Raw genomic sequence first — 280,523 nt, 5'->3', positions numbered from 1 at the left:
CTGTGGTTATGACATCCCGAGTGTACTCTGTCGGCGAGTCGAGTGTGGTCGAGAGGAGTGTCTCGAAAGGCAAAGTTGGCTCACGGCCGAAGAGGAGATAGAAGGGGGAATAGCCTGCTGTGTCGTGGCGCGAGGAATTGTAGGCGAACGTGACAAATGTTTGACGAGAACAACAGGGGACGCCCACGGGCTGGAAGAGTGTTCAATAATCCCTTTGGCAAGCATCTTGTCAATCTCGCTCTAGATAACTTCTCGCTCAGAAGGCGACACCTGGTATGGGCGTCAGCGAACAGGTGCTGCATCGCCGGTATTTATACGATGCTTCACGACCGTAGTTTGACACAAAGAACGATCGTTCAGGTCGAAAATGTCGGAGTAGGACTCGAGGAGGCAACGGAGCTCTGCGGCTTGTTGGGTCGAGAGGTCCGGTGCAATCATCTTTGTAAAGTCGTCGGTCGGGGCTGATGTAGAAGGCGCAAAATGAGCATCGGTCGAAGACGGCGCAACAGATAGAGCGGAAATGTGGGACTCGTGCGTCGGTGACAACGTAGCTCGAGGAAGTACTTGTGGCACTGTCCGAAATTTAGGATGGGAAGACATGTCTGATTGTCCGCAACAAAAACGATAGTGTGCGGGAAGGAGACATTGTGAGAAAGCAGGACTGAAGTCGCGGGAGTAAGGACAAAGTATCCGTCAGATACAGGTGGGCAGGCTAACACAGGGATGCAGGTTGCTGCAAGAAATGGCAGGCGTATAAAATCCGAGGAACAAAGCTGAGTTGGAGCATCAGCAGGAAGGTCAACGGGGACAGCTAGTGGTAGGTCAAGTTGTATACAACGCCGGCGCAACAGTCAATCAGAGCAGAATGGGCGGCCAAAAAGTCGAGTCCGAGGATAATATTGTGAGGGCAACGTTCGAGCACGCAAAACAAAACGGACGTGTGGCGACCGGCGACACTGACACGAGCAGTACACATTCCAAGCACAGCCGGAGTTCCACCGTCAGCGACCTGGAGCAGTCGAGTCGGAGCAGGAGTCAGTACTTTCTTCAAGCTGTTGGAATCGCACCGCTGGCCCGAGTTGTTGGGAACTCGGCGCTGACGCCCGTTGTTGCACCTGGGTCGCAAGCCCCAAGGGTAGCGTTGGCCTGGCGGCCTGGGGTACAACTGGAAGCATCCGAAGGTCCCGGCAAAGCATGAGTCGACTGGTAACAACAAAACAACTTGTTTATTCTAACATCGCAAAGAGTTGGCGGTCAGGTCGACCGAAGTAGAGAGACAGGAGAGCACGTTACTCAACAGAAGAAATCGGAGCCTCTTTGGCGTCCGGGGGCAGCTGCTTTTATACTCTCGCAGTTCAGGGCAAGAAGGAACCCCTCCATAGACGAGCACGTGACTGTGCCGCTCGGGCACAATGGGATAAGGTGGCGCAGCCGTCGTGTCGGCGCCACTCGGGCACAATGGGAAGAGAAGGTGGCGCATACGTCGTGTCGGCGCCACTCGGGCACAATGGGAAGAGAAGGTGGCGCATACGTCGTGTCGGCGCCGGTCAGACCCCCTCGCTTCACAGTTGGGGGAGCTCCTCTCCCCGGCTGCCGCGCTTCGACAAGCGTGGGCACCAACATGCACATACACACACACACGCACATGAAGACACGTGGCATTGGAACATGCCTGGACGCGCTTGGCGGGGAGGCGTAGCGGCGGCGCCGAACGGGCCAAAATGTCTGCCGCTTTGAACGAAGCTCCGGCGTCCGTTGCATCCGCGCCGGCTTTACCGCGCGTCGTAGGCTAAACGTAACAGACCGCCCCGCCGGGGGAAGGAGATCCCGATGGTCAGGGGACTGCATCCGCTGTCCGGAGGGATGTCGCTCGATGATGCTCATAACCGAAGTCGGGCGTCCCTCGACGTTTCTTGAGCGCAGCGCACAGAGAAGGCCTCGTTCTCTCGTTCAGGTTCGCACGGGACACTGCAAAGTGACTTCGGGAGAGTTCACATTTTTGTTCTCGTTCCCGGCAAGCGTTAGAACTACGCTGAAACTCAACCGCTCAGTCAGCAAGCACGGCACAACCCTCACTAAGCCCTGCCAGGCTCTTTCCCCTTTTTTACCACTGCCTAGTTCCTTACAGTAGTCTAGAAGCACTTAGAACCCGTCCACAAATTGGAAAATTGCACTAGAAAGCATGTCATCACTTTGAAACACTAAACAAAAGCAATATGTTAAAAATCCTGCCTCAGGAAGAAAAACATCAGTAACAAACAATTTTGAGGCTGCGTTAGGGGCTTCGACTTAAGCCATCGGCGTTACCGTTGAGACTCCCCTTTTTGTAACGCACCTCAAAGGAATATTGTTGCAAAGTGAGGCTCCAGCGCAGGAGGCGGCCATTTTTGGGAGAGATGGTCTGCAGCCATTGGAGAGGGCAGTGATCCGTCTCAATGATAAACCTCGAGCCGGCTAGATAGCATGACAATTTCTGAACGGCCCACACGAGACACGCACACTCTTTCTCGGTGGCGCTGTACGCCTGCTCACGACTGGTCAGCTTACGACTAGCATACAGGACGGGGTGTTCTACTTCTCCATTTTCCCGTTGGCACAGTACAACGCCCATGCCTCGCTCACTAGCATCGCACTGAACTACGAACCCTTTTGTATAGTCTGGCGATCGTAGCACAGGCTGGCTTGTTAGGGCGCTCTTTAGGGCGCTAAAAGCTCTTTCCTTTGTCTCGTCCCAGACGACTGTTTGCGGCTCTGTCTTTCTTAGAGCATCCCTCAGGGGAGCCGCGATATCAGAGTACCTGGGGATGTACCTCTGATAGTAGCCGGCGACACCTAAGAACGACCGAATATCGGTCTTCGTGCGCGGTTGCGGGAAGTCTCGCACAGCGGCCACCTTTATTTCAGAGGGGCGGCGACGACCCTGACCAATCACGTGACCGAGGTAGACAACCTCGGCCTGTGCTAACTGGCACTTAGGAGCCTTGACTGTCAAGCCCGCTTCGCGCAGGCGGGTTAGCACTGCCCGCAAGTGTGCCATATGCTCAGACCAGGATGCGGAGAATATCGCTACGTCGTCTAGATACGGTAAAGCGAATTCTTGCTGTCCCCGCAACACTTTATCCATGAGGCTTGAAAAGCAGTATGGCGAGTTCTTCAAACCAAAACTCAACACTTTAGGACGGAATGTTCCCATTGGTGAAATGAACGCCGCATACCTACTAGCCTCTTCTGTAAGTGGAACCTGCCAATAACCCCTGACAAGATCTAGGGTGGAAATAAACTGAGCGCTACTAACTTTCTCAAGGCGCTCCTCGATGTTAGGGATCGGATAAATTTGATCCTTAGTGATGGAATTAAGCCTGCGGTAGTCGACGCAAGGACGAGGTTCCTTGCCCGGTACCTCAACTAAAATCAAAGGGGAGGTATAATCACACTCACCTGCCTCAATAACACCGAGCTGTAGCATTTTCTTTACCTCAGCCTCCATAATATCGCTCTGGCGGGGTGACACCCGATACGCCTTGGATCGTACTGGCTCTGGGGAGGTAAGTTCTATATCATGAGTAAGGACAGAAGTCCTACCAGGCCTCTCAGAGAACAGACCTTGAAACTCTTGTAAGAGCTGGTGTAGTTCGGTTTTCTGCTCAGGCGACAGCGGTGCTTTACTGATAAGGTCACTAATGACTTGACCGGTGTCTTCCCTGTTCGTCACTGAGCCTAGTCCCGGAAGCTCGACCGGAAGCTCTTCGGGAACGTTTACCATCATGCACACTACTGCTTCCCTTTGTCTATAAGGTTTGAGCAGATTACAGTGGTAAACTTGCTGTGCTTTCCGCTTTCCTGGCAGACTCACCACGTAGTTGACGTCTGACAGTTTTTGAACAATCCGTGCTGGGCCCTCTCATTGCACGTCTAGTTTGTTGTTTAGCGATGTGCGCAATATCATGACCTCATCGCCCACCTCAAAACGACGGGCCCTGGCGGTCCGATCATAATAAACCTTGGCCCTCTGCTGGGCCTTTGCCATTGCTTCGCCTGACAACTCATGTGCCCTTCTTAAGCGTTCGAGGAGCTTAAGCACGTACTCCACCACGACTGGGTCGTCGCCCCTGCCTTCCCACGATTCTCGAAGCATGCGAAGCGGAGATCGCAGCGAGCGACCGTACACCAGCTCAGCTGGCGAAAACCCCGTAGCCGCATGCGGCGCGGTCCTTAATGCAAACATCACCCCAGGCAGACACAGCTCCCAGTCAGTTTGATGTTCAAAACACAATGCTCTCAACACGCGCTTCATGACGGAGTGGAGCTTCTCAACGGAATTCGATTGTGGGTGGTACACTGAGCTGTGTAACAGCTTTACCCCACACCTTTCGAGAAAAGTCGTCGTCAAAGCGCTAGTAAACACTGTGCCCTGATCTGATTGGATTTCCGCAGGAAAACCAACTCGCGCAAATATGGACAGTAGTGCATTGACTATCTCAACTGAGCTGAGTTCTTTAAGCAGCACTGCTTCAGGGAACTTTGTCGCTGGGCAGATCACAGTCAAAATGTGTCTGTACCCCGTGGCTGTTACCGGCAGAGGTCCCACTGTATCAATAACGAGCCGTCTAAAAGGCTCCGTAATGATAGGTACCAATCTCAACGGCGCCCTCGATTTGTCCCCTGGTTTGCCCACCCGCTGACAGGTGTCACATGTCCTCACGAAATGGTCTGCGTCCCGAAAACACCCTGGCCAATAGTACTCTTGCAAGAGACGGTCCTTAGTTTTCTTAACTCCTAGGTGTGCGGACCACGAACCCCCGTGCGACAAGCGCAACAGATCCTGACGATAGCATTGAGGCACGATCAGCTGATCGAACTCCACTCCTCGGCGGTCTAGATACTTCCGGTACAGGACTCCACCTCTTTCCACAAAACGCGCAGTTTTCCTGGCGATACCTTCTTTGACATTGCAGCGCATGTTTTCCAGGCTGCCATCCTTTTTTTGCTCGGCTATCAAAGCCGACCGGCTGACTTTTAGCAACCTATCAAGTCCGTCTGACGTAGGCGCGATGAGCAAATCAGTAGATAGCTCTTCTAACTTTCCCTTATCGGGCGTTTCCTCTCCAGTATCTGGCGCCTTCAACGCTACAGACTCAATTTTATTCAGTTCGGGCGTGCTCTGAATATCAGCTTGCTGCGCCTCTGACCCTTTTTCGTTGTTTGATAACATCGGCCCCGCAACTACCGCCTTTGCAGCGAGCTCCCGAACCTTCGATCTGGTTAAGGCCTGAACACTAGCTTCACCAAACAAAAGCCCCTTCTCGCGCAGGAGGTGATCGGACCTGTTTGAAAATAGGTACGGGTACTGGGGGGGCAGCATAGATGACACTGCCGCCTCCGTCTCAAGCGCTCCGAAAGGTCCTTCAATAAGCACTTTTGCTACGGGCAGACACACGCTATGAGCTTCCACGGCTTGCTTGATCCATGCGCACTCGCCCGTGAACATATGGGGTTCTACGTAAGACGGGTGAACTACATCCATTGTAGCTGCGGAATCGCGAAGCACTCGGCACTCTTTCCCGTTCACGAGGAGGTCTCGCATGTAAGGCTCGAGAAGCTTCATGTTCTCGTCAGTGCTGCATATTGACAAAAACACAACTTTTGGTTTTGTTTCCGGACACTGCGCCGAAAAGTGACCCGGCTTCTGGCACGTATAACAAACGCGCGCTTGCCTCGTCTCGAACCGCTTTCTGTCCGGACACTGCGCCGAAAAGTGACCCGGCTTCTGGCACGTGTAACACACGCGCGCTTGCCTCATCTCGAACCGCTTTCTGCGTTCGGCTTCGGCTGCCGCCGTCTCCTTAGGTTCGGTCGCACTGCTTTCACTCGCATCCGCACTACGTGTGTTACCCTTTGCTCTCATGGGTGTGAACTTCGGCCTCTCAAACTTCGAGCCAAATTCACCCTTTTGACCGTCCTTAGCTCCGCGAGCCCGACGCGTCACAAACTCCTCGGCTAGCTCGGCGGCTTTAGCCACCGTACAAACGTCTGGCCTATCCAAGACCCAGTACCGCACGTTCTCAGGTAACCGACTATAAAACTGTTCCAGCCGGAAGCACTGCAGAACTTTATCGTGGTCACCAAACGCTTACTCTTCTTTGAGCCACTCCTGCATGTTTGACATAAGCCTGTACGCAAACTCCGTATATGACTCACTTCTGCCTTTCTCATTTTCCCGAAAGTTCCGACGGAACGCCTCCGCTGACAGCCTGTACTTCTTTAGCAGACTCGATTTCACTTTGTCGAAATCCTCTGCCTCCTCTCTATTCAAGCGAGCGACTACGTCGGCCGCCTCGCCGGGTAACAAAGTGAGCAAGCGCTGTGGCCACGTTTCCCGAGAGAACCCCTGCTTCTCGCACGTTCGCTCAAAGTTAACCAGGAACAAACCAATGTCCTCTCCAAGCTTAAACGGCCGCATCAGGTCAGTCATTTTGAACAATACTCGTTCTCCTGCACCGTGTGCCTGACTTCCATTACGAGCGCGTTCCATCTCTACCTCGAGACGCTTCATTTCCAAAGCGTGGTCGCGCTCTTGTTGCTCTCGCTCTTTCTGTTCTTTACGTTCACGCTCTTCTTTTTCTTTCTGTTCTTTAATTTCGCGCTCCTGTCTTTTTGCCGTCTCCCTCTCCTCAATGGTCTCAAGGCATTCCGACAGCTCGTCATCCTCAGCTTCTAACTCAAGAATAGCCCTTAGCAGTTCTGGTTTTCTGAGTTTGTCTGAGACATCCAGACCCAACTCTCTTGCAAGCTCCAGCAATTTCGGTTTGCGCAACGACTTCAAATCCATGGCTGCTCTGAATGCTGCTTTCTCTACTGCCTATTATTGTCTTGCCGCAAACTAACCCGGCAGCAACGACAACCACAATTACCAGCTCTGTTTCTGACACTAACAAAAGCCTGGCAAAGCTCAGAAGAAGAAAGTCCCGCACTCACCAAACCTCGCAGCCAAGAATTCAGCGCAGTCGTTCCGCTGCAGGCAACCAGTCATCACACAGGGCTCGTTGCACTGCTCCCGGATGGTCGTTGAGCTGCTCAGCATACAGTCAACTGCATATCTTCGCTGCTGGCCTCCGTTGTCGCGATCTCACCGCTGGCAGACAGTTGGAATCGCACCGCTGGCCCGAGTTGTTGGGAACTCGGCGCTGACGCCCGTTGTTGCACCTGGGTCGCAAGCCCCAAGGGTAGCGTTGGCCTGGCGGCCTGGGGTACAACTGGAAGCATCCGAAGGTCCCGGCAAAGCATGAGTCGACTGGTAACAACAAAACAACTTGTTTATTCTAACATCGCAAAGAGTTGGCGGTCAGGTCGACCGAAGTAGAGAGACGGGAGAGCACGTTACTCAACAGAAGAAATCGGAGCCTCTTTGGCGTCCGGGGGCAGCTGCTTTTATACTCTCGCAGTTGAGGGCAAGAAGGAACCCCTCTATAGACGAGCACGTGACTGTGCCGCTCGGGCACAATGGGATAAGGTGGCGCAGCCGTCGTGTCGGCGCCACTCGGGCACAATGGGAAGAGAAGGTGGCGCATACGTCGTGTCGGCGCCACTCGGGCACAATGGGAAGAGAAGGTGGCGCATACGTCGTGTCGGCGCCGGTCAGACCCCCTCGCTTCACAGTTGGGGGAGCTCCTCTCCCCGGCTGCCGCGCTTCGACAAGCGTGGGCACCAACATGCACATACACACACACACGCACATGAAGACACGTGGCATTGGAACATGCCTGGACGCGCTTGGCGGGGAGGCGTAGCGGCGGCGCCGAACGGGCCAAAATGTCTGCCACTTTGAACGAAGCCCCGGCGTCCGTTGCATCCGCGCCGGCTTTACCGCGCGTCGTAGGCGAAACGTAACAAAGCGCATTCGAAGCTCCGCACTCATGATGGAAATTTGGGCTTCAATATCGATGAGCGCTGTAACGGGCAAACCATCCACGTCCACGTCCAGAAGGTTCCGATTAGTAGGCAGGGTCAGCAGAGGAATTTCAGGCCGGGGTTCTAGAGCAGCGTCACCTCCAGGAGCTGCCCCAGTTAGTTTCCCGTCGGAGAGCGGCGACGGTAAGCTGAGGATGGAGAGCGACGCAGCTGGGGCGAACGGGAGCGGCGACTATGTGGTGATGGCGATCGGCTGGTCGCGCTGGCTCGAGCGTTGTCAGGTGTGTCTTCAACCTCGGTGGAGAGTGATGGCGGGCGAGAATTCAGTGCGGAGCGGCGGTAGGCGGGAAAGCTTGGTCGAGAGCGGGATGGCCAGGAACTTCGACAGTGGCGAGAGATGTGGCCCACACGTCCACAGTTAAAGCAGATGGGTCTATCGTCATATGCGCGCCATTCGGCCGGGTTGCGATAGCTCGGATATGGACCGTATTAGCTCCGGTGAACAGGGGCAGAGGCAGCAGACGAAGCAAAGTCAGGACGGCTGGCGGAGCAGATGGACGGAAGGCCCACATTGGCAAGTTCTTGGCAAATTACCGACTGAATGAGAGAGACAAGCGGCCGGGAATCGTCAAAGCACTGCGTCAATGGCGTGGCAGGAGACGCTGCTTCGATTTCTTGCCGAACGATACGTACGACGTTCTCGCAGGAGGTGGGCTCACGCGGCGGACAAACGTCTTCGCACGTCGATGAAGCTGCTGTATTAGGTAGACGCGTAAACTGTTGAACTATGCGGCGACTCTTCGCGTCTTCAAAGCGGCGACATTCGTTAATGATTTCATTGACCGTTGTTACGTTCTTGTAAACAATCAGGTTAAACGAGTCGTCCGCGATGCCTTTTAAAACGTGGCTGACCTTGTCTGCCTCTGCCATATTGTTATCCACTTTGCGGCAAAGGGCGAGGACGTCCTGGATATACGCCACGTAAGATTCAGTGGACGTCTATACGCGGGTCCCAAGGTCCTTCTTCGCAGCACGTTGGCGGCCAACGGGCTTGCCGAACAAATCTCCAAGCTTCTGTTTGCACTGGTCCCAACTCGTAATCTCCTGTTCCTGTGTTTCGAACTAGACCCGTGCCGTTTTCTTGAGGTAGAATAATATATTGGCCAGCATAAGCGTGTTATCCCACCTGTTGTGTGCGCTGACCCGTTCGTAATTCTGCAACCAGTCATCGACGTCAACGTTGTCGATCCCGGAAAACATGCCAGGGTCGCGAGGCTGGGCCAGGATGACCGTCGGTGGCGACGACGGGGCCGTGGTTGAACTCTCTCCTTCGGATGACATGGCGGCCAGGTTACGTCCGCTGCGGAGCTCCGTCTTGCGCAAGTGATTACCCCGCACGTCCACCAAAGATGTTACGGGAAGGAAAAAGCTTGCGTCTATTTACAGATGGTTTTTAAGGGCGGAGCCAGCAAGCATAGAGCAGCGATATGGTATGGTATGGTATGGTATGGTATGGTATTCCTTATGCGATGGCGCACACCCACTGTGGGGGATTGGCCAAGATTTGGATGAAATTAGGCTATCTTTATTAAAAACTGAAAATGGTAAAGCTAACTGGAGGAAATGAGCAAAAATAAAATGTTTAAGAATTCAAGCCAATCTCTTTGTAGCAATTATAAAATCCTCCACGGTTGAGCAAATATCCCTGTGGCACTGTCCAAGAGAGGAGGCTCCTAGAGAAAGGATATTTATAATTGAAAAGCTCAAACCAAGCTGTGTAAATCTTGATTCTAGATTTTTTCTTAAAGAAGTGAAACGGCGGCAGAATAAGAAAAAATGCTCTATTGTTTCATCTTCTCCACAGACTGGGCACAGAGGGGAGGGCACCAGACCAGCCCTGTGACGATAGAAGTTTAATTTTGGTATTCGACAACGTAATCGGGTAAAGATGACTTCAGTTTTTCTGGTGTTAAAAGAATTTTTAGGCCAAGGGAATAGGAGGTGTCGATATTCTGAAAAATTTGCTACAGCTGGGTTCAAAAAGTCCTGAGTAATTGTATATCTCCTGAATCTAGTAGTCGTCAGGTAAGCTATTGTAGGAAGTAATGGTAATACAGGGCCACTGAGGGCCGCTCTCGCGAGACTGTCAGCCATTTCGTTCATGACTAATCCTTTATGCCCAGGCACCCAAAGCAATCTAATTAAATTTATGTGGGCAGGCACTAGAAAATGAAATGTACGTAAAAGGTTAGTGACACCATTTGCTGTGAGCGAGGAACATAAGGATAAAGAATCTGTTATAATTACTATCGCCGATGTTGACAAATTTAGTTTGCGTAAGGCTAGGACCACAGCTAGAAATTCAGCCAAAAATACGGAATAAAAGTCCGGAATCCTGATTGCAAATGACCAGTTTAGAGCGGGAGAGAAAATGCCAATTCCAGATTTTTCTTCACACTGTGAGGCGTCTGTCGCAATGACCGTACTTATAGATAAACTCAATAAATGGTCCTGTAATAGGCCGTTTAATATATTATGAGAGAGATGTTTTGCATTTTTTGGGTAGATGTCATCATATATAATTTGTAGGTTCTCTCGCACATCACAAATAGGCGGTACCTCCCAGAGACGTACATTTAAGGGATTTATCAATGTTTGTACGAAGACCACCTGTGGTGTATGAAAACGATGCCAGTGTACTCCAAAGAAAAGTGCAGGCTGGGAAATGAATATGCATTTCAATCTTGTAATAGGGGATTCATACAATTTCAAGACTGTTTGCACCGTCAGTAACCGAAATCTACACAATATTGAGGGCAACCTGACTTCTTGGTGTAATATGTTATTGGCAACACATTTCGGTAATCCGCAACACAGTCGCAGGGCTTCCCGCTCAAGTAGAACAAGGGGACGTAATTTATAAGCTGGGATAATGCTACACTCTTCTTCGTCGTCTCCAAGGCCACCATCATCGTCGTCCTTTTCCCACATTACCGACTGTGACAATATTAACCGCTTAGCGCTGGGTATCGATCTGCTAACGTATTCGCAATGAAATTCCAAACACGCCGAGCAGTTTTCAATCAGTCCTTAAAAATTTTTCTTGTCAAATATTGTTTCTATATATCGACATTAAAAGTAAAATCTGAAAGAGAAAGCACGCATCAACAAATTAAATTCATGCTCTTCTAGCCTTCGCGCCGATGCACAGTCTAAGGATCGAATTCTCCTGTTCAGGTTATTTACATTCGCGACTAGCATTCATCAGAAAGGTAAGACTAAACTTTGAATAACCGGGTAGCTCGATTGCGGAACCTCCACGAGTCGGTGGCGTCTCCGAAAAACACGTGCTACTCGGTCGTGCACTCTCGACAGTGCGCGTCCAAACAGCTGGGAGCGAATGTCACATCAAGGAGAAGACAGCGAATATTCTTATTTTATTTTATTTATTTATACAACACTGCGAAATCGTGGTCAAAGCAGGGTGGTCGACACAAATACAAAAGAAATACAAAAGAAATAGCAACGAAATAAAAGGCAACGATAATACAGGCTCAGAAACGTTACTTCACCGTTTGATCACTTGCTTTGATGAGGCAGCACCATTCACAAATGGTTCTCGGGAAATAAGAAAACTTAAATAGGTCTGTGCAAGCATAATATGGAGTTAGGGCGTTTTCATTGTGGTGTCGGGTGGGGCTGCTAGTTAAGGGTAGCAAATATGTTGATGCATCTAGCGATAGTTTGTTTTCCAAGAGTTGGGAAAGAAATCCTAATCTAAATTTTTGCCTTCGTGCCTGTTATAGGAGAACGCCATTTGCTTGCATTAAATCAGAAGGTGAGGCTAATGGTGAAAATTTATTGCAAATAAACCTTACGGCCTTCCTCTGAATACGTTCGAGACAATCAATGCTGCGCTTAGTATGAGGATCCCATATTACACGCATATTACAGTCTTGGCCGCACAAGAGAAGTATAGCAGAGCAGTTTAACATTAGTGGGAGCAGCTTTAAATTTATGTTTAAGGACACAAAGCTTGCGGAAGGCGAATGAACAATCATGATCAATATGAAGATTCGAAGACAGGTTTGAAGTAATTGTTACACCGAGATATCTATAGCAACTTACTTCTTGCAATGGTGAATACCCTAATATGTAGGTATATGACAGCGGATTTTTTGCGAGTTACTGCTGGAAGGCAGACACATTTGCTCGTGTTAAGGGCCATTCCCCATTTTACGCACCATCGAGGTATATTGCCCAGACTAGTGTTCAGATCGTTGTGAACGTTAGTGGAACTAATTTCTTTAAACAAAAAACAGTCACCAGCAAACAATCTTATTTCTTTACCGTTGCGAACAACATCAAGAAAGCAACAATAGTACAGGCTCAATACAGGCTTAATATACAATAATACAGGATAATACAGCAATAATACAGGCTTAATATACAATATGAAGGGCAAAGGACCTAGCACGCTGCCCTGAGGTAAACCGGATGTGACAGACAGGAAAGAGAGAGAGGCGAATGGTAAGAGGGGAAGGAGCTTAGCGAGGTATCCTCACCTCGCCTTTCCGTCAGCTTATAGATTGCCTGGAATGTGGAGAGGAGAAAGAGCGCGCTGCACCTTTCCACGTAATTGTAGAGAGCGCGAAGACCTGCTCGTCAGATCTCTGACAAAGAACACGAAATGTATCTGACCCGAACGTAATTTGCGAGGTGAAATTGTGAAATGTTCACACATCAAAACAAAAAAGAAGCGTTTTAGTATAAGTCTAAATAACTCATACCGTTCACCGATGTTTATTTCTGTGGCATAGATTCCTTTTTTTTTTTCAGCAGCGCAGTTTGGAGATATAACGGGAAGTCAGAGACAAATGGAGTCCGTTAATATGCGCACACGACGAAAGCACAAACGCTCATGACGACAGTGACAACACCGCAGCCTTCTTTTTACTTCTTCTTGCATTTGCGGTGTGCTAATTATTGTTAAATGTTCCCGTCTAGTGTAAATAAGTTAAATTACCTCCCCAGAACTTTGTGTTTTTCCCACTGATGGTGTTGATTCATGCGTTGGGCCCTAAGATTATTGAAGAATCTTGGCATTGTTGTTACGAGTGTGGGGGGCTGATTTAAATTATGCGTATATAACGAGGCTCTCCCATTGTGTGGGCATATAAAGCATGCAAATAAAGTGCTTATCTCAGGAGCTGGCCATTTATCTGCAACGTACATTAAGGATGTATGCTGAGCAACTATCTGAAAATGGAAATATAATTTAGAGTGCTCTTGCCTAAGAGACTCAAACGGCGAGGGAGTGACATCACAAACCAATTCCCTGCGGCCTCACAAGCATTGCTCCTGTAAGTCACGAATACTGTCACCTGCAGCGCGAACAACTCTGGGATGCTCATGTGTGGGGCTGCTTCTGCTTTGTAAACGCCCTACCCAGCAGTGACTGAAGGGTAACGAAAGAAAGCAGACGGCCATTGAAGGGTCTTCACAAAAGAACCAGAAATGAGCCGATCGAAGGCAGTAAAAGAATGTCGCTTTAGGGCGTACCTAAAGAGGGGGATGTCATCGCCTTCACGCATGTCATTTCATTTGCGTCTCTCCTGGACGATAACAAATCTGGTGTAATGATTCAGGTGGCATTTTTCTTTGTAGCTACTGGTCTAAACTAAAACCCATGTTCAAAGGCCTTTTGAGTCGCAGAAAGATGTAGAGGTTAATAAATGGAAGGTCAGTGATGTCGGCAGGAAGTGTACGACGCTTGCGCTCTGTTCAGCACTGACCAGACGGAGAACAGTGCCGGGCAGGTGGGAGAACGTTGGCAAACTTTTTCTTCTGGATGGAGAATGCACTCTTTGTTTGGTGCTATATTTCCACGAAGCATTCTCAATGAGGCGAATAACGCGTTCCAATTGCGCTCCGGTGTATTGGGAAATTGCTGAGTATCGCGCTTTATGAAAGCAAGTTATAGTGGTACAGAGGTGATTGACTCCACAGGTTTCTGTTAAGGCAGCAAACGGGTTTAGCCGTAACGAAAAATTTGAGAAATTCGGAGCGACCTTCAGCGCCTGATAATTCGCTGCGTGGTTGGAGAACAAATGCCCCCGAAGATAAGCGTCCAATGCAACAAACCCCTTGACAGCTGGAGCACTTTTAGCGTCGTTTGAGCGTTTTCACTCGCTACAGTTATGCAGGTTCTTTCTTTGATAATTGAGGAAAATTATATCCTCGTCCCGTATGACTTGTCACCATTCCGTTCATCGTGTAGAATCCGTTTGATAAAACTGATAAGCCGGTGGCCGTTGAAATGTTTTTTTTTTCTTCTGAAGAACAAAACCGCCTTTATATGAAGCCTAGATATATAATTCGGGTGTGGTCCTCCTCCCTGCGCCTCACTCCTGACTACAATGACCACCATGAAGGAAGCGCGAGTACAAAATGATTCCGATAATTACTCAGAACATTTCCTGTCATTATAGTGGTTATAGTTCCCAAACCACTGGAGCTGCCCATTGAGAAAGAATATATTGCTGCTATTGAAGGGTCTTTAGGAGCACAGACCCTTAGCAATGCAGACAAATGTGCCGCGTTCGACAGGTGTAAAAGCGAAGTGTATGAATGGAAACATTGTATGTGGTGTCAAGCTTAAAAGATAACTTTGTTTCCTCTGGCATGATCAGGAAGTTTTTGCAAATGCAGTAACAGCCTTATGACGGCTGCATTTCTCAAATCTTTATTTGAGCTGTATCATCTAACAGACTGTGGATCATTTTTTTACGTGCTTATTTATCAAGAGTGTTGGTCAGCTGATCCCCCATACCACTCACTCGCAGGATGTTCAAACCGGAGCAGTGCTAATATTCCTAAAAGCTGAGCGCTATGGGGCACTTTTAGTGTCGGAATAAGCGTCCGTGAGAACGAAGCTTAACTCGTGTTGTATACGGAGAAAGGCGAATTGTTGTATACGGAGAAGGGCAAGAAGGACGCACGACGACAGCAAACCACGCTGTCGTAGTGCGGCTTCCGGCCACTAAAGCAAGCCACACCAGACGAAGCATCCTCGCTATCTGTGGGTATATTGAAAATGGGAAAAGCTCTCTCAGTTTCACTCTGACATTAATAAACATGCCGGGGAACTAACCTGGTAAACAACACTGGGTAAATGAATAGGACGGGGTCCTCCGTAAGAGGTTTAAAGCTGGATGTCTCCAACTGCTATGTTTGTATTATCGGTAAATAAGATTAGGCAGCAGTAAGAAGGACATTTTATTGCTCCCAATCAATAATAAAGGATGGGGCGGGGGGTGATGACAACAATGATGGGCACGGTTCACTTGTGCTCGAAATAACATCCCCAATGATTTGAAAACATGACCATAGCCATACAGGAATATTCAGTAAGTGGCCACTACCCGAGCATGGTCACCAGTAAAATTGCCTCGTCATTGCTGCCACCGTTGCTATATATAAATTGAGGCAGTCCCTCTAAACGTGGATGACATCCTCATCGTCAATTGTAGCGAGTTCTTGAAATTAATATTCATATCTCGCGATGTTTCTGACAAAAGAAATCAACTGGAAGTGCACAGATGTTAGCAGCCACGTATTTCTAAAAAGTGTTTGTGAATCATACACACGCTGAAAGGACGGGTCTATTGTGGCGCACCCTCCTTCTTTTCTATTTCTTGTGTTTTCTGGCGAGTGTCAGGCTTGTCTATCATAAGCACCCCTACCCCCACTTTTATTTTTCTCATGCTAAAGCCCGAATGCTTCGGAGGTTGGGCTCTTTTCAAAGAACTCAACTGCGGGCTCAGCGTCGCATTTCATGCTAGACGCAGTCAGCGAGACATAAAGATGGCAGCATTTTAGCGCTTTTTAAAGACGAGGACAAAGAAAGGAGGCACGCTGACATACGGGCGCTGCTCACAACAATGCAGTTTAATTCCTCGACACAGCCGTACAAAGGTGTCTTCAAATACACGTCACCAACCGACTGAACCACGTGGTCGGTGAAGCCTATCCGGTGACGTGTAAGGAGACTCTATCTCTAGCGCGTGTGGTGTGTTTCTTTTTCTACGTCACCATTTGTGATAAACGATCACGTCTTTTTTTTAATTACCGTTTCTTTACTTCATTTATCAAGCATAAGTACTTTCCCCTATGTTGTCCTTGGTGTCAGTGTTTGTTGTCTTCTTATGATTTTTCTACGTCCTGTGTGTTTAGAGTGCTCTTAGTTTTTATAATAATGCATTACCAACTAGACCACTTATCTATCCTATTGCAATGTATTCCTATTGCACAGAGCTCTTTTCCATGTTTGAAACGCTCTATCTTTTCATCTAGCTCCCCGAGGGAAACATCGTTCACGTGGTCGGTGATGTGTTCGAAAGCACTTTTGTTCGACTCTGTCAAGAAACTTCATTGTTGAGAGCAGCGTCCGCGTCTCCGTTTGCCTACTTCTTTGTCCCCGTCTTTACAAAGTGCTCAACTATACTACCACCGAGCCGATTTCGCCCTATTTGGTGAAGACAGAAAAGAACCTAATCCTCTTTTTCTTGGAAGAAAAAATTCACCTGTGTATCCCATGCACCGCACATAATTTGTGCGTACGACAATAGGTCACGCCAGTTTTCATAGAAGTGACATTTTGGTTTCGTGGATCAACACCTGCGTCAATCTTGAACGGCCGCATTCAGTTACCCCCAGCAGAAGCAAAGAGCAAACAAAGGCGACTACTTTCCATTCAGTGGTCTCTAACGCCACCCTTTACTGTCCTGAGTTTTCACTTACTCTCTTTCCCTTTCCCCCTCCCCAACTGTACAGTAGCCAACCGCGCACGACTTTGGTTAACCTCCTTACCTTTCCCTCTTCGTTTCACTCACTCACTTCGATAGTCTGTGTTTGAGCACACTCAGTTCTACTGGCGAGCGCGAATGTCTGACCAACACGCGTGTTCTCGAAGACTTCTATAGTGATTCCCAATTTTTCTGTTCCCAAATCGAGATTCAACTCCGGCTGCACATCTTCCGAATTCCGGTGACTATCTGCTGCAAGTCGTCGCTTGCTTTTAACCGTGAGTGTGCCCACATTTTTTTCTTTATCTCTCGAACTTTTTTAATATGATACATATTTCTTCGTTCTGTTGTCTTACTGTGCGATGTAATTGTGCACTCCTGCTGCATTTGAGTTAGAGTACCTTGTTCGTTGATCACGTGATAGGACACCTAACTAGTCTTAAAGGCATTCTAAAGATAACATTCCTTTGACTGCATCCTGGTAAATTAATTGACTGCACTATGCCGAGATATAGGCGCAGAAATAGTCGCAATAATTGCGTACAGTGTGCTTGTTTTACTTCAGGCACCTTTTATTAAAGCCTACAACATTTAGCCTACTATGACCACTACAGAAAAATTACCTCCCCATGCGGAGGTCATTTGCAAGAAAATTCAAATAAATTCAAACACTAAATAAACCAATTAGGTTAGTAACGCATTGATTTACCAGCCCTAAGGGTAATGCTTATACTGAAAAGAATGTAAGAAAATATTAATATAATTCTTATTCCTTGTTCTTACATTCGAAACTTCCATGGACGCCTAAATAACTGGCGTCAAGTAATTCGTTCAATTTACTTTATTACGTACGTGCTTCGCGAAGCTCAGCTATCCATTCGACCCGTTCTGTGAAGTAATTTGCAGCAGCGTCGAATCGGCCTGCCTTATGGCTTTATTCTGCGGCTACGGAAAACATCACTTTGTCCCCCCCCCCCTCCTTTTTCGCCACAGGACGGCTTCACCGTAAGCAGTGGTTCGGCGTTCGTAATGAGGTGAATTTAACAGATCATTTGAACCAGTTATGTGGATCTAACTTGCTGTAAATAACAGCAGTAATCAGGAAATGCTCGTTTATTATGGCAATTTCCTTCAACTTCCCAGTTTAAGAGACGTGGCACAATGTTTACACCGCACAAGTTAATTATTGTAATTAGTTTATTTGGTGAAAGAATTGGGTCTGTTTTTCTTGCGATCGATGTTTGCATATGCAAAAGAAAAATTGTGCAAATCCCAGGCACTGTGGGAATCGATGTAAGCGAAGCTTGCCGCGCTGGATGCTTTGATTGACAATAATTAGCGGTGATGTTGACGGCTAAAGCTTAATTTCTTCAACGTTTAGTCTAATACGAGAGTGGTGAGTTGATGGTAAACGTTACCTTGCGGGCACCAGTGCTGTTTGTCTGCGTAGTACACAGAACACGCAGGGAGAGGTGTTTGCTTGAGGCGTTGTTGTGCGCCATATTTCAGAATCTCTGGGAATGCTGAGCATAGTCATTGCCTCACATGGCACATCGTATTGCGGCAGAAGTACTAAACTTGGATTGGATTATGGTACTGTACGCGCCAGAACCACAATCGGATCACGAGGCACGCCGTAGTGGCGGACTCCGTATTAATTTTCACGCCGTGATGTTCTTTAACGTGTCCCAAAATCTAAGTGCACGTGCATTTTATATTTCGCCCCCGTCGAAATGCCGCGATTGAGATCGAACCCGCGACCTCCAGTAATGCCATAGCCGCAAAGCTAACGCGGCTGGCACAGAAGTGTTGTTTTGACGGTCGACCGCTTCTCGTGGTGTCGCCTGGACATTGTGGTGCGCTTCAATTAATGCGGCTCTACTTCTGCGTAGTTTGTCCACTTCACATATTTGCATGGTGTTTATTTCCCAGAAATAGCAGCAACGTACTGTACCTTATATTGAACTTAAGCTTATCCAGTTTCCCCGCAACCGCTGTCGTAGTAGTAGGGTTTCCCTGCCTTCTGACGTTACCCCCCCTCTCTTGTATGAAAACTGCCTCTTCTCCTCCTCCCTCTCTACAGTTCTATCTACGTCCCCTTTGGCCTCGCACGTTAGTAGAAAGGGAAGCGCTGCAGTTTCTGCAATGCTTTTGAGGGGGGGGGGGGGTTCACGGATAATTACAGCTGTCAATAGGCTAACGTGGCGACGGCCAGGCAGCTCCAGGAAGCATTGTGCACATTCGACTTGGTGGCGTGAAAACGAGTTTCTAGCATAGCCTTTCCTGTCATCAACTCGCCCCTCTCAGGTAAACACATTCTGTGAACCACCCCTTCCCCCCTCCGACACTGTGTGCCTGGCAGCAACAGCTGCAGCAGCAGTGGGAATAAGGAAGACGCAAAGAAAGCTTCTCTTTAATAATGTACCTCTACTGAAATAGTTCGAGTAAAATTTGCAAGGTTTCTTTTACGGCGAAGCTGTGCGCCTCTGGGTGGTCGGGATTCTTTGTGTACGCGTACGTCAACAAAAATGTGGGCCGATCCCGGCAGCGGTACAGGAGGGGCGGCTCGTGCACCCGTGTGCAAGCGGCTTCAAACACTTGGCACAGTGAAGCTTAAAGAGCATACATTCTTTGGAATCGCACACAAAACGGATACAGAACACCCCCACATCAATAAAAAACAAAACAAGCATTACAACGACGTAAATAATGATAATGAGCTCCTGATAACATTGCAAAGCACGTAGCACTTCCCGCACATGCTTTCCGGTAAATATTTCTGTTGCCCAACCAGCGACGGCAGCTTACGACGTGGGGGGGTGACGTCCCTAGACTCGTACATAAGAGAACCAGCTAGCAAGTGATTTCGATGTTCTTGCAGCATTGCTATGGGCCGGCGGAGTGCTTTCAAAATTACTATTAGTACCATTACTCTAAATTATCATTACTTTAAAGCAATGCAGAGCGCCCTCAGCAGTTGTAGTGGTGGTTTTCAACAGCGTCGGTGGACATCCACTTTCTCAGGGCAGGGTGGCGAGTTTGTTTTTATCGACAGCTTCAAAGTAACAAAAAAATAATAAAAGAAGCTCACTGCATCTAATGTGCAATAGATTGCGGATTATTATTTAGATGGCTCCTTTTCGAGGTGACTATAGCGATCATCAGATACCGTCTTGTAGAAAAGAAGATATCAATAACAATCTGCCGTGAACAAATACCGTCAGCAATACTGTTTATAGTGGCTGGTTTTCGAGCGTAATCAAAAACAAAGTTTAACAGTTGCTCTTCCGTTATGCACGAGTAAAGTTTCGAAGCAGTCACAGGCTAGATATGTGGACATAATACATGCCATAATTATAATAGTTTAATTTTTTGGTGTGCACTTGCGCAGGTCTTCAGCAATGATCGAAGGAGCCTGCATGGGCCCAGCGGCTTCCCTGGATGACTACGGTCTGTCCTACGACTCCGACTGTTCGGACGTTGATGACAAAATCTTACGTCGCTGCGCATCACAGGACGATTTGACGTACAGCCTACTGCCTTTAGAATGCCGGGACCCACCCTGTCTTTGCGTGGCTCGCGAGGAAAAAGTATTTGTCAATGTCCTTGCGGGCCCGCCAGAGGAAGAAGAGAAACCATGGAGCCGAGACGAGACAGTTCATCATATACCTTCCAGCTTTGAGTTGGATTCCTTAATAATGCTACCAGCAGTTCAAAGGTACATCTCTGAAAGCTGCCTTGTCTACCGCGGTCCAAGCATCTACACGACGCTCTTTAAGGAGGTAAGATCTTCCGAGTTCCCTGCAATGCATGCTTGTACATTACTTTACTCACATTGGCTGCTACGCGACGTAACGCTTCCCGTCATTCATGCTCGCATATTTGAACTCGCTTTGTTTGTTACGTGGCATAATATTAGAATGAACTGTGTGTAATCAGTTTCATGTAGATACTGCTGCTGCTACTCATGAAAGGCACTGACCATTAGTCATCGCTAGTAGCCATCAGGTGTGTCATTTCTTAACTTCACGCTGATGAATCTTGTATCATGGGCCCTCCTTATCCTAAGGCATGGCCAAAGAGAATGGTGGGCACCTCCCGCAACTTTTTGTTCCCAACTCTATTTAGGAAACGGCAGGGACGCGTATTCTTTCTTCCCGCATCATTATCGATTCACTCGACAACGTCATCGGTTCTGCATTTGCACATAGCACTTCTCGGGCTATGCTCGGTTATCTTTTTTTTTTCTTCTAGGTATCTAAATGTAGTTGTCTAATCCTCAGAGAATCAATGTTAAGAAAATTACAATTTACTGCGCGTCTGTAATGATATCAATTTGGTGCGCCTCTTGCCTGATTGCACGTGCTAGGAACATTGTTGCCCGGTATCTTCCTTTCATTTTCCGAAAAATGGGGCAGGACTTCCACCGTACATTTACACGGTGAAACAGGTGCCCATATACATACTGTAGTATATTTTTCTCTGCATACGCGTTTACAAATGCGGAAATCTGTCATTAAAAAGGTGTTAATAATTTTTCGTAAGCTACCTGTTATAGTAGACTTAACTTTTACGATGCATTATAAAAGAGATGTCGTGGTTCTGCATCTCTTTGTTTTTTTTTGTAATAACCGAAGACTCATCGAAGAATTCCTGTGATGTTTACCTTAACTTCCCCTAGCAATATGATATTATATTGTTGTTTGTTAAAGCTAATAGGCTTACTGTGGTACTTTGTTCTTTCGCTTGATGTTAACACCTGAGTTTTTTTGTGAACGTGCATATCCAAGTATATATTCAAATTTCCTTCTCTCATGTCCATATACATCAAAGCTCACAGCGCTCGATCTCTCACGTTCCTCTTCGACTGCAGGACGCTGAAGCCGATGCCCGGGCTGCGGCTATGTCCACGTGTTGCATCAACGACGAGCCGGCGGAAGTTACCTTCCAGCGAAAGCACGCCGCCTGTCACGCTACTTCATCCGCAGAAGACGGACGCCGCAAAATCGGGGCCTCTACCGGTGTACGAAAATCCGCAGACAGTCCCACCTGTCGCGAAGTCTAAATAAAAAATTTTCTCTTTACTTTGCAAAGTCAATCTTTCATTTCCATAGTCTCTTCGTCTCAAATAAATTATATAGAACCAATCTAACGTAGCTGTTCTGGTCCGTACGCAGTTCTAAAAGCATCCGGTATTCCCACACAGCCAAGCCTAGGTATGGAGAGTTTACGGGAAATTCTCACTAATATCGTTTAAGGATTTTTATACTGGTGATTGCGCTTTTGCACTTCATACAATTTTGCACAAGACGCAAACTCCATCTCGCCGTAATCCATAAAAAAGTTGGCGTGGGTTCCCGTGACCTTCTCGCGCAGTGGGCTTGTGTTTTCTATGCCGTCACGTGAGCCTCAAATGCCGGGTAAGTGACGTCACCTGTCTGTTGTGGCATACGCATGTGGCCGCCGTCGCTATGCCAACCACTGCAGTAATAAATGTCGACGTTACGCGGAATTATGCGCGTACGTTGCGAAGCCGATTTACTGATTTGGTTACTGTTCGCCGTTTCCCACTTGAATGCTCCTTGATGGCAGGCTTCTTTCTCCTCGCGCGCATTTGCGAGGAGAAGCACGCTTTTCCGAATGCCTTGTTGCTATTTTCTGTGCCGCAGTGCAGAGAGGGCACGACTGTTCCCCTTCCAGTGAACATAAAATAAGAAAACAAGAAAATAAAAAGACACTTTATGTCGTGTGTCTCTGACCACGGACTATTATTTAGGTGTACCTTTTTCGAGGTCACCATAGTGCTTTTCATATGTCTTTCTTCAGAAAGAAGAGAACGATAACAGTATGTCGCGGACAAATGCCGTCAGTAATATTGTTTAATGGGTGGTTTCTAAGTACAATCAAAAGCACACTTGAACATTTCCTTTGCTGTTTTACATGGATAAAGTTTTGAAACAAGCACGTACAAGGTACGTGAGATAATGATAATAATAGTATTGTTGGTGTTTACGAACAACCAACGGTACTTATACTATCTTGTTTCGGTGTAAACTCGTACACGTCTTAAGCAATTATCGAAGCGTCCATGCATATGTTGAGTGGCTTCCCGGGATGGCTGCAGTCCGGTTTTCGATTCAGACTGTTCCGACATCGACGAACAAAGCGTACGTAGCTGTGCATGACAGCAGAGACTGGCGTACAATCTGCGGCATTTCGAACGTCAGGACCCGTTCTGTTCTTGCATGACATACGTGGAAAAAGCTCTTGCCAATGTCATTGCCGGGCCGTCAGAGGGAAAATAGGAGTCCTGAAGCATATTGTTACGTGGTGGTGACGTTGAAGAACACAGTAGCAATACTGTGAACGACAAAAGCTAACTTTTATTGGGCGAACCTGTGCCCACAAAACAAGCTACACATATAGCACAACGATAGGGGCGAACACGGTCGGCGATCGTCTAAAATCTGATCAGCGGGTCAAGCGCGTCGGCTTTTATAGATCGGTCGCCGAATGTTCCAGATTTACCGCTGGGACCCACGTGTCTTCCACAAAGTTCTACACTATTTGCGTCGCGCATAGATGCAATCAGATTACACAAGTTGCGGTGAAAGACAGTGGACGGAACCATCGATAACATTCCAGAAACTTCTTTTAATTGCAGGCGCGTCCTGCGCTGTGCGATAACATTTGTTAGGCGGCGAAACGTGGTCGCCCGATAAAGTTAAGTACACGTGTCAATATATACGAGACAGATCTACCTTTTTGCTTCGAGTTCCGTTTCATTATGACGCTCCCAGCACTTGAAAAGCATATCTGCGAAAGTTGCCTTGTCTACCGGGGGCCAAGCACCGTCACGACGCTATGCAAGGAGGTACGATGTTTTAATGTTTAATTACATTTATTTTATTCATCAGATCGTCTGATTTGAGAAAATGACCATTTATTGTTCGTCTATAATGCCAAAAATGTATTGCACTTCCATATCTATTTGCACGTGCTGGGAAATGACTTGCACGATACCTTCCTTTCCCCTTCCGAGGAATGCAGCAGAGCTATGTACGTTTATACGGCGAAACAATTATAAATATACATGGGGTAGTACATTTCTTCTCTACAAAGGCGTTTATGAGTACTGAAATCTGTCATTTATGAGGTGCAAATAATTTATATTTTCCCATAAACAACCTCTTAGATTTAACTTAAGCTTTACGATGCATAGTAAAGAAAAGGTGGTGGCTGTGCATCTTCTCTCCATTTTTTCGTAATAACCGAGGACTAATCGAACAATTTTAGGGATGCTTGCGTTAACTGCTGGAAGAAATATTATTTTTATTATTTGTTAAGCCCAATTTTTTTGCCGTTGCATTTTTTTGCAATATCTTAACACCTGAATGCTTGCGAACGAGTATTTCAAAATATATATCCAAATTTTCTATTCGCATGCTTGAGCATAAAAGCCAACAGTGCTATATCCACTTAATATCGTTCACAGTTTTCTTCGACTCCAGGACCCTGAAGCCGATGCCCTGGCTTTGGCTATGTCTACGTGGTGCATGGAAGAGCCGACTGAAGTTAACTTTGAGTGAGAACACGCGGCCTCTCTGACTACCTCTTCCGGAGAAGAAAGATGAAGTAAAAACGTCACTTTATCCACATAGAAAAATCCGTAGGCGATCCCACCAATCGCGAAGATTAAAGAACAAAGTTTTACTTTGTAAATTTGTTTCATTTCGACAGCGTTTTCATCACCAATAAAGCATACACAAACAATCTTACCTACGTGTTCTGGTCCGTATGCAGCTTTAAAAGCATCCGATATTCACACGTAGCGAAGCCTGGGTGTGAGGAGCCTCTATCTTTTTTTTTTTTTTGCGTGATACTCAGTAATATCGTTTCAAGCTTTTTTTCATACTGATAATTGCGCTTCCGCACTTCATACCATTTTGCACAAAATGCAGACTTTGATCGTCTTGTCGTAATCCATAAAGACGTTGCCGCGGGTTCTCATGACTTTCTTGTACAGTGGGCTTGCGTATTAAATGCCATCACGTGAGACTCAAATGCTGTGTTAGTGACGTCGTGCACTGGTATGATGTGCCACACAGCTTTGGGTGCAGTTGGGGCTTCTACAGCTGCATAAACAATGACGTTACATGGAAATACACGCTCACGCTGTCAAGTAGATTCGTCGATTTCTTTACCGCTTGTCGCTTACTCTTGAGTTTTCCTTAAAGTCAGGCTTTTCCTCCTGATGAGTGTTGTTGAGGAGAAGCACACTTTTCTGAATGCCTTGTTTGTGTTTATCGCTGTGCAGAGAGGGCACGACTGTTTCTCCGCCAAAACAGGCGACACAGGGGAGGAAGGGCGCCGAATCCCGTCGCGGGCGAGGAAACCGACATTGAGAGGTGCCGGGGGCTGGGGGCAGGTGTGGAAGGGAGAGGGTGCGGCATTCTACTCTGGTGGAAACTGCGTATGTGGTGGCTGCGCGCGGTCGTATCTTGAGAGCGATGTGCGTTAGAGGCAGAGCCTAGGTGCGCCAACGGCTCGTAGCTTTGTGCTTCCTGTGTGATCTCGGCGCTGAGTGTGCGGTGAAAAAATGCACAGCACGAAGGTCCACTTTCTGTTAATGCGTTCCCTGTAGAAGATCTTCTTGATTCCGATTCTATTCATTTGGACCAAATGTATACCAACATCTCTCCTTTACTATTCCTACAACCTATACCTTAGTTGCCAGTTGCTTGTTCCACAGTCTGCTTTCTTTACCATTTCTGCGATAAAGTATCCCCATGACTACCCAATACCGACTTTTCACATTTCTGATTGCTAACTCAACATCTTTATATAATTGTTCTTCATTATGACGGGAGGTTAGAGTGTAAGCTTGTACTACCTGTAATTTATATCGCCTATTTAGCTTTGTGATGACTGCGTCCCTCTCATTAATCCTGTATTATTCATCACTGTTGCCTACTACGTTCTTATGAATTAGGAATCTCACCTCGTATGCTCTGCTACCTGGAATACCTCTGTAGCAGATGATGTGCCCATGAGACAGCACTGTAGCAGTCTAACCAGTTATTCTAACATTATCAAGGTCAATATTACAACGAAGCTGTACATGGCTACCCTATTCGTCCATACGTCTGTCGCCTGTGCACTGAAAACTCCTCCGGCGCCATCCCATGCTCTTGCGCAAAAAAAATAAAGGCAGAATGAAGCACGCGATAGGCTACGCCAGTAGCGACGTCGTTGTTCTCCGTCGCCGAGGAACAGGCGCGCACCAGTTTCCCTCCGGCTCCGAAATTGGTACGCCACGTATCAAACGTATTCCTGAAGAGCAGGCAGCTTTCGATCAGCAACACCATGATCAGAACCAGGAACGAGCTCGTTTACGCCGTGCCGATGCTGCAGCCCGGGCACAAGAACAGGCTCGTGCAGCCGAGCGCAAGCAGTAAGTGCGTACCGAGGATCCGGCGGCCTACCAAGCCGTCGTTTAATGAATCGTCGGGATTAACCCAGTTTTTAACGCCGGGGCTGCACGTTTCAGCTTCGCGGGTTAACCGTCTGTACGGAGTGCTTGGTCAGTTACTTTTTGTGCCAGGCAATGCCTGATAATTCCTCAAAGAGCCACGCTAAGCTAGCCTCATTTGACAGGGTTGGTGTGTTTAACGTTGCCAGGGTTCACGTGGCAGCCTGTCCGGATCCAGAGATTCTTAGCACCCTCGGCCGCGCAGCAGGTATGATCGCCGCCTTGGTCCAGTGCTACTCAGACGCTGGGAACTGAGGGCCATGTGTCAATGACAAGTGTCCTAAGGGAGTTAGGGGCCGATAACTGGCATTAGGAATGCCAATTACTGTTCTGGTGGGGAATTGCCTTTGTTGAAGCTGAGTGGAGTCCTTGGGCCGCTGCAGAACGATGGAGGACTCTGGTTTTGCCATTGTGGTTGTTCTCGCAGCCTTTATTTCCTATATGCCGAATTTTCTGACGCATTTCACTTTGAGAAATTTAATAACTTCGGTAACGCCTTCTGTGTCACGTGAAGGGCCTGCGTTTATCGGGATGTGTGGTTCAAGATGACGTTTCTCATATGGACATCGCGGCCGGCGCTGACACGAGCACCGGCTTTTCTGAGAGATGGGGCCCTTCACTCTGTCGAGTTGATACCCTTTACTGAATATCTTTATTATTAAATGGGAGTTGTAATGGTTGGTGCGGGAAGGCTCATCCTGACCACCGTAACCAGGCAGGGAACTTTCCATTGTATTGCCAGAAGAGCGGCTGCAGTCCAGACTTTGCGAATGTTTCTATAGTTGGGAGAATGCGCGGTAAACTTGAAAAGAGGCGTGCGAAGCTTTGTATACATGACAAAGGTGGGCACACAATTATGTATGAGTAAAACATCGGTCCTGCTCACCGATAAGGAAGTTGAATTTTTATCCAATTCTCTAAAGACACCGATCTAAGCACGTGTTCAGGGCCTCGGGGAGGGTGGAGGTGGTGGGGGGCACGGCAAGGTTTCTTTGGCTGTTTATTGCTGCTGGTTTCTTCATGAGTGCCAGCGATGTATAGAATTTGATCGGAACGAGCTTCTGCTGTAAGTCCAGCGTTGTCCTGTGCGCCCTTTTATTGATGTACTCGCGTTCAATATTGAACGATTGGCAAGTCCATCGCAGTGGCGATGGACTGGCCAGTCAGCAGGCACCACCTGATTTTGTGAGAGAACACAGCATGGAGTGAGCTTATACTGAAACGAATGACGCTACGCTAGTATGAATGTCACGTGAATCTCTAAGAGAATCGACCGTATATATAGGTACGAAATTGCTCCTGAGAAAATAGAAGCAAAAACTATGAGCTACTTGCTTTTTTGCGTTAAAGAGAACAGGCCCCGGTTCTGTTTAAGCAGGGACCTAACGAGTAAATACCAACCGTCCCATGGCAACATAGAAAGCACTGGAGCAGTCGCCAATAGAGAGAAGCTAACGAGGGTCAGTAGAGAACGTTTCGTGGAATAACAAATTTAAGCCAATTGCGGAGGTGTAATATTTCATGAAAATCCAACGGAAACGCGAAAAACCAGCACCAAAGCCACCGTTAACTTCAATCACTTGACCCGAATAACGTTTTATACAACAGCAATAATGAGCCCACGGTTGTTGCTTTGTCAGTAAACATAAAGAAATATTTTGACGCCATCTTTATTGATGCGAGTTTCTGTAGACAATCCGCACAATATAACAACAAAACGCGAGGAGGCCGGTTGCGATCGCTGACGTCAGGCGAATACATCATGGCTACGAACTCGAAGCTGCATTTTCAGCCTTCAAATGAGTTGCACTAATGCAAGCGTGAAAAGAATGTTCTTGTAGGATCTATGTAGCAGCGTAGAGTGTCCCTATCATTAGGGGAGATTTGTTAAGCAGTGTTGCAAGGAAGCCACCTTACCTCCTTGAGGATGCGCAGGGTGTCCAGCGAGGAATCCCAGAAGTGATTTACAGACGGCTGTTCCATGCAAGCTGTAGCTGCTGCTACAAGACGCGTTGCTTCATCAGGTGGTCGCACTTGTTTCTGCAATTAGCAAAGATTGAGGTAAGCGATCAGATAATCAAATCCGTATTGCGGTTAACCCGTATACTCAATTAAGGGGTGCAGCACTTTTTAATTAAATAAATGCCGTTTTTTTGTCTCTGATGCACTCGAAAGCGACCCAAAGAGCACGGTCATAGGAGAAGGCTCGGAGTACATTGACTCACAGCAAGTGCGAGTGCAATTTAGCATTCTGCATGCACTCAATCCCAATGCGCGCTCAGCCACACATTAATGTAAATGCTTCGTTCGGTATCGACGAGTGATTGAAAAGAGAGAGAGAGAAAGCAAGGACAGGAAAGGCAGGGATGTCAACCAGAAGAGCACCCGGTTTGCCACCCTACACTGGGAGTGGGGGAAAGGGGAATAGAAAGAGGAAGGAGAGAGTAAGCAGTGATTGAAGAGCGCTTCACTGACCTCTCAATGCCGTTATAGTCTAGACAAGCAATTTCATCATCATCATCACCATCATCATCATCATCATCAGCCTGGTTAAGCCCACTGCAGGGCAAAGGCCTCTCCCATACTTCTCCAACTACCCAGGTCATGTACTAATTGTGGCCATGTTGTCCCTGCAAACTTCTTAATCTCATCCGCCCACCTAACTTTCTGCCGCCCTCTGCTACGCTTCCCTTCCCGCGGAATCCATTCCGTAACTCTCAATGACCATCGGTTATCTTCCCTCCACATTACGTGTCCTGCCCATGCCGCATTTCTTTTTCTTGATTTCAACTAAGATATCATTAACTCGCGTTCGTTCCCTTACCCAATCTGCTCTTTTCTTATCCCTTAACGTTACACCTGTCATTCTTCTTTCCATAGCTCGTTGCGTCGTCCTCAATTTAAGTAGAACCCTTTTCCTAAGCCTCCAGGTTTCGGCCCCGTACGTGAGTACTGGTAAGACACAGCTGTTATAAACTTTTCTCTTGAGGGATAATGGTAATCTGCTGTTCATGATCTGACAATGCCTGCCAAACGCACCCCAGCCCATTCTTATACTTCTGATTATTTCAGTCAGAAGACTAAGAATGGGCTGGGGTGCGAAGCAACTGACCACGGTGGCGGTCAGACCTGCAACGCAGCAGAGGGTGCTAAGAATCCCTGGCTCCGGACAGGCCGCCATTGGAATATGAACCTGGCCACGTATAACGCTAGAACGTTATCTAGTGAGGCGAGTCTAGCAGTGCTATTGGAGGAATAAGAGGGCAGTAAATGGGATATAATAGGGCTCAGTAAAGTTAGGGGGCCAAAACAAGGAATTTCATTGTCTGTTAAAACACACTAACCGGTAAAATCAATCATATCTAAAGCTTCATCTCCGTAATTGCCACCGATAGTAAATGCATGGCAGAGAGTACTCAATCGGTGGTGTAGTCGAGGCCCATTTCTCCCAGAGCGACGAAGCTTCACTGTTCGACCGCGGCGATCATGTCTTCCTCGACATCCTTGTCGTAGGGTCGGGTCACGTGTGGGTGGCATCCAAAGGCTCACCAAACTCCTTCCTCGCATAGGAGTCCCTGCCATGCTTGGTGCTCTGTGTATATATATATATATATATATATATATATATATATATATATATGCGTCACCATATTCAATATGGCGTAATGATTCAGGCGCCATTTTTCTCTACAATTCCTGGTCTAAACCAAAATTTTCGGCGGGACCAGTTCAAAGGCTTTTTGAGCCGCAGAAGGATGTGGAGGTTAATAATTGGAAGGTCAGTGATGTCGGCAAAACGTGTACGACGCTTACGCTCTATTCAACACTGGTTGGACGAAGAAAAATGCCGGACGGATAGGCGTTAATAAAAACTGAAAACGTTGGCACGCTTTTTCTTCAGGATAGAGAATGTACTCTTTATTTGGTGCTGTATTTTCACGAAGCATTCTCAATGAGGCGAATAACGCGTTCCAATTGCGCTCCGGTGTATTGCGAAGTGGCTGAGTATCGCGCTTTTTGAAAGCAAGTTATAGTGCTAGAGAGATGATTGACTCCACAGGTTTGTTTAAGATATCAAACGGGTTTAGACGTAACGGAAAACTTGAGAAATTCGGAGCAACCTTCAGCGCCTGATAATTCGCTGCGTGGTTGGAGAAAAAGTGCCCCCGACGATAAGCGTCCAAAGCAACAAACTCCGAAACAGCTGGAGCCCTTTTAGCGTCGTTTCAGCGTTCTCACTCGCTACAGTTATGCAAGTTCTTTCTTTGATAATTGAGGAAAATTATATCCTCGTCCCGTATGACTTGTCACCATTCCGTTCATCGTGTAGAATCCGTTTGATAAAACTGATAAGCCGGTGGCCGTTGAAATGTTTTTTTTTTCTGAAGAACAAAACCGCCTCTATATGCAGCCTAGATATATATTTCGGGTGTTGTCCTCCTCCCTGCGCCTCACTCCTAACTACAATGACCACCATGAAGGAAGCGCGAGTACAAAGTGATTCCGATAATTACTCAGAACATTTCCTGTCGTTATAATGGTTATAGTTCCCAAACCATTGCAGGTGCCCATTGAGAAAGAATGTATTGCTGCTATTAAAGGGCCTTTAGGAGCACACAACTTTAGCAATGCAGACAAATGTGCCGCGTTCGACAGGTGTAAAAGCGAAGTGTATGAATGGAAACAATAGATCATTCTAGTTTTATGTGGTGTCAAGCATAGAAGAGAACTTTGTTTCCTCTGGCATGATCAGGAAGTTTTCGCAAATGCATTATCAGCCTAATGAAGGCTGCATTTCTCAAATCCTTATTTGAGTTGTATCATCTAACAGACTGTGGATCAGTTTATTTACGTACTCATTTATCAAGAGTCTTGATCACCTGATCGCACAGACCACTCAATCGCAGGTCCTTCGGACCGGTTCAGTGCTAGTCTTCCGGAAAGCTGAGCGGAAGGGGTCGCCGAGTGCTCAGAGTAAGCGTTAGTGGGGACAAGGCTTAACTCGTGTTGTATGCGGAGAAGGGCGAATTGTTGTATACGGGGAAGGGCGAGAAGGCGGCACGACGACAGCGAACCACGCTGTCTTTTTGCGACTTCCGGCCACTAAAGCAAGCCACACCAGGCGAAGCATCCTCGCTATCTGTGGGTATATTGAAAATGGGAAAAGCTCTCTCAGTCTCACTCTGACATTAATAAACGTGCCGAGGAACTAACCTGGTAAAGGACACTGGGCACGTAAATAGAATTCGGTCCTCCATAAGAGGTTTAAAGCTGAATGCCTCCTACTGCTATGTTTGTATTATCGGTAAATAAGAGTAGACAGCAGTAGGAAGGTCATTTTATTACCCGCAATCAATAATAATGGATGGGGCGGGGGGTGATGACAACAATGATGGGCACGGTTCACTTGTGCTCGAAATAACATCCCCAGTGAATTGAAAACATGACCACAGCCATACAGGAATATTCAGTACGTGACCACTATCTGAGCATCGTCCCCAGTAAAATTTCCTCGTCATTGCTGCCGCCTTTGCTATATATAAGTTGAGGCAGTCCAGATAAGCGTGGATGACATCCTCATCGTCAATTATAGAGAGTTCTTGAAATTAATATTCATATCTCGCGATGTTTCTGACAAAAGAAATCAACTGGAAGTGCACAGATGTTAGCAGCCACGTATTTCTAAAAAGTGTTTGTGAACCATACACACGCTGAAAGGACGGGTCTATTGTGGCGCACCCTCCTTCTTTTCTATTTCTTGTGGTTTTTGGCGAGTGTCAGGCTTGTCAATTATAAGCACCCCTACCCCCATTTATTTTTTTTTCTCATGCTAAAGCACGAATGCTTCGGAGGTTGGGCTCTTTTCGAAGAACTCAACTGCGGGCTCTGCTTCGCCTTTCATGCTAGACGCAGTCAGCGAGACGGAAAGATGGCAGCATTTTAGCGCTTATTAAAGACGAGGACAAAAAAAGGAGGCACGCTGACATACGGGTGCTGCTCACAAAAATGCAGTTTAATTCCTCGACACAGCCGAACAAAAGTGTCTTCAAATTCACGTCACCTACCACCCGGACCACGTGCTCGGCGATGTATATTGGGTGGCGTGCAAGGACGCTCTATCTCTATCGCGTGCGGTGTGTTTCTTTTTCTACGTCACCATTTGCGATAAACGATCGTGTCGTCTTTTTTTTAATTTACCATTTCCTTATTTCATTTATTAAGCATAAGTACTTTCCCTTATGTTGTCCTTGTTGTCCTTGGTGTCAGTGTTTGTTGTCTTCTTATGATTTTTCTACGTCCTGTGCGTTTAGAGTGCTTTTAGGTTTTATAATGATACATTACCATCTAGACCACCTACATATCCTTTTGCAATGTATTTCTATTGCACAGAGCTCTTTTCCATGTTTGAAACGCTCTATCTTTTCATCGTGCTTCCCGGTGGCAACATCGTTCACGTTGTCAGTGATGTGTTGGAAGCCACTTTTGTTCGACTCTGTCAAGAAAGTTCATTGTTGATAGTAGCGTCCGTGTACCCCATTTTTGTCCCCGTCTTCACAAAGTGCTCAACTACTACCAACGAGCCGATTTCGCCACACTTGGTGGAGACAGAAAAGAAGCTAATGCTCTTTTTCTTGGAAAAAAAAATTCACCTGTGTATCCCATGGACCACCCCTAAACCACTGCGCCGCCTGTAATATGTGCGTGCGACAATAGGTCACGCCAGGTTTCATTGAAGTGACATTTTGGTTTCGAGGATCAACACCTGCGTCAATCTTGAACGGCCGCATTCAGTTACCCCCAGCAGAAGCAAAGAGCAAACAAAGGCGACTACTTTCCATTCAGTGGTCTCTAACGCCACCCTTTACTCTCCTGAGTTTTCACTTACTCTCTTTCCCTTTCCCCCTCCCCAACTGTACAGTAGCCAACCGCGCACGACTTTGGTTAACCTCCTTACCTTTCCCTCTTCGTTTCACTCACTCACTTCGATAGTCTGTGTTTGAGCACACTCAGTTCTACTGGCGAGCGCGAATGTCTGACCAACACGCGTGTTCTCGAAGACTTCTATAGTGATTCCCAATTTTTCTGTTCCCAAATCGAGATTCAACTCCGGCTGCACATCTTCCGAATTCCGGTGACTATCTGCTGCAAGTCGTCGCTTGCTTTTAACCGTGAGTGTGCCCACATTTTTTTCTTTATCTCTCGAACTTTTTTAATATGATACATATTTCTTCGTTCTGTTGTCTTACTGTGCGATGTAATTGTGCACTCCTGCTGCATTTGAGTTAGAGTACCTTGTTCGTTGATCACGTGATAGGACACCTAACTAGTCTTAAAGGCATTCTAAAGATAACATTCCTTTGACTGCATCCTGGTAAATTAATTGACTGCACTATGCCGAGATATAGGCGCAGAAATAGTCGCAATAATTGCGTACAGTGTGCTTGTTTTACTTCAGGCACCTTTTATTAAAGCCTACAACATTTAGCCTACTATGACCACTACAGAAAAATTACCTCCCCATGCGGAGGTCATTTGCAAGAAAATTCAAATAAATTCAAACACTAAATAAACCAATTAGGTTAGTAACGCATTGATTTACCAGCCCTAAGGGTAATGCTTATACTGAAAAGAATGTAAGAAAATATTAATATAATTCTTATTCCTTGTTCTTACATTCGAAACTTCCATGGACGCCTAAATAACTGGCGTCAAGTAATTCGTTCAATTTACTTTATTACGTACGTGCTTCGCGAAGCTCAGCTATCCATTCGACCCGTTCTGTGAAGTAATTTGCAGCAGCGTCGAATCGGCCTGCCTTATGGCTTTATTCTGCGGCTACGGAAAACATCACTTTGTCCCCCCCCCCCCTCCTTTTTCGCCACAGGACGGCTTCACCGTAAGCAGTGGTTCGGCGTTCGTAATGAGGTGAATTTAACAGATCATTTGAACCAGTTATGTGGATCTAACTTGCTGTAAATAACAGCAGTAATCAGGAAATGCTCGTTTATTATGGCAATTTCCTTCAACTTCCCAGTTTAAGAGACGTGGCACAATGTTTACACCGCACAAGTTAATTATTGTAATTAGTTTATTTGGTGAAAGAATTGGGTCTGTTTTTCTTGCGATCGATGTTTGCATATGCAAAAGAAAAATTGTGCAAATCCCAGGCACTGTGGGAATCGATGTAAGCGAAGCTTGCCGCGCTGGATGCTTTGATTGACAATAATTAGCGGTGATGTTGACGGCTAAAGCTTAATTTCTTCAACGTTTAGTCTAATACGAGAGTGGTGAGTTGATGGTAAACGTTACCTTGCGGGCACCAGTGCTGTTTGTCTGCGTAGTACACAGAACACGCAGGGAGAGGTGTTTGCTTGAGGCGTTGTTGTGCGCCATATTTCAGAATCTCTGGGAATGCTGAGCATAGTCATTGCCTCACATGGCACATCGTATTGCGGCAGAAGTACTAAACTTGGATTGGATTATGGTACTGTACGCGCCAGAACCACAATCGGATCACGAGGCACGCCGTAGTGGCGGACTCCGTATTAATTTTCACGCCGTGATGTTCTTTAACGTGTCCCAAAATCTAAGTGCACGTGCATTTTATATTTCGCCCCCGTCGAAATGCCGCGATTGAGATCGAACCCGCGACCTCCAGTAATGCCATAGCCGCAAAGCTAACGCGGCTGGCACAGAAGTGTTGTTTTGACGGTCGACCGCTTCTCGTGGTGTCGCCTGGACATTGTGGTGCGCTTCAATTAATGCGGCTCTACTTCTGCGTAGTTTGTCCACTTCACATATTTGCATGGTGTTTATTTCCCAGAAATAGCAGCAACGTACTGTACCTTATATTGAACTTAAGCTTATCCAGTTTCCCCGCAACCGCTGTCGTAGTAGTAGGGTTTCCCTGCCTTCTGACGTTACCCCCCCTCTCTTGTATGAAAACTGCCTCTTCTCCTCCTCCCTCTCTACAGTTCTATCTACGTCCCCTTTGGCCTCGCACGTTAGTAGAAAGGGAAGCGCTGCAGTTTCTGCAATGCTTTTGAGGGGGGGGGGGGGTTCACGGATAATTAATTACAGCTGTCAATAGGCTAACTCGGCGACGGCCAGGGAGCTCCAGGAAGCATTGTGCACATTCGACTTGGTGGCGTGAAAACGAGTTTCTAGCATAGCCTTTCGTGTCATCAACTCGCCCCTCTCAGGTAAACACATTCTGTGAACCACCCCTTCCCCCCTCCGACACTGTGTGCCTGGCAGCAACAGCTGCAGCAGCAGTGGGAATAAGGAAGACGCAAAGAAAGCTTCTCTTTAATAATGTGCCTCTACTGAGATAGTTCGAGTGAAATTTGCAAGGTTTCTTTTACAGCGAAGCTGTGCACCTCTGGGTGGTCGGGGTTCTTTGTGTACGCGTACGTCAACAAAAATGTGGGCCGATCCCGGCAGCGGTACAGGAGGGGCGGCTCGTGCACCCGTGTGCAAGCGGCTTCAAACACTTGGCAAAGTGAAGCTTAAAGAGCATACATTCTTTGGAATCGCACACAAAACGTATACAGAACACCCCCACATCAATAAAAAACAAAACAAGCATTACAACGACGTAATTAATGATAATGAGCTCCTGATAACATTGCAAAGCACGTAGCGCTTCCCGCACATGCTTCCCGGTAAATATTTCTGTTGCCCAAGCAGCGGCGGCGACGGCAGCTTACGACGTGGGGGGTGACGTCCCTAGACTCGTACATAAGAGAACCAGCCTAGCAAGTGATTTCGATGTTCTTGCAGCATTGCTATGGGCCGGCGGAGTGCTTTGAAAATTACTATTAGTACCATTACTCTAAATTATCATTACTTTAAAGCAATGCAGAGCGCCCTCAGCAGTTGTTGTGGTGGTTTTCAACAGCGTCGTTGCACATCCGCTTTCTCAGGGCAGGGATGGCGAGTGTGTTTTTATCGACAGCTTCGAAGTAACAAAAAAAAATAATAAAAGAAGCTCACTGCATCTAATGTGCAATTGTTTGCGGATTATTATTTAGATGGGCCCTTTTCGAGGTGACCATAGCGATCGTCAGATACCGTCTTGTAGAAAAGAAGATATCAATAACAATCTGCCGTGAACAAATACTGTCAGCAATACTGTTTATAGTGGCTGGTTTTCGAGCGTAATCAAAAACATAGTTTAACAGTTGCTCTTCCGTTATGCACGAGTAAAGTTTCGAAGCATTCACAGGCTAGATATGTGGAAATAATACATGCCATAATTATAATAGTTTAATTTTTCGGTGTGCACTTGCGCAGGTCTTCAGCAATGATCGAAGGAGCCTGCATGGGCCCAGCGGCTTCCCTGGATGACTACGGTCTGTCCTACGACTCCGACTGTTCGGACGTTGATGACAAAATCTTACGTCGCTGCGCATCACAGGACGATTTGACGTACAGCCTACTGCCTTTAGAATGCGGGGACCCACCCTGTCTTTGCGTGGCTCGCGAGGAAAAAGTATTTGTCAATGTCCTTGCGGGCCCGCCAGAGGAAGAAGAGAAACCATGGAGCCGAGACGAGACAGTTCATCATGTACCTTCCAGCTTTGAGTTGGATTCCTTAATAATGCTACCAGCACTTCAAAGGTACATCTCTGAAAGTTGCCTTGTCTACCGCGGTCCAAGCATCTACACGACGCTCTATAAGGAGGTAGGATCTTTGATGTTCCCTGCAATGCATGCTTGTACTTTATTTTACTCACACGGGCTGCTACGCGACGCTATGTTTCCCGTCATTCATGCTCGCATATTTGAACTCGCTTTGTTTGTTACGTGGCATAACATAGGAATAAACTTTGTGCAATCAGTTTCATAGAGATACTGCAGCAGCAACTCGTGAATGGCATTGACCATGAGTCATCGCTAGTAGCCATCAGGTTGGTCATTTCTTAACTTCACGCTGATGAATCCTGTGTCGTTGGCCCTCCTTATTCTAAGGCATGGCCAAAGAGAATAGCGGGCATCTCCCACAACTTTTTGTACACAACTCTATTTAGGAAACGGCAGGGACGCGTATTCTTTCTTCCCGCCTCATTATCGATTCACTCGACAACGTCATCGGTTCTGCATTTGCACACAGCGCTTCTCGGGCTTTGCTCGCTTATCTTTTTTTCTTCTTTTAGATATCTAAATGTAGTTGTGTAATCCTCGGGGAATCAATGTTAAGAAAATTACAATTTACTGCGCGTCTGTAAAGATATCAATTTGGTGCGCATCTTGCCTGTTTGCACGTGCTTGGAACATTGTTGCACGGTATCTTCCTTTCATTTTCCGAAAAATGGAGCAGGGCTTCCACCGTACATGTACTCGGCGAAACAAGTGCCCATATACATAGTGTAGTATATTTTTCTCTGCATACGCGTTTACAAATGCGAAAATCTGTCATTAAAAAGGTGTTCATAATTTTTCATAAGCTACCTGTAATAGTATATAGACTTAACTTTTACGATGCATTATAAAAGAAATTTCGTAGTTCTGCATCTGTGTTTTTTTTTTGTCGTAATAACCGAAGACCTATCGAAGAATTCCGGTGTTTACCTTAACTCCCTCTAGAATATCATATTATAGTGTTGTTTGTTAAGCCTAATGGGCTTATTGTAGTACTTTGTTCTTTCGCTTTATGTTAACACCTCAGTTTTTGTGAACGTGCATATCCAAGTATATATTCAAACTACCTTCACTCATGTCCATATACATCAAAGCTCAGAGCGCTCATTCTCTCACGTTCCTCTTCGACTGCAGGACGCTGAAGCCGATGCCCGGGCTGCGGCTATGTCCACGTATTGCATCAACGACGAGCCGGCGGAAGTTACCTTCCAGCGAAAGCACGCCGCCTGTCGGGCCACATCATCCGCAGAAGACAGAAGCAGCAAAATCGGGGCCTCTACCGGTGCACGAAAATCCGCAGACAGTCCCACCTGTCGCGAAGTCTAAATAAAAAATTTTCTCTTTACTTTGCAAAGTCAATCTTTCATTTCCATAGTATCTTCGTCTCAAATAAATTATATAGAACCAATCTAACGTAGCTGTTCTGGTCCGTACGCAGTTCTAAAAGCATCCGGTATTCCCACACAGCCAAGCCTAGGTATGGAGAGTTTACGGGAAATTCTCACTAATATCTTTTGAAGTTTTTTCATACTGACGATTGCGCTTTGCACAAGACGAAAACTTCGTCTCGCCGTAATCCATAAACACGTTGGCGTGGGTTCCCGTGACCTTACACAGTGGGCTTGTGTTTTCTATGCCGTCACGTGAGCCTCAAATGCCGGGTAAGTGATGTCACCTGTCCGATGTGCTATACGCCTGTGGCCGCCGTCGCGACGCCAACCACTGCAGCAATAAATGTCAACGTTATACGGAATTACGCGCATACGTTGTGAAGTCGCTTTACTTATTTTGTTACTGTTCGCCGTTTCCCACTTGGATCCTCCTTGATGACAGGCTTCTTACTCCTCGCGCGTTTTTGTGAGGAGAAGCACGCTTTTCCGAATGCCTTGTTGCTATTTTCTGCGCCGCAGTGCAGTGAAGGCACGGCCGTTCCCCTTGCATTGAACATAAAAAACAAGAAAATAAAAAGACATTTTATGTCGTGTGTAGCTGACCAAGGACTATTATTTACGTGTACCTTTTTCGAGGTCACCATAGTGCTCTTCATATGTCTTTTTTCGGAAAGAAGAGAACGATAACAGTATGTCGCGGACAAATGCCGTCACTAATATTGTTTAGTGGGTGGTTTTCAAGTGGAATCAAGAGCACACTTGAACATTTCCTTTGCTGTTATACATGGATAAAGTTTTGAAACAATCACCTACAAGGTACGTGGAAATAATACGGTGAGATAATGATAATAATAGGTTATTGTTGGTGTTTACGAACAACCGACAGTACTTATCCTTTCTTGTTTCGCTGTAAACTCGCACACGTCTTAAGCAATTATCGAAGCGTCCTGCATATGCTGAGTGGCTTCCCGGGATGGCTGCAGTCCGGTTTTTGATTCAGACTGTTCCGACATCGACGAACAAAGCGTACGTAGCTGCGCATGACAGCAGAGATTGGCGTACAGTCTAAGGCATTTCGAACGCCAGGACCGGTCCTGTTCTTGCGTGACATATGTGGAAAAAGCACTTTTCAATGTCCTTGCCGGGCTTTTAGAGGGAAAATCCTGAAGCATAGACGAGACAGATTTACCTTTCTTCTTCGAGTTCCGTTTCATTAGGACGCTCCCAGCACTTGAAAAGCACATCTGGTAAACTTGCCTTGTCTACCGGGGGCCAAGCACCGTCACGACGCTGTGCAAGGAGGTACGATGTTTTAATGTTTAATTACATTAATTTTATTCATCAGATCGTCTGATTTGAGAAAATGACCATTTACCGCTCGTCTATAATGCCAACAATGTATTGAACTTCCATATCTATTTGCACCTGCTGAGAAATGGCTTGCACGATACCTTCCTTTCACCTTCCGAAGAATGCAGCAGAACTCTGTACGTTTATACGGCGAAACAATTGTAACTATACAAGGGGTAGTATATTCTTTCTCTACAAAGACGTTTATGACTACTAAAATCTGTCATTTATTAGGTGCGAATAATTTATGTTTTCCCATAAACATCCTCTTAGATTTAACTTAAGCTTTACGATGCATCGTAAAGATAAGGTGGTGGTTGTGCATCTTTTCTCCGCTTTTTCGTAATAACCGTGGACTAGTCGAACAATTTTAGGGATGCTTGCGTTAACTGCTGCAAGAAATATTATTTTTATTGTTATTTGTTAAGCCTAATTGCTTTGCTGTGGTATTTTTTTTTCAATATCTTAACACCTGAGTGCTCGTGAACGGGTATTTCAACATATATATCCAAATTTTATATTCGCATGCTTCTGCATAAAAGCCAACAGTGCTAGGTCCACCTAAAATCTTTCATAGTCTTCTTCGACTCCAGGACCCTGAAGTCGGTGCCCTGGTTTTGGCTATGTCTACGTGGTGCATGGAAGAGCCGACTGAAGCTACCTTTCAGCGAAAACACGCGGCCTCTTTGACCACCTCTTCCGGAGAAGAAAGAGGAAGTAAAAACGTCACTTTAACCACACACAAAACTCCGTAGGCAATCCCACCAATCGCGAAGTTTAAAGAACAAATTTTTACTTTGTAACTTTGTTTCATTTGGATGGCCCTTTCATCACCAATAAAGCTTACGCAAACTATCTTACCTACGTGTTCTGGTCCGTATGCAGCTTTAACATCATCCGATATTCACACGTAGCGAAACCTGGGTGTGGGGAGTTTTTTTTTTTTTTTTTCTTTTGCGTGATACTCAGTAATATCGTTTCAAGCTTTTTTTCATACTGATAATTGCGCTTCCGCACTTCATACCATTTTGCACAAAATGCAGACTTTGATCGTCTTGTCGTAATCCATAAAGACGTTGCCGCGGGTTCTCATGACTTTCTTGTCCAGTGGGCTTGCGTATTAAATGCCATCACGTGCGACTCAAATGCTGTGTAAGTGACGTCGTGCACTGGTCTGATGTGCCACACAGCTGTGGGTGCAGTTGGGGCGCCTACAGCTGCGTAAGCAATGACGTTACACGGAAATACACGCTGACGTTGTCAAGTAGATTCGTCGATTTCTTTGCCGTTAGCCGCTTATTCTTGAGTCTCCCTTAAAGGCAGGCTTTTCCTTCCGATGCGTGTTTGTGAGGAGAAGCACACTTTTCTGAATGCCTTGTTTGTATTTAACGCATCGCTGTGCAGAGAGGGCACGATTGTTTCTCTGCCAAAACAGGCGACACAGGGGAGGAAGTGCGCCATATCCCGTCGCGCGCGAGGAACCCAACATTGCGAGGTGCCGGGGGGTGGGGGCGGGGGCGTAGAAGGGAGAGGGTGCGGCATTCTACTCCGGTGGAAACTGCGTATGTGGTGGCTGCGCGCGGTCGTATCTTGAGAGCACTGTGCGTTAGGGGGCGGAGTCTAGGTGCGTCAACGGCTCGTAGCTTGGTGCTTCCTGTGTAAGCTCGGCGCTGAGTGTGCGGTGAAAAAATACACAGCACGAAGGTCCACTTCCTGTTAATGCGTTCCATGTAGAAGATCTTCTTGATTCCGAGTATATATTGATTTGGGCCGAATCTACCAACATCTCTACTCTACTATTCCTAGAACCTATGCCTTAGTTGCCAGTTGCTTTCTTTACCATTTCTACGCAAGAAGTCACAAGATCTCTGGATTTCAAGTCCCTTCAATTGCAGATTACGTAAACTGGACCCCACGCTACGGCTACAACTGCCATCTAGCCTTTCCCGCGGCGAAACAACCTTGTTGTGTCGCTTCTGGCTGGGAGTGGCGTTCACGAACGCATACTCCTACCGCATGGGAATGGCCGAGAGCCAGATGTGCGACTTCTGTGGGTGCGAGGAGGCCATCGAGCACCTATTGTGTACCTGCCCTCGCTATGATGTCCAACGCCTCTCTCTGCGGGCAGCGTTACGTCGACTGGACTCGAGACCATTCACCGAGTCAAAGATACTCGGACCGTGGCCACACCCGTCACTGGCTCGAAAAGCGATTCGTGCACTAGTGCAGTACTTGAAGTGCACCCGCTTAAGAGACCGTTTATAGTGTCCTTGTGCATGGTATCCCTCCCACACGTACTCAGTGCTTACTGTCTCCCTGTTTCTCTTTATATTCCCCTTTCCCCCACCCCCAGTGTAGGGTAGCAAACCGGATGCTGTTCTGGTTGACCTCCCTTCCTTTCCTATCCTTGTTTTCTCTCTCTCTCTCTCTCTGCGATAAAGTAGCCCCATGACTACACAATACCGAGTTTTCACATTTCTCATTGCTAATTCAACATCTTCATATAACTGTTCTTCATTATGACGGGAGTTTAGAGTGTAGGCTTGTTTTACCTGTAATTTATATCGCCTATTTAGTTTTATGATGACTGCGTCCCTCTTATTAATGCTGTAGTATTTATCAATGTTGCCTGCTACGTTCTTACGAATGAGGCATCTTACCTCGTATGCTCTGTTACCTGGAATACCTCTGTAGCAGATGATGTGCCCATTAGACAGCACTGTAGCAGTCTGACCAGTTCGTCTAACATCATCAAGGTCAATATTACAGCGAAGCTGTATATGGCTAGCCTATTCGCCCGTCCGTCTGTCGCCTGTACACCGAAAACTCCTCCGGCGCAACCCCATGCGCATGCACAGAAAAAAAAAAGAAGCGCGCGATCAGCTGCACCAGTAGCGACGTCGTTGTTCCCAGTCGCCAAGGAGTGCGCGCACCAGTTTCTCTCCTGCTCCGAAATTGGCAGGCCACGCGTCAAACGCACTCCTGAAGAGCAGGCAGCTTTCGATCAGCAACGCCACGATCAGAACCGGGAACGAGCTCGTTTACGCCGTGCCGATGCTGCAGCCCGGGCACAAGAAGAGGCTCGTTGCAGCCGAGCGCAAGCAGTGCAACCGAGGATCCGGCGGCCTACCAAGCCGTCGTTTAATGAATCGTCGGGATTAACCCAGTTTTTAACGCCGGGGCTGCCCGTTTCAGCTTCGCTGGTTAACTGTGTGTACGGAGTGCTTGGGCAGTTACTTTTCGTGCCAGGCAATGCCTGACAATTCCTCAAAGAGCCACGCTAAGCTAGCCTCATTTGAGGGGTTCGCGTGTTTAACGTTGCCAGGTTCAGGTGGCAGCCTGCCCGGATCCAGAGATTCTTAGCACCCTCTGCCGCGCAGCAAGTCTGACCGCCGCCTTGGTCAGGTCAGGTTAATCGAGTTAATACCTTTTGCTGACTATCTTTATTATTAAATAAGGTTTGTAATGATTGGTGCGGGAAGGCTCATCCTAACCGCCGCAACCAGGCAGGGAACTTCCCCTTGCATTGCCAGAACAGCGGCTGCAGCCCAGACTTTGCGTGCTTCGATAGTTGGGAGAGTGCGCGGTAAACTTGAAAAGAGGCGTGCGAAGCTTTCTATACATCACAAAGGTGGGCACACAATTATAGATGAGTAAGACATCGGTCCTGCTCACCGATAAGGAAGTTGAATTTTTATCTCATTCTCGAAAGATACCGCTCTAAGTACGTCTTCAGGGCCTCGGGGAGGGTGGAGGTGGGGGGGGGGGGCTGGCAAGGTTTTTTGGCTGTTTATTGTTGCTGGTTTCTTCATGCGCGCCGGCGATGTATAGAACTTGATCGGACTGAGCTTCTGCTGCAAGTCCAGCGTTGTCCTGTGCGTCCTTTTATTGATATACTCGCGTTCAATACCTGCGGTAAACATTACACTCTCATGATGGAATCCTCGTGCGCGACAATTTTGCTTGTTCTGGCTTCCGAAATGCACGTATAGATTCCACTGCTCTCGGAGTCTGTGTGCATCGCACGAGGTTGAATTAGTGGCCCGGTACTCTTGTGGCGCTATACAGCTCAGTGGTATTTTAGAGAACTGTTTCCTGGAATTATTGTGCAGTGAAGCGTTTGTTTTGCGTTTGTAGACGCGGCTATGACTGTTTTGGCCACTATATAAGTATCTTACGCATGTATGTTTTATACCTGTAAAAAATACCGCGAAGATATGACGCGCTAGCTGAGTGGTTAGTGCTATCCACTCCCATTTTCTCATTACCTCACTGGCTTGGGTTCAAACTGCAATGAAGGCGGTTGTGGAGAAAACTTATTTTAGTTCAAGTCGTGAGCGCGAGATACTGACAAAGTAAACCAAGTTTTCGAGCACTTAAGCGAAGTCACAGTAAAAAGAGTGCGCGTTTCAGTTTAAAACTTCATACGATTATAGCGAATTGGTGCCCCTTCTGACGGCGCTCCGAAAGGCAGCCGTGACATCCTTCGAACCAAACAGAGGTGGACTGCAGGATAGCCCCTGAACACATAGCTGAATGATTTAAAGCAGGTTTCAAGCAATTAATTAATTAATAATTATCACATGGAGTCCCTTGTTTCCTCTGATCATTTATGGAAGTCGGTTGAGAGGCCAACTATACCCTTGACCAAATGTCGAATTGACTCTGTATCCTCTAGCGCAGTCAGCAGAACTCTGTAAGCTTTATTGCAGACTTGAAAACGAATGGCTTATGTATGTTAAATCAGAATGTGTTGCCATAAGGGGCTACATTATAAGCAAATCCGTGCGTTCTGGCTACAAAACTGGTTGCTGAGCTAGTTGGTTCATGATTAAAAACAAAGGTTACGGCGCTAAGCGGACGAGGACGAAGTGAGATACAACCGACATATGCGGGCGCCCGTAAATGTCGTTTGTGTCTCAGGTCGTCCTCGTCTGCTTAGCGCCGTACCCTTTGTTTTTACGTCATGAACTAAGAGCCGTGCACGTCCGCGCCAACGATGATGCAGAAAACTTTTAGCCGCTATAGAACTTTAAGTGAAAAGGTAGAGGCAACTTAAAAGAAACTTCAAATGGTGTGGGTAACAGAACTCTGGTAATGACACTTTAAGGGGGAGGGTAGCTTCGGCATCGTCGGGGGGGTCTCTCTCGGAAAGCTCCGGAGGGGGCTAGGGCTCCGTGGTCACCTGCTCCCCTCCTGCCTCGTAGTCCGTACAGCCTGTACTTGTCGAGGAAGTGGTCGTGGAATTTTTTATCTCACTTCTGGTTAAATATAACGCAGAAAATTATCTTGGTGAAGCGGCAGATTCCAGAGGCGGTCTTTTTCTTGATATGCATACTTTTTTTTGCCATGTTCGAAACATCGACTCTGGTAAAAAAAAAAAAAAATATTCATCTGAAATTTCGGTATCGAAGTCCATTTCGGGCAGCTTCATCCGCTTTTTCGTTTCCCAAAATACCGGCATTGCCAGGTATCCACTGGAACGTGATGCAAGGCCCAGCAATCTTAGCCTTGTGATGAAGATAGGCAACGTAATTTCAATTTCAATCACAGCTAATTACCGCTATGCTTTCCTTGACTTCGTTGCCTGCTGGCTTTATATGGTCGTGATTAACACAACTGGAGTCCCTCCGTTTGCTTTCTCCTCGTTTATACAAATGGATGTGATATGAATACAATGCAAACGAAACAAAATTCAGGTGCTGGCATGACGATTCCACGAAGATTCTATTGAAACATGGATAATACGCTGTCAGACCTTTCCGAAATCGAGCTGATTCAATTGTCTTTGGTTTATGTGTATTGGAGTCATGCTCCGCGACAATAGTTTCTGGTACCATTGTTGTTCGCACTCTGTAGTTGCCATGACAACGTGGCGGCCTATCTTCAAGGAGTAACCGCAACTTCGTCGTTCCGCGCACAGGTGTGGAACAATCGCAGCTGCACCCACTGCGCTCGCGGTTGGGTGCGTCATGTGCGCAGCAAGCTCATTGGTCTCAGCACGGTGTCGATGACCTTGTGTGGTCGTTTGAGGTGCGGGTTGCTGCTCGGTGTGTGTACGGCACACAGTTTGACAAGCAGGGCCGTGACCCCACCACACACAGTCACGGCCATAAGGGTGAAGTACCAGTAGCGCTGAAACATGAAGATGACCCTGCATTACAAGCCAAGCAGGGTTACGCGTGTTACCATGCTACCTCGTAGCGCTCTCACGTACTAGTTGCATATTTGTTACACAGAGCCCCAATCCCTGCAGTGCACCAATAGCGACGTCCAGTCATACGAAAATCGGGCGGATCCCACGCAAACGTCGGAGTCGGTGTTAAGTGTGCCAATATTAAAACAAATGCTATGCAAACAGAAAAGTTAATGACACAAGCTTTTGCGTATATTGGCGCAAACGGAATGAAATGGTTGTGTACTAAAAAAGCAATCACACGTTCCTTGATACCCGCAATCTCGAATAATGTGTCGCCGAGAGGCAAGATATTTGGTTTCCAAATTTGCTGCAACACACAGTTTACGTGCCCTTTCTCGCCAAGTTCCGAACCGTTGTGAACCCGTACGAACCGGTTCAAACCGTTATATCTTTGCTCCGGAGCTAAGCCCAAAAACATGCGGACGCCTGAACCCGAACCAAGCTGGCGAGAATCTTTTCGGCACTGCTATTACGGGGTCTCTCATAAACCCCTGCGGTGTCGCTTCTGGAAGCTAAAACCCCATGAGTCAAATTGTACGCATGTGGCGATGATGGATGATGACGGAAGGCTGATAGAGCATCACAGCCCGACCAGTGCACGGGCCACATAGCACAATCTCCACATTTAAGACCTAGAAACCGGTTTCACAAGATTGCGACCAGCTTGCCACAGATGTTGTAACGCCGCATAGCTCCATGACGTAAATGGCATGGATGTGCTGTGCTCACGGCATCCGTGCACTTGTGGAAAAATCTGCGCTCAAGACGCATCTCCGTAATGGAACGCTTGCGCACAAATACAGGTCAGCGACAGCACATTACTAAACTGCCGTCTCGCAAGGCAAGACCATCTTCCCGCACGCAGATGAAAAAAAAAAAAGTATATAGAACGGCAGTATAAAATGTGTAACGGGAAGTTGCGCGGATATCGAAGGCGCGCACGTTATCGAAATAAGCTGGAAATATATCTAAGGATATCAAGGGTAGCGAAAGGTACGATCGTTCGCTATAGTGCGAAGAAGGCGCGGAGGATTCCTCGTTAACTAATCACGCGATAGCGAGAGCAAACAACCTCCGAAGCTCTGAGCACGGGCCAGCACGTTCCTAAGTTCCGAAGCGCGCAGTGTAAGAGACTACCAGTGTCCTAGAGTTGCTGGAACCACATACAGCCATTACAAACTGTTTACCGCTCCATACCATGAGCGCTGCCATATGTGTTCACGTGACAGCTCCTGCCATTGAGCGCCTTCTCACCGGCGCCTGCCTGCCAGTTTACCGTGGCCACGATGGCCGTAGGCACGGCTCATAAGGCCGTTATTTCAGACACCACGGTGAGCACTGGATTGGCAGACGACACAGCACTTTGGCCAACGCTGGAATAGTAAGTCGGGAAGATTGCAGACGCTACCGCAGAGACTACAGAGGTATGCGATGCGTACTTAGATTTATATTTACCCGTGTACTTAGATTTAGGCGCACGTTAAACCCCAGGTGGTCGAAATCTCCGGAGTCCTCCACTACGGCGTGCCTCATAATCAGAAAGTGGTTTTGGCACGTAAAACCCAATAATTCAGAATTGTAAAAGGAAGTAACATATGGCGTGCCTTAATATATATTTTTTTTTTTCTGCTGGAGGGCTTGTGCGCCAAGGCCCTGTAGAACATTGCCTGTTGTCACCGGTCAATCGTGTCGAGCAGCAACTGCAGTGCAGCCGCATAGTACAGTTGCAGGGAGCGGCGAAGGAGGAAAACAGGATGATACACACTGGGACTAGCAATATAGCGTTTATTAACAACAACGATGTATATGTGTCGATCTACATTTTATGTACAGTTAAATAGAAGTTTCGCAAGAGATAACGATACAGTGTATATATATATATATATATATATATATATATATATATAACCAACAAGCGTCGGTGAACAAAAGAACGAGTAGATAGTGGCCAGAGGAATTAAGACAGATCGGTGAAGGAAGATCGAATAGGCGGGATCGCGTATATTCTCCGATAAATGCGAAAAGCCGTGGCTACGGTCGCTGGTGTATTGAGTCTCCAGGCAGAGAGTTCCTCATCACTTCCCTTCTTCTGAGCTCTTGTCCTGAAACGAAGAACATATTGGGTAAATAACGACGATACACATTTAAGAGGCATGCAGGCCAGTGTGCGAGCCAATATAGAGCGGCCTGAATCAAATTCAGCGAAAAAAGAAATGGCAAGATTAGTGATCGCACGACGCCGATGTGGTCATGATTGGTGCCAGTGTAGCTGTTTCACGTAGGAGTGCATATTAAACACGCACTTCACCTGCGAGCGCGATCGGCGCGTTGTTGTTCGTTAGCAGTTGATGGATATACGATCGAGTTTAGCGGGAGTGTCGAGCACGGCGCAGAACGAGGAGCTCACGTGATTTCCGACTTTATGGACGCTCATCGCAATAGCGTTTTTCTGATTGACAGGCGCTCGCATGCCAGTCAGTCGTGACAGCGAACTATATGCGACGACGAGACGAACACCGCGGTGCTGACTAACCTATGGAACTGATATGACCGTGCTCATGACAAACTCGGCAAGTCCACTCGTACAACACGCGATTCCTGGACCTTAGCACGAATGACTCTGCTAGTGCCGACGAACGACGGCATAAGGGTTTTTCAAAGCAAGGCTGCGTTCTCCGAAAGCATCGGCATTGTGCGACAGACCGCCGACGTTGTCAGACCTTTCGTCATTCGTGCGCAGATCTTCGGTTCCCCATTCCCCCTCTAGTGTTTCTTCTCCCCCAATACAGGGCATTCGAACGAACATTCGCGAAAAGCCCAAAACTAGCGGATATGTAATGCTTAATGAAAAAAAAAGGGAAAAAAGGGCATCGAGGGCTCTGCGCATGCGCAATGCCATAACACACTACCTGTGCACAGGAAGTGCCAAGATAGGGTTATGAACGCGCGCAAATTCCTCGGTGTACGTCAAAGTACCTTAATACTTCAACACTGCATACCGCCGATTCCGCACACAAATTTTCTCTTCTGCCCTTACCTCCTTTTTCAGACCGTACGTGCACGTAAGATAACATTCAGCAAATACAATGCCCGTTTCTCATCTTCGTATGAATCAGCCACTGTGCGACCAGTGCGGAACACGGGCCACCACCTCGTTCGCGGCGCTGCCTGTCCTGCGGCGCGGCGGCGGCCGCCTCGTCAGCAGGCCCCGGCGACACAGGTTCAGCACCGAGCGGGCGATGACGCGCGCCGACTGGCGCTGGTAGCCGCCGCTGGTCAGCATCACCACCGGCAGGCCCTGCTTGCGGACTCGCCGAAACACCAGCTCGTCGCGTTGCACCACGCCCTGAGCACGACGTCGGAGAACGAAGGAAGGTGCGTGCGTGTGTGTGGAGGGGCGGGGGGGATGCGTCAGCCAGAGCGTTAAGAGATTCAAAACTGAAGTTTTACGTGCCAGAACCCCGACAAGATTATGCCTGCGGCGCGGCGTAGTAGGGGACTCCGGGTTGATTTTGGCCACTTGGTGGTTCTTTAGAGAGTACTCAACGCATGGCACACGATGGGACCGCATTCTACCCACGTCGAAATGCGGCCGGGGTCGCTCCCACGACCCCGGGCTCAGCAGCGCCGCCTCATAGTCATGGCTATGCACTGGGCCGTTCCCTAGGGTTACTGAAACTATAGAACATCTACTGTGCTACTGCCCATCTTTTGAAAATGAGAGACATGACCTCTGCACAGCTCTCAATCAGTTAGATAGAAAACTGTTCACCTTGAACAACATCTTGGGACCATGGCCTCGCATATCGCAGCTACAAATGGCCACAAAAGCGCTGCTGCGTTATTTTAAAGCTACCGGATTGAGTCAGCGTCTGTGATCCGGACCGAGTGACCGAACGATATCCCCACTGGACTTACTCTTCTTCTTTTAATCTTTCCGTCCCCTTTTCCCTTTCCCCTGTGTAGGGTAGCCAACTGGACTCAGTCCTGGTTAACCTCGAGCCCTACCTTTCATTTATTATTTGCTCTCTCTCTCTCCTAGGGTTACTCACAGTAGAGTTCAAAGACCTGGCAACTGCAACCCTGGATAACACCGCTGTTTGTGTGGCCCATGGTGTTTTTCGGTAGTTCAAGTTTTTTACTGTCCGCGCATGATCTCGCGCCACTTTTGGCTGTCCCCGAAAATCGAAAGGCGTCCGAAAGGAACGCGCACTTTCAGACCCGAGAGGACATCGAGTATAACACAACGGCTCCCCTAACAATGATTCCCGATGATGGCTTCCACGACTGCTTTAAGATATGCCGGGGATCGCGAGACTCGGTGTGTGTGGAAGCAGGAGGGAACTACCCTGAAGCATATTAGTACAAAGCATACACAAGGCGACACCTTTTTTTCCCGGAAGCATAGTAGGATACTTTTTACGCAGACCTCGGATGTCCATCTCAGCTTTAAAAACATTAAGAAATAAAAATAAAATGAGCAAGAGCTCATTCCGCAAATCATATCAGGCTTGGAGAATATCCCTCTAAAAGTTTAGACTTATCGCAATTTTATCAACCAGAGCAATGCTATCGAGAAATGTAATGAGAAACGAGTAAAAAACCGCATGTCAAAATTTTCAACCCTCTGAGGCGATCTTCTTTTTTTCTTTTTAACTTTCCCGGAATTTTCAAAAATCGCCCGTTGTCGATAACATATAATTCTAGTCCTTCAACTGGATTATCCAGAGGAAGCGGACATTACCACCACGTGAAATCGAAACACATGTTCAACTAAATTTTAAAAATCACTAACTTCCTAATTACTTTACGGCTCATATTGCAATTTACAGATGGCAGCCGGTGAATTTGCAAGGCTTATCTACTTGGAACGAATTTCCAGAACGACATGCACCAGTTTGTAGATGTGCGCCATGAAACTCGCCGTACAAATGCGCTGTTGTTCCACTTACTTTTGTAACAAAACGCTCTGTTATGCTTCAGAATAGCTTTTGTGTTTAGTGCGCATCATATCGACCGCTAATAAAGACGACGACAGGGGAAGAAAACACAAAAACGACCACCCGCGCCGTCACTTTGTGTTTTCTTCCCTTGTCCTCGTCTTTATTAGCAGTCAATATGATATGCTCTTCTATGCACTGAAGTATAAAAAAAGTAACTGGAACGCCCCTGTATTTCGTCCCATACTTTTGGGGAATAATATCTCGAAACTGCTGTCATCCTGGAGATTCATTTCAAGTGGGCACACCGTCTTGTAAACTCACCGGCTACAATTGGTAAACTACAATACGTGCCATAATGTAATTGATTAATACGTAAATTAGTTCATTTTCGTTAATTAGTTGAATGTGCGTTTTTATTTCTCGTGCTAATAATGTCCGCCTCTCAGAATAATCCAGCTCAAGGATAAGAATTACGCTATCTGCCTCAGTCAATTTTTAAATGTTTCGGAAAGCTTAAAGATTATCACAGCGTATAAACATCGCATTATGAACCTTCACTGAAAAAAAACCAAGCACGGAATTGACACTGAAAATAACACTGGCGCGCTTTTAATTGATCTCACTAAAATAAAGCATGTAATGCAATACCAGATACCATTTTATTACGTAATCTCATTACCGCTAATTGAAAATTACTTATCTTACCGAAAGCAAGCGGTCTTGATTTCTAAATTTAGTCCATCTAATTTCATAATCAATTACGAAGGCTCAATAAGGATCAATAACCGCGTTCCATTTTATCTTTAATTTATATTAATAATATTCCCAAATGCCAAAAGATCTGTCAACCGCTTTTGTACGCCGATGACACTACTATTCGCGCTGTTGATCGGTCTACTGGTTCTTATGCAAGGTGTCCCACGTAACTTTAGTCAAGCTTTAAAAATATTCAAATGCCACGTAGCTCGTCAGAACCAAGGCAATGCTGTTTAACGTCGCTTGATGACACTCGGGTTATTTTTTGCATTGCGCCTAATTACATAACTACTACTAATTATAATTAATCAACTTCTGAAGTATTATAATTAGACGAAAAGTGTCCATGTGAGAATTGTAGAGCAACATGAAAAACTCGCGATACAGCTTTATGTTGTTCAATACGAGTTACATAAAAGTGTTTTTCCGAGCGCGAAAGAAGCCCGCGAATACGTGCAAAGTGCCTCGAGCGGCCAGTAGCGTGGCAATTTCGAATGCCCACACAACCAGCACGCGAGAATAGACGATTAGACGTTATAGATTTGTTGGAATCGACATGAATTTCTTGGCTATGTCAAATATATACTCCGAACCAACGCATCGTCAGGAAGGTCCAGCGTACACGTGAAATAGCTGGAGCATTTCGTATTAGAATGTGCACGATAAGCGCTTTCTATTTCGGCAAGAAAGGAAGAATGTGCATTACTAGATTACGCATTCGGTTACATTTAATATTACACATATTTGTAGCAATACTATTGTAAACGATGTTAGTTAATGATTATTCATTCTCTCTCTCTCTCTCTCTCTTCTGTTCTCGTTTTTCGCGGTCTGCGTTACAGCTTGTTGGAACACAGCGATCCTGTGAGCTGCGCCGCTTCGCGGTGATCTGCGCGCGAAAGTTGCACCGGCCACGCAAAACGGGCAGCCGTTGGACATTCCAACTGCTAACTACATATGCCTAACCTTCAACATCAAGCATAACTAATATCGGAGCACGTGGAGAAGCATTTTCGAAGGTGTTCAAATGGCCGGCCTGTCTGCGATAGCTGGCGACTGGCGTGTGTGCAACTGCGCTCCTAGGTGAGCGCAGGGGAAAAGCCGGAGTGGGTGGTGAACGCCAAGCCTGAACGGACCTCGCGCCAGCACTAGTGCTCTGGGTAATGATAATTAAAAGCGCAGCTCACACAAGCATGTGTTGGGAAGTCCGGCGCTATTATGCTGTCGTCGTAAACGTTTTCTAGTCCCAGGCGCAGCGCCATTCCTTTCTATATGGCAGCGCTGACAATCGAGTTTCATATCAACGAAGTTGTTAACAGCGCAAGCTGGCAGGTCGATAGAGCAAGAATATTACACGTTAATAGTGAATAGCACTGCGGTGAACTCGCACACTAATCAAAATGAAACGGTGGAAACACAAAATGCGCTGCCCTCCGCCACGACCACTAAGCCGTCGTATAGGCAACACTCGAACACCTGACTCGGTGGCGCAACGGTAGCGCGTCTGACTCCAGATCAGAAGGTTGCGTGTTCGAATCACGTCCGGGTCAATTTTTTTTTTTTTTTTTGTTTTTTCTTATTTGCCGTCGTAAGCGAGTTACGCTGGCAATTTCTCATCCACCACACTGTAATGCTACAGTCGAGTGGGCGACGATTTTTTGCATTTCACGAGTCCGTGCGCCATGACCGCATATTCACGATGCACTATCATCGAGCGGCAGCAGTTCTTTTGGTACACCAACGTTACATGCACTCCACTCCACCAAGGCCGTATCGGTTTTGTACGCTGCTTATTTATGTTCTCGTGCTAAAATAGCCCCTTGGACTAGTGTGATACATGTTTAAAAAGCCTTGAAACTTCGATCGCCGGACACCTTTTGCGTGCCATGATTTCGGGGATCGTTGGTTTGGCCTACAGCTGTTTGGCACGTAAAACTCCACCACAATATGCGCGTGCCTGTCTACCCGCGGTTTGTCTAACAACGAACCTGAAATCAGCGACTCGGTGGCGCAACGGTAGCGCGTCTGACTCCAGATCAGAAGGTTGCGTGTTCGAATCACGTCCGGGTCACGGAATGCGTTTTACTCTTTAGCCATTGTATCTTGATTTTTTTTGTAGTTTTTTTTTCTTACAAACCAACCTCGCTTTCTGAAATTTGCCGCTACAATGCTCTTATGGTTTTTCTTTTTATATCTAGACAAACCACACAAATGCTTCTGTATGCCAAGATTAAAACTAACAACTATTTCACCGTGCTGATGAGCATGAGATGGGCTCGGAAAGTAAACACTGATGTAGTATTCAACTTATAGAAATCATGTGTCACAATAAAAGTAATTCACTTGCTCAGCATCCTCTCGTACAACCCACCGTAAAAGTATATGCTAAGAAAAAAAAAAAAACTATGCAGTGAGCCAATAATAATTTAGTGTTACACACGAGATTGTTGGTTGGCTCAATGATGACATTTACCTCAGTGAGCCATTTTAATTACTGGTACCACAATGAGATCGCGATGATAAGTTTTAGAACCATGTGAAAAAATTAATGGTAGCAACAGTAAGGTGATGCGAAAAATGAATAGATGCCAATGCACCCAATTTTCATTTCTTAATTTTCGCAGTTTATAATCATGACTGTCTTTTATAAAAGCGAGCAGAGACATCAAAGGCCAGAACAACATGGAACAATCATTAGTCTAAAAAGAGAGCTGTGATAAAATAAAATATAATTTATTGATGCCTTCCAAAAATACATACAAAATAAAGGGCACGAGGCTTGGCTCAGTCTGCGGTGACTCAGCATGACGGCTGCACAGCCGTGAATTTTTTATTGAAGGAATAAGCAAAGACACAATAAATGTGCTGCACCTGTAACTCCACAATGGTTCCTTATTGAGGAATGCGTTCTGAATGAAGAAACCTGCTGCATATACACTGCAAAGCATGCTCTAAAGACTCCGTGGAGCCTACTGCATATAACCTGGCGTTGTAGATCAGTGGCAATGGTGCTTGCCAGCTTAGCACGAGGTTGTGGGTTCGTTCCCTGCCATGGTGGCCACATTCCGACGGCTGCTTAATGTAAAAACGCTTGCGTACTGTGCATTGGGTGCATGTCAAGGAACAGTGGGTGGTCGAAATTAGTCCAGACTTCCCCAATATACAGCGTGCCACATAATCAGATCATACTATATTTACTTGCATATTGATCGCACTCGCGTAATGACCGCACCCCTGAATTTTGTCGCCAAAATAAGATTTTTTTCTTTCCTGTGTAATTATCACGCCCCAACCTTGCCGCAACTATATGTCGTGTGCCAAGTCTAGCTAATGATGATCGCGCTTACCATCTGTCGAATGCTGCACGAACGACTCTTCCGAGACATACCAAGCGGTCTGCACGCAAGAAGCATTGTTAAGCAGATGCCTCCTTTTATTCTTTTCATGACTTTCCACACTTCCATGAAGGAGAAGAAAAAAGCTACTAGCAAACTTGCCTTGGCTTGGCTTTACTATTTGAAGGCTTTATAATGGTTGTGGTCAAAAACAACAAAAAAGCCGCCTTTCGATTCTTCTCGTCTGCACTCGTAGGCACACAACAAATCACGAGCGGCAACAATAGCAGCTACCTACAGCCATGTTTACACTGATGCATCAGAAGTGTACCCTATTCATATACCAACGGTTGTAACACTGCTAAGATATTCGCCCACCCTTTGTGGAAACATGCCGTATTAGGATAGTAGTGAAGACAAATGCCGCAATTTCCTCAGCGTACCCGCCTTGTGTTTCTATGTCACTAGCAGCTAAGCACGTCCATCTCTGTTTCTGTCCCCTCAAAGTGGACATGGCAACATTATTGCCACAGACTTGCCGATATTAACAATATTATTCATTACTGATACGGAAGAAACTGTTTCAATGCATATAATGTACTCACGAAAAGAAAAAAAATTTCGTTCAGTGTGCTTGGCTTGCTCCATCGGCCGCCATTTTTGTTTTGGTGTTTCACATTAACAGCAGCAGCCGCCAACCACCTGTTTGTTGACCTGTTGTTATCCCGCAGCAAATGTGGGATGAAAAAAAAAAAACATTTTCTTTTCGCGGGAAATTTAACCCGCGTAATGATCCCACCCCTGAATCTGTGGCAATGTTTTTACAAGAAAGTGCTATCACTATGTGAGCAGATACAGTATATAGTTTTGGCAAGCAAAACTCCAGAATATACTTATTAAACTGCATATAAGCAACTGCAGACTTACCAGCTAACGCAAGGGCTTACAAATTGGTGGTGGTGTCAGCTAACATATATATATATATATGCCAGAAATGCTCATTCATTATGTGTTTGCAATTAAGGCATGTAGCATTCTCTGTAAATCTAATTACCTTAATTATTTGGCACCACTCTGACACGGAGATGTAAATCACTGAACCGTTTTTATTTCTTTAAGCAGAAAAAATTTCACAGAAATAACTAGCCTATAACCCCTCATTTTATGGTTGCTTGAAGATGTACTGTACTGATTTGAGTAAAATTTTTTTCCCTTGGTAGAGGTCATCATGCTTGCATAAAATATTGAGTTTAACGACAACTCATGTAACAATGTATCTGTTATAACTATTGGCCACTTGAACATTACCAACTTTTGCATTTGCTCTTTGCACTAATGAACCACACAATAACGAAACGACCACATCATAGCCTATCGGATACAACGAGACCCTGTCTTCAGAAGAGTTATTTTCTGGGAAATTCCGACATCAGTAAAAAGCAAAATTTCATCAAGTGAATGGTGCCGACAAAGCTGGCAGCATCGCAGACACTAGCCTAAGGGTGCTCCATGATTGCACACAAAATTCTATGCAATCTTAAGGACTGTCACTGACATACTTGAAAGACTTGGATGCTAAAGAGCGTAATCATCAAGTACGATCGGCATATCGCAGGAACAAACAGAAATTTTCCAGCTTGCTTATAACACTGAAGCCAACATTTCATTTACCATCAAACATTGGCTTAACAAAACCGATTGTACAAAATTCTAAATTTAACTAAGTGTTTTCAATATTTCAACACATTCACAGTGACAAGCATATTAACAAAGCAATGAAGTGAATCCCAATGTCTCACCTGATTTAATAAAGTTTGGGGAGAAATTTGGGTATAAAGAAACACATCCCGAGAAACCTGTTGTGATCAAAACTGACTCAGAATTTAATTCGCACAGTGTTACAATAAATGGATTGTTATGCCAGTTGAAGGCGGGCCATTTTCATTATATGAAACTGCCTATTGCAGTTTCTCAGTACTGTAAACTACTATAAACTCAGTGTAGCCTCTACCAAATGGCGCCAGCTGCTCTGCCGCAGCCAAGTTGAACAAGTGTCATCTTTTCGGAGCAGCTTTAGTTCGAAATTCCTTCAGAATTCAACATGTTGGGAACAAAAGACAGAGAGAGAGAGAAAGATGAAACAAGAATGAAGCGCTTCATTGTTGTCTGTATTTTTCTGTGTGGTGTCTCTTCTGTGCATAACATGTTCATTTCTGCAGATCACCAACTGGCCCTACGCCACATTATTCTGGATTTTCTTGGACTTCACACTGTTGTCACGCCTCCGCCGCTGCGACCGAAGACCCTGCTGCCTTAAATGTTTAGAGTAATAATTTATTCTTAGACCACTTCTCTCTGTAATGCCCTCAGGCCCCGAGAGTATCAAACATAAATAAACACGTGTAACAAGTTGCATATAACAACATGGCATATAACAGTGGCAAATTTCTGTTTGCTCTTGACTGTGCAAGAGGTTTGAATGCTTGATCTTACTGTGAATAACGCAGCTACCATATTTACTTGTATCTAATGTGCGCTCGAGGGTAATATGCACACAATTTTTATGGCGAGAAATGAAAAGTGAAACGCCCTGTATTGTAAAAAGCATTCCAATTTTTAAACTTCAAGAATTAATGTGCACAATGCCATTGACAGTCCAGTCATAAGTTTTTCGTGGTGCATAAAAGATTGACAGTAATTGTAATTCATTCTCACTCACAAAAATACCATTTATTCCATCCCAAACAACGTAAACAGGGCATAACCTCACTGTCACTGTCCCACACTTCCCCACTACTACCATACTTGCCAGCCTGCAAACATAAAAATTTGTAAAATTACTGCAAACACAATGCATGGGGGCAAGTGCAATAGCATACACCATTACACGCAGCCCACAAACAGCTGTAAGCCTACAGCAATAGCTTTTGACAAGAAACGCATCGTATTTAGATGGCAGTAACCTTTTCATCGACTTAGCTGTAACTGAATCCACTGGCTTAAGGAACGCCTTTTAATAAACTTGCTTGATGCAAGTACTTTCTGGTTTAAGAGGCACATCGCATGTGGTGCCACAAGAGAGCGGCACAGGTACCATCACGATTTCTTTTGCGCATGCCTTTTTTTGGTAGTCTCATACTGCCCAATCTTTCAAGAGCTTTAACCCTTAACACCAAAATTATTAAAGGCACAGCAGAAAAAAGTGTTGCAGGAGATTTTAACATCATTTAGCCATCATAATCGAATGCCACCAATATAGTATGAGAAGACAATATTTTTATGAACTTTTGGGTATTTCGTGAACTTACGATATCCAGCACTTAGCCCAAGAAATGTTGCGCACATACCACAAGAAAAAGAAATCGCTTCCATGTAGTTCCTAGTTTATTAAACTTCCGTAAAACTGTTTATTTTGCACATAAGATGACTCCGTATTTAACAAATGGGCAATAAGACTTTTTCTGGTCACCTATGGCTGTTGAAAATACTGAAAACAGTTGAAACTTTTGTTCAGACAGAGGTGTGCATTGCACTCTGCGCACATAAAAAATCTGCCTGTCCCTTGGACTCTGCTTGCTGGCATGGTTGGCGTTTGCTGTTGCTGGCTGGTCAGTTTCCAGTGCTGTCAGAGCTAACACAGGTTACGGGGAAGTGGTGTAGCGGGAAAGGGGTTGGGGGCATGTGCACACTAGGCACATGCCCTTCCCCTCCCTCTCCTCTGCCCTACCCCTGAAATTTGTGTGTAGCAAGGATGCCTGGCACAAAATTACGTGTGACAACACCTGTCTTCCCCGCACTCCTGCCCTGGTCAAGTGCGTGCCCCTCCGCCCTGAAAAGAAATTCTTTGGCTATGCTACTGGCTACAGGCACCAACTTCACGCAACTTTTGTTCCTCTTAGACAGCTGTTGTTGCTTATATCCTCCGGCAGAAGGCATGCGTGAAGCCCCTTTCTACCGTAAAAGGACTTACCATTTATTCCCTGTAAAAAAAATGCATTTACCTGGTTTTTGGATAAATGTTGCTACAGCTATTGAGTGCCTTAAATGCTGAATGTTGTGACTTCACAACATACAGTGGCCAAAGCGGTAATGCTAAAATAAACTGCATATCTCCCAAGCTCACTGTGCCTCTGTTGTAATATCTGTGATGTAAACAATACGATAAAAACTTTGAAAGCAAATAACCATCTGTTAACGAAACCTGCAGAAAATAGTTGACGTTGCATGTGTGAGCACATAGTCGTTTGGAGCTGCAAAGAATAGTTGCCAGACTCCCACTATTGTTCCTATATGGCATTGCACGTCAGTGCTCGAAAACACTGCTTGTCGCGAATGCATAACTGGCACTTGAGCCAGAAAACGTACTCCCGGAGAGAGAGAGAAAAGGATGCATAGGAAGGCAGTAAGGTTAACCACAGGCAGTTCCGGTTGGCTACCCTGCACATGGGGAAGGGTGAAGGAGGGATAAAAAGAAAAAGAGAGCAGACGGGGGAGATAGAAAGAAATAGAGACGAGCACGACGAAAACGCGTACTCTATAGAGCGGTAGGGGGTGGCGTTCTTACAGTCTATCGTGAAGCCCCGCAGGCCGCATTACCCCGTACTCCCAGGGCACAGGTTGCACTTGTGTGGCACATCCCAAGTCACTGCGGCGTCGTAGGGAACGAACACGCCGATAACGCTGCTTGGTCGGCTCTTCAAGGCGACGAAGAGGAGCCGATACCATTATTAAGGACAGATGCTGGCAGAAAACTTTGAATGCTCAGCCATGATAACACATTCTCCTTGTGGAACGCAGGAAGTTTTCAAAACAATCAGCTGCACAACCTAGACTCCTCTCTGCGCCTTTGCATTCCAGCTGGACTTTGCCATCGCGAAGCTACCCTGCTTTGTCGAACATGGCTAGGGGTGGCCTTCACTAAGTATTTTTCATTCCGAATCGGATGGGCTGACGACGTCTCGTGTGATTACTGTGGTAGCGAGGAGAGTCTTCAACACCTTCTCTGTGACTGTCCTCACTACGATTTACAGAGACGATTGCTTGCAATTGCAATAGCACGCTTTGACCAAAGACCTCTACCAGAGGAACTTATTTTAGATTGCCGACATCACAAGCCATCGCAGTGGAGGGAGACAAGGGCACTGTTGCAGTTTTTAAAGGCAACAGAATTGGACAAGTTGCTGTAGCCTGAACTGTTTATAGTACTGCAAGTGCTACTGTGCTGTGCGGTGATGGTATGCGGTGACAGTGACCAACTGTGATTGTATGTCTATGCTTCTTTCTTTCTTTATCTCTACTTTGCTATCACTACACTACACCTTCCCCTCCCCTCTCTCCCCAGCATAGGGTAGCAAACCGGATCTTCCCATCTGGTTAACCTCCCTGCCTTTCCCCTTTCCCATTTGCTCTGTCTCTCCCTCTCTATGTGGTACATCGCAAATTCGCAACAAGCGGCGTTAGAAAACTTAAACCTTTTTTGTGAACATAATTTATTTTTTTCTAAAACTTAATGCCTCATTAGCGAAACTGCAAAATGAACTAAAATTTGTAAACTTTACGAAAAATTCAGGAGAGTTGACAGGTATGCACAATCAGCAGCCCCAGATCTCGAGCATCTCTTCTTCTGTGCCATTTAAGGACCAGGTGCCAAAAATCTTGACTCACGCTGACCGTGGCAGCCTGACTAAATTGCAAAGCGGGTGCAAAGATACAACAGCTCCTACAACTGGGATGCTATTTTAGATGCTCAAATTACACCTTGTTGGCATTTTGAGCCAATCAAAGAAGGCGTAGCCACCCTTTGAGCGAACGGAAGTTGACAAGATGGTGCATTTGACAACAAGGCAGAATTGGACAATGTCCAGAACAGCAAACCCTTGCGACGCATAGGTCAGCATAATCACTCACTCGCACCGACTCATACTTACTCCCCCACTCATTTCACCGCCGTAAGATAAAAGCGTGAGTGATTTTATATGGTTACACTACTTAAATGACCACAGAGCACTCACAATTTCTTACAGTGTTAATTGTATGGCCCATCTTTCAATAAATATAATGGTACTGCACTGATCTTTGGGCCATTTTAGAATTCAGCAAAAAAAATAGCCTTCGTGACCTGTAAACTATCGGGCATTTTACAAATACTAGTTTGCTTTGACATAGGTCCCTTGCATAAAATCTGAGATATATCCCAGAAGATGAAATTGCCATTGTTCCTACAGAACTGAAGCACATAGAGCAAGGTGCAGCAAAGTTTTCTAAGAGGAGATTGTACTGAATTCTTAGGTTTTTCACTGAGTACAGCAACTTGCTCATTGCTGGTTCAAGCATGTTGGCACAGGCAGACCAGCCAATGTGCAATGATAAAGATACTGTGTTCAAAGCCAGAGAGCACTAAGCTTTCAAAAATATAAAAAATAAGAATGTTTCTTTGATTGCTGCAGATGTCACCTTTTTTAAAAGAAATATTCAATAGTACATACATACAGAAATGTCGTCAGCACCATCAAAGTTGGCTCCATCCACACACTAAAGTTGAACAGAAATATTTAGGATGCCTCGACGTCACAGCGGCACACACTGCAAGATGTGCACTGTCCCCTTTGAGAAACTTCTGAATGCACGAGATGAGCATACTGTGAGATTACTTGAAAGCACGCTTTTGTGACATCTTGTAGCTGCAACTATTGCACATAGAACACTTGGTGGGAACAATGCAGCAGGAAAAAAAAGCTGACATTTGCCTACACAAAAGGGTAATCATGCTAGAATTGGCCACCACTAGGCAAAATGTATTCTTTTGGAAGCACTTTTGTCTTGCATGATAATCATAAACTAACCCTGAAGATCAAAATTTTATGAAAAATTTGTCAAACTTGACAAGCTTCACAGCGCAGGAAAACTTGTTTGGCATGCAAAGAATGGAAAAGATGACTCTTGTGGTGATAGCCAAAAATAGGTACTGAGGCCTTTACACCAGTGTCTTTCTAGGGCGCCAGTGGAGAGTCCAGATAGCATATGGTCATAACAATCTTGTGTTTTGCGAATATGTATCATCATAAGTGGACTGTACTGTAATGGAATGTGCAGTGTTGTAAGGTTAAATTAACATGCCTGCTTACAAAATGAGAGGACATTGTTATGTGCATATTCCTCCTAACAGATGCTACAGGTGCAAAAGTCTAATGCGAGTCATTTGGGCTCCTGGGCTGCCAACATGGGTAGGAGCTGCTGCGAGTACTGCACAAGAAGTGCATGTTTTTAAAAGAGAGAGACACCACAACACAGTATGTATAGTTTGATGCATGAGAACGGTATACACAGTCAGTGCTATGGTTGCCACCTGGCCAGTTTTCCAACAGTACAGCCAGATTTTCCCTTATGATGCCAGCTGCCGATTCGACCACCGCATCAACACATTATTTGCCACTTTTGCAGTTTTCCCTAAATTGGCACATCATAAGCTGCGTCACACGCACTCTGTCTGACGTTCATACATATTACTCAATTGAATGGCTGCAAGCGAATTCTTTCCTAATTTCTTGAACTTGAAATTACGGGGGCAAAGCGGAAGGTTCCTCAACGAGCGTTTAAAGGAACACCGGCATAATGTAGCAGAAAAGCAGGGTGGGTTCCTTGATGCTGACTGCAGGCATTGCAAGTGCGCTGTTGCCAGGGTGGATGATGGTGACAACTCGACATGTGCTCCAGCATACAGAAACAGCTCCATTGTGGGAAGAGCCCAAGGAAGATTAACTCACGAAATTATCGAAGCAGAAATGATTGATAGGCTTGGGGAAAACTGTGTGTCAAAACCATCAACTGCCCCTTCCTGCAAAGAGTTAGCTTACCTGCGCAATGGTGTGTAAAGAATTTTTGCAAACAACGCATGTATGATCATGTACGCGAAAAAGTTGTATATATGTATGGGTCATTTGCTCAAAATAAAGATTGTTGCAAGTTAGCGCCTGTGTGTGCCACGTCTTCCTTTCATCCTTGTCTTTACATGCGCTATAAGCCTCATGGTTTACTGTCAAGCATTCCACTTTCTTTTTTGTTCTTATGAGGTTTCCCAGACGAGTACAAGCATCCTGATTCTCTCCAATACATCTTCTAAGCAATAACCAATTGTCGGCACCTAATGCATCAGCTACTATGACTCGGCATATCGTCACTTTATACCGTTTTGAATTTGTTTGTATTCTTGCATACAGTACTTCTCAAAAATTCTCAGGTGTCCTTAGCTATCGCCTAAGAGACTCGAAGGCAAAAGCCTTGTAAAGCCTACTGTAATTCACCTTAATCCACCTCAATCCACCTTAATCCACTTTAATCCTCTTTCATACAACTTAAACGATCCTAATCCACCTTAACTTTTTCCCTACCATGCTCATTGGGTATCGTTAGCCCACTAACGATAGTGTTAAACACCGCTTTCATGACCTTCTGCACTGCTCATGAACACACTGCACTATCGGACGTGAAGGAGGAGAACTATATTTTTGTTTTCTAAGCAGTTTGCATTTTTCCTGCCAGATAATGATTTTTGAACATGATCCGAAGTTTCGTGATCATCAAAGTAGAAAGCAGAAATGAGTGCCCGCTATTGGTGGTCTGAAACGCCGTTTTTGAGTCCTTCAGTGCCACTCACGGACACATTGCACTATCGGACGTGAAGGAGAAGTATATTACTGTTTTCTAAGCAGTTTGACTTTCTCGTCATTGGCAATAATTTTTGAACGCGCTCCGAATTTTCGCGATTGTCAATGTAGAAAGGGAAAATGGTCACCTCCGGGAGCAGCACACACACTTCAAAAGATCGCAGATCTCGTGATACCGCTGCGTCTGCGGCTGGTTTTATCAATGAATCAAGCAGCAGCAATCTGAGGATGCTGCTTTTTCATCGGACTTTGACTCTGAGAGGGACGACACAAACGAGCCCAGAACATTGGCAGCTGCAGCTCAGCACAACAACTGTAGTGCTTGCAGTTCAATTTTTGTAGTGGAATACCTGTTCAATAAAAAATTTATATTTTATCGGAGACAGTGCCTATTAGACCGCAATACAATTCTTGTTACATATATTTCTTAGTAGATACAAGCGTGTCTTTACAAACTTTGTTCAATGTTATGACCCACATCTCATTAACAGAAGACTTATGCATGAAAAGTGCATTCATTCTGCCTTTGTTTTATGTACAGTATTGCATAAAATATGGAGTGCAGTAATTCCTTCAGAAAAAAAAAAATCTGGTGTGGCCTACGAAAAGTACCTATTTTTCCCACGGTAGGGAAAGAGTTCATGTACCTTAATCTACACCTTAATCTACCCTAATCCACTTTAATCTAATCACTAATTTATCATTAAGTAACTTTGCTAATTATTAATAATCTCTTATACATGGCTGGACATGCCTTGGTTCGCTCTGGCCTTTCTTGGGTCACGTGATATTTTCTGTACCTCACAATGTGACCCTGAAACATAAAGATCTAAGGCTGTCACTTTAAAGGGTCCCTCACCAGGTCTGGCCATTTTGAGCTGACAAGTGCACAGCATACATTGCGCAATCATGATCATGCCTGCAAAGAATTACATCGCTACGAAAAGATCTGAAATTTCAAACCAAACGGCATTTTTCCTTCTCCTCGTAGGTGCCGCATTGCAAGCCAGAGGATGACGTATACGTGCTAGCGTGCCTACGTAGTTGTGTTTACGCTGTGACATCGCTTGTGGTGACACGTGACCTCAAGAATTATTCAAGGCAACATCTGTTATTTGTGTAATGCATTGCTTGAATAGACGAATTAAAGCTTAGAGAAATAATAAAACACACAAACTGAATGTCTGCACGTTTCTGTTTTACTTTGCGCCGCAGCAAGAGAGATGTACTTCCGTTTCGTCTGTTTGTTCCCATGTCGTGCAGTCATGCACGCAGACACCGAAACTACGTCATTTTCTATTGTGTTCCAGTGCGGGATCATGCTCTCTGATCTGCTTGTGCCTGTCTCAATGTTTGTGTAGCATTGACTTATACTGCTAGTCAGGTGTACTCGTGCACAGCGCGAAAAAATGTGTGCTGCACGAAACAAGACAATCACAACAGCTCGCACGCGACGCCGTCAGTGAAAGTGCACCGTGCCGCAAAAAAGTGAAGAGAAAAAGAAAACTGAAGGTGAGGCCCGCGATGTATGCGATGGTGTCAGTTGTTTTTGGTGTCAGTTGTTCTCGCCAAATGTGACAAGAAAAGTTGCTGCCTGCCAACGTCTTCACCATCTGCTGCCCAGCATAATAATCATAATGAGCAGATAAGCTAGTTAGTCATAATAGTGATTTGCGATTGGAACTTTTCAACATATTCACACCGTGCCTTCTGACAAAACTCGTGCCAGGAAGGCTTGTTGCTGTTAGGTTAATTATGGCCAAGAGCTAATTCATGCTACCACATACATCATGTATGTACATGTCATAGAATATCTTTCGTGCGTGCACTGAAAATGATGGCAGCATCACGTAATCTTCTTGATCCGATGCCTGCATACCTTCTCCGAGATGTTGAGGTGGCCGAGCATGTCGCCGCTGAGGACATCCGTGCCGGCATTGTAGACAACCAAGTCAGCGTCAAATTCGGCCAGGGCCATCTGCAAGTGGCTGTACATATAAAGGCAGGAATTAACATCTTAATAATGGGCATTGACGACCTCAGCTCGTCAATGCCCATGATGAGCCCGCCTCTTCATGCCACTTTCTGAATGGCTTTTCACAAACAGAGGTCGTCAAAGGATGTTTGCCATTTACAACATAATTGCAGTAGCAATTTTGAATTCCACGGTTTTATTGAACATAGTTTTTCACACTAGGTGGTAGCAGGCGTTCCTTATGTGTTGACATCACCCTGTTTGTGTGAGACTTTCCTGCGCTTTCAAACAAACTTAGCATCATATGTGTAGCATGTTAGCGTGGTAGATTTCTATCCGTTGGATGATGATAGCGAGAGTGACAAGGATGTCGACTTGGTGTTTCATTCTTCAAGTGAAGAAGACAATGATTACTGAAGAAGACGGCAGTGAAGAAGAAGACTAGGTTGCAGCGACTCCAGAGATGATGAAAGTATGGATGAGATGGTCACCGGACCCTGTGCGGGCCCTGTTGATAGTCTTTAGTAGTTTGGATGGCATCAATCGTAGAACAGTGTATTTCACAACAATTCGATACACTACTTCTACTTGAACTAATCTTTTCTTTTTCTCTCTCTTTTTCAGAGTTCCAGAAGTGAAGTGGGCAATACAAATTTGTAAATTGTTATTTGCTGTACAATGCTTGCAGAGTTATTTTTACATTCTAAATTTCTTATAGAAGCATCTCACATCATGAAGAAGCGGACATTTTGGTACTGTTATATTATAAAAAATGAGTCTCTACGCGTTGAAAAGGTATTTTCTGAAAAGGTACATTTTCTGAAGCAATAGCCTGTACATGGGAGTGCAAATGATAGTGCTGAATTATCCCAAGAATTCTATCAGATTGCATGCCAAAAAAAAGGGAGAGAGATATTATAAGAAGGCCTATCTGTCACAATCATACAAGAAAAAAAACAGACAATAAAGCCAGAGAAAGCAGAGGAGATGTTAATAGTTAGACTTAATTGAAATGTAGAAACAGTAAGATAGGCGTGCACAAATAAGTAGTTTTTGAGACCGAATCAAATATGAATCGAACAGCACCACAAGTGAAGCGCATCGAATATTGAATACTGAAATACTGTACAGGCATTATTCTAAACTCACTATTAATATTAAACAATTTTCACATTGTAGTATAGCATCAGTAAATTTCTGTCATTACATTGCACGTTATAAAGCCTCATTTAACTATTAAAATCCCAAATGGAGCATTATGAACCACTAAGCAGGTTGTTAGCAAACTTCGGGCTCTTCAGAGCAAATACAGTCCTGCATTATCATGTAAAGCTTAGAAAGGCAACCTTGTGAGCGAATTAATGCCTGTGTCACCTTTGCAACCAAATCAGAAATGCATCCCATCTGTGGTGATTGCAGAGCTAAAGAAAAGAGAACTTTTTCGCTAGCTAGAATAGTCACAGCAGTTGATGCCACTCAACTCAAGTACCACTTCACTCAAGTGCCACACCAAGTATGTTGCAATGAAACATATTCATATTTAATCTGATGAGAGGACCTAGGTGCTAAACAATATCTATTGGCGATTGCTGTGTCTAAACACTTTAATGCGAGTGATCAAGAACAGCCAGAAAGGTCTGGCTCCCTGAGAGATGCAGCGTGAACTATAGTATGTTTTGTCCACTCTGAATGTGATGACAGTTATCACATTTTTTGCTTCTATTTAATGTTTAATCAAGCACAGTTCACGACATGAAGACTATTCAATATTCAGGATTTTGAATAAAGTGACTTTGATTCGAGGACCGAATTGAATAGGACTATTAATATTCCATTTATTATCCGAAAATTTCGAATATTCCCACACCACTAGTAATAAAAAATGAAAGCGGACAAAAAGATAACTTGGTGCAGGTGGGAGCCAAAACTATATCCTCTGCATTATGCATGCAATGCTTTACCAATTAGAGGCCAACTTCAACGAAATTTCACTTCGGCTAAATTTGTTATATATGGGTAGCATATACCACTGCAGCAATCTTGGCAAAGCTGCAGAGCTGGTAATTGTAACAGATTTTTTTTGTTGTTGTTGTTAGCAAATCTTAAACAGTGCCTAAGCAGACGATGTGTGCACTATGTGTTCTTGCTATGACACAATTCCTAGGTCACTGCATCCGAGATATTACATCACGCTGCGAGCAGCCGTAGGCACCGGGTGCTCGGGCTAGCTTGCGTGGCCATGCCTGGAGAACCACAGATACCAATGAGGTAGTCCGAGCATCTCACACGGGGAGAGGGCTTGTCGTGCCACCTCACGGTGGCCGCAGTATTTACGCGATGCAGTAGCGTGGCCTCCAAGATGGCGGAGGTCACTTCCAGCAAGCGGTAATGGCAGTGTTTTCTTTTTTTCAGTTTCAGCATCAAAATGAGCTATTTTTGCAAGATTTTTGTGACAATCTCGCTTGTATTTCACATGTCAAATTTTACACAGAGGCTCCTCTATATCTACATTATCTAAAACTACACTTTCTAGGTGGTCCCGAATTTCGTTGCAGTTGGCTTTCAATATAATCAAGTGTGTTTGCATGCGATTTCAATATAATGAAACTTCAATAGACAATAACGGAAATAACGAGACAATAAACGGAAACTTCTGCAGATGCAAATGGTCAAAGAACTTAATTAAAAGTGGCTGTTCGTAAACGCACCTCTCAAGAATTGCGTGCCACGTGACATGAGCGATCGCCGAAGTGGCATCATGTTCTGCGTAAAGTCCAACTATGATAAGATTCTATGGCACCCTGCGCGCTGTGTGCTTTAGGTTTGAGTGAAAGCATGCGAGGGTGAGACAAGAAAGGCGTTGTCTTCATGAGTGACGCTTTCCTGCACGAGCAAAGGGACAGAGGAGAGGGGAGCGAGCTCACAGTAACGCATGCAAGCGGCGCAATGGGGCGGAGGGGGCAAGGTGGCGTGCGTCTTGGTTTCTGATGCTCATTTTGGCCGTGGCTGCACATGGCTGTAAGCGCAGCTGAACACATACGCAGCCACACACCCTGCTTTAGAGATAATGTGCCGTGTGTGCCAAAAGTGGGCATGCCGAGATAGACAGCATGGCATCATGTAAGCTATCTTCCCGCGTTTAGCATAGGAGGTTGCGTAATCTCGAGTCTCGGTGACTTGTTGGAGCGAGAGGCAGACGAAGCATCTGCTCTCTGCTGCCGGCACTTTTCATGACAGCGTCATCCCAGACACTATCAATCGTTCGGGAAAATTGTGCTCAAAAGCGTGGCTGGCTTTGCTTAATTCGTACCACCGATGTGAAGATATTGTTGACATGGCATGAAATCGTATTCGTCGCCGATTCCCAAATTCATCAAAAGAAATTGTTTTCTTATTGAAATTTGCTTTTTCGATTGTCCAATAATTTGGGAAATTCTGCGGCCCCTTTCCGTGCAAGAAAAATCGGTAGGGGACTGAAAATACTTGCATAACATGACGATTTTCTACACAACATACTTTTAATATAACGAAGCAAATTTCTGAACTTACAAACTTTGTTATATCAAGGTTTAGCTATATCCAAGTTGCGGAAAATATTACACAGACTTCACTGTTAAGGCTATTAGTGTTCTTTGCCTACTTCAGAGAGAGAGAGGGCCCTTTAATGAAAGGCAGAAATTTTAGCTGGCACATAGACATCGCTGACATGCTACTGCGTGGGGAAGGGAACTGGGGAGAAAAAGAACGAAGGAGAGAGGTTTTGCCTACTTCAGCCATTTTAATATATATATATATATATATATATATATATATATATATATATATATATATATATTAGACCACGTGACCGACTTTCCACACTTAACATACAGTTCTTTCCACTTTGTTCTTAACTCTAACGCATTAAAGAACAAAATAACAACAACACACTGTTGGAACATTTTCCATGAGCAACAAGCCATTCAGGAAGTGGTAAAATGCCCATGATGCGGTGGGTTCATCACAAATAAAAAATTCTATAATGAGTTAAGATCGTCAGATTCCCCTAAAGGGTTAAAGCAAGTGGCTTTTGCGTAAAAATGAGTGCAAGCACAAAAAAATGAGCGAAATGAGCGAATAGCATGCACTGGACGAAGCACATGGCACACTTGAGTCACTCACTCATCCACCAGTTTTAGGTAAGCCTCATCTGAAGTGCCCGGCCGCAACTCCACTTTGCGCCGAATGGCCCCTGCAATGGGCATTTCATATGCGTTAGTAAAAGTGAGTGCCATGACAAAGTTAAGCTCCACAGCGGAAGAGAATACACAATACCCATAAATATGCATATCCCATGGGCATCACAAAGCAAGATTTCGCTGTATTAATTTTTTAATCCATTTAACATGCAAAGCTGAGACTTTTTTCATAATTCTCTAATGGCTACATTGACCTAACAAGCATCCTAGTTATAACAACTAAGCTCTGTCTTTTTGTCTATTCACATCATTCAATATTATGTTTGTCAAAAAACAGGAGTCTTCTGATTTTACACACAGTCAGAACTACAGGGTTCGTCCGTAAAGTAATGTGTCAGGGCCTGGTAAAAAGAATTTATTGGGCCAATCGGTACAGATTTTATAATTCTTCAAAATAGACTCCTTGGGCACCGGTACACCACTGCCAGTGCAATTCCCATGCTGAAAAGGCTCCCTTGGAAGTCAGCTGCCATAGCCTTTTTCAGAGACTCTGTGACAGCCCACTGGATGGTGGGAACATCGTCCAAACAGTGACCTTTCAGGCTTCTCCTGAGCTTTGGGGACAGGAAAAAGTCTGCCGGGCTCAAATCGAGGTTGTGCGGTTGGCTGCGGCAAGGTTGCAGCCCCTATCTGGGCCAGGTAGGCGGTCACAATGAAGGCGGTGTGGACTGAAGCATTGCTGTGGGAGAGCTTCCAGCGATCGGCAATTTCTGGTTAGTTTTCTATTGACGGCTCTGTGAAGGCACTCAAGAACTTCTTTGTAGAACACTGTATTGACGGTTCGTCCCTGAGGTACAAAATTCTTTGTGCGCCACCCCACGCTTGCAAAAAAAGACAATGAACATTGTCTTTGCCTTGGCCTTTGATATTCTGGCTTTCTTGGGGCACAGTGTGCTACTCTGAACATTGGCACTTCGTTTCACTGTCGCACTGGCACACCCATGATTCGTCACCTGTTATTACGCAGTCTAAAAAGTCCCATTCACTTTCTAATTGCACCAACATCTCACGGGAAGTCAACTCGTCATGGTTTTTGTCCATCCCTCAACACTTTTGGCACCAATTTCAAACAAACATTCCATGTGTTCAAGTTTTCAGAAATAATTTTGTGAACCGTTGTTTTGCGCATGTTGAGGTCTTCCGTGATTTATCTCATACTCAAATGATGGTGGGAGTCCGGGAAATATTTAACTTTGGCCACATTTTCGTCCAAACAACTTGTTGAAGGGCACCCAGATCGCTCCACATCTTCAACGGTCTCCCGTTCGTTCCTGAACTCACTGAACTACCCGAAAACCTGTACCCTTGACAGGGCATTGTCTTTGTAAAGCACCTTAACCAAGGCAGGCATCTCAGAAGCGGTTTTGCCCAGGTGAAAGCAAAATTTAATCGGTTACTGAATGCTCTATTGAATGCTCCCTGGTGACTGCAGTGTCGCGCAGCAGGGAGTCTCATTACTTTACGGACAAACCTTGTACTTATATCAATGTATACTCATTACATGCTAATACATGTACCAGTGAAAAAAAGTTTGATTTACTTGATTACATGCAACAATTCAAAATAGTATCCGTGTTCATTATGTTGAGGTTCGGCTGCATAGCAGTGTCTTCTTTTTCTTGGGAAGGGCAGTAAATTATGTTATCTGTTTGCTGGCTTCTAATGCATCACTTCTTCATAACCTTGGTGAGGGTACTTTATTGCCAAGCTGACTAATTAAGACCACACGGTATTAAAATCCAGAAACATTTGCAAGCATAAGTTAAGATACAACCAACAAACCTAAGGTACAACTAACAAACCAAGCAAGTTAAGAGACTAATTACTAGATCAGTAACTGAAGAGAAAATCAGGTTGTATTTGGTTTAACCATCTTACTGTTATCCATTTTTATCCACCTTTAATTTTGCTGAATCATGCTTAGCTTGGTAGCACCACAAATACTTTGCAAGCAGAACTGCTTTCTATGCATATCACTCTCTTTTTGAGTGACTTACTATATCACAGCACTAGGCCATTGTCTGCTAAATGCAGTCAAAACTTTTTTGCATCACCTTAGGTTGGCAGCCATATTGAAAGCTTAACAGATCTCACCAAACTTCTGTCCACAAACTACATTCCTGCCTCAAGCATAAAGTGCTCTGGATAAAGCCTGCTGTGCTTGCCATTAATTCTTTCGTGTTCTCTGTGTGCCATTCTAGGAAATTTGGCACTTTTGTGGCTCAATTTATGGCACTTGCTTGCACCAGATATCCAGAACAAGGTAGCAGCTATACTAGTAACAAACATGAATATAACAAATTATCAGATTTAGTGAAGTACACCTAAAATGTTTCTTGCCAATATCGAGTGCAACAAACTTATACTTATAATGAATATTATATACAATGAAGGTATTTTCATGTCAGACGGGACTTCATTATAATGAGGTCCTAATGTATTTCCCTTTCAGGGGCTGACCTCGCCCCGCAACGCAATAGGAGACATTCAAAGCAGCCAGCGATGGTGCAGAGTTCAAAGCATAAGCAGCAAGCTATGCAATGAGAGATAGTACCCACCTTTTGCTTTTGATTATACAGTCAAATTCTGATGTAATGAACATGGATAATGAGTTCTTGGATATAGTGAAATAAATCCAAAATGTTTATTGCCTGTATCATTATGTAATGAATATTGGATATAATGAAGGTATTTGTGTGCTAGTTGTGACTTTGCTGTAATGAGGTTCAACTCTAAATGCAGAAGTGCAGGACAGGCAACTGATGCCGGTGTCACATGACGCCTTCTGATGATGACTTAGCCCGATTCAGACTGGAATTGTCAACCACGATTGCCTTCATCCTACAGCTTGTGCAAAGGAGGCAATCGCAACCGTGAAATTTGATCCCGATCAAGCTCGATCGCAATTGAAAGTGCACCGTATGACATGCGCACCCATGTTACAGAGGTGTTGAAAAGATGAAAAAAAAAAAATGCAGGACAAGAGAGCAATCACCACAATGAAAAAAGCCTTCACTGCCTTCTTGCCCTTACTATTTCTTTCACACTAAGCCGGGGAAGGGAGCAACCCCCCCCCCCCCCCAGGTACCAAAAGTTGAAAATCCTACAGCTGTCCTTTTCTGCGTACCTTTGGCGTACTCGTCACCTGGATAGATCGCTCTGTTGTAGACATCCATTATGTACACATCTTTGTCACCCAGGAAGTCACGTGCATATCCATTGCCCTGCGTTGTATGTTTTAGAATTTAGTCCCAACCATCAGCTCAAGCCACTGTTCTCGTACACATCGAAGAATAAATGTGACCGGTTATTAGCACACTTGCATTACTCAGAAAGGTTATTGATTCCATTTATCAATTACAGCCTTGGAAGAAAAATCAAGCATTTACAAAAGAAAAAGTATATTAATCAAGTGCTTTTCTGTTACTTTCTTTCCACTATTCTTTGCAAGATTTCACAAATATGAATGAGTTTGTTGAGCTCTTTATGTATTGTTTGCTGGACAATGAAGATGTCTAACCTAGCTCATAAGCGATTGGTGAAAATATAATCGATTTACAACTACAGCTGCTGCTTGAAAATAATTTGATCAATCACTTGGCACATAAGGGCACGGCTATGCACAGATCGGCACAATGAACAGAATTCGCACAGATTCACTCACAACGCATGTTTTTTACCTACTCAAACTGTGACTCGCACCAACTTAAGACTTCCTCGGGCCCACTCATGCTCAGATTGACACTCCCTTGGACTCTAAAGACAAAAAGAGCACAAAGAATGGGACAAGAAAGGGAGACCGTACCAACTAGCCCAACTGCAAACTCTTCTAAAGAACTCCCTTGGAGCCACAGAGGTCATCCATGGCACAGACTCTTAGGTGGGTCTGGATCAGAGTGAGTCAGCTCGTTAAGCCTTTAAGTGCCGTGCTCGAGTATACTGTCTGGCCCCCAATGCACACCCCTGGCCATGCCTGAGGAAAGTACTAAATATGAGACATTCATAGACTGGTTGCACACCCTACTCAGAGGTTGGTCAAACAAAAATTTTATGGTAGGTTCTGTTTTTTACAGTACAGATGGTACGACAGAGCTTGCCAGTTTAAAAAGGCAACTCAGTGACTATATTAACTGTCGCAATCCCTTGTTTTCCAACATGAAGGACTGCTGCAAGGCCCACATGTTTTTTGGACGATGCAGAAATTCCAAAAGTACTTATCAACTCTCATTCAGACCACATCGGTGTTGATTCTGAGGTATTGTTAAGGGACAATTACAGGGATGAAGAGGCATTGTTGCCGGGGGAACACTAATTATGCTAATTAAAGTTATAAATTAGCATAATTCCCAATTTTCTTTTTGAATTTTCAGATTAAAGTTATTGTAAGATCACTTGAATTTAGAGCCTGCTAATGTGTTACTTCGAAATTAAATTTGTACTTTGGGAAAACACCAGCACCTAAATAATTATTGAGTCTGTCCATTTACGCAGCTGTCTCATCAGACAAGACACACCTGGTGTGCATCCAAGTCGACCACAATGACGTGCTTGATTTTGCCATGCCGCTGTAGCTCGCGCACAGCGAGGGTGATGTCGGCGTAGCAGCAGAAGCCGCCACCTCGGCGGGCGCTTGCGTGGTGAAATCCACCGCCGAGATGGATTGCCCAGCCATGATCCAGGGCAAGCTGTGCAGCCTGCAATTTGTGCTCATTCATCTAGCCACACTGCAACTGTGCTTTTGTAGGGCAGCGCACTGCAAGTTTCCATCCTTGCAGAAGTCCCCACCCTCTTGATGTACAAAAGCTGTTTGTAACTGCCAAATAAATGCAACAGACGATGAAGTGAAGGAAAAGCATCGCTTACAATTCCCTTGGCTTCATATGGTTGTTACTAACAAAAAATAAAGCTTCTCAGTTGTCCTGGTTCTTCTTGCTCAAAAGCTGTCCGTGAGATTCGTTTATTGATGCATACATGTGAAATGAATAGCTGGACTGTGAGGGAGCTATTAAGGAAAGGATACCAACTAAAGAACAACATTATTGTTAGTCTGGTATTGTAAGATATCCGTTCGAAAACTGATGTGCGTTTACCTGGTGCAAAAAATTCGCAGTTCCGCCAGAAAGGCGAAGCACCGATTGCAATAGCAAATTAGTAGATAGCTGTACAAAGTAAGGATAGTAGTCTTACCAGCCGTACAAACTTGTGAAAATTTGCTTGCTAACTAAATTAACAATGATAGAATGTGTAAACGTGACTTAACGAGAACATAGAAACAGACACGCAGAGACAGTGCTGTCGTGTCTGCTTCTTTCTACGTCCTTGTTCAGTCGCGCTTACACACTCAATCATGGATTCAAACCAACTAGCCCGTGAACATTTTTAACTAAATTAACCAGCATGGTGTCATGTGCGCACAGGCAAACATGAACACACATTGCTTTATGACAGTGGAAACTGCCTGTGAAAAAGCTAGAGTTAGGAATCGCGGCAGCAGCCGCGACGCAATTGACCTCTGTGCATCTGTTGCTTCAACGCATACGAAACATAGAAAGCACAGCGCTTTATGGAGTTACTGACACTATGTGCACTCTGCAAACATCACAAATTGCTTTGAAGGTGAGGCCCACGTGGACATGCACTTTAGCCACCTCGCAGACCCCTTTCAAGACACAGGAGCACCAGCAATGCATCTCTACGGCGTCCGCCAAAGGAATCTACTACAGCGTCCATGATTCGCGTGACCTATGCCATAGTAGACATCACGGTTGTGTCCACTCTGTATGGAGCAGCAGGCGAGGAGGACGTCAAGGCTCTGTAGCTGCCACAGGAGAAAAGCACCCCTCGTCCCTCACCTCATCCCCCTTCCTCGCGTGCCACAGAAGAGGGCATGCATCCGGGCCACGTTCCTTGCTCATGCACACGAGATTCAACCACATTCGCCAGCTCACCCTCACACGCTTTTACTCATACAGAACCTCACGGCAACGGCGATGGCAGAAATCCACCTGGAGTGTCCACGTAATTGCTATAGCAATAAAAGGTTAGCTAATAGCAAGAAAAATTGAGGGCAAGGTTTCCAGTTCTAAATTTTATGCATGAACCACAGCGTCGAAGATGTCCTCAATTTCAACGTGCTGTATTCACTTCATTCTAGTGCACACATATGTTCCTGAAGAATTCACTGAACTATGACACACATGTTAGAGTCGAGTATGAAACCAAAACTGTAATATGTTTTGTCCTTATACCATGCCAAAGTCCAGTGTGCAGGGCATTTGAAAAATTCAAGATGTCAAAAGCCATGCACTAAACCGAACATGACATGCTCTACACAATAGACAATGATAAAGAGGCCTTGGACAACGATGATGAGCGATGCCCGGTCAAACGTGTCTTGGATGCAATAAACTTTCTCTTGCCAACTAAGAACAAATCGCAATTTCTCTCTCTTAAAAAAATCTGATGAGGCAACAATGAAGGGCATTGCACCTTCCATTCCTGGCCGAGGAAAATTTTCTGTGTTTCCAAACTCATCTGTCATTTTCACATGGGGAGCGGGGGATCGCGGGTCCGAATTCCTCTGGCGCAGCCATGGCTGCACATGGGTGTCAGTGCAGCTGAGCACATATGCGCATGCGTGTACTATTTTGGAGGTGATATGCGGCGGGTGCAAAGGCTGGGCGAGCCGAGATGGCCATGGCTTTATGTGCACTGTCTTTTGTGGGGATGCCCGACTCTCACGCGTCCCCTGATATGTTGTTTTCCCGCATAGCTCCCGTGTCTTGTAATCCGGCTTCGCTGCGTGGCTTGGTGGAAGCGGCAGTCGGTCTGGTTGAAGTGCATTGCGAGAGATGGCGCGAGTGTGGCTCTGCTAACGCCACCAAACAACGGGGTTACTTGGGCGCAAAAAAAGGAGAAGACTCTTCCTCTTTGGCTCGAGATTCGCAAGCGGCGCGGACGTTCTGCGCGTGCGCCGATCCGCGTTTCTGCGAGACCGTGTTGCGAGGCCTCGTTCGAATGTGCCACCGTTCGCGTGACCGCGTTCCTCTCCCTTGCACTACTTTAGTGTTTGCCGAGTGCATTGAGTGTACGCAGCGTGAGTGGAATCACCCTGGTTTGCTGTCACCTGCACATCGTCTGCGCTGCTGCCCCGGACTAGGATCGAGCTATTCCGGGCAATGGTGATGCTATGGTCAGTTCAGCGCAGCAACTTCGGCGGCCGCCTGTATCCGGCTCGCAACCCTCGGCGGCAGAGAAAATAGCCGGCGGTCACCAACAGCTACTGCGCGGCTCTCGCCAGCAGGGCGCGTCGGCGCGAGCGATGCTTGCTCATACCGACTACTGCGTCGCCGTTCCCGTAGTCCTGGCCTGGAATCGTGCCGTCGAGTCTGCAGAGCTGCTGCTGTTACCAGCGGACGCTAGCAGTGTACCCAAGGACAATGTCGGCTCGCATGTTATGGACAGCGTGTGGACATTTTCTCGGCGCGGCCACTATTGCATGTACTACCTTGTTCGTGAAGCACGTGTTGATGTTAGACTGTGTGACATGTTTCGCCGGAATATGTAGTGATTTAAGATTGGGGAGATGTGGGGGTGCGCGACTCTCACGCATCCCCTGATATGTTGTTTTCCTACATAGCTCTCGTCTCCTGTAATCTGGCTTTGCCGCGTCGCTTGGTGCCAGCGGCAGTCGGTCTGGTTGAAGCGCATTGCGAGAGATGGCACGAGTCTGGCTCTCCTAACGCCACCTAACGGCGAGGTTACTTGAGCGCAAAAAGGTGAAGACTCTGAATTCCTCTTTGGCTCGCGATCGGCTGGCGGTGCGGACGTTCCGCGCGTGCGCCGATCCACGCTTCTGCGAGACTGTGTCGCGAGGCCTCGTTCGAACGCGCCACCGTTCGCGTGACCGCATACACGCGAACGACCAGGCGTTGGTGTCCAGCATGGGGTGAACATATTCGCTCGCTATCTGGTCGCCGTGAGTCGGACTTCCTAGATTTGTCAAGCGCCCATTGGCACATTTTGTAGATAGCGACTCGGCTAGCAGGCGTTCGTCTATGAAAGCTTGGTGCAATAAATGCACTTGTGATTGTTTGCACTACTGTGTTGTCGTTCCTTTGTCCCAAGAGCACGGGTGAGAACCCCACACTTTCCACAGGTTTAGTGCTGGAGGTCACATATAATCTCGAATTTCGGACAGAGACACATTGAAACGTGAGGCAGACAGAAAGCACTTGCTTCCCTCTGCCTGCAATCTTCTGTGATAGTGTCGTCCCACAGCGGGCAACACTATCAGACTAACTTCACACTATCACTAACTGTGGTGGCTGAGCAGATACGAAAGCTTTGTCGGATTCACTTCGAACTGCCAATGTGAAGATATCATCCACACGGCATGAAACCGTGGCTTTATTCATCGACTCTCAAGTTCCACAAAATGAAATATTTTAACCATTGAAATTCGCTCTTTTCTGACTGCTCGATAATTTGGAAAGTTGTACAGCTCCTTTCATGCAAGAAAAATCAGTCTACAACTTAGCACAACAGATTGAATCTCAATATAATGAAATTTCGATTTAGTGAAGCAAAGTGCCAATTATACAGATTTCTTTACATCGAGGTTCAAATGTATAAGGAACAACAGTTTTTGAAGTCCACAGTGTGAAAGACTGATGCAAATGGAGACATGTATGAATGTATTTGGTTCTGGAGAACCCCAGCTGTAGTGCAGATGATCCTGTTTCCAAACAAACACATGGAGGAAGTCACTTACACACAATATTTAACAGCCATCGAGTAAGAATGTCTCAATATAGGCAGCCTACGAATTTGCTGTTTCTATTTAAACAAATCTATTATTTGGTCAATCTCACACTGCTTGCATTCCTCAAAAATGATGTGGGCTGCTGTGGTATTGCCCTTAGCTCCTTGAACGAGCATTACACTCTACTGCTTGCCTCTACAATCGGAGAGTCCCTTCTCCCATCTGCTAAAATGTGTGTGCTGTGCAGCCCAACCACGCCCATGAAGGGGCATGCTCCACAGCCGCTAACAAAAACCAGACTGAGCAAACACAGAGAGCGGAGGAAATGTGCTTCTAGAAATATACACCAGCACAGAGGAGGCAGAGAGGCAGAGCCTCCTCTGTGCTCACCAACTTCGTGTTACTGTGTACGTCTGAGTGTAAAGAGTGGAGAATTTTCAGGTAGACCAGTGACATGGCAGGACGGAAATGTGGAAATATACCGGCATGTCAGTGACACTGAAATGGCTAAGGAATGCTTTGAGGGAGAATGGTAAGTAAAATAGCAATTTATTTTTGCTGAGGTCCCGGGACTAAAACCGTGAAAGTGGGGTTGGTCTCAGGATTCACATTAAGTGGACGTGCCCTGAGCAAGGCAAGGCTTAGGCAGTCGACTTCTGTTAGATGAGTCCTGATAGGACCAACGAAGTTGGTCAAATTACTTGAATGCCTCTGCAAATAAATCGCATTGGATGACTTTGCAACAATCGCAAACAGGATTGCAAACCACTTCCCTGAAAGGAGTTTGTGCTGCAAAACATGCAATTCTTGTAGATGTCAAACTGTGGTATAAAGTGCCTCAGAAAGGCTGGCCAGCCTTTCTGAGGCACCTTATCTCTGTTTACGAACTTTATACCACAGTGTGCTATTCCATCTGTCAGCCCCTTTCTTGTTTTTGGACTTGTAGATGTCAAAGACACCTGACGTGACTGCTGGCTAGTTTAGCAATTAAAATAACTTTTCAACTTTGAACTGCAAATACCTTTTGAATTAGCTTTTCTAATCAAAATATGAAAGCAGCATGTTGTCACTGCAGTCCTATGCCAGAACTTGTTCTGTTGGCACCTTGTGATGATGAGAGGATGAGAGGCATGGCACAGCGTTCAATATGTACAGAGAATGTTTCGGTGAGCGGGAGTTCAATGTATGCCTAATAAGTAAACTTTTGCATGGGATTTTACAGCTGTTCGATGTAGACAATAATTTGACATATCCGAATTTGATATATCCAGGTTCGACTGTATATCTGTTTCAGTGTATCTACTTTTTTATTTTATCTTTAGTATTTATGCAAGCCTACCTGTATTCATTAATAACTAATGCCTCTTTACCTAGAGAAAATCTTTTTTTGTCACTTTATGGTCACTTCTAAAAAACTGTGGTAAATGCTTTTCGAAATAGGTCAGTCTGAAGATTTTAACCCTGAAATAAAAATGGCCAGGCTTAGCTTAGTTAAGCCAAGAATGCTTTGCATATTGCGCGGTCAGGTGGCGGCTGCAGCCGCGCGCGACCGCGCCAGTTGGGGCCCAGCTTTTCCTCCGGCTGTCGTGACGTCACGTCACGTGGTTGCGCTAAAGGTCAATGGTGGCTGCCCGGCGGCGCCCAAGGGCTGAACTGAGTGATTGTAATATGCAACGCATAAAAAAATTGACCCTGCATAGCATTGCATTTGGCAAAAAAAGATTTACCCTCAAAGGGTTAATGTGCGTGTGTTCAAAGAACCTTGTCTTTCTCTCTCAGCTTTCTATTCCCTCCTTCTCCTTCCCTTGAGCAGGGTAGCAACCTTGACGCTATTCCGCTTAACTTCCCTACACTTCCCTCTTCACATTCATCCTGAAAACATCCCGCATTTCGATCACGATGTCTGCAAGATGCCAAAAGGTCAGTTTCTCATTCCATGGTCAGCAACAAAGTTCCCAGTTGCAACAACGCTGACAGGTAGTGTTAACAAAATGTTTAACAGCTTCTATGAGATGCATGATACTTTTCAGGATGTACAGTCATGCTAGATGGGCGGGTAGTAGGGCACCATACTGACCAGAACAGTGCCAGCAGTCTGGAAGCGAAAGGGCTTGAGCACCCGTCTCTGAACCATGCAGTTGGGAAGCATGGCCATGAAAGGCACCTCCGTCACCGTGGCAACGTATGCGCTCCACTGCACACCAAACAGAAAAGGCTGCATAACACACCGGCAAACTTTCAATTTTTGATGTTGTGAGTTGTTCTTCCCTCCTGCAAGCAATAAATGGTAGAGCGTTGCTAATATGTGCCTTGGTGATGTATTTCTCCAGTTATAGTGCTGCTAAGGCCTAGTCTCCATGACAATACACGTAACGTGTTCCCAGCTACTACACTCTACGCAAAGGTGGTAGTTCAGGCTAGTTCGTCTGTCATACTGGGACACTAAATAGCGCCAAAAATACAAGAACACTGTTGTTCTTATGTCTGTCCTTGTCTCTTTAGCTCTGTTTTGTATGGCAGCAGGTTTCATTTCTTGGTTCCTATGCAAAAGATGCTCATTTCCCCGATGAAAATGCATGCCTATTGGGTTTTAACTTTTGCTTGGATGCGGATGGCGTAAATGGTTTAGTTGTCTCAAGGAGTGGACACTCATAATTTTGGCAGATCACTCAAAGTCTGTGAACAAGTGGGCTTGGAATTATATTGATTACATTGCGTTACACTGCATCAGGCATTCCTACATTCAATTTCGAGGCACTCTATACTATTCTATTCAATAAGTTTAATGGCTGTAAGTTATTTTAAAACGTAAGATTAACCCCTTTCTTGCCATGGACAAGCTGGGTTCATCCACTTGCTTCTGGTAAAAACAGCCAAGGATGAGCTCACCCATCAATGGTACTTTTTATTTTCTTACAATCTCATGGACGAGCTGGTTTTATCTCGGTGGTTTATCTGTCTGGTAGATGGCAGTACACAATCAGTCAGGCAGTACAAGCAGGAGCAAATTTATTCTTGCGGAAGATGGCAACTATGGTGTCTCAAAATAGTTTGGCCATTTTTGGTCAGGTTTGGGCTTATTAGCATGACACAGAAGGAGTCAAGCAAAAGTGCAAAGATACTGCACTTAAAATTAAGAAGCCACACACACTATGTGGTAAAATAAAATGAAAAAAATACATGCACAAGGGAAATCAGCACTGAACCTGAAATAGTAACAGCCCTGAGTACTCAATAAAGAAGTCAAAAGGGAGGGAGCGAGAAACATTTATCTCCAGTAACGTTAGACCTACACACATGACTGGGAAATGCTTTATGCTCTTGGGTCACACCAAAATATCCAGCTGCACTTATCTCATCAGTGACACAGCTGAAAGGAAGAGCTTTTTTCATGTTTCCAAAATAAACCAACCAAAGATTTATTTTTTGAAGCATGGGAAATTAAGCAGAACATAGCACACAAGCACATGTGAACAAAAACATAAAAAGTGCTAGAAATACCTGTCAATATGCCTAAAATGAACTGACAAAAACATATGAGAAACAGCGAAGCACATGAATGCCATTCCACACAAAAATCTATGAACGCTTTCTTACTGGAGCACTACTGAGGGCTAAATAACTCAGATTGTCCACCTTCTCTTTATATTACATGCTTCACTGTTTCCCTCATCAATTAATCACCATTAGCATAACGTATTACCCATGTCAGCATACCAATTATATGTGCTAAGAGATTACCTTAAGCTGGACTGAGTTCAGTCAGAGACGCTTTCATGAAATCACAACACATTACCTTAAATGCTAGTATCGTACACTTTCACAGGTCATTATTATAAGTGCAGGCACTGACTTTAAGCTTGCTGATGTAGGAGGGTGTGTGCACGACCAACAGCTCCTCGTCAGTCGCCTCATGAGGCTGGTAAAAGTTGCCATCTGTCAAAAGACCAGCACCTGCACAAAATATTTGTTCAACATTTGTTTACCATTCGTAACTCAATCTGTCATAAAGATTTCCAGAACTTACAAGCACCTTTTCTTAACATTCTGGCATGCAAGATTTGCCTCTCATATACATGGAGCTCAAACAATCTTTAATCCTTGAATAGAAATAGAAGCAATGAATGTGAATACGACAGTATGAATAGAAATAGGTGCAAGTTGGCCTTAAATGCCAAGTGCAACGAAACTTCACTTGGCTAAACAGGTTGTAAGTGAGTAGCACGTACCAATGAAGCAATCTTAGCACAGCTGCAAAGCTGGCAATTGTGTAACTATTTTACTAGAAGCCTCTAAAGAGCACATAAGTAGATGACACATGCACCTGCTGGTTAGCAGCTGTGACTAAGTCCCAGCACGTTGCCTCAGAGAGTTTTCAGTGTGCTGTGAGCTGCAGCAGTTACTACCTGATCTCAGAGGTCATGCCAAAGAGCCACACATTCTAGGTCATGTGTAATTTCTGGTGAGCATGCAGTAATGATGGTGTCTCTTTTTGACAGCTAAGCTGTTAGTTGGCCTCTAGTTGGTTGGAAGTTCTTGGTCTGTGCTCCCCAAAAAGGAAATGGCAGCTGGAAAAGGGCTCTTTTGAGTATCCACGTAACAGAATTAAGTTTTCTCATATATTCAAAATACAGTCAGATGCTATCATGTCTGTAGGTTGTGTGTAAGTCATACTTTACAAATTTTGTGACGTTTTACTCTGAAAAATAGAATTATTTCAATAACGCATTTGCACCCGGTGGAGGGCCTACTGGAAAGAGGATGTATGCTGCAGTTGCACACAACTGCATGTGCACATGATGAACATATGTGCACAATGTCATCTTCGCTTCTTGTATATGTTATCGTCCTGATGCAGTTGTGCCGTGATTGTGACTCAGTGTTCATATTATCTCTTGTTGAAGTAAACTTTTTCTAAGCACTCTGTCCTTGACGTGTGGGCGCTCTGCCCTTTGCATTTGTTGCACAATGTGTGCTGCGACCGTAATCAACATTAAGGTAAAAAGTTAACAGTGATGTTTCACTTCGTGAACATGGTTTACGTGCATGGATGCTGCGAACATGGAACGTGGTGTCAAGGCACGAATGTGGTCGCAGACGCTACATCGATCTCGACGGTGTGATGCCTTGTGGTGGTGATGTTGGTGTAATGTCGGCAACAGCTTCGCTCTACATCCACTTTCACAGGGTGTAAATGAGGCGGAATTTTTTTCCCCCCAGTTTCAGTATCAAGAACGGCTATTTCTGCTAGCTTTTCACAATGTTTCCACTCATATTTCAAACCTAATATTTTGCACGGAGGCTCCTCTGTATGTACACTACCTTAAGCAAAGCTTCTTGCATGAGTGAGTGAGTGAAATAACTTTATTAGGTCCAGAGAAGACGCAGGGGAGACCCCGTGCCACCCGGCTAATCCCATGTAGGGAACGCCAAGCCGAGCTTGACGGCCCGATTGTGGGCACTCTGGATGGCCAAGGTTTGGTCGTTGAGTTCGGGGCTGCCCAAGAGCACAGCCCACGTATCCTCGCCGAAGGAGGAGCCGATAGCTTCACACTCCCACAACACATGATCCAATGTTGCCCTTAGTCCACAGGCAGGGCAGTCTGCACTGGGATACTTTTCAGGGTATATTGCATGAAGAACGGCAAGGTTAGGATATGCACAGGCTTGTAAAAGTCGAAAAGCTGCCTGCACCCTGCATAAGGCAGGTTGTGGGAAGGTTGCTTGGTCCAAAGTTTTGTTGCACCAGTCAAAACCAAAGAGCCTTGCCAGCCACAGTATGCAGCCAGATCACAAGTATGCAAGCCATTGAACAGATGCACGGAGTTAAACGTTTTCTGGAAATTTGACACTTCAGTTCTGAGTGAAAATATAGAAGTATGAAAATTTCCCCAATCGGTCATACTTCATAACAGACTGAAATCAGCACTTAGCTATGACATGTGATGTTATTATGTAGCATAATGCTGTGCGGAAAATGATAAGAGACAAAAAAAAGAACATTCAACATTCATACCATATTCAGACCCACTGTCCATCCTTGTCGACGTCGGCTTTCGTCTTTTTCAATATTATACCAGAAACAAAGAGACAAAAAAAAATTGTGGTGCTGTGACGTCATCCTCGTACGCACTCTGTGTTTGCCTGAGCCACAGACACGCGCTAAGATAAGCGCTATGCTTTCATTTCTTTTAACCAGTTCTCACACAAGTCAGGTGACCATTCTGGCTGTATATATTTCACGACTGTACATTAAAAAGGATTCATTCTTGGTCATGGAACGATGAGCGCCTGTCTGACTGTCTGACATGGTGTCAGAAGTGGCTATGTCAAAGCTGACTACGATGTAGCGCTGCAACAGCCCGTCAACAAGCAAACGAGCGCCTGCTTCCACAAGAGCAAGTCCTTCCAGTGACAATCGTCAAGCAACGCTTCAGCATGGCAGGAATCAAGCCTCCTAGGCCTTTCGACTTCCAGAATGCTGCGGACTGGCCCGCCTGGATGGACGAATTCGACGACTACAGACTCGCATCCGGACTACACGAGAAACCAGACAAAGTACAAGTAAGGGCTCTTCTCTATACTATGGGCAGAAAGTCACGGGAGATTCTTCGGTCGCTAAACGTGAAAGACGAAGAAATGGAGAACTTCAACCTCGTAAAGTCAAAATTTAAGGGCGATTTCGTCCATACCAAGAACACAGTCTACAAGAGTGCTTGCTGTAATCTACGCCGCCAACAACTGCAAGAAACAGTAGACCAGTTTGCAACCGAGCTTAACAGGCTAGCAGACAGATGCGAGTTCAAAGAAATGAAGGAATGCCTAATAAGAGACCGCTTTGTAGTAGGACTACGAGACCAGCTTCTCTCGGAAGAACTACAGATGGATCCTAATCTCACGCTGAGCACTGCTTTGGCAAAAGCGCGTACAAGCGAAACGGTAAAGAAACAGCAAGCCGAGCTAAAAGAGCACAAGGGCATTATCCCAGAAGCTTGCGTCAGCGCAGTAAAGTCCGAGAAAAGCCCTGGAAAGAGCAAAAATTTTACACGCGTTTACAAGCCAGCTTATCGTGGAAAGTTCTGCAGTTTCTGCGCCGGAACATTTCATCTGAGAAGCAGTTGTCCAGCGAAACAAGAAAGATGCAGGTTTTGCCGAAAGTTGGGCCACTTCGAAAAGGCGTGCCGAAAAAATAGGCAAGCAGACAGGAATCTTGACGACATTGCCGAACCTGATAAATTCCTTGGCACGGTCGAGCAATCGGCGAACACACCATCTGAGCACTTCGTCACAGTACTGATAAACGACCATAAGCTCCGCATGAAAGTAGATACGGGAGCCGAAGTGACAGTTGTCGGGGAAAATTTTCCTTCACTTCCGTGTTCTCTGCTCAAAGCAGGTGATCTTAAAGGACCGAACAATGCAAGCATTCATACGATCGGAAAGTTTGACACTGAAGTAGCTTGGAAAGACATCCATTCGAAGCAGACCATTTACGTCGTGCATAACTTGCGCACACCCTTGTTGGGACTACCAGCTATCAAAGCCCTAGGAATTGTTCGCTTCCTAGATGACTTAGGAACTGCTGATGACATCGTAAGCAGGTATCCTAAGGTATTCCAATGCACGGGTTCCATATCTGGGGAAAATACCATACATCTCGTTCCGAATGCCACACCGTACGCCCTGTATACACCCAGACGGATTCCTATTTCCATGAATGAAAAAGTCAAGCAAGAACTGGACAGGCTAGAACGAGATAGAATGATACAAAAGGTTGAAGAACTGACAGAATGGTGCACTCCTATTGTCCCCGTAATGAAGCCGTCTGGAGCAGTAAGGATATGCGTCGACTTAACTCAATTGAACCAATTTGTCAGACGCGAGCGTCATCAGCTACCGACGGTAGAGCAAGTTATGGGAAGCTTCCAGGAAGCCAAGGTCTTTTCTAAACTGAACGCGAATTCTGGATTCTACCAGATAAAGCTTTCCGAAGAGTGTCAAAAGCTCACCACTTTTATAACGCCGTATGGGCGGTACTGCTACCACAGGTTGCTGTTCGGGATCAAATCCGCACCAGAAATTTTTCAAAGAAAGTTCTCGCAGGTCGTCGAAGGCCTAGACGGCGTACTGAACTACATGGACGACATTCTGGTGTACGGCAAGAACAAAGTGGAACATGACAACCGCCTTCGTAACGTGCTCGACCGACTGGAACAAAGAGCAGTAACCCTTAACAAGGAAAAATGTTGTTTCGCTGTTGAGCAAGTAGCATTTCTGGGCATGATCTTTGACGCCAATGGTGTGCGCCCAGATCCTGAAAAGATCAGAGCCATCAATGAGTTGCCTCGACCCCGAAACGTCACTGAGGTTCGTTCCTTATTAGGCATGATGAACCACCTCGCAAGGTTTCTTCCTGATGCTGCATCTATATCTGCGCCTTTACGCAGCATCCTCAACAAAGACAGCGACTGGTGTTGCGGAACTCAACAAGAGGAAGCTTTTGAGAAGATCAAGACTACTCTCAGCTCAAACAAATGCCTGGCAAGGTACAACCCCATGTAATCGACAATCGTTACGGCGGACGCGTCTTCGCAAGGACTTGGCGCCGTACTACTCCAGGATCAGCCATCTGGCAAAAGATGTCCAGTAGCATATGCCTCCAGATCGCTCACAAAAACAGAGCAGAGGTATTCACAAATCAAGAAGGAAGCGTTGGCTTGACCTGGGCAGCAGAACGCTTCGACGAATTTCTGAGAGGCCTCACGTTTTTATTTCAGACAGACCACAGGCCCCTCCTTCCGCTACTGGGTCGCGATCCTCTCGATTCTCTTCCACCAAGAATCCAAAGGTTCAGAATGCGTCCTATGCGGTACTCGTTCACGCTCACACACGTCCCGGGTAAAACCATCGCTACAGCGGACACTCTTTCTCGAGCCAGAGTGATGAACACAGGACTATCGGAGAATTGTCTGAAGCTGACCTCTCGGCTCATGTGGATGGAGTCATTCAATATGCACTCTCAGATGACATGCTCGACTGCATACACTCAGAGGAGATAACGGACCCCGAGTGCGCATCATTGCTCGAAGCTTGCATGCAAGGTTGGCCTGCAAATGACCGGCTACCGCAAGTTCTCAAACCATTCTGGGCGCATCGTGGCAACATCACGGTTTGCAAGCAGTTCCTTCTAAAGGACGCCAGACTAGTAATCCCAAGATCCCCGCGGAAAGAAATGCTTCAGAGAATCCACGAAGGGCATCAAGGTATTGCCCACTGCCGCGCAAACGCCAAGGAATCAGTCTGGTGGCCAGGAATTAGCCAGGAAATTGCAACAATCGTAGCCAACTGCCAGACTTGTGCTGCAGAGCGCACCCAATTTTCCGAACAAATGATCCCATCTGAAACAACTGAGCTTCTATGGGAGAAAATCGGAATTGATTTATTTGAGATGAAAGGAGCAGTCTATCTTATTGTTGTCAACTACCATTCCGGGTATCCTGAGCTGGCCCTGCTGGATCAAGGGACATCGTCACAGGCAGTCATCCAGCATCTGAAAAGCATCTTCGCCAGGCATGGGATACCGAAAATAATATCAGACAACGGACCACAGTTAATCTCATTTGCTTTCATTGATTTTGCAAGAAAATACGGCTTCAAGCATGTCACAACGAGCCCTCGTTACCCGCAAGCTAACGGGGAAGCTGAGCGCATGGTAGGGACTCTCAAAAGACTACTGAAGAAAGCGCCAGACCCATACATTGCCTTGCTGAATTACAGAAACACACCTGGCCCAACCAGCTATAGTCCAGCGCAACAGCTAATGCGCCACCGCTTACGCTCACGAGTGCCATGCATGCCATCCGCTTTAAAACCGCGAGTGGTAATCGTTTCTTGGAAAAAGCAGGACGTAAAATACAGAGAGAAACAAAACATGTATTTTGACAGATGTCATGCTGCGAGACCTCTTCCCAGTTTATCCACAGGCAACCAAGTATGTCTGAGAGACAGATGCGCCGAGGGCACAGCCCTTTGTCCTTCCTAAACACCAAGATCCTACTTGGTCCAGACTGCAGGGGGGACCGTGCGCAGAAACAGACGCCATCTGTTCCTGCTCCCAAACGTAGGAGAAACCAGTCCGTCCCGGCCAAACAGCCTCAACAAATCGGCCTGCCAACGGACACGACCGACAATGCGGACATCGTGGCTAAGCAATCGTCAGACACCCAAAAGACCCTTCCACCGAACGAAACTTCGAGACCCGAGCAAAGAACGACGCGATACGGTCGCGTCGTACGAGCGCCGAAAAGACTCGGCATTGATGACTGATCGGTAAAGTGCTTTCCTTTCTTGGTAGGCAAACAGTGCTTGTAAAACGGGGAAGATGCGACGTCATCCTCATACGCACTGTGTGTGTGCCTGAGCCACAGACATGCGCTAAGATAAGCGCTACGCTTTCATTTCTTTTAACCAGTTCTCACACAAGTCATGTGACTATTCTGGCTGTATATATTTCGCGACTGTACATTAAAAAGGATTCATTCTTGGTCATGGGACGACGAGCGCCTGTCTGACTGTCTGACAGTGCAACATAAAGCTTGGTGCACAAAGCAGTAAGGTATACCAAGCATTCATTCAATTTGTTGCTGCTAGTTTATGAGAAAATGTACACCTTGCGTCCGACTTACTGTTGCCCTATCCCCAACAAAGAATGAATGCCTGTAGTATGAAGGAGTACTGACAGATATTGTTGAAGTTGGAGGAATTCTACCACATGCTTCTTGTACATAAATTGATCCCGCTTTGCAATTACAAAACATTACAAGTATTCTAATTTTGCACTAAAGTTGGTCTCAAAATGCTGGACTGACTTCATTGACGCTACCGAGGTATCCTGACAGAGCCAAGCTTGCTGACTTCAATGTAGCAATAAGGTTTATAAGTATGCTAATTTCACTCATAAAAAACTTAAGATAAACGAGAGTCACACTTGACTCACTACTCGTAAGGGATGTTTTACATTTAAAGTGAAGCTTTCCTTGCAAACCTCTTTTGGCCTTTGATGACTGCAGCTGCTCGTGTCTACCCAAATAAAGCCTGTGTTTGCAAAAGCATGTGCACATGCCGGTTTCCATTAGACCAAAGATGTAGGGACGAAATGGGCAAATAACAGTCAACATTACCACTGTCTTCTGCATCGTATTTCTCTCTGCATGCTGCTCTCCTGAGCAAATTTTACTCGGAAATAAATCATCTACATCCTCATGACTGCCCTGAATCTGTATCTCACAGTGTGTACTCACATGAATGGTTGCTTACATTATAGCATAGCTCACCAGAGTGGCAGTTTGGGCACCGTGGCAATCGATAAGAAAGTTAAAGAAATGCGCATCTGGAAATGGATGAAATAGGTGCACATACGCACGCACGCACGCGTGGACACACACACACACACACACACACACAGGTGCTATTATATATATATATATATATATGTGATGTTATGGCACAACTAAGAGTGGCACCAGGTCAGAAGAAGATTTGACATGTGGAGGTGGAATCGGTCACGACAGCTACTTTGTTTATGCATTGTTGTCTCTCTTGTAAATATTGTAAATACACCTTTGTATGTGACTTCTGCAACAAAACAAATTGGTGAGAGGTGCGGGGTGCCCACGAGAAACAACAATGGTGCTCCGCAGTGGTCGTCACCTCAGTCTGGACAATATGATGGATGAAGCAGGACCCGACATAGCGCTGTTCACATAATGCCTACAACCCCGATGGTTGTGCTACCTCAGCCGCGAGATCCAGGATCATTCTCCGGCACCAACTACCTAGACGTTGAAGACTGGATCGCCACGTATGAGCGTGTAAGTGCCCACAACAAATGGGATCAGACGATTATGTTGGCTAACTTGGTGTTCTACCTGCAAGGCACGGCGAAGGTGTGGTATGACAACCATGAGGAAAACCTTAATGACTGGGACATGTGAAAACATAAGCTGAGGGACTTGTTTGGCTGTCCCGTCATGTGGAAGAGCACTACTAAGAAAGAACTAGCGACCCATGCCCCGACATCCGCAGAATCATACTTCTCTTACATCCAGGCTCTGTGCCCCTACTTGGACGGCCGCACATTTTCCATGGTTAACAATCACCACCACGCCTTGTGCTGGCCCTCCTAACTTAAAGACCTCACTGGACGACTGGGTAGATGGGCGCTATGGCTCCAAGAATATTCATTTCCTGTTTTATACAAGTCAGGCTGTTTGCACATCCTGTCGACCACCTTGAATATTACGCGCATGACACCGACTCTTACGTCTTATCCATTTATGATCTGCACGACGTCCGCACTGAATGGCACGATGACTGCTTACGTGTTCTCATCGATCATCTTAATTCTGGACATTCAAAGCCCATGCTGCGCATAGTACCTGTATTTGTGTATTATGTGCCTTTTCCATCTGTGTCCGGTTTGTGCTTCTGTAACGTTTTCATAAACATTGCATCTTACGCCCTGAAGGACCAGAATTTTCACTTGACCAGAATTTTCACGCCATCTCCGGACATCAGTTCTTGAGCAGTTGCATGACGCTTCCACTGCAGGCCACCTCGGTGCTTCGCATACTTACGACCACGGACGGTGCCGCTTCTACTGGCCAGGCCTGTACTGCTCTGTGCACCCCTACGTTGCAGCCTGCGCGCTATGTCAGCGCTGTAAAAAACCTGCTGTGCTGCTAACTGTTAACTGTGTTAGTTGTGTTTGTTAACTTTTATGCTTACATTTGATTTATTCACGATGTTACATACATCATACATGTGCAGGATACTCACGCCTTAGTGCGGTGAACACCTTGCCCCATTTTCCTGCGTCAAAGGGGTGCACCTTCTCCAGGCCATAGAAGGAGATGTTGTAAGCGTCGCTGTACACGATGGGCAGCTGGTCGTGCTCGCCGTAGCCTTCGGGATGGTACTCCGTGCCCCCCGAGCTTTGCTGCGGAGAAGTCTGGGAGGAGCCACGCATTGCCACTTGGCCAGACCCACAATCCAGTCGCTGTAGCTCCCTGCATTAGGAGACACAGCAGAGTTAAATTGCAGAGCTCTCAGTAAGGACAACTCTTTTGGCATAGCGAGATATAAGAAATGTTGTATGGTCATAAGTGATACAAATTTGATGGTTTGTTCACATTGCCTTCCCCGTGTTCTGCACTGTGGTGAAACTCGCGTAATAAGCTTCAGGACACAAACGGCATCACACAACATCTCATTTTTCAGCTTCAACCAACATTCAGCGAAATCAGACTGCTAATTTCTGGGCAGCCATTTACTTTCTTTGTTTTGTGTGATGAATGTTCATTTACCTTTAAAAAAGACTGCTAATTTGTGGTCTTGTATGCCATCTGCTTTTCTTCCTGTTTAAAATAGTTTTGTTTTTCTGGCAAGGGCTAGATCACCGAACATACTCAAAGGTCTGGAAGTTCCTCATTGTGCAAACACTAGAGTTTAATCATCAGCAGCAGCAGCTTACTGTAAGTCCACAGGGGGATTACAGAAATTCAAAACAAAATAATGTCAGCACAGAGAGAAGTGAAAACACACACTTCACTCATTGCTGACCATTGCTCCCCGGCACTTGTACAAAATTCACGCACCAACCCCACTAAGATTATGAGAACACTGTACCAGTGCCAGCCATTAACTGCAGTTTTTTTCTCCTGTGCATGTGGCAGGCACAATTGGTATTGAGATACCTAAGGTGTTTTATGCAGTGGAACAGCAATTGTCCAATCTATAATAATCCCAAATTCTGAATGATTCAAACAAATCTCAAATTTTTGGCTGGCCTGCCATGTTAGAGTGCATTTTGAAGGTAGATTCATTTATTCAAACAATCCTTTTGGGTATTTCAATGATTTCATAATTTTTAACCTTCCAGAGCATAGTGAGATGGTCGGAAACAGCTGTCATTTATAATGCTCCAGTAGTCAAAATGCACCTATGTTTGATATTCATGCAGCCGTATAGTGTCAGACATGCATTTCTTTGTTTTTGTCAGTGATCGTATTTCACCAGATTGTCACCGATATTGATGTGCAACTTAACACAAGATGTGCCTACTGTATATGAACATTTTTTAATGTTGTTGCAGATTCTATAGCAAAGAGTCTTCTTTGCTCAGATATCTCACACAACATGAATAGTGTGAACTGGAGTTCAAACAAAAGTAAACTAGAACATTCTTTACATAAGATTACATGGATCTGTCGTGTCCCATCACTAGCCCAAAACTAGACCCTAGGGAATAAATCAGGCCAGTGTCATACACACTAGCTAACATAGAAACAGAAAGGCACAGTCTAATACGTTCTGACTTCCTGACATCTGAATTTCAGTTGACTGTCCAGTACTTAGTAAAATATGGTGTAAAATACTACATATACTAGTATAAGGGGCACCCTCATGTAAGGGCTGCACCCTCCCTTTGGAGGGTGTTGCGCTCACGCGCATGCGTCTTCCTTCACCAAGTGCCGAATCCCGGCGAGCCTGTCAGCGAGATAAGGTGCTGTCACGCATGGTTGTTATCGTGACAATGGTTGCGTTTCTCTCTCCCTTTGTAAAGGCGACGCTGTTAAAAAGGACAGTGCAGCCATGCCGAGGGTGCTGAGTATCTACCGGCAGCAGTTATGCCGGATTATGTCGGCAGCAGTTATGTCGTTCGGCGTCGTATTTCCGTCTCGGCTCGCAGCCCTGCTTGGCCAAACGTAACAAGGGCAAAATTTAGGGAAAAAATTCAAAACGTGCCAATGGAAAGCAAAGTTAGTTCAGTTGCCATTAGCTGACGCTAGCTGCTTTTCCGTTAATGCCACCATGCCATTATTTCTTTGTGTGGCACATTGTCTCGGCTGTGTTGGCAGTATTTCCAATCAGATCGGTGGCATTCCAGGGGCTCTTCCGGGAGTGACAAAAGCAAAAGCAAAATTGGGTGATAATAAAAACATTTATAATATGTCATTTGAGCCTCTCTTACCCTCTGCTACAGTTGCACAAACAGTATGAACTTTTAGCAGGCTGCCATTGGCCCGATTTGTGTAAGGGCTGCAATCAGCCAAGATTCTGCAAAAACAAAGTGCAGCCATTACACACATATATACGGTAACTACACATTGTAGTGTGTAATGTGGCAACATGCCAGGAGATGCCTGTCTAGAACTTGCAAATCTGTGCAGCCCTAGCTTTTGAGTCAAAGATGAGAATGTCCGGCAGCATAATTATGCATAGTTAATTTAGTGATAACCATTGGGTGTTATGCAGAACCAATGATTACCACCAACTTAACATTAATACAGGATGTCTTAGGCTCCCACTTTCTGCAGATCATCAATGTTTTTACTCATTGTTACAAGGCTGATCGTGCTATCGCAGACAGTTATATCAGCTTACACTTGCATTTGACGGGTGCCCAAGCAGCAGACCTCTGCGCATAGTGTTGGCTGCCCCCATGTGTGCTCTTGCTTATGCTACAGTGCGTTTGCATTTTTATACTTTTCATGATTGCCCTAGCTAATGCTTTGGCAGCACGTGCCAAGGAAGGACTTCTAATTAAGACATCAGTGCCACTGGATGAAATCGAGGGCATGATGGAATTTTGTTTTCTTTGTCGTTGTCTTGTTGCATTCATCAGTGCTGTTGGATGTGCGCGTGTAGCACCTTGGTTCTTCAACTTGAAACAAAGTGTCTGACAGCTCTCCATTGCAGTGTGCCGAGAAGAGCATGCATGGAGAAAAGTGCATGCATGAAAACCACCAATGGGTACGTGCGTGGAGTAGCACTGCTTGCGTGTGTGTCAGACGCAAGCTAGGAGTGAGGTAACTGTGGACTAACCAAGAAATAACCAGTGTTCTTCACGAATCATTGGGCCCATGCTGCAGATACAGTCTTATGCAAAAATATATGAACTACTCTGTTCCCTCACTGTATATGATGTTCAGCTGTGTGGTGCGGTTCCTGTGGCACTCCTAACCATTCAGCCAGCCGGATTGCGAATACAGGAGTTCTTTTCTCCCAGGCTGTTGGAACTTACGGCATACCACAGGAACTCTCTTAAGCAGCCTAGCCGAACACAGGCAACATATAGTATACTTCGTATACTTTTGACAAAGAATGTACATGTACAGATAATCATGTGTTCCAATCTTAACATTTCAAATAATATTTGATTGTATTCACCTTCTGTAAAGTGTTGTCTCTTCTGCAAAACACTGCACTGCAAGTATTGCCCATGTACATATATGTGCACTTAAACATTCAGATTGCTTGAACCTTTACAAGAAAAAGTTGATGTTGCCATATCTGTCATTTCTGTGTTAAGAAAGAGTGAATCTCCACTCCACAAGCCAAGACGTGTAGGCTGAAATGCAAAGACAAGGAAAAGAAGAGTATGAGGAAGAGCGTGAAAGGTACAACAGCACAAGAGCGGATAGAAACATCTGCCTAAAACCTTTATATTTGTTCCTATGCCTATAATATGATAGAGTACTTGGCAAAATACATACATTTTGATAGCCCTAATCAAGACAAGGTTTCCCTAACTCACTTTGAGAAAGATTCTAGAACTCCTTGGAATAAACATGTGTGCACTGGACATCAGCAGAGATGTAGGAGATTTTTACCCTATAAAACAACTAAATGGATCTTTCAGTGCGTCTTTAAGTTGTGTGTCTTGGTGAGTCAGTATAGAATTAAGTAATCTGTATATCTTTTGGGCTAGACGAGTATACAGGGAAATTTCCACTGGGGAAATGGGGTAGGAGCCCGTCCGGTTTCTGTATATAATAAAGTTTTTCAACAACTACTACTTCTACTAAGAGATGTGCACTTGGCCTGCCTCCTCACAATATTTTTGTGTGCTACAGATCTCTTTGCGCCATCATTTTCCTCGAGATCATTTATTCAGGACGTGAGTGCTGGCAGGTATAGTTTATTCCAGCCCTACCCATCTGTGGTATAAGTATATTGTATGGAACGGACACTATGCAAGAAGGCAAATATGTGCTTCAGAAAACCATTACAAATGTTTGTAAACTTTGTGTGCCATATAGCGCAGGCGCGGAAAGTATATTTTATCCTCAAACGCCTAATAATTATACACGGAAAATTGTTTAGACTAAGAACAAAAATACCTAAGCATCACGGAATAAAAGTACCAATATGTAACATTCATCTAAATGAGACGTGTTCATGCAGCTAGAACGACGTTGCGGACCAATTAATTGATGCACACTTAATTCATGCAGCCTCTAATGAGAAACAACACTCATGTCATCGCATTCATCGCACGAATTCGAGGAAAAAAGGACTCAGCTAAGGGATCTATCGATCCTTTTGTTCCTATAATTAAATTATATTGCACCGCTTCGCTGATGTTGACAATCGAGCATGCTAATTAATAGTGAAAAAAAAAACGGAGCCGAGACTGGCGCAGCGCATTACTGGATATAATTTTTTTAAACCTGGCTCCAGTCTTAATGAAAACAATAAGGCTGTTACAATTGCCAATGAGCTAAAAAATATAAATTAATAAAATAAAATCGGCTAGACGCGCATGTCACAACGTACGCGTGCGCGTCGAACATAGCTAGAGCGCAAACGATATGATTTTAGCAGGCCAGTTGCGTTAGCCCGCGACGATAGGTTGTAAATGACAACTAGACTGACCGAAAGCGGGTAGCGCTCCGAAATATTGCATGTATCCTTATTCTAGGACACAGCCGCGAAGACTCGCTGTACTGGCGCCAAAACCGAAACCACTCCTACCGCGCACGCTGGTGCGTCTCGACACAGCTCGGTTGCTTTCGCGCGAAAACCGCAGACGACGCGGGATAACCGGGGACAAACTCACGGCTTTCAAGCTCGCAGACGGAGCGCTACGCGCAGCTGCGACATCGGCTCCCCGATAAGGAAGTCTCGGAGCACATAAACACAGCCGCAAGCGTTCGTCTTCTGCTGCTATTTGCTTGCCGTTTTTATTTGTATCTTAGTTCAGCGTTGCCACTTTACAAATGCAGTTTGGCGCTACAGTGTGCATTGTTCTGCAGCTAAAGGTCTAGTTGGATAAATCTTGCTTCAATTGCGCCAGATTAAATGAAAGCTTTATGTTGTTTTAAATAGCCGTATAGACAACTCTTCCTATCAGTTCGGCTAGATTTGTATGGTTTCCTTCTCAGTGTCATCGGTATTATCATCACGCGTTGCGCATGGCGGTCAAGAAGCAACTTTCGTCAAAGTACAGTGTGAAAGTAGCGTAGAAAGAAAGAGAATCCCGCTTGATCGCGGCAACGCATCTCAAAGTTGGCCTTGGTAGAATTAGTAAGCAACGTGGTTTGCCGGTGAGTAGACAATTGAACAATGTAAGCATTCGTGGGACGCCTCGTAACACACGAAGATGGAGAAGCATGCTTCCTAGTGAAAACCGGAGAGAAAGTAAAGTGCACATGGACAGCGCATGTTTTATGCGTTTTGTGCAAAGCGGACACGGCAGAACACCTCTGCATCCTTCCACAAAATACCATTTTATTACATTTATTCGAAAAAGAAAATTACAGTTGTTCCCGGTGGTTAGCGAAGGCGGCCGGCCTATGGTAAAGCGAACTTACGAAGGAAGAGCTTTATGAATTGAACCCCAGAGTGGCGCAAAAGTGACAAGGACGGACTTAAGATACAACACACAGTACTCCGTCCTTGTCATTATAGCGCCGCTCAGATTCCTAGTATATACAGAATGCTGGGCGGGTTAGTGATTATTTCTTGGCCCTTGTGCTTAGTGCCAGCATGACATACCAATTAGCCCGAATTACTGCCTTACCTCGGTATCCCTTGAACCGCATATCCACCGTGGTCGTGGTTTGTTGATGCCTACGGCTAAGATCGTGAAATTTGTCGCTTCGAGAATTAATAATGTTTTTATCTCAATACCACCAGCGTCGCATTCCGCATTAGATTCACCGAGTGATAATAGACTTCCAGGTGGAAACGATGACATTCTTAGAATGGACTATGCACCATGCTCCTGCTCAAACACCCTTCTTATTAACCACGATAGATTACGCATTGCAAATTATTTAGAAATTTGACAAATTCGTTTCAGCACAAGTGTCTCTTCATTAGATTGCAAAATGGTTAACAAGAAGCTGTTGCCACTGATCGAACCACCCACTCGTTGTAACAAGGTCTGTTTTTTATTTCCAGCTGCAGGTAGTCAAATGCGGGCGCTAACGCGGCGGAAGACCTCGCAGCAGCGGCGGCGAAGAAAGATGCTTGGCCGTAAACTGATGCCCCGACTCAGGCGAGCTTTGCAAGCCGGTCGGGTAGTCAAGCCGTTACGTGACCCACATCCATGGACTGTAACACCGATGGAGTCAAGTGCCGTTGGCACCCTCTCGGCGACATCCAGATCCAGTGCCAGCGTTTCAGCACGTGTAGCAAGGCAGGGCAGCCTGTTCCAGACAGCGAGCGGAGGGGAGTCTCGAGAGAAAACCACCATGGACGGGGATTTCGAAGAAGGCCGGGATGTTTCTGAAGACAGTGAAGAATGGGGTGAAGGTTTGTCTCGGCGGAAGAAACGGAAGGAACGGCGCAAGACGCCTGTCGCCAAATCAGTTCAGCCTATTTTTGAAGAATACGAATCATCGGAGGGAGGTGGTGACAGTAGCAACAGTGAGGGTGATAGTGAAAACGACGATCTGGAGGATGTGTCTGGTGACGAGGATGTGCCTGGCAGTGGCGACAGCTCCACATCTGACGAAAGCGATAATGCGGATGCGTGCAGTCAGAGGGAAGTGCACAGACTGCTGCTGCAATCGCAAAATTTGCTGCAGGACTGCGAAGATGGCAGTCCAGTTGGCAGCATTGATGAGCAGGTCAGTGCATGTCTGTATGCAAGTGCATTTCATTTAACTGGATATCACCATTACCACAAAGATGGGTGTTCCACTTAATATCATACATAGGTGTCATTGTACAAGTGATTCCAAAGATTTGCAAACAGGTCATTACAAGGTTATGGGACCCAAGAGTGATATTAAAAAATGCATCACTGTTCACAAGACATATGCATCTTGTAAACAGTGATGTTATTTATACTACAGTAAGCCAGAGGGACGCACTAACTGTATTGCAGACATATATTGGTTTAATTAAAAGCCATTTAAAGAAAGAAAATAAGGGGACAACAGAAGGTGAAATCTCAGTGCCACCTTGACAATGGGTGTTCCTTCTCTGCTTAAATTCCAGCTACACATCAGGTTACTATAGCAATAAGGTACTCGTAACAACAAGTTGTATAAACGCATTGCAAAATTCAAATGGGGGAACAACTACCACTTTTAACAATCATACTGGAGGTGTGTTTCAGTGGCTCTTTAACTTTTTCTTGACAGGCTTTAAAGAATGCACAGGGATGGAAGTGCTGTGCCAATTGCGCCATCTTGCACCAAACCACCGAGCTGCACCAACTTCGAATGAAGTCGCTAAATTTTGCGGAATGTTTGTGTTCAGTTGCAATCACACAACCATGTGTTGGCTAGCATTTAGCCCTAGAAGCCAAGCTAAAGCAATCTGTTTCACCATTTGCGTCTTTGGAGTGAGGGTATTTTTGGTGGCCCATTGTAACTTCGCCGCAGGAAATCGAAAATCCTTTGAGCTATACAATGCACTGCAAATGCTTTATATAAGCCTTACGCGTTTGCATAATATGTGAACCAGCTAAAGATGACTTGAACTGACGTTCTTTTTATGGGGCAGCCGGGAAGGAAAGCCGTGCTCTCAGCTGAATGAATAAGTTATACAGTCTGTTGTTATACGTTTTAGGGCTCGATTGTATGCCCTGTTGGTAAATATGCGTCGATTAGTAACAAACACCATGTATGTAAAGTTAAAATATCTTTCGCATGTGCCCATGAAACCTCTTGATCAGAAATATCCCATAGAAATCATAATTTTATCACTCAAATTTGCACTCTGGGTGCTCTATATTCTGCACAACCACAGCATACAAAATCAGACTTGCGGGTGCAAAATGCAAATTGAGGATGTAAAGTTTCGGTTTTAGCAACCGAATGGCATTCGTAAAAGATCAGAGAATACGGAAACGATTTTGCAGCAGTGATGTCCATGTCACGATTTCCACAGATAGATCCAAAAAATTTTAAAAACCATTCTTTGGCATTCAAAACATCAGTCGCCATTTTACATTGACTTTGTGCGGCAGCCCTAATAATCGAACTTGTGCAAAATATCGATAGTCGATGCTGGTCAGAAAGCCAGCGAACACATATTTTCCCTTTATTGACCAACAAAGTAACTTCACATTTATTCTGTGGTGCTCCGCTATGCCAACTAAATGCCACCAAGAATTAAAAAAACAAAACAAAATGAGGGTATTACACGAAAGGTGTTCACTGTATGTTGATGAGTGTGTTGTTCATGGTTGTCAGTCAGTATTTCTTTTTCATTGTGCACGGAAACGTCTAATTAGCAATGATTTATGAACTTACGTAATCAACGAGATGTCAGTAAAAAAATTGTGGAAGATGTTGAAACAAGGGCGATAACTGGATTTAAGGCAACCTAAGATTGGCATCATTCCATCTTCTCATCCAATAAGTGAGGTAAATAATGTTAGCTAATTAAACTTAAATATTAGTTGCTTGTGCACAAACAAAAAATGCCTCTTGAATAGCAATAACAAAAGCCCATCAACATACAGTGGGTGCTGGTCGCATAAATCCCTTGGTTATTTTTCTTTTCTTGGCCACATTTAGTTGGCATGTCCGGTATGTAACTTAATAGCGAAATGCGAAGGTTGTGGGTTCGGTTCCCACCTGCCCCAAGTTGTTTTCTCATTCACTTTAATTTCCATTAATTTATCGTTTCTTTATTTCATTTATTAAGCACAAGTAATTTCCCCTATGTTGTCCTTGGTGTCAGTGCTTGTTGGCTTCTTATGATATGACTAATAAAAATCGGGCCCCTCGGTTAACCCCCTTTCTTCTCGTTTATTAGTAGTATTAAAGTGGTATCCGAGGAATGCAAATGGGTCTCCTTTGTAGGGTGTATGACTCTTCTTTCTTTCGTGAACTTTCATCCACCTTGTGGGCTTCCGCAGAGCTGATTCACCGCAACCTAATAGTGTTCTGCAATGTCGAATAAAGGACATCTCTTCTTCATTTGTCTGTATTTCACTCATGTTGAGCCTCACGTAGGATGCTCCAAAACACGTATCTTCTGCCTATTCACATTATGGCAACAGAGAGGGAGGCCACATAGGGATTACGTCAACTTATCCATTCCGATTGAGGCACAGTAGTGGGACTTTTGGTGGCGATTTTCTATGCAACAAAGTCATCTATTGGCACAGAAAAAGATATGGTAGACTTATAGATGTATTATCTATTCGTCTGACTAAGCTTAATACTTTTCTTTAATGCTCCTTTAAGCATGCCATGAACTAAAGCCTTAGTGCGGTTTTTGTGATTGTCATGGTAGCAGCTTATCCAAAGCACCTAAAAAATACGAAACATAGAAGTGTCTCATTCTGAAGTTTTTCTTCCTCAGGGGAACAGCGAGGAAGACAACAGAGACGACAATACTTTCAGGTGAGCACCTGGTGCAGGCAGCTGGCTGTTTTATTGGCTTTACCGTTTTCTTGGTTTTATTAGTAAATTCTAGCACGTCTGTTAATTCAGCATAGCAGCTTACTAGCATGGTATGTAGGGGGAAGTCTTTTTTGCATTTGAGCAGCTATTTATGTTCATAAGCACTGGACGTTGTCAATGTAAAGCCTTGGAGGATGTTGGCATTAGCCAGTTGATTACACTTGCTTGTACAAAATTGGCGTACTTTTCAGATGAATTAACATTCTGTGCGGCATAATACAATCAAACCTCAATGAAACAAACACAGATATAACTGATTATCGAATATAGCAGAGTAAATATGAAATGTTTCGCATTAATATCAGCATGTTATGATTATACGTTTATAATGAATATCAGCTGTAACATAGATATTTTTCTGCCAGATGAAACTTTGGTATAACAAAGTCCATCTGTATGTGAAACCTGTGTAAAAAAACGAAAAAAAAAAAATGTTAGCAATGTTAAGCAATTCATTTGGCTCTGAACTCATTTACTGTGATAGCAGCAGGCTTTCATTGTGGACAATGGCATTTTGTTTGCCCCTGAATTATTGGCACTATCTTCTCAAAAACAACTTCTTCGAGGTGCGCACAAAGTCACCTTTGTGCATTACAGTATTCTTTGCTATGTACGTCTAAGTACATGTACAAATGCCACCCTCAAGGTCTGGGTAGCATATGAAGCCCCACATTAACTGCTAGGCAGTTAATGTTACACGAGTTCGTTAAGCATATGTGGCTCTTATATTTGCGGGCATTTTTCTGTGGCAATGAAGAGGAAGCTATGGAAGCAAAATGCGCATAGGCCAGAGCACTCTTGAAAGAAGTCCCACATTTTCGTCTGCATTTAAGCTGCGGAGGAGAACATATAAACATATTATATACAAATGCAAAATAAGACAATATACACCAGCGAGCGTTCAATTTGACTTACTTCTCTTCTCTTCGTGCTTGCACAAATGTGAAACCTTTGTGCATGGAAGCTATGCTGATTCAGTATTTGTTCCAAGAAACTGAAAATGCTGTCAAATGCTGCCAGACTTCTTGGTGCAGTGACATGTGTAATTAAGCTCCGCCCCCTGTAGCTTTCCTTTCATTGCTACAGAAAGTCATCCATGAGTATAGCTACACATTGATTGGCGCAGGCGCGTAGCTCAGTCCCTGGTGATGTTGGTGGATAAAGCTATGTTTTTATTAACCATTTTGTGAGCGTGAAGTTTGGAATGCTGGGGCGGCCTGTGCAAATAGGCTGGTGACTGTGTGGAGCAGAGGACACACAACCGATCTCATCAAATCCAGCTTTGGGCTTTTAATCTTCTCAGTCCTAAATTACCAGTGCATGGCTGAAAATAAGTTTATTCTTTCAATATTAAGTCGTCCTTGATCAAATATATTGCCATGACAACTTGGCCACATTTAAGTAGCGTGCCCATCACCCTTTGTATTGGACACTGTGCGCGCCATACCACGGTGTAGCTCAGTAACAACGGGCAGCAATCATTGTGGCACTAGTAGCCGGTTGGGCCTGGCTCGCATGTGCCAGGCCAACAAGGGATCACGCGAGGATAAAGTAGAAGACAGCTCAACGCCAGTTTTGGAACGCGACTGACGGCCGTTTTCACGAAGATAGTGACCGAGTTGTGGGCGCAGGTTCACCCGTAATAAATATCGTTTTTTTATTAACCTGTGTTCCTCAACATCGCTACATTACTGGTCGAGGTGCTGGATAAGAGTCGAAGCCCCACGAACGCAAGTCAGCATAGCCCCAACCACCAGCGAGTCTATCCCATGGAACTGACACCTGTGGGCCAGCCACCGTCTTTGAGGTGACTCACCTGAATTTGGCCCCCTTCTCTTCACGCCAAGGGAAACTCGGAAAACGGACACCACCACAATGACTAGCCAGGTAACACTGGCACAACTGGTTGTAAGCCAACCTCACAAGCCGCCAACATTCAATGGTAACTCATTCGAAGAATTTGAAGACTGGTTGGAACTGTTCGAGAGGGTGGCGAACTTTAATGAGTGGAATGAGCGACAGAAGCTCCGCCACACATATTTCGCTTTGGAGGACTTCGCAAAAACGTGGTATGAAAACCACAAACCCTTTCTGTCCTCTTGGGAGGAATTTTGACGGCAACTGCTAGATACATATGCCAGCATGGATCATAAAGAACAGGCAGAAGTTGCACTTCAAGCAAGGAGCAAGAGTTCTTTGCAGTTCTCATGCGGAACCCACTGTGCACGGTTGCCGAGTTCAGATCTCAAGCAACGACCACCTGAAAGACGCTGGAACAGCGGGCTCGGCATTAAAATCGTGAGGCAAGCTGTGCACCTGCCCATGTCTTCTCTGGAGGCGTGCCAAGCGACCTTGAAACCCTGCAGGAGCTCATCTGGTCAGTGATAAGAAAAGAGTTCAGCAAGTTGCAGACACCTCAGACTACAACCGGCTACTCATGCCACAATGATCGCTGCCTGTTGTTACTGAACCACACCACGGTATGGCGCAGTTTCTAATATGAAGTGCAATGGGTGTGCAACTTGAATGTGGCCAAGTTGTTGTGGCCATATCTGTGGCCATGGTTGTGGCCATGAATATGGGCAAAATTTTACTGCATAAAACCTCATGTGTTCTTTTTTTAATGAACATTGTATAGAGCTGTTGTTTTTAGAATGCAGCTCGTGGGTGCCTGCTCCTGCGGCGAGCCTCAGCATGAGTGAGTGAATTAGCACAATAACGAAGGATGAAAGAGCAGTGCAGAGTGCAGCAGGGAATGAAAGGCAGTGTTAGCAAAGACAGCACAAGGAGGAAAGCGTAGTGCCACACACATTGAGTTCTGCGACAGTTGCTACGAGATGGTGCCAGAGTGCCACGCGTCGTCTGCTCACTTCTTTATCTGGTGACTGTTTTTCACCAACTTACAAATGTTAAATGTCATCCCTTGATGCACGAATGCACCTGAATATACGAGAAGTTTCTCAAATGTTATCGATAGTTCTATCTGTTGGCTGTTGTCACCAAAGCTTTCTGTAATCTGATTGTATGCACATCGTGAATTGTGTAGTGCTTTCTGGAAGCCACGTGGGTGCCAGCAGTTACACTAACCTTCGATGAGTCATGTATAAAATCCAACGTGCTTGACCCAAGGATGAGATTTTCAATTTTTTAAGCTGGAATTTTTTAAGAGCACAATGTTATGCATGCATTTGCAGAAGCTTGTTTAAAGTGAAGCCTTTTGCAGTATTATACACACATTTTGAGGGCTTGCAACCTTTTGCTGTCGTTATGTTCACAACTGTTTTTTTATTCCTTTTCTAGGGGGGTAGGGAGGTGCTTACCTTCTTGTATGTTCCATAACCTGGCATGCCAAAAGGCTCAGCTAAGCACTTCAGTTACCTTTGCTTCTTCATCCAAAGCCATGGCGTACTAAACTTCTTTTAAATATTGTGTTATCATTTACATGTTTATTACTTTATTCCAGACAGTTTTACAGAACTTGCTTTGGAGTGGGGAGGACCCAGCTAAAAAAGAAGTGGGCCGTGCCACCCTTATTGCTGCAGTAGCATGGCAATGCCATTTTCAGTAAGCACATAACGTGTAATGAGTACAAGGATGTCAAAGTGTAACAGAGTACATATTTCTATAGACCAGCTGCACATTTGTGAACAAAAGGCCAGGGTGATACATAGTGCAGGCAAAAGGAGCCGATGTTGATTTTCTTTTTTGCTGTTTGGAACTGTAATCATTGCCAAGTAACTTCTGAAAACTTGGCCAGGTATAATAACCTTGCCTTCTGAGAAAAATCACAGCAGTGAGGTTTCCAGATATTTTTTTTTTGTTATTGTTTTGTTTCTTTTTTTTCCTCCACTGTATATGATGGCACGCAGCACCACCACATCTGCGGGATGTCACACTGTGCAGCTTGCCTGTACACATTTTTCACACGACGTTTTATGAAATACTTATTTGACAAAAACTATGCCGAAACCATTGAAGTTGTTTGTTAAGCTTCTCGCTATTTAAGTGGCTTGGTCTCACCAGTGTTGAGTGTCGCCTTTTTTGGCTAAAACAGCTTCTAGTGCTGCATCACTCTTCACTAATCGATGGGCCACTTCATTTGCAGCCATCTCTGTAGCGTTACACAACCCACCAACCTCAAGGAGGGACGAAAGGCCAAGTGATCTGCCATGATGGTGTGGTAGCTATGGCATTGCGCTGCAAAGCTTAAAGGCACGGGATCAAATCCCGGCTACAGAGGCTGCATTTTGATGAGGCAAAATGCAAAAATGCCCGTGTCTCGTGCATTGGGTGTACGTTACTTAATCTGGTGTTCCCTACTCCATCAGACCGTGGTTTTGGCTCGTAAAATCCCAAGAATTTAATTTCAGTTAAATATGAAGATGCAGTGCAGGTGTGCATTCATCATGGCGTGGATGATATCACCACTGATGCAATGAATCAGTCGGCACTGTGCCTTACACATACCCTCCTCTCACCCTCACTCCTCTCTGCTTTCTTCCTCCTCTTCTCAGTTCAACCAGTGCGGCATCAACACCCATTCTGCTCCGCAAAGAAAGCTTTGCATTTTAAAGTTGAAGTAATGAATTCAATTTGGTGGGCTAGGGATCATCAACAACTGGTGTGACATGTGCAGGGTGTTCATGGCAGCTGATCGTGTGGTCGTGGTGGTTCGGCACCCAGCTGCAGTGCGTCTCATGGGGCGCGCGCTGTTGCGCGTCCTGCACGGCATTGTCGACATCGAGGGCCACGTGATGATAGGCGGGGCTGTCGCTGCGAGGATCCGGCCCAACAGCTGCGTCGTCCATTCAGGCTTTCCCCATGGCTCTACGCACATAAGGCCCCTCCCACTGGAGGTCCCCAGGGGCGGTGGCAAGGCCACACACTTGCGCCGGACACTTGCTAGGCTGGGCATGGATGATGCGTGGACCCAACTGCGGCCACTGCTCTCACATGGGACCGCCGTCATGCTACTGGAGAAGGTGAAACAGCATTGAAGGCATGCATACCGACTGATAAAGCTGTGCAGAAACACAAGTGTAAAAGGGGATGGGGAAACACGTGCAGGGTTTGACCAGCAAGGTCACTTCAAGGTCACTTCATTTGCTCACACTTGCACGTTATTGGATGTTTGAGCAGAGGTTGTGCATTTGTGTCCAGCGCTATTTTCATGATACCGCAGTCTCTTCCATTTTGTATTAAATGCATTGTTCACCAGGGACAGCGTAATGTAAGGATTCTTTTTGCTCTATTTTATTCTCTTATCTTTCACTCGTCACCAGCCAATCATGGTGACAATGTGGGTGAAGCTCCGCTCTCACCTTTGACAAAGCTTGTTAGGGAAAAGAATAGGAATCCTGACATTATCTCAGTCTGATTGATTCTTAAAGGCCAACAGCAATGAAACTTCTACAGTTGAATTGGTAATGAATATGTAGCACATACTGCGGAAGTAATTTTGGCAAAGCTGCAGGGCTGGTAATTTTCTCATTTTTTTTATTAGAAACCTTTGCGTGGCACATGGCACCTAAACAGACAGTGCATGTGCCTGGTGGTTAGAGGATATTACTTAAGTTCAAACACATTGCCTCAGAGATTTTTCATTGCACCACAGGCAGACGTGGGCATGACGTTGGAGGCCATGCCATGGGTTGGCATGTTCCAAGTCAAGCGTCATTTCCAGTATGCAGCAAGGGTGGCATTTCCTTTAGTTTTGGTACCAAAAAAACGTCCACTTTTGCTTGTCTTTCGTAACGCATCCACTCGTATTTCAAATGCAAGATGTTGCACAAAGACTGGCTCTATATCTGCACTATTTGAAGCTAGATTTTTTGGACTGCCCAAAATTTTGTTGCTGTTGGCCTTTAATAGCAGAGCAGCTGAGGTAATTAAGCCGTTCTTCATTTCCTTATATTTCTTGTGGCACATTATTTGCGCCTGTGTAGATCATAGATTCGGTGCTAATTACTGATTTATTCTTTAATTACTAAAATGCCCTGTGTATTGTAAACATTAGCTACATTAGCATAAAGTTGTTATTGCATTCTGAAAGCAGTCGGTTCATACTTAACACCCATTTGGTAGGTGCCCACAACCACTACCAGTTTCGAGATATTCATCCGTAATCTCACGGAACAGTGCATTAACATTTTTTGTAATATTTTCCCACAAACTCTTTGCTATGCACTGTACTACAAAACTGTGGTACACCAGTGAATTTTGTTGCACCAAAATGCTTTCTGCCACTGTAATGCATAAACCAGTGGCAATCTTATGGCACATGATAACATGCTACTTAATTATTGTCACCGCATTACTTCTTGGGCAAAGCTGCAACCTAGTGATATCGTCACTGTCCTTTATGCTATAATTTTGTGCACCCTGGTTAAACAAATTACTTTTGATTGGATTCCTTGAAAAACTCTCTGCCAGCTTAAAAATAGCTGTAGCCACACTGGGCCAACAGGGGAAAATGTACAAAAGCTAAATTTTGTGAATCAAAACGAAGATGAATCCATACTTGACAACCTTTTACGATCTTATTGTGAGATGCCTTGTTTTTAGAACTTGTTTATGTTTGTTGTATTGACACCAATCATTCAGATTTTTTTTTTTTTGTATTTGTATCTGGCCTACTGCACAAGTCACTTCAAAAGAATAAAAATACTGTCGCCCACTGATTTTTCAGTCTTATTTTTCAGACCCGCTCGTTTGTACAGACCTCGTGTTTCTCGTAGAGCCATCACGAAACATCTCGTAGAACTAATGCATAAAGCAAGTGGATATTTTGGCTGTCATTCCATGAATATGTTATGAACAAGTTTAGGAGCATTTCTGTTTGTTTGTGCCGCAGATCATTCTTGCTGTGACCATTGAGCACAGTGCTTGATCACATTAACCCTACGAAACAAAGACTGATATATTTTTTAAACACAGTCAGAATCTTCAGTAATAAAAATTTTTAGTATTTCTCACGGCATTTTAGATGGTGAGCAAAACGAGAACAAAGTAAAAGCAGGAGCCAATGTTTCAACAAGTCCACTTGTCGAAACATTGGCTCCCGTTTATACCTTGTTCTCGTTTTGCTCATCGTCTTGAATTTCCATCTCCCGCCTTCCCCATGTTTTCCCTCACGAAATTTTACAATTCTTTCGCTTCAACTGCAGTATTTTTCAACATTTAATGTCTGCATGTCCGTGAATTGAAGCAGTGCTGTCTGAAAAAGACTGTACCTTGCGGTAAATGCCACAAGGCACATTGAGGCATCTGACAGAGTAGCGTAGTAAACTCAAGACAGTACAATGCTTCCTCAGTGGCACAGGGGCTGCAGTGCTGTGCCCACTTGGTCACGGGTTTGATTCCCAACCGCAGCAGCCGCATTCCAAGAAAAGCACTTTGTGCACGCAGATTCATCATAATCAGCCTAATTGAGATCTGTTGCAGGACAAATGCCTGTTCCAGTGATCGCTGTACTATGCCTGCCTTGCATCAGTTCACCCATTCCTACGCCTAAGTAGATTAGGTGCTCAATAAAGATCCTTTGGTTGTCAGAATTAATCTAGAACCCCTTATTATGCCATTTTTACATAATGTTCAACACCATCAATCAATTAATTGATTGATCAGTCAATCAGCTTCCGGTTGCGACAGTCAAAAGTGCTCAGTTCCAGGACATGTCTTGTACCTCTTTGGCATCACACTGCGCATCCCCTTGAATGTGAAAGCCACCAGTTTGCTGTTTGAACTAGGTGCATCCAGCAACTAATCAATGAGAGCGAAAGTGAAAGAAATGGTCTATGGTTGTTCATGACTGGCCGAAAATTGTGAGCAGTGTATTTGATTCTGCAATACAACCTGATTAAGCATGTTTCAAATGCATAGAAAGAATCAGGAGGAGAGCAGGGAGGAAGCGAAAATAACGGAGAGCTTTAGAAATAAGGGGCCCAATGTTGGCAGTTGCTATCAACCAGGCATTCAGAACGCACAGAGAGAGAGAGAAAAAAGAATGCAAGAGGTGTTCAAACGAACTTGCACCTTTGGGTATACAAAGCCGCTATAGAATTCCTAAAATTTTTTAATAGCTAATGACTGCGAGGCATTGCATTTGTCGAGATACATAGCATCAATAATTTCAGTCAGGACCGTAGTGCTTGTGTGTGTCTCCATTCTCTTGCATGTGCATAGTCCTTTTGCACTGTAGTGCAATATGATCTATCACTGTCACATCTTCATTGTTGCTAGTCATGTGAATCAGCCAATTTGTTGGTGCTGTTAGACAGCATAAGGGGTTCCAGCAAGAACAGATGCGAGCACAAAAAAAAAAAAAAAAAGCTGTTAGACGTTTGCCACGATTTAAGTGGGCACTAAAGATAAATATTAAATCAGTTTAGGCTGATAAACTATTCTTTTTAAAACTTCTATCTTAGTTAATTTTTGCACTAGGAGGTCGATTATTAAAAGAGAAAGCACAGGTCAAAATTCCACTTCTTGAATTTTGCTCCAGAACCCCAGTGCTGATACATCGGTGTGATGTCACAGATTTCAGAGGATCTCCTCATGTTTTGATCATCGTGACGCAGTAGAAACTCTTGAAAATTGCCAAGTTTAGTCTTTGGCTCCTTTAGAATACAGTGTACCAGGCCATCTTGTAGCCTAAAAATTGACCGGGCCTAAAAAGATGCAGTCAATGTCCATGACATGACCACTAGCTGGTGTGAGATATTCAAGGTGCCACGTCACCGCCCTCCTTTTGTTTTTGTGGGTTTTTTTTTTCAGTTCCTCATGAGCCTCCTCTCACATTAGCAGTTGCTTTCCATTTTTGTACTGCAGAACGGTAGTTTATTCACACAGCTCAAATAATGTTTCTCTTTAATGATCTCTGAAAGACATCTAACCCGCCAGGAACATGGGATTGCTTTGTGAGAAGGAGTAAACCATTGTGCAGGTGCCGGGAGGCAACTGGCCCATTGGGGTCAAAAGCATGCCCCAACTACGGGGCCCCTTTCAGTCGCTGGGATTCCGGCTGACCATGGACCAGCAATCCAGGTCGCAACGCGATCCATGGCGGCAGCGGGCATCCGCCCTCGCAAGGCACCTGGCCCGTGCAGTCAATTTTGGAGATCAGCGGCAGACGGCAAAGACAGGTTCTGCTCCCAAGTTCGTTGCATGGTTCAGTCAACTGCCGTCACAGTCTTATCTTCGCAAGCCTTGGCAGCGCACCCAAAGCTGTGCTGTGCTGGGGTGACGAAGTCTGCATAGTTTATGTGTTGTGCCCCTCTAAGGCAGATACTGTTGAAGTGAACTTTGATAAGCTGAACACTTCAGCAGCATTTGTTTTGTCTTTCGTGCACATGAGGCAGTTATCAATTTACTTGTGTATTTACTCGTGTATGGCCTGCACTTTTTTTTTTCCAGAATTTTTTATCTTTTTACAAGGTGCAGGCCTTACAAGAGACAGGCTGGCTCATGGCTACTCACTGAAGCCTCAAACTGCTCAAATAATGCAACCACAACACCCAATTATAAGTGCCTTTGTTCAGTTGTACTCGTTGCTTCCTCTGTCCCCTTCGTTTTACGAGCTTACCTCATCGGCGCCTTTCCAAAGATGGCCATCCTTAACGTCATCTATACTGTTTGAGGTTCCCATCCCCTTTAAACTCTTAAAGATGGTCTTGAACAAAACCGCATGCCATGCGTTGAATATCTACATGCACACATTTTGCTGAGATTCCCTTTTCATGTTCCTAAAAGCATCACGCCGCTATACGACAAACTGTACCACAGCCGATAATGTTTAAGCTCTCTGTGATAAATGGAACGATAATGCCATCATTAACGGGACATTTACTAGTTCTGTCTAGTAGCAGCTTGCCTAAATTAACCAGCATGCATGTATGCTCATTAAGCTTTGTGGAACTTCTTTTACAAATTATCGCTTTTTGAAGTATGGGATGGGCTCTTGCATGAGTGATATGTTAGACCTAATGTCAGATAAGAACAGATTTCCAAAGACACGTCATGTTTACCTTTTATGGGTTTTGACCTTGTTTGTGCTGCACATTTTGTTTGTGCTGCTATGTATTGACTTTGCTTGTGCTGTATGTTGCTGTGGTGTTAGGTTGCACGTATGCGTTTCATAGTTGTCTCCAGAAGCTCGCCGGACACATGCAGCATTACGTAAATAGATGCGGAATTTCAGTCTAGGGCCAATTGGTGCACTGATGTAGTGGCTTGCAAAGGTGCAAACTGCAGCCTTTTTCCAGGGAGCGCATGTATGCACCAGATGAAAAAATAATTTTCATTTAGTCACCAACCCTGCACTGTGCTTACTTCTGACTATATCTGTATATTCACATCCCAAACAACTGTGTAATGCCACTGAATGAAAGAGAAATGAAGTGCACATTATGAGCCACATCTACGTACCATCAAACCCACTTATAACGATACTGGTTTCAACAATATATCGGTTATAACGATGAGAACCTGCTGCACCATCGACTGTTGTATGTTTTCCATGGTGAAATGACCCGCTTATTACAATGCCCCGATGCCGCATAATCGGTTATAACGATGAAGTCTGGCTGCTTGGTGTCCGAGCCGAAAGGTAGTGAAATGCGAAATCCTTGAAAAGAAAAAAAGAAAACAAGAAATTCTAGCCTCTGCACGATGGGCCGCTACTCCAACAGCCGCTGTGCACTAATTTTCCAGCCATCTCCGCGCAGCTCTGTCGCGTCGCCCTCCCACCCCTCCGAACACGAATGGGCTGCGCCCGCAGCTATATGTCGCCCCACCCTCCGAAACACGAATGGACCGCGCCAACTGTGCCGCAAGCAGATTGCCCGCATGTTGCTCGCTAGCTCCTCATTTAGCGCAGTTCTGTGGACAGCTTAATTGCTCACGTTCATCTTTGTTGGCTGCGTCGAAGTCATTCCTAGCCATTCGGTTTCTCAGCTTCGCTTGAATCACCTCCGATACGGAAGAAGGCTGATTCGCCCACTGTTCATTGGCAATACACGACGTTGCCGGTGAAAAGAAAGTGCTTGGCTATAGATTGGAAACTAGGTGCTTCTAACCAATGAGACGATCGTCGCAAACGTGCTTGCATCAGATAGCGATGGCGACAACGGCAGCGACGACGCGGTCAGGCAGGCTGCCTCAACTTTGTCCTCACAGGAGGCCTGGCAGATGATTCAGCCCCTCCAGGGCTTCATTCTCGTGAGGAACCTTCTGCTGCACTACGTGGAGCACTTGGATGCCTTGGAGAAGGATGTCGGCAAGCTTCGCATAAAGCTTGCATGGCTGACGTACATAGGCTTTTCTCGTGCAAGCCAGTTAGAAGTACGTGGCGAGATGCTTGTGGCAATCTCTCCTCAGCATTTCTTCAGGATTTCTCGAGCTGACCGGCTGCTGCAGCAGCGTACCCATAATTTTTAAAAGGCCCCTTGGGCCACCAAAGCGGTGCCTCAGTGGTGCTCGCATATCGCTTGCCACCTGTGACACCTCTTTGCAGTTGTCATAGCAGTGCCATTCTTTAACGCCGTCAGCCGCGGCTTGTTACACGCGATCAGAGCGCCCAGGAAGCAGTTAAATGAATGAACACAATCAGCAGCTGGGTGGAGGAAGGTAGTGGAGAGGGGCACTGGCCTCCCCGCCTATACAGTTTTCTCGCATCAGCTCGGCCGTTCCCTTATTTTGATTTTTTCATGCAACCCGGTTATAACAATTATCGGTTATAACAATGGAATTTTCGTGGCCCTTGAATATTTTTATAAGTGTTTGGACTGTGGTTTCAGTATTCAGAAGCAAGTAGGAAGCACATGAGCTACAAGTGCAGACTTAAGATACTGCAAAAACATTCAAAAGCTCATCCAGGGAATTAATTGGCAAGCTCTCTCTCAGAGCTCGCCAGAGCTCTGAGAGAGAGGAAAAGCAGAGAGGTGGGGGGGGCCAGAGGAGTGTGGAAAAGCAGTTGTAGCCTTGCCTGGTAGTGCCCCGTACAAACACAGGCACACACATGCTTGTAGAGGGAAACGAGCAACCGAAATTAGTTGGTTTGTGTACAGTTGAACTCGCTTTTAACAGTATAATATTGGATATAAAAATGAGCAACCAATGCACCGTCAACTTTCATATATGTTCCATGGTAAAACTAGCCACTTACTACTATCTTCTACTGTTCTAACCATGTCTGCTATATTCCTGTTGTACCAGTTCTAACAATTAAATTAGGCGACTGGGTGTGTGCGCCAAAGGGAAAAAGAATGCAAGAACTCCATAAAATACACAACAAAAGAATGCGAGCCCCTTTGTCACACTCGCCTTTGTGCCATGAATCCTTTTATGAATTTCTCGCTCTTTCTTTAACAGAAGTGCATTTAAGCAGCCTTTGTAGGCGGTAAGATCTGTTACGAATTGAACCCGGTGATTCCATAGGCACCTTCGCTTAGAACGAACTTTGTAACTAGCACCAGTTTTGTGATATACTCAGGCGAAATTGTGGTAAAAATGCACTGTTCCACTTCAAGACAACATTTTGTTATGCATTGAAGCTCGAAAGTTACTGGAACACCAATGTGTTTAGTCGCAAAAATATGAGAATGTATCTTGAAACTGGTGTCATCCTCAGGATTTCTTACAACTGGATAAGGATTTCGAAGTTACCAGCGGTACTTCGTAAATTGCAATAATGTGCTGAAAAACAATTAGTCAGGAAGTTAATTAGCAAAACTTATTGATTAGGGTAATGTTTATTTTCATTTCTTGAGCAAATAATGTTTGCCTTTGATAGTATTCTATCTCCAGAAGCAGAATTGTACCACTGGCAGGGGTTGGAAGTGCTGCGCCAATTGCGCCATCTTGTGCCAAACCACCGAGCTGCACCAACCTGCACCAGACCACCAACTTCAAATGAAGTTGCTACATATTGCGAGATGTTCTTGTTCAGTGGCAATTACACAGCCGTGTGTTGGCTAGCATTTAGCCTTAGAAGTCAAGCTAAAGCAATCCGTTTCAGTGTCGGCGACTGTAGAGTGTGGGTGTGTTTGGCGGCGCATTGTAGCTTGGCCGCAGGAAAACTAAAATCCGTTACGAATGTGCTTTATATAAGTCTTATGCATTTGCCTAATATACGGACCAGCTAAAGATGATCTGAACTGGCATTTTTCTTATGGGACAGTTAGGAAAGAAAGCTGTGCTCTCAGCTGAATGAGTAATTCGTACGGTCTGTCGTTATACATTTTTAGGGCTCACTTGTAAGCCCTATTGGTGAATCTGCATCGATTAATGGCGCGAACCATGTGTGTAACGTTAAAATATATTTCGCATGTGCACCACTTCCGATTACCGTGATGTTAGTTCGGCACCTTCGCAAACAAGCTGTTTGCTTTCGTGAAACTTTTTGACCAGAAACATTCAATAGCAACAGTAATCGGACTCAAATTCGCACTCCGGGTACTCCATATTCTGCACAACCATACATAATGCAAAATCAGACTTTTGCGGCCGCAGACTGAGGATGTAAAGTTTCGGTTTTAGTCTATTGTAGTGTACCCGAATGGCGATTGTAAAGGCTCGGAAAACGTGTGAACAATAGAAATTGCGTAGATCAAGTCCGAAAATTTTAAAAAGCCATTGCTTGGCATTCCAAATATCGGTCACCGTTTCATGTTGACTTTATCGGGCAGCCCTAATAATCGAGGTTGTATAAAATATTCGTCAGCGATCCTGATCACAAAGCCACTGAACACGTTTTCTGTTTTTTATTCTTTTCATAAATGTCAGTTTTTGTTTTCTTTTCTCCTTTCTGCCAAGTTGTGTGGAATACTGGCAAACATGAAATGGCCAACGAAGTAACTTTAGATTTATTCTGTGGTATAATCTACTATGCCAACTCAAGCTCCCCAAGAATTAAATAATTGAGGCCTTTATGCAAATGGAATTCACTGTGTGCTGATGGGTATTGTTCATGGTTGTCATAGTCAGTATTTCTTGTTCATTGTGCACGAATACATATGATTATCTGACTTTGTAAAATTACCTGATCGATGAGATGTCAATGAAAAATTGTGGAGGATGTTGAAACATGAACAATATAACTGGATTTAAAGCAACCTAGGATTTGCATTATCCAATATTCTTATTAATAAGTGAGGTTATTAATGTTAGCTAATTAAACTGAAGTAGTAGTTGCTTGTGCACAATGAAAAGGAAAACTCCTGACTAGCATTAACAAAAGCCTATCAATATACTATGGGTGCTGTTTGTGTAAATTCCTTGGTTATATTTTTTTTCTTAGCGACATTAAGTTGGCACGTCCGGTATGTAACTTAATGGTGGTTTCCAAGGAACACAAATGGATTTCCTTTGCCGGGTGTATGACATTCTTTTCCTTTGGTGAACTTTCCTCCATCTTGCGGGCTTCCACAGAATTAACTCGCAATAACCTAATAGTGTTCTGCAAATTCAAATAAAGAACATCTTTTCTTGTTTTATCTGTATTTCACTCATGTTGATCCTTACCTAGCATGCTCCTATATGCATATCTTATCAGAAGGGTTGAAGTCTGGGCCACTTGGTACATAGTTAAAGACAGTCATTTTGGTGTGAACTTCTCTTCTTCTCTTTTGTCTTTTGTGACTGGTTTTTTTCTTCAAGCATATCTTCTGCTCTGAAACAAACAGTTCCTGCTCCAAACCTGCTCTGATGTGCCAAATTGGCTGCTCCCGGAGCTGCTCCAAAACTCCCTTGGCCGCTACCATCCCTGGCTACAGGCCACGGGGGATTTTTAAGATTTGAAAAAATACATAAATAAGCATAAAAACACCGTTTTTTGCATTTATAACACACAAACAGTATTTTATGGCTGAATAATAAGCAGCTTTATCTGAATTATCTTACCGATTTTCCCACCTTTTCAAGGAACCTGAACATTTGCTGGAGTCTGTTATAATTAATCATTTAAGCCTAAATTGCTAACAAGGGCACTATAGGAGGTCCATCAGATGTCGGCCGACAAATTCAAAAGGCGCTTCTATATAGCGACGGCCACATTGAATGTTGATGCCAAGGAATCGCTACAGGTGATTTTTCAGTTCTTTACTGGCCCTATCAGGAGTGTCTTGCCCTTGCTCCACAAACAATGAAGTGCTTTGCTTTGTAAAGGACCCAGGTCTGAGCATCACGGCATTGAGCAACCACAATTTTCTCACCAAATTGTTTTTATGTTATAACACAGTTCTTGCAAGCATGCACAGTGAGCGAGTTTTCAGTATCGCTGCAGATGCCTTCACAAAAGAATGAGGGAGTGCATATTATCGAAGGAAATTCTGAAAAGGAATTCTTAGTTAAGCTAAACAGCATGTGAAAGGCTGCAGAAAACATGTTGGAAGAACCAGGCCAGCTTGATGTATTTATTGCATGTGGGCAATGCTAATAAAACAGGAGGAAAGTAATGTTAAGGTAACTGATTACCTTTTAGTAATTGCTCAAGTACTTTCGTGGGGCAGTAATTGGTAACTGCAGTCATCACATTTTTGAAAGACGTAATTGTAATTGTAATCGGTTACTTTCTTCTGTGGCTTGTGCAAGTCTGGTATGGCCTCCTGAATCTCCTGCTGCGAAAATACTTAAATTCCTAAATGTATGAGCAAAGTTAAAGGTGGGTATCGCGTCAATGCACAACCTTCTCTCCTTTCGTCTCTGCGAGTGCACTGGAAGCTACACAGAGGGAACAGCTACGGTGCATGGCCCCGCCCAGAAGTTGGCCATTTCTTATTTTTCATTTTTTTTTTCTTCGTGATGCCACTTCCAGTTCAGGCTAGTGCATCGTTCTCTCAACCCAGGATGGATGCTCGGGCTACCTCATGTCGCCACACCCCTAGAGCCACGCCAACCATAGAGGCTAATTAGAGCATGTGGTTTTCAAACCGTCTCGCGAGTGAGAGGGCTCGTCACGGCACCCCATGGTGGCTGTGGTATGTGCGATCTTTGAGCCCCATCGCAGCAGACACAGCTATGGCAACTGCCGTGTATAGACCAGAACGGCAAAGATGAAATTTTTTTTGCTCCTTTTGAGAGTACAGAAATACACATTTTTCATTTATTTAACCCAATATTAGCAATAATAGTAGTACAGTGGAACCCACTTATAGCAATATTCAAGTGCCACAAAACTTCTATTGTTGTAACCGATAATTGTTATAACTGGGTGGCATGAAAAAAAAATCAACATAGTGGGATGGCAGAGCTGTTGTGACAAAAGTATATTGGAGGGGAAGCCAGTGCTGCTCCCCACTACCTTCCTCCATCCGACTGCTGATTGCGTTCACTCATTTAATAGCTCTACTTCTTGCGCACTCCAATCATGTGTAACAAGCTGCAGCCGTCGGCGTTCAAGAATGGCACTGCTATAACAACTGCAAAGAGGGGTCATGGGCGGCAAGCGACTAAGCGAGCTCCGCCAAGGCATCGCGTTAGAATGTGAGAAGGTTGTTGAGGCAGCCTGTCTGCTTGAGAAATCCAGAAGAATTGCTGGGGCGAGATCGCAACAAGCATCTCGCGACCCACGGATTTCTCACTGGCTTGCGCAAGAAAACTCTGTGTCTGTCGTCTTTGCTTGCTTAACACAAAGCTAGCCAACATCCTTCTTCAAGGCATCCAGGTGCTCCTCATAGTGCAGTGGGAGATTCGCTGTGAAAACGAGTCCCCAGAGGGACTGAATCATCTGTCGGGCCAACTGTGAGGACAACGTTGAGGCAGCCTGCCCTACTGTGTCATCGCTGCCATCGTCGCCCTTCGCTATTTCATACAGGCATGTTCACAACGATCACCTAATCGGTTAGAAGCACTTAGTTTCCAAATCTATGGCAGTGCACTTTTCTTTTCACTGGCAACGTAGCACATTGCCAATGATCAGTTGGCGAATCGGCCATCTTTCATTTCGGTGGCGAGTCAAACAAGGCTGAGAAATCCACATGACCAGGAACAACTTCGACACAACCAACAAAGACGAGCGTGAGCGACTAATCAGTTGCAGAATAGCGCAGAATGAGGGGCCAGCGAGCAATCTGGGAGCAGCGCAGTTGGCGCGGTCCATTCGTGTTTCTTAGGGTAGCCTGTCATAGAGCTGTATTCACAATATTCACAATCAGTAACAAAAACATAAGCATTCTGGTTAAAAAATTTCTTTATAAAAAAAAGATAGCTAAGGGGTTAAGTGCATCTATGAACGGCGTTCAGAACAAGGGGCCACCATACGGTGTTTTGCAAAGATGTTGGCCATGAACAATAGTCATTCTGTACACTGACTTGGTTGGCAAGGCAGTTTGTCGGTTTTCTGAGGGTCGTGCGACTGCTGTGAATAGATATACATTGATTCAGTATGAAACTGTAACTTTAGTCACCGACACCTGATGATGCAGTTGCAATTAGGCCTAACAGGGTAGACAGTGTGGCCAATGGTGTGACGGTGACAAAAATTCACCGCCGGACAGTGGCATAGTCAGAATTTTCATTCGGGGGGGGGGGGGGGGAGGGGGTGCTCACATTGGAGCTCAGCCTCCTCCTTCAGAATTTATCAAAGGATCAAACACATGAATAATGATTGCATTGCCATTGCCAAAGATGCTGCAAAAGAATTCTTGGACGCTACACACTGTGAAGACGAGTAATATATGTATTTTTTTTTTTTTGTAAAAGAATATATCCGTATGTCCCAAACATTGTGGCAGAAATAACTGATATCAATGCTTCCATGTTTTTTGCCTATTTAATAAGTAAAGAAATTATCACGTGAACTTAAGAAATATGTCAGTTCCAAACCAGCAAAGCAGTGCATGCCACTGATATGATAAATGTAAAGGCCGTGAAATGCACAAGTTGAGGACATATATTTTAATGACACTTTGTCGTTCATGAACTTCGTTTACATTTTTGTATATATACAATGGCCAGGGAAAAATCTGAATGATGCTCTGCTTTGTTCCAATGTATTGAGAAAAAGTAGCTGTCGCCGGTCGTGTATCGTAATTGCACCGAAATTATAGTCGCAACAGAGATCACATATAAAAAGGAGTTCTGCAAAATATACACTACAAATGCGAAAATACAATGGAATACACAAATGCGAAGATAAAGTTTGATAAAGGGCAAAAAAAGTGTCACTGGAAACAAGGTTCACTGCGTGTATCCACAAAATCTCACAACGAGGTATTTAAGTATACGTATAACTCTCCAATAAATATATGTATCTAAGCAAAAGTCACTGTATGCAGGGTGTTTCAGCTAATTTTAGCCAGAGTTTAAAAATATGCCGATACACTCTAAGACAGCGCTACCAAATGCATGTTGCTCACTTTTGTAATTAGTGTGTCAAGCTATTTCTTGTATTGCTTAATAAGATTTTTAGTCAAGATTAATTAACCAACTTCTGAAGTAACGAAGCTAGGAAAAAATTCCAGTTAGAATGTTGCAGAGCTGTTTGAAAAACATCCGAATAAACAGTTTCTGTCTTTATTAAGTATTAGTGTATTTCAGCTTACTGATAATGCCTGCGAAATACAAAACGCCCCATGACATGCCCACTTGCGCGTCATGATTGCACTGCTCCCAAATGTTCCGCGCACAAGTAGTCATAGTTGCGCTGCCACTTAAAAGGTGACAGAGTTGCAGCATAGGCGTTGGCTGTGCCATTTATGCCAGCAATGGGCTCCCCTTGCGAAAGTTCGTTATAGCGATAAGCTGACGCAGCGGTTATTGCTTGTGCTGCTGCAAGCAACAGGTCCGTCATTTCGCAATAGCTCTGAGCAAATTGAACATCCCTATATAAAAGAACTCAGTTTTCAGAAGGCTGACAATGGTAGAATAAGAGTATCCTAACTGGCCAGACGCAGTCTTTCACTGAATTTACGTTTATTTTTCATTTTTCATGCGCTTTCACAGCAAGTGCTCGAAGAGATAACCTTCTGCAGCGATACAACACTGCGATCTTCTGAGAAGGCTTGCTGTCGCTTCCTTGAGCACCGTCGGTGAAATGCTGTGGTAGACTTCAGTTATCTTCTCCTGTGAGTCTTCTGGAGTCGTCGTTTCCGCCGTGTATACCTGATCCTTAATATAGCCCCACAAGAAATAGCCCCACAAGAAAAGGTTGAGGTCGGGTGACCTTGCCGGCCGCAGGACAGGCCCGCTTCTCCATATTCATGGCCCTAGGAAGGTAACATCAGGCCATGCTCGTGCTTCACTGCAGCTGTGGGCTGGGGCCTCGTGGTGCTAATACCACACTGCATCAAGCCGGGGTAGTGGCATGTTGCACAAGTCTTCAACCAGCCCTTTGAGTAGCTCTCATACCTCTTGCTGGTCAAAGTTTTGTTTGTACCACTGATATTGATGGCGGGATCTTTCAAGCCAGTGGGTATTATGCTCACTCCAATAGCGTGCGTTGTGGATATTTGGCAATTTCGGGAAAAGTTCGCCTCATCAGTCCAGAGTACCTCGGTGAGAAAGTGAAAATCCTACTCCTCCTGAATCAAAATCCAATTCGCAAAGTCAAGTCTCTTTTGGAGATCCCTTGACTCCAGGCATTGATGCAACTGCGGATGAAAGGGGTGCAACGTCCAGCTGTTTTAAAAATCCTCCGGCAGTTCAGTTGGACACACCGAGCTGTGTGCTCACACAGCGCGCACTAGTGTGAAGATTAGCCGCCATGAGAGACAAAATGTTGGAGAGTGTAAACTTTTATTTCAAATCAACAAGATTTGAGTCCGGCGTCCTTTTAGTGGGTCTGGGCACCCGCCGCAGACGCGGTTCCGAGACCTTGTCTCGAAGCGGCTTCCTCGGCTCCTTCGAGAGCGAACCTCATTATTTATGACTGAAGCTCTATGCCTCTTTCTTGCGAAGCTGCCGGTTTGCTTCAGCAACTCATAGGTGTTGAATATTGTCATCGAGTTCGGTCGCGTATCCGGGTGCCACCTTCAAAATATTCTTGCAGCCTGCCGTCTCTGTCCGCCTGCAGCTCCTAAGGCAAGGATCATGTCTGCTTTTTCCTCGTTGGAAAAAGGCATCACGAAATTGATCGCGCTTTAACAGCCGATGCACGATATTCTGTTTATCGCTGTCTGGAACTACCACCTATCACTGCCACCACGTCCGTCAGTCGCTTTACGCAGTGCAGGAGATAACTGTTGCTAGCCTAAATCGAACAGCCAACACTTGCGTCGCTGCCCTGTCACTTTTTAAGCGGCAGCGCACCTATGGCTGTCTGTTCGCGGAACGCTTGGGAGCAGCGAAATCACGACGCACAAGCGGGCATGCCACATTATGGTCTTTTTGTTTTTTTTTCTTGTATTTTGCGGGGATCCGCATTAAGCTGAAAAACACCAATACTTAATAGATAGAAAGAGAGAAACTGTTTATTGAGATGTTTTGCAAACCGCTCTGCAACTTTCTAACTGGAATTTTTTCGTAGCTTCGTTGCTTCAGAAGTTGGTGAATTAATCTTGACTAATTATAAAATTAAACAAAATACAAAAAAATAGAGTGAGAGACTGCATACAAAAATTAGCAACGTGCATTTGGTCACGTGGTCTTAGAGTGCATCGGCATATTTTTAAACTCTGGTTAAAGTTAGCTGAAAGACCCTGCATAACGCGTCAAACAAGGCAAATAAACATGTTGCACAATCACAGATCACAGAATCCTAAGCCCCCCCCCCCCCCCCTCCTCTCTCCCCTATGCATCGCGCGCGAAGGAAGACGGACCGCTTCTTCCTCGGTTGTCTCCGTTGCGCACACAAGGCTGATCCACCATCGTCTGCTCACCCCATCCCCCACCTCCCGACGCTTTTACTCACACAAACAGCATGTGGCGCGCGGTGCCGATATCATTGCCCTTGGCCTTCATACGGAACATGACGGCGACGGTGACAACAGGAATGTGCCACCGTGAGCATACGTGCCATGTTCGCCTCTGTGCTCACATGTGGGCAGAAAGCTCCAAACTGCATGATTTTGCTTGTATGAACATTAAACTCTCATATCCAATATAATCTGCAGGCTTTTCTGGAGCTAATTGGCCTGATTTTCATATGCGCTTTTGTGCTTTCCGCATGCGCTGCTTTTGTTGTTCCCTCTGTTCGCATAGCGTTGATCATTTTGATCAGTTTGGTCAACGTGGTCGAACCTTGTACCGATAAAGATTGCATGCTGTGGAAATGCTGCGTCCGTCCAGGCACCGACCATGGCCGGATCATTCACCGAATAGCATACTGAATATTTAAAAAATCGAATATTAGATATTCAGTTCACGAATTGAATTATTCATCTTAAAATCACATAATTTGTGTATTGGAATATTCGTATATTCACACGCCCCTAATTTTAATCCCTTGCCTCAATGCATTTTCCTCACCTTTTAAAACACTTGCCTCGACACACGTATATCGGCATTTCACACTTACCTTTCACATCTGCCTTGATAATTAATATTTTCTTTTCAAACCTTCCTCATTGTTTCACAAATTTCTCTGTGAAAATGTAACCGGTGACAAAGCTGGACCTTGTATGCCCGCGATTTGTGTGTACTCAAGCGAAACGAAATTTGTTGTGTTCACACAGAGGGCCGTGCTGTGCCCTGCATTGTCGTGTGTGGACGCCAGAACACCGGGAAGTCATCCCTACTTCGAGTACTGGTCAACAGCCTCCTGAATTTGTGAGTATTATAATCGCCTCTTTGACTGTTGTCCTTTTCTTGTGGTTTGAGTGAGAGTTCCGAGAAGAAAATACTGTTGCGTTGCTACATTACTGCTGCATTTATTCTGCAGAGAGCTGGCGACATTCAGAAAGTGCTTAGGCATGCATTGAGACAATTTTCCATTTTGAAAACTGTTTAGTTTTTACTTTTCTGAAAGTTAGCATACAAGTTACATCAGGGTCGGCTCCTGCAGTTCAGTTGCTTCAGTGTGATTACTGTACAGTAGATGCTTGTTAACTTGAATTTCGCGGGGACACTCACTGAATTCTAATTAAACGAAATTCGAACAAATGAAAGTGATAAACAGAATGCTGTGCTGTAGTACCTCATTCATAAGCTTTGGAGAAAGCATGAGAAAAAAAACATACTGATCAGAAAAACATGCGATCTGAAGTCACTAAAAATTTCCTGACTCAGCTGTAGTTGACAGTTACGTCATGCGAAGCAATGCACGGAGTGTTGCACGAGATGCACCACGCTGGTGGGACTCGATCGGCCCGAGACGTGCATTGTCATTTTTGAGGCTTCAGCAAGGTTGCGTTTGCGCTCCCCGAATTCGGCGTGGGTCAGAAGCTTCTTCAAGTGGGGCATTTTGGCAGGAAATTTTAGCTCGCATATTTGGTGCAAATTGTTGCGGCATCGAGCGCGTCGAGTCGCGTGTCAAGCAGGTGGGGCCTGAATGACCTGACACGCACATTGGCATTTCCCTATTGCATAGTGTTGTAAGATGGCGACAGTAAACCAAAATGAAATCAAGCTGGTGGGCAACGCCAGTATACGATGCCTACAGTGCTGCCAGAGCTAAACATGATGCTCACTTTGTGCCGCCTGCAGCAGGGAACGGCAGCGCGTTTCGGTTATCGCCTATTCAATGTGTTCACTTTGCTTCCAATAACATTACGCCCCACGTGCTGTCCAACGGGTAGGTGAAGATGCTTATCGCAATAGGGTTGGTGGCGGTAGCTGTGAATGCGGCTTGCAATGACCCTGGATGAGATTTGCTGGTACCGGAATAGAAACACAGTGCACACCGGAATTTTCAAGTCAGAAGGGCGGGTGAGTGTTGTGGGGAAGCTGCTGCGGCTACTGTTCTCGATTCCGCGTGCTTCGCCCCTTTTCTTGTTTACACGGGATCTACCAAACGAAAAACATATCGCACGATTACAGTTTGGCGATGTACTGAGCGTTGGTGCCGAAAGAGTGTGTTTTTTTGGGAACATATGAACCCGTACAGAAGCATAATTTTATTGGGTCATTTTTTGTGTTCTCAATATGAACGTTGGTGCTTGCAAATCGCACATAATGGAATCATATCAACGAGGTTCTACTGTATTTGATGATGAGAGAAGTGGGAATACCTCTGGAACCATTATTTAGGAAAGAAATCTATGATCATTTTCTGCTTTTTTTTCTCTGAAAGAAATCGCCGTAAGCTTATCTTCACTAGCCCAAATGTGTTGGAGAGCATCTTCCTCATCCTCTTCAAAACTGAAGAACAGCTGTGTGCGATTGAGTCCTTCCACCACCTGCAATAACAGAGGCTGCACCGGTGCAACCTTTTCCTTATCAGCGTCACCATCGTCATCATTCACTGAGAGGTCATCAGTGACTACAGCAGAACCTCGTTCATACATTTTTTTCTAATGACGTGAGAGAAGATGTATTAACTGCGAAAATGTACGACCCGAAGTCACCAAAAAATTTGGCAAACTCATCTGTAGTTGGCATCTACTTAATTCAAGGCTTTGTGCGAATCGTTGCACCTTGCGACTCCGATGTGCACTGAGTTGGTGGAGCCTGAGTTGCTGGAGATGCGCACTGTCATTTTTGCGGCTGCGGCAAGCTTACCAATCTTACATTTGCACTCTTCAAATGCAGCCTGGATCAGCAGCTTGTTTGGGTGGGGCATTTTGGCACGAAGATTTGACATGCCCACTGGGCGAGAATTTTTGCAACGTGAGACACTAATGCACATCCCGCTAGAGGGAACTGAGTGACTCGAGATGCGCTTTGTCCTTTTGTTATTGTGTAGTGTTTTAAGACAGCGATGGGAAACATAATTGAGCTGGTGGGTGGTGAAATATGGTGCCTCCAGAACAAAACATGCCACTCTCTTCACGTCGCCTGTAGCAGGAAATGGTGGTGTGTTTGGGCTATTGCTTATTAAAAGCATGCTGTACATTTCCGCCGGCGCCATACCATACGCGCTGTGAAACAGATGGGTGAAGATCGGCAATAGCTGTAGATGCGACGTGCGACAAAGCACAAGGAGATTTGATGGTGCTGGAAGAGAAAGCTACATGTATATGCTGGCATTTTCACTTGGCACGGGTGTTTCCGCGAATACTGCCATGGCGGGTGCCTGGCGACCTCGATCGCAAGTGCCGTGAAATTGTACAAAATGGGATAGTATCAACAAGATTCTACAATACGTACAAGTTTTAGGCACCATACTTCAAACAATAAATATTTTTAATAATCATTGACGATTATGATACTCCCTAGTGCAAAATTTGAGCGCCGCTGTATACGTGTTTTCTTTTCGCAATGTATTGAGGCATTGCATGAACTGGCAGAGCCACGACACACGGTGCTGTATTATATAGACTGGCCACATAATTGCCGCTTCCTTGCAACTGCAGCTTGTGCAACAGCAATCTTTACTGGGAGACGCTTGTGGCAAAGACTATGCATGACGGCGAGCTTTCTGGTTCTTTCTTTAAAGTGAAAACCTTAAATGGCTCATACCCCTAATGGCCTAGAATAAGAACAAAGGAAATGCAACGTCAGGTCCAGTGGTACAAAAACTATCAGCAGCAGCAGTGGCTCATACCCCCCTTAAGCATGCAAAAAATGCAATAACTCATCCATCTCCTAATGCGGAGGCTACAAGCACTCGTCAAAGTTAGGTGTACAGTGCATACATTCATTGGAATGATGCATACAATGTACAGAAACGCGACGTCTAGTCCAGTGGTACAAAAAAAAAGTGACCTTCTCAATGGCTCATACCCCTGTAAGGCTGAGGCTACAAGCGCTTAGCAAAGTGAAGTGAACAGTGCATACATTCATTTAAATTACCCAGTACAACACACAGAACAATATGTGTTTCAATCCCCTGCTGAGAGGATGCAATGTAATGTCGAAGAGAAACGTCATTAGCCCAAGTCTCGTGCCGCCATACGAGTGCGTGAAGCTGTAGCCAAGCATCGGAAACAAGCTGAAGAAGCGGAACTTCGAAAGCAGCAATGTGACGTTGCGAGATGGTGCATTACCAAGTGTGCAACAGCCTTTCGCCTTCATGTGTTGCAGGAGCGTAACATGCTACCGAATTTTTTTGCTTTCCCCCGCACGGCCAGCGCCATGGATGCGCGGATGTGAGTGCCATCTGGAGGGGCTTCAAGGTAGCTTCCTTCACTTTCCTCGTCACGCTCTCTTTGCTCTCGGCACATTTCATCCCCCGCTGCTCTCCGCATTCGCTCTTTCACCTTTCGCTGTGCTCATTCGCTCGGTTATGCCGACGAGGCACGCCATGCTCAACACAGGAATGGGCGCCTAACAGCTCCGGTCTAAAAAATTTTGGTTTAAGGCCCAGCTTTCCCCCCTTAAGGAAATCAGAGCCACTGGTATTGGGTGCTTTCATCTCAAATTATGCTTCAGCTTGCCTGAACCAAAGTGTAATGAACAAATTAGATTAACCTGACTGTTTCTGTGTCCGCAGCTGCTGCTTGCAGTAATATCCCGACTAGTGGCTTGTCCTTATTTTTCTATAGTGACCCATGGGAAGTCTCGTGTCGCACGTCTCTCCATTCTGTTTCAACAGCTGCTCCGAGGTGCTGTACTTGGACTGCGATCCCGGCCAGTGCGAGTTCACGCCTCCAGCTACTGTCTCACTCACCCGTGTCACTGAACCACTGCTAGGTGAGCCAGTGTTGCTTGTTACGATGGCGCTGACTGCTCGGGTGATGAGGTAGCTTGACACTTTCACCCTGAGGGAAGCCGCACAACTTCAAACAAGCTGCTATCTGCCTCAGTGGCTCAGTGGATATAGCATTCTGCTGCTCATCGGGTTCGATACCGGCTGCTATGGCCGCATTACAATGAGGGCAGTATGCAAAAACGCTCGTGTATTTAGATGATGATGATGATGCATGGGGTGTTTTTGGCTCAAGGGCCAGGGATGTGTATTTCGATTTAAGTGCCCATTAAGAAAGGATGATAAACAGGTGGTCCGATGTCACCCACCTTGGCGTGCCTCATAATCAGGTCGGGGTTTTAGCATTCAAAACCTAAAAATTAAATATTTAATTAATTTGAAAGATAAAACCCACAATTCGACTTGATTCTAATGTTGCAGGTTGTCTCCAAATTTTTTGTCCAATGCTACTTTGTCTTCAGTTACAGAAGAAGCTCTTTAGTTTGTACAGACCTTTAAAAAATTGGCTGTGTCTGATACTAGGCCAATTTGCGATATTCAGTTGGACTGATTGAAGAGGCAGAAATTACACGTGTGGCAAATAGCAATGTATAAAAAGCTAGTGATAAATTTCTGCTAACTAGTAGGACTGTGCAAATACAGAATGGTAGATTTCGAATTTAATATCAAATGGAATCAAGAAAAAAAATCCTGAATGTCATATATTGAATATTAGTTTCATGCTTACAAATTTAAGGCATGAAAATGCCGCGATGCACACACTCGGGAGTCTACAGTCGAAACCGTGTACAGTGAACTCAATAGTTCTGCGAAAAATGGTCGTTATATCAATAGTTCATTATACACAGACACGCCCTTAAAAATGCTCAAAAATTAACCGCACTGAAGCTGGCACAGCAGTTACAATTTGGTGGCCCTTTGGTCCAAAAACCAGATTTTCACCATCGTTCTTGTTCCTGGTGTGTTTCCGCACCTAGATGCAAATTTCCCTTAAACATCCATCCAAGGAATGAAATGCGGCTTTCTATAGCTTTTTCAAAATGGTGCCTGGGTCCGATCTCTTGTCATTTCGAAACTGCAAGCGCAACCACCATTTTGTATTTGAAAGCTTATGATATATTTTACTGTATTCGTGATCCATGATCTTATGGTAGCAGCGTTGTAACTACCGAGCCTTTGCAACATTACGTGGTGGCAACATGTGGTGCAGCGTTCTCGCTGACTCTGGTCGCGTTGAGGAACGCTTGAGCGACCATTGTTCCAATGGTGGAAAGACATAGATGGTCGTTTCGAGTTGTTGAAACGGGCATAATGGACATAGTGCCCCGTAGACAATTGCGCAAAAAACGAGAGTGATGCCGTCGTGGCATCCGATATCGCACGATGGCACTCACACCAACGCATGGAACACGGGTGGCCATGGTTTCCCATACACACTTACTTCATGACTGTAATGTACTGGAGCATAATCAACCTGCTAATGGATGTTGTCCAAATGGCCAGGCTTTTTGCATTAGCCACAGATTATTTAATGTGTGAAAGAATATAGCTTATGAAAGTTAAGCCTTTATTAATAAAGTTGACCGCGTAATTCAGATGCACGTAAGAGAAAATATTCATGTTTATAGGAGGGATTGCTTCCCTGAGTGCAGAAACGCTGCTTGTGAATTAATGTCTGGACTGCATGGGAGGTCACATTGGCCCGTGCCGCAGGTTAATGGGGATGTTCAAAGCAATGTGACATAATGCTTGTGTGAATCTTTGCAGGGCCACCGTTTACACATGTCCGGACACCTGAAAAGTGAGTTCAGCTGGGCTTTATATTTTATGCGGTGCTTGTATGTTTCGTGCTACCATACACCATATTTACTTGCATAATGATCGCACTTTTCTGCCAAAAAAAATTGACGCAAATTCAGGGGTGCGATCATTATGCGGGTTAAATTTCCCGCAAAAAAAAATTATTTCATCCCGCATTTGCTGCGGGATGACAACAGGTCAACAAGTAGGCGGCTGCTGCTGTACGTAGTGCGGGACACCAAAACAAAAATGGCAGCCGGCAGAGCAAGCTGAACGCGCCAAACGAAATTTTTTTTCTTCTTGTGAGTACATTACATGCATTGAGGCAGTTTCTTCCGTATCAGTAATGAATAATATCGTTCATATCGGCAAGTTTGCGGCAATAACATAGCCATGTCCACTTTGAGGGGACAGAAACAGATGGGCGTGCTTAGCTGCCAGTGACATAGGAACACATGGTGGGCACGATGCGGAAACTGCGGCACTTGTCTTCACTACTATCCTAATACAGCACGTTTCCGCTAAGACTGGGTGAATATCTTAGCTGTGTTACAAGTGTCGGCGTATGAATAGGGTACACTTCTAATGTACTATCAGTGTAAACGTGGCTGCTATCGTTGTCGCTCGCGGTTTTTTGCCTGTCCACAAGTGCAGACGAGAAGAATGGAAAGGCGCCTTTCTTGTTGTTGTTGACCACAACCATTATAAAGCCTACACATAATAAAGGCAAGTTTGGTTGTAGCTTTTTTTTCTTTTTCTTTTTTTTTTTGTCATGGAAGTGCGGAATGGTGATGAAAGGAATGAAATGGGGCATCTGCTTAAGAATGTTTGGTGTGTGCAGACCACTTGGTTTGTCTTGAAGAGTCGTTTGCGTAGCATTCGACAAATAGCACAATCATTATTAGCTAGACTTGGCACACGACATATCGCTGTGGCAAGTTCAGAGTACGATCATTACACGGGAAATTAAAAAAAGTGAATTTTGACGACAAAATTCAGGGGTGCGATCATTACGCAAGTGCGATCATTATGCGAGTAAGTATGGTAATCTGACTGCTTATTTCCACTTGATTGGAGCTGCAGCACGTAATTTTTGCTGTGGCTTTCCTCCTCAGGCAACTTCTGAGCCTGTCTAGCATTTCATCAACCATGAATTTTCACACTTTGTTAAGGCTTTAAATTAATGGAGGCACATCCACAAACTTGTCTCTCACAAACACAGTATTTAGGAAACCTGAGTTAGTACCTTATGTTGTCATGTAAAGGCCACACTTTTCTTCTCGAATTTGGATCAGAATATTTTGGGCGTGTCTCATGCTCAAGTTAGAAGCGGAGACGTGTACTTACTTTAAAAACAGATGTGCCTGCCACCGTACGTGACAGTCTTTGGAAGCCTTCAATCTAGCTTCGTTTTCTGTCTTATTCGTATCTTACTGGCACGTAACTGTGGATCTGGAGCAGCTGTAATCTGGTCCATGGGAAGTGCATTGTTCAAAGGTGAAGTCATCCTCAGACGTGGGCTCGTGCTCCGTGCTGCTCGTAAGGTTGCTTGATGAAAAAAAAAGAACTGTGAGGTCTTGCGCACAAAGTGTGAACAGAATGTTGTAGTCGAGGGCACCCACATACACTTCAACTGGCGTGGGATGAATGAAAGCTCAATGCACAAATGTATGTATGAAGCGTGGGAAAGTCTCTAAGCTAAGGGTGGCGCACGTTAGCACGCATTGCCTATGGAAAGCCACACACTTTGCACAAGCGTGTATACACAGGACAAACGTACAACAGGATGTGCCGTCAGAGCTTGGAAATGAATTTCGTCATGACGTCGAAGTCTACTCAATGAGCTTCCTTCTAACTGCCAAGTGTAGAAGAAATAAATGCACCAAAGTGTAGCTCAATAATAAGCAATACGATATGCTTCTATGCACCATGGTGATACCATGTAGCCATGGATGAAGATGTGCATGCCAGGAAATGCAGGGGTGGCCAATGTACGAATAATTTTAGAAATATGCTTTCTTAACAAGTAACCTGGCCTTTAGGACACGCTGTGCCCTAAAGGCCACAGCGTGTCTGTGGCCTTCAAGGCACATTCACGCTGGGACACTTGGCATCTAGAGCAGCGCAGAATCCAATTCAGTGGCAGCGAGTTTTGCCGAAAGGGCCCCATTTGCACTGATCGGTTCCAGGCTGACTTTTGTCATGGCTGCCACCGAATCCTTCATCGTGAACCAGTCAGAACCACCACCGCCACAACTGTCGTCGTCTCTTCCTTGGCAAAGGCCTCTTCTGCTCTTGATGCATAGCCAAAAAATGGGCTTGCCAGGAGTCCCAGAAGTGTTGCTTCTTCCTCGGCGCTCATCTTTGCAATTGACGCAAAAAAGAAGTATGCAAACTTAGCGGGCGCGGTGAAAGCGGGGGGGCATGCAGGGACATCCGGAATACCCCGAGGCGCTTCTAAGTAGGTGCATGCTTGACGGATGGCGCTAGTAGTAAAATATTGCGCACTCTTGCTTTCTTTTGTCATGGTATCTCGAGAGTTTTGGTGGTGCAATGGGCAAGGAATCTGAACAATGCATCTTTTCGAAGGCAGGAAACTTCAAGTTGCTGTAGATGCTGAATGCCCCAGTGTGAACATGGCATTATACAGGTGTGCTCTTTTATACAAGACTATGCCGTATAATGCAGCACTTCTTGCACGAACTGCAGCTCCTTGCGCTAGGTATGTGGGCTTGAACAATTACTTGCTGTTAGTAAACTTACAAATCTCTCAGCAACTGTACACCAACTGCTGGTTTTCTATCTTTGGTTAAAACCTTGCTTTAACATGAGTGCAATGAAAACTGATCCTCTGGCTGGAAGCAGGCATGAAACTGCCATGGTGGCTATTCTGTTGAACATTGTACAGTTGGAGATGAAGGTTGTGGGCTGCTGGCTACATGAAAAAGCTTAATATCATTGCAGCTTCTGCACATAGCCAGGAACAGATTTATGCTTTATGCTGGCTCAATGCACACATGGTCCACAAACTTTTGACTTGAGTTACATTAGAATCTCAAGATGTGGTATGTGTTGAGAGAGCTCCACTTTTAGAAACAGCAAAAAGCTTTTCTTCAGAGCAAAGATTTGACGTGTTAAAAGGAATCCAGCAGGGACTGTCAGGATGTTACACAAAGAATGAAAAAAAAAATGAAAGAAAGTATCAGGTGAATGTTCACCGTTGGCTATAGTTTATGGGAGGAACACCAGGTTGTGTGCCATTTCTCTTGCACTAACCAAAATGATAAACGCGCTTACCGGGGTACATTAAGGAATACAGGATGCTAATGTGAATATCTTGGAAAGTATCTACAGGGATTCCACAGCTACCTTAATTCTCCACAAGAAAAGTAGGAAGATACCTATAAAGAAAGGGGTCAGGCAAGTTGACACAATCTCTCCAATGCTATTCACTGCATGCTTGAAAGAAGTATTCAGTCTATTAAACTGGGAAGGCTTAGCACTAAGGATCAACAGTGAATATCTCAGCAGTCTTCGATTCGCAGATGACATTGCCCTGTTCAGCAACACTGGGGACGAGTTACAACAAATGATTGAGAACCTTAAACAGAGAGAGTATAAGAGTGGGGTTGAAGATTAATATCCAGAAGACAAAGATAATGATCAATAGCCGGACAAGGGAACAAGAGTTCTAGATCGCCAGTCAGCCTGTAGAGTCTGTGAAGGAGTACATTTACATAAGTCAATTGATCACAGGGAACCCTGTTCATGAGAAGGAAATTCATAGAAGAATGAAAATGGGTTGGATTGCATACGGCAGACATTGTCAGCTCCTGACTGGAAGCTTACCATTATCATTGAAAAGGAAGGTTTACAATCAGTGCATTTTACCGGCGCTGACATATGGGGCAGAGACTTGGAGACTGACAAAGCTCGAAATCAAGTTAAGGATCGTGCAAAGAGCGATGGAACGAAGAATTTTAGGTGTAATGTTGAGACAGGAAGAGAGCGGTGTGGATCAGCAAGCAAACAGGGATAGCCAATATTCTAATCGACATTAAGAGAAAGAAATGGAGCTGGGCAGGTCATGTAATGCATAGGTTAGATAACCGGTGGAGCAGTAGGGTTACAGAATGGGTGCCAAGAGAAGAGGAACGCAGTTGAGGACGGCAGAAGACTAGGTGGGGTGATGACATTAAGACATTCGCAGGCGCTAGTTGTAATCGGTTGGCTCCGGACGGGTAATTGGAGATTGCAGGGAGAGGCCTTCATCCTGCAGCGTACATAAAATAGGCTGAATGATGATGATGATGATGATGACTTACTTGGTCAAGTTTGGCACACCAGCCACGGTGGCTCATTGGCTATGACATTCTACTGCTGAGAACGAGGTCATGGTTTTGATGCCAAGCCACAGCACCCGCATTTCGATGGGGGCAAAATGTAAAAACGCTCAGGTACTTAGATATATACATGTAGTCGTGCATTCGAGGACACCAGGTAGCCTAAATGATAGACTTGTGCAAATATTCAACAGGTATTCTCCTCGGCTCGGATTTCATTGTTCAATGTTTTAGAGGTATTCAAAAATGAACGAATGCTAATTTATAAACATCTACTATAATCGGTAGTTTCAGTTTCGATGAGCAAGTCACATTGTGTGGCTCATAGCCAACACAATCCAGAGACAAATTTGTTTACAGTCACCTACTGATTTTTGCAGCTGCTTGATTTGAACATTGTTCCATGGTACGTGAATGTGGTAATAAACCACAACTTTGGTCACCGACACCCTGTAAAGGGGCGCTGGTTAGGCCTAACGGCCAAACCACACGTGGCAGTGGGCGCCAAACCATCACAAAAAACTTGCTGCTCATCAGTGATCGCGCCAGAGAGCATGCACATGGGCTAGACTGAGAGCCGCGAAAGTGGTGGGTGTGCCAAACAAGGTCATCTGTGCGCATACAGAACAGTAAGGGTTAAGCTCGCATGTAGAAGAAAAATACCAAGTTGAATTTGTGCAACATAGCATAAACTGCCAGCGTTGCCCAGTCACGGTCATACTTCATGGCATCACAATGGTGCACGAAGTAAAAATGCGCAACAGTCCTGCAGCCTCGATTATCACAATTTTAAGAATGTTTCCAGAAAGGCTGGCACTTTCCTTGTCCAATATTTGACCATGGTTCCCGTACGGGCATCGAAATGTCAATTTCATCATCATGCTGGCCCGTGACAAGATTTAAAATGGCTATAGTATGACTTTATTACCTTTGCAGTGAGTGTCTTTTTGGGGTTTACCTTATGACCAGTCATGCTACATTACCTTTCATTGTGTGTGCAGGGCCTACTTCTTGGGTCACGTGAGCCCAGCCAGCCAGCCTGATTCCTACTGCACAGCTGTACGTGCACTCATTGACCATGCCCGGCAGGTGGCACCCAAAGCGCCGCTTCTCGTCAACACTATGGGCTGGGTCAATGGCAAGTCTCATTTAGTAATGTCCGAGATTCGGCCACTAGTTCTGGGTGACTCAAAATGTAACAGCGGAATGTTGGAGAAAGACATAAACCGAAGAGGAGACAAGGACAAGCCTGTTGAAAGAAAGTGCTTGTCCTTTTCTGATGTTCAGTTTTATGTACCCCTCCAAAGTTGTCCCGTTACATTTTGAATCGGGCAAGTCTCACTAAGCCTTTCCTTACGTTCACCGTTTCCAGTCCACTGTTACACTTTTTCCATTTACTGCTCCACTGTTTCTGTCCGCTGTCCACTGCTTCCAGTGTCGACAGCATGAGTGCAAAGTGACTATGAGAAAAGCTGGTCAGTGAACTGTGTGTTGGGTGAGCCTGCTTCTTGATGCGAAGAAGTGACTGGCTGGGGGTAATTGACCAATGTGGTATTTTATGCTTGTTGGTCTGGCATCATGCAGAATTGAGTAGCACTGGAAGGACGAAGACAGGTAGATAGGGACAACAGCACAAAGCAAGTGTGTTATTGAACTGTGTATCTCTCTTCATCCTTGTAGCACAACTCAATTTCCCAGCTTGGGCAGAAGTAATTCCCATCACTAATTGCAGCTGGAAGTTCTCGGATCTTGTGCTGTTTAGATGCAATGAAGCCTGTCAATTCAGACTACTAGGAACTGTAGGTTTTTTTCCTGCATTACAGCTCAAATTCAGTTTTTCTGCCCACTAAACAGTGAAAAAGAAGAGTGTGTACCTGTCTAGCCTAATTTCATATTTGTCGTTACTGTCTTGCAAACACAATGCCTCTCTGGTTTGAGATGGCATTATGGTTGCCTACAATTCTTTATGTGGAGACTCGGAACACACCTTGAGAAATACGTGATCATGCAGGGCTGGGCCTTTCACTTCTGGTGGATACGATCCGGTGGCTGCGTCCGACGGACCTGGTGCAGCTGGTCATTGAGAAAGAGGACAGCGACGTTCCTCTTCCACCACTGGACGACACACTGCTGCGATCGGCTTGTGGCTGGATGACGTCACGTAGTGGCACTGACTGCCTCTGGCCCCTGGAAGATCTCTCATGCTATGTGTTGCCTGGTTCCACCTACAGGGGAAGGTGCGCAACTCAACAGGATTGATTATTATTTGCTATAAGCACCATGTGCACATCATAATCCACTCTGGTTTAGTGAGCAGTGCCGCTTGTGGTGGAAACTTCATGCACTGCTTCAGAAGGAGACAGCAGTCTAGAGGAGAAGTGCAAGGCACATAGTGCAATCAGCATGTTCTGCAGTGGATTTAAAGCTGCAGTTCTTCCCATTTTTGAAGTGGCCCAAAACCACCCTTTTGGCTTGGGGAAAAAACACATTTCACGGATAGTGTATGTTGCTGTGAACATCTCAGTCAAATTTCACACTCGTGTGATGTGTGGGGCTCGCAAGCAGAGTGCGAGGTGATTTTTCTCTAATGCACTCTTTCCAGCAGAGGCCTTCTCCTCACCCTTTCAGGGCTGCGAATGGCTGCCCTTTGATGTCAGCGGGCAGACTCCCATAGAGCGCTGACATTGGCCGATAGTTGACATCAATGAAGAAGCGTCTTTAGATCAGTGTGTCTTCCTGCTGTTACTGTGTGTAGTTACTGACACAGTTTACTAAACAGGCTGATGTAAGCGAAAATCTGCGTTTTGAATTTTGATAAGAATTACATCCGGAAGAAGCCAACTATCGTCTGCTCATGCTCGGCCGCATCCGCACAAGTAGGAATGTAACTCTGGCAACAATGCTTATCGTTGTTTTAGCCGTCAGGACTCTCTCATTTCTATTAGTGTTGAACACTCAACAACCTCTAACCATGTGAAACTTAAGGTCACATATATGCTTGCCAGCTTGTGCTCACTCCTGGCCAGACACCTTGGAAAACATCGCTTCGTAGTGAGCTCTATTGCTAACGTTCCAAATGTGCAATTTGGATGTGGCTGCTATCCTTCGGTTAGGTTGATGCAGAAAAAGCCAGTCTGCACCACATAGCATAGCCAGACTGGAGCACACGAGCCCAAGTGCATACTCCAACCCTTTCATACACACTTCAGTTAGTCACTACAGCTGCGTGTAGCTACGCCTGCTACGTTGCGTAGATACCATGGCTACCGCAGCCTGCCTCGGTGAGCCTGTTTGCTGAACTTGCTGCGGCTCACTGCAGAGAACTGCATGCTCTGATTGGGCTCTGTGGGGGACGTGACGCCAGGTAGAGTGTAGTGCTCCAGGCGCATGGTGAGTCGGCCCATGTGCCAACATCTGACTGGAACAGGTCGTCTGCTTCCTGAATTGCACACCTTCAAGGTGGGTTGCCATCATGGTCAAAGCTCATAATGCGAGGAAACCTTTCAACGCAAGTTTGGAGTGCAGCATCTATCACTTGATGCCGATATAGTTCATCGTCTCCAGTGTGCCAGATAGCAGGCAGCGAAGACGGATACAGCATGCCAGTGATGCCAGAATCGCCTAAAATTTGCCCTTCCTGTATAGTTGAGCTTGTTGAATGTAGCCCACAGTAGTGCGATGATCGGCAATCGCCACGACACCTCTGCTCATGTGTGTGATGAATGAGCAATTTTGGGTTTGGCGAAGGTGCAAACTCAGCACGCTCATTTCAGTGCATCCAAACTGTAGCCCAGCATGCTTCCGGCCAGTTGAGCTATTGCACGATGCACTCTGCCTTAGCGGCTTTGGTGTGAGATAGGAGATCTATTGCTGCACCAGCAGCTCCCAAGTGCACTGAACGCCACCGTTTATGCTCACTGCACCACCGCCCAAGCTGACTGCACCAGTCTAGCATAACTACACCATGTGTGGCATGCGTCCCCTTATTTTTCCTTATACGGAAACAATGTTTATCTTTGTGGAAATAAGATGAGAACTTCATCTGTTTTTCTATTTTCTTTGCTGGAGTATACTAAGAGCCAGCTCTTTGCACATGTCACTTCAGCTTGGCACAGAATACCTTGGACCATGCAGTGCATAGCATTCATGTGTGGTCAGAGGCCTGACGCATGCCCTTTAATGAGTGGGCCTGTGTCCGTCCTGGGCCCGTGGCTTCAAGCCCGAGCCCGAGCCGGATCTGAGCCAAAAAATGCTTCAGACGGCCTGGCCCGTGCAGTGCTCTAATTCTCGGTCCTCTATTCCTGTTCTTCAGATGCTCTTGCTACGTGTAGTCCTTTCTGCAGAAATAAACAAACATTCTGCCAGACAAACCTGTCCATCTTATTCTCCATGGCCTTGACAGCTCTATGCCCACAATGGCAGCTCAGCAGCTGCGACATTCATCCACTAAGCAGATCACCAGTGCAGTTCCCAAACTTGGTGGCCTGGTGAAATGAATACTCATCGAGCGGCTTCCCCGTCCCTTGTTCTCCTGTAACCTGGTGCAGGTCGTGGGCACGTGCCAAGCGAGAGGCCATGGTCCTTGCGTACCTGGGTCAGCAGGGCAACGGCAACGCTGCCCATCTGCCTGAGACACCTTACTGGCTGTGGAACAACACACCACTCAGGTGTGTACGTCTGAGTAAATATATGAACCGCCCACCTGCCATATTCGAAGATTTTATTGCATAATGCCTGATTTTTAGCCTTTGTTTACAATCATCCCATTCAAGCAAATATATTAAGATTTTTTATTTGCGTATAGTTCGAGCAAAACCAGCTTCAAAACTGAAAGAAATGCAGATACAATTGCTGAGTGAACTTTTTATGGGCCAATTTTTCAGACCCTTTAATTCAACGGCTGTACCCACGCGGCAGCAACATCAACTCACAGAATCGATAGCACTTACTACGTGAATATTGCATTAATAAACTTCATTAGCGTTTCTGCTTGTTTGTGGCACAGATCATCGTTGCTGCGACTATATAAAGCAAAGTGCCTGTTTACAGCATCTTTACAGAAAGAACACAGTCTGCGTATCTTTAATAAAGAGTAAACATATTGAATAATCAAAATAACATTTAGGATCTTTTGAGGAATTTGGTGTTTTTCGGCTTCCACTAGTGTTTTTTTAAATTCTACAGTTGGCATATTTGGAATGGGCATTGTTGGCAACCCTACTGAATGGAACAGTGCAAGCGGAAGACTTTGTCTCGTCCTTCCTCGTCTTCTGTTTGCTATGTTCTATACAGTGTGCATGAGCCTGCGCTGACCCACGGCACCCCCAGTAGAACTTCTTGCATCAAGTGTTCGTGCTATGCTAGCTCTTCGGGAATTTCAGAAGTGCAGTTTTCAGCCACAAAGCGCACCTGTTTTTGTACCCCATACATTTTGAGCCGCTGGCAAGGCTCACATTGGGGTTGACTTCTGTTCTGCGACACCCATGGAAATATATAATGAGAAGCCAACAAAGACACCAAGAAAAACGCATGGAAAATTACTTGTGCTTACTAATTAAATTTAAAAAATGATAAATTAATGGCAATGAAAGTGGACGAAAGAACAACTTGCCACAGGTGGAGAACAATCTCGCGTCTTTGCATAACGCGTGCGCTGCTCGATTTGCGTTGTTCTTCGTTTCTTGCGCTTGTCCTCGTTTTTCTTGTGTCCCTTGTCCCTACTGCGTGCCGTACCACACAATCTAAAAAGAAATTTATTCTGTAAAGTCAGCTCTGCCGGAGTACGTTTGTGCTATGCGGTAAAGCATACAAACGCCGTGAACGTTTTGGTATTGTATCCGATTGCATCACGCTGGCAATTTGCGTCTTAATTTTCCTGAAAAAACAATTTCGCTTTGTCATAGGATAAATACTGTAATCAGACATGGTGAGCTCTGAGGCCGAGAATAGGTGTTTTCAACTTTAGTGTTTTTTTTTTAACATGTGTTCAACACATTTACTCTCCCCTAACCTTTGCTGAGACAGACACTGCCACTGAAAGGGTCGCTATTGGGGTCACCATAGGGGCCAGGCACATGCACGCTGACTTGTCAATTTCGAATTATCTGGCGAAGGCCAATTTTCGGATCGAAATAACGAAAGTTCGGGCCCATAGAAATGCATGGGTGCTGACCAGGACCTTTGGTTGGGATCGATGTAACCGAAATATTAAATTAAATTGGGTTGAATTTACAGAAGTGTGCTGTAGAGCTATTGTAAGGGAACAATAAAAGGGAGCTCCTCAAGGCCCATGCTCACGGGACTTCAATAATTTAAGTGCCGACAGTGATTGGTCATTGCAATGGTCTTAAAATGTCGATCCGTATCATGCATGATTGGTGCTCTAGTGTTAGACAGTGAGGAAACCCTGTTAAGTAAGGGACGTTTTGTGAATGTGGGCTAATCCTCTTGTTTTGTTTCGCGATCAGTGCTCCAACTATTTTGAATCTTAGTGCAGAATGGCTCAGGTACAGACGATAAAATTGTATTGCTACTGAGAACACAGTTTGATGCATGCTGCTTGTATGTTTGTTCATTTACCAAAATAATAAAAATGTGCACATGGCTGAAAGTGCTGTTGAGCTTAATGGCTGGCCAGGTAAGAGAGCGCATATCAGTTTAGACTTGTACAGCATTCTTTGAAAACTTTATTAGGCATTTCTTCAATAGGAAGAGATAAAAATTTAGCAGAGGAAGTAAAGCATCGATGTCACATCTTAAAGAGGCGCTCAAACGCAGGTAGTATTCAAGCAACAAGTGATGCGACAGGTGTGCCTTGTCGCACTGTTGCAACCAGTGTGGGGCAACCGCATGGACGGAACAACGTGAAGTTGTGACAAATTTTTGTTGCCTTCTCATCAAGTACTATTGTACACACACAAAAAGAATTGCAAACCAATGTTTGTAATTGCAAGGCCAATCTTTTGACCAGTGCGTACTAGGTGTAACATTAATATGCGGTCTTCACCAGTGAAGAAACAGTCCATATTGCCAGCCTTAAATATTGTGGTGCCATCTGGTAGGTAGAAATCAAGAACACTTTCGTAGCTCTTCGTGGCATCCTAGGCCCAAGAGAGCCAGGATAAACAGTTGATCTCAAGAGTAGTGACAGAATATCATCCATGTTTTGCCCTCAGCAGGAGATGAGACTAAGCAAAAGCTGATTTTGTCACTTATTTCTTGTTGTCATGGACAAGTAGCGAGAACCATTTCAGATTGAAGAAGGCGGCCTGGGTGCTTCCATGTTGTTACTTGATCATGATAACCACTGGAACTCGTCGTGCCAACTTCTGGGGGATGAGTAAAATTCTTTTTGGCTGGCCACAAACTTACAAAGCAACAAGCGACAGGTTGCCCTCCACGATGTCCAAGCTTCTCTTAATTGGGTTGTTGTAATTTTATTATTTTCATTTTTATTAATTAAATTTGATTTATGTACTCTTTTAGGGAGGGGGGGTAGTCTGCTCAGATCAGTTGTCCCAAAAGTTAGCCGTACCCTTCTCTGGACAGCAGCGATGGCCATAGATGCAAGTTCACGTCTGCAGTCATCCAATTCGTCTGTAGCTAGAGTGAGTGACAACGAACCCGAACAGTGCTAAAATTGAACTGGTTTAATTAACGTGGGGGCCCTGGCTTATGACCAGGCATCATCTTCCTTGCCAGTGTGCAGGCTGAGCAAGCGTCAATGTCGAGCAGTGGTGTCTTCTTTAACGATGCGTTAGCCGCAGGGGCAAATTTGCATGGCTAGTGCTGAGGGCTGGGTCTCGGTTCCTAATCCTTCATGTGGCACTTGCATGTGTTGGCGCAGAGTGCCATGGTGTGCGATGGCTGTACATGATTGCGACAACTCCGTTCCCAAGAAGGATCTGATGTACTCACTCCGTGGCAGTATCGTGGCCCTGTGTGTCGTCCCCACTGACAAGGTGAGTGAGCATACAGGTCTCCCCGCTGAAACTTGTGCGTCATGTCACTTTTGCACTGCCGTTAGCTCTGTATGACCCTCCAACTTAGGCACCCAATCCAGTCTTGAGTGACCTGAAACAAACACTGCAACTTTGTTCAAAAAATTTAAGTGAGAACAAAGCAGCCATAAGTGCATGTCTACCTTGAATGTTGGTGGAGTACCAATGCAGGACATTGTGCAACTGTGGTTGCAGTGATACGGTCTTAAAAACATCATGTGTGGATTATAGTGATGAGTCAACTTACAGGGTCCCTCACCAGGTCTGGCCATTTTGAGCTGACAAGCGCAGGGCATACATTGAGCGATAACGATCATGTCTACAAAGTATTACATTGCTATGTGCCGCGGAACGATCTGAAATTTCAAACCGAACGCCGTTTTTCCTTCTCCTCGCGGCCGCTACGCTCCAAACTGGAGGATGACGTACTCGTGTGCTTGCGACTACGTAGTCGTGTCCGCAGTGTGACGTCACTCGTGGTGAACATGACTTCGAGAATTATTCAGCACAACATCTGTTATCTGTGCGATCTGTTGCTTAAATTGATGAATTGAAGTTTAGAGAAATAATAAAGCACACAAGCGAATGTCTGCGTGTTGTTTAACTTCGCACCAAAGCAAGAGATATTCTACCACTTCGTCTGCTTGTTCCCACGGTCGTGCGGTCATGTGCGTAGGTACCGAAACTATGTCATTTTCTACTGTGCTCCAGCGCATGATCATGCTCTGCGATCCACTTGTTCTGCCTCAGTATTCGTGTAGCACTGAATTATACGGCTAGTCATGTTTCCTTGTGCACAGCGCGCAAAATCGTGCGTTATGCGAACGAGACAAGAGCTCATGCACAACGCCGTCAGCGGCAATGCGTAGCGCCGGAAAAAGGTGAGGAGAAAAAAAAATGAAAGTGGGGCCTGTGACATATGCGTCACGCAATCCTCGAGGTCTGGTATGGGAGAACGCAGGAACCGAATTTTGCTTATGAAGGCTAGACGGGGCAAGTGGAGAGAGAATCTTGCTTGGCAGTGGAGCCTGCCTGCTGAAATCGTGGGTTCGCGGCACTGAAATATTTCTATCTCGGCTATTAATGGGCCGATTTGAAAAATTTTTGTGACAGAATGCTCCTTAGAGGACACGTAACAACTTCCAGCGTATAACCAAAATTTGCTATGGGGTCTGGCGAGGGGCCTTTTAAGAGTATTAGGGCTATGACAAAGACAAACATATATAATGATATGCATTGACTGCATGTCGGATACAGTGATGAAGATTTTGCCTTATAGATGCCGTTTTCCATGCAGACTGAGCAGACATGCAGACTGAGCTTGAAATTTACGTTACTAAGTGACGAACGATGCCAAGATTTGGTGAAAAGTTTGCCTATGCAGGTTCATATCTCCTGCCGTTACCGTGCCGCACATCCTGCCTGTGTGGCACCAATTGCGAAAGCCACGGCGAGTGTTGTGAGTTACCACAGTGTGCCACAAGATGGTGGCAGCTGCTTCATGTCCACATTGCACGTCGCCCCCGATCGTCCTTCATACGTGTCCAGAGAAGAGAGAATAAAAAAAAAGCGAAAAGTGAAAAGCGAAACAACAGCTGGCACTCGCCTTTTCTAAAATCTCTCTCCACGAGTGCAGAAATGCTCTGCGGAAGTAGCACCGAAGCAGCAGACAGCCCAGTTTGTAGAAGATGGTGCCAACAAAATGCAAAGCTGTGTCGCTTAAGATGAAGCTGCAAGTTTTGCAAGACTCAAAGTATGAACTAATCCCGGCCACAGCGGCCGCATTGGGATGGGGGCAAAATGTGAAAACACCCACATACTTAGATTTAGGTGTGCATTAAAGAACCCCAGGTGGTCGAAATTTCCGAAGTCTCCCACTACGGCGTGCCTCATAATCAGAAAGTGGTTTTGGCACTTAAAACCCCATAATATAATTTTTTTTTTTCAAAGTATGAACTCATGCAGTCGACGATATTGACAATTCTGAAAACTGGGAGTGCCACGATCATGAAGGCTGGAACCAGTGGCGATGCCAATTAACGGAAAGAGGGTTAGGGACTCTTTTCCACCATAAACAACTGTATCAGAAAGGTGGGCTTTGTGCGCCAGGGCGAAACACCCCGTGATAGTAATACCACGACAGTGGAAGCTGCTGACGTTACCAAGCTCTGGGAGCTTGTCGCTACTGATAGTGACACAGGTGTTGCTTCGATGACGGAATTTCTTAATGGAGAGAGTGCTGCCTGGTTCTGCAAAGAGGTTTCTGAGGAAGCAATCATTGTGGTGACAGATGGCAGCAACAACATCAGCAGCAGTGACGACGAGATTGACCATAACTCGTCTTTGATCCCAACCCCTGGAGCTCTGGACTCCTCAAAACATTTGAGTCTCTGACGTAATCTTGATGATCCCCCTAGTTTTCCTAGAAAACGTTGAGAGAACTGCTGTGTCATGTGAAGAACTTCTGGAGACTCCTGGACAGTGCTAGAACACTACCCCGCAATTTTATAAAACATGCTACTTGCGCACAGCTGCACAAACACGCAGTCTGCAATTTCATTGGCAAATAGGGAAAACAAGACACTGCTGGTTTTGTGAGCCTTCTGCAAGGTGACCTTGATAGAGTTTTTGCTTCTGGCACATTTTTCATGCATTTGCTTCACACTCCTTCAAATCTTGCAGATAGTACACATACAGCACAATGGGAGTGTCTACGAAGCAAAGAACACACCACAGTGCATGGGCACCAACGTTTCAAGCACTGCATGTCTAGCAATGTGGTGGTGCGGTGCATGAGATGGGAGCTCAATGAAAAGCTGTTGGCACTCGAATCCAAACATTAGTGAATTTTAGCTTGTCTGCAAACGTTGCATATGAGTTAGAGCAGTCGACTTGAAACCGCATGATTGTTGGTTCGATTCCAGGTATAGTACCTGCTTGGTGACATTTCTTTTTTTTTAATCATTACAGCACTCCTGAATAAAAGAGTAATGAACGAACAAACATAATGAACAACTTAGCCTGTAACTGCTGTTTGTAGTAGAAGTACCTGCCCATATCATTTTTATATCTTTTCTTTTTCTTTCCACATGCCTTGACAGCTCCTGGAAACGGAGAACCCCTCTTACCCGAGGTTTATCGATAGCTGCGGCCCATATGAGTGCCTTGGATATGGTGAGTCTTTTTCACCGACTGCATGATGACCAAATTAATTTGTAAGATGGGTGTCGAAGTTTTTCATTTAACAGGAAGCCCTTGGCACTGGTTCGTTAAAGTAATGGTGGCCATCATCGAGCTCCTACAGTGTTACCAAGTGAATTTGCCACAAGGTCTAGCAGATATCAGGCTCGACTTAAAAGCAAAAATGTGGTTTTAGTGAATAGTGCATTTTGTAGTGCATTTAGATTAGCAGGCCAGAAGAAATTATAGCGCGAGTCAGTCTCTTTCGTTTGCTGTAATTAAATTATCTCTTTCTCTCTCTGGAAGTGTCTCCTAAGCAGCTCTTTTGCAGGTTAGCCAATTATTTCAGTGGAACATTTGCAGGAAAAAAAGTTCACCAACAATTACGATACTCCCTACTGCGAAATTCAAACACAGCTCTATACATATTTTTATTTCGCCATATATTGGCTGGCACGGACAATCTGTCTCAGGCAGCACGTTGCAAATGGAGCTAAGTGTGGCACGACCGCCTCGCTAATCAGGAGATCGCGAGAGGCTGCACGAGGGTGACGCGTGGGCACGATTTACAGCACCCACCACAGACAGACTCATGTTCATCCAGCACTTTATTTCCGTATACGTCATTCGTGAACAGACGGCACACTCTACTCTGGCGCCATCGCGTAGCCACAGAGCCCACCTTGCGCACCACTACGCTTTTCTTGTGACGCTTTCACTGTACTCTCCTCCTCCACTTTCTGCCTTATGGTTCCGCTGCACCCTCCTCCTCCACTTTCATCCCCCGCAGCACTCCTTATTCGCTCTCTCAGCATTCACTGTGCTTTTCTGCTCAGTTGTGCCAAGGGACACCGATGCTCAACGCAGGAATGAGTGCCTGACAGCTGCACTGTAAAAGGAAATAGAAAAATTTATTTGTATTTCATGTGTCTCATGTACTAATGTACTCCCTTGAGCAAAGGTATACGGACCAGGGATTCTGTGATAAAGGCAATTTTCTTCTTTGCCTGTGAATGTAAAGTGAGGATTGCAGTCCAATGCACTCATCAAATTCTATTTGGAGCTCTAAATTAAAAATAAATTCAGTTTTTTTGGCGGGACTCTGGTCCGTATATTTTGCTCATGGTTGTACGCTCTTTGTCAAAACTATAAGGGCTGCATTGCATGCGACCACCATGCTGACTACAGGCTATTTTAGAGAATTCCTGTGGTGTGCCATAACTTCCAGTACCCTCGGGAATGAAAAGTACTCTCATACTTGCCATCCAGAGGTCTCAGGAGCACCACAGGAACCACACCACACAACTGTACAACATACAGGGGGATAATTTTTAAGTTATATGGGATTTTTATAAATTACCTATGGCAGATAGCATAATTCTTGACCTTGAGCGATATTATTCGAAGAGGTGGACATTACTAGCATAAGAAATTGAAACACATGTTAAACTAATTAACAAAAATGTACTAATGGACTTCCTAATTAATTACTTTACAGCACATATTGCAGTTTCTTAATTATAACCAGGTGAGCTTGCGAGACGTATCCACTTGAAATGAATTCTCCAGGATGAAAAAAAGTACTGTGCGTTCTGCCAGAAGCGACAACAGGGAACCAAACTTGTTATCCCATGTGGAATGCGGAGAAATGCACAGTAAAAGAGAAAAGAATGGTTTAAGCAGCATGCAGTCAGCTTTCTTGGCGACACACGGTCATTGTGTGGCTTGCAACCACAGGACCAGCCTGGCTGGCATGTGTGTCACCGGTTTGTGACCACTAACTCCAATTTTCAAGATTTGCCAAAATAACTGGTACACAAACCCCGTGCCAAGTCGCCGCATTCCATGTGCATTTTGAAGTATTCACCTTAAAAAAGGATATAATTGGTGATTTGTTGCATGCTCAGGCAATTCTGGCATGACATTGTAGTTATGGGGTTGACAGCTATCTGTTCAAGCAAAGAAAAGAAAAGTGGGATAGAAAATTTTGTGTCGGTGCTTCTTTCAGCTGTTGAAGTGCTAGAAACGGCTTAAATTATAATCTCAACTGCAGCTGTTAGTGTCGCTTATACATTGTTGTAGTAGCTCTGTAGTAGAACCAATTGTTCAGTCTACCAACTTTTGTACAAACTTGTGGGCTCTCCAGGTAAGCTTTCTGTCAAAACAAAGTTGAACATACATCGCTTCAATGCAGATGCAAGAGGCGAATTCAGTGAATAGGCCAGCAGTGTCTTTCATTGCAGGTCTCGTGCGTGCCATTGACCCCTCGGAGCACCTCTTCTATGTTGCCACCCCTGAGCCACCAGAGCGGTTGGCAGAGGTCAATGCCCTCATCCGTGGCGACATTCATTTGCCAGAGTCCTTGCTCAGTATTCAGGTACAGCTGTGCGGAACAGATACAAGTGTTCTCTCTCTCTCTCTCTCTCTCTCTCTCTCTCTCTCTCTCTCTCTCTCTCTCCCGCCTTGATGGTGCATCAAGTAATGCTGACTGTTCGTTTATGAGCTTAAAAGCCTTCTAGTAATTATGAGTGTAACAGGGCAGCAATTTTCACCCTTACAATCTGATTACATCTATTACTACCCAAACTGTTTCCTGGTGCTCTTCCAACTTCGAAAATGGTACTTGATATTCAATAATGTAAGGAGTGTTTGAATAGTGATATTTTATATAAAACTGAATACCAAGTATTTTCCTGCTTTTAATATAAGAAGAAACCTGGAGAACAAAGGCAGTACAAAGAAAAAAAATGTTTTCCTTCAATACACACAACACTGTTTGGACGTCCATTTAACAGAGCAGCTTCCAAATAAGCAAAAGGTCAAAGGTCACCATAGCTTTTGGGGGCTTACTGCGAGAACTTGAAATGGTTGGTCGACTATGTGCGTGGCCCATGGAGGAAGGAAACTGAGGAGAGGCCCTACCCCCTCCACGCGCTAGGTGAAAAGTGTGGAGGAAATAACGTAGTAGGTTCTCCTTTGTTTTGCTGTCTTTTTATTTCTTTGCTGTACCGATCCCGCCTTTTGGGCCACAATGGCAGCTTTGTTATTGTTCTGTGCGCTCTATTGTGTTGCTCCGTAGGTTTCGTACCGTTGCAAAGGCGCCGTGCGGGCAGGTTTGCGTTGGTCTTCGTGTTTTGTTGCGCTGCGTTATCTGGACCATGCTCTACCGGATGTTGCTGTGGCCAGGTGGGACAGGAGGAACTAAAGTTCGTGAAATGAACGCGCATGCAACACTGTACGCAATGTACCGCACCACGGCAATGGCAATGGACGAAGGAATATCCGCGGGAAATTTTGCCCTCTTTGGCGGAATCATGCTAACGTGCTGACTGTTTAGTATTGCTGCGGAGCGCGTGGCTCCGAGCAGCACGGTTGCATACAGCGCGGCGTGGTTTCGCGAGAAATGTAAACAAGAGAGGGGAGCTGGCCCAATAGGCGGAGCAACACCATGAGCAACGCCAACTTCCGGCGTCACTTTCGCTTCACAAAATGTGACGTCAGGGCCTCTCCTCAGTTTCCTTCCTCCGTGGCGTGGCCCTTTTCCCATGGCAGCAAGGCACCAACAATTGCAGCGAGCCCATATATTTAGCTTTAATCATATACTTGAAGAATTCAGATATCAAACTTTCTGATCCAATACCTTCATTTAGAATGAAAGTACTATTTGATTTGTATTTAAAATTTTAAATGTTTGCACACCCTTGTATAGTATACAGTACCGCTCAGTTTTGGCAGTGTTGATCAAGTGCGGCCACATTTCAGGTAGGAGAAGGGGGGAGGGGGTTGCTAGGCCTTCATTGCCGTCCTTCTGGCTCCTGCTCTGGAGCGAGAGTGACTTTCACTCCTGCTTCAGTGCTCCTTACCAGTTGCCTCTTTGCGCGGTGCTAGTCCACTAGTATTCATGGTTGTCAGATGTACAGTTGCCTATAAAAGTTTATGTAAGCGAGATCTGTGAAATACCCAAAAATTTTCGCAGCCTGGGCACGCAGCTTCGTTTTACAATTTCCAACCTGTACTGGTATACGAAAATAGCATAGTGTTGTAGTACTGGCACGGCTGAACGCGGCCGCACAGGCCCTATCTTGAAAGTGATCTGCAGTGGGTACAGAGTTCAGGCATGCCGACGGCTGATGGCCTCGTGTGTGCTGTGTTCTCATCGCTTAGTGCTTACTTCACGTTGAAGTGAGAAAGGCAATTCACTCACTGCTGCTGCCATGGTTCCTCACAGGAGCATTCTGACAGTCAGCATATGCAGTCGTCAAGTGAGACATGTTCATGTTTGCCTGTGTGAGTGTGACACCTAACTGGTTAACCCATTATGAGTTTGAGGAACTGCCCATGCGATTTTTCTCAGAGTTTGGAATAAAAAATGAATAACACAATTATAATGTCTTCAAAAGATTTTTGATATTTACTTATTGGTTCGTAAGTTACAATACTGTACTACATCTAGCACACTGGGCAAATGGAGTTTAAATGGCCAAGGTACTTGTCATTGCATTCCTGCCTCCTTGTATAAAATCTTTGAAGCACCCTTTTTTGAGGCACAAAATGCCTGTGCGCTACTCATATCACCATGATGCTCAGGCATGACAGAATGAGCATCACAGCTGTTTTCTGATTTTTTTCGGGGCAGTGACTGTGACCATCCATCATGAGCATCCCACTACACATATAGCAACACCCACAAGGCACGGCAAAGGCAACACCAACATCGCCAGTACGACTGAGGTGTTCTCAGTAACGATACTTTAGTGAAACCATTTTGGCAAACTGTTGTTGCACAGATGTCGTTCACGACGAAAGCATTTATGTTGTTATCACTTTCCTCTTCGTCCTTATCTTGAGCTGGTTCTGGCTGCACAATCACAATATCAATGTCCTCTTCTATGTTGCACTCTCAACTGCATCCAGAGCATTGCGCAAGCGACAAAACGGCTTCCTTCCGAAGGATATCTCTATACCCATGCTGGAACACAACTAAAAAAAAGGTGTCAATTTGTAGCTACTAACGCCCTCTGTACTATATCAAGTAAACCAAATTTTGAATGCGTGTATTGTTCTTTGAAATGAAGCCGCAAATTCAACAGTTTGTTTCTAACATGCTCAACATATGTACTGAATACTTTGAAAAGAACAAAGCAAATATATAGAGCAGGTGAGCAGAAATAAATTGAAAGCCAGTACACATCACAATTCATCACGAGTCCGCATTTTTGCTGGAATAAGCACAAAATTTTTAGATATGAATTGAACAGTATATTTTACCGTGTCACGGTGTTGTGGGCGCCCTCTGGGTACAAGGAATGAAGATAGCTGAAAGGAAATACTCAGCTGTTCAAGCAGGGATATGAAACTAAGAAACTAAGCCAATGTTTATATGGCCAGTGAGACTACTATCCTTATTTCGTGTAGCTGTCTGATAATTTGCTATCGCAATCGGTGCTTCGCCTTATGGGCAAAACTGCAACATTTTGATAGTGACCTGAGAAATTAATGAGAGACATCTTTTATTTAAAAAAAGAAATGACCGGCTCCACACCTGTGCAAGATTTGTGCAAAATTATCTAGACATAGGCTAACCAAAAGGGTTCGAAAGCATTGGAGAACATATTTAAGCACCGACACACAAATGCACGACGCAAACTGAGTTGACGAACACGTCTCATCTTTGGCAAGGAAAGCACAAGAAGCTGTGGCCTAGAGGAGTATGGCTTGTCTTTTACAATGTTAGTACAAACAGCTAGAGCGAGTGTAGTTTGGGCTTGGCAGTTAAAGTGTTAAAGTGTCTGTCATCGTGTCATCGTGAGAAAATGCCTTTAACATTTGTTTTGTGTTCCCCATGCCGTGTCAGGCGCAGCTGTTGCAGTGCGGGTGGGCGCCTTATGTGGCTAAAGCGTCGTCCGAACCAGACCACAGCAGCGATGACGAGGAGCAGAACGACAACGCTTCCTGCTCCTGAAGGGATGTTACATCCTGCTTTCTTTTCTTTTTCTTTAATTTCTTCAAGCAATAAAAGATGCAGGACAGGCTGCCAACTTTTCAATTTAGCATGTGTGCCCACTTCATGAGTGTCATGTGGTTACCCGAGGAGAACACGAAGATAGTGACGAACACTTGGTGATGAACACTCCAGCATGTCTACACAAGAGAAGCATATTCATTCTGTCACATGTATGGTGATGCAAGGCATTGCACGTTAGACTGCCCAGTGTTTGCCGAAGAGCATAAGGGTCTTGACAATTTGAAACACAGAGCCGCTCTGTATATTAACATGCAGCTACGTTTCAAGATATTTTGTCTACTCCGAGCAAAGGCAAATTATTTCGCCCCTCACCGCTCTGGTATCAAATTTATAGGGGTGCACAAATGTTCGAAGCTTTCGAATAATAAATCAAAATAGTGTCATATTTGCTCCAATCTTCACGTTGAACTCTACTCACGTAGTAAATACGAATTTTTTTCTTATATGTTAAAAAATCTCAGCTGTGCACAATCAAGTGTAATATTAGACCAGAGTGCAATAAATTTCATCCCTGTGAGCATAGTATCATAGGCATAAAACATGAATTTATGTAATGGAGCAAGCTACATCGGTCGGGAAGCCAGACCCTACTGGCTACACAGTGATCATTCTCACTGTCTAAAGAGTCCTTTGTTATCCAAATGCACTGCTTGTTTATTCCCAAGGCTCCGTTTGTGTTTTTCATAAAGAACGCTTCACAATTTTCAAAGCATATAAATACTGGGACGTGAACACAATTTTATATTAATTGTAAAAACAGCTGCTCATTTATGAAAAATATTTGATTTCATTGTGGTGCTGTTTGAATTTATCTTAACAATAATGTTCACGCACCCATACGAATTAGGTTTATCATGCTAAAATTTTTAACGTAGCCTTCTGTTGCATATATTGGTAATTGTAATAGGAAAAACGTGTGGGTTTCTTGGTGTCAGTTAGGGAGGGAATAAAAAGAAAGCAAAATAAAATTTAATTTGTATCCAATGGGGAATTTAACATTGTGATCCGTCCTTGTCTCACTGGCACAACACAGTGTTGCCAGGTGCACAGTTCCTGTAAGTCGACATATGGTGTTTTTCATAAGGCCTCGCCTCTGTAGATGAAAACCGCAAAAGTTTTATTGCTTCTCAAAAATGGAACATTTTACTGACGAAGGTGCACATTTTTGTAGAGCTGAAATGTCACTTCGCCTAAACAACTGGTTTTCTTCAGACAAAATGTTTGCATTGCATCAATGGAAGCTGCTTTTTGTCCTGTTTGCACTGTAGTCTTGAACAGTACACAAAGTGAGCTTCGCCAACAATTGCCGGCCATACCATCTACAGCGGCTGTAGTGTTGCGCTGCTAAGCGAGAGCTTGAAGGCTCGATTGCTGCTCACATTTCGACGACGGCGTTATGTCAAAACACTCGTGTGCCATGGAAATTTTAGCTCGGGGACTGCCATCTAAATACATAGTAATGTAGAAATCGCTTTCTCAACAACCACTGCATCAAATTTCATTAGGTTTGTTGCATTTAAAAGTAAAGAATTTATTGTCTAGTGACTGTGTCAGAAGCAGATCTCTTATTTAGGGCATCAATTTTAAAATTCCTAAATTTCTATAAACGAAATTAGCAAGTTAACAACTTCGTGACTCGGCAATGAAAAACAAATGTCACAATTCTGTCAATGGCACCTAATAATACATCTAAAGCGGACAAAGTTTAAACTTTATACATAACCTCTAAATGTACCACTGATATAATTGTGAGTGAGACTTGCGCGACCCCTGTAAATATTTTAACTAATTCATGCAAGCTATAAATTGTATCAAATTTGTCTGCTTTAGATGCTCTAGCAGATGCAGCTTACAGAACGGAAATATCTTTTTGGTGCAGAGTTACGGATGTGTAAACTTTGCATTTCTATTTTATGAAACAGCAATTTCCAACAATCTTTGGACAAAATTTCAGGTCTTAATAAAAAAATTGCTTCCTATATTTATGTTAATATTAATATTTTGCTCTCAAATACAGTGAATGTCATTCAAATCGGTCCAGCGGTTGTCTTGTAAAACCATTTGAATAGAGAAGACAGAACTGGCACCGAGTTAATGCTTCCTTTTAAGTTGACGCTAAAGAGAAACACTGAATCAGTTTAGATTCATAAAGTATTTTTGAAGAATTCTACTTTTGTTGCGTTTGAAGTAATTGTCCGGTTATTAGGACACAAGATGACGATCAAAGCTTCATTTTTGCATTTCGTGCTGGAACCGAATGGCCGGTACGTAAGGGTTACATACTATTAATGACTCGGAATGGTTATACTAGTTGGACCAATCCCACTCCTGGCGTGACTGGGCTGGTTTATTCCAATGCTTTTGCTATATTGCTTGTGCCCTTGCGAGCCAAAGCAAAAAATGGCTGTGGCTTAGCTAAGGTTAGGCCAAGGTTGCGAAGCATACTAGCCTTTATTTTAGTTGTTGAACCACTGTTTAGCCTGGTGAACTGCTGTTGCTTGGCTATATTTAGTTCGGCTAGACGAAGAAACAACTCATGCAGGCGAGCGCACGAGCTGAGACCCGGCTATGTAGCTACGCGGCCGCAAGCGAGCGCACGAGTTGAGCCTCCGCTTTTGCAGCTGTTATGACGTCATATGGTAGCTACGCGGCCGCGCGCGGCGCAGCAAGGAAGAGCGTGGTTGTGCGGCTAGTATGCTCCGCATAAAAACATTTTACTCTCAACAACGTTACAATTTACGCGCAGACCGATTCTTTACTAGTACTACAGCAGTACCGCGCGAGCGTCGACTGGCTGGCCGGTCAGGACCGTTAGAAGGCGCTGCGCACGGTGCTGATCTCTTGCTGGATGTCGCTTCACGCCGTCGGAAGGCACCGGTTAGCCGGCCAGTCGACGCCCGCACGGTGCTGATCTCTTGCTGGATCTCGTCGCTTCACGCCGTCGGAAGGCCCCGATTAGCCGGCCAGTCGACGCTCGCACGGTGCTGATCTCTTGCTGGATCTCGTCGCTTCACGCCGTCGGAATGCACCGACCGGCCGGCCAGTCGACGCTCGCGTGGTACTGTTAAAGAATAGTTCGACTGTACTATTTATCGTGTATGTACCATTACTGTCACATTACTAACACTAAAGTTTAAAAAAAAAGCTAACCCAAATCCTGTGTTTCACGTGCCAAAACTGCGATCTCATTCTGAGGCACGCATTTTGATCAGATCCACAGAATTGTTTAACATGCACTTAAATCTAAGTGCACGAGCGGTTTCGCATTTCTTTTCCGTCGATCTGCGGAAAAGAACCATTTCCCGTAAGGCAACAGCTCCAGGAAAGATGACGTGTGCAGCGCGTGTGGCAGGAACAAAATAGTTGTCTAAAGGGCGTGGTCCTCTGCGATGTCAATATGTAATCATGGAAACACCTTGGCTGTTCAGAATTGAGGACGAACGATCCTGCTAAGTTCCATTGTACGCCTGGTCGCAAAGATAAGTGCCGAGTACAACTGCAGTCTGGAGCGGTTTGTGTAGATATGGGAAACGTCGATGAGAGTACTCTCGATTATAAAATACGTTTTTTTGAACAGGGAGGGGGGGGGGGGGGCGGGCAATACACAGTGATGCAGCTTATGTTCAAGGCGAACTTCCGCTTGAAGCAAAGTGGACAATTGGACGAATTAGTTGACGCTCTCCAGCGATCTTCAATTACCCCTGCCTTGCGCTACCTTATTCCAGCTAGCGCTTGCGATTTCCTCATTTTATCACCCCACTTAATTTTCTGCCGTCCTCGACAGCGCTTCCATTCCCTTGGCACCCATTCTGTAACTCTACTGGTCTATGGCATTACATAACCTGCCCAACCCCCCTTTCTTTAAATGTCACAGAGCATCAGCTATCCCCGTTTGCTGTCTGATCCGCACCGCTCTCTTCCTGTCTTTTAACGTTGCGTCTAACGTTTTTCGTTCCACCGCTCTCCGCGAAGGCCTTAACTTACTGTCGTGCTTCTTTGTTAACCCTCAAGTTTCTGCCCCATATGTTAGCACCGGTAGAGTATGCAACGATTGTGAACTTTTCAACGAAAGTGGTAAGCACCCAGCCAGGATCCGGTAATGCCTGTCTTATGCACTCCACCCACTTTTATTCTTCTGTAAATTTTCTTCTCGTGATCAGGTACGTTCCCCAGTGAGTCTTGAGGCTGACTCTAGACAAACTATAGAGGCTGACAGGCGATCATGAATTCTTGTTCCCTTTCCAGGCTATTGAACATAATCTTTGTCGTATGCGTAGTAATCTTCAACCCCACTTTCGCCGATGCTGCGCACGCTTGCACAGACTGCGTTACCTAAATCTTCGAGCCGACTTGCCCCCAGTGAACCTCTTGTTGTGGAGAAGCCTGATTTACGTGTTACTACACAAAGTTCAGCGCAGTGTCGAATGGCGTAGCTTTCTGAAATTATGTATTAATGCGCCAGCATTAGAGGAGTGTCAAAGTGGACAAAAAGTGTATGTGCGTGAAGTGTGGGAAGCAGGTCACGTGGTAGAGGTAGAGATGGGAGAGCGTGCGTGCGAATGTATGTATGTATGTATGTATGTATGTATGTATGTATGTATGTATGTATGTATGTATGTATGTATGTATGTATGTATGTATGTATGTATGTTATTGCAATTGACGGTGGTCTGCTCCGGGCCATCGTCAGTTGCAATTTTCGCTCCTCGGTGAGGCAGAACGTGTGTGGAGTGAGCTCTTGAACAACACTTTGCAATATGCTGAATGCGGTTTAACTCATGAATCCGCGGCATGTAATGCTAGCGCATTTTTTTCGAATTTACCGCTAGATTGCCTCTGAATCTTTATTTGGTTCACTTATCACCGTACGATTGAGAGGTGCATTGGCCCGGGTCGTGGCGTCATAACTCGTATTATTTGTACACGTGATGAGATGAATGGGATGCGTATGAAGTAAAAAGAGAAGGACAAATTACAAGCCTGATTGTGAAAGAGGCAACGACGTAGTACGCTGTAACTGCTTTACGACGACCGAAAAGCGCCTTGGCAGGGCAAGAATGCAATTGTCAAAGCCCTGCAAGAGGTAACACGTGTGTACACGCAACCGACCAATCGCCTCGTCTCCCTCTCTTTTCATCCCCTTCCTTGTGGTCCCGCCCTCGGTTTCCATAGGCTGTTCTTTGTCGAGAAACTCCCCGCCCTGCTAAGGCAGCTCTTTAATTTGCGTGTCATGTGCGAGTGATATATAGCGGTGCCTGCGAATGGGTCAATCGGGCGAGTTCGTTTTTTCATGCTGTACATCCCGGCGCTGACGCACACTCGCGGAAAAGAGGGCGGCAGAAGGGAGGTGTTGGCAACGTTTTTGAAGAACCCCGCCACTGCCCATTACTGTTCTTGCGCGCGTGGTGTGTGTGTGTGATTTGAACATTAGCAGCTCCTCCTTCTTGCGCCGGTGAAAACTGTACGGGCATTGTTTCCAGACACGCGCTGAATTTTGGAGAGCAGAGGTGCATCACAAACTACTAGAAAACACCACGCTCATCCCTGCGAAGTTTTCTCGAGCAGCGGCCACTCGTCTGCGTCGTCTCCACACATGGCACCACAGCATCGACCTCGCATTGGCAGGTAGATGACAGCCGATGTCCCCTCTGCCTCGATCGCGCCCCAGCGGGCCTGCAAAACATCATGCTGACTTGCCTTGGTCCCGCGCTCAGCAGCACCAACAAGCTCTCAAAATGCTGCGAGGAATAGGCCGAGGAATAATAGGCCGCCGGACAGTTTGCACGCAGCCGGCCCCATCCTACTTCCGAACCGGATGCGGTGGTTCGTTTTCTTTTTTTTTTTTTTTCCATGGCTCGCACGCATGTTCATATGCGTGCGAGCAATGGAGGAAGGAAAATGTTAGGAGGGAGCAGGCGCGCAACGCGATTGAAGCCAAACCTGGTGGCCCAACACGTGATCGCACGTCAAAGTGCGCGGTTGGCTTTAGTGCTTTCGCCCTGCAGGCAGAGCCACGGCAGGGCAGCTGTCGAACAAACGCGCACCGAATAAAAACTACTGACATAGCTACTGGGCACCAAACGTTTCAGCAAAGCTTGATTCTTGCTGCGTGATCTCGACGCAAGAGGTCACGTGTTTGGCCACCACTGAGCAAATGTATGGGCTTCGCGGAGCGTTCGTTTGGCAAGACTGGCTGCGTTACGTAATGATTTCTCCTTACTTTTTCCTTCCTCTATTGTGCAAGCAAGCTAATTATACAACCTAATTTATACATTTGTATTGAGGAGGAAATAGCGCTTGATTCTAACCAAGTACCTTTTCCCCTTTTCTTCCCTTTCGCCCATTTGACTCGGGTCAAGTCACGATCCTATTCGTAGAATAATAAACGTGCTACCGTCACAGTCATTACTATTTTGACAAGTCAGCTGCATGAATGCACAGTGCGGTGAAGGCTAGGGGTCGTGTCAGCCAATCAGCAACTAGAATCGGGTGCGTGTTCCGAGAAGGGAGCGGGGCTACCCCATCGTGTGCCAGTGATCTTTCCGCGAAGTTCCCATTCGGTGGACGTTGCGCGGAGGGCGATTAAAGGCGAGCGAATGGGGAAGCCCTCCTGCTGGTTCTCACTCATCTTTTAATTCCCCTTTTCCCCCTGTGCAGTGCGGTTGAGGTGTCCTCTGCGGAGAGACAGTTACTGCACTGCACTTAATCCCATATTTTCAACTCTTCTTCTTTAGAATCTCTTTATGCTGGTTCTCTTTTCTGGTTGGCTAAAGCGATCTCGTAGCTTTCGCTGCACTACGCCACGACCTCCTCTGTTTATAGAGGAGGTCGTGCACTACGCGTAAGTGGGGAAAGGGACAAAAAGAGTAGGGGAGAAAGAACGGTGGGGATAGGGGAGAGGAGCCAAGCGGTAAGGCACGTTCGTGAGGCGCGTTCGTGAAAGCGGCGTGGTTACAGCCGTCCGCACAAGTCGGCACCGTTCAAGTCGTCAAGCAGCGCCGAAAAGGCGTACTTGACTACTGAGGAATGCGCGCACGGGAGCAGGTGCTGCACAACACTGTGGAGGTGCCCTCGCACGAGAGGCAGTAAGGGCGCTATACTCTTCCCTTTCTTCCAGTAAAAATCACTCACATACGTGTAGGTGGTTGGGAGAACGCATAATTGTAGCGGCGCCCGGCCTTGGGAACTGCGCGGCTACAAGTCACGTACGGGTGGTTACCCAAAGGGTAATTCATGAGAACTGCGCATGATGCATTAAAGCTGCTTCTTTACTCGCGGCCGTTTCAATCCCCTGCTTACTGCTATCAATAATCTTATACGTGCGGTCGGACAGAAATAAAGTTCTCCTCTCGACCAGCTCGGTTCCAACAAGGAAGCCTTGTGCCCAAAGCACAGCGGCGCAGATGTCGTCACCATTTGCGGGCACGGAGTACGTAGTATACGTGCGCAGGGGCACATATACCGTCGCGGCTATAGATATATATACTCGTTAATTGTGACCGCTCCTACGCTAACTCTCAATGGTACGTCATCGAAGGTCATCCCTATTCAACTTGCCGAGCTCGTTTGTCAAAGTTAAAATACATCCCTGTGTAGGTCGCTTTGCTTTGGCAAGAAAACTCAATGACTATAAATACTGTTCACCTGACTAACACCATGTTTCAGGCGCAAACTTTCGATCCACATATTTATTCGAACACCGGCGAAGCACGAAGCGCGTGAATGAGCCTGTCAAGTGTGCTTGAAAGTGACCCGTAGAAGTGCTCACTACGGGTCAATGAACCTTGGAAGGAACTTGCCAACGTCCGGCATTGCCATGTGCACCTAAAATACGCCTGAAGTGAAATCAAGAAGCAGATGTGGCTGGCTGGCGCACGAAAGCAATCGAAATAACTCGCGACACGAGCGCAAACGGTACCCTTCATGCGATTGACTTGCACACTATATATCATGCAGCTGTGCGCGAAGCCAACAACTTGCTCAAGTGCGTGAATGATTCCTGCATGGATTTGACTCCAAAGAGCTCGCCTTCCGGCCATAGGTTCCCGCTTGTGTGTGAACGTGATCACTTCTTTACAAGGTGATGCCACGTCGTCCAGGAAATGGATCTGAGTTCCCAAAAATATGCCGCAGAGTTGGGCCAGGCTGATTGGCGTCGTGTGCTTTCCCTTGTAATTTCTATGAGCAGCCTACACATATGGCCTTCAGCTTGGACTGGCTTCCATGGGACAAAACTGCTAGCCAATTAAGCTACTGCCTTTTCTTGTCCCAAACCGTGCAAGCTATATTTCGACCCGCGGTATTTCATGCGCGTTCTTACCTGTAAATCTTTTCTAAATGCGAGAGGACGGGACGTGCTTCGTGCACCGTGGCGTCGTCGTCCTTCCCCACCACCACACACCCATACTTACGTTTCACATAATTAAACAAACAAAAAATAACATGACGTGCTTTGCGCCTCCTCTATTTTTTTCAATATCGCTTGCTCCCTGTGGGAGCCGTTGGTGCGCCTTAGTTCAGCGAGTTGCCGTGATGTGACGCTACCCAGTACAATAATTGTACGACTAATGCCCCTTTTAAGTGGCCTTAGTTACGACCAGGTACGACCATGGAGGTACGACTAAAAACAGAGGCGACTGCTTGCGTCACGCGTGCGTCTGAGCGCGCGCAGTTGCCGTTCCTGTGGAGAAGCAGTAGACGCTCCGTCGCCGCGTCTGTCAGGTTATCGCGCGTCTGTCAGTCCTCCTCTAACTTCCGTTGTGAGGCGCCACCCAAATGGTACTCTCTCCTACGACCGTAAAGCAGGCGCGAACGCTAGCCGACGGGGTGAGTGAAACCATTAAAGAAGCCTGTGTGCACTTTGCTCACTAGGTTGCGCTACGTTACTTCCTTTCTGGAGGAGCCTTTTATTTTGCATGGAGATCCATGCATGTCACATAGTGATATGCATAGAGTTTCCTGCGAAAAGCATGGAGCTCCATGGATGTTGTAACGGTGATCATTGCTGCTCAATTGGCGGTTCTGTTGAACTGCATCGCGCGACCGTTGCGCGGGCCCTAACACTCATCGCGTGTGCGCGTTTCTTAAATCTGCACGCGTCTGAAGGATGAAAGTGGGGAAATGAGGGCCGCAGCGCCTCCGTATGGGCGCATGGGCACCTCCTCTACGGCGTCTCCACGGACGCGACCACAGTTCCCAGGTGCTCTGAAGACGTCGCCTGTCAGTCGCGCCAGTTACACGATCATTCGGAGACCTCCAACGACGCATGATGAAGTCCGCGCGATGGAGCCGACGGTAAGCATCACTGGTTATTTCATTTTCATTCTCGTTTGTAGCCGGATGAGTTCCTGGTTAGCCCACTGTGGTTACCAAGGGTACGTGTAGCGTCAGTTTCAGCAGAGCCGTCTCTTCGCATCGAAACAATCGAACGGTAATGGATACGTACTGGAGTCTCGTAAAGCCGAATTAACAAAAGATCCTTGCTATTCTTGTTCAGGTTTCTCGTTCGCGGATGTGTGCCGATGACTTTGCCAGATGAGGTGTGTATAGCTGTCACTCGTAGCTAGTTCACACTCGACAAGCATTCGACAGTGTGACGTTTTATACGGATTCTTTGTGTGAAGCGCTGCGCTATCGCTGTGTTTGAATCGACCAGAATGTTGGATTGCGGGAGATCATCCTCACAAAGTGTACAGACTTCCTTGCTTCAACGGTCCATCAGAATTATTGTGCGTGCGATAGGAGCCTTTTACCGACTTATCTTTGGTTTCTAATACAACCATTAGCGAGAAAACAGGGAATCCGGCAGTATTGGGTACAGACTATGGTACGGTCAAATACATAGCTGTACTACGTCAGCAGGAGGCCAGGGACAAAACTTGACAACAAGCTCTGTGTTACAGCCTCGTTACAGCCACCATGCTCAAAATGGTACGGCAATTGGATCGCGTTTTTGTGGTATACGAATGTTTGCGCCGTCTTTTAGCAGATAATAAAACTAGTTCCCATCAAAAACTGCTGCGTCAGTAATCATGGCGCTGGTGGCCTAACAGCTTAAGATGATATTGGTTGATAGAGTGATCTAGTCGGTGCAAGTTGGTCTGTACTATTGGAGTAGTGTCAAAAAGCTGGGAGGGAACAAGGGACCGACAACGTGTCGAGTTCAGTTACTGTTTTCGGTTTCGTAATGAGGCTTTGGCTTTTGGGGATTGTGGCTGCTGGCAAAACGTTCTCTGGTACTATGAAGTATGCTGGTATGGATGTGCGAATACTGATTCTTATGACTGGAGCAATTAACGTGAGGTTTTGTCACATCCGCGTTCGTCCCACACCTACGTTCACATAGCCTGCACAGCTTGTCCTACGATTTCAAATTACTGCTGCAGACAGGAATTGTGGTAGCCAGTTTAACTAAGCGTTGCATAGATGTTGTGTACAGGGGAGGTATTCTGTAAGAGTCCACCTAGTGGACATGTCCATTTCGTGTGCTGTTTAAGTTCTGATTGGCTGGACTACGCTACGCGTCCGCAGCAGCCAGGCGCCACAGCCAATCTTCAACAATCTTCAAACTTCAACAGCAGACGAAACGGGCATGTTCACTAGGTGGACTCTTACAGAATACCTCCCCAGGTGTGGTGCGGAGTAAAGACACACTAAAGGTGTTTTAGGGAATTAACTAGGGTGCTGTAAAACGAGCAGAAATATGTAGTATAGTACGGAAGCGAGAGAGAGAGAGAGAGAGAGAGAGAGAGAGATGAAGGAAATGCAGGGAGGTTAATCAGGCTGAACCCGTTTGGCTACCCTGTACTGGGGAATTGGGAAGGAGGATTACAAGTTGAGAAGTAGTAGCTCAAACAATATATGCACGCACGTGCACTCAATGAAGTAACTGCAGATGAAGGAATGAAGGTATCGGGCTTAACTTTGCAAACGCCTAGTTGAATCATTGGGCGCTGTGACGTGAAGCGCCTTGCACACTTATAACGTATAAGTATTTAAGAGAAGGAATTACAGCGAGGTACGCGTTAGCGGGCTTCACGGAACGAGAATTTACGCTTGTGGCGTCAAGACGGGGATGCTAAGTATGACGTCGGTGGCTCGGAAAGGAGCACAACACACGTGTTGCTGAGGGGTGGCAACATGTAAGACGTCGTTGAAAGCTCGTCGCGCTGAGGACGCTGTAGGGAGGGCAGAGGGCGACCAGGGATTCGCAAAAGTGGTTGCTGGAGAGCTGGAAGACTGGGGAATCGATGCCATGCCCACTATGGACACCACACGTCTAGCATTTGCTCCAACGTAATGAACAGCATGTCAATAGCGAGTGTTTGTGAGGCGAACATTGGCATCTGAAGCTGTCATCATCATAATCCTCATCATTATCAGCCTATTTTTATATCCACTGCCAGGACAAGGGTCCCTCCCAGCGATCTCAAATTACCGCTGTATTGCACTAGCTGATGCCAACCTGCGTCTGCAAATTTCTTAATTCCATCACTTTACCTAATTTTCTGCAGTTCTCGACTGCGCTTCCCTTCCAAGGGCACACATTCTGTCACTCTAGAAGGGTCCATGGATCCTTACGGCACACAACCAGTGCACCAGTTATCTGCCCTACGCATTACATGGCCTGCCAGCTCCATTTCTTTCTCTCTTAATGTCAACTAGAATATTGACTATGCCTGTGTCGCTCTTATCCACACCGGTCTCTTCCTGTCTCTTAACGTTACTCCTAACATTATTTCGTTCCATTGCTCTTTACGCGGTGTTTAACTTGCTCACGCGCTTCCTTTTGTTATCCTCCAAGTTTACGGCCCATATGTTAGCACCAGTGGAATAGAATGATTGTACACTTTTCTTTTCAACCACAGCGGTAAGCTCCCAGGCGGAATTGGTAATGCCTGCCGTATGCAATCGAACCCATTTTTATTATGTAAATTTCCTTTTCATGATTACGGTCCCCTATGAGTAACTGACCTAGATAAATACACTCCTGCAAAAACTCTAGAGGCTGACTGGGGATAATGAATTCTAATTTGCTTGCCAGGCTATTGTACATTACCTTTGTCTTCTGCATGTTAAGAGGAAGCTTTAGCTCGGGCCCAACTCCGAAGTGGCCTATTCAAATACATGTAAAAGGCAAAAACGATTTTCTGAAATAACCCCTGGACCGATTTTAATGAAATTTATTGCATTTGAGAAAGAAAGATGAATGCTAGTGACTGTTGGAAGCGGAATTTCTATTTAGGACCTGAATTTTGGTAAAAGAATATTAAAGAATTCGAAAGTTCGAAAAATATAGATGCACGAAGTTTATAAATTAATAGCTCTGCATCAAGAAAAGATATCGCGGTTCTGTAAACGGCATCCATTAGATCGTTCAAAGTAGGCTAATTCAGTATGTCAATTTATATCTAACATGAACTTGTTGCGGTGTGTACAGGGGTTCTGCAAATGCTGTATTTGCATATTATTGTTTTTTTTTAAATTCATATGTAACGTATCAATTTTGTCCGCTTTAGATGTACTATAAAATGCAATTCACATAATTGTGATATCATTTTTCCTTGCTGAGTCACAGAGTTGTAAACTTTATAGCTTCGTTTACTGAAAATTTTTGATTTTTGCTAGTCTTTAATAAAATATTATGATCTAAATAAAAATGATAAGCCAACAGTCACTGGATTTTAAGTTTTTCTTTTAAATGTAGCAAACCTCGTCAAATTTGGTGCAGTAGTTGTCAAGAAAAACGAATTCTCCTTTTACATGTATTTGGACAGGAGCACCGGAGCTGAAGCTTCCTCTTAATCTTCTACCATACTCTTACACTTTCTCGACTGAGGTCCTCAATCATTTGTTGCAGTTCATCCCCAGTGTTGCTGAATAGGACAGTGTCATCTGTAAACCGAAGGTTGCTGCGATATTCCCCATTGATCATCGCTCCTAGGCCTTCCCAGTCTAATGTCCTGAATAGTTCTTCAAAGCATGCAGTGAATGAATGTCATTGGATACATTGTCTCCTTGCCTGATTCGTTTCTTGATAAGTAGTTCTCAACTTTTCTTGTGGAAAAATAAAGTAGCTGTGGAATCTTTGTAGGTATTTCCAATAATATTCACGTATGCTTTCTGTCTTTCTGTACTCCTTGATTACGCAATGCCTCCATGACTGCTGGTATCTGTACGGAATCAAATGCATTTTCATAATCTATGAAAGTCATATAGAGAGCTCGATCGTGTTCCGCAGATTTCTCAATTACTTGATTGATGATATGGACGTGATCCATTGTAGAATATGCCTTCCTTAAGACAGCCTGTTCTCTTGGTTGATTGAAGTGTTGTCCTGATTCCACTGTAAATTATTTTACAGTGGAATTTTATGCAATACTGAAACCAAATTAACGGGCACATAATTATTCAATTATTTAACCTTTCTCCTCTTATGGATTGTATAATCTTGGAATTCTTTCACTTGTCTGGTATACTTGAAGTCGTGAGGCATTGCGTATAAAGGGCCTCAAGCTTTTCAAGCATAAAATCTCCTCCATCTTTGATTAAATATACTGTTATTCAATCTTCTCCCGCCGATTATCCTCGGGACATGTCTTGCAAGGCTCTTCTTACTTCATCACTAGTTATAGAAAGAAGCGCTGTATCCTGTTCATCACTACTTCTAATGAAGGTTGCCTGAGTGCTCTGGGTAATGTATAAGTTCAGTAGATAATTATTCTGCTGCTTTTGCTATAACATCAACATTGCTAGTAGCATTACCCTGCATGTCTTTCACTGCGTACGTCTTGCCCTTTCCGGTGCCAAGTTTTCTTCTCACTGATTTCATGCTGAGGCCAGTTTGTTCTGCTTCCTCAATCTTTCCCACGTTATAATTTCGGATATCGCTTACTTTCTTCTTGTTTATAAGCTTTGACAGTTTAGCGAATTCTGTGATATCTTGAGTACGACACTTTCATGAATTGTCGTTTCTTTATTATGCGCTTTGTTACTTGAAAAAGCTTACTTACTGGTTGCCTTGGTGCCTTGACTTTTAATTGCTCCTTCTGAAGTAATCTATAGTTACGGTTTCATTCATTATACCTCTATGTCATATTCATCTTTCTGCTCTAAACTGTATGTTTGTTTGCGAGCACCTGCCTGAATTCGTCTGCTTTCTCCTTTACTGCGTCTAGCTTGGTTTGTTATTCTCGACTAAGTTTGCTATTTCTCTCTTCAAAGTGAGAGCAATCTTAGACCCACTAACTTATGATCACTGCCTTTCACCCTACCTAACACTTTTACATCGTGAACTATCCTTTGATCGGCAGAAAGTATGAAATCTATTTCGTTTCTTGTTTCTCCATTATGGTGTTTCCAGGTTGATCTCGTGTTACTGACCTTCCTAAAGGAGGTATTCATTAATCGGAGTCTATTCCTTTCCACGAATTCTACCAACATCTCTCCTCTAGTGTTCCTAGAATTGATGCCGTAGTTGCCTGCTTGTTCCCCAGCCTGCATTTCCCCAATTTTTGCATTGAAGTCACCCATGACTGTCGTTAACTAAGTTTGCATCTTTCTCATTGCTAATTCAACATCTTCGTAACGCTATACTATTTTTTCATCATCATGAATGGAGTTTGAAGCGTAGGCTTGTAGCACGTTTAATCTACGAGGGCGAATCAGAAAGTCTTTGCTCCTGTTTTTTAATAGCACGAGCATCGAGTGACACTCTTGTTTCCTGCGCAGCACTTCCGGTTCACCTGCTGAGACAACCGGGGACGAAATTCAAGATAAAAAAAAAAAAGACTACAGTACAAAATTCATGGGTTTCCTCATAGATACGACATCGGAGCAGAGTTCCAAGTTGAGTTACTGAAGTGTCTGGAATAATTAGAATTAATTAGAAATCACTGATTGCCGCACACCAAAGCACAGAATAGTATGTTTTACAGGCCTTGGCAGTAATTACGTCACTAATGACGTCCCACACAAGAAGGTGGCATGATATTTAACGGGCTAATTAATGGAAAACTGTTGCCTGGCATAGAGTGAACATCTTCCTTGCAGAGCGGATGTGACGTCACTCCCTCCTCTCTCGCTTCTCTTCTCCCGGCGCTCATCTGCTCGCTCGCTCGCTTGCTCGCAACAGCTGCGCGCGCCCGCGTTACATGCACTGACGTCAGCACCGGAGAGGGCGCGTCCCGCCAGAGGGCGCGCGCGCTGCGCTTTTCCTACGTACAATAGGTACAATAGATGCAATAGGTACGAGGTATTCCGAGGTATGTGGAAAGGTGTAATGGTTCCAGGACTTAATTTTGGAAATGCGGTTGTTTGCTTTAAATCAGGAGTGCAATCAGGACTCGATGTGAACCAAATGTTAGTGGGTCGCCTCGCATTGGGTGCTCACGGGAAGACTACAAATGAAGCTGTGCAGGGTGATATGCGCTGGCCTAATTTTGAAGTGAAGGAAGCTCGCAGTAAAACTGAGTATGAAGAACGACTGAGGAATACGGAAGAAAGTAAATAGGCTGGGAGAGTGTTGAGGTATTTTTACAGGAAAAACGTTGATTCGCAGTGGAGGAAAAGGACTAGGGAAGCTTACCAGCAAGTATTCGGCCTGTAGGGTGGGCAACACAGCAACAAAGAACGTCAAGCGGAAAGTCAGAGAGGCCGAAATAATCTCATGGGTGGCGGCAATGGAAAAGAAACCTGCCATGAGTAACTACTTAAGAGGAAAACACGAAATCAAAAAAGAAACAATTTATGATAACTCAAAGGGAAGCTCATTACTTTTCGAAGCGAGATCGGGATGCCTTAGAACACGCGCCTATAAAGCGAGATATAAGAAGGAAGAAGAAGCATGTGCTTGCTGCGGTAAAGCTAGGGAAACTACGGAGCATGTTTCATTAGAATGTGAAGACGTCTGCCCAGCGGTCGATTTAGGCACCACTGGCCTCCTTGAAGCCCTTGGGTTCAGCGAGAGCAGTGGCAAAGTAAACATGTCTGCAATAGGGATTAGTAAGAGGCGATCGGAGGATTGGTGGAATAAAAGTAGGGAAACGACAAAAAACGGAGACGTACAAAAGCACAGTTCGCAATAGGGGATCAGAAAATTTGGTTGTGGGAGTCCATAGTGTTTTCTTGTTGTTGTTGTTGTTTAACCTAGGTAGGACACTAGGCAGTATAATAATAGCAAGAGCATGGTGGCGCAGCCCACCGCCCCGTTCCAAAGGGGACGCTCATAACATTCATCCATCCATCCATCCATCCATCCTCGCCCTCCCTCTCTCCTCGCCTGCATATCGTGTCAAGAGAAAGACGTTCGCTCGCATAACCTAATGAACACCAACGCGGAGGTGCGAGTGCCACTAAGAGACACCTAAGTCAAAGATTAGGGTCGCCTACCATTTCTTTTGCTAAATTACGCCTGTAAATGCGAACTCAGCACATTCATTCCCAGCATTGGATCTTTCTTGGACCGGCCCGGCCTTATCTGCCGCTAACTCCGCGGCACGGCGCTGCTGTCAGTTGTTCAAGATGGCGGTTGTGCTTCAAAGGTTCAAGGCGTACGAGCAACGAAGGGCGATTCGTTTTCTGTGGAGCAAGGGACAAACGCCGATCGAAATCCAGAGGGAAATGCAGCCCACGTATGGGGAAAGGTGTCTCGCTTTGAGAAGTGTGAGGTGGGGGTGGTGTGAATTCGCCAAAGGCCATGATGACTTGCACGACAATGAGCATTCGGGGAGGCGGCGCGCGTCGATAACTGACCGCAGGAGCATCTCACATCTAGTGCTGCGACGGGACAAATGTCTGAACCGATGTGGGGACCGTGTGGAAAAATAGTGTAAGGTGCGTAGAATAGTGCGCATATTTGTAATTATCTTTATTTACCTTATTTTGGCTAATAAAAAAATAGGGGCAAAGATTTTCTGATTCGTCCTCGTATATCTCTCATTAATGCTGTAGAATTAATCAAGGTTGTCCGCTATGTCCTAATGTGTTAGAAATCCTATCGCGTATGCTTTCTCTTATCTGGAGGATCTCTGTAACAGAGGACGTAGCCGTTGGTGAGCACTGTATAAATGAGCCTCAGCAGTTCTTCTAACCCCAATAAGGCCAATAATATCTCAGGCAGTGCCTGACAATTCCTCAAAGAGCCCTGCTAAGCTATCGCCTCACTCGAGAGGGCTCGCGTGGTAAATGTTGCCAGGTTCAGTTCCCATTGGCGGCCTGCCCGGATCCAGAGGTACTTAGCAACTTCTGCCGCGTACTAGGTCTGATCGCCGCCTTGGTCAGGCGTTCCTCAGCCGCTGGGGATTGCGGGCCACATGTTAATTTCACGAGTCATGAGGGAGGTAGGGGCCGAGAACTGGCACCAGAAAGGCTAATTCCTGTTCTGGTGAGGGAGTGTGTTTGTTGAAAATTAGTGGGCCTTTCTAATTTGGTTGCACATTGACTAGTATATAACCACGCTGGTTCACGCCATTTTTTTTTTTTTTTGCCGGTGTCAGGTGCCACTCTAAGCCTGAAAAATGTAGTGGAATGGACGAGGATTCGAACTTACGACTTTCATATTAGAATCCCGGTGTTCTACTTCCGCTTCACGCCACCGCTGAACTAGTATTTGATGTTTTATAAAATTGCAGTTTCGTCCATAATGCCGAAGCAGTGACACGAAGGCTGCCGTAATTCCATATACACCATAAGTATTTCCTTGTATCGTCTGATACGGGTTTAAATAAACATTTCAAATACGTGCGCGAGCAATCTGCCTTCCAGAGAGAGAGAGAGAGAGAGAGAGAGGAGAGATTTGCAACAACAAGAAAGAATGAGGAAGGCGTTGGCGCCTTCCGCAGTGGCAGGCCGGTCCCGAAGATAGCACGTACCCATGGGTATGTGCTGTTGGATATGTACCACTGGGTACGTCGTCATGGCACCGGGTATGTGCCTTCCTCGTCTCGCCGTCGTTGACGCGCTGTCATCGTCATACAGTCGTCGTCATGCTATCGTTGTCGTATAATCGTCGTCATCTGATTTTTGTCAGCCGTCATGTCGTCATCGTCATACATTCGTCGTCGTACAGTCGTTATACGGCCGCCGTCACGCCATCGTCGTGCTCTCGTTCTCGTCGTGCCGTCGTCGTCATATCAACTTCGTGGTTTCATCGACGTCGTTCCTTCTTTGTCATTCCATCTTAATTGTGATGCCATTATTCGGTCGGGGTTTTGACGCCGCTGCCAGACCATCGTCCTCGTCATGTATTCGTTGTCATGATGACGGATTGACCAAATGGGTATCGGTTTAACACTGATTGTTTAGGTACTCGTTCTTTCTATTAGGAATTAGGGAACTGAATAAATTTCCTGCATACTTAACTAGCACATCGTCATTGGATAACGTCTTGCGTGCTTCTACGAGGCGCCCCTGCGCGCATTGCAATAAATTTCCGGTTTTTTCTTCCCGCTTTGTTAACAATAATGCGAATTACTTTCACTGCCTTGATAGTTTTTCTGGCCTGCCATGATTTGTCCTTTGCATATTTTTCTTCGTATATGCACTTTTTTGTGTGTTCGAAGCTACAGTGATTGGCAGTGTGTTGCAAATGCCGCCGTCGTGATGCCGTCGTGGTCGTTTCGTAGCCGTCGTTCCTGCTTCGTCATCCAATTCTCGTCACACCGTCGCCGTCACGGTCTCGTCACCATCACTCGGTGTTCGTGCCGTCGTCATCGTCAGATTGTACGTCTTCGTCATACAACACATTCATCATTTCACAATCGCCGTGCCATTGTCATCATGCCGTCTTTTGCTGCGCCCGTGTATACTTAAAGGGACACTAAAGGCAAATACTAAGTCAAGTGAAAGTGATAGATTAGTGCTTGAGAATCTCTAAGGTGCCACTATTATCACGAATAGAGCCTTAATAATCGAGAAATCGAGGTAAATGCGTGACATGATTAGAGACTCCTCGGGGACATTCAAGTACTTGCCCCATTACGAAAGCACTCCTCAACTGACGCACTCCCCGATGACGCACTCCTCAACGAGAGATGATGTTCGAAGGGAAAAAAAAATTTGAGAAGCAACTTTGCGAAGACAGAATAAACGTGTGAAGGGGCTGCCGAAGGGCGCACTAAAAGAGCCAAGCCGGCTCGTTCACTGTAATTATTCAAAGTTGATAAAAGTTCAGGGAAATGTAACGTAAATGTAAGCGATTGCTTTTTTTAGTAAGTGCTGTGTTAGTTTCGGGGCACAGTATAACTAGCGACTGCAATCAAACGGCGTTTTAAAAGAATTTATTTTTTAACTCGTTACTTCTTTTCTTTTCTGTAAATACAAGTCCGCTCGTTATACCAAATCGTGTAAGAATACGGTTTGTGCCGAAAGTAAATTCCAATCAATATTCTTTCTTTATTGAGGTACGCACTGATGCATCATGATGCAAATAAGTTGCTTCTTTTTCCTCCCTTTCTTTTCGTGTAAGAACCATTGTGTGCTACGACTATAGTATGTCGTGGCACACAGCACTGTATTTTACTTGTTCGCGTCATGCTAATCTGCCGTCGGTGGCTGAAACGAAATTATCACGACTGCCCTGTTTTGATCTGAAGTTCGTGTATTGGTTGTACATTAAAGAACTGCAAACATTCAAAATAATTATTAGTCCCCCACTAGGGTGGGCGTCATAATCATATCGTGGTTGTGGCACACTACACCCTGCAGCATTGATTTTTTTTTTAAAACTCTGAAGTTAGTACATTATTTCATGCAAACTGGAGCGTCTTTGCGGACGCCCGACCTTGAGTAGTCACCAATAACTCTTGTACGATAAAGAATTTAGCTGCGAACCTGATTAGCCTTCTAAATACAAGATCATACATCGAATGAAAACACACGGTGCTTTCATTCTTACGCCAGTCCTTGTCTTTTTAGTGCTGCGGAGGATTGCAGCATTACAGGCCAAGCAGCTTAAGTTACTGCCTTAAGAGCTAGCTACGGAGGCATTCCGTGACGTGACTGTCGTTATCGACTTTCGAATGTACTGCAGCATCTATAGTAGATTGGATTGTCGACTGATTACGCTCGTTAGACATAGGTAAAGCTCCGGGCCCACGAGCGCACTATAGTTAAGAGCATAGCAATATTGGAGAGCGCCACCGCAGGAAAAGTTCGAGCAAGGTTTGCTTTTTGGCTATCATATATTTTTTTATTGCTAATATCCATTAGCAACGGCACGTGATCCCGAATAATGACGAACACCTGGTAAGTCGGCAGTGTTGATCAGACGGACACAACCGCGCGATTTTCCTTACACGGGCTCACTGAAATGCAAACTAAGATGCCCGGATGGCTTTAGGGGCGGTCCAGAGTGCCATCAAGAAGAAGTATAGGGGGCTCACCAGAACTAATATAGAACTGTGGTGAAAGACAGCTGACTTTAGCTCAAATTTGTCAGCGTACGAATTTTTCTGCGCAGCATGTATATACAAAAAAAAAAACAATGTGTCAGAAGGGCTAGCGCAGCATGTATAGGTAGGGGGAGGGGGATGACTCTCTGGATTTCTCTAGTGGCTGGCTTTTGCCATTTGACTTAGAAACCAATCGCTTAATGGCGCTTCACTTGAACTAAGTGATAGACTCCGTGCGAATTCTGAGCGAGGGGATATGTAGCTGGCCCTTATAAGTTGGAAGTCGGAGGCATAGGTCGTGGCTGCGGAATTCATCGTTCTCTATGTGAAAGCGGTCCACAAACTTCTGTCCCCGGCTGTACAACTATAGACCGCGTCGACACCCTCACCCAGTATGTTTCCCTAACGACGCCTGCATTGCCCATTCGGCACGCACGCTGAGCGAGCGCTGTCACGGAAAGCAAACATTGCCGAATGCGACCCACCAGAAGTCGTCACGAGTTCTTGGTTGCCACTGGGGTCCGAACGCAGGAGGAGTGCTCAAACCGTGGCGACCACAAGCCCCGCGCGGGCTACGGCTCCTCCACGATCGGTCATCCTGCTGACGGGAGAGGTACAGCTTTCCTGACACTTCGTGGACGGCCGCGCAGCGTGAGAGGTGAGTGCATATCACAGGACTTCAGTCAGCAGTATTCGACGTGTAGACAAGGCACTAGGAGGGGGCATTGCGTCACGAAGCCTCTCTTTGCAAGCGAACTCTCCGTGAAGCCATTCCCTTCGTTATTTCCCTCGCAGTGTCGGCCCAACACTTGATCTCTGAGACTGGTCGTATTGGCCGGGAATGTTTGGCTCCCGGTAGTTTTTTTTTTTTTATCGATGCGCACTTTTTCGGCTGCCTTTCTGCAGATGTGCTTGCAGGGCGGGAGCACTAAACCCTACCGCATGCTCTGATTTGACGATCGCGTGTTGGGGTGGTTCGTTCGGCTTCACTACTGTTGCGCAATGCTCGACCGGACAAGCGCAGTTCGTGGCTCATGTTATATACTCTCATGTCCCAATCACGGCTCGTTTGCGAGATGACGTCAGAGGCGCGGTGCTTGTGCGTCACGAGCGTTGTGCCATCTGCGCAGAAGCAGCCAGCACGCAGCTTGAACTCGGACGATTCCCGTGAGACGCAGAGTAGGCAAAACGCTCTTGGGAAGGCACCGCGTAGCGAGGAAAGAACATACGAAATGAATGAATGAATGAATGAATGAATGAATGAATGAATGAATGAATGAATGAATGAATGAATGAATGAATGAATGAATGAATGACACGGCAGCGGGGGTTGTGGCATTTAAAGAAGGCGGGCCATCAGCTCCTATGTTGGCGCCAACCACGGAATGTCGTGCGAAAGCCGTCGCAGCCGTTGCCAACGGCATGTTCCCTGGCCTTGCGATGCTGGTGTGCCTAGTCGGGCTTGTCGCGGTGGTCGTTGCTCATCCGTTCCGGCAGCGCGCTTGGCACGCTTGTGCAGTCTGTCCTTTCTCCAATCGCGTCTGTCGTTCTTCGGCAGTTCTGTTGGCACGCCTCAGCGCCATGGGTTCTTTGTTGCTGCAGTCATCTTCGTCGGCTGGCTCCCGCTTCCTCTGCTGCCGAGCTCGCAGCTGTTCGCGGCGCTTGGCGCGATGAGTCTCTTCTTTAGGTAGTTCCGACGACGATGCCGAACTCACGTTTCGTAATCATTGCACACGCATGCATGTGTGCGAAAAGAATAAGAGGCTGTGCACGCGAAACGCGCGTGTGATGAGGCATCACACAGGCACAGGCGGAATCCAGGTTGGTATGCTGGTATAGTGCTTTCACACTGAAAGACTGCTTCTTCTCTTATCGGTCCAGAAAGTTATTATTATTATTATTATTATTATTATTATTATTATTATTATTATTATTATTATTATTATTATTATTATTATTATTATTATTATTATTTTGTGCTCTGCTTCTCTCAGCTGCACAGCACTCAATTTTTCGGAGCAGAATTAAGCCTGGCTGAAGGAGCATCTCTTGTGTTCATCTTGTAATGCTCTCACCGCAACTTACTATAATACTAACAACAACGATAGGACACCGCATACAACAACGACAGAGTGAAATGATTTTTTTTCCGGTGTGTCCTATCGCAGTCTTTATTTGTGTACGTACTCGGCGCATTATACAAGAGGAGCGAACTCAAAACTGGCCCAATTTATCGAACAGTCTTCTATTTTCGCAGGGCGCTTAATCAGGCCGGTTCACTCCGTGCCAGAGCGACGCGACCACAAGTCAGGGGAGCAAGATTACGAAGAAGAAGACTGGGATTTAGGCAAGTTCCCGATCCTGTACATATGGTTCTGAATGTGAAATTTTTTTTTGCACGCCTAAAAGGAAGCTTTACGCCGGGACGGGCTCCTAATACATGCCTGCCAACTTGTACGGTTTCATTGTAAAATGCCCGAATGTTAGAGCTTCTTTACGAATGCCGTGTTAGCAGTAATCGTATGTATACAGTCGCTGACCGAATTTCGAGAGCGTGACTTTTTCGGACTCATCGATTATTCGGACCTACCCGCCGCAGCGACACGAGCACGTAGAAATGTATGACGACAGTCGAAGTTTTGGCTTCCGTTATGTGAATGCTTCATAAACTTAATAAACTTCACATGAACTTCATATAAACTTCCTATGTGTAGCGCACAATATCGTTGCTCCGTCTATGAAGAGCAGAGTGTCTGTACTCAGCGCCCTTTTTAAGAAACGGAAGTTTGAGAATTTATACAATTTAAGTACACTTGATAAGATTGTTGCATTATGTCTGCTCCGAATGTAGTATTCAAATTATAAGCTTGACATGCCTATAAATACACGAAGAAGTCGTTTTATTTGGCCACCTCTGAGATGCTTTTGATTAGATTAGTCGCATTTAATAGTAGCTGGTAAAACCTAGTAAATATATTAAGTGGGTTTTCAATTTCTGCCATACATGCTTATGAACTTAAACATGTAGATGTAATTTTAGGACATTTTGTGGCAATACCACGACGTCATTATGAGGGTCGCCGTAGTTGGGGGTGGGGGGGGGGGGCTCCGGACCATTTTGACCACCTGAGGTTCTTTAGCGTGCACCGAATTTTAAGTACGCGATTGTTTTTGCATTTCACAGTCATTTTATAGAGTTTCCTGTCGTCGGTTTTCGTGTCATTTTACTTGCCACAGAAATTCTTCCCTCCCTCCCCCCTCCCCCCAAAAAGAAAGAAACACTTTATCTTCATCAATGGTTCGATGAGTGATTTGAACACCCTTAAGAATAAGGACATAGTACAAACTAGCACACTTAAGAGGAAGCTTTAGTGAGGCCACTCCGATGCCGCATATTCATATACATGCAAAATGCAGAAACGCTTTTATAAAACTGGAACAGTTTGAAGATTTTTACAAAGCTAAATTCTAGTGAGGGTAGGAATCGAAAGTTTGATTTAGGAACTGGAATGTTTTAGAAAAGTTCCCTGAAATTGCTATGTCTAAAAAAAAGGAAAAAGAAAACATGGAAGCACCAAGTTTGCAATTTCGTAACTATGCGCCAAGAACAGATATCGACGCTCTGTAAACAGCATCTGTTACAGTATCTGAAGCCGACAAATTCGATATGTGAAGTTAATTTACAGCTTAGATGAATTTGTTACAATATTTCCGAGGGCGTTTGCAAAAGTCCCACTTGCATGTTAATGAGATAATTTCAATTTTGTCCGCTTAGATGGATTATTAGGTGCAGTTTACAAAATTGTGATATCGTTTTTCATTTCTTAGTTATGTAGTTGCGAACATGATAGTTTAGTTTTTGAAGTATTGCAATTTTAGACTATTGTTTTGTAAAACATTGATGGCCTAAATCAAAGCGTGCTTCCTACAGTCACACAATCTAACTCATTTTTCTTTTCTTTAACTTTTTTACTTTCTTTACATTTATTAATTAAAAAAAATCAAATGCGCTGGAGTGGTTGCCGACAAAAAAGATATCTCCTTTCCGATGTATTTAGATAGGAGGCCCCAAGGTAAGGCAAACATTTCTTTTGTGCGCGTGATCTTTGTTTTCTTTTTCCTCACTACTATACCATGTGTTTCGGCGATATGATATTCTCCACTTATTATAAAGAGGGATTCGAAACAAAATGATAACTTTCGTTGGCCAATGTTCATAGCAGTGGTGGAATTTACCAGTTGTGTCGTAAACATCAGTCTAGCTTTTAGGTTATCTAAATTTATCTTGATCAGCAATTTTAGACCAAGTATGTTGATTGCGGAATTGAATGTGGTCAGTGCTAAGGCGGCCTCAGTAGTAGGCGAAGTCATGAAAATGTAATCTGTCTCGCCGTAGTCGTCCTCAAGATCACCTGCAAAATATATTGGCATTTCTTGTTGTCATGAAACAAAAAACGCCCGTGTGCATAGATATAGGTGTGCGTTAAAGGTCTCCATGCGGCCAAAATTAATCCGGAACCCCCCAATATGGCGTGCTAATCAGGTCGGGGCATAGGCACGTAAAAAGAAAAAAAAAAGCGGAACATCTTGTTTTCTTCGTTGCATTGTCCCGCAACGTCCGTTAAACTGTCCCTCGCCAGGTTTGGACAAAGCAAGCAGACACAATCGCGGTGCGTTTAGATCACGTGTCGGCGATCGTGTTAGCAAAGTACTACGCCGCGTGAAATTAGCCAAATATTCAATCTTAAGTCCGTGCGTCCTCCTTTTCGGCGAAGCCCGTTCTCCCTGTCTGCAATGACTACGTCACAGGAAAAACACAGGGAAACACTACGTGACAGATAGCACGACTACGTCCCATGCTGCCTGTGACCTAGCACGTGCAGTGAGCGAACAGGAACCGCACGAGAAATTCCTGTGAAATGCAGAGCGGGCAAAACTGGCCACGCGCGCTCGCACACTGTAAAACGGAATATGCGTCTTTATTTGGAGCCCACACCCGTCGCTCCTTGTCAGCAAGTTTGAGTCAGTCCAAAACAAAAAAGCCCACTTCATTACACACACGCAAAGAAAAGCCATGTTTCCGGACTGAAAGTTCCCTCCTTCGTCCGCTACGGAGGCGCACTCATCAGGTGCGTATAGTACAGAAAACAAGTCGACCTGTGCCACTAATGCGGCAGACTGGGCCACCGCATGGACGTGTGCCCCAGTCCGCAGGACCGCATCTTTAGAGGCTGCGGCACGGCCAACCCAGGTCTCAACCACCAGTGAAATCCCCTTTGCCAACTTTGCGGGGGTGAGAACTTAACGGCCGGTAAGAATTGCAAGGTTCGGTTCAAGACGCCATATATAATCAAGAGACGACGTTGGGAAAGACAACGACAACAGGAAAAATAATTCCTAGCATCGGAGACTACGAGGGAATAAGTTGGACGCCCTTCGTGGGAGGCCAGGCCCCGTTCGCGACCGAGGTCCCTCTCGAAAGCGAGAAAGTCCAGATCACGGAGCCGCACATCCGGACCGGCCCGAACCAGATCCAGGAGCCGTACGCGTTCGCGTTCCCGCCGCAGCGGAGGCGGCCCGGCGGTAGAAGAGGCCACCAACAAGGTGAGCTGGGCAGACGCGGTCAAAGGCTCGTCGCGCCGCGGCGGATCTGAGGAGACTGCAGCTTCTAGGGAAACAACAGAAATGAGACGGGAAAATGCACAGTTGAAAGAAATAATCTCACACCTCACGAGAGAAATCCAGGATCTTAAGAATAGTCGAAGGGTGGAGATATCTCCCCGTCGGAGTACTTGTAGTGCAGGTGCAGCTGCAGTAACCCCTGATAATCGTATGGAGGAGGACGACGACCCCCCGCCACCCAAGGGAAAGGCTCCGGCCGTTAGCAGCCAGACCGAATCGCAACTGGCAGACCTAGGGCAGAAATTAACGGAAATGCAGAATGTACTCAAAGAACAAGCGGAAGCCGTCGGCAACCTCACGCTGGCGGTCTCGACCATAATGTCGAGACTTGACAAATTCGAAAACAAGGTGGCCAACCTAAGTCTTAGGGTAGCCAAACTGCAGCCAGTTACCACCGCAGGGGCCCCCATAACTGGGGTCGCATCTAATCCCACGATGCCGCTGCAAACACCGCAGCAGCATCTGGGGTCGTTTAGACCGCCACCCCACGACCAGACCAAAATAGGCTAACACGGTAAAAGAGACGCTCTGACGATATGACAGTGGGAATTGCAGGAGTTACGCCGCAAAAAAAAAAAAAAGCGGTCCTGCAACAACATCTTAAAAGCAAATCCAAACCCGATGTAATAATGCTACAAGAGACACACGAATTAGCAAAACTACCCGGTTACCAAGCCCAGTCCCCCATCCGGGGAGAACCGCGCGGTAGCTACTTTGGTCAGGAAAGGCTTAGTGGTCATTCGTCACGACATTAAGGCAGCGCAGATTGAACAAGTATTCGTAGAAATTATACCCAAAAGCAAGAGCCAATCTAGCACGTTTATCCTCAATCTGTACAGCAACTCCGCGAACATACGACAGCGCTTCCTAAGCCTTTTTAGGAGGGCCACCGACATTGCGGGCTCCCATCCCCTACTAATCGGGGGATATTTTAACGCATCGCACGGAGCGTGGGGCTACGCCTGTACGAGAGCCAAAGGCAAGGCTTTATGGCAGGGCATACAGGAGACAGGCCTGGCACTCATCAACGACCCCAGCGCCCCCACCAGAAGGGGAACCGGATGGACAAGAGACACCACGCCCGATGTAACATTAGTGAAGAACACGAGAGGAACCAGTTGGAATAACACGTTCGAAGACATTGGTAGTGACCACAAAATTCTCGAAACGACACTATTGGAGAATTTAAAGATCGAACCAAACAAAACCTTCAGATGGAGGGACTGGGACCAGTTCCGTAAGAATCGAGCAGGAATGACGCACGCGCCCATCACAGACATTCAACAATGGGCCGAAAAAGTGATGGCTGACGTCAATGAAGTTACAAAGACCGTGACGCCAGAACTTCCCGTCGAGGAGATTGACAGCCGCCTGGGGCACATGTGGGAGGCCAAACGACCGCTTCAAGCCAGGTGGCAGAAACAAAGACACAATAGGAAGTTGAGGAAACGCATAGCTTTACTCAACAAACAAATAGAAGACTGCAGAACTCTTAGTAAACAGCAATGAGATGAGATCTGCAACGCGATGGACGGACGGATTAGCACCGGTCACACATTGCGCCTGCTCCGACACCTGCTAGACCCGACCAAGACCGAGGCAATGCATAGGGAAACCATGCGCAAGATAATACACACACACGTCAAGGACGAGGAAGAAATCCTTTCCGAACTCTGGGACAGATACGCCTCGTAGAACCCGACTATTCAGCACCGGGAATACACGGGAAAACCTAACTTCTCTCTGGACAGAGACTTTGGCGAGGCGAAAATCTGGGCCGCTTTGCAAAAGCTCAACAGCGCAAGTCAGCCCCGGGACCGGACGGCCTAACTAATAAGACCCTTCGTAACTTGGACAACGAGACCAACTCCGAACTGACCAAGTACATCAACGATTGCTGGACACGAGGATGCATCCCCGACCAGTGGAAAAGAGCAAAAATGGTGCTCATCCCCAAACCAGGGAAACTCCAAGGTGTCGCCAACCTTCGACCAATATCTCTTACGTCGTGCGTCGGCAAGTTGATGGAGCACGCCTTCGTCACCCGGATCAACGCACACTCGGACGACGTCGAAGCGTATCCGGACACCATGCTCGGGTTTCGAGCTCATCTCTCCACGCAGGATGCAATGTTGCAAATCAAACACCAGATACTCGACAACAAGACAAGAGGTACCAGGGCCATTCTAGGATTAGACCTCAAGAAAGCCTTCGACAACGCAGCTCACGCAGCCATACTACCAAGAATTGCCGCACTTAATCTAGGAAACCGAGCGCACAGCTATGTTCAGGATTTCCTCACAAACAGGAAAGTCTCCTTAACGCTGGGCAAACTCGCATCCGAAGACAGGAATATGGGCAGCGTCGGCATCCCGCAAGGCTCGGTCATCTCGCCGATGCTCTTTAATATCGTTATGATCGGCCTCCCCGAGCGCCTCAACGCCATCGAGGGAGTGAATCACACAATATACGCGGACGACATAACGATCTGGGTGTGCGAGGGAAGCGACGGAGCAATCGAACAGCGGTTACAGACCGCGGTCGAGGTGGTGAAAGAGTACCTCGTGGAAACCGGTCTCGTCTGCTCGCCAGAAAAATCGGAACTCCTCCTCTACAGCCCGACGCTTAGGTGAAGACCCCCCCCCCCCCCAAGGCTTACATCCAGCATGCTGCATACGAAGAAATTTGCATACGCACCAAAGACGGAGAAGAAATACCCAGGGTGAAGCAGATTAGGGTGCTCGGACTCATCATAGAATACAACGGCACCAACGGAGAAACGGTGAGGCATTTCGAGACTAAGATCATGAACACAACGGGGCTCATCAGAAGAATCACCAACAGACACCAGGGTATGAGGGAGGCCAGCGTCGTCAAGCTCATACACTCCTTCGTTATTAGCCACATTACCTATGTGGCCGCCTACCACAACTGGTACGCGGCCGAATACACCAAACTGAACACCCTCATTAGAAGAACACACAAGATGGCACTGGGCCTTCCAGAAAGCACAAGCACGGAACTTCTGCTACAGATGGGCGTCCACAACACGCTCGAAGAGTTAATTGAGGCACACCAAATCTCGCAACTCGAGAGACTAGCGAAGACACGAACGGGCAGGAGCATTCTGGACAAACTCGGGATAACTTATCACAAGCAGCACGGCGACAAGACATCCCTTCCAAGCGTGATAAGGGAAAAGTTCCTGATCTACCCAAGAACATGAACCTCGAATTCAATCAGGGTCGAAGAGAGAGTAGAGCCAACACTTTGCTACAAGCTTTCGGTAGGGACAAGGAAGCGCTGTTCGTAGACACTGCAGAATACGAGGATCGACGTGCTTTCGCAGTGGCAGTCCTTAATACCGACAAACAATTGGTCAGTTCATGTAGTATACGTGGCAAAAACCCCGAGGTAGCGGAAGAGGTGGTGATAGCCCTAGCCATCGTTAACCCCAGGTGCAGATGCGTACTCAGTGACTCGCAGACGGCGGTCAGAAACTATGCACAAAGCAGAACTTAGCCAAAGGCTGAGGCTATACTCAAAGCCAACGCGAACTATGTCACCCCCGAGGACACGGAGGAACGACACATTATATGGTTCCCGGCTCACATGTCCCCCGACACCCCCATACCCAACCTCAACGAGGAGGTCCACCGCGTAGCGCGAGGTCTCACATTCCGCACCCGCGTAGAAGGATCCTCTTGGGGTTGTAAATCCAATGGAGGCATGGACAGAGAGGGAAAGAATGACCAGGTACTGTGGTATTACAAAATTTTAACAAAACTCCAGGCGTGTTTATCCACGCCCTAACCCCAAACTCGACAGGGCCCAATCGGTAGACTAGAGGCAGTTACAAACCAAGACCTTCCCCAAACCCGTCCATCACAGGAGGATATACCCAGACGTCTATTCAGACGATAACTGCAAACTATGCGGCAGGGATCACGCATCTCTTAGACGGATTCTCTGGGAATGTGAGGTTATATGCAGAGAAAAAGCAGTTTCCTCAGATGAAGCTGCGGCGCGATGGACAGCCGCGTTGCGCAGCTCAAACCTCCAAGATCAACTATGGGCCATGCAGCAAGTCCGTGACTCGGCGAGGAGACAGGATCTCTGGACCCCCTCGGGGGCGGCCTAGGCCCAGGCCACGAATTTGCCGGATTTTCAATAAAGTTGTTACTCGATTGCAGCGATTTGTTACTGTTACTCGATTGCAAACTCGATTTGCAGCGACGCGGATCCCTCTCGAGGTTGGAGCCGAAGAAAGCCTGTTTCAGGCCGATCGTTTGACTATTCTCGGAGCAATCGGAGGACCCACGTGATCGGGGCGTTTTGTCGAATCTCGGTCTCGTTCGTGCCCAGCTCGAAATCGAGAGCACCGCCGAGCACTCTGAGCTGGAGCGGGACTCTGTCCAGGCGCACCAGTTCCGAGGCGCTCGATGTCGACCGGCCGAGTGCGCCGCAGGTTCATTAATCATATAATCGTATAGCTTTAGTTACGTATGGTGTTCATTGCAGATTATCGCGCGGTATCGGCGCGACCACCAACGCTACTGCCTTTACACTGCCAAAAATAATATTTTGTCTCAAATACCTGATTATTGATAATTTTCTTCAGCCGTTCATTAAGCACTTCGTTTATTGCGCAGCATATCTATATCGCTGTCTTATCTTCGCAGAATGCCCTTTGTCGAATGGCTCTACCGCGGCTGGTGGAAACGACCATAAGATCGCCACAAAGAAGGAACCGAAGCGAGTACATTGGGAAGAAGGTACGGTTCCGTCTCTAGGACAAGTGTATAAAACGCTCTACAATATTTAAATATTGTCACGAGAGCGTCGATCGGCACGTCGGTCAGCGCCGTGTCACTGAACGCAGCTGCATAAGTAACTAGCGTTCAAACAATCAATGCGCTGACAAACAGCAGGGCTATTCCGGGTTCACTAGCATAGCCTAGCAGACGACGCTGGCACAATGGGACTCTGCGCGCGCATGTGTGCATGCTCGCTCAACATGTGCACATGCGCGCTCAGCCTCTCAATGTGGGAGCATCATCTGCTAGGCTATGCCACTGAACCCGGAATAACTCTGCTGTCTGTCAGCTCACCCATTGCTTGAAACTGCTTATTGTATACCATGCAAAGCGCCTACGTACGCATTTTCGTTTGCGTTGGAAGCGAGTAAGCAGTGAGGGCGTTGGGTGGAGCTTACCGGAGTGGCCTAGCACGCGATGCTCGGACTCCAGTATGCTTTGTGCGCATGCGCAGGTCGTCGCTAGTTTGGTACCGGCGCTCCGCGCCACGGTGCTGGCCGACGCGTCGGTCGACGCTCCCGTGAGGTTATTAACAGGTTGGAGAGCTGTACACTTTTCGTTTCATCAAGCCCTTTTTATTTGTCAAATTTTCTGTTCTGCGCCATATGCACCTCCTTTGCAGGCGACCGACTGACGACTGTGTTTCCAGTGCCGAGGCGAAGCAACCACAGGAAAATGGTGTCCGAGAAGTGTCAGAAAGCGGGCGACTGGAATCAAGGCAAGTTTTCGCCGCTTTGACACTGATATTTAGCGGGTGTCTTAAACTTGGAACTATACAGAATATAGAAAGAAATTGCCCGTGACAGACAGCACATTTGTAATCCATGAGCTAGATTGCTCGAACGGACGGACATGCACAATAAATCGAAATGCATAATTGTCTAGATAACGAAGTTGTACTAATTAAGCTTAGCAGTGATTACTTTACGGCACGTTGCAATTTACAAATTGTAGATATTCACATGCGATAACCCATTGACGAAGGAAATCAACTAGGAAGAGGCAATGAGTGACGCCGGTCGCGGGATCAAATCCCGGTCGCAGCGGCCGCCTTTCGAAGGGGGCAGATTTCAAAAACGCCCGTGTCGCGTGCACTGGGGGCCCTTTACAGATCCTTTCCGTTAGGGGTCAAAATTAATTCGCAGACCCCCACTACGGCGTGCCTCATAATCAAGCCGTAGTTTTGGCTTGTAGAACCCCAGAATTCAGTTGCGCCACGGCGATAGCCTTGGCAAGCGAACTGTCTGTGACGCCATTGCTTTTTCCCTCGAAGTGCCGACGCCGAGCCCGTGACCTCTGAGGCTCAGCGCATTGGCCACAAGAACGTTTGGTTTCCGGCAATTTTTAATAGATGCACATTTGTTCGGCTGCAGCTGCAGTAGCTCTGCCTTATGTTTCATGACATTTGTTTGTGGGATGCCGCTCTTAGAATTCTGTGGAATAATTTACTGAAAGAACGCAACACCTGTTATGAGCGACCTTAGTAATTGAATAGCGCAGTCAATATAACCCCCACACACGGCATGGATAAGCATATAGCGTGCGTATAAAAAAAAATAATTTATTGGAAGCGCTATCTTTTGTGCGAATTCACTTTACCTGTACCATTTCCTTTCTTGTTTTGCTTTGTGAATACAAGTTCTCCTTATGACTGTTTCATAGAGAAGTATTATTATATTTGTTTCTCGGTAATTACTACTCTTACACTGCCTGTATTTCAGTTATTACTGTTGCAATCTGTTTCGCGTTCTAGATAGTCTTCTCGAATCTCATGTTTGTACATGCTTTTCTTGTTATTATTAATGTAGACACATCATTACTCTTCTACCTGGGTAATTACGATATATTCACTGTCTGTTTTTCAATTTTTGCTGCTGATAACTTACGCCGTGTTTTTCTTTATGTATACGTCGTTTATATTATGGGGTTCATGTCTTTCATTATGACAACTTGTAGTGATTTTTGTACCGGTGTAACCCGCTGGTCCTATCAAATTAATTATGTACCTACTGATAAGCGGAGTTCCCCCTGATAGTTGTTTTTACTCTGCGACCTCTTAAAGCGCTAACATATTCCTGTATCTGCTTGTACTTGAAACAATAATATACCTAAACGGGGCGTCACGGCGACGGTGACGACGACAGCAGAAATTCGCTTGGAGTGTCCATATAATTACTTCAGCAATAGCATGAGCTTAGAATCTAAAGCTGTATGTGCCAAAACGACGATATGATTACGGGGCACGCCGTAGTAGGGGGACTCGGGATTGATTTCGACGACCCGGGGTTCCTTAACGTGCACCCGGTGCACGCAACGCGGGCGTTCCTGCATTTGGCTCCCCCATCGATATGTCGCCGCGGCGGCCGGAATTCGATCCCGCGCTTTCAGTCTTCGCAGCGCGACGCGAAAACCACTACACCGTCTCGGCGGGTTAATGTAACATAGCATACTGGAGCACCGCGACTTTTATGCCATTCGCATTAATGTACAACACTCGTGGCGCCTTGCGCAATAGAATAGAATTTATTGACAGGAAGGACAGAGAGGTCGACCTGAGCTAGTGCGCTCTGGTCTGCTACTCTGCACTGGGGAAGAGGGAAGGGAAGTGAAAGTACTGGTGTGGGTCATGATGATAAGAGAAGTGGTGAGTGTTTACGTCTTGGACAATATTGCACATAATTGTGCGGGATAGGCCGAGCGAAACGATTTTCCGCCGTGCGTAACTCTGGAACGCCAGCGCTATGTACAGACGTGGATTTGTAAATTGAAGAGTGTCTAAGTGAAAATACTATATGTGTGTGCAGTGTAGGAAGCCGGTCAAACGGTAGAGAGAGGATGGGAGAGCTTGAACGTGTTGTATGTATGTATGCATGTATGTATGTATGTATGTATGTATGTATGTATGTATGTATGTATGTATGTATGTATGTATGTATGTATGTATGTATGTATGTATGTATGTATGTATGTATGTATGTATGTATGTATGTATGTATGTATGTATGTATGTATGTATGTATGCATGCATGCATGTATGTATGTATGTATGTATGTATGTATGTATGTATGTATGTATGTATGTATGTATGTATGTATGTATGTATGTATGTATGTATAGTGCAACTGGCGGTGGTCTGCTCCGGACCACCGTCAGTTGCGCTACGCTCTTCGAAGAGGCACGATGTGTGTTGTCGAGTGAGCTCCTGAGCAACACTTTGGAAATGTGGTGAACGTGGTTTGAACCATGAATCCGAGACTTGAAAGAGGTGTGACGTAATGATAACGTATTTCTTTTGCATTTACCATTAAATCACCACTGATTCTTTTCGTCATGCTCTTTCCGTGCTAATCGACGCTTCCGTTCCTTCATTTTTAGGATGGCCATCGCCGCATTATTCTACAGGAAAACGGCACAACGACGAAGCCACCGTTTTTACAGAGGAGCAGGAAAAGCAGGAGGGTCAAAGTAAATGCTCGTTGCCTGTACTCTCAGGCTGCGGTTATTGTTGCTTGTTTACGTGCTTTTTTGCTTGTTTAAGAATCATGAACGTTTTCTTTTTGCTGTTCGTTACCGAAATCTGATGCCGGCTTTGTGTTTAGTCGCTAATGCACTGATGTTCTTTGCTTATAGTTTTTTTATTTGTTTGGTACCTTATCGTACTCATCGCATATGCTCTAACTTATTTATTATATGGTACTTGATTTTTTTGTGTTGTTCTCGGACCCGTTGTTACAAACTGTGCGCCCAGGACTGTGGAGGTAGCGTGGGCCTGGTTCTTGATCAGTAGGGAGAGGGCCTGGGCAGAGACGCGAGACGATCGACGTAAAGAGTTGCAAATAACTGTTAATTGCATCGCTACGGAGCGGTCAGCTCTACAAGCTTCCTGACGGAGAACGATATACACTCTAGCTTGCACTGAAGACTGAAGTTCGCTAGGAGGGGGGGGGGGGGGGGCGTCTCTTGTGGAGTCTTCGGAACACGCTCGCTCAGGAGAAGGAGAGAGCGAACGCTCTCCATGACTGCGGCCGCCTCTCTATACATGGATGCCAGTTCAACGGATTTCCTACCGCCAGTGGCCCAGCAGAGGGAAAGGCGCACACACGAACACACACACATGTGCACGCATGCACGCACGCACAGAGAGACAGAAAGACAGACAGAGAGAGAGAGAGAGACCACCGGCGTCTTCCTTGCCGAGCATGAGAAGGAGTGAATACACGTACGATCTGTTCTTATTAATAACCGCAAAATGAAGGTGTGGTAGGTTGGCACGTTGATGCTGCATCCCGAATGTTCATGCCAACTGGTGATAAGCGAAACGCACTTCATTGGTGCACTTTTTGTCTAGGACGACGTAACAGTGCGCATAAAACTGGCGTCAATCTTTACGAAAGGCAACAGTAGTGATGTGTCTTCAACAGCACCACTTAAGACAGGACCAAGCAAAAGAACGCAAGACGCGTGCCGACGTGTTCTTTTGCTTTTCTCTTTCTTGCTGTTGACGATGGATTGTTACCAACTTGCCCAATTTGTAACCTTTTAACTAAGGCAGTTACGTACTTGAAGGGCTCCTAAAGCATCCCCGATAATTCGAAGAACAATCGCGTACTGCCGCCTCCGGGTTTTTTTCCAGTCCCTTCTTCGCATGTCTTGACGCAAATAGGGCCACGCACGTGACGTCAACAAAGTAAAAGCTGTCGATTGGCCTGTGTGCCAGGGACTTCAGTTCTGATCCGTGTGACATTTGCGCAAGATCCTTCGCTACGTCATGCAGTCGCGAACGCCGGCTCATATTCGTCGTTTAGTCGTCCGGCTTGCCTGTCGTGCGCAGTTACCTGGTTTCCCTATGTGTAGCCTGTTTTATTTTGGCGTGCGGCGGCGACAGGACGTTGCCGAAAAGCGCGGAGCCCTGATAAGCAGAGTGTGATGGTTACTTTACGTTGCGCTGCTGAGCTGGAGGTCGCGGGTTCTATTTCTGCCGCCGCGATGGCCGCATTTATATGGGGCCGATATTCAAAATACTTTCGTGTAATTAGATTTGTGTGCACGTTGGGTAACCCCATTGGGGGGGGGGATCAAAATGAAACCGGCGTCCTCCCCTACGGCGTGCCTCATAATCAGGTCGTGGTTTTGACTGGTTTGACGTAGTAGGTACGTGTGTCTTAGAGAAAAAAAATCACCGCCTAAGCACTCCATACAGATGCTTAACCAGCGAAGCTGAAACGTGCGGCCCCGGGGTTTATCATTGGGTTAATCCAGACGGTTCATTAAACGACGCCGTGGTAGGCTGCCGGATCCTCGGTACGCAGTTGCTGCTTGCGCTCGGATGCTTGGGCCAGTTCTTGTGCCCAGGCTGCAGCATCGGCACAGCGTAGACGAGCTCGTTCCCGGTTCTGCTCGCGCCATTGCTAATCAAAAGCTGCCTGCTCCTCAGGAGTGCACATGGCGCGTGGCCTACCCACTTCGGAGCAGAGAAACTGTGCGCGCTCGCTCGGCTGTGATGGAGAGCAACGACGTCACTACTGGTGCACCTAATCCAACACCATCTAGATAGCACAATGCCTTTTCACTCCGATCCATGACGTCATGTTACGTGGCCCGATTGCCATAGAACCTAATGGGGATGCTCCCGAGTAGGCAGCAGTGATTTTGAAGTCACCGCTCTCATCACGCCAGCCTTTTCAAGGGAAATTTCGGGCCAGGTAGCGTGACGTTTTGGATCGTTAAACAGGCCTTGTGCTACTAGGTGGTGTTGGTAAATCGCGCGCCTCTCTTTCTCTCAATTTTTTTCGAGCTTGCGCATGGGGTTGCACCGGAGGAGTCTTCGGCGTGCAGGCGACCGACCGACGGACGGACGCACGAATCCGCTAGCCATATACAGCTTCGCTGTAAAACGTGGCGAGGTGGAGGGAGCAGGGAAAGTAGCGAAGGCGAGAGAGGAACCACTCGCTCGCGTTCCGTCCTAAGAGTTCTTTAGGAGTCATTTTAGCGACTTCCATGCAGTTCCGCATGCGTCCGATTTTGTATACGGGGTTAATGTTTAAGCTAATTGCTTCCCAGTTAATTAAATATTTAAGAAGGCTTAAAGGCAAGGCTTGACAGGCTATTCAATGCGTAGGGCTTATAACCGGTTGTCTATCGGACTTGCAGAATGGCTGCCAAGGGACGGGAAGTGCAGTAGGGATGGCTGAAGACTAGGCGGTGTTATGAAATTAGAAAATTTCCAAGTTTAGCTTGAAATCGGCTAGTGCAATACACGGGTTATTGGAGATCGCTGGGAGATCGCCTTCGTGCTGCAGTAGACAAAAACAAAATAGATCGGTGATGATGATGAAAGGCAAAGTATCCAATTTGGAACCAAGTAACGAAGGAGGTTAAGAGAACCCTAAAAAAGTATTCAACCGAGTCAGATTGATAAATTGTTCGTTTAGAAGGATATCAACGTTTCCTGTGTGCCAGTGTATGCTGTATAGAAAATTGCTGCTCCTCAGCTTGAAACGACCGGACCAAAAGGTACGAGTTGACGTAACCCCCATGTGACTTCCCTCTCTTCCGCCCTCTGTCAATCGGGCAGTGTTGACGTTACAGGGAGGTGTGCCGTAGTCCAAAATAGGTGGCACCACTGAGATTTACCATTTTCGTCAATTTCACGCTAACAAAAGCCTCGTTTCCGCTACGGATGACGAGTTCGTTGTTAGAGAAGTGCAATAGTTTCAGCTTGCTCGACTTTATATCTTCCTTTGACGTCCGTTTGACAGGGTCCTCTTAAAATGTCTTGACTTGGGAATCCCTCTCTATTATCAATAATGACTGCACTTCACGAGATTTCTAAGCTGGGATAGTCTGCGTACCAAGCGAGCAGCGCTGGCGACATGACGGGTGTTACTAACCTCTCGTATCGCTTGTGTCCTTTCGCGCCACAGGTGACAATCTGCCCTGTCCGTATCACTTGACCCGTCGTCTTCCCGGTTCATCGCGTTGCATCACCTTTAATGTCATTGCTGAATAAACTAGCCTGAACGCGAAATTGCTTGTCCTGCAGTAACGACGTCTTTTTGTAGGTAACCTGGGCAATAGCGAGTGTCCAGTAGTAGAGGAAAGAGAGGACGGGACAATAGCGCCGTGTTACGAGGAAGAAGACTGGGAGCCAGGTAAGTGGCCTCTGGAAGTCTTTGTCTAAAAAACGGATAATGCCGGTTTCTTAAAGTTGGCTTTGCCGCAGTAGAGCACTGTTACGCGGTCTAGCATACGCAGTGTATTGCGGTGAAGCATGTTAAAAGTGGAAATGGGCCACTGTCGCAAGATATCGTTCGCGTTCCTTAATTATCCACGATTGCATTCGCCGTCTACGGTTGCAGTACGCGCACCGGAACGTCTAATAACTGCACTGGCAGCCATTCAAAGTTATTTCTGACGTTGTTGTGGCGATTTAAGTTCCTTGTTCTGGGCGACATGTCCGTCCCTAGCTGGAAGAAAATATTTTGTTTGTCAAGCGGATGGTCATGCGCTTCACGTTTCATGATGTGTTTCATTGTTTCTACTATGATATTTGCGCGCGTTCGTGGTTTTCTACCCTGGTCTTATACAAGTCAAGACGTGCTTTTCTTGGCGTCGCGCCTTCCAAAGGGGCATGACCATGGCCCTAAAACAAGGGCGTTGTCAGGGCGACCTAATGCCTGCCTTTAGGAAACTTGCAATATGGAATGCTTCTTCCATCCTTGCCGAAATTCGAATCATACTTTTCTCTGTTAAGGGTTACTTCGACTGGTCGGTCTGGCGCCTGTGCCCAGAAAGAGGGACACGAGGAGCGCGAGGTGCCTAGCACTCTCTCTCTCTCGGTGGGAGTTCGCTCGCCTCTGCGTATTTGAATGGGAACTGCAGAAAAAAAGGAACAAAGTAAAAACAGAGAAAAAGAAAGAGATCTCGAAAAAACGCAGTATTAAATTGGGATTTGCTTAACACTTGAACAAGATCGACTTAGGGAACGTCTTCGGAAAGTTTCAGCACCGTGATAATACCGCTCTAAATTCCTGAACAGTTTGGTCGTTTAGGTGAGGTCCCAGCGAAAGAAAGGAAGAAAGACAGGAAAGTTAGCGATAATAAATGCACGGTCAGCTACCCTGTACTAAGGGACATAGGCGGAAAGTTTTTTTTTTCCGAGAGGGGGGGGGGGAACTGAGCTCTCCGAACCCCATATATACAGGGTGTCCCACGGACGTAACCTGAGCCAACGATTAAAAATATGCAAATGCCATGTGGCTGGACAGAACCAAGGTAATGTTGTTTGCTGTCGCTTGGAGATACTCGGATTATTTTTCTTTCATTCCGGCTTATTAAATAATTAGTTTTAATTAATTAGTCAACTTCTCAAGTATTATAATTAGATTAAAAGTGTCAATGAGAAAATTGTAGAAGAACATGAAAAACTCCCGATACAGCTTTGTGTTGCTCGATACGTGCTATACAAAAGTGTTTTTCCGAGCGTGAAAGAAGCCCGCGAATACAAACAGAGCTCCTCGAGCGGCCAGTCATGCGGCAACTTTGCGTGTATTTGCGGGCTTCGTTTATTTCGCTCCGGCTAACGCAGTGGGACCTTGTTCGAGGGCGCTGCTTTATTATGCGGGTGGGAGCGCAGTCACATGGTAGCTTTCATATCTCGCGGGATTTATTTGTCAGCCGGAAAAAATTAGTGCAATCAGCACGTCGCTGAAAATGCCACAATTAGTGCCTACAAATGCTTCATTGACACTTTGATAATTATAGGACAGTACGTCTCGAGTTATATGATTAATTACAATTACCTAGTAAAATCTCAGTAACGAATGCATTACTGGCAGCTACTTCACTTTACCGGAAACAATATGCACTCGGCCTTCTTCGAATGACGTAATTGCTGTTTTTTTTTAAATCTCTGTGCAATAGTTAATTGGGAAACCTTGTATACATTTATGACCTCTGCGTGCAAGTGACGATGTTTCTATCCCTTGTAAATGTTGTAAATTATTATAAGAATTCTTTTTCCATGAGTCGTTAGCATTGCTTACTTGAAAGAGAAACAATACTGAGACACATATTATTCCCGTGCATTTCAGACATCGTTAATGAAAGACTCTGCCGAAGGGTTCACTGAAGTCTGCAGTGTTTTTGTCAGAGTCAAAAAAGCACGCGAAGCAATTTGAGGAGAGGTGAACATACAGCAACTTATTCATTCTCTAGGCATAGGTTATTCATACCTTTAGAAATAATTTTTAATTGGTTACCTCTTTCTCTTTGAATAATAAACTTTGTGCTGTGTGTCTATTTAAATGTATTGTGTATGCGCATGGTGTTTACAGTACAAATTTAAAACAATGTTTAAATGAGAAAAAACGGATGAGGCAGCCACCGCTAGTGCTTCTAATGCGCTTGTCCTCCTATTGTCAGGGTGTGCACAGATAAAGCGAAAGTATAAATTAAGAGCTGTGCACGTCCGCGTCAACAACAATGCAGCAAGCTATTAGCGGCAATAAAATTTTAGGTGAAAAGGTCGATGCAAGTCAAAAGAAACCTCAAATGATGTGGGTGACGAAACTCTGGTCATGACATCTTAAGTGTGTGTGTGTGTGGAGGGGGGGGGGTCTGCCCCCTTCGAGCAGCTCCGGAGAGGGCAGAGTAGTCGGCGCCTATGCTGAGGGAAAGGGCACATAAGTCGATGAACTGGTGCGATAAAAAGGAACTGTCTGCGCGCGCACGGAAGCGCAAGAAATTTGACGAAGTGACTGTGCGATTATTCCTTGTTTTCACAGGCAGATTTACTTTTTCGAAATACATGAGCCCGATCGGTAATATAGTTGCTCCGGATTGGACAACGAATTATCCACCATCATGTACTGTACAGCGATTTACGTGCTTTACTATCTCGCGTTGAAGAATGTCGACAGGTGACCGAGTCTACAGCGGTGACGCAAAAGGACCAATCGACTGTGAGCGCTGAGGAGGTGTGGCATGAAGAGCGGCAGTGTGAACAGAGTAAGCGACCTTTAGTCATGTGACTTTGCAGTTTTCTTTTTAATTTTCTCCTACATAATTATTACAACTTCGATGTATCGCCTTTGTTTTGTAGAAGCGCCGTTGACGATTGAGTTTCCAGCGGCGAAGCAATGTGACCGCGAGACAGTGGCGATCGAGGGTGACTGGAGACCAGGTACGTTTTCAAATTTTACCCGAGCGTGTCGATTTGCACAGCGGCGTACGTGTCGGCTTTTCTTGCAGAATGCGCATCGTCGCTTGAATGTTCAGCGGTGGCTGAAAACGAATCAGAGACCGTTGTAACGGAGGAGCAGCAGGAAATTCACGAACAGCGTAAGTGTCGGTGGCGCGTTTGGATGTGCGAGTGTCATTATTTCGTTTTAACTTTAACCCATTCCTCCATACCATTTGTTTCTGCGGAGACTTCAAATAACTCTTAAAGATTACCTGTGGCAGATGGCGCAATTCTAGTCCTTGAGCGGATCTACTCGAAGAGGCGGACCTTAATTGCAAGAGAAATCAAAATGCCTTATTCAAAAACAAAAAAAATGTCCTAATTAAGCTTTTAGCTGATTACCTTACGTCACCTATCGTGATTTACAAATTGTAGCCCCGGTGAGACAGCAAGGCATACCCAAGTGGAAATAATTCTATGAATGCCATCGTTTTCGAGATGAGCGCCATCAGACTTGCGGTAAAAATTCGCTGTCAGTCCACTTAATTTTTGAATAAGACGCTGTTTTTCGCAGAAGCACAAAGGTAACAGGACTGTCAACGTACTTCTTCGCAAAATTAGAGAATTGATAACTGGAAACTGGTGTCACTTTGAGAATTTGTTCCAATTGAACCGCCTTGCGAACCCCCCGGCTACAGTTTGTAAATTGCAACATGTACCCTAGGGTATAAGTAGTTTAAAAAGAAACGTAATCAATATTTTTTTAATCAGTGGAACATGCATTTCAATTTCTAATAATGTCCGCCTGCCTGAGCAATACAGCCCAACGCTTTGATTCGGGCTATCTGCCACAGGTGATTTATTTTTTTTAATTAGTTAGTGTTCGCAGAAAGACCCAACGCATCCTGACTGTGTAGTCCGGCACATATTCTACTTGGTTGTCTATTTGACTATTTGTATATTTCCACTGGAAATTTAGCTTCACTGTAGTTCCGTGCGCTTGTCATTTCATTATTTTTACTGTTCAACTTGTGTCAGTCATCACTTGAACATGCTTTATCTTCACTGTTGTCTAGTACGAGGTTTATACAACATGCTTTGCCTGCCAACTTTGTGTGACCACCGGCCTCCACTTGCTTCGCCTATTGCCCTTCCGATGTTGTGGTGTGCTCATCTTTCATTCAATCATCATCATCATCATCATCATCATGGTTACGCCCACTGCAGGGCAAAGGCCTCTACCATACTTCTCCATCTACCCCGGTCATGTACTATTTGTGGCCATGTTGTCCCTGCACTCTTCTTAATCTTCTTTTATTAGGATCATATAAAATGGAATGAAATGAAGTAAGGTTCGGTATTCGTAGAAGGCAGAAGATTCGTCAGGCAACGTCCTTTAATAGTGAGGGTATTCTACGACTAGTTAGATAAGTGTTTCAGGGTCCCGTTATAAAATTTCGTTTTAATTAAAGGCACCGAATCGTAGCGCGGAAGGCGGCTCAAAATGGCACCGCGTCCGTAGGACTAAAGCCCCACTGTCCAAGCGCCACTGCCGCTTTGGGTTGGTCGGCGAAAAAACGTGAATGGAGGGGCTTTACGTAAGACGGGGCGTGCATTGTCTGAGTCCTCATTATTAAGAGAAAAAAAAAGCTCTTTCCCTTCAATTCTTTATCACTTCTCACCAATTGTCGCAGTGAGCTAGTCACTGATACTAGCTATATGTCCTATAGTACTCCATGTCCTAGCATTGCATTGTTCCTGTGTCCAAACACATGGCTCATACCCACTACGTAGGATCGACCAAGGAGCAGGCGGTTCCACGTGTGTTATTACTAAATAATAACAGAAATAAAATTTGCATAGCAGAGCACCGGTTAAAGAAAGATAAATTTTGAAATTAGGAAACAAATACCGTTAAGAATTTTGAGATAAAATAAGTTTACATCAAGAAATGAGATAGCAAAAATGACAGGTAATGTTAGGAATTGAACAAGGTAATATTTTTTTTTCTGTTTCTCATAAAATTATGAATTGTGAAAAAAGCATTCGTCTGGATGAATGACGGCAAGGACTTCCCGAAAGGGAGAATGGTTGGCGAAGTTATTGATAGCCCAGTTGGGTCGCACTTGGTTTGATTTGATTGCAATGTTTTCTCTGTTGTCGTTCACAGCGTAGTGGGGAATCGCGAGTCTCGCCCAGCGATTGTTTCAGCTTCGCACCCACAATCCTTTAAGGCAAATTTTCTGGCAAAACAAAAAAATAACTAATTTGAATTGAACGAATACTTGCCGCCTCGTTACATTCGAGGCTTTGTTCGCTGCTGTCCCTTTGAGTACCTGCGACCAATTTGCAGTGCGGTGTTTTTGTGTGTTTTTTTTTTTACGAACTGTCGCACGATGATCTTCGCAGAAGCCCCGTCGAAGTCCTTGTCCGCAACGGCGACGCAAACCGTGCAAGAGACGAGCGGGTCGGACGAAGAAGATGGCTACTGGGATGACGGCAAGTTCAGATTTTTTTGTCACTGCCGACGTGAACGCATGGTCTGGTGGCCCTATGGTTAGATGGGCACATTTTGTGTTGCTTTCGACGTGTGTGCGTCGCGATGCTAGGATCGCTGGCGAGCAAATGGAGCTTGCAGCAGCAGCTCGGGATGCAGAGCTCTACCAAAGGAAGCGTGTGCCCAAGAGCAATCTGTTTCGCTCTATTGAAGCGCGTTTCCTACGTGTCAGTGCCTTCTTTACGTAGTTATAATCGTAACGACGGACGTTTGCTACCCTAGGGTAGCAAACCGGAGGTTTCAACGCTGGTTAACCTCCCTGCCTTTCTCTCATTTGCATCTCTCTCTCTCTTGCATTTGCGGACGTTTGCGTTATCAGTTGTTGCCATGCTTCTTTGTCAAGTACAGCAAGTGATGCGCTTGTTCCTTCGAATATTGGTAGTTACGTTCACCTGCGACAGTCAGGTGCATATTAAGTGTTCGCAGCGTAGTTCGTAAAAGCTCCTTATCTGGAAACTTCCTGTTTGTCTTATGTATACCTCCGAAATGTCTAGTAGCGCAAGGTTTAACGTGCGATAGCGCGTTATATTTCTGGCGCTGGTATACGTCATCTCGTGTAAGGCGTCTCGTGTGTGATATGTCCAATGACGCAAGCAACACTGAGCAAGAAAGGCGACAAGAAATGCGAAAGTGAGTACAAAATTTTTGTAGGCAACAGCTGTCATTCGCGAAGTTCATGCTATGCGCGGCGCGGTATGGATGCACCGCAGCAAACGCAGATGCTTATTGAGGAACATTTATCTCAGGAGGTGCTGTCCAAGTACACGAGAACAGAAAAATATTTTTCTCTCGGCATCTACAGCGCCGATTGTTATGATATTTGTACCATTGAAGTTTAAACGTTAAACATCTGCCGTCTGTAGGGGGCAGGTTTTTTTTTATGGCCAATATTTTTATAAATAACTTCTTGAATGTTGCAAAAAAAAAAGAAGAAAAACGACAACAGGAATCAAGTTCGTAGTTCTGTAACTTAGCAATAAGAAATGATAACAGAATAGTGTTATCATTGACGTGTATATTATTGAGGTATTTAAAGCGTACATAAATTGACGTATTATGCACCGCTCTGAAATTTGCCACTAATTTTCAAGTTAAGCTTTTGCAAAATACCTGTAACCATTGCACGAGAAGAATTGGAACCGAGGGGCCGGGTTTTCGGGAGTCACAAACACATGAAGCCAACAGACAATGACAGCAAGAAAGACAAAGAGTTGATTACTTACTTATTTTAATTGAAATGTGGAAATTATAAATAAAGTAAAATAAAAGTGGGCGAAAGGATAACTGGCCGCAGATGGGATACGAACCCATGTCTTCGCATTAAGCGTGCGATAATCTTACCACTGGAACTACCGTGGCGCCGTTTTCCCGTGCGCTTTCTTGGATATTTATGTGCAAAAATAGCGCTGGCTAAATAAATATCACACATAAATATCGCTAGCTAACATTCCGAGAGATAACCCGGAGAATGTTAGCCAGCGTCACCACTCACGGCCTTCGCGGTGTATGTAGAACACCCTTCCTCCCGCAAGGCCTCACGTGGTACGTGAATTTGGGAGAGGGCAACTAGCCAATGAACCTTCGTGTGCTACCCGAAGGCATCAAAGCTTCTTGAGACGAGACGCCCGCCATGTTATGGACGAGAAGAAGGGGAACGGAGGGACCCGGTTTTTGGCAAGTCACAAACACATTAAAGCCAACAGACAAACCAAACAAGGAGAGCCCTGGGAGAAGGCAACTAGCCCCTTTAAATATAAACAAGGAATTCCTATATGTTAACTCTCGTACAAATACATAAATAGCCAAGAAAGTGGACCGGAAAGCGCTTTAGCTCCATTGGTGCGTGCATCGCACGCGGTATTCCCGAAGACGTGGGTTCGTATCATACCTGCGGCCAGTTGCTTGTTTGTCCGCTTTCATGTCAATTTATTTATAATTTCTACATTTCAATTCAAAGAAACAAAACAATCCCGCCGTCGCTTTCCTTGTTGTCATTGTCTGTTACCATGTCTGTTATCATCGTCTGTTACGTCACGTAAACTGCAAAGCCTCATAATATAACATTTGTCCGATTTAGGCGCTTTATCAGATGCGATTTGCAGAACTGCGACATCTGTCTGTGGTGCAGAGTTAACTGATCTCTTCGCTTCCATGCTTCAGCATTCTTCTAAACTTTCCAATTTTCGGCAATTTTCGTATAAAAAAAGTATGAGGTCCAGAAATCGACATTCTACTTCTTGCAGTTGCTGGAATTTCGTTTTCTCTCTCAAAATTCACCAAAATTCCATCTCATCGGTTGCATAGTTAGTTGTCTAATGCGAGTCCGCTAATGTGCTTTTACGTGTGTTTGAATAGGCGAATCGGAATTGGCCTTCGAGTCAAAACGCTTTCTCCCAACCATGGGGTACTGCGTTTCGCTCGTGCCTGAACAAGTGCGCGCACGTCAGCGGAACCACGTGTTTGTTATCGAAAGTCTGTTTACTGTGGATCTCAGTGCGCTCGATGAAAGCAGGGCTATATATTTTTTGGGCCACCTTGCTGTCATTTTTCCCTTTCCTCACGTAGTTCTCTGTGCACATTTGCCTGCAGACGAAGACGACCTGTCGGCGGACGAGCCCACAGTGATAATTCGTATCGAACCGAGATCGGAGGAGGAGCAGACGACAAGAGAGAGTTTAGAACAACGTGAGTTTACGTCTGGGGCCTAAGTATTTATATTCCTATGACGAAGCCGTTTTTTTTTCTTTTATGTAGTCTAGGATAAATAGAAAGTCTTTGGCAGATAGATTTTGTGACCAAGAACTGCTTGTATGCGCCTATAGCTGGGTGCAATTCAGAGTGAAAGCAGCCAGAGGGGTTTAAACATCAAATGGAATGTTTTGACAGGTTTAGCATGGGGAAAACGATAACACCAATAGGGAAAGAACAACGAAAAATGACAGGACAGCTTTTGATCAGGAGATTTTGGAATTCAAAGTGTAATCTGGCTGTCTAAAGTCACAGCTAGTAAGGCGTTCTTATAGTTTAGGCACCAGGACTTGTACTCGAACGTTAACTGCTTGTCATTCTGTTGATATATCTTGCGTCGCTGCATGCTTGCCAACTCTCCTGAATTTTCCTTATAGTTTAGGAATTTGAGCTCGTTTTAAGATATTACGAATTGTTCCTCAAATTTTATGAAAAGTAGTTTCAGTTCGCGAAACATGTTTAAAGGTGCCTAAGGACAGGGTGGCACAATATGAAAAAACTGCACACCAGAAATAAAATGAGATAGTCATTGTGTCGGCCATTTATGGCGGCACTAGTCACCACATACTAGGGAGGTACTTGCTTTGACTTAGATTATTCAGAGAAGTTCCCGAAGCAAGTGAAACCATTTACTATCATGGCGCCGGAAAAGTCAAAGTGTTCTAAAAATTATCAGTTTCTTGTCTGTTTCTTGTCACTCAAAGTAAGTCGTCGTTCATAATATGAGCATGTATCTCATAAAAGCTGTGCGCCTAGAGCAAACTATGAAAAAGAAAGCTTGATTTCAATCCCCTTCCCTCCGCCCACCCCTCTCTCGTAAAATTTTACGCATTTCGCTCTTCACAGGCTCGAAGGGATGCTCTTTGCGATCGACAGCGGCCGAATAATGGATCTCTCAGACTAAAGCCAACGTTTCGACAGTGGCCTCCGGGATCCCAACAGTGCACATTTGCTAAGGTGCGCCGTTGCGATCTCGGAAGCCACGTTTCGATGAGCGGACTTGTCATCGTCAGGGTAACTGCGCCGGTAGTCCTGGCTTTGCGCTGCTGACGTCGAGAACGCGGGTCCGAATCCCGGCCGCGGTGGCCGCATTCCAATGGGAGCGTCATGCAAAAGAAGGTCGTGTATGTAAATTGCGTGGACGTTGAAGAAACCCAAGATGGTGAAAATTAACCCGCAGTGCTCGACATACGGCATGCGTCATAACTAGATCGTAGTTCTGGCGCGTAACACCCTAGAATTTGACGTTTGAAGTGCTCTTCTTGGCAGCGTTTTAAGCCCTCGTGTCAGAACTTTGGCTCCAGCCTCAGAGATGGATACCTTGAAGGGGTTAGAGATGCAATTAGTGCATGGGATCGACTAAGGCCTGCCGAGAACTAAGAACACTGGGCTGAGTGGAGGGTAACATGTTGGGCGAATTTATTGAAAGAGAGAGAGAGGAAAAAAAGGAATGCGTAAAGGATAGCTTAACGGAGAGCTTGCCTATGATGCGAATTGGCTAACTGCGTGACGTAGGGCTCCTTTATTTCCCTCCCCCGTTCCTGCCAAGACCTTCAGTAATGCTTTTAAGTCCTCAAGATGTTTCAGAATTTGTGCGTCCTAGTAGTGTGCATCAGCATCCCTGATTTTACGCTTAACGTATTTTTTTTTTTTATGGTGGCGACAAATTTATCAAAAAGAAATGAACAGGCTACTTTTGGTTACTTTCGATTTCGGTCTTGGCTTTTTTTCTTGTGTACTCAACGACAATACGGATCCTTTGCCCGATCGCACCTTGGTCACTTCAGAACAGCCGCGGACGCCCAGTGGCTTAATACGTTTGCGCTGCTGAGCTGGAGGTCGAGGGTTCGATCCAGGCTGCGACAGCCGAATTGCGATGCGGACGGAATACAAAAGAAAAAGAAAAGAAAATGAGAAAAAGAAAACTCTCGTGTACTTAGATTTAGGCGCACGTTAAGGAACGCCAGGGGGCCAAAATTAATCCGGAGCCCTCCACCCCGACGTAGCACCTCCCAGTCAGATCGTGGATGGGGCACGTAAAACCCAAGAATGTGCGTAGTCTGTTCACCACTTCAAGTCTGCGTGTTCCCTCGAAGATGTTTGCTTAGATTCCCCGCCGTTATCTTTCGCAGGAACCCCAGTGGCGACTACCTCAACGGCGTCCACGCAGTTGGACCTCGCGGCAATGCCGGCGGGAGCGTACGAGTATTCCAGACAAGGCGAGTTATAGAGACACCAGTGTGAATTGGTTGTTGTTGTTCAAAATTTTCCTTTTTTTTTGCGTGATTGCTCGAGGGCGAGACATAGACGTATCTTTCTTTCTTGTTAAAGAATGGCTGTCCTCGACCGAGCCGGCAACCTTAACGGGAAGCGACGACCCGAGGACCGCACTTGCACACATCGATGGAAGAGGGCAGTATTGGGGAGAACGTAAGTACACCGTAGCGACCTTTTTTTGTTTATCAGTGTAATTGCTGGTAGAATCCTGTCTGAACACGGCATTTCGCAAGAACCGTATGTTCAAAAAAAGAAAGGGAATAAAATTCCGCTGACTAACGAAAGTCTTATTTTGCAACTGTAGTGGTCCTCCAAGCAATGCTGGGCGTTGTTGAAGAAGCACGCGATTGGACAAACATTTCTTTTTCCTCAAGATACGTATAGTCACCTTAGTCTGAAAATAAAGTTTTCAAGGATCGCCACATTACAGAATGCCTGTGGTAGGAAACAAGTTATGCAAAAAGGATTTCGATCCCCTGTTGACTCTAGCAATTTTTTTCATGGAGTGTGTGTGTGTGAAAACGCGCAGTCCCAGAAATGAGGTGTACTTTCTTATTGCGTCATTCGAGTGCTCGCTTCACTTGCTCGTTAGTATATTTTCTATAATAGGGTTCGTGTATACGCGACGTTTGTATTCCTCACAACTGTGGCTTCATACTAGAGAGTCGGGAACTCTGTCAAGCTGCTGCTGCAGTTTCTTGTTCCGTGAACTCCTGTTGACGAACGAAAACAAACAGATCGTTCTTTTTTTTTTTCCATTCATCACCAGCATCAGAAAACAATTGCTTGCTTTCACTCAAATGAGCGCGAATCGCAGAAAGCAATCGACAATAATACTCAATGTAGGCAAACAGTCGAACGCCTCCGGAAAAGCCGTCTGCTTCATTTAAAGGGACTTTCGCATCTTTCGCAAAACTTGCGCGATTTCGTGCAACCGTGACGCGCCCGCGATACACACCTCGAAATCTTTTTCTGTTGGACACCTCAGATGAGATGAAGGCCGCCTGTACTGTTGGATAAGAAAATGCGTGAACGATGGTGGGGATTGAACCTCCGCTTTCCGGCACAGCGGTCACCAGTGCTCTAACCGTTACTATTAGGCCACGACCGCGCGCGCATTTATTTCGTGCATGCGTCTCTCCGTATGGGTCCGCCAGATCCGCTGAGTTGCAGCCGCGGCCGTTCGCTTCCTTGGGTATTTGGGTCTGTGTGCTAGAGATCCAACGCAGTATTTATTCGCGAAGAAACTGCAGAAGCGCCTTGTCGAACTCGTGGTACACGACTTCATGCTCGTAGACTGCAGGCTGGTCTGTCCACACCCCGGCACCTAAAAGCAGTTCTTATGTATTATGGACGTTAAAGAGGGGCAAGAAACATACGCTGCCCCAACGTATTATTAAAGGGACTAAAGAGATATTTTTTTTAGCTGTGTTTTAGTACATTACCCTTCCAGAATACAACAAAAAATGTCCTTAGTGCTGCGAAAGGACGCTTTGTAAATCAGAAAAAAGGAACGCAAAACAAAGAAGTAAAAAGAACGAAAAAACGAAGCACTGGTAGCGATTCCGCCTTGAAGTTTGCGCATCGGCCTGCATGCCGTGACGTCATGAATTTCGACGGCGTCTGCTCAGGCCTAAGTAAACCTTTATCGGTGAACGTGAACTGCGTTGTATTTTATAAGAGCCAAATACACTATTTAGGAAGTTGCGAGAACATTTAGTGAGCAGTCAGCGGCCCAAATGCGAAAAAAGAAAGATAATTTGAAATGCGTGACATCACACTGAAGTATCAGCCCTTAAGTCTCGGCGCGAAAGTAGGAAAAAAGAATGAACTTTTACCTTCACTTCCTCTAATAATTAATCTATGACCACGAAATCAACGAAAATATAGTTCCTCAAGAAGGCACTGTCAAGTTACACTGATTCGTCGTTTCTCTTCTTGGTGTCCGTTTAAGCCGCATTCATCGAGAAATGCCATCTCTGTGAGAGGTTTGAACGTGAACGAGCCCGCGGTTTAGACTTAAGAGTCATTTACACCTGGCGCCCCTGTTTAGGCAGCATTTCGTATATAGGTTTACACCACCGCCACTGCTTGCAGAGGGCTTCGCGGCCGAATCGCCAGCTGTGAAGCAAGGAGTCCCAGATGTCGTGACGGCGGTGGAGCAGCACAGGGACGAGTATTCGGAAGCAGGCGCTACCACTTCGACTGTGCAGATGTTACCTGTCCTGTCTTACCTGTGCTTTCCCGTGGTGACGTACGAGCCGTTTACTGTTCAAGTGCCGTCGGCAACCGAGTTCCCGCCGGATTCGCTACCTTACGACGGGTCGACGGGGACGCAGGAGCAGCCGAAAGAGGACCACTGGGAAGAAGGTAAATTCTCAAGCACGATGCTCTTCGAATCAGCTTTCGGTAGTCGTAGCGGTAGTGGTAGCACGAGAAGTTGTAGAAATATAGTAGTAGTAGTAGCAGTAGTAGTAGTAGTAGTAGTAGTAGTAGTAGTAGTAGTAGTAGTAGTAGTAGTAGTAGTAGTAGTAGTAGCAGTAGTAGTAGTAGTAGTAGTAGTAGAAGTAGTAGTAGTAGTAGTAGTAGTAGTAGTAGTAGTAGTAGTAGTAGTAGTAGTGGTAGTTGAAGTTGGAAGTTGAAGTTGAAGTTTATTCATATGAAAAAACATAGGTACATAAATGTAATATACAGACGAAGGTCCCGTTTTCGGTATCATTACTTTGGTACCCGCGCAAGTTTTGCGAGGGTCCCAAAGTAATGATACTGAAAACGGGACCCTCGGTTAGTAACTACAATAGAATTGTGACATAGTTGGCAGCACAGCAGTGGATTGTATAATAATATATTAGTTGCAAGAAAATCAAATGATAACGAAAAGAAAAAAAGAAGAAAAACCAAACAAATCAAATGATGATAGTACTAGTACTAGTAGTGCAGTCGAACCTTAATATATAACGAGCACAGATATAATGAAATAGCGGATGTAATGAAATAAACATAAAATTTGTTTGGTCACGATTTAATTCGACAGAGTAGATTTCCTGCTATATCGAAACAAAAATGCTAGACGCCGCACGGTATCGGCTATGGCGAAACAATTTTTTTTGTTTGCACGTGACTCGAAATAAGTGTTCTAGTAGCAAAATGCCTAACACAGTCGCGGAACGACTATCCTGCAGACTCCATATTTCTCGAACCGGCGCGATGATTCGGACTTCCCCTGCAGCATCGCCACACACGTAGGTAGGTGGCGTTGCTGCAGACCACGATGCACAACGACCGATATTTCGGACGCCGCAGACATGGTGGCCACGAACAAAGTCCGCTTTGTCGACTAGGCACAAAACCGCAACTTTGGTTGCCGACTCCCTACGAAACGGCGCTGGGTATACGCCTAGCAACCGAAGCAGTGCGGCTGGCGGATTGGCTGGCGGCAAGCTGTCGCGCGAGGCTCTCCATCAATACGTTCGCACGCGTAAACCTTATCGGTTATTGAGCATGCGGTCAGACGCACACTGGCTAGACTGACGGCCGCAGTAGCGGAGTACGGACCCACGTGCTGACCACTGCGTGTGCGAAGAGCCTCCTGTTGGCGGCGGCGGCGGCTTGGCTTGGCCAGACCGCACTCGGCAAGCCAACGTACCGATCCCATGTGATACCACCTCTCGTACGGCTATTGCATAGAAATAATACATACACTCGCCAAAAGCATAATGTAAAACAATGTCGGAAGACGTTTCGGAGCCCATGCGGCTCCATACTGCGATTGTAGAGAGGGGACTTACGTGGGCCACGAAACGTCATTCGATATTGTTTTATTTTATTTGGCGAATCTACGTTTTATTTCAGCGATGTTCGTTCCTTGCCACATGGGTTTTCGGGACGAGAATGCAACTGAATTACTATTGTTCGTGGTCCTTTTGAGCAACTTAAAGTATCTTTACTAGTGGGTTAAGTAATTATTAACAAAACTTTATTAACCAACTCTCAAACTATTGCTTTAAGCGCAATATCTTCGATTACTTGAATGTATATCGCGTGGCGCCTGTTCATTTATCTTCCATATGCGTCCGGCAAGCGTTGAAAAAACTTGCAGTACGTAAACAAAAAGAAAAAGAAAACAGCTTTAGCTGCTGAGCCACTGACAATGTTCTGTTGCGGGTCAGTATCGCTGGCGACAGCGCACATTTGTGGCAACTTATCCCGGCATTGCTGCTTCATTATATAAGACGCATTATTTCAGATTGCATTGTTATTTTTTAATTGACTGAGTGTGATACTTCGCATTTCACGGATTATGATTCGCGAATGTACGGCAGGCTCCGTGTTTGTTTTTAATTGCGATAGCAAGCCATTGTTGAATATTTTGGACTGGATTGCGAAGTCTATTCTCTGAAGCCTTATGTGCGTCATATGTGCCTTCGAGATGTGTAACCACGTAAAGTTTTACTTGCAGGAGCAAGGTATACTAATGTTTGCACAAGAAAAAGGGAATATTAGAGGGAGCGTGGCGACAGGGAGCTGGCCTCGGAAGGCCAGTGTCCTCTGACGTCACCCTTCAGTGTCTGTCTACGCGTTGGCGCTAGGGAAGTAGGTCATCCAAGGTTGCCGGGCCTCACGAGTCATTATTTGCTTAGTGGTAGCCTATAGTAACGTCTGCGTCACGGTCGGTATCCGCTATGCTCTGCCCCATATTCTGCGTACGCTAGGCGGCTAGAAATTGCCGCTTGCTTATCACGTGTTGAGGGGCCTATTTTTCATGAGCTACCCCTAAAGAGGAAGCTTCAGCTCGGGGGCTCCTATCTAAATACACGTAGAAAGAGAATTCATTTTTCTCGGCAACCATTGCACCAAATTTGACGAGGTTTGTTGCATTTAAAAGGAAAACTTAAAATATAGCGACTGCTGGTTTCAAATTTTTGAGTTAGGTTGTCAATTTTTTATTAAAAATTGGCAAAAATAGAAAATTTTCAAAAACCGAAACTATCAAGTTTACAACTCTGTAACTCAACAACGCGAAATGATAATACAATTCTGTGAATTGCATTTAATAGTACATCTAAAGCGGACAAAATTGATATGTTACACATGTACATCAAACAATTTAGCAATATGGAAATAGAGCTTTTGCAGAACCCTTGTAAACGATGTAACAAACTCACGTAAAATGTAAAATGACACATCGAATTTGTCTGCTTTGAATGATCTAATGGATGCCGTTTACAGAACCGTGATGAATTTGTAAACTTCGTGCTTCTATTTATTTCAAACTGTCAGATATTTGAAAATATTTTAAACAAAATTGAAGCCCTAAATCGAAATTCCGCTTCCAACAGTCACTAGAATTCAACTTTCTCTCACACATGCAACAAGTTTCATTAAAATCGGTCCAGGGGTTATCTGCATTTAAATACAAATTTAAATACATTTGTATTTAAATTTGTATTAATACATGCATTTAAATACATGTATTTAAATAGGCCACGCCGGAGTTGGGCCCAGCTTAAGCTTCCTCTTAGTGTTTTTTTTTTCTTTACGACTAAGCTTCTAGATTACCTCTTCTCGCTCCCTCCTATTCTCTCTCATTCCCCCACGTGTTTGCGCTAGTTTCCGTCACCTTCCCTTTTGTTTAGCATCTCTAATCGCATAGAAAGAAACAAGTGGAAAGGCGTACCTTATACCTGCGACTTGCTAGAGCGCTTGTTAGCCAATGTGCGCTCGAGGTGGCGACAGCGTCGTGCGACAGCGGCGCTATGTGCTGGGGGCCATGCGACAGGGAGGACATGCTGTCGCAAGTTAGCAAGTCCTGTCTATCGTAGCTTTATGCCAACAGTCTTCAGTATTTTTGTTTTATGGAAGACGCATATAGTGACCAGATTGGCAGCGACACTTTTGCTCAACCTACTCGAAGTTTCGCTTTAGGCGGAGTTACTGTAGCCAATGTACAATGTTTTGTATTTATTTGTTCTGTAGTACGCCCGTCGGCGACGTACTTTTCGTCGGCATCGGACGGCTGCAACAGCGTCACGACGAACGAGGAGGACTGGTGGAAAGAAGAGAGCTTAGAACAACGTGAGTACCAGACGTCAGCGTTAGTCAATTTTTATTAATTTAATTTATTCTTATTGTATTTGAAGGGATGAAAGGGGCACGCTCCGATGTTGCGTCGCTATACGCGAGATGTGTCCGAATTTGGATTTACTTGCTGAACCTACGTGCACTGCTACGTCGCCTTCTTAGAGAGCTCCGTGCGCATCTGTTAAGTTTCTGTAAACGTTTTATCGCATTTGGCAAAACAAGTGTAGATTCGGGACCTTTCGAAATTCCGTAGCTCAGGTGCCTTATGCTCTTTTGTCGTACGAATCTTTGTTTCAACATACTGCGTGCCGATATTCGGTATCAAAGCAGGCAAGTAAATACAACGTAACAAAATATACGCTTCAAACGAACAGGTGAAGCACTCACGCAGGGAAACAGTAACACGTACTAACGTATTGGAAACGTGAACATGGAGTCACGCGAATACGAAAACAAGTTCGTTTCATCAGCGCCAGCACGGAGCCAAGGTTTTTACAAGGGGATTTACCTTCTGTACAGGGTTCGGATGTGAGTGCGCCCTAACGAAAGTACACTCGTAGAGGTGTTTGCTCGTGGTGGATTCTTTCCTTGTTCGCTTGCTGTTGAAGGAGTACTGCAACACTTTTTGAGCACGGCAAAAATTAAAAAGTTCGCCATTTGTAAGCAGCGTTGCCACGAACATGCGAGCCAAATGTTATTATGCTGCACGCAGCAGGAAGCCCGCAACCTCGCGTGAAACATCTCTCTCTCTCTCTCTCTCTCTGCTGCAGCCTTCAAGGCACCTTTCTATGTAGGCCCTGTCTATGACGTCATAGAACCGCGTGACAGTCCATAGGCGCCAACCATTGGGTGATTGCTCATGACGATAAGCTATTTCCGAGCGTAAGCATGCAACGCCCCTCGAATCTTCGTGGAAATGAAGAAGCGGTGGTTGTTAATGCGCCCTACTTGTGTCACCGCTCCTCTGTCGCTCTAAAGCACCTTTCTCGGATGCCAATCTTGCAGAGTTACCATGAGTGTACTGCGTAAAGAACTATAAGGACGAAGCACTATTGGCCCATTTCGCGGCGATCCTGTGGGCGCTGCCATGTTTGCTCACGTGGTGCCGCGTCCATTGCTTGCTTCAGCGGCTTCCATTGCCTCCGTGTTGCAATGGGTGTGTATGACGCCGTTGTAGCTTAGCCAACCTCTGTTTCGGGAGATACCGTAGACGGTGACTGGGTGGACGATACGAAGGTTTGGCCACAGCTTGAGAGAATATGCAAAAGTGAATTCGGAGCTCATTAAGCTATGCCCAAACGGCGCGAACAGCGCATATGGTGCTTGTTCTAAAAGCGGAGCTAAATATTTGTTCCAAGCTCTCCGAACTTGCCCGCTCATGAATTGAATCAGGATTAGTGCGTTTTGTTCGCGAATGTTTTGATGCAGCACCTTGTCACATTTCTGACTCATTAAATTTCCTCGGAGCGGTCGCCATCTGATTACTTTCTGCCTAATCCCTCGCGAGTGTGCTCAGTTTCGATAGATTTGTTCTTGCTGCGCGCAAGGCTTGAAACGTAGCTGTTTTGTAGGTTGTAATACGTAAAGATGTATTATCGTTAGGAACTCGCTTACTCTTATGTACCGTCACGATACATTCAGCTTCGACGATTCGTGCGCTATCGGTGTATTCCGTCGTTTCTCCTGCGTATATGGTGCGCATATAGTCAAGTGTGCGCACATTCACTTATACTTCACGGGTTGGCGATAGAGTGGGCGTAATGTCCGTGCCAGTTGCGGTAGCTGTGTCTAGATACTGTGCGCGAAAGTTACTATGATGGAAAGCGTTGAAATTATCTTTTTCATTGTTTAACGAGTGGTACACACTCTTGCCGAAGTTCCGAGCTTGAAGGCCTTCCTTTGAAAGTTAGCGATACAACGCTGGTGGATAAGCAAATTTCTGTGTCCTCGAGGAAAGCCGTACATCTCGAAGCGCCACTAACACGTACAGACAGTTGCAGCAGTGGTCCGCGAACTTGGCCACACAGATTCATTCCATTCCTTAGTATGTCATTCGCTATTTTTGCAACCAACTACTGCACACGTCTTCAGTCCACGTGATTCAATTCGGCATGATTGAAGCACGGTCCGGTAGCTAAAATTTGGCTGCATTTCCGACAGTAGATCGCACAGAAGCAAGGTAGAAGTGGTAATGCGAATTCATGCACTGTCGCTGAGGCGACGTGCGGTGCGTCGCCGAAAGCGCCATCTCGTTTCTCTAGAACAAACTGCTCCGCGAAAAGGGTCAATAGGGAGGGCGTTGCTAACGGAGTTGGTCTGTTTGAGAGGAGTCGTGTTCAAGAGGAATGAGCAAACATTGCTCTCTCTCGTTGCTCTCGTTGTTATTGCATTCTTTTACAATATTTCTGCCGAGATGTGTTCATTAAAAAGGCGCAGCACTCACTCCAGTGTGTTCTAAAGGTTTTAGAGAAAAGGTGCTGCAGGGACCTTTCTATTGACATAGTGGCATAGTGGGAATGGAAGAATGTGACGCTAAATACCTACTGCGACGTCCTCAGCTTCTCCGGAGGCAATCCTTTGAGTTGTTGTACATGTAGACTGAAACGAGAGGCGCTGTCCGATTTAAAGAAAAACAAAAGCAAACAAAACAAAAAGAAAACACGAGGTGCGGTATTTCTGCAAACCTTTTCCCTCGTCGTTTGCAGTTCGCTTTAGTGATAGTAATGGACGTACATGATATAGCGGAAATTTCGCTGAACTTAGTTCTGCGGTTCCGCTCGACAATTCTTGCGTTAGCTTTATAGGAAGCGATTCCCTTTGGTTAGCCGTTTTGCTACTGCGAAAGCGTGATTTACTAATGCAGCCTAGAGGTATCATGTCCCTTTGAATTCTGTCGGCCGCACGTATGTTTCTCGCGCTAATACGGATGTCTCTCGTATTTCAGTTGGTCAGTGGACGACGGACTTTACTCTGGCGTCGCAACTGTACCACGAGTCGCTGCTACCGGAGGATCGGGAAAAAGAAGAGGATTGGGAAAAACGTGAGTATATATGCCTGTATATGTTTATTGACGAAATTCAGTGGAAAGTATCCGGTACAAAGCGTAGCAGTAGAATGAGACGCACCTACGAGGTGGCGGTTTCACTAACGGTTCGCCCAGGGCCTGGGGAAAACGTTGGTCAAACCTCGTTCACCTTATATTTATATGTGTGTGTGTGTGTGTCAAAGAATGCCTCCATGTTATTCCGCATTAGACTTTGCGAAGTGTACCGAAAGTTCACGACAGTTGTGAGCAGCTTAAAAACCTACGGCAGCCATACTTAGCAGGTCTGATTATTATTTAAACGTGCCTTGATATATCTTTAGTTCCTTTAAAATCTATTACGCGAACCTCAAACAATTACTCACGTCGAAGGTACGCAGGGGGCCCGTAGGCTCTCGGAGTGTAGTAATTTGACCGGGGCTGTACGACAGGGGCTGTACCAGAGAGATTGGTTAGTATGCAAGGGATCCTTGTGTGCATATTTCTAAATGATTCACGGCAAGGAAAAAGCACGAGTACCCAGGAAAAGAAGAAACGCGACGCAATACACAGGAGTACAAAGAAGTCATGTGGTTGGTCGTAAAAATATATAAATAAGCCGTGCACAGGTATTGTTCTGAATCCCTTCATTCTGTAGGTTCTGCCACGTGATATGGCGAAACGACTTAATAGGTAAAATTTCAGTTGTTACACAGCAGATCGTTATGCGTTTAATAATAATAATAATAATAATAATAATAATAATAATAATAATAATAATAATAATAATAATAATAATAATAATAATAATAATAATAATAATAATAATAATAATAATAATAATAATGCCATAATTATTAATAATATTAACTACTCAGGCTTGTTCATGGGCACGGTAAATAAAGGATTAATTGATTGAATGATTGATTGATCATTACTTGTGTGGTCGCCTTCGCTTTCAGTTGAAAAATAATTTTGGAAATTCCTAGCAGTTTCTTTTTAAACCAACGAAGCCTGTGCGTCGGTGCAAAAGGCGCGCATGAGCGAATAAGCTTCCGACCTCCGCTGCAGCCGCGGAAGCCTTCTACACAATTGGAATCGACTGTCCGACGTGAGTCGCCCAGAAGCCATGCGTGAATCCAGCCAAATCGGGTCGATTCGGCTTGGTTTGAAACCTTCCTGTTCAGGACTGTATTGAACACGCTATAGCAGGCCGAACAGAGGGCGAATCGGGTTGAGCCGGGTAGTCTTCATCGACGTTATATATATACATTGTCTTGTCCGCAATCCGGGAATAAACACTGCGAGCGCGAGCCATAGCGTTTTGCAAGCAGTTGCGTCGGGTATTTCAGAAAGCACTCTGTCTTGTAGTTCGAAGCAAATATAAACCACATTTATCTCGCCTTTGCACTTTCACTAATGAGCCAATTGGTGCATTGCGAAAATGTGCTGCTACTTGCTCCAGACGATTCCCAAACGCAAGCCGGTGTACCGTTAATTTTCCTGGCAGCACTCGCTGCGAGAAATCAGCGTTTACGTAAAGCTCAGTCAGCTTTCTTTTTGTTAGCGACTCGGGTTAATGTATATTTCGAAGCTAAAAGCCCTTATTCCTTCAGTTTTTTTGCCTTCTTTACATTTTGGAGGAGTGCAACTGATGTGTGCTGTAAGCTTCTTCCAGAGAGCTCGGGCTCTATAACGTAGAACTATTCCGAAGTTTTCTATTCCAATTCTGCAATCAGCCCACCGCGACTGGTCAAAAACATTTTTTGGACCACCCCCACTTCTCCTGTCTGTCACGCGACGTCACGAAAACCGCGATAGCTCCCCATCTAATAATTTTTATTTTTATTTATTTATTTTTGTTTCCACAAGCAAGGAGGTACATGGTTGTGGCGGAAAAACAAGGGGAAAAAAGCTGCGGAGAAGCAGCTTGACTGTACACACTGATTACGCATAATTTGACCGAACGAAACAAAAATAGTTATTTCTGATTTGACGCCTTCTTGCCATTAGCCCTCGGGTGTTGGTGAAAAGTTTTCGGGCTGCACCCACTTCACTTGCCTCTCACGTGGCGTCACAAAACCGCAAAGACTTACCGCGCCAAGGGGACGTGTACGCGTTAAAGATGCATTAATATGCCGAACAAAACTGAATTTTCTCCTGAATAGCCGCAGGCTGCCCCGTTCCGAAAGGAATAAAAGATGGCTTCCGCCGATCACTCCGGCACTGGCTACTCGCCCCTGCCGGAGAGCATGGGTTTATTTGTAGTGTAATAAAACTTCTTGAATGGCCTTGTAATGTTTTCGAGAACTTTCGGCACGTTTACGACCTCGTTCTGCTAACTCTTCTTTGCTGAGGATCCGTTTTAGCGTGATTCTTAAGCTTCCGTCGCATGCCGCCGCGATTGTCTACGAGCCACCGCCTCCTAAGTAAGAGAAAGCGGACCAATCGCAGACGCCGGCGCCACCCTGTTCATCCTGTTATCGATATTGAGTGCAGTGGCTCGGCCCCATCGAATCCCTCTCCACTTGAGCGTGCTCCTCGGCCCTTGTCAGCCAATTAAATAAGACAAGCCGCTCAGTGTAGTATTCGTTTTTCAAGCAAACAAAAGTGACCCCCTATGAACGAGGAGGGCGTTTGATTGGTCTGTTGAGACAACCCTGCGGGTGACCGCCCGATGCTTGCGTCGGTGGTTACGCAAATTTGACGTCAGGAGTTTGGAATAAAAACATATTGGAATAGTTATACGTTATACGGCTCCTCATTTCAATGTAGTTAGACACGTCCTGTTGCAAAGCCTTTGTAGTAGCAAATAGTAGCAAGTACTGCTACTTGAGTATTCTTTTCTTTCAGAGTGCCAACCGCTGTCGGACTTTACGCTGAGTTCGCAAGCGTTCAGTGAGGCGATGGTTCCCGAGGTACAAGACGACGACTGGAAACAAGGCAAGTTCTCTGACCCAAGTGTTCGCTTTTCGCTTTGTTGTAATCGAGGCCTTTAGCCTTGCGCACGCCTTGCCCTATCACTGTAAACCCCGATGCGTAACAGCCCATGTAGTACCATAAAGATGCCTTTCCCATCGAGGCGAGCTGAGCGGCTGTTGCGGTGAGCGGCTGCAGTGTTCCATTTAGGTGCTTCTGTGCGTGGCCATCTTCGATGGCCTCATATGCCCCCCCCCCCTCCCCTGTGAACAGTAACTTAAAGGGACGTGCTCCTTGACTGGTTGGTCCGTACTTGCAGGTTTTAACAAGCGCGCACCTTAAAGGACCTCTCACCCGACCCTTTATGTAAACACAAATAGGCAACAACCAATTCATCGGCATACTCACTAATGAGTGTACGAACTTCTGATGCGTGAGCAACTGAGCGAGTTTGAGTGAATGGGGACGTGAGTGGATGCCTAAAAAAAAAAAAATTACCTAGCTGAGGTACAGCACACTAAATTGGCGAGCTATAGCCACCGTTATTTTATCGGAACTTTGTCTTCAATAAAAACAATCAATAAATTTTGCTATGCAGCGGATGTTGTAAAGTGCCGCCTAGGATTCGCTTCACAGCTCAATTTTTTTTTTTTTCGAATCGGTTCATTACCAGAGAGGATAAGAGGAACTGAGATCTCTCTTCACCGTGCTGCCAGAATGCGAGCTTCGCTGCAAGGGCAGAGACACGCTGCCTCTGCTTCGACCTAACGTCTGCGATGACGTGCTCGTGACGCGAAAGACCGCGTCACGAGCACGCCAGGAGCCCCGCCTCCTTTTATTTTTCTTATTTTTTCTTGCCTTTTTTTTCGCGATGTGGTCACGTTTCACAATCGGTTACGTCGCAGTCGGTGCGTCACACGTAGAGGCGTTTGTGCGCGTGACCTTGATCTTCATTAAAACTTCTTTCTGGGCGAGTTGGTGCATACTTGACATGAAAACTGTTTACAGCGCAAACACATGCAACCACAAAGTATAAGGGACAGGACACAAGCGCTGACTGTCAACTAACTTTTATTAACGAAAGACGGGTGCCTTATATAAGGGGAAAGGCAGAAGTGAAGGGGGAAGGGAGTGATACAAGGGAGTGATACGATGCGCATCGATCAACGAACGTGCCGGCAGTCAACGCATTCAGACGCGAAGAAACAAGAAAACGAAAAAAGTAGACAAACACTAACAAAAGGCGAGGGATACTAAGATACAATGAAATCAGTAAGCAGCCGCTTCCAAAAAATGAAGCTCTGCCGCAAAAAGCGATACAGAAGGGGTGCTTACGCACTTGCTGCCATATTTGTGTATGTAGAACGCTTCCAAACTGAGGCGCGCCGTCGCGTCGGCACTTTTGCCGAGAATCTTCGTCTCTTCCAAACGAGCCTCGCATCCTGTGCATCCAATTACATGCGCGACCAAATGTGCGTACTTGTCCTTTAAGTTGCTTAAATTTCGGGCATGTTCCCCCAAGCGTTCATTAATGCAGCGGCCGGTTTGGCCGACATAAGCCTTGCCACACTTCAAGGGAATGGCATAGACCACTCCTGTGGCACACTTCATGAACGGCTTCTCATGTTTTAGCTGGCAACCTCTTTTTTTAGAGTTGCAGATGCGTTTGCTGGGGCTACGTTTGCTGGGGCTACTTCCCTCGCGCAAAAAAGGACTTGCTGCCATATGATTCAGCGCATTCCAAAACTGTAAAAAGAGCTATAGCGTCGCACTGTTTGGAATCGTCTCTTCAGAAGTCGTGCCCGCACCTGATGCAGACAAGTTTTGAAAATCAGGCCAGCCGACTTGTGGCAGCGGGGTTCCCCCATTCGGTTTTGATTGCAGTGGCTGAGACCCTCTTTCAGAAGCTAAAACTGGGAACACGAGTAAAAGATGACCGTCGGAAGACCGACAGGCCTTTGGTTGTGCTGTACCTGCACAAGACTTCGCACAGTCTTAAGAAGGTAGCCAACAGGCATGGTGTTTCTGTTGTTTTTTCGGCACCCAACAAGCTGGCACAGTTATGCCCACGCATCTGCAACTCTAAAAAAAGAGGTTGCCAGCTAAAACATGAGAAGCCGTTCATGAAGTGTGCCACAGGAGTGGTCTATGCCATTCCCTTGAAGTGTGGCAAGGCTTATGTCGGCCAAACCGGCCGCTGCATTAATGAACGCTTGGGGGAACATGCCCGAAATTTAAGCAACTTAAAGGACAAGTACGCACATTTGGTCGCGCATGTAATTGGATGCACAGGATGCGAGGCTCGTTTGGAAGAGACGAAGATTCTCGGCAAAAGTGCCGACGCGACGGCGCGCCTCAGTTTGGAAGCGTTCTACATACACAAATATGGCAGCAAGTGCGTAAGCACCCCTTCTGTATCGCTTTTTGCGGCAGAGCTTCATTTTTTGGAAGCGGCTGCTTACTGATTTCATTGTATCTTAGTATCCCTCGCCTTTTGTTAGTGTTTGTCTACTTTTTTCGTTTTCTTGTTTCTTCGCGTCTGAATGCGTTGACTGCCGGCACGTTCGTTGATCGATGCGCATCGTATCACTCCCTTGTATCACTCCCTTCCCCCTTCACTTCTGCCTTTCCCCTTATATAAGGCACCCGTCTTTCGTTAATAAAAGTTAGTTGACAGTCAGCGCTTGTGTCCTGTCCCTTATACTTTGTGGTTGCATGTGTTTGCGCTGTAAACAGTTTTCATGTCAACCTTGATCTTGGGGCGGGAAGCGAGTCTCCCTCGAGAGGAAGAGCGCACGCGCTTTCCTTTCAAACTTCGGCTGTTTTCATGTCGTGGAGCAGTTCGATACGTTGCATAAACGATCGTTGGGGCGTGACCTAAGTTCCGCGCTAGTCTGCTTGCAGTGCAGCCTGGACCGTGACCTTGAAGCGGTGCCTTCAGCTAGATTCTATGCCAATCTTATCAGCCACCTTTCACGGCCGGCTGATTCCGTTGAGTAGCACCGGTAAAGGCATCGCTAAAAAAAAAGGGGGAAAAAAAAGGAAAGAAAGAAAGAAAGCACAGCCCTGGTGAGGGAGCGCTTCAGCAAAGGACTCTCTTCCCTCTCACGCTCCCACCCTGGAACAGTACAAGAGTCGACTGTAGGCATTCCTCTCACACGGCAAAATATTTTTGCCCCCTTAAGCTATCAGGCTCCTACCTAAATACAGGGAAAAGGTGAAATCGTTTTTCTCGGCAACCACTACACCGAATTTGATAAGGTGTGTTGTACGCAAAAGAAAAAAAAGTTAAAATCGAGTGACTGTTGGTAGCGAATCCTCATTTAAGCCGTCAACTTTTTTTTTAGGAACTGTAGCAGCATTGGCGTCGAGGAAGATGAGGAGAAACGGCGGCTGGCTATAGGGACAGCCCGTTGCCTGGGAAGCGAAGCGGGGCATGTGGTTCAGAGGTGGCCGAGAGATTTATCCGCCGAGGAACGATCGTTTGCCAGGGCCTTCTGCTCAGTGAAAATACATGACTGTTTCTTGTGGCTCATCGTAATCACTAATTTTGCACGCCGCAAACTATTGCAGAAAAACGAAGCTTTTTGTGAAGCTGAGCTATTGAGTTTACTGCTCTTTAACTCGACAATGAAAAGCGATATCGCGATTCTGTCAACTGCATCTAATAGTGCACCTAAAGCGGACAAAGTTTATATATTATGCATGACTCTTGAATTGAATACCAAAAAATGTCAGTAGGACGTTTTCAAAGCCCTTTTAAACAGTGTAACAAATCGAAATGAGATATAAATTGGTATACAAATTTGTCAGTTTTGGATGCTCTAGCAGGTGTAGTTTACAGAGCTGCGATATCTGTTCTTGGTGCAGAGCTACGAATTTGCAAACTTCGTCGTTCTTTATATTTTTCAGGCTTCGTAATTTTTGAGAACTTAAAAATCTCAGGCCTTAAACTAAAATTTCCTTTAACAGTCACTAGAGCTTAACTTTCTCTCTCGAATGAACCAAATTTCATTAAAATCGGCTTAGTGGTTATCTCAGAAAAGCGTCTCTGTGTTTTACGTGTATTTGAATAGGCGACAACGGAGTTCTTGGCCCGAGCTAAAGTGTCCACTTAAAGATGCTTGTTTTTCTCGTGGCTAGCAGCTTCACCCTTAAGGCTCCAAAAAGAAAGAAAATACTTCGCACGACAGTGAGCTCAAGCTTCATCTGCGATGAGGGAAGCCATTTTTGCAGACTGAATACTAATCCTGACCACCTGCGGTGCCGTCAAATATCTGTCACGAGTGTTTGGCAGCTGCCAGTTTTCGTGTCGTCGTGTATACTTGCCGCAAAAAGTCGTCAAAAAAGTATATATATATATATATATACAGTTCATTTGTCCCCATTAACGATTCGACCTGACTCCTTAAGGGCAAGGGTGGGACCCATGTGACAAACCAGCATCCTGAAGGGTGCAAAATTTTTGCTGCGTACCTACACTCATGTGCGTCGTCTTCTATCGTCCTCTCTTAAAGCGCCGTTTCTATACGTCCATGCGTGACAATGCGCAATGCTGAAATTCGCGATACCCAGGCCTCCGTAGCTACGTATTCATCGCGATGCTCAATTCTTTTCAGACTTCCCGGTTCAATCTTTAGCGGCCACGCCAACCCCCTTTGGCGTGATGACGTCAGAGTGGCAGGGAGGAGACGAAGATTGGGAACCAGGTAAGCTTCCCCAGGCAGTCCGGCTTTTCGAATTCCCCTCGCCTTCTCGCGTCACGCCATTGTTCGCTGTTTGCTGCTATTCCCGTTTAAAGAGTGCACTTCGATATTGGCCATCGGGTCCTCACTGCCGACTGACGGCTACTACGGTGGAGCGGCGACGGATGTGCCGACAAGTGAGGAGGAGGACTGGCATCAAGGCAAGTTGATTGTGACTCTGCATATGCCACCGCATTCTCGAGCTTTCCAGTGTTCTTGCTGTACAACTCTATCCATGCGGTTCTCATGGGACCTTAGAGAAGAAAAAAGAACTGTGCAGATCCAACGCACGTCGTGGAATCTATGGGAATCGAAGCTTTCCTGAAGCTGTTAGTCAAATGCTATAAAGTGGCCCATTTCATTCCTGCGTCTTTGGCGTAAAGGAAACTGGCGTTTTCGAGCGACCCTGTTTCCCAATGTAGCACACGTGGTGACCATCTCGAAGAGAGACTCTTGGCGTTTGCACGAAAGCAGCATACGTGCGATTGTTGCCGCATAATGGTTAGGGCCTCGGGTTACTGCGCTGTGGAACCGAGGTTCGATCCCATCATCGGGCAGGTAAACAATATTTTTGTGTGTGTGCGCTGTTCAGCGACGAGCAACATCATCCACCGTTCACGGTCAGGCAAGTGCGGGAGGGTTCGCAAAAAAAAAAAAAGTTTTGATTTAGCAACCGCATGATCCGGGAGAACGTAACATGCAATAATTCTTGCTTCTCCAGTAGTGTTCAGGCTAAAAAAATACTCCCGCACAAAACCTAATTTGAAGTTGAATAGGAAGCCGACAGACTACTGACAGCCCGCTCAGTAATGCGCTTTGTGGCTTCCTGGTGGTTAGATAGAACGTTGCATTTTTCTGAACGGGTCGTAATCGTGGATCACGTTGAACGACGCCATTAATTTCAATCCTCCGCCTGGCTTGAAGCTTCAGTAAATAGAGACCATTTTAGAGCACTCTTAGCCGTTATCTTAGTTACCGCGGAGCCTTAATGATATTAATAATTATTACTTCATATAGTCCACGCCATACAGACCAGCCAAAAGCTCGACTCGCTCCGATTACTTCTTCAAAAATGTTGGGCATTTATTCGGTCTGAAGAAATGCTTTCCCAAATATTTTGTTCGATATATAAACATGTGTGTGTTTTTTTTTTTGCCTGTATGCGCGTTATTTTATTTCTAAGAAAGCAAAGCATGAAGTGCAATAAGATTGTAATTCAGAGGGAGCAGATACCTCATGTCAGTACCGTAGAAAGAGTGTGCTTTGCTATGCACTGTTTTTTGTAGGCCCGGACTTGATCCTTATTATCTGTATAAGGCGAACAATAATGCAAACTTGGGGAATTTCTTTAATTTTCATACGAACTTTAATTTTACCTGGAGTTCTTTCGTTAGCTATTCTTGGCAGTCTTGTGTCCAAATATTTGGCTGAAGTATTTTGTGATGCATCATCGACAAAATATTGAAGAAAAATGGCCCCAAAGGTGCAGAAATTGCATTTGCGTCATGTTTTCAGCTGTAAATGCTCTATTGAGGTGGCAGACTCATGCGTCGTAATTTTCGCGCTAGGTGGGTTTTTTTTTTTTCTTTCATGCGAGAGCACATGTCCCATTATGCGAAAACACGGCGTTGTAGTAGGCGACGTGGCCGACGGCAAGGAGTCAAACGACATCAAAGAATACTCGAATTGACGTCAAATTTCCCAGGGAGGTCCCTTCAAACAAAGTCAAATAATGCCTCCGGAAAAAAAGGTAAGGTCAATTTCGGTCTGGGTGGGAGTCGAACCCGGACCTCCGGGATGCGACACGAGCACGCCTTGCCGACGCCACGCTGGCTCCACGGTTCTGTCTGACTAAACGTGTGGCCTATAGCGCGTGCATCGTCAGGCACATGACGGCTCAGCCAATGGGTAGGAGGTGGCCCCACGTCATGAGTGTGTAAAATGACAAGCATTAATGTCCACTTGAATGCAGTTTAGCGGTTCTTCAAGTTATAAGCTCATCGCGAGCAAGCGAGCGCGTTGAGACGCTTGGCGCGTTTTTATTCGGCCTTACCGAGGCTCAGTTAAAACGCAGGCGAGAGCTTGCGCGGGCGAGGAACGCGAAGAAAAAGAAATTCACCAAGGCGTCTGTAATGCTTTCGCGCACCCACACGTAAGCAGTCTTAAGTATCTCTGCCAAATCCTTATTTCTTTTTAAACTTTGGCCTCTACTCTTTTTAAGGCGTCGTTGACCAGCAGTATATCTTCACGGCATACATGGGCGCAAAGTTTTATGTACAGTGAACGAGTTTTTCGCAGATGGGCCTTACAGAAGTGCTTAAGACTGCCATGCCTCCGTTTATAAAGTCGCCCTGCTTTTCTACTAATGCGATTACCACTCTTTGCCCACTTCAGGCCTTTTCAGTTCTGTCTGTCTGTCTGTCTGTCTGTCTGTCTGTCTGTCTGTCTGTCTGTCTGTCTGTCTGTCTGTCTGTCTAATCTAATCTAATCTTGCACCAACACAGTGATCCAAGTTGTCTACCAGCTTGGACCGTTGGGCATGTTCTCCCGACCATGTTGTCGTCGTCGTCGCTCCATCGTTCCCATTGCAGGTCCGTGATCTGAATCTCGTCATGCCGTCTTTCTGACGCCTTCGACCCTGACTCAGTGGCACAAGTTGCCTAATAGCTTGGGCCAGTAGGCTTACTCTGGAGCTCTAGGTGCCGTCGTGGTCGTTGCGTCGTCATTCCAGCTTTCTCATCCAGCTATCGTCACGACATCGTCGTCATGCAATCTTCACGCAGTCTTCACACGTTCGCTATCAGATCGCTGTCGTGGTGCCGTCCTGGTCGTTCCATGGTCGTCGCTCCAGCTTCGACATCCGACTTTCGTCATGCGGTCCTCGTCGCGCCATTGTTGTCATGCAGGCTTCGCGATACATGTCGTCATCACGCCATTGTCTTCATTTACTCGTCTTCGTCACATTATCCTAGTATTGTTGTCACGGCGTCGTCGTCATACAGTCGTCGTCGTGCATTCGTTGCCATACCGTCGTGCTGACGTCGTCGCAGTCGTTCCATCATCGTCATTCTAATTTCTTCACCCGACGCTCGCCATGCCGTTTTATTCACGTCATCCTCGTCACGCTGTCGTTTTACCATCGTTACCATTTCAGTGACGTCATACCATTGTCGTCATACCGTCATCGCCACACCGCTTTCGTCGTTCCATTCACTTCAACGCTTCGTTATTCTTCGTGTTGTCATGATATATCGATGTTGTCATGTCGTCGTCGTCAGGCAGTCGCCATCGTGCGTGCGTTGTCGTACCGTCGTCGTCATACCGACCTACTAGTGCAGTCACCGTCACTTCAGCTACGTCATGCGACTCGTCATGCCCGGGTCGTCGCATCGTCGTCATCATAAAGGCTTCGTATGCAGTCGTCGTCACGCCATTCTCATCAGACACTTGGTCATTATCCTGTCGTCATCGTGCCGTTGTCGTGCCATCGCCATCGTTGCGCCAGTCATGCAGCCATCGTCATGTATTTGCTGTCATACCGTCGTCACGATGGCGCCGCAGTCGTTCTACCGTCATCGTCGTCCAACTCTCCTCATGCCGTTCTCGGCGCACAGTAGTTAAAAAATTAAATTCTCGAGATTTACGTGCCAAAACCGCAGTCTGATTGTGAGGCACGCCTTTGTGAGTGATTCGGGATTAATTTTGCCCACCTGAGTTTCCTTAACGCCACCCAATGCAGGGTACACGGGTGCTTTTGCATTTCGCCGCCATCGAAATGCGGTTGCCGCTGCCGGGATGTGATCCCGCGACTTGGTGCTTAGGAGCGCAACGCCAAAGCCACTAAGTAACAACGGCGGGTCGGCACACCGTGGTCTCCACGCAGTCGTTGTCATGCCATCGTCATCACGCCGTCGTTATTATGGTGCCGTTTTACCATCGTTTTATCACTTCAGTACCGTCATCCCATAGTGGTCATGCCGTCGTCATCATACCGGCGGCGTCGTTCCATCGACGTCAGCCCTTATTTGTTACTATAGCGTAATCATACTGTCGTCATTTATTAGTGATTATGCCGCCATTGTCACGTCATCGTCGCCTTGGGACAGTCGCCGCCACCCTGTATTCGTTGTCATACCTTCGTTGTCATGCCGTCGTGGTCGTGCCGCTGTTGATACTCCAGCTTCGTTATCCGACTCCCGTCTTGCCATCGTCATCACGCTGTCGCCGTCATACAAGCTTCGTGGTACAGTTGACGCATTGTCGTTATACACTCGTCATCTCACTGTTCTCACACGATTGTCGTTGCATCGTCGTCATTGCGCCGCCGTCATGCCGTCGCGGTCCTTCGATCGTCGTTATTATAACTTTATTATCCAACTCTCGCCGTGCCGTTGTCGGCACACGATCGTCGTCGTGTCATTTTCGTCATGCCGTCGTCGTCGTGCTGTCGATTTGCCATCATCATCACTGTTATGCCGTCATCCCGTTGTCGTCGTCGTCGTGCACCTTCGTCGATTCACCAACGCCATTCCTTTGTGATCCTATCATAATCGTGCTGTCGTCATTCAATCGTGATTATGGACCGTTGTCATGCCACCGTCATTGCGTCATCGTCAAATAGGTGCTATCGTGCATTTGTTGTCATACCGTCGTCGTCACGCCATCGTATCGTCGTACACTTCGTCGTCGTTACATTGTCCTCGTGTTTTCCTTTGTCACGCTGTCGTCGTTACCCAATCGCTATGCTTTAGAAATCGTCGTCTCTTTGTCTTCATGCCGTCGTCGTGCCGCCTTTGTCGTCCCATCAACGTCGTTCCTTCTTCGTCATCCCGTAGTCGTCATTGCGTCGTCGTCACACAGCCGTCGTCATGCCGCCATGTTCGTGGGCGACCTTGGCAAGCGAGTGTCATAGCTATGTGGGACGATACAGGAGTATCGCATATAGCCGAATCAACCGAAGTCTCACTATAACCACTATGTTAGATAAACTTTAGAGATACGGTGTGTCACTACATTGCTGGAACGCTAACCGCCTTCCCGTCGACAGTCATCGTTAGATGAATTCTGCCATACTTTTTTTCACCTGTATGGTACACGTTTTTTTTTTTTTTTGCTTATCTCGACCGCTGTACATTTAACATTTCCACACGCTTTGAATCCTAGCGCATCTGGAAGGTGGACCTTGACTACTATTCTTGCTGGGTGAATATATTGGCGTTCCATGACGACGAGTCGTTCTGAGACTTTTGTTGCAACGAACACATGCCTCATCCTGTTAGGAATATTTGGTCGTATGTGTTCTTGTCTTCTATAGGACGCCCTTTGGCGACTGAGTTTACGGCGACAGCGGAGAAGTTTGACGGGACAGCGACGTCTGTGGAGTTTACGGAAGAAGAGAATTGGGAAACAGGTGAGGCTTCTCTAGCGCACACGCCCCAGATTGTCCCACGGGAAGACATGCACCACGGGGCTTCCTATAGCGGTCTGTGATCGGGCCTATGTTACTTCTTCTCTTTCTACTCATCTCTGTTACTTCTTCTCTTAAATGGTATCGCCAAAGATGTATATTCACAAATTAGGGTTCGACTGTTTGAAGACGATTCTTAAGTATTTTGCCGAGTTTTTGCGTTCGCGACTAACTGCTGCTTGATGAAACCCCATGCATTGGGCTCGAACGCCAGCATTGCAAACGCTGGCGCTGCTGTCGTTTTGACGCCTAAAGTTAATTGAATCACATGACACCGCTTCGCCTCAGCAGCGCTGGCACGGCTTGCAGTGAACCGCCTTTTCGCACGGTTTAAGCGGGATGCTTTTGTTTTGCGATATAAGTTATACAGGGTGTTCAAACTTAAGCTTTATGCTTTTTTTAAAATTAGTCACTGGGAGCCACGCGAAGACCACCAGTGCTGATAAGTTATGTGGCTAGGGGGACACAAAGTGAGATCATAATTGTCGCTGTAAGCAGCCCAATCAGCCAAAATTGAATAATTAACTTTTTGTTGACTGCCGTAAGTTGGTATGTTTGTATTGAAAAGTTAGAAGCAGTCGTGTTTCGACTCAGTATCAGTTTGAAGAATTCTTCTAGCGTGTCTGTGCTCCGAGATCTCCGACTACAAATTTTGATTGTCTTTTGCATGATTACGCATGCAAGAGAGTGAGGATCGGCACAAAGCTCCTCTCTGATGTGACGCGGCTGTTGCGTGCGGCGTTTAGTCTGACAACAGGACGGAGGCATAGGCAAAGATGACAACTATTCCCCTTCCCCTCTCGGCTTGCGAAATATGACAGCGCCGTGCAGTTGTTGCTCTTGATTTCAATAAAGCTTCCAGTACTTGGAAATCAGCAGTTACCTTATTTGCGTAGCCCCGGCAAGGACCGCTCGTCTAGTCGCCATTACGCACGCGCACTGTCCTCCAGCTCCTCCGCTCGCGCCATATTTTATCTCGGAACGGCAGCTGCCGCATGCTGTGTGCGCATGTGTCGTATGGTGTATGTCCGAGTGAAAGCACGCGAGAGAAGCCGATGATCGCGGCTCCATATGGCGCGCGCGAAATAAGAAAACGGAGAGAGCGCAAACGCGTTCCGTCGCGCAAAAGGGGTACGAAAGGGCGGGAGAGGAGGCGGCGGTTGTGCCCCGGCAGCATCTGCGCGCGTTTCGCGTCTGGGCGCAAGGGCGAACTGACGATCGCGGCTCAATCTCGCGCGCCATGTATGGAGGAAAGCGGGGAGGCAGCGCGGGAGGGAAGTTTTCACTCCGCCAACAGGTGCGTACTTTGCACGGCCGCGCGCAGTCGCGCGCGCCGCCGTATCTTGAAAGGGATCTGCAGACGATTCATATCTTGGTGCGCACTGCGTTCTCTCTGCTCTTGCGTTGAGGCGATGGACCCCGCGGAGGTCACTGCGCTCGCTGCTGCTGTCGCGCTTGCTCCCGCCTGCAGCGTTTTCACAGCGAGTTTTCGCGGTCATCGAGCGAGATGTGTTCATGTTAGCTTGTGCTCGCTGACACCACGCTTGTTAATTCAGTTCCATGTTTATACGGCCGATAAACCTGCTATTCTTACTTCGTACAGCTGTCTACTAATTTGCTCTCGCAATCGATGCTTCGCCTTTCCGGCGGAACTGCGACATTTTTTTTTCTTCGGTCTCGTTCGTCTCGTCCTCTACGACGGACTCACCCGTTTTGCGGAAATTGTGTCCTCAGAACAGCCGCCGTATTGTTTTTATGCGATCCCCTTTGAATATTACTGCTTTACGGGGTCAAAAGGCAGTATCCGAAGCAGAAAACTCCTATGTGTCGTACTGGTTTACCAACAGCAGTGATCGCTGTGACGAGCAACGCGTACACACCGGCGTCGTACACGAAGCGAACGTATGCATAACATAGTCATTTGACGTTTTCTATACCCAAAATGCGCGAAAACGATGCCAATGGGTGACACGAATACATTATAACGACTGGCGCTTACACGTTTCGGGGTTGCATTGAGGTGGCCGCACGCGAGCACCTTTTATGTTTTAGTTACCGCGCGAAGCGATGAGACAGTGAATAGATTTTCCCACTGACGCTGGCAATTCAACGACGCCGCTGCTGCACTCGGTTGCATAAAAACCGACAACAGAGCAAAAATAGCTCACAACGCAAGCGCACACTGCGACTGATGATGCGCGTTTGCGCACCCAAGAGAAACTTTCGCATTCCGTAGTTACCGCTGCACCGAAAGGCTACACAGTGGTTCTTCGACCATTTCGTGTAAACTGCCATAGCGTAAATTTCACGAAGGAGGAGCTCAAACAATCTACGAATCGTCCCACAGTACGCGACGGCAACGCATTCAAGCAGCGCCGTGCGGGGTCGCACAGGCCGGAGAGGAAGAAAGGCCCGCTGCGCGGCCTTTCCTCCTCGCACATGCACACACAATGCGTATTTCTTTATATGCGCCAACACCGAAAGCGCTGCCGAGCACCTTTATGACTTTCACCCATCACACAACGCAAAATCGTCAGCTCAAGTTTGTCAGGAAGGTTGCTGTAAACAAACTAAATAAATGCCTTTGAAAAGGAACTTCGGCTAATTTTGGGAGATAGAGAGAGGGATATAAGGAAGACAGGGATGCTAACCAGTCAAGAGTCCGGTTGGCTACCCTACGCTGGGAGAAGGGGGAAGGGGAAGAGAGAGCGATGGTGGGAATCGAGCCCGGGCCTCCGGGGTGCGTGCGAGTCGAGCGCTCTTCTCCAACGCCACGGCGGCTCCGCGGTTCTGGCTGCCTCAAGGTGTGCCTAATTGCGTGCTTCATTGGGCACTCGACGGCGCCGCCGATGGGTAGGAGGTGTCGTCACGTCGCGAGTGTTTAACACGAGCGCGTTCATGGCGTTCCGAGGTCTACAAACGGTACAATGATTTCGCATTCCCACACGTGAGCAGGATTAAGGCTCTCTGTCGGGTTCTTTTTTTTTTCCCCGCTTGATTGACAATAATTGTAAGTCAGGTGCGGTCATCTTTTCCAGCTGGGTGCGACATAGTCAAGAGCGGTACGGGCGAATATATCAGGAAATGATGGCGACCATTATGTGTACGTCACGGCCAATTCATTGTTCCGATACCTGTTGGAATTTGTAGTCTTTCCGGAAAGCTTCAAGATGTCGGAAAACATGAATTCGCCAGTCTTCTCACCCATAGATATCATTATCAGGGTCACTGGTTGGTTTTATATCTATTTTCCATTTTTTTTCCCGCTCTACATTGGAATCGTTTGTTCCCCTTCCCCCTCTTTATGCAGACCAGCAGGCGAGCGGTCGTACGCACGCCGGCAAAAAATCTAATCCTTTCCCAGTGAAGAGCGTTCCTCTCCGACTCGCGTGTGCGTCGCTTTGATTCCGCCAGTTCGAGCTCGTGGCCAGGCTTCCACCATGGAGTTCGCTTCCACCGAGATCGTTGCCCACGTGACGCCAGCACGTGCGTCGCGCAAGGTGTTTCGCGTGAGCGTTCTTTGCGTTTCGTGCCTCATTTACTGCCCGACAGGAGAAAAAAAAGAGGTTTTACGAATTAAATTGATCGTTGTTTTCAAAAGTGAAAAAGAAAGAAAGAACAAGATTAAAAAAGAAGGAATGCGCAAAGTATAATTGAACTGTCGTCGCGAGTAGATAAATAGTTAAACGATCACGTTTCCAATCCTTGTTCCGTTTCGCGCGACATCGAGTGAACGGCGAGGAAGAAGAAGTGTTCCGAAGGCTCCGACCGGCCATCCAGCCTACGTAAAACGGTGAGCTCGGGAGAGATTGTCGTGTCGTCGCGTGCCTATTTCGTGCCGGCGCGGACGACCGTTGCGTTGGTCATACCGCTTTTGTCGCCGCGCTAGTCTAGTTACGTGTTTCTGTTTAGAGGTGCAGTCTGTGTTATAAGAAACGAGGCCACTAGGAGAGCGCGCGTTTGCGAGTGCCGCGGTTGCATTGCACAGCGTCCGTGGAAGCCCCCCCCCCCCTCGGTGTGCCAGGGAGCTCCGAACGGTGAGGACGTCGGTTCGCTTCCCGTTGGTCGAGCCCTCTAGACCGTAAAGCTGTTCTACGAAAATTACTAGGCGGACCTCTGTCGCTATCGTTCAGCCACCATGGGAATGATGGTTATATGGTATGCACGGACTAGTCTAATTCTCGTGCTTGTGGCTTCAAACATTCTTCTGACGTTGTTTACTATGCTTTTTGTTTGTCTTTCCGAACTCGAAAGCGATTGTAGCTTCTTAGGCATTTCGAGGCAATTAAATTTAGGTGCGCGTGCCTAATCATTGCTAATTGCTGCATTTATAACGCACTATTAGTTATTGAAGATGATGAACTTTCAAAGACACAAGGTCGTTTGAAGCCAGGACAGGTTTAGGCTACTCGATCCATGTGCACCCATTAATCTGTTGCTGAGTGAATTGCCGTATTAGTGACTGTCGCAGTAACTATGGCGCCGTGTAGTTTTCTTTTCTGTATAAATTTTCTGTAGGGAAAGTCTATATGCTTTTGGCCATCGACGATGCGACTGTCCCGGCTAATCATTGCTATAGACGCGTCTATTTGCATGAGTGACTACTTGTGATGCTGACAGTCTTTTACGCGCCGCCCACATGGAACGCATTTCCGGCGTGTATTTTTGAGCTTTGCGTCTCCTGGCGCCGAAGTGCTTGTATTTTAGCGCAGCGCGATATGGTCGCGTCTTTGCATTAATCGAAAATAACGTTTACCGTGAAAACGTCGGCTCGATTCTTTGGCCGCGCCGAATTCACTTCGGCAGACATGTAGTTGAAACTGCGTGGCACGCATCTCTCTGCGTATCCTGGGGCAGGAGGGGGTTGGGGGTGGGGGGGGGGAGAGGAGTGGTGCGATGAGGCGACGCAGTGCTCCAAATACGCTCCCGTGTTCTAGTACGGTAAGAAAAAAAAAAGCACGACCGCTCGTCCGTGAGTTTTCTATGTGGATGTATTAGTTAGCGATACGTCTTAACACTGTACGCCAACAAACACAATACTTAAGAAAAAAAATTTAACAAAGGAAAATAAAACGAAATTTCGTCGTAGTCGGCAAGATTGCCTTCAAATCGAAAAGTTCGTTGGATGCTTCCCCGTGAAATTCTCATATTGCTTGCCAAAATTACGCGCTCAGGGGCGAAGTCGCAAATTGTTTTTTCTCCCGACCTACGCGTTCCCCGTGTTGTCGGGGCCTAACGGGGACTCTGAAACGGAAGCGTCTTATATACAGTTCATGGACGCCGCCTTCTTGGGCTCTTATAGAAAAGAAATTTCAACTTTGTGCGCAGTGATGTGGAGTTAACATGGTCGAGGGGTACCCCGAACGTCTTTCTGCAACCGTTTACACGCAAACGCACCGAAAGTACACAGTTCTGTGCATTGTTTATCACAGTTAAACTTTCGACATTTTCAGCGAGCCATCATGGCCTGCGTGGCGTACGTACGATATGGTCTGCACCATGCAGTACCCGCAACCAAGTGCAATCACAGCGTGTTGCGAGGTGCGCTCGATCGAGCCGGCGGTTCGTGCAGTGACGCCTCGCGCTTACTTTCATGTATAACCACGCTTGCTAACCCGCGATGTTAGTGTGTGTCTTTCTTGCTCTTGGCGCTCGATGTGGCGCCGTGCAAGCTGGCGGTGCAATGCCGCACTTGGCGGCTGCTACACCGAGCGTACGACGCCTGTACGACGCCTGCGCAGAAATAGTACCCGGACAGCCAGGTTACGTGCCGCAGGTGTCAACCTTCTTCCAGCGTATGCGTCACAGGTCCCACCGACAGAGGCGACGCCTCTACCGAGAGCAGGCGGCGCAGTACCGGCTGCAGGAGGAGTGAGTATATGCACGCACCGTTGGCCCAACGCAGTGTTGTTCGTTGGCCCGGGCGCAAAGGCCATCCTTTCGGTGCAGCGCAAATGTGGTACATATGGGCGCAGAGGGATAGCAGAACGCGATGCGTGTAGTGTGTGCGTGTTGTTATTCCTCCGCGTCCATGTACTGGTTTCGCTGCACCGACAAGCCTTTACGATGGCGTGCCGGCAAGCCTGCTATGATATTTGTTTCTTGTGAACTGATGCCGTATTCACAAAGCTTTTCGTTGCCTAAGTACTTTTTTGCCGTTGGCCGGCCGCCTTCGGTAATAATACGTCCAGGTTCAGGATTGGCTGAAATTTTTTCTTACGAACACTTCTAGGGTAAGAGCCTTTCTTTTTTCTTCAGTTCTAGCCATTAATTTCCAGTCCAATGCCTGTCCCACCACTTTCTTTCTCTTTTTTTTCTTGTCTATGTAGTCGCGCTGTGTTCCTTAAGGTAAAGCCGACTCGCCGAAGCGTAAGTTCAATTAACCATGACGCCACCGTTACGTGCGAAGGCTGCGGTTCGACCACGAAGTTATCGAAAAAAGGAAAGTCTGGCATTAAATTCTTTCTTGCATAAATGAATAATAAATAAGCAATAAAAAGTAATAGTAATAAATGAAGACAATTCTGAAAGAATCCTTTAGCAGTATAAACTGATACAATGTAACTTTTCATTGTCCCTTTTGAAGGCCGCCGATAAGGCACCCGTCTGAAATTTTGGCTATGCACACTTTGTTAATAAGCCCCGTTTGGACAGCGTTCTACCGCAAGAATATATGGATAATGTGGTTTAGCACCAGCCGGGAGCGAAGCAGACGTAATAATGCAGTGCGACGGGTGCGAAGGTGGCGGGCCTCCGCAAACTAGGCTTTCTCTCCCGCTGTCGCGTCTAGCGCCCTCGAGCGACATTCCTCCCGCATGTTCTCCCATGTCGGAGCCGAGGGATCACGTGACGTTCACGTCACGACCCTCGCTTCCTATGTCTTCTTTTCTTCTCGCTGTGCGCAACGCATGCCCCTCGGGAAGCTTTGCGGTCCCTGCTTTGTTTTGCGGTCTCTGCTGCGGTAGTTTAGCAGTTTACATTGCCTCGGTCTACTAGTGGACTGCAGGCGGTGCGTGTGGCGTGTAGGTGACGGCTATGACGTCGTTTCGGCTGACGGGGAGCGGTTTCTCCCGAGGAGGAGGGACATGGGCGCGCGGAAATCGTTTGAATCTTCAGCTGTTTTCGCGGTGCGCATCGCGGCGTGATACTTTCCATACACGATTGTAACTGCGTGTTCTACGCATCGCGCTTTGTCCGTTGCAAATGCCCGAACCTAAGGAGGTGCGCTTTAAATTACAGCTCCGCGTAATTTTTTTCGCGTCAGAGAAGTCGTTGGTCTAAATTTCTCTGCGCCTTGCGTTTCGCGTAAGATCGTTGAAGCAACGCTGTAGAAATTATTTTAAATAAACCGCTAAAAGAACAGAAAGGGGACTGCATGAAACCGAAAGTGTGCCCGGGCAGCTCAGAGAGCTGTTTCTATAGTGAAGTCAGTGCTGACGTCAGAGCAGGGACGCGCCTGGAACAGGTGCGCTAACCGCGACATTTAGAGACCGTTTGAACAGCCGATGAAAAAAAAAAAAGCAAACATCAGAAGAGAAATGAACAGGACGACAACTGGACTTGCGGCTACTTTTGTTCATGATTCATGAAGGAACTCCTACTAAAGAAAAAAAATATATATCAGGTGCAGAAGATACCCGTAGAAACAGAAAACTTTGTCAGGCCAAACCTTGCGAAGATAACCTCTAATTTGCAGTGAACTCATGGACCGCGGCGTCGTATTGGGAGGTGTTAACTCGATATCATTTTGGTTCTGGCTTCCTTCTCTTTACTGCAATAGCAGTTTAGAGCTATAAACACAGTTTGATCCGTCCGTTCAGCTGTTCATTTACGCCACGGCTTCCGTCATTGTCGTTCCATGCAGTTTCGAGAGTCTGTACGGGATTGAACAAATTTCTCGGGATATTGGGGGCGTTGAAGAGATTTTAAGGGGCTAACGCTGTCACACTTATTGCGTTCATAGTCGCGGACATCGCTGAAGCCCTGCTTAGTCTTTCTTTCCTTTTTATTTTTCCAGAGACCGCGCGAAGACAGGCGGTGACGACGCATCCATGCAGGCTGGCGGACATCGCCCTTCAGACGTAAGGATTTTCATCACTTGCACATAGTCCGTGCTTTCAGTTCTCACTGCCAGAACATGGATGTGCATCACTGTTCCTGTTTTGGTGGAAATGTACAATAGTATACGCGTGAGGCCTTTAAGCCGTCAACGGGGGCGAAAAAACGAACGAGAATTATTTATCAAACGCGTCTTACATACGGCCTGCTGTAGTTCTGGCGTATCCCTTATTGTCGATGACTTGTAATGCACTGTGCACGGAAAAGACGATGACGTTTCGACAGGCCCCCCTCACCCCCCCCCCCCCCTCGTTGGGTCTCCTCGACTCTCTCCACTATAAACGCGAACTATTTAATGCTTTCGCGCAGCTGCAGTCCCGCGCTAAAATGGCATACCTCTATGCTAAAGTGCCTTCTAACCAAGAAATCACTACAACGGGCATCACTCTAGTTTCAAACGCTGTGTATGAAGTGCCGCCAAGTCTCATAAACTAAAATTCTTTTGGAGCTCGCTACTTCACGCCTGCATCAGTAGGAAGTGGTATAGTCGAACCGAATTAATCATGTCTAATACGACAGCAAGATGTCCCTTCGTTATATCCGATATTCGCATATATTTGTCGCATGCCAACGACGCCGATAAACATATTAAACATGTCTCCTCACATCCAAAAATTCTTTATATCGGATAATTTGTTATAATCGTGTTCATTGTATGGAGGTTCGACTAGCGTAATGCGCTTACGCTTCCTTTCAGGAACGTGATAGAGATGGTGATAATTTGATAGCCACCCGTCGTCCCGCAAGCGCAGGTCGGCATGCTCACTGACGACTGCAACTGACTCGTAATCGCTCCGCACGCATTTCGCAGAGCGTGAGCTGGAGCATTAGTGAGTGACAAATTGCGCGAGTGGGCATGAGCATGAACCACCAAGTTAGCGCCGGTGAGTTTGAGCAAACGTGAACGTATGGAGATGCGTTGAGTGCCGGCCGACGTGATTACGAACAAAGGCGAGGGACGGTGTTTCTGAGCGGACTTGAGCGCGAACGCCAGTGACTGTCGACAAGTGTGAGTTGACGTGAGTGCTATGTGTGTGAGTGAGTGCCTGTGAGTGGACGCGTGTACGAGAGAGAGTGGGTGCCGGTAAGTGTGACTATGAACGCGTGCGAGCGCTGGAGAGTATCAGTTGGGCGTGTGCGCACGCGAGAGTGAGTGAGTGAGTGCGTAGGGCGGAGAAAATATTGGCGAGTGAGTGTGACCGCCTGTTGTGCCGACCTCCTCTGTCCGCAAGTCTGTATAACGCCGTTCAAATGCAGGGTAGCGGTCCCTCCAGCGAGGGATTGCCTCCACCGCCACCCCCTAGTGCATCCCAGGCTTGTCGAGGTGAGCGATGGTTGCGGAATGGGTTTCATTCTCGCTTCGGGCGTGCGCCGTTAATCCTTTTGTGAAGCAAGACAACCTTAAAAAAAAATGTTATAAAAGTCGCTGGTGTCCGATTGTGTTGTCCACGCGCTTTTCTAGACTGCCTACGACGTACTTAAAGGGACACCCAAAAGAAACGCTAATTCAGTTTAGGCATGGTGAAGTAGATTTTCAAAGCTCAGTGTTTGTTAACATGGCAGTAATAGGTTGAGGATGCATTCAGACGCCTCTATAACGAAGCGCCCGCGACTTCCGGGGTCGTTCGTTGAACTGATCACTTCGTCGTATAAAGATCAGACACCGCATATCGCTCCTATAGGGCAGGCTAAGCACATCGAGCACGATAAAAAGCTTTATTTAACGTGACCTCAAGAGATACTTAGTGAAAGAAGTCTCCAATTTCCTTCTGCACACACACCCTCTTACGGAACGTGCCAGGGCGGCCGACGTTGTCATCGAAATTCGCACACACTGCGCGGCGGAACACAGGGACGACGCAAGTTGCGGCCGCACAGCGTCGATTGCCACTACCGCCACCATGGTCGGTTCAATATTTATTGTTAGACTCCAGACATTTCATTCACGTTGCCTTTGTCGCATTTCGCCCCTTTCCCGGCCTTGTTGGCTTCGAGGATATCGTTGGTCGTCAGTTCCGAGCGGCTCACGTCGTCGTGAATCACTTGTAAGCGTGACATTGCCAATACTAGTTTTTTTTTGTGTACCATACAGAAATTAAAAAAAAAATCGCCTGTGGCAGATAGCATAATTCTATTCATTGAGTTGGATTACTCAAACAGGCGAACATTACTTGAACAAGAAATCGAAATGCATAATTTACTAAATAATAAAATTCACTAATTGTCTTCTTCAATTAATTATTTTGTGGCACCTGTTGGAATTTACAAATGGCAGCCGGGGAGTTCGCGAAGCGTATTTACTTGGAACGAATTTTTCAGGACGACACTATAGTTTCGATGTATTCATTTCCAAAGTGTGCGATGAAATACATGGGTGTTCCAGGTACATATGTGCTCCGATGCATAAATACGGCGGGTTGTTCATTTAGAGAGTGTTGCAACAGCCGTGCATTTTTGGAACAAGTTTCCCGGTCAATATGTCGAAATCCGCGCCATCTCTATAATTTATAACGAGTGGACATGCCTAGCAAATCCACCGACTCCAATTTGTAAATTGCAATATGTGCCGCAATGTAATAATTAAAAAGGTAAATGTGACTGTCTGTTAATTAGTCGAATATGCTGTTCAGTTTCTCGCGCGACTAATGCCCGCTGCTTGAAGTACTCGAGCTCAAAGACTGCAATCCACAGGCGAGTCCTAAAAAAAAAAAAAAATGGTGTGGTCTAACAAAGCGCTCAGTATATGCGAGAAATAAAATTTCTATGTATTTCATTTATGTTCTGACAGATCCGCTCCGCCATCCTTCTCGGCCACATAATAATAATAATAATAATAATAATAATAATAATAATAATAATAATAATAATAATAATAATAATAATAATAATAATAATAATAATAATAAAGAACATAACTCTCATATCGTGTTTTTTTTATCTAGAATCTCATACGTGTCATGAGATTATTGGATCGGCTTATTGGATCATACGGGTTACTGAGACACATTACTGTCGTTATTTTTCAATAGGACACCCACTCATCTCTTACTTACCCTTTACATTTTGCATATCGATCTTCGTGTCTCTCCACTTTCGAACATTTGCTTATAGCATTTAGTCCTCTGGGAGCAAACGCCCTCGCCTTGGAAAGTGTGACAGAAAAATTTATTCTTCGACGCTTTCTTGAATCGTCCTGTGGTGCTCCACATTGCGCATAGGAATGGTTGCAAGAAGAAAGAACAAATTTTCCACGATACACGCAAATGTATTTGTAAGTTCTTTCACTGGTTCAGCTTGTGAATTGGTAAGAAAAGAGACGTCACCACGATCGCTGGTTGTCTTAACCACGACCACATAAATCGGCCATTCGAATACGAGTGGAATTTTCTTTGTCCCAGGTAGAGCGTGGTAACCGCAGTAGCTCCGAATATTCGACCATAATCGAATAAATCGATTATCAAATTTTAAATTGGTTACTTCGATTGAAAACTACATTGTCCGATGCAAATGACAGCTAAATTTATTTACTGAGTAAATAACGTATTATTAAAGGATAACTCCGCAGATTGTTCCATGTCCACTGACGTTAAAAAAATTTTGAATATACGTTTTCTTTTGTACTCGGTTGTCTGTGTCAAACAATATGGCTGCAAGTGGTTTAGTTTGCCTGAAAATGACTTTCAAAGATTGGCTACGCGTGTTCCTGGCTCATGCCCACGAATGTATGACTTCTCGCTGGCCACCCTGTGTTTGTGACGTCAGAGACCACGCCGCCGTTTCGCCCAGAAACGAAGAAGCTGGCTCATTTTTCAGGGAGACGACGGCCGTCAATCATCTTTATGGCGGACGTGATAACCGGTGCTTCTCCTCGTCTTGCCGCAGCACAATGCGTTGAACTCGGGAACGTCAGCTGCCTCGCGCGAGGGCTGCTGGTCAAAAGCAAACGGTGATCCTTCAGCGCTCATACTGTTGCTGAAATCGTCGCTGTCAAGTTCGAAACAGCTATGAAAGCTTCCCGTGTCATCAGAAGACATTGTCAGCTTTTCATTTTTGGGCTACGTGTATTGTGTATTTATCATGCGTTCGGCGTGTTTGCATTACGGTAGCGCAGGATCCAACGTCAGCGACTCATCGTGATCTCGCACGAAGTAGCTACAAGTTTCGGTTTCCATACCTCGTTGATTGACTTTTTAATAGTATCGATGAGTTTGTAAGAAAATTAACCCGCGCTACCGATGACAAGGCTGTCAATGCCATTTGAAAACGACAATGCCTTAATATGGTAAAAAAAAAAAAAAAAGAACAGACGCAGGAGTTGCCATTTAAGGAACTTTTCGGAAAGAGGACCGAAATAGATCATGGCTGACCGGGAAACTTCTGTTAGAGGCGATATAATACAAAACAGTGGCATAAAGACTGCGCAGCCTAATTCTTTGCAGCGATGCTAAAGCACAAGAATATAAATCAGTGCGCTCAAGAAGGCTACAAGCACTGACCATGGTAAAAATACGGAAATCATAAGGATGTGGTAGAACATATGTAGCAGCACAAATAAGTTGATACACACCATTTAGGAATGTAAGAACAAATAAAACTTTCTAAATACCTCTAATAACAAGCTTAGTAATTAAGGGCGCATTATTCCCAAATTCAACAGCCACTAATGTAGCAGCACGTCTGCCGTAATTAGTGCGCGCAAATGGTGACGCAAAGTTGATGCTCGAGGCCAACTACAGTCGGGTTAGAGGTCAAGTTAAGCGACATCAAATAAGTTCTTGCACACTTACCGGTGTTGGATTGTCCCATGGCTAACACCTGTACCCATAAGGGGAAAGATGGAATCGTTGATGGAGACATGAAGCTTTTTCTTGTTTGGCAACATTTTGCCGCAAGCAACAGTGGTGAGAGCTGTGACAGACGAGAGAAAAACTGCATGAAATAAACGTCGACAGCTATCTGTCAAGCATCCGTGTCAAATTTTTCAGTGCGCATAAGTTCGTCAGAAATACGCTATTTTCAACTGCGGCTTCTGTCATCGAAGGTGTAAGGCATAATTTACAGCTTTAGGGAGAAGTGTGTTAACAGTGGGACAAACCAGCAACCTAAAGGCCAAATGAATCTTAGTTTCGGGTAGCGCAGATCTAGAGCAGCCTCCATGAAAAATCTTTTAAGTTTGAAATACCTGTGTACCCGTCAAGAAACACTCGCAAAAGTAGACGTATTTTTTATTGCGAAACTGAAAAAATAAAGGTCACGATTACTGCTCACCGGAAGTGACGCATGACTCAAAACGCGAGGCTCCTCGGCTAAGCCTCCGAGATCCGTGGCCGCCCGCGGCGCGAAAAAAAGACATCTCTCGAAGGCGATGTACTGGAGCTATGCCATATCCGCTAACCACCAGGTGTACGCGTCGAGCGGCTATTTAAGGGCTGCTAATAAGAAAATTAATCAGTGAGCATCGCTAAAGCCTTGCCTAGATTGCTTCAGTGGTATATACCACCCATTTACCCGCCGTGGTTGCTCAGTCGCTATTGTGTTGGGCTGCTGAGCACGAGGTCGCGCGATCGAATCCCGGCCACGGCGACCGCATTTCGATGGGGGCGTAATGCGAAAACACCCGTGTGCTTAGATTTAGGTGCAGGTTAAAGAACCCCAGGTGGTCGAAATTTCTGGAGTCCTCCACTACGGCGTGCCTCATAATCAGAAAGTGGTTATGGCTCGTAAAAACCCCATAATTTAATTAATATACCAGCCATTCAATACCAGTTCGGCGAACGTGAAATTTCATTGCAGTTGGCGGGGTGCAAACATTTTTTTACAGTGTTTGATTTATTCGCATTCGATATTTCTAATTCGCGCGAGACGCTATTAAAATTTCGGTGGACTCCAGTGACAGCGCAGGCTGCGACGCCTTTCCCACTCTTTGCACGCATGTTGCCAGACGAGCTGCAAGGCCGTGGCAGCCAGATGAACCCGGCTGCAGCGAACCGCATGGAACGGCGCACCATGGCCGATGTCGTGCGGTCGCCGGCGCCCCCACCGGCCCAGTCGTCGTCGTCGTCGTCCCAGCCGCCGACCACTGTCCAGGCGTCTTACCGAGCCGCGGCGGGTGATCAAGCTGGTGTCCAGGTCGGTTGTACACCCTTCCTCAAAACTCAGTGCTTTTAAAGAGACACGGGGGAGAACAATGATTGCACCTGTATTAGTAAATTACTCTTCTACAAAGCGAAAAATGGCACCCTCACAGCGAGAAGGCACTCTTGTAAGCCAGAATAGAGGCAAAAAAATAAAAAATAAACTAAGGATGGGTGGCCGCGACGCCTGGAACTACAAGCGCCAACCCGTCCTGACTTCCTGCATTTTAACGCCGTATACTAGAGTTTAGTTGCATATTTTTCGGCAGTGATGGACTACATTATATTCTATAAAAGTTATAACTGACCTTACCATATTTTTTTTACCCTGTTGAACAAAAATAACGTACATTGGAGCTCAAAGAAGCATGTCTATAAATGTTTTTGTAATCTATGACGATATTGGTTCGTAAATTTCTGATTAACTGCTGAGAAAAACCGGTATCACAATTCTGTTAACTGCATCTAATAGTACACCTAAAGCGGACAATATGCATGTACTATACATGCCTCTCAATTTCATTATTACTATATGAGTAGGGCTTTGGCAAAACCCTCGTATAACGATTGTAACGAAAACATGTAGCACATAAGATGATATATCAAACTTGTCCGCTTTAGATGCTCTAACAGGTGCAGTTTACAGAACTATTTTTGGTGCAGAGTTGCGGATGTTTAAGCTTAGCGCTTCTGTTTATTTAAGCTTAGCAATTTTCGGCAAATTTCCAAATTTCGAAAAAAGAAAGACAACTCCAGGCCCTGAATCAAACTTCCGCTTCCTACAGCCATTAGAATTTAACTTTCTCTCTTAAAAGCAATAATTTTCATTCACACCCGTTGCGAACTTCCCTCATAAGAGCATTTGTGCGTCTTACGTGCACCCGAATAGGCAGCATCGGAGCTGGCCCGTCCCGAGTTAAGGCTTACTCTTAAGCCTTGAAATTTAACGTTTGCCCTCGCAGCTCTGAACACCGGTGTCTCTGTGTGTCCTCCAGGTGGCGCCCGAAGACGGGACCTGGCAGGTGGCAACATTCCTGCAGGCCGCGTGGACCGTAGTAGCCGGCAGCGATGGCTGCCTCTTCTATGAGTCGAAGCGAAACACCGGAGGCCCACTGGCATGAGGAGCGAGACGTGGTTATCAGCAACGACCTCCAAAGCGCCCGGAGTGATTGTTCTTTCTAGGGTTTTTTTTTCTTCAAAGTTGTGTGTTCAAGAAGAGCTTTGTGGTACATGAGTGCGAGGTCCATTCCACCGGCCGACACTCTCGCGGAACAATACTCATGTAATGAATTCACTGTGCCTTCATTCCTGGTGCTTCCTTTCTTGGTGAAGACTTAACCTCTGTAGTCATTAAAAATTACCCGGGCGGGTCATTTGTCAGCGGTCGGTTCCCGACTCCGCCTTGCATTGGAAATGCAACGCAGAACTTGTAAGACTCCTAGAGCCTGCTTACTAATGGTGCGGATGATAAATGCCCGTGCTGCAAGTGTCACCGGGCGCTCCTTCAATTCTCTACTCCCAAAAATCCATGCTCTAATTCTGTAACTGCGTGGCTTTCTTAGAAGAACGAAACTGCATCTAGTCGTGTGTCCTGCCATCGTCGAGAGACTTCGGCAGTTCCCAAGCGAAGAATGTTGTCGAGAAAGCTTGGCCTGCCTTCATCTGTTGCTTCCCCAGTGTGGTGACAATAAGCAAGTTCATGTTATTTCTATTTTCACCTAGCGCCTTCAGTTACTGCCTTTGCTTGCCGGTTTAGTTTGTTCTATCGTGGCAGTGTGTTGGGGGTCAGACTCATGACAATATTTTCGCATATATCCCTGGAGCTCTTCAAGAGGTCTTTCGGCTCCAAGCGCCGATTGTATGCGTGTCGAAGCCTTGTGGCCTGACGCCCTGTGACGGTGCGCCCTGAGGCGCGTTATCTTAGGGTCTGTTCGACACTGGTAAATTTATGTTAGGGAATAAGCTGTTCCGATCCGTTTTGCGGAATAAGCTTGTCAGCATTACGGTGTGAAGCGGCGTCAAGCGCTTCTGCAGCTCTTAGTATACATGATTGGCGGTTGTTACGATGGTTTAAGTTCGCTGCCAATGCGCCTTTGTAATTTATGATTACGAAATCTCGCTAGGTAATCAAAAAATGACCTTCGGTGCTCACATTTGTGACGAGTTCTTAGAGCTTTCGCCCTAGCGCGTCTGCTTTTTGTAGTTTCTAAAGGAATTGCTCATAACATCCTGCCTATATCATAGGGGCTTGTTGGGTAAGTGCATAGGGGTGAAAAATTCCTGGAGAGTTTCGTTGCATCTATTCAAGATATCATGCGTAACCTAGCTTGGACCTTTTGCCAAGTCTGTTCTAACTTTACTGGTGATCCCCGGAATATAGTACCTGCTCTACCGTTTGTCACCCGCGTTTACATTTTTTTTTTCACAGTTCTGTTTGGCCTCTCGAGTGATGACGCCGATAATTGTTACCCTTCTGTGATAACTGGCTGTGATACGTATGTCTGGCTTACCTGTGGTGCCTTCATCGCGAAGATATGGATTCTCTGATACCTTTATGGTGGGGTCACTGCCACGTTGTAGAGAACACTTGAAGGCTCTTTGTGCTGCTGAAAGCCGAGCGTTTCATCGAACCGGCTAAGACATGGCTGTGCTGAAGGAACAGATCGAGGTTGCTTAGGACTCGGCCACTGCCTCCGCGGAATATGCACTACGGCGTTTTCAGCGTTGGTCTTACGCCGTGGTTGTCTTGGGCTGCGGTGTAGTTTGGCTCTGCGCCTAATGAGAGATCACGTTGGACTGCGTCACAGAGCCGGCGAGGAAGAATAGTGTGACGAAGGCTGTTTCTGCTTAATGTGCTTGCGGTTTTGCGTTTCTGAATAGGTAACGGGCATGGACAGCGTGTTCGTGCCATTGCTGCCATGTGGGAAGTAACCTTCACGATTGCGTTCAAGTGGGACGACGAAAAGAATACAGTGCCGGTTGCCCCACTTATTCCTTCCTTTTATTTTGCACATTTTGTTTGTTGATTTTTTTTCGGCTCCCGGGTACAGTCGGGAAAATGTTACATTATGCAGAATTTTTCGGACACAGATTGTTGCTCAGACAGAACGCCTGGCAATGTAAAGGGACTTGTTAGATTTTGCAGACTGATGAAAAGTGTTACGTGTAGTGAAGTGTTTTTACCGTTACTGGTGGTGTATGTGTGCGTATGTCTTGTTTCTTTTTGGCACGTGGGAGGAGTTGTGGGGTATGGCCTTTGTATGTTTTAAATAAAAGGGTAGTGCAATAATTATCAACTCGTGTTGTCATCTTTCATCGAATATGATCCAATTGCGAGCCAATGAGTCCAGGTGGTGTAGTTTTAGCGACAGATATAAAATATGCAGAATTGTATTTATTGATTATGTGGACACGTCAACTGAGTACATGTTTTCGGTTTTCTCTATTATTATAATAGAGAAAATTTCACACAGGTGTAACACGGGTGTCATACGGCGCACTTTCGATCGCGATCGAGCCCCATCGGGATCAGATTTCTCGATCGTGATTGCCTCTTTTGCGCAAGTTAAGAATAAACTTTCTTCCAAGTCCAAGCACGAACGTTTGCCCCGAAAGTGATCTTGCAGCACTGTGCTGCGCGCAATGGAGGGCTCAACTACAGTGAACTAGGAGCCTTCTAGTTCCCTATTGGGGGCGAGGACTTACGTAGTCGCCATCTGTCGGAAGCGCCTCCCTTGCATATAGTAACAGGGATAACGCGGTGCGCTCCTCTTAGGTTTGGCTTACGGCGTTCAATAAAAACACCACCTGGAGATTCCTGTAAGTACTCTCGAAACGCGGGAAATCTTTAACTGTCAAAATATTAATCTTGGGCAAACTGGAATCGCAGAATCGTTTACAGATGCCATCTCTTTGCCGAATATGTAGTGAACGCCACAGCGTGCGGTCGCCTCGATGGAGTCTCCCAAACCGTCTTCTTGCGTGAAAGGTAGGCAAACGCTGAGAGCAAACTATGGGAAATATGCCTTTATAGTGGAGTGTCTGTATAACCGAATGGAGCGTAACAGAATGAATCCTCAAATCAGCGATCGCACTGGTTCGCAGCGACCGATTGCACGTCTTCATGCATGCCTACGCACAATGTTTTGCTTCCGCTGCGAGCGCGTTTTCGCACCGTGCCATGAGTTTTAGGGCGCAGGATGTGAGCACGTGACATTACACAAACAGCCATTGTTGCTTGGACGCTATCAGAGCTGTTCAAAAATAATTTCGATATAGAGACTTCGATGCCTACGGCGACTGTGATGTGCCGTCGCGACGATTCAATCTTCTTTTTTCTAAATTCTTGGACTTTTCGATATTATTTCTCAAGTTGCGTCGCACTGTATGTTTATCGTTCTTCTTAGCGTGCGATTTTCCGCTGCTTCTTTTTCGTAATCCAGCACATTAACTCATAACACAAACATGAACACGTACCATACCTCCTTTTAATGTGCTTCTTGTCGTTCCCTTTCCATTGCAGTGAACTTGCCAGAATCTAGCATCAACGAATTCGTAGACCAAATAAAGCGTCATGACATTGGCCGAGCAGCGGGCGCAGGCGAGCGTCTCGGTGCGCGCTTTCTGCTACTCATCGAACATCGCACAGTCCCGACGCCGTAGCAGAAATCTTCCTCGCGTCTGTGTTTGCTGCATACCCGAGTTGTAGCCGATGGCTGTTTGCCGGTCTCGCGAGCCAAGGTTCACGCAGCTTCTTGTCCTGTCGCTAAGTGTGAATAAGGCTGACACCGGGCTCCCTTGCGTACGTCCGGCACTGCGGCACCGAGCAGTAGCCTACCATGCTGCACGCCTCCTAAAGCAGCCACTACCTATTATAGTGCTTTCAAATGCTGTCAAGCAGATACCCCAAGGCGGTAAGACCTCACCACTTAATCAGAACCGCAGCCCAGGTGGGACTTTAAACTTTCGTTTTCAGTTTGCTTCGGCGCTTCCGAAGCAGCCGACGCGGCCACTGTGTCCACGTGATCCCTCGTGCCACGTCACGCCGACGGTGGCGCCAGATTTTCCAGTGGTGGAGCTCGCCCCCAATAGCTCAACTGTGCGCGTATCGTGCGACTGTTCGGCCTACCCTTAACCGCAACCCTACGGACTCGGAGACCCGTACGCTCACATATACGCTTATAGCGAGACGGAACACCCCGTGCTCCGTGAGGCCGGGCCTTAACGACGTCACATATGCACTCACCATTGCATCCAACATAAACACATACGCCGCCTGATAGCCCGCGGGGTGCTCTTTGTGATGCGTAGCAGCACAGGCCTCGCGTACTTGCTATCGCTGTCATTGGTTCCAGTGAAACTACAAATAATAAAAGACTGCGCACATTCATGTATTTGTGAATGTGCATCACTAAAAATTAGATTATGGGGTTTGACGTGCCAAAACCACTTTCTGATTATGTGGCACGCCGTGGTGGAGGACTCCGGAAATTTCGACCACCTGGAGTTCCTTAACGTGCACCTAAATCTGAGTACACGAGCGTTTTCGCATTTCGCGCCCATCGAAATGCAGCCACCGTGGCCGGGATTCGATCCCGCGACATCGTGCTCAGCAGCACACCACCATATCCACTGAGCAACCACGGTTGGTCAAAAATGTGCATCAAAGCTGCCAGGGCTTCCGGGTCTACACGTGTCGATTTCGTGTCATGACCAATTCCTTTGAAAGACTTATCAACCAAGTGTTTATTGTATTTTTAATTTGCAGCCCGCCGCTCTTCCTTATTAATTTTTCTTGATAGTCTTGCCATCCTTTCACCCACTTAGGCTAATGAATCGTCCTGCCAATGCATCATTCATTTCCAGTCCGTTATAGGGGGTGTTTCAGAGGGGGAACGAAAGAAATAAAACAAGAGCGGACACTCCCATAGAGCCTAGCGGCCGAATTGACTGCAGCGCACCAAGCTGTCGGCGTTAATAGCTGAACCACACTTCCGGGTTCGGTTTCGTGCGCGCGCTTAGAATACTAGCTGGTACGCGTCACGCCGGCAGCGTTTTTTTTTTTTTTTTTGCTTCTTGAGCTCAACCGCGCTCGGTCTTGGTGCGAAAGCATTTTATTAAGCAGATTGCGATCGATCTTTACAAGCCTACATCGAATATGTGCCACGTGCAATTTCATACAGACGCAAGACGGCTTGTGAAATGAGGAAATGTTTATTCGATATAAATGATCGTTGCGGGTTTTTTGGGCATTCATCCAACGTCGTGACACCAGATAAGCAGCAGTAGTTCCCGTAGGAAGCTGCACCAGACGACGTCAGCTGAAAAAAATTAAATTACAAGCAAATGTCATTTGGTATTAACATGTAAGAATAATGCCTGTAGAGGCGAAGCGTGTGAAAGTGATGAATGGGCGGCATTACAAACAAAAACAGTTCGCTTTTACACGCACGGCGTAGAAAATGCCCGACTCATCCCCAAACAATACCGCACATACCACGAAAGCATTCTATTTCCAAGCATTCCCCTCTTCCCGGACCTTACTTCCTGCACTATAATAGCACGAATACACGGGCAACTGCGCGTTTCCAGATCTTGGCCACAATCGACGCGATAGTACGCTACGAATACACAGAGTTGGCCACAACACAGGCTCTCAACCAGACTATGCTGGACGCTCGCAGAATTCCTTGTACTCGAACTCAAGACAAATGCGTAGGCGCCTTTCAGAAGGCAGAATTTTCTTCGAGTTACTAGTTCCTGGCGTTTGATCCTCTTGCCATTATCTATTGCGCGTTCCGTCGGCGCAAGAAACACTCCATTATTATCACTCTTGGCAATCGCTCGTTGCATTTTCAACAAGCGTGAGCACCGAAAGGTTTAAGTTGTTGCGGGGCCATAAAAATTGTCACAAACATGTCGCAGTAAGATTCAGTACACGCCTAATTTTGTCACCATGGCCGAGCTGATTTTCGCTGCGTGACGACACGCGCGGCGAGTTGCCTAAAAGTTATAAAAAAATGCAAAGAAATTAATTACAATCATCTTGGGAGTCAGAGAAAGAGTCACGAACTTGTCTCAGTAAGATTCAGTAGACGCGAAAATGCGCTTCACATCCGAGCTGCTTTTCGCTAACCGCGTCACACCGCCAGGCGCGCCCACTGCGCTTGAAAAGTACCCCAAAAAGTAACGAAATTAGTTACCAATAGTCTCGGCGGTGAGATAAAGCCCCAAAACTTGTCACAAGATTCACTACACGCGAAACTGCGTTACAGCACCCTGTGCGACTAGCGTGTCCAAAAACTGCCAATATAAGTTAAAATAATATTGAGGCTCATAGAAATCGCCGCAAACATCCAGTACGATTTATTAATTCAAATTAAGTGCGCCACGGCGGCCGCGCTGTTTTTCGTTAACTGCGTCACAAGTCTAACCAGGTGCCGTGCCGTAAGCCTAATTGCTTCAAATGCGTCGTAGACTGTCGAACAAAATTTTTCACCTTGCCGTAGTCCAATAGTGCAGTGGTGCCACGTCGAAGTTCACAAGGAACGCAAGAATTCGGCGGGAGCCCACCAAACCAGGCTAAATCCCAACAGAGAAAAGCAGGCAGGCGGGTGACCGAACAGGCCAACGCCCAGATGCGCCGCCGGTCTCGCTCGCTTCGGCGGTGTGTCTGAAGAATGACGCAGGCACCTGGCTGGCTCGTCATTCGCCAATTCGCCTGTCGCTAGGCAGCGGAAGTAAGGCGCAAAGTTTTCATTTATACGCAGATATTCTTAATTTTTCCGGAAAAGAATAAAAAAATAAAATAATTTCTGTTAACCCCATTTCACATTCTTCTTTTTTTTCGATGGTCGCGGCAGCAAACGGTCGTTATATGTCTCTATGTGTGGAGCATGGAGGGGGCGAAAGACAAACAGTCGAGTGAGAGGAGGAAAGTGGCGGCAGCCAAATGGACAGGCACCTCGTCTACCGCTTCTTCCCTCACCGGTGAAAGAGAATGTACTGCCATTCCACTTTGATAACTGATATTTTAGACCACTTTACCAGTAGATAACCGTCTCTCAGTCAGCACTCCAAGTAAGTTTAACTAACAGGCTTGCGTTTAGCCAACCATTTTGATCGGACGTGACTTTCTTTATTTATGTTCTTAATAAATTGCTAGGAACATTTTAGCACAAATGCATCGAACCACTTGCACGTGTATTACGGTTTATTTTCTTTCTGCGCGATAAACAACGTAGGGCCTGCATAATACTGTTACATCAATGTGCGCTGGGTTTGAGCGGATCATGGAGGACTGGGAGAGTGGTGAGTCCCGGGGCAGGGTGTCCTCGCTTAAATTTCCTGCAATGTCGCTAGAACTGCGAATTGTCGCTATTTGCCGCGAGATTGATCAGAGATCAGGGCACTGGCTGAATCACAGAGACAGGATTGCGCCACTCGTCGTCTGCAGGGCGCTACGTGTTTACATGTGCGTGTACGGCGTGTATATAAAGACCGTTTCTCCGTCGGTTGTAGTATATAGTCGCAAATGGCGGTCCGCATTGTTTGAAGGTGCGCAGAAGCCTTGCGCAGTCGTCATTGCGTTGTGCTGAGGCCAGTGACTGCCCGCGTCGATAGCGCGATGTGTGATTGTTTCCCCATCCACTCGCCACAATCAGTTATTTTCTTATCGCTTCGTGTTTCGTCTAAGTCACGTACACACGCACACATAAAAAATCAATTTATCTTGTTTTAAACAAACGAAGTGCTAACAGGGAGACGTGAAAGCCGTGCTTTAACGACATTTTCATGATGTGCAATCTGCAATCTCTGATACCGTGAAACATGAAATCAGTGGCATGAACATCGCTCAGCAGAAGAAAAAAGAATCGGAAGCATGCAGTGATATCGATTTTATGATAACTGCATTACGATAATTCTGATAATTAAAACACATAGCTTAGCGGTAACGCAATCCGAGGTGGAGTTCCTTTAATATGTGGTTCTGATGCCACTGCGGTGAACTCATTTTGCCTCGCAATTTATTGGGCTCTTGTACTTTGCTGCGCTGCTACGAATGAAAGCTAAAATGGGGTACTTTGTGTGGACCACGTCTGAAATGGCTCTCTCTCGAAGCAAGACGTCATAAGAGTAATTTAAAATGCGGCATGCAATTTCCTTTCGCTCTTCATGGTGGCGTTAGTTTGACGCAACAGCGAAGTGACTTTAGCACCTGACATAATCTTATAGCGCAGCTCTTAGGTGGCCGTTCCCGCGACGAGCGTCGGCGTTGCCCCTACGTAACCGAGCGAACGAACCCTGTGAATGAGGAAAGAACGAACGCGCAGCGCGGATTGAAGATGACGATAGCGAAGGGGAAAGTGGAGGGAGAGAGTATGGCGAAAGGCTTAGGACGAAAGCGGAATGCCGGCGGCGACCAGGCACGAGGCTAATAAATGAATAATGGTGTAAGCGCAGGTTCAAGGCGGGGCAATTAAGAGAAAGACACCAACGCGCAGGACAAGCGCTAACTCGCAACTAAATCTTATTGTGAAGATTTCGCCTACCTAAATGCACAGCAGACTAGGATCGCGCAAGCGCTCTGGCATCAAGCCAAATAATGCGTTATATCAAAGAGCGTACAGATTACAGCGTCATTTCTAAAAATTGCTTTTTCTTGCTACGCGAAACAACCGACGTGTCGCTTACACAGGCGCTCTCTTTCTTTCTAACATGATGATGATGATGATGAAAAACTTTATTTATCCCTCTTTAAAGGGAAGGGGGCAATGGAATAGAGGGTGGGGGGAGGAACTACTTGAAGTAGGCCTCCTTTATCCTCTCAGCCCACTCCAGGATGGCCTCCTGAAGATCGGGCCTGGAGCTGCGCAAGGCAGCCTCCCACTGCTCCTCACTAGATATTAATTGCTTGAGGAAAGGGGGAAGGGGGTGCTTAGGGCACCCCCACATGATATGGTTTAAGTCTGCTCTGGGAGATACACAGAATTTACAAGAGGGAGAAAGGTAAATCGCGGGATGAATGCGGTGGAGGAGGTAAGGGGACGGAAAGGTGCGAGTCTGCAGCTGTCGCCACAGAACTTCACACCTACGCGGGGATTTGCCCATGAGTGGCGGAAAGGTTAAGCGGTCTAATCGGTAGTGTGTGCAGATTTCGTGGTAAGTAATAAGTCGATCCCGCGCTGTAAACGGCGCCTCCTCCGTGGCGAGGTCCGACGCATCTGATGCCTGAGCCCGGACTGTAAATCCTCGGGCACTGGCATGAGCCGCCTCGTTTCCGGCAAGGCCCGCATGCGCGGGAGTCCAGATTAATGCCACAGTTTGATTGAAAGGATGAGCCAAGAGGAGAGAAAAAGCTGGCTTAGAGACCCTACCCGCTCCGAAGTTATAAATGGCTGCTTTGGAGTCGCTAACGATAATTGATGAATTTGGAATTGTGAGGGCCAGGGCTATGGCCGCTTCCTCCGCCTCCTCCGAGGAAGAGCCAGGAATGGAGGCGGCCGCAGCGACCTGCCCGTGAGAGTTAATGACTGATATTGCGTAATGATTTCTGTTCCCATATTCGGCTGCATCAACATAGAGCACGTCTTTAGAGGTGGAGAATTGTTTTTGGAGAGCCTTTGCTCGCTGCCTCCTGCGCTGTTTGTGATGCACAGGGTGCATGTTTTTAGGAAGTGGGGGGATGCAGAGGTTCTCGTGTATGTGATATGGAATGGTGTATTTAGTCTTGATGATGGGTGCCGGAGTGATAGAAAGAGTTTGTAGAATGTGTCGACCTGTTGCGGTATTGGAAAGTCTGCTATATTGGGATGTGAGGTGGGCTTCTGTGAGTTCAGAAAGTGTGTTGAAAGTTCCAGTAAGCATTAGCCTTTCAGTGGAGGTACGTATGGGGACCCCGAGAGCGAATTTATATATTTTGCGTAAAAGAGTGTCGATCTTATCTGATTCTGATTTAAGGAAATTTAGATATGGTGTTGCGAATGTAATCTTACTGATAACGAAGGCCTGAATCAAGCGGAGAAGTTCGGCCTCCTTTAGTCCGCCATGTTTATTGGAGACTCGCCCTAGAAGACGCAGGGTGTGATCGACTGTGGTCTGGAGTGCATGTAGAGTATATGTGTTGAGCCGGTTGCTTTGAATGTGTAAACCGAGCACCCGGAGCCTGTCCACTCTAGTAACGGGGATGTGGTTTAGGATTACCTCTATGCTAGACATGTGTTTTCCGCTCCCCCGGTGGGATGGCAGAAGTAGCAGCTCGGATTTTTGAGGGGTTCTAACATGAAATCCCTCCGCGATTGCTGTGGCCGCTCCTGCCCGGAATTCGAACACCGTTGGTAGAGCCCTCCCTTGGGCGGCGCCCGGATAGCGCGCGCTCGCATGAGAAGAAAACGAAGATGGCGCCTGATCGCGGGCACGCGAAGCCACGGCTCGCGGTTCTTTTCCGTCGTCGATTCGGCTCAGCTGTCTTTCTCCCTTCGCTCCTGAGGCACAAGCCTAGGATGGATGGATGGATGAAAAACTTTATTAGGGTCCTTTAGGGCGCGCACTAGCGCGCAGCGGGCCGCTCCCACGTCGGGACAGAGAGGCCGAGCCTCTCCGCAGCGTCGCAGGCCCGTTGGACAGCCCATAACTGTTCTTCGAGGTTGGGGCTGTGTAGGACCGCATCCCAACGTAAAGAAGTGTTGTTTTTATCGCTGTGTAACGCGGGACATCGCCAGAGCATGTGAGGTAAATTCGCTAAATTATTGCATAGTGCACATGCATTTGTTGTCTGAATTTCGGGGTACACCTTGTGAAGAAGTAGGGGGTTTGGGTAAGCCCCCGTCTGTAGAAGCCTTAGTGTCAAAGCTTGAGGTCTATTGAGTTTGCAATGTGGGGGGGGGGGGGTCGATCCTCCGAGCCAAATAAAAGTGCTTAGTAATTTCCGTGTAGGAGGAAGGAGAGTCCCGATTGTCAGTAGCCCCAGCGTCACGCTGCCCGGTAGCTACGCGGTTGATGATCCCTCGCGCAGCTCCGTGTGCCGACTCGTTGAGGTTGGGCGGGGCACCCTCGATCTGTCCCATGTGGACTGGAAACCATATCAATGTGTGTGGCTTGATCTCCTTGCTTCCTAGTATCCTTAGGGCCAGCTCGGATATGGTTCCTTTGGCAAACGCCCTAACAGCTGATATGGAGTCACTGTAGATTGATGTCCTCTTGTCGTCCAATAAGGCCATCGCTATTGCAGCCTGCTCTGCGATCTCAGAGGACGTCGTCCGAATCGAGATTGCGTTTGTTATTTGCCTTTCATGATCTACGCTAACTACAGCGAAGGCCTGTCCGTCGACGTAGCGCGCTGCGTCTACGAAACTGTTCTCCGAAGCCCGTTCACGAGCCTTTTCCAGGAGAGCCTTCGCGCGCGCCCGACGTCTTCCCACGTTGTGCTCTGGTTGGACGTTTCGTGGGATCGGGGCGACAATGATGCGGTCCCGCTGCTCTCGAGGGATGCTACAGAATTTTGTTTTGATTACTGTGGGGGAAACGCCCAGCTCCTTTAAGATGTGTCTTCAAGCTTGTGTGGTAGATAGCCTGACGAACTGGGCCCTCTCCTGTGCTTCCGCTATTTCCTCTAGCGTGTTATGCATGCCAAGTTGAAGTAAGCGTTCCGTGTGAGTGTATATGGGGAGGCCAAGAGCTCTCTTTATTCCTTTTCTGATTAATGCGTTGAGCTTATCCCGCTCCGATCTTTGCCAGTTGTGCATAGCCGCGACGTAAGTGAAATGACACATTACGAACGCATGTACCAATCTCACGAGGTTATCTTCTCCGAGGCCTTGCTGCCGGTTGGCCACTCTTCTGATTAGCCTGATGGCATTGTCCGTCTTCTTAGTGAGTCGCAGCACTGTCTGGTTGTTTGAACCATTCGACTCTACCATCATGCCGAGAATCCGGATAGCATCCACCCTCGGAATATATCCTCCGTCGTTTGTGCGCAGGTTTGTGTCGCAATCGGCGAGTGGTTTCCACCCCTTCGGTTTCGGGCCTCTTCGCTTGGGTCGATAAAGTAGCAGTTCCGACTTGTGCGGTGAGCACCGAAGGCCCGTGGACTCAAGGTATCTCTGGGTAGCATCAATCGCCTCTTGCAGGGCCGTCTCTACCTGTCCGTCACTACCTCCCGTACACCAGATGGTAACGTCGTCTGCGTATATGGTATGACTGATACCGTCGATAGCAGAGAGTGTCCTGGATAGCCCAATCATGACGAGGTTAAAGAGAGTTGGGGATATGACTGCCCCTTGTGGCGTCCCCTTAGACCCCATCTTGATCATGTCTGAAGTCAGGTCCCCGATCTTAAGGGTGGCTTCTCTGTTTGACAGGAAAGATCTCGTGTAGGAATGAAAGTGCTTCCCCAGGTTAAGACTCGAGATTGTGTTCAAAACGAACGAGTGAAGAACGTTATCGAAGGCCTTTTCCAGATCTAGACCTAGTATGGCTCTCGTGTCCCGCGTAGTACAGTCAATAATGTGATGCTTGATGAGCTTCATCGCGTCCTGCGTCGACAGTCCGACCCTGAAGCCGATCATGTTGTGCGGGTAAATGTCGTGGTCCTCCAGGTAGCGTGAAAGCCTGTTTAGGATTGCGTGCTCAGCAACCTTCCCTACGCACGATGTGAGCGAAATTGGGCGGAGGTTATCGAGGCTGGGCGGCTTGCCTGGCTTGGGGATAAGAATGGTGTTGGCCGATTTCCACATTTCCGGGACTTTACCGCTGCTCCATGTTTGGTTAATGATGTCCGTTAGGTATTCGATGGACTTTTCGTCCAGGTTCCGTAGAGCTTTGTTTGTGATCTTGTCCGGACCCGGAGCCGATCTGCCGTTGAGGGCATGGAGCGCCTGCCTGATCTCCTCAATCCCGAATTCTGCGTCGAGCTCAGGGTTGTCGGAGCCTTCGTATTCAGGGGAAGGTGGTGTAGGGCCAGATGCGACTGATAGGTACTTCTTCACTAGTTTGGATAAAATTTCATTGTTCGAATATTTTCGCTTTGCTGTGTGTAGGGTGCGCGCCAGTGTGTTGCGTTGGTTGGTTTTAGTGTTTGTCTCGTCGAGGAGATGCTTTAGGCACCGGCAAGAATTGGCTTACGGGGAATGAAGCTTCGTTGAAGCCCCAGCGTGGGATTCGGTCCCACGGCGCATGCGCCACTACGCCTGCGGCGCCACCGGTAGAGAATGCGCTCCACTCGAGCCGCGCGTTCCCGTGTTCACGCTTTGTGAACAATGAGCCACGCAACTGGTGGAAACGGTTCGTGTGCCGCTGCTGCTGAACGAGCTGGCTGAGCAGAGGCTCGGCGCCGCCGCCGAGAGGGCGCTGTCGTTCATAATCGAGTTTTGCCACAATATATCGCTATAGCAGCTATAGCTCGAAATTTAGGGAGTATCGCAATCGTCGGTGGATTTTTGTCGCATCGCTGTCGTGCGCGTAACCGTGTACTAGCGACAAAATAATTTCGTTTGGAGTGACCTCATGGTCCCAGTAACATGCTGTCAGTAACAGTGGCCTAGCTTGCTTGATTGAACTCAATATCTGTTTGTATTTCACAGCGAATTGAAAAAAGAAAGAAAATAAACTGACATGTATGCGTAGAACTTCTGATGTCGAGTGCCAATTAAACTTGCTACCTTACCTTCATTGTACAGGGATACAGACGTTTTCAAGCTAGTGCAAGAGACGCAAATGACGAGGTATCATAAACGTGAAAACAATATTAACAGAGTAGACGGAAAGCAAGTGAAGCATACAAAAAGAAAGTCCCAAGAAAATGCCGAAACAGAGACTGTGTGGCTGAGTGCCAGTCCCCCCCGTTGAACGATAGTTTGCGCTTCTCTCAAGCAAACAGAAACTTTCTGATCCTTTAGTGCAAAAGTGCATCCTTGGAGGGCAATAGTAGATCAGTGCGTCAGCGCGTTTCATTACCACAAAATCGGACCAAATCGTATACGCCGCCGTACACATTTCAGTGCGCGGCGCCTGCCGCCTAGCTCCTTCACGCAAGCGCGGTGACGGTGCTGCCAACTGTAATTCCATGTCACGGTGAATACCTAACTAAGGCGAACTTCAAATGAGATGCTCTCTAAGCACAGTTTACACGACTTAAAGCGCAGTTTTGTTCCACCATAATAACCGGAATCTGTCTTGATTGAAAATAGCGCTCAGGACTTTCCTGCCAGAAACGCTGGGTCACGCTGATAACGCTCATTTCGTATTGGACCTACCAGCGCCGGCTTGCACGAACCTTTAATATAACAAAATGAATCATGATTTTGAATACTGTGTTATTAAGATGCTCCCTAGGAGGCGCCAAATTCATGTGTAGGCTACAGGAACTGTACATACAGCCGTACAGGCATAGACGCCTGTATTTGTGCCACCGGTTTCAGAAGGAAGTCAAAACGTTTTTACTTTGTTCAAACTTTGTGGCACACCAGGATGTCAATACGCAGCCAAAGGTAGCATTTTAAGCAATAAGTTCGAGCTTTTATCTTCAAGTACCCCTATAGCATTTGCAATAACTGACCAAAAAGATTGAGCTGTGAGAAGTTATCGCTGTCGCGGCCCTCTTTCAGAGTAGAAGAATAAGCAAACTCTGGCTTAATCTGTGCCGGTAAGAAACCACGGGGGCTGCCAGTCCGGCTTCTTTAAATGTGTAAGCATTTCTATGGTTATCCAACGAGAAAACTGTCCGTCCATCCCTCCTTGTGTAATTTCAAGATAGAGCCAGAGACGATCGCGCAAGCAGTGGCACGAGCTTGTCTCTGACCACGTGACGTGTACAATCGGGCATGCACCAGAACTGTGGAGCAGCCGTGACTTCGGATCGGAACGTCATCGGCGCACCTGCCATCGGCAGCTGCAGTAGTTTGCTTGCATCATCAGCGCACCTGGCGCCGCCTTGCGCAGCAGATCGTGTCGCCGCAGCGCTGTCGCGTTTTTAGCGTATAGCCGCGCCAAGACGACCGCAGCCTCTTAGTGAAGAACAGAAACGCAGGAATGCAGAGTATCCAGCGTGAATACAGATTACGCCAGAAACAAATGAACGACGCTGCGCAGAGCAGGGAACTACAGCAACACGCTGCCGAATGCTACAGGCAGGAGGAACGACGCCGCGGCAACGCCGCCCGACACCGACGTTCCAGGGAAAGCTGCGTGCATTTCCTTAATTTCCTACATCTCCCTCGTCATTTCACCCCACGTCCACGTACGCTGCGAGCTTCCTATAACACGAGTGAACAATACTTCTACTCGCCTCTTCTATACGTCGTGTCGTGCAGGCCTCTCTTAACAGTTCGGTGTCGGAACCGCGCTTCTTCGTTTTGCGATTCTTTCACCACCGTTCTCGCAATAAAACCAAACACATCAGCGCGCGACCACTGAACGCCACGTCGTACATTACTTCGAAATGCTTACGCATCATTCACATATCTCCCTAAGGAGATTCTGCGTACAATTTTTTTTAAAACCTCCTTGATTGTGATATTCGACATGACACCCTCGTTTCGCAGCGTAAGACACGGCGAATTAAAGAAGACAAGACGGTGAACTAAATCTTTATTTTGGTATGAAGTTCGTAAACAGGGATAAGGTGCCTCAGAAAGCCTTTCTGAGGCACCTTATCCCTGTTTACGAAATTTATACCACAGTGTGCTATTCCATCTGTCAGCCGCTTTCTTGTTTTTAAATCTTTATTTGTAGCAGTATGTTTGCTATAATGGCGCGCGCACATTTTCTTGCACACAAAAACACTAAAGTACTGAAGTATAAGGGTCTTAAAACGCATTGTTTCCGACATATGACACTCGTAACCCACGGGGCACGCGGATATGCTGACACGTATACATTGTCTGTTTTTTTTTCTTCCTGTGAGTGATTTTTCACTGCCTAACCACTGTTACGAGGTTATCGCTCGCCTTCCTGTACCGGATCTTTCTCGAAAGTTCTCGCCATTTATGCAGCGAAGTAATCTTTGACTAATCGGATTGCGTGCACGAAGCGAATGGTGGTGTCGGTGGTGCACAGCGACGAGCAGAGTTACGACGAACGCACGAGCGCGTGGCCACGTGCTCGTGAGTGCCATAGTAGCCAGCGTGGTATTGAAGAAAATCTATGCAACCGGTGCAGTAATGTCTAGAGGAGTGGTTTCGTACCGTCTGCTACATTGTTCGTGCTCCAGGGCTGTGCGTTCTGCGTGGAACTCGGCCAACTTGCTATAGTCCGTCTGAATCTGCGCCAGGGGGCCGAGTGGAGCGGACGCGCTTCGCATGGGCTGCTGCTTTTATCGCGAGTTATTGCAGTTAACCTTAACCAAACTTCACGATTTTGTGTCATTGAACTCGACAAGGCAATCGGCATCGAAAGTCGGCAGAATTTCCGCGGTGAGTGGATTTGTTTTCCTTGAGACACCGAGCAGCGAGCACCTCGACATATTCGAACACCGTTCTCCGAACGCCGCACGCGCCCCAGGAGCGGGCCCGCGTGGCCTCGCGAGCACCGAGAATGGCAGGGGAAACGAACGGCAGTGCTCACGAAATGGACATAGAGAACAATAGCCAAGACTCCACAGCGGTCCAGAGCAACATGGAATTCGACGAGAACAGCGGCAAGACGCTGAGTCAAGCTGGCCCATGGTTCCAAGCAATCAAGGCAAGAAAAAACAAGAAGGCGCTGAACGAGGACCGCATACAAGAGGGAGGAAAGCAAGAAAAACCCCAGAACCAGCAAGGAGGACTGAACGCGAGGAGCAACCCGAGAGTGGAAGCAAGCATGCAAGCCAACAGCAACCACCAACGGCAGCAAGATCAGGGAAGCCGAACCAACGGCAAGCCACCGCCGCGACGCGTGACGCCGCCGCTGCCAGAGAATGATTACAAGGTGGTATACCGACCAAGAACCGGCATGAAACTGTCCAGCTGGCCGGACGAGAAGATCGCCGAAGGACTTGCAAGGGCAAGTGGTTCTCCTTTTAAAGAATTTTGCGCGAACGTAACCATCCAAACGCAGTGGAAGCAGAACCTGATAATTGCCAGCACCGCAGACGAGGACTACGCACTGAAGCTCGGTTCCATCAGCAGCATCGAACTTGGGGCGGCCACATACGAGATGACGCCGTACATCAAACCGCTCCCAGGAACAGTACGTGGAGTCGTGCACGGTATCACTGCGTGTACGACGGAGAAACGACTTGCGGAACTACTGGCAGCCAACAACTGTGGCATCCTGCATGCGAGGATGCTCGGCAAATCCACCTCAGCAGTTATCACCTTCGAAGGTCCGCACATCCCTTTCTATGTGAAGGTGGCCGGCTCGTACACACGTTGTCGTCCATACCGCAGATCGGTACAGTATTGCAAGGCCTGCGGAGAAATCGGCCACCGGCAGGACGTATGCCCCAACCCAGACAAACATATCTGCAACCGGTGCGGGGTGCAAAACCCACAAGCAGATCATGATTGCCAGTTGCAGTGCAAACTATGTGGACTACCTCACGAGACGGCAAGCAAGGAGTGCGAGAAAAGGCTCAAGCCAAGACCCCCACCCCTGTACGTGAGGGAGAGAAGTCAATCAAGAGGCCGACAACCACCTATAACAAGGGAGACAAGTTCAAGCTCCTCGCAATATGGAACAAGTAAGCCACAGCAACAACAGCAGAAGATCACCTGGGCGGAAGTGATAGCCAGTTCCAAGTCGACAACCGACTCATTTCCCTCACAGCCGACACAAGAGCGAAATGCGAGATACGAGGAAACCATCTCCTCTCTTAGAAGGCAAAACGCCGACCTGATCAAGCGGAATGAAGTGCTCATGAAACGTCTAGAAGAGCAAGAAGGTCGCCAGGAGGAACGCGACAGAAGAGCTCAGGCCAGGGAACAAGCCCTGGAGAGGAAGCTCCAACATCTCATTGACGAATTGCAAAAACAGCAGAAACTGACCACAACACCAACGCCGCCGAGGGAACATACTCCCCCGATGGAGGACCTCGATTCGGGAATAGAGTACAAGATGAACAAGGCCCGAACCGAAGACAAGGCCGAACTGAGAAATGAGTTCCGAGCCGAACTGGCTCAGGCCGTCGACACCATAAGCAAATCTGTGCCAGCCGCCGTCCAAGCAGCCGTACAAACGCTCCGCCAGGAGATCACCCAGATGGGCAACGAACTCAACCAACGCATCTCCATTCTAGAAAGGGAAAAAGAGCAGGCAAGGAAAAAGCCAAAATACCCCATCAGAGAATCCCAGATGAACGAGACTCTGGGAAGCCAAGATGGCGAATAAGATAGCAAAGAAGAAAGAAGGGACCGAAACCCTCAAAATTTGGCAGTGGAATTGCAGAGGAATAAATCGGAAACGGCAAAATTTACTTCACCTATGCACCCTACACCAACCTGACGTCATCGCGTTACAGGAAACAGAAACAAATAATATTACGATGCGCGGCTACAAAACGTACATTGCCCAAGGAAGGACCCGGACCGCCGTCCTCATCAAGAAGCACTACACGACGCAGCAGCACCAAATCAACCACAGAATCGAACACACTCTGATTGAGCTGGTTCCTCCCAAGAAAACCCTGCAGAGCCTCTACATCCTGAATGTATACAGTCCTCCGCGCGACACACTAAAGGACTTGGACAAGTTCCTGAGAGAAGTGAAGAAAGTCACCAACGGTCAAAAACTTCTCGTGGTGGGTGACTTTAACGCTCCACATGTGGCTTGGGGCTACCGATCAACCAACAAGAAGGGTATGGACGTGCACAACGCGGCACAACACCACCAGCTGACGTTGTGGACCGATCCCCTAATACCAACTAGAATCGGCAACAGTGTCTCCAGAGACACCAGCCCAGACCTGACCTTCTCCACTGGCTTAAGGCAAGTCGAGTGGTCGAGACTGGACGAGACTCTGGGCAGCGACCATCATATCATCCAGACTGAAATCATGCACCACAAAACCCCTGTGAGATTAGGTCAGGCCAAAATTACGGACTGGTCTGCTTTCCGGAAAGACGAACACCCCAGAAGCCTAGAGGACATCGAGGAGTGGACCAAGAACGTGATGGACTTGGTTACCAAGTACACAAAGACCATCCAACTCACTGCGGACAATCCCGAAGTCGACCCACACCTACTTCACCTCTGGGAGGCCAGGCGAGGACTTTTGAAGAGATGGAAGAAGCAGAAGAGAAACCGCAAACTCAAGATCCGCATTGCCGCAGTCTCGCGGCAGGCGGAGGAGTATGCTGAAAAACTCGGACGTCAGAACTGGAATCAAATGTGCGACCAGTTACAGGGAACCCTCAGCAACCGAAAGACCTGGGCCATTCTAAAGACCCTTCTCGCGAAGACGGAATCAAAAACTGTCACGGGGCAATACATACAAAGACTTATACACAACTTCCAGGGTACTGAACAAGAAGCGCTCGAAGCCATCACCGAGAAATACATCGGAGACGAGCAACAACGGAAGACGCAGCCGGTCATTCACCCGGAGTACGAGGGGGAACCCAATCCGGATTTAGACCAACCTTTCACCAAGTCGGAGATCGTGGCAGCCTTAAGAAATCTCACAAGAAACACGACGCCCGGCAGGGATAAAATTAACAACAAGACCCTCCGTAACCTGGACGACGGGGCAACGGAGAGTTTACTAAAGTTTATCAATGAAAGCTGGGAGAACGGCAGTATACCGGCTTCCTGGAAGCACGCGGACGTAACGATGATCCCGAAACCCGGCAAGCCCATCAACTTACAGAACCTGCGTCCGATCTCTCTCACGTCGTGCGCGGGAAAACTCTTCGAGCACATGGTCCACAATCGTCTCTCGCCCTATCTGGAAGAAGGTGGGCACCTGCCGAACACTATGTTCGGTTTCCGGCCTAACCTCTCCACCCAGGACATTGTACTTCAGCTGAAAGAAGAAGTCGTCGACGGCCTCAGCACATTCCACAAGAGTGCCATCCTGGCACTCGACGTGAAGGGAGCCTTCGACAACGTCTCACACGAAGCAGTGCTAAACAGCCTACAACATACCAACTGCGGACGGCGGACATACAACTACGTCCGGGACTTCCTGACGGGTAGAACGGTGACCATAGGCCTGGGGAATCTCAGGACCGAGAAGTTCCAAATACCGCAGAAAGGAACCCCCCAGGGGTCGGTGATCTCCCCGTTGCTGTTCAATATAGCGATGAGGGGATTGCCGAACCTCTTGGAGAACATCAGGGGTATCCGTCACGCAATGTATGCAGACGACCTGACCATGTGGACGTGCACGGGATCGGCGGGCGAACAACAAGACGCCCTGCAGGAAGCCATCGACAGGACCGAGCATTATCTGCACCGCTGCGGTCTTTCATGCGCGCCGGAAAAGTCGGAGCTCCTGATCCTCAAAAAGAGGACAAGAGGGCGGCCTCCGCAGGAGACACCTGACCCAACGTTGACACTAAATGGAGTCAACATACCAAAGGTGGACACACTCTGTATTCTGGGCCTCACTCTCCAGAAGGACGGTGCCGGTCTCGCCGCCATTAAAAAACTGCAAGCGACAGTTACCCAAGTCGCGCACTTGGTGCGAAGAGTGACAAACAAAAAGCACGGCCTGAAAGAGCAGGACACAATCAGATTAATACAAGCCCTGGTAATCAGCAGAGTCACTTACGGCACCCCGTACCTGGGTCTCAAGAACAGCGAGAGAGACAAATTGAACACCCTAATACGAAGGACCTACAAGCTGGCACTGGGGCTTCCACCGACGACGTCGACGGAGAAGCTACTCAGCCTGGGCATCCACAATACTTGGGAGGAACTAGTAGAGGCCCACAAGACGAGCCAGATAGAGCGACTCAAGCTCACCAGCACGGGTAGGGACACGCTAATAAGACTGGGCTACCCAGTCGAATATGAGTCCAGAAAACAGCGGGTTCCTCTACCCCTGAGGGAGAAGATCACGGTGGCCAGCATCCCGAGAAACATGCACCCTGAATACCACAGAGAAAGGAGGCGAGCGAGAGTGAAAGCTCTGCGTAAGGCCTACGAAGGACCAAAACAAGGAGAAGTCCGATACACCGACGCGGCGAAGTACAAGAACAGAGCGGCCCACGCTATCAGCGTGATCAACGGCCAAGGACAAGAGGTAGCAGCGGCCTCGGTAAGCACTCCAGACATCGACTGCGCGGAAGAAACGGCGATAGCCCTGGCGGCCACTACGGGCCAGCGAGAGGAAGATCTAATCACGATCATCACCGACTCACAAACAGCATGTAGAAATTATCAAAAGGGCCGCATTTCCAAACAAGCCCTGAGCATCCTCGAAAAGCGAGACAATTTTCCAGAGGTGTACATTGTCTGGGCCCCGGGACACGAGTCCCTGGCGGGTAATGTAGCGGCTAATGCCGCTGCCCGAGACCACATTCTCCGGGCTATCCCACCAGGTTCACGAGCACCGGTAGACCAACAAGATAGCGTCCCGAAAAGATACGCCGATATCCTGAGCCACTACAGACTGGGTAGAAGGATCTATCCACCCCCGCATCCCCAGCTGACAAGAGAAGAGGCGGTGATCTTCCGAAAACTACAGACCGGCACATTCCCGCACGGCACCCTGCTACACGCAATGTACCCTACGACCTATACTCACAAATGCGCCTTCTGCTCTACGCTTAATACCCTCTACCACATGGTATGGGAATGTCAACAAAATCCATCGACACCGCCCATCACCGGACCAACCGTCGAGCAGTGGGAGGCCCAACTGATAAGCTCGAGCCCTGAAGACCAGCATCGCCTGGTGAGCAGGGCCAAGCTATCAGCTCAAGCCCACGGCATCCTGGACTAGGGACGCCGCCCACCTCGGACGATTTTACCGTCGGCTCATTTCAACTAATAAAGTTTATTCCTCCTCCTCCTCCCCGAAAGATTTTTGGTGGAGGTGTGGGATTTTACAGCGGCACTCTACGTGACACACCATAAGGAGGGATTTCGTAGCGGCTTGGATCTCCGCCTGCCTGTTGTAACATGCATAATTTATGATTGCACTGCACTCATCTGAGCCCCGATGCACTAAGCAATCTTCTCTGGAAAGCAGGCCGTTTTGCCGTGAATTTTCGCTGTATGGCTTCGATTTCTGATCCTGCGCAGGTAAAACTCTCCTTAAACTACTTTATTGCAGGCTTCGCGCAGCCGGATTAGCCACGATATAATCCAGCCTAGCGCTCCGTAGAGCGTGCAGACCTAATAGTATTAGTGCTCCACAGAAGCGACTTTCGGTATCATTGCCACGTTAACAATAAAAAAAAGGATTCCAGCAGGATACATCTGACGATGAATGGCGACGTTAACATCTAGTCCTTTAATTTCAAATGAGCGCTCAAAGAAAAGCGCTCAAGAGAGCGGAATGAGTGCTTGATCGCCTCGATTCCGCATGTTTACCTTTCGTTCATTTGCGCTCAATCACCGCGCTAGCCGTGGTGATTGCTTGCACTGAATCCTGTTTGCTTTGTGAATTTCTTTGCTTGTTAAGTGTGCTGCGTACACATAGCGGTTACATTGAAGGAATAATTCGTGTAAAAAAGAAGACTGGCAGTCGCTTGGCCCGAAAAGCTTTCGACATAACGTCGCTGAAACGTGCGACCCTCACGGCAACTAAACAACATTCTGTGTGTGTGTGGAAACGAGTGCGCCAACAGACTTCTTGCCGGTGAGTGCATCTGTCGTGTAGCGATTACACGACGAATGTTGTGTTTTGTGGCTCAGTGCTACGAGCCAGTGCAACTGTCGTGACATTCTGAAGCGGCGGTATGGATCTTGTCAGCGAGTCTCCTCGATCGTGTTCGGGCTGTCGGCGCGATCTAATCTCGCGGCACACCAACATCGAGCGTTGTGTGTGCGCGTGTGTGAATGCGGTTGACTGTTCTCGTGAACCGTGCGACGTCGCCACATAAACTTGAATCATGACGCGCATTGCTGTGTTTATGCCTTTTCGCCTCCGTGCACCGCTAAAGCCCCGTAAGAATTAGAGGGCTCTTATACGAAACGCATGCGAATTGACCTAGCTATTACTGCACTGTGTTTTGCTGGCGATCCGTGTATCGCTTCTGGCGTTTTTCTTATGTTAATTTGCAGTTGTGTGTTTTTCATCAATAAAATGGCATCGCTGATTACTGAAACATCTTCGAGTGTAAGGGAAACTTGGAAGGAACGAGCTCGCAGGTGTGTGTAATGTACTTTGATATATTGTATTATACTTTATTATTGGATGACCAGTAACAGTGACTATGCAGTATTTGTTTTTAAAAGCACAGTAATGCAGTCACTTAGGAACATATTTATTCACATATGCAGAGTTGGAAATTACTTTTTAGACATATTGTAAAGCGCAGTTAACGACGCGCGCACAAACACAGGAAAGTGTAAAAGTAGAATTCGCTGCTGAAATTTGTGATTTTTTTTATCTCACGTAACGCAATGCGGATATTTGTCAGCGAGTTAATGCGCTTCTGCCCCACTATTTACTTGCATGCCAGGTCATACTGCACTTGCCAAGTCAACGGGCTCATCATGCACTAAAATCAATAATCTCCACAAACTTCGGCCGTCAACATCCATGCGCGCGAATGAAATACTATCGCAGTTCTGCACACACATGTGTATACTTTCTCTCGCACCGTCGTATCGCTCTACGTTACTTTCCTCGCATAGTCGTGCAGTTACCGATGGTTCCGTCTTTCCGTCCAATTCTGTGCAACCATAATTTTCTTTTGGTTAGTTTCTGGTTGCCGCGCGGGATGCAGAATAACTTATTGCCACCATTCGTCCGGTTTCGGCACCCAACCGCACAGCAACAAGGCATTTCGGCCCTCCCGGAACGAAATTATCGCAGCAATGTGAATAGCACAACAGGCGAAACACCGCACTTCGCCCTTTGCGCAGGAACTTTCATGGCGGCAAAGGGGCGGAGCATGGTCACATGTCACCGATCAGCCTATCGCTGGAGTCGTCGGCTGGATCAAAGCCTTTCTCTACTTTGAAATTATTGAGGGACTTTAGCGCAGCGTGTTTATGAGGCAAGCCCGAGAAAGAGTCCCGGCTGCAGTATACGCCTCACACGCACCGATGCTTAACATATCTGCCGCACCGTTCCTTGGCGCATATGCTGGTGTCCTGGAATGTGGTAGACAAAATAAAGAGAAAGAAAACCAATTTACCTATGAATATCATCCCACCTGTTTCTAAGAGTTACGTGTTCGTTAGAAATTCGGAAGAGCCGCCATTATATTTGGAAAATTTTTGTCGTGACTCATTGCTTTATTGACCAAACCAGATATACTCTCACTGACACTATTTTCTTTGTTAATGTTCAGTTTTGGCCAACTTCAGCAAGGAAGGGCACGAGAAAGAACGATACTCCTACACAAGGCGCTCATTCCGCGTTCAGATGTACCAAACTCCCACAGTCATTGCCAAAGGTAATCGTATAAAGAGCATGAATATGATTACGAAGAACTTGGAAAACTAGAAAACTTGGGAAATTTAATTGCAGAAGATTCACATCGTATTCTGCAGGAATACTGCCAATCGACGGGGAATATAAGAAAACGGCCTCGGCTCTGAAACCTATGAGGCGTGGACTGGTAGTTATAGTCTTGGCGGATGGAACGCAGTCTAGATTGAGGTGCAACACCTGAAAACGAGCCGACGTCTTCCAATTCGTGTGGGATTGCACAGCCTTTGCCTAGCACCGACGCGAGGTCATAGTCAGGCTACTCACAGCCCTCCTCACTGCTAGTTTCTAGCAACGGACAAGGCCACGAGGGCAGTAACAGCAGTGAAATAGAAACCTGAACTCTCTACTGAGCTGCCTCTGGAAGATGTCTGTGAACACGCAATCTTGTCTTTTCTCCCATTACGTCTCTCTCCTGCTTTCTTTCCCAGGCTGTCACCACGTGCAATTTACTCAGAGGGGATATCGCAGCTCTATATTACAAATAAACACTTCCAACAACAACCAGGGAAAGTAGAAAATAAAACTCCCTTTAAAAAAGTACGTTCATAACGAACATATCAGAAGCAATACGTCATTTGCATCGCACTTCCCTCAGTTTAGAGACCAGTGTTATCACAACCGACCACCCAGCAAGCAAGCGCTTAACGGAGAAATATTTGGCGTGCACTAACTTCAAGCTTTCACGAATGTATTGGGCGCGTTAGTATACCGTGTTCCCAACTTCAGAGCCACGCACTCGAGCACACGAGTTTCGGCGACTGCTTCCGGGAGCACGAACGTGTCATCTTACGTCACTTCCGCATCCGCTATATCGCGTTTTGCGTACTTTGTGAAAATGCCACCGTGAATCGATCGATCCTGGAGCTCGAGGAACTCTATAGAGTTCCTCGAGGGTTCCCTTCCTCGCCATGCCTATAGGCATGGCGAGGGTGGGAGCAGTAACGGTTATGTTTCTGATGCAAGCTCTCCGCGCTGCTATCAGAGGCACCGCATCACACGAAGGGTCTTTTGCCCAGCGGTACGTCGACTGTGGTAATTAATTGAATACCGCAGGAGGAGGAAAGCCTTACAATTAAAGGCATTAAGAGTTACGTGGTCAATGAATCCTATGGTGAGCCAAATAGTCGCCGAACAACGGAAATTTTGCGGCGTACCACTTCGGTCTGAGTAGCTCAAATCGGACAGCCATTTCCCCGGTTCACTCGAAACTATAGAGCGCGAATGCGAAAGAAAACCGCGGGCAACGCGTCAACCGCGCCCTGAGAGGGTGCACGTGCAAGGAGAACGGGAAACACGTCACCTTGCAGGAAGCCAAAGCAGACATTCTCCTAGGATGGAGCGCGTACAGCGCGCTCCCTAACCACGCATCGGAAGTCGCGTTTGGCTTTTACGTTTACTTAGAGCGCGCTCTGTCGACAAGAGCACGCTTAACCTAACGCGCCCATTGCTGACATGTCCACCTCCCGACGCGACACGTTGAAAACCGTACTAACGGTGCTGTCACTTCTAAAATCGCCGGACGGAGCTCGCGTGCATTTCGAAATGCGGTAGCATATGCTGTAGTTGAGCCAAAAGTGCTACCAAGCAATGCATGGGTGCAAATCGGGTGACCCAGATCAGGTGACCTAAAACTTTATTGCTGACTCGACTGAAAAAAAAACAAAAAACTAACATTCCGGTTCAGTTTCGGGTCGTGCAAGAATGTTCTATTGTCATAGCCATTATATGGCCAATCCAGTAGCATTTATGCTGCCGCCGTAAGGTTCTGTATAAAGCCAAAAGACGATATCGTAGCGCCGCGCCGTGTGCTGTATGTGCGAGTGAAAGCGTGCGAGGGTGAACCGGCGATCGTGGCTTAATCTCGCGCACGTAAGAGACGGAAGCGGGCAGGAAGCGCGCTGTGTTCCGTCACGCGCAAGGATCCGGGGGGAGGGCAGGGAGAGTGGGTGCGTTGTACTCTGGGTCGCTGTATATCTTGAAAGCCATCTGCGGCGGAGCCAGAGTCCGGCCGCGCGTTGCGTTTTCGCGGCTTAGTTCGCGTTCATACGAGAGGCAGCACGAATGTCAATTCGCTCGCTGCTGCTGCCATGCTTCCTCACTCCAGCGTTTCGACAGCGAGTTTCCGCTGTCATCGAGTTAGATTTGCTCATGTTTGTGCGCGCGTGGCACCGTGCTCGGTAATTTAGTTAGTATGCCTACGTTTACAAGTTCATACGGCCAATAAAACGGCTATCCTTACCTCGTATAGCGAGCTGTTCATTAATTTGCTATCGCAATCCACGCTTCACCTTGAGGGCCAAAGTGCGACTTTTTCAAAAACCAGTTTTCGGTTCAGTACTGGTTCGATACCGTGGTCTGAGCCGTATAAACGTCAGGCTAACGTTGTCGGACATTTCATTTGCCGCTGACTGTAACGCCGTCGGTTTCCCAGCCGCCGATCTCGCCTCGTGCAACATCGAGGTGCGGAGCTGGCAACAGCACTAGTGAGGCTCCTCTTCCCGCCACCGTTGTGAGACGCCTGGGGGCGACTCCAGGGCGCTGTTCCTTCTGCACATGAGTAGTTGCCTTGCGTTGTGCGTCGCGCCCACATGTTGCAACCGCGTATATGTAGTTAGAACACTGTCCGAGGAGCTCGAGCGCCACGCTAAGCCTTGCTATCGCTATCAGTGCTTCGCCCTTCGGGCGATACTGGCGAAAGTTTATCCCCCACGCTCTGTCCCACGATATAGCAGCGTTAGAAAAGAATGAACATACGTTTCTGAAGAATAACGATAACGTTCAAAGATGGCGTTCAGGTGGCTCGTTAGTGTCCTTTCAAATGGTAGCCAGCCAGTTTATGCCTACCGGGGCTTATCCTCCCGTATACGATTCTCGTCACTGTTTCACTCTCTTTCTCATTTGCAGAGATCGTTCCCGGCCAGCCAGGTTACGTGCCGCGTGCTGCACCTATCTTTAAATCAACCATTGGAATGAGTCGCTCTGAGCGCCGACGACACTACGAGGAGCTGCTTAAGCAGCACCACCTGGCCAACATGTGAGCATGTGATAAGCAATCCGTTTCTCCGCGAGTGCTGCCAGCTCAACCTTATCGCCACCTGGCACTTCGTTCAGATATCTGCGCAGACATGTCGAGGCTTGGTACAGTGACCATAGCTCGGGCATGGCGCTTTACGGCGCTCTGTTGTACGCATCCTGAAAAATGTGTCGAAGACGATGAAGAATTGTCATGCATCCACTTTTAGGATGTTTCAGGAATTTCATTCGAAATTCCCTAATTGGGAAGATGTGATGATAAAGCTAATTCGGATGGGCTGTTTTTATTGAGGCAAAAGCCTTAAGGGCTCGTTGCGCGATGGCCTTGGAAAAAACGCGGCCTCTAGTCGTGTGGTACAAAAGTTGTCATCATCAGCAACGGTTCATACCCCCGTAAGCAAGCAAAAATGCAATGACTCATACCGCCATAAGCAAACAAAAAATTCAATGGCTCATGCCTCCCAATTACAGAGGCTACAAGCTCTCAGCAGAGTGAAACAAACAGTGCACACACTCATTGAAACCACCCATAGAACACACAGAACAGCGTACGTTTTCATAAAGAACAAGCTCAAAACAATAATTCAAACCATCAGTAATGCATTGCATACCCCTCTCAGCAGGTTTAATGGGGGTGTTGAAATTAAAGAGGCCCTGAACCACCCCTCGGGCTTCGTGAAATAACATAGCCCACGGGTATACGCTGCTGCGAACATCTCAGCCAAGCTTTGCTGTCGTACGCGGTGCGTGGAGCTCGCAAGCGGATCGCGAAACTACCTTCCTCTCAAACGCTCTCTTTCCAACAGGAGGCCCTCTCCTCTCGTTTCTGGACGCTTTATTTCGCCATTGGACGCTTTATTTCGTCATTCCTTTAGGCGGTTGCTATTAACCGATAGCCGACATCAAGCTACGGCTACGTTGCGTAGATACCGCGGGGTTCCACCAAAAGTTCACTGGCTAAGAGCACTGCGGCTCGCTGAGGACAACCACGTTCGGCTTATGTTTACCCCGTCGTAGGCACGCTAAGGCTAGGGGCAGTTGTTTAGGACATGTCGTTTTGTCGTTGGTCATCACTTAGGGCCTGAGTGACTCTACAATACGCTCTATGTGTACGCGTCAGGATGCGTTTGTGTGTGCATGAGGCTTTTTGCGCAGTAGGAGACACAGACTGAACGCCTCTATCAATTAAAGGCCGTCTCAGCTAACATGAATCGTGGTTTTTAAATACATGGGCCAGTCTGCGTGAAGATAACAAATCGCGTATTGTTCAGGTGAGCTGAGCAGCCGCCAGGCCAGTAATCAGTTTGTTATGCCATTCACTTTATTGATTGCAATTAGCAATTTTTTTAGAGATACTGCTCTGGAATGGCAATGAAGAAATTGTAGAACATGTAAAGAAACTTAAACTGGCATGTTTTCAACCATGGGTGCTTTTTGCCCGTATTTTTTTTTCCGGCTGCTAAAGAAAGCCCGCGAAAAAGGGAAAATATCACGTGACTAACCGTCCGCCCGCATCACAAAGCAGAGCCCTCAAACGCGCTCCATATAGGCGTTAGTGAGCGCGCTCTTTCCACCACACATCAGTCACCAGTTATCCGCACTGTTTCCTCCTAAACAACAACGCGCACCAGATAAAGCGCGTGCGCCTAGCTCGGCGCCTTCCATCCCTTTTATGTTTGTTTTTCTTTTTCTTTTTCTTTACACTCAACCTGAGTTGCATTAAATACAAGACGAGTTCATGCCGTGCCAACTTGTCCACTATGCCGCCCTTGTGTTTCTCGTAACCGACCCCCCAGCTTGTACAATAGTAAATTTATCCTCCGAATTTGGTGTCTACACCACTTTAATTATTCAAAATGGCAGCGCCTTGTGCAATCTATTTTGAACTGCTGGTGCCGCTTCTGTTGCGCAGTGTTCAGAAGCATTTCATCGTCGCGATGACAGATGGCACCGTCGTTCCATTGCACCAAAATTGGCATGCGTTCTTTATTCTTCTCGAGTGGCGTCGCTGCACAAGACGTGTACTTTGGCTTTACTGTGAAGGATAAAAAAAAAAATAATACTGGCAGGTAATGCTGCCAAATGTGGTGATAAACTGAACATAATGAATTGAACCCACGCTTGAGCTGAAGGAAACCGGCGATATAGGTGGAACAGTCTTGTACTCACGGGGATTCTTGCAACATTGCGCACGTTTCATCCGTACCTGTAAGAAATTTAACCGGAGCGTGTGGGAACCACGCGTGCGTATACATCGATCTGCATGTATTCCTGGCACTCCTGTTAACACTTAGCGAATCATGTTTCGCGTCGATATTGTGTAGCGCCTCCAATACATCGGGTGTGCCGCTTGAAAGTTTATTTCGCACTGACTACCATGCAGTTAAAGCTTGTCCGTGTAAAGGGCAGAGATAAGTTGAAGTCAAATAAATCACTTCGTTGGGACGTCCTGGCCCGCACCGGTGCAGTACAACAGTGATTCACTGTACAAATTACAAATGATAGGTGCAGGCCAACTTCGTGCAAATATTACATGAGTGCGAGGAAGGAATGACCAGTATGCAATGATACATAAGCAAACAAAAAAGAATGAATGCGTTGATTCACCTAATTTCTTCGTTACTATACTGTACATTGATGGGTGCCCGAACGGGAAGTGGCTGCAGGTTTTCAGTTCGCGATCTTTTCCCCTCTAAGTGAGTTTGAAACTGTGTGCATGTGCTCATATATATATTGTTTCTAGCGCGTCTGCGGTATACTGAACATTTGGAAACAATGTCGCGAGGTGATCAATTTACGATTAATGCGCTCGTTGATTTCAGGCTCCTCGTCCAGAACCCGCACAATGGAAATGCTTGCAAGGTAAGCGCGCGTGTGGCAGCCTATACACGATGTTTATTTATTTATTTATTTATTTATTTATTTATTTATTTATTTATTTATACTGCAATCCCAGGAAAGGATTTTCGCAGGGTGACCATATATATACAAGCACGGATCAAATATTTACAAGAAAGCTAGAAAAAAAGAAACAAAGGCCACAAATGATTAGTAAACAAACAAAATGGATCAGCATTGGAGACAAAAAAGTTCAATGATGGCAGTGCAACATAGGAGTATACATAGCAGTACAGTAAGGTTTATGGCATATCTTAATTATTCAAGACCACATAAGATATTGAGTGAATACATTAATACAAAATGTAAGGGGCATAAAGTTGGTAACAATAAGAAATTGGTAACTATATGGGCAGCAGGGAATGAATACAACAGAAAATAGATGGTAATGGAGACTGAGGCTTCTGGTGAATGACGTCAGAGATTGCTGTAGTACTTGATCGTTAGTAAGCCAATTCCGTTCCGTTACTGTTCTTGGAAACAACGAATATTTAAAGCTGTTATTACGCTGAAGAAAAGGGGTGATTGTGAGATTATGACGTTGTCTTGTAGTGTAACCTGGAGAGAAGGATATTAGTCCGTCAATATTAATCCTAAAATGACCTTCAATTAATTAGTATAAGAACTTAAGTCGAGAAACGCGATTTTTTTCGGATACAGATGTCAAACCAGCCCTATTTAACAGATCAGTTACTGATGTGCGTCCATAGTTATTGTAAACAAAACGAACGGCTTTCTTTTGTACTTTTTCAATTTTATTACTGTTCGTTTTAGTAAATGGATCCCAAATTATCACCGCGTAATCTATTATTGGAAGGATAATCGATTTGTAAGCTAGGAGCCGGACTCTGGGTAGGGAGAGTTTTAGTGCTCGCCTAAGGAAAAAAAGTTTACGGTTAGCATTGCCTATCACCTGATCAATGTGTTTAGTTCAGTCAAGGTCGTTAGTAATCCATAATCCTAAATATTCGTTGTTCTCGCTTCGATAATCAACGTGAGACTCTCCAGTGTGCCTTGAATAGACTGGATGACAGGCCATTTAGGGAAGGGAAGATCTTGGGTGCCTGGCCTCACAGTTCATTAGCGCCGAAAGCAGTTCGAGCGCTTTTTCACCACCTGAAGGCAACAGACTTGAGTGCCCGACTATAGACATCCTACACCTCAAATCCCTCTCTCTCTTTCACCCCCCATTCCCCTCCCCACGTGTAGGGCAGCAAACTGGACTCAGTCTGGTTAACCTCCCTGCCTTTCCTTCTTCCTTTCTCTCTCTCTCTCTCTCTCTCTAGATATTCGTATTGTGCAACTTCGGATAGGATATTGTCAGCAAAAGAATATTGGAATATGAGGGGATTCTTCTTGCGAGTTATTCTCATGTAAACAGTTTTCTGAAAATTTATCGGCATCTGCCAGACATCACACCATACAGTAATGTTTTGGAAGGCCTCGTTCATTGTTGTTTGTTCTGATATAGTTTTAATTTCGGAGTAGAGCACGCAATCATCCGCGTACAATTTAATATGAACTGGAATGTCTTTTACGGCGTCGTTTATATAAATGATGAATAGAAGCGGCAGGAGCACCGAACCCTGAGGGACGCCAGAGTCAACAGGAAGAGTCTGAGATGAATGGTCACAAACAGTCACATATTGTTGACGGTTACTCAAGTAGGTTGAAATCCAATTAGCAATCTCGTCATTTTTTATTGTGCTATTAATTTTGGAAAGCAGCATTTTGTGAGAAACATTATCAAATGATTTTGCTAAATCCATAAAAATGGCATCTATTTGGCTTCCGTTATTCATAGTTAGAAAATTCATATATAGTTAGGATAATTGAGTGCAAGTAGAATAACCTTTCCAGAATTCGTGCTGGAGATTTGTAATAAAATCATGTTTTTCAAGAAAATGAGATTAGTGGGTATGTATTATGTGCTTCATAATTTTGCAAGTTGTCGATGTTAGTGAGATTGACCTGTAGTTATTGATGCACTGTTCTTACCGTTTTTATGAACTGGTTGAACTTCGGCCGTCCTCCAGTCGTTCGGAATCTGTCCTTCGTTTAGAGATCTTGAAAATAATATAAACAAGTACTTGGCTACCCATTCTGCATAACTAGTTAGGAATGCATTTGGTATGTTATCGGGTCTGGGGGACTTCCTGGTATCGCGATTCAAAAGCATTTTAATAATACCTTGCTCGCTGATGACAAGATCAGGCATCGGAGGTTTCGAAAGCGGGCAGTGTGCCATTATCATTAGTGAAAACAGATTTGAAGTATTCGGTAAAAGGAGATATTTCTTTTTCGCCATGGGTTAGAGTGCCATTGACTTGAAAGGTATGGAAATCTCTGGATACCAGAGAGATTGTGCGCCAGAATTTCTTCGGTGAAGTTGAAGTGAAGTTAGGCAACAAGTTGCCAAAGTAATTTTCTTTATCGAGTGCTTTCTGACTTTTATATTGAACGGTAAGGAACATCTAGGACGGTTAACTGCTTGCTTTTTCTTTTTTCTTCCTTTTTCTCCATTCATCAACATCATTAAGCACAAAGAAAAGCATAAATATCTGTGATATTAACGCCACCCGAACAAAGTAGTCAGACTAAAGTTTACCTCACCGGCTCCTGCCTCAATACATGATGATGGGGGAATAGACTTTTCAGTCTGATAGTCTAATTCACTGCACTGTATTAGATTAGCTTTAGTGCATTTGAATACGAAAGTTAAAGTCTACTACTTGTAAATTGACCACGTTTTATTTTATTTAGACCACCAAAGAATGTACGAAAAGTGATGAAAATTGGAAGTTCAAGAAAGGGGCATCAAGTTTACAGCTTTTTTCTTTCTTTTTTGCAATGAAGAGAGATACCACACTTTTACAAACAGTTGGGACAAAATTGACATGGACTGCTTTGAAATGTATAGTTTGTGAATAAGACTTCAGCAAACACCCGTAAACAATACCGTTTTCATGTAAGCCATGAACCAGTACGTTACAGGAGTTCGCTCAAAATGTTGTAACAGACCTGGCGTGATAGCATTGGATATGGCCTAGTGCTCTGTGCAAAAGTTCGGAAGGTCCATCACCGGCCTGTGCGACAATGTTCTGATGGGGCGGACGTGAAAACGGTTGTGGGTTTAGGTTGAGGTGTGCACACTGGAAAATCTCGGGCAGTGTTAAATTAATCCGGACCTACTGCGTTGTTCCACATTGCTCGTGCGTCGCTTTGCGACATTAATCTCCATGCCGTGTTCACTGGTTTGTAACGCGCCCTGGATTAGCGAGCACCAGATTTTTATAATTGGAACAAAAAAAATGCAACGTCGTTCAGTGTAACGGGGGCATCGGTTCTTATAATTAAGGACATTATAAACCCAGTGCGCTTGATTGTTGACTAAATAGTTTTGATAGTGAGGGAGAGTATTGGTGATTCTTTTACTCGGTTATACAAAGAACTACAGCAGAGCTGGACACAGCTCATCATCGCGTCGGGCCCTGACGAAGACAAGCTAACCTGTCAAAAACGTTTATGGCTCCTTGCCGAGGTTTGTCCTGCTCTACAACTGTAGATTATTTGTACTACAAAAAAAATGAGGGAGAATGAACTGGCCTCGTGGATGCATATTATAAGTACTACTTAGAAAATAAGTGCTTATTAGTGCATCCTCTGCCCGAAGAAAGAAATTCAAATTCTCCCTCATTCACTAATGAAGTTAGCTAAGGTATCCCGGTAAATAATAATTACATTGTTTGGCTGTATCTATAAATACAAGCGCACATATATTTGCGCCTCGCACGCACGTCCACCTATCCCCCCCCCCCCCTACACACACACACACACGCGCGCACACGCACAAACACACATATGTGTTCGAACCCGTGTGCGAGACGTGTGCGAACGCACATGCACACACCCACATTCAATTGTTAATAGGATAAGACCCTTATATTAGCGTATGAAAGAACAATGTTCCCGTGTATATGGAATTCAAATAGTAATGTGGGTTTCGCAGTGGTGATGCTGTGAATGAAGCCTCACAGTAGCTTTCTATAGGGTGTTATACGTAACTTGAACCAAGGATTTAAAAAAAAGTGGTTAGCCGAAGCTGAACGAAAACAACGGCATACGGTTTGCCGTCATGTGGTACTCCTTAAGGTATCTTTCTTATATTCCGCATAATTAGTTAATTAGGATGAATTATTCAAAATTTTTTGTATTCACCTTAGGGTCGAGACGCGCTTCGTTGCATTGTAGAGCGGATTCAGAAAGTTTTTTGTGGCAACGTACATGCTGCGTGGTGATTTTCTTTCGGCGTCTGAATAAAGCCCGCGAAATATGAAATAGAACCACGTGACTGTCCTCATGCGCTATCGTATTGCGGTATCGTAATAATAATAATAATAATAATAATAATAATAATAATAATAATAATAATAATAATAATAATAATAATAATAATAATAATAATATTATTATTATTATTATTATTATTAAGTTCGTGACGGATCAACTGCAAACATTGGGAAGCGACAGTTGAGCAGGTGCAGCTCAGGGGCGCTATACCGTAAAGCCATTATAAACTTTTCTATTCCAATCCTGCAATCAGCCTTCCGCTATTGGTCAAAAACTTTTTTGGACCACCTCCATTTCACATGCCTGTCACGCGACTTCACGAAAACGTTGACAGCTCCCAATCTGATATGACGTGTACACGCTGATTATGCATGAATTGACCGAACAAAAGAAAACAAGAATGTTATTTCTGATTTGACGCCTTTTCGCCTTTAGCCCTCGGCTATTGGTCAAGAGTTTTCGGGCTGTACCCACTTCACCTGCTTCTCACGCGACGTCACAAAACCGCAACAACTCACCGCGTCAAAGTGACGTGTACGCATTAAAGATGCAATAGTATGCCGAACAAAGCTGATTTTTTTTCTGAATAGCCGCAGGCTGCCGCATTCCGAAAGAAATAATAAATGGCTGCCGCCGATCGCTGAGACGCTGGCTACTCGCACCTGCCGGAGAGCATGCGTTTATTTGCGTGTAATAAAACTTTTTCCGTGGCCGTGTAACGTTTTTGAGCACTTTCGACACGTTTACGATCTCGTTCTGCCAACTCTTCTTTGCTGAGGATCCATTTTAGCGTGATTCTTAAGCTTCCGTTGCATGCCGCCGCGATTGTCGACGAGACACCGCAAGCTATGTAAGGGAAAGCGGACCAATCGCAGACGATGGTACTACCCTCTTCATCCGATTATCGATATTCAGTGCAGTGGCTCGGCCCCATGGAATCCCTCTCCACTTGAACGTGCTCCTCGCCTCTTGTGAGCCAATTAGATAAGACAAGCCGCTCAGTGCAGGTAATGTTATTCGTTTTTCAAGCAAACAAAAGTGACCTCCTATGAACGAGGGGAGCGTTTGATTGGTCTGTTGAAACAACCCTGCGGGTGACCGCCTTATGCTTGCGTCGACGATTACGCAAATTTGACATCAGGAGATTGGAATAAAAACATATTGGAATAGTTTTACGTTATAGGGCCCCAGATGCTAGAGCGCTCGCTTAGAGTATCAGAAATACAGGGATCAACACGTAGCGCATGCCATCATTTGTGAACCAATAGTTCAACCATCGTCTTACTCCAAAATTAACTGCGCGTCAAGGACACGAACTGACGTAAGGAAAAACAATAGCCGCTCGAAGTAAACGGGTTGTTTCGGCTTTTAGAATAGAAGAAAACGATTTTCTAGTTATTTGACTGTCGTACAAATACAGATGCAAATGTTGTAAGAGTCGTGGTTGATTTCACGTTATTTTTTGTTCACCACTGTATTAACCCACTCCTGCAATAACCCTCCTAGGGGGCTGTAGTATGTACAAATTAAATAAATAAATAAATAAATAAATAAATAAATAAATAAATAAACTTGAACCACGCTTAAGAACAGCTGTACATTGTAGGCGATTGATAACAATTCCAAATTGTTCTGATATATTGGAATTACGCAGATTCTTCTTGCGATGTGCGATTAGGCAAGTAACTAAAGTCAATTATGGATTATTTGTTTCTGTGACGCTATCTTTTAAGTGAGTTCTTTCTTTCTAAGCTTGGAGATACCCCGCGAAATAGCAGCAAAAAAAAAAAAAAAAGAGGTTACTACGCACTGCAGCTTCTGGTTAACGACACTCTCAACAGTGTTTCCTAACCGCGAGAGGTTTCACGTCCGAAGAAAAAAAAACAAGAAACCAACGCCAAGAACAATCGGCATCGTTAATGCAAGCCACGTCAACACCGTCCTTGTAAATAGAGATTTTTGGATTAGGGGGACGCAAGCATTTGGGCCGCCTTAGCGCTTGGGGCCACAGCACTGCGTATGCGCAGAAGGTCTGCGCATGCTCAGTAGCGTGGCGCCATGCGCTAGGGCGTCCCAAACGCCTGCGTCCTTATAATCTAAAACTCTCTAATACCGGGGCGAAACATGCTCGTCCGCATCGAAACGTACGCGTTTTGTTGCGGTGGGTGATCGCGCTTCGTTCTTTGGAGACACACACGATCGGCATCGACGAGAACGAGACGCGTAAGTCTGCATTGAAGTCGCATTCTTTCTCTCATGTTTCGTAGGATTCCTTCGTGGCACCGGAAAATGGGAGGCGCATAAATGAGAGCGTTATCAAAATACTTCATTAATTGTTGCGGTGCTATAATGTGCAACTGTTGGAATCAATACACATGCCCTAAATCGAATATTAAAAATAATAATAAATAAACTGAGATAATTTGTAAAATAATCGTAGCTGAATAGTCGAGCCATCGGTCTCGATGTAACACCTTCTTGAAAATTTTCGAATTGTAAATTATTGTCAACTTTTCGACGTTATCTGTTTATTCTATCGTGGTTTAAACAAGCACCTGTGCCATGTTTGCAGGATCGCGTTGTTGAGCCGAACAACAACGGTGGCGGCGACAACATTCCAGGCGTGTCTGGGCAAGCAACTGGTGAGTCTCCTCTCATTCGCGGTGTTCTTACCCGCGAGCCCCGGAGTTCGCGCAACCGAGGTCCTCGCAGATAGTCGCGTTGACAGAAAGCTGCTCAATTTTGCAGCTCGGTGACATGGAGTCCCAAAGCTACTGAACTGATCAGCAGCACCGGAACAGGACGTTGGAATACGCTTATAGTTTATTTGACGGTGCCACGGTTTCGCGAGCAGACGGGAACAGCAGCAAGCGGGGGACACTTCGGTGTGGATACACGCAGGTTGCCCCTGCCGGTGTGAACAGCTGCCGACGCGTCAGTCGCTGCCTGATCGCCCGTAACTTTAGCTAGTTGGTTTATCTGCAGTGACCCATGTCCGGCGAAAAAGCGGTTTGTAGGAGAGCGGCACGTATGCTCCCATTGCCACGTATTCGACGACCAAAGTTTGTCCGCTGGTTTGCGCTTCAAACCCTTTTACCTCAGCACAGTACCCTGATGCGCTGCCCATTCGGCCACGGACTACCCGTTGTCCCAGGCTGACGATAAAACGGTTGGATACCAACTTACTTACATAGACAGAAAGATAGATGGATAGTGGGCCCCCAGAAAGTGCGTGAAGTACCGCAAGAATGTTGACGCATTAGGATAGTTTTTGCTTATTTGCATCTCATCCGTAAGCTTCCCACCTCGGCACTCTCTGCACTCTCTGCACGTTCCGTTTCCTGACAACACGCAGTTTTTTTTTTCCGCGGCAGCCACGCGGCTGGGAATGTCGAGAATGCGGAGAAACGGACAAACAAGTCAAACGCGGCGTCCCCCGGCGCCAAAAATTGCCCTTACGTGAAGCCTAATACAACTGAACGGGTTCTCATCAGTAAAACGCTAACTGTCGTGGCTGCACGCTGTCGGATTACTCTGCAGTGATTTGTGTTATAACGGCATCAGTACATGTAGTGGCGACCGTTTCTTTCCTTGTTACTTTTTGCTTTCTGAGTTGCAATGCGTCTTCCTCCCTTCTTTCTTTTCGTGTCAGTGACAGCAGCCTCCAGTCCACAGCCGCGGCCACGGCAGGGCAGTCGCAGCGGCATGGCCACACCACCAGGACACCAGGTTGGACAAAAGTGACGTCACGTTTTTGCTTGGAAATGAATTACATTTCTAGACCTCTTAGGCGCAGGTTAGGGTGTTTTTTCCACCTCGCTCATAACCATTGAGGAGGGTAAAATATCTCAGAAGGGAGGATGACGTGACGTATCGTCAAGACAACTGTCTCCCTTGACTGCCCCGCCCCTTTTTCCTGCTTGCATCTGTGGTCCGTCGGGGCGTTGACTTTGAAAAAATTGGACCTAACGTCTAGCTTTGAGAGCATGCAAGTTAATGTTTTGTTCGTTCTGTTTCTAGTACATCTTGTATTTCTATATGTTCAATAATTATAGAAAACTCTCCTCTCACGCATGGCGCTTTCTAAAATTTTTTTATGACTAGACCTCCCTCGTAGCTTTATCCTTCCTCCATTTTGTTAGCCGCGAGCACGACTGCGAGTGCAAATAGCGAGCAGATGGAAGAAGGCTTCCACAATGGAACGGTGCATTGAACAACAAGCCAAAAAAAATAAAACGAGGGAAATGGACAAACTAAATGTTAATAAAGGGGGATGCAAGAATAGCGCTGACTGCTTGAGTTTGTTATATCTGACGATAACGCTTATTAAAGAGCTCAAGTTGAGCACGCGACGCCGTGGACCTCTACAGACAAATTACGCGGGCAATGCGTCACCACAGATAAAATGTTTTCTTCTTCTTCAGGTTCGCACAAAAATGTTTTTCTCTGTAAAGCCCCTGCCACAGTAGCGATAATTCTGTGAGCATTCCAAAGCAGCCAAATGGTCATTCGACTATGATTAAGGGTGGACGCGGTGTGTCTAGTAGCCAATGGCTCTCTCTTCTTGGTGGCGTCGAAGTGGCGCTAACTTCAGACGTTTTAGAATAGCGTACGCCACACCGCGTGGATCTACGTGGGCTTTTTCGAGTATGGCGAAACAAGAGCCGGCATATCGCAGCGACACAAATGTTGCACCATGTAGCCTCCGTTGATAGCATGTCTGAGGCAATAATTTCGCTGCACGTAGGCGGCTTTTTCTCAAATTGTAGTTTTTCGAATCCCCGCGTGATTTCTTTGCACTCCGAACAAACTGAAACAGCAACAGACATCTCCCCGGTGTTGAATTATTTGTACATCTTTCAATAATAATGCTCCCCAATTTCCGCACGGCTGATATTGCGCTTAAAGTAATTATTTAAAGGCTGTGTAAATAATTGTTTGGAAATAAATACTTAAGGTTTCGGTAAAAGCTACTTTGAGTTGATCAAGAGCACAGTTAAAATACTTCGTTGGCTGCATTTGCATAGCCCGCATGTGGACTTTTTAAGGCTTGGCGCAAGTTAGCTGAAAGACCCCGTGTATATGCTCTGTACTGAAATTGCAGAACCCCTGCATTTCTGATATTCTCCACATAAACTCAGAGATAAACAAAACTGTTTGACCTCCCGTATTTCTGCGTTTCGTGTTGGAATGTTCTTTTTTTCTTCTTCTCAGATTCGTGTTTATTTGAAACATGCAAACCAGGATGAGACTAATTAAAAAAGAAATATTCCCCCGCCTAATTTCATCTTGACAAAACAACTGATAGCCGAACTAGGTGGACTTAATCCATTAGACTAGCTTGTTGATTTTCGACCTAATATTGTTAAATCGAAGCCGCGAATGTCGCCCATAATGAACGCGGATAAGTTAACCACAGCGGCGTTTACGGAATAGTTTCAGTAAAAGTGATGTAGTTTAGATCCTAAAGCTACAGAACGGTGACGTCGCAGTGGAGTGCCTTCACTAACTTGGTCCACATGGGATTTTTTAACGAGCACTTCGTTCTTGTCACACAAGAGAAACCTTACTCGCGACTTACAAGCTCAGTAGCAGCCGACCATAGCAACCGAGCCACCATGGCGAATGACTCAGATTTTAACGTTTTACCTCTTTATATAAGTACTACAGATTAAATAAGTGTTGATTGCCTTCATATTGCTTAATATCGCATTAAGATAACCCAGTTTAATATGATTTAAACACACGATAAGCAAATCGTGGAGCATATTCAAGTCACGACATTTCAATCTCAAAATCTGAAGGAGGTCGCGCAAAAAGGAAACGTTCGTGCCTTTCTTTTGGCGCTAGAAACGCTGTCCAAGAAGCGCGAGCTATGTAATCAAGACTGCGCAAAAATAGCGGCTGGTTTTCTGCCCGGAACGTGTAGTTTATAGATTTCCTTTATCTTGAAGGAAAGTATCGCAAAAGTGTGTCAACACAAGGTTACTCGAATAAGGGTATAAAGTAGATAAGTATCGTATTCACTTATCCTTTTCTTTCCCACGATGTCGCTGGGTTCTCCTGTATGATAAGCGCAGAATTGGGTGCAGGGAGATAAATGATTTGAATCTGTTATATACTGACCACGAGATCACTTTTTGTGCCTTTTTACTGTTTGGTTTCTGCGCATGCGTTAGTGATCTGACTAAGGTTGCTTTGCTCCTCATTCCTCTTTTCCATCCTGTGAAATATGTGCCCGAAAGCTCGCATGTTCCGTTCCAGGAAATCTATCGGAAGTCGGTGCTCTGTGTGCCTTGCACCTGGGGTAGCCGCTCGTCTCATGGCTCTGATTAACTTATTATGCTGCATCACTTAACGCCTTAGCTTCCGTATCGTCGACGTTATATAGCCTTGCAAAGTGGCAGCCCCCTCACCACGCAGCATGGCTCCACTCGCATAGCTAGAACCCCGTCGCCGCATTCCCCTGATTACTCCTAATCTCGTTCCGCATAAGTTGCATTATTAAGTAAGGGGGGCATTTTCTGCAAATATGTTTCACTTAGTTGATGGCACTTATGTGAAAATATATCGGGCTGTTTAACATACTTAAGCTTGCCTGGATCAATATTGAGACTGATACACGGTAATGGTGGCACGAGTCCGTGCCCGAGGGAAAATTGGGGGTCGTCGGGGAGAATCGCTGAACACAGGTGCCGCTTACAAATTGGAGCATTTCTGCAGTTAACTGTCTCATTTTTTTTGGTGGAACCTTTTGAACGATAATATGAGTGTAAATTTAATGAAAATGAAATCACTCGACAAGCAAAAAAGAAAGAAGAAAAGCGTAAGAAAAATACAAATCGACGTTCCGCACAAACAGCCGTGCATCTGAGCAGTATACGGCTTCTGACGGTGTGTTCGCATGTGCGACTGCAGTGGTATGTTCTATTTGCAACTGGGAAATTTACCTTCGCTCATAGGCTCGCAGATGGCGCGACGACGTACGTTCCAAAACTTGCAGGCGAAAGAATTTCCACCGTTTCTCTGTTGACCTACAGGTGGCGCTCACCCCAGGGGGACCTGACCTTACCTACAAGTTCTCGCCGAACTGTTTGTTGGTGGTCGAAGACGATGGTACCATGTACTACACCTCTGCTGGAGGCCGCGGTCAAAGTATGCCGCAGCTGCAAGATGCCGACCGGGCTGTTTCGTGATCCTCCCGCTTTTAGCTACATTTATGCAATAAATAAATATGAGTGGTCTTGTTTTATTTATATTGTTTACTGACTGGATGACTAGAAGTACTTGAAAACGTTATATGGAAGTTTCGCACTGTCCAGAAAGAACGAGATCATGTGTCAAGTATATATTTAGAGGGAATATAGCTATTTTTATGAACTGCGTGGGTCAGTTGGGGACTAAATGAGTATTCCTAAGCCGTCGTTGCTGCATGTTTGGAGGCATTATATAAAATGGTACCAAGGTTTTCCCGCTGCTCTGGAAGAACCAGAGGTGGCTGCAAATTCTATGTTTGCTGGCAGCGGGTGCCATGTTGTGGACCACGTTATGCATAGGTTAACGGTGTCGCTTAAACGTATGGGTTAGTTAATCTTCCCCGAACATTACTCATGCAAGTGTTCCAGAGCTTTACAGGCGTATAATAAGAACTGCGTGGGAAGTTTGCTGGACGTCATGAAAGAACTCAACCGACCAGAAAATTGAGGTTTTGAAAAAATGGCGAGCGCCCTCTGCGTGACGAGTGCACCAAGTGTATAGTGATCGAGTGTCATTCATTTACAGAGCTTGTGTTCGAAAGCGTCATGCGTACGTTATCGGCCATGTTTCCCAATGTCCGGAAAGAACACTGTCGTATTTATTTAACATGCGTTCAATTTTCAGAATGTGTAAAGTTCAGTGTGCGGCGAAACCTGAACGACTCTGGCCCGACTAGAGCCGTAGCAGATAACTTCAAGCCCTCGCTTTTGCCCACATTCATGCGTTATCAGATGCTATCCCGCATCATAGGCTCATAGATAGAAGACCACACTAAAGTAGCAAATATTTTATGTAAGCGGTAAATACAAGCCCGGAGACAATGAAATATCTGCAGTACATAAAATACTTTTGTAGCCAGGAATACGTTACAAGTTGCCGTCCTACCAAATATAGAAAGACGCGGTGTAGCCCAAAAGCATCCGCCTGGCGCTGAAGTACTGATACACGTTCTCTACAGAAATGTGCACTGAGCTTATATGCATCAAAAGGAACAACAACGTATTCTGCAACAGGTGCGTGCCGTTTCTCAATAAACGCCTTTCATGCTAACGCTTTAGCGAGCTGCGTCATGAATGCACAGGATATGCGGCGCTGTTCAATGAACCTCCCCGCAGTTTGAGTCACTGAGCATGTGCCACTGAGTGTGCGGCAAGCGAGAGAACAATGATCAGCGTTCATAGGTAACGGCGCGCAACGCTTCTCGTCTCGGAGTGTGCGCGCGGAATTCAAGGCTGTGCCACTAGATGACGCAGCGTGTACATAAAGAAGCCCGGTTGTCGCATGACGCGTTTCTCGGCGCTGACAAGCTTTGGCGCACCATGCATTTCGGACGCCACGCGCAGGCTTCACGGTGGCGGCGCTAGATGGCGGTGAGTGTTCTTAGGGAAGCGCGGAAGAGGAGTTTCACTGCAGTACACGTCTCATACACTCGTTTCGAAGGTGGCAATACATTGCTTACCTATATTGATGCTAACCTAATGTATTACCGTTGACAGTCATGGTGAGATGGATGCAGCCGCATTATGTTTAGTTGTAAGTTGTCTTTTTACGTGTTCACATCGTAGCCACAGCTATGAAACGGAAGAAACCTCGTGGACGATGCTTTTTCGGTACTGCACACTCCGAAAGCCATCAGGTAACGTCATAGCCACCATGTCTTAGACATTATTTAGAAGCGTGAACAAAAGAAATATTAGCTTTTCTTTACACTCTTAAAGCGGTTGCACCCTTATATATGTCCCAGAACAATAATCGGCATCTGCCTTGCTTGCGTTTCCTTTCCTGAAAACTCGGCGCTCGCTACTTTCCTGTCGACAATGCTGCGTCACGCTGACAGCGCGCACGCTGCTCGTGACTTGGAAGTACCGGGCTCGCAGCGTTGAAGGAAATGTGGGCAAGACAGATGACGATTATTGTTATGGAACAAGATAAGCCCCAAAGGGTGTACATTTTTTTAAGTGTAGACAAACCAGGTGAGTAACAGTGCCAAGTGGTGGATCATCCGGGCCACATAATGCGATTTTCGCGCGAAATTTGAGTAACAAGAAGGCACCGGAAAGAAAA

The 280,523-nt window shown here is 46.1% G+C and overlaps 5 protein-coding genes and 2 non-coding genes across 16 annotated transcripts; 6 read left to right on the top strand and 1 right to left on the bottom strand.

The window, feature by feature from the left end:
- Window positions 1-47,599: 47,599 nt before the first annotated feature.
- HDAC11 (Histone deacetylase 11) lies at window positions 47,600-96,530 on the bottom strand. 5 transcript variants are annotated; one of them, XM_075695327.1, is made up of 10 exons: window positions 96,408-96,530; window positions 91,343-91,572; window positions 82,359-82,459; window positions 80,583-80,699; window positions 74,256-74,435; window positions 72,869-72,965; window positions 69,665-69,734; window positions 65,408-65,516; window positions 48,983-49,177; window positions 47,600-47,933 (listed from the first exon to the last, which is right to left on the bottom strand). In XM_075695327.1, the coding sequence occupies exons 2-10, from the start codon at window positions 91,530-91,532 to the stop codon at window positions 47,907-47,909; spliced, it is 1,086 nt and encodes a 361-aa protein (XP_075551442.1). In that variant the 5' UTR covers window positions 91,533-91,572; window positions 96,408-96,530; the 3' UTR covers window positions 47,600-47,906. The 5 variants fall into 5 exon arrangements, with proteins under 5 accessions (XP_075551442.1, XP_075551445.1, XP_075551443.1 ...); XM_075695330.1 differs by lacking the exon at window positions 96,408-96,530 and adding an exon at window positions 96,323-96,393; XM_075695328.1 differs by lacking the exon at window positions 96,408-96,530 and adding an exon at window positions 96,224-96,315.
- On the top strand, window positions 53,009-53,080 carry TRNAW-CCA (transfer RNA tryptophan (anticodon CCA)). Its single transcript has one exon. It is a non-coding gene; the product is annotated as a tRNA-Trp (tRNA).
- Window positions 53,530-53,601, top strand: TRNAW-CCA (transfer RNA tryptophan (anticodon CCA)). Its single transcript has one exon. It is a non-coding gene; the product is annotated as a tRNA-Trp (tRNA).
- On the top strand, window positions 83,556-87,067 carry LOC142584504 (uncharacterized). The gene is made up of 3 exons (XM_075694624.1): window positions 83,556-83,622; window positions 84,951-85,795; window positions 86,483-87,067. Exons 1-3 carry the CDS (start codon window positions 83,556-83,558, stop codon window positions 87,065-87,067), a joined length of 1,497 nt encoding a protein of 498 aa, XP_075550739.1.
- A 110-nt stretch (window positions 96,531-96,640) lies between the features above and the next one.
- On the top strand, window positions 96,641-150,274 carry LOC142584953 (uncharacterized). 2 transcript variants are annotated; one of them, XM_075695326.1, is made up of 15 exons: window positions 96,641-96,894; window positions 97,760-98,424; window positions 101,120-101,160; window positions 105,857-106,202; window positions 110,165-110,363; window positions 122,829-122,922; window positions 126,788-126,885; window positions 128,669-128,702; window positions 134,046-134,182; window positions 135,056-135,281; window positions 137,592-137,711; window positions 140,891-141,005; window positions 144,146-144,218; window positions 146,468-146,601; window positions 150,079-150,274. In XM_075695326.1, exons 2-15 carry the CDS (start codon window positions 97,768-97,770, stop codon window positions 150,184-150,186), a joined length of 2,382 nt encoding a protein of 793 aa, XP_075551441.1. In that variant the 5' UTR covers window positions 96,641-96,894; window positions 97,760-97,767; the 3' UTR covers window positions 150,187-150,274. The 2 variants fall into 2 exon arrangements, with proteins under 2 accessions (XP_075551441.1, XP_075551440.1); XM_075695325.1 differs by having other exon boundaries at window positions 96,644-96,894; window positions 97,754-98,424.
- Window positions 150,275-159,013: 8,739 nt separating this feature from the next.
- Window positions 159,014-238,686, top strand: LOC142584952 (uncharacterized). Of its 5 annotated transcripts, XM_075695321.1 has the most exons (27): window positions 159,014-159,075; window positions 159,355-159,543; window positions 171,171-171,297; window positions 172,897-172,986; window positions 181,004-181,096; window positions 181,761-181,856; window positions 184,515-184,604; window positions 188,201-188,290; window positions 191,049-191,147; window positions 191,242-191,322; window positions 191,391-191,480; window positions 193,732-193,821; window positions 196,469-196,564; window positions 198,760-198,846; window positions 198,959-199,057; window positions 201,002-201,274; window positions 204,881-204,979; window positions 207,930-208,025; window positions 210,861-210,950; window positions 215,546-215,635; window positions 215,728-215,832; window positions 220,986-221,081; window positions 226,880-227,009; window positions 229,156-229,219; window positions 230,514-230,580; window positions 235,198-235,385; window positions 236,386-238,686. In XM_075695321.1, the coding sequence occupies exons 1-27, from the start codon at window positions 159,025-159,027 to the stop codon at window positions 236,509-236,511; spliced, it is 2,892 nt and encodes a 963-aa protein (XP_075551436.1). In that variant the 5' UTR covers window positions 159,014-159,024; the 3' UTR covers window positions 236,512-238,686. The 5 variants fall into 5 exon arrangements, 4 of the variants coding, with proteins under 4 accessions (XP_075551436.1, XP_075551437.1, XP_075551438.1 ...); XR_012828989.1 differs by lacking the exon at window positions 236,386-238,686 and having other exon boundaries at window positions 226,915-227,009; window positions 235,198-235,261; XM_075695322.1 differs by lacking the exon at window positions 188,201-188,290.
- Window positions 238,687-243,654: 4,968 nt separating this feature from the next.
- LOC142584292 (uncharacterized) lies at window positions 243,655-278,435 on the top strand. The gene is made up of 6 exons (XM_075694436.1): window positions 243,655-243,700; window positions 263,826-263,955; window positions 266,777-266,816; window positions 273,775-273,844; window positions 274,855-274,931; window positions 278,243-278,435. Exons 1-6 carry the CDS (start codon window positions 243,658-243,660, stop codon window positions 278,396-278,398), a joined length of 516 nt encoding a protein of 171 aa, XP_075550551.1. The 5' UTR covers window positions 243,655-243,657; the 3' UTR covers window positions 278,399-278,435.
- The last annotated feature ends 2,088 nt before the right edge of the window (window positions 278,436-280,523 follow it).

Source organism: Dermacentor variabilis, chromosome 6 (genome assembly GCF_050947875.1).
Source record: "Dermacentor variabilis isolate Ectoservices chromosome 6, ASM5094787v1, whole genome shotgun sequence".
Lineage (NCBI taxonomy): Eukaryota > Metazoa > Arthropoda > Arachnida > Ixodida > Ixodidae > Dermacentor > Dermacentor variabilis.
The sequence above is the reverse complement of the archived record's forward strand: the minus strand, read 5'-3'. Positions and strand labels throughout refer to the sequence as shown.

Excerpts from the sequence above, each read along its gene's own strand:
- LOC142584292 (XM_075694436.1), top strand. The coding sequence starts at position 243,658 with ATGTGCGCTGGGTTTGAGCGGATCATGGAGGACTGGGAGAGTG. Across the intron at positions 243,701-263,825 it reads CATGGAGGACTGGGAGAGTG|AGATCGTTCCCGGCCAGCCA; the intron begins GTGAGTCCCGGG and ends TCTCATTTGCAG. Across the intron at positions 273,845-274,854 it reads CGTGTCTGGGCAAGCAACTG|TGACAGCAGCCTCCAGTCCA; the intron begins GTGAGTCTCCTC and ends TTTTCGTGTCAG.
- LOC142584952 (XM_075695321.1), top strand. The coding sequence starts at position 159,025 with ATGGTACTCTCTCCTACGACCGTAAAGCAGGCGCGAACGCTAGCCGAC. Across the intron at positions 172,987-181,003 it reads AGAAGAAGACTGGGATTTAG|AATGCCCTTTGTCGAATGGC; the intron begins GCAAGTTCCCGA and ends TTATCTTCGCAG. Across the intron at positions 181,097-181,760 it reads GCGAGTACATTGGGAAGAAG|GCGACCGACTGACGACTGTG; the intron begins GTACGGTTCCGT and ends CCTCCTTTGCAG.
- LOC142584504 (XM_075694624.1), top strand. The coding sequence starts at position 83,556 with ATGCTGCGAACATGGAACGTGGTGTCAAGGCACGAATGTGGTCGCAGA. Across the intron at positions 83,623-84,950 it reads ACGCTACATCGATCTCGACG|GAATCAAGCCTCCTAGGCCT; the intron begins GTGTGATGCCTT and ends TCAGCATGGCAG. Across the intron at positions 85,796-86,482 it reads CATCTGAGCACTTCGTCACA|ATAAAGCTTTCCGAAGAGTG; the intron begins GTACTGATAAAC and ends GGATTCTACCAG.
- LOC142584953 (XM_075695326.1), top strand. The coding sequence starts at position 97,768 with ATGCGGGCGCTAACGCGGCGGAAGACCTCGCAGCAGCGGCGGCGAAGA. Across the intron at positions 101,161-105,856 it reads AGAGACGACAATACTTTCAG|GGTGTTCATGGCAGCTGATC; the intron begins GTGAGCACCTGG and ends TGACATGTGCAG. Across the intron at positions 128,703-134,045 it reads CATGTCCGGACACCTGAAAA|GGCCTACTTCTTGGGTCACG; the intron begins GTGAGTTCAGCT and ends TTGTGTGTGCAG.
- HDAC11 (XM_075695327.1), bottom strand. The coding sequence starts at position 91,532 with ATGCGTGGCTCCTCCCAGACTTCTCCGCAGCAAAGCTCGGGGGGCACG. Across the intron at positions 82,460-91,342 it reads GGTGTTCACCGCACTAAGGC|GTGCTGGTCTTTTGACAGAT; the intron begins GTGAGTATCCTG and ends TATTTTGTGCAG. Across the intron at positions 74,436-80,582 it reads AGACTGCTGGCACTGTTCTG|GCTGCACAGCTTGCCCTGGA; the intron begins GTCAGTATGGTG and ends CACAAATTGCAG.